Genomic DNA, 283427 nt, shown 5'->3' with positions numbered 1-283427 from the left:
AATATAAAAAATTAGCTGGGCGTGGTGGCAGACACCTGTAGTCGCAGCTACTTGGGAGGCTGAGGCAGGATAATTGCTTGAACTCAGGAGGCGGAGGTTGCAGTGAGCTGAGATCATGCCACTGCACTCCAGCCTGGGTGACAGAGCAAGACTCCATCTCAAAATAAATAAATAAATAAAATTTAAAAATTAAAAAATTATCCGGGCGTAGTGGCGGGCACCTGTAATCCCAGCTACTCGTGAGGCTGAGGCAGGAGAATTGCTTGAACCTGGGAGGCGGAGATTGCAGTGAGCTGAGATCGTACCACTGCACTCCAGCCTGGGCAACAAGAGCAAAAAACCGTTTCAAACAAAAAAAAAGAAGAAAAGTGTCTTGCCTTGTCTGACTGCTTCAAACCCCTGTTCGTCTTCTCCTATCTGACACACTTCCTCCACCTGGCTGGATTAGTCATAGGACACATCAGAACATTTTCAGGATCTTCCTGGTGCCTACAATTCAGTCTCCTGGAGCTGCCACTTGCCTCTTCCATGGTTTGGGTTCACCTGCATTTCCTGCTCGTTCTACTCAGATCTTTTCTGTCCCTGCCATGCTGGCTGTTCTTCTGTTTTGAGATTGCTGACCTGTGTGCCTTCATAATACCCTTCTCCCAGCCCTGCATGCCCAATTTCTGCTCATCTTTCAAGGCCCAAAACAGAGGCCGCCATGTCTGTGAGATCTTCCCTTGTTTCTCCAGCCAGAAGTCCCTTTGACCCGCCACAAGACTCAGTCAAACCATCCCTACAGCACTCAGCACTTCTTGGCTTTGATTATAATTACTGTTGCACAGGTTTTTAAGATTTTCACCTTCCTAGACTGCAAGGTTCTTGGACAAAGATGTTCTAGGTGCACCCTAGCTCGTAGTAGAGTGCTTTACTATATACATTCTTGCTGGATGACTACCCCAGCCCTTCCTTCTGGCCTTCACAGTCCTTACCTCCTTCTTTCAACCACTACTTAACTACTTAAAAGTCAGTTCCCGTGTCAAGCCAAACATCCGTGGTGCCCAGCATCAATGTGGCACCTGCCACACCCTTTGTGCTGTGGGGCAGCATTCCCGAGGGCGTGCTTAGTGTGTATGGGGGTCAGGCAGGAGGCTTCAATTATGGGAGCAGAACACAGTGCTCAGGTCTCAGCTGGGGGCCGTTAAGACCCATCCCTCCTTTTTCTAGTGTATCGCATAGTCTTAGAGTTAGAAGGAGCCTTAGAGATGATCATCCAATCCTGTCATTTTGCAGAAAAGAAAACTGAGGTCCCAAGAGAAGTGACTTTTCCAAGATCACACAGCAAGCTAGTGTGGACATCATCCTCCCCATGCATGTGTGACAGTGGGGAGGTGGTCCTGGGGACGGTGGCAGTACCGGGAGGTGTGACTAGGAAATGGCCTGGGTGTAGCCACGGGCCAGAAGGGTTGCCTTCAAGAGCTCCCCTGTGGTGACCACATTGGCAAAGGTCAGTGCAGGGGTCCTACCTTTCAACTCAAGGCCCCAAGCACCCTTTCCATGCACTGCCCCACGCACACCCCGGGCGACCCTCGGTCCTGCCCACTCTCACCTCTCCTGCAAGGTCTCCAGGGCCTTGGGAGCCACACTGAGTGTCTGGACCTCCAGAGTGCTGTTCTGCGACAGCCCTGCCGTTCCCTTCACCTTCACCGTCTTTGGTACATCCACATCTCCCTCCACTCGGGTGTCCAGCATATTCTTAAAGCCAAAATTCCCAGTGTCTGTTGGGTCTGCAGGAGGGAAAAGACGAAAGAGGCTGGGCTGGCTGGGCGCAGTAACTCACGCCTGTAATCCCAGTATTTTGGGAGGCCAAGGTGGAAGGATTGCTTGAGCCCAGGAGTTTGAAACCAGCCTGGGCAACAAAGCAAGAACCCATCTCTACAAAAACAAACAAGTAAATAAATAAAAGAGGCTGAGCTGAGAGGTATCCCCCGACCCCCAGCCTCCTCAGCTCCTGGTGATGACTTTGGGCTAGATGACATCTAATCGCCTCTGGCCAGAGGGAGCTTTGAGGTCCTCCTTGCAGGCCAGGTGCCCAGCCCCCGTCCCTCAGTATCCCTCAGTTCCCAGCCCTGCTCGAGGCTGACCTGAAGGTGAGCTGCCGGGCTCAAGCACATCCAGCAGTGTGTAGTCGGTGTGGACGTACCGGGCCCCCCAGAAGAGCGTGCTCTTCCTCTTCCTCAGCACCAGGCAGAAGGGATGGAAGCGCTTGAAGTCGATGAGGCTGTCAAGGGGTGTCAGGTCCCCTCGAGGGTTTAGCTGTCTGGCCAGGGCCCGGGTGACATTTTCAAACATGGTCATTGTCTCTGTGGAGGTGGGGAGACAGGAGAGTGTCAAGGTCGTTGCCAAGGAGCCGGGGATATGGGCTGGGCCCCTGCAGAGAGGGTTTACCCAGCTCTGGGGCAGGGAGAGCTCTTAGAGATGCCTGGATTGTCTCATATCACAGCTGGAAAGAACCAAGGGAGTCTGCATTTTATGATGAAGAACCTAGGGCTGGAGAGTTGAAAGAGTTGCCCCAAAGTCCCATAGATGGCCAGCAAAGCCACACCTCCTTTTTCTTTGTCAAGGGCATTTTTCTCACTCCACACTCATTTTCTTCACTGCCACGGAGCCCAGCTGGAGCTTTGCTTTTCTTTTCTCTTTCTTTCTTTCTTTCTATCTTTCTTTCTTTCTTTCTTTCTTTCTTTCTTTCTTTCTTTCTTTCATTTTCTTTCTTTCTTTCTTTCTTTCTTTTTCTTTCTTTCTTCCTTCCTTCCTTCCTCCCTCCCTCTCTTCTTTCCTTCCTTCCTTCTTTCCCTCCCTTCCTTCCTTCCTTCCTTCCCTTTCTTCCTTCCCTCCGCCTCGCCTTGCTTCGCTTCGCTTTCTTCTCTTTTCTTCCGAGACAGGGTCTTACTCTGTTGCCCAGGCTGGAGTGCAGTGGCGTGATCACAGCTCACTGCAGCCTTGACCGCCAAGGCTTGATTGATTCTCCCACTTCAGCCTCCTGAGTGCTGGGACTGCAGTCATGCACTTGGCTAATTTTTAAATTTTTTTGTAGAGACAGAGTCTCACTATGTTTCCCAGGCTGGGCTCAAATTCCTGGCTCAAGTGATCCTCCCACCCCAGCCTCCCATAGTGCTGGGATTACAGGTGTGAGCCTCTGTGCCCAGCCAGGATCCAGGCATTTTGATGCTCTTCACCTTTGCCCCCTCTGCTTACAATACCCCCTTCCGGATCTGAAGACTCCCTAGTCCTCCTCTAACACTCAATTTAGGTCACCTCCTGGGACCTCTTCCCTCAGTCCTCCAGGCAGCTGGTGACTGTATCTGTGTTTCCAAAGCGCTCTTCTGATGCACTTTCCTGTTGTTATGATCTGCCCACCTGACCCTATCAGCTCCTCATCTGTGACTTCCCAGAGGGCAGGAAATGGGTCATAGTCACCTCTGCAGCAGAAAGTACCACACCTGGCACAGAGTTCGAGCTTGGCAAATGTGTGTGGAAAGAATCAATGAATGTGGCCCTGAGAGGTGTGCGCTAGGGTGAGAGGGCCCTGGAGAATGTGGGGCCCATGGGAACCTGAGGGTCAACATTTTTTTTTTCTTTTTGAGACGGAGTTTCATTCTTGTTGCCCAGGCTGGAGTGCAGTGGCACGATCTTGGCTCACTGCAACCTCCATCTCCTGGGTTCAAGTGATTCTCCTGCCTCAGCCTCCCAGGTAGCTGGGATTACAGGCGCCTGCCACAATGTCCAGCTAATTTTTGTGTTTTTAGTAGAGATGGTGTTTCGCCATGTTGGCCAGGCTGGTCTTGAACTCCTGACCTCAGGTGAGCTGCCCATCTCACCCTCCCAAAGTGCTGGGATTACATGTGTGAGCCACTGCACCTGACCTGAGGGTCAACATCTTAAGTCTCTGTCTTTGAAGTTTGAGTCCAGGTGCTCTGGCTGGGTGGCCTATCGGCACACCCCAGTTATCCCCGTGGGTGGAAGAGGCCACACCAGCTGGCGTGGAAGCACCCCACATCCACCATGGGCACTTCACAGCAGCGGGGGGAAGGAAGCACGGCACAGATGCGTGGGGCTGTTCTGCCAGCTTGAAGGTGCTTTTTTTTTTTTTTTACGCTCATTCCTGGGAGGGCCAGGATGGGGCAGGACAACCTCCTGGTGCCACCTGGGTGCACCTGGGAAGGGCTTGGGCAACAGCAGCCTCCTCTTCACCGGAGAGATGTCCACAGGCCTGCCTCTCCCTTCCCTCCCCAAGGCCTATAGGGATACTTATCCCACTGGACTCTAGGGGAGTTCCATGCCCTTCTTGGTCTACCCATCTCCCTGTGTCCTCAGAGCACCCTTGCCTTCCCTGCTGTCATCAAGTTCTTACCTGGGAGCGGGGCTGGGTCCTGTCCAGCACCTGGGTCTGGGGTGAGGGCCTAGGGCTCGCTGGGTCTGTAGGTTGAGAGGATGACCGTCCCTTGCCAGGACAGGCTGCTTTATGCAGGGACAGAGGCTTCCAGGGACCCCGCCTGCCCTAGTGACCCCACCCCCCTCCCGCTCCACTTCCGGGAGAACAGCATCAACCTGTTTCACATGTGCCCTGGCCTCCTGAGGGCTGAGGGGGTGGATAGGGAGCTGCCAGGCAGGTGCCAGCGTGGGTGGGGGTAGCTAAGGCTGATAGAGAGGTGGCAGCTGGAGGTTGGCTTGTGGATCAAGAGGAGAGGAAGGCAGGTGCTTTTGGGAGGGGTGCAGAGAGAGGCAGTGGGAGTGTGTGTGTGTGTGTGCACGCGCGTATGTGTGAGTGACCAGGGATGGCATCTTTGTTCTGTTATCATCACCGTCATTGGGGAGCATCTCAGATTCATGGTGGGGGTCTGCAGGTGTCCTGGGATAGGAATTCCTGTATGTCCACACATTCCAGCAGAGAGCAGAGCATCTGCAGTGCCGCCCTCCATCCGGGGCTTGTCAGCCTGTGTGTATTGCTGCCTTACTCCATTTGTTTTAGCTACATAGACATAGCTCTGATACCACTAGAAGCAGATGTCTGAGTAGGCAGAGATGGAGTTAGACCAAATGGGTTTCTGTTGTTTAGCGTTCAGCGTCTCTGCTCCTCACAGAATATTGTATACACACATAAGCATATCCGTAGGCAGGGGCACAGCGTAATTCATGGAAAAGCCCAGGAGGCTTGTCGTGGGCTTTCAGATGTCGCCCCAGAGGTCACTCAGGTCCTCCTCTTAGCTTAAATCTCTGCCTAGAAGCAATTTTAAAGGAATTTCAAATGTTGCCTACATGGTCACATTGCTAGAGGACAGAATAAGGGACTTACAAGCAAGGCCCTTACAGTGTTGGGCTATGTGGCCATGCATATGTGCAGGTATAACCTGACACAGCAGAGCCTTCCTGCTCCCACCTTGAGGCTCTTCTCAGTACCACTCATTGAAAAAGAAACGCAACCCTGAATGCTGTGAAGAGTAAATTCCATCTTTTTTTTTTTTTTTGAGAAGGAGTCTCACTCTGTCCTCCAGGCTGGAGTGCAGCGGTGCAATCTCAGCTCACTGCAACCTCCACCTCCTGGGTTCAAGCAATTCTCTGTCTCAGCCTCCCGAGTAGCTCGGATTACAGGCACATGCCACCACGCCTGGCTAATTTTGTATTTTTAGTAGAGACAGGGTTTCGCCATGTTGGCCAGGAGGGTCTTGATTTCCTGACCTCATGATCCGCCTGCCTCGGCCTCCCAAAGTGCTGGGATTACAGGATGAGCCACTGCACCCGGCCAATTCCATCTTTACTGAAGGTTTCCTTGAGGGGCTGATGGTGAATGAGACTAGACCATTCCACACTCAGGAAAACTCCCTAAAATAGTCATCACTCCACTTGTGTCCCCAAAGTCTCATTCAATATGACAGATGCTCCCAAATATTTCTTCTCTATGTCTTGAAACAGAACAAAGCCAAACCTTGCCCCTGCCTCTCTGGTCCCTGCTCACTCTCTTTTTCTTTACATTCCTTCCCATCCACCCTACACCTTTTTGAGACAGGGCCTCGCTCTGTCACCCAGGCTGGAGTGCAGTGTCTCCATCACGGCTCACTGCAGCCATCCAATACTTCATCCTCCTTCCACAGCTCCAGCCATTCCAGCAATCAAACGTCCCTTCTCCTTAGGAGAGGCAGAGGTGGGGGCTTGAGTGTGTAGGAAGGTTGTCGTTAGGCTGGGTGTGGTGGCTCACGGCTGTAATTCCAGCACTTTGGGAGGCCGAAGTGGGTGGATCACCTGAGGTCAGGAGTTCGAGACCAGCCTGGCAAACATGAGGGCAACATCATCTTTACCAAAACTACAAAAATTAGCTGGGCATGGTGGCAGGTGCCTGTAATCCCAGCTACTTGGGAGGCTGAGGCAGGAGAATCACTTGAACCCAGGAGGTGGAGGTTGCAGTGAGCTGAGATCGCGCCACTGCATGCCAGGCTGGGCAACAGAGCAAGACTCTGATTCAAAAAAAAAAAAAAAGGTTGTCGTTAGTCATCTGGTCCCTATCACAAGCACATATTTACATAGAAACCTATTGTGTATTACAGTCTTTTCATCTCTGTCTGTTTTCCTTGTTCTTCCTAGATTTCTACCTCTTTCTCCCTGTATCTCTCAGCCACTACACTGACATGACACCTGCATTTCAGCATATAGTCCTGAGGCTGTGCAGTCTCCGTATGCCTTAATCAGCTCCGGGGAAGGTAATCCCACTCCCACCTTCTCACCAGCCTAGCATTGCCTCAGTCAGACTTTTGGGAGTTTCTTCCCAGTGACTACCCTTCTCCCACTGGCTGCAGGCCAAGGTTCCTAGTCTAGTGGATTCTGCAAAGATCTGGAGAACAGTGGCATCTAAAAGCCACACGTGGCTCTGCTCTCCCTGAGGACCCGCAAAGCCCATCTAGTCAGCTTTCTCTCCTCTGACCAGGAAGTCTTGCTTCTCTCATTTCTCCCGCCTTCGCTCTGATCTCAGAGCACTCTGCTGGGCCTGTCCTCACACTCCTGGTGTCATCCCGACCCTGCTTGCACCACATTGCCCCATTCCCCCAGACTGCCTACTGGTATTCCAAGCAGGGGGCTTGGTGAGTTCAAGGCAGGGAGGAGATATATGGGCTTTCGGGGTTAGCCAGGTTGAAGTTTTTGTGCTTTTGGAATGAAAATATCCACATTTAGGCTTGTCTTGGTGGTGCTCCTTCCTCCCATCCAGGGTGCCCTGCCTCTTTTTCTTTCTTTTTTTTTTTTTTTTGAGATGGAGTCTCACTCTGTCTCCTAGGCTGGAGTGCAGTGGCGTAATCTCAGCTCACTGCAACCTCTGCCTCCTGGGTTCAAGCAATTCTCCTACCTCAGCCTCCTGTGTAGCTGGGATTACAGGCACATGCCACCGCTCCCAACTAATTTTTGTATGTTTAGTAGAGACGGGGTTTCACCATGTTGGCCAGGCTGGTCTTGAACTCCTGACCTCAGGTGATCCACCCACCTTGGCCTCTGAAATTGCTGGGATTACAGGCTTGAGCCACTGTGCCTGGCTGCGTCTTTTTCTTTTCTTTCTTTCTTTTTTTTGAGACAGGTTCTCACTCTGTTGCCCAGGCTGGAGTGCAGTGGTGCAGTCATGGCTCACTGCAGCCTTGACTTCCTGGGCTAAAGGGATTCTCTCATCTCAGCGCCCGCTCCCTGCTCCCAGTACCTGGAACTATAGGCATGTGTCACCACGCCTGGCTTTTTTTTTTTTTTTGAGATGGAGTCTCACTCTTATCGCCCAGGCTGGAGTGCAATGGTGCAATCTTGGCTCACTGCAACCTCCGCCTCCCGGGTTCAAGCGATTCTCCTACCTCAGCCTCCAAAATAGCTGGGATTACAGGCACGCACCACCATGCTTGTCTAATTTTTTGTATTTTTAGTAGAGACGGGCCATCTTGGCCAGGCTGGTCTCGAACTCCTGACCTCAGGTGATCTGCCCGCCTCGGCCTCCCAAAGTGCTGGGATTACAGGCTTGAGCCACTGCGCCCAGCCATGCTGGCTCACTTTTCAATTTTTTGTAGAGAAGGGAGTCTCCCTATGTTGTTCAGGCTGGTCTTGAACTCCTGGGCTCAAGCAATCTTCCTGCCTCGGTCTCCCAAAGTGCTGGGGTTACAGGCGTGAGCCAGTGCACCCGGCCTGGGGCAGAATTTAAATTGTACTGGCGGATATTTAAGTTAGACTGCCTTGTAAGGACGCTTCAGGTCAATTAAAAGAGACTTAATGCTGAGGCAGGAGGGCATGGGGTGAGTGCTGCTCAGGCAGGCGGTAAACTTTGCTCTCTACCTTCCTCTGGTGGTCAATCAAGGTAGTGATGGACAATGATCACCTCTGATTTAGAGACCAAGCTTGTGACCACGCAGGGTTGTTAGGAGAGGGCGATCAGAAGAGGGAATTGATTTAGGAGAGGAAGCCCCAGGGACCTGCCCCGTGGGACCCTTTCTGTCTCTCTGACCCATAGAGTGCACTGCAGACAGACATAGTCATTGGGACAGGGCATTATTTCCTTACTCATTTTCCCTTTTATTACTGATCGAGCCTCACTTTCTTGCTGGCTGGAGTGCAGTGGCACAATCTTGGTTCACTGCAACCTCCACCCCCTCCCAGGTTCAAGTGATTCTCCTGCCTCAGCCTCCCGAGTAGCTAGGACTACAGGTGCACACCACCACACCGGGCTATTTTTTGTGTTTTTAGTAGAGACGAAGTTTCACCACATTGGCCAGGCTGGTCTCGAACTGCTGGCCTCAAGTGATGCGCCCGCCTTGGCCTCCCAAATTGCTGGGATTAAGGTGTGATCCACTGTGCCTGGCTTCCTTTTTATTATTATTGATTTCCCCCTCAGCAAGGGGCCAGAGGAAACAGAGAAAAGTAGATAATGGGCGTTCATGGAAGTCACAAACTCTGGCCAGAATGGGAAGAAGCTGGCACTCTTGGAGTTGGGAGCGCAAGGAGAATGTTGTAGGATTTGGAGCCTACTTGAAGGGTGCAGGATAACTGGAGCATTTGCAAGAAGTGACCCCTCACACGAACATATTCCCAGACCTGCCCTGAACAAAAGGAGGTGGAATGGTAATGGTTAGGGATGAAGACAGGCTGGGCTGGGGCATGACTGCCTGGTGGAGGCACAGGAAGAATGCTTCCTAGGGAAGCTGTGTTTTATCTCTCATATGGGAGGTTGGATGTTTGGGGTCGCAGATCACAGATTGTGAGCTATACTTCCATAAATTCTCCTTTCTGAACAGAATAAAGCTGCCATACTCTTTCCTTATTCTCTAAAAAGCTTTAATGTTTCTTCCCAAATTCCCAGATCAGCTTTGGAGTCCAAGACCTCCCCAAACCCTGACTGAACAGACATCAGTGTTCAGCTCTAAGTGTGTCAAACTCAGTATCCAGCTTCAAGGTGTCAGCCTTCACTGCCCTCACCCCTCCACTGCCAATCCCCTTACCCATCAGCCCCATCTGGGCAAGGAGGCCACTGCCTGCCTCCAGCCCAAATCCAGAGAAGTCTCCTCTGTCAGGTGATCCTCCCAGCAACCCACCTCTTCCAGAGCCCCTGCTGATGCATGGGAGCACGTGTTGGAGCTTCTCTGTATTTTTTTTTCTTTTTCTTTTTCTTTTTTTTTGAGATTGAGTTTCGCTCTTGTTGTTCAGGCTGGAGTGCCAATCTTGGCTCACTGCAAACTCCGCCTCTCGGGTTCAAGCGATTCTCCTGCCTCAGCCCCCAGAGTAGCTGGGATTGCAGATGCGCGACACCACACCCGAATAATTGTTGCATTTTCAGTAGAGATGGGGTTTCACCATGTTGGCCAGGCTGGTCTTGAACTCCTGACCTCAGGTGATCCACCCACCTCGGCCTTCCAAAGTGCTGGGATTATAGGCACGAGCCACCACGCCCGGCCGCTACTCTGTATTTTCACCAGCTCCCCTAGGCTTGTCCTCAAGCCCCACCCTGTCTTCCCTAGCCATGGGCGGGCAGGGCTGGGGATCCCTGATGAATAAAATATCTGGAGAGCCAAGTGTTGTTGGCCAGCACCCAAAAGTTGGAGAGGCTGGCTTACAGGACACAGAGCAGTGTCGAGGCATTTGGCTCCCAGGTGTAAGGAGGATCTGTCTCGTTGGTCTCCTTGTATGTCAAGGCCACAGAGTCCCATCAGGGCCTGACCACTTTCAGCTCCTCGCCTCAGAACCCCCTGAGCAGCTCAAAGTAAAGACAGAAGGGCTCCACCTCTCCCTGAAAGAAATTCTAGTCCAGGATGGTTTCCATCTGCACAGTGGAGAAAAAACATCACAGGATGCTTTGCATTTAGGGAGCCACCAACTTCAGAAGTGGTCTGCAGTAAAATTGTATTTTATTATCTATCTATCTATCTATCTATCTATCTATCTATCTATCTATCTATCTATCATCTATCTATCTATCTATCTATCATCTATCTATCATCTATCTATCTATCTAATCTATCTGTCTAATCTATCTGTCTGTCTATTTTTGAGACAGTCTTCCTCTATCGCCCAGGCTGGAGTGCAGTGGCACGATCTCGGCTCACTGCAGCCTCTGCCTCCCAGGTTCAAGCAAGTCTCCTGACTCAGCACCCCCCGAGTAGCTGTATGTACAGGAACATACCACCATGCCCAGCTAATTTTTGTGTTTTTAGTAGAGATGGGGTTTCACCAGGTTGGCCAGATGGGTCTCGAACTCCTGACCTCAGGTGATCTGTCTGCCTTGGCCTCCCAAAGTGCTGGGATTACAGGTGTGAGCCACCATGCCTGGCCTGCAGTAAAATTTTAAATTTTAATTTTCAGTAAAAATTTAAATTTCAGCCCCTCCCTGTCCCTGTTCTGCAGTGAGCAGATATCTGCAAACCTACCCCCAAAGGCCAAGGGAATTGAAAGACCAAAGAAAGAGGCTAACAGGCCAGGCGTGGTGGCTCATGCCTGTAATTCCAGCACTTTGGGAGGCCGAGGCAGGCGGATTATCTGAGGTCAGGAGTTTAAGACCAGCCTGGCCAACATAGTGAAATCCCGTCTCTACTAAAAATACAAAAATTAGCTGGGCATGGTGGCAGACGCCTGTAATCCCAGCTATTCGGGAGGCTGAGGCAGGAGAATCGCCTGAACCCAGGAGGCAGAGTTGCAGTGAGCCGAGATCACACCATTGTACTCCAGCCTGTGGGACAACAGCGGGACTTCGTCTCAGAAAAAGAAAGAAAGAAAGAGGCTGACAAATCCAGCTTCTTAGAAAGAAACATTTAATAGGGACTTAATGAACAAAAGTGGCTCCCCACACCTGCTGTCCGGAAAATATCTTTTCTATGACAAGCTTTTAGAGTAAAACAGGTGCAGCCAGTCATGGCTCAGACTGTCTTGCAAAAGTCACGACCACTGGGGAGGTTAGATACACGTCCGTATGAGGGAGTATCTGTGTTACAGGCATTGTTACTTTATGAGGGATTGGTATGGTTTGGCTGTGTCCCCCACCCAAAATCTCATCTTGAATTATAATCACCATAATCTCCATGTGTCGGGGGTGGGACCGGGTGGAGGTAATTGGGTGATGGGGGTGGTTACCCCCATGCTGTTTTCATGATCATGAGTGAGTCTCATGAGATCTGATGGTTTTATAAGTGTCTGGCATTTCCCCTGCTTGCACTCACTCTGTCCTGCTGCTCTGTGAAGGTGTCTGCTTCTCTTTTCCCTTCTGCCGTAATCGTAAGTTTCCTGAAGCCTCCCCAGCAATGTGGAACTGTGAGTCAATTAAATGTCTTTCGCTCATAAATTACCCAGTCTCAGGTATTTCTTCATAGCAGTGTGAGAATGGACTAATACAAGGGTTATCTATGCTACAGGCATTGTTTAAAGACTTTGCTGCTGGAATCAGGAATCCAATACCAGTCACCATGGCAGTTTTGCTTCAAGATGGCATCACTCTGCCATTCTTTTACTTTTTATTTTTTATTATTTCTTATATTAAATAGAGATGGGGTCTGGCTATGTTGGCCAAGCTGGTGTGGAACTCTTGGCCTCAAGCAATCCTCCTGCCTCGGCCTCCCAAAGTTCTGGGATTATAGGTGTGAGCCACCGCACCCAGCCTCTCTTTCTATTCAACAAGCTATTTTATTGCAGTCCCCATCCTTGATCCCCCCTCTGCCTGTTAATGCTAGAGTGAAGCAGAGATGGGCAAGGATTAAGAATCCAGAGACCTAAGTTCTGTAGAGAGTTCTGCTAAGAGCCTGCTGTGTGGCCCTAAAGTCTTGTGTGCTCTCTGGGCCTCAGAGTGCCCATCCACAAGTGTGGGGGTGGAGCTGGATGAGCTCAAACTCAATTTTCTCCTCGTTGTCATCCCCCAGGCCCCTCTCCAGCTCCATCTATTGGGAAAGGATCCCCTTCTCCCTGGACATGGCCAGCAGCTGCTGTTGCACCTCACTCAACTCTGCAGAGGGTAAAGGAGAGGAGAGGGCATGAGGGACAGGGCATGCTCTCCCTCCTTCTGTGGGCAGGGCATTGTAAAGTGGCTCTGTGGGCCGGGCGTGGTGGTTCACACCTGTAATCCCAGCACTTTGGGAAGCTGAGGGGAGCAGATCACTTGAGGTCAGGAGTTTGAGACCAACCTGGCCGTGATGGGGAAATCCCATCTCTACTAAAAATACACAAATTAGCTGGGTGTGGTGGTACATACCTGTAATCCCAGCTACTCGGGAGGCTGTGGCAGGAGAATTGCTTGAACCTGGGAGGCAGAGGTTGCAGTGAGCTGAGATCCCACCACTGTACTCCAGCCTGGGCAACAGAGAGAGATTCCGTCTTAAAAAAAAAAAATGTGGGCCGGGCGCGGTGGCTCACGCTTGTAATCCCAGCACTTTGGGAGGCCGAGGCGGGCGGATCACGAGGTCAGGAGATCGAGACCACGGTGAAACTCCATCTCTACTAAAAATACAAAAAATTAGCCGGGCGTGGTGGCTGGCGCCTGTAGTCCCAGCTACTCAGAGAGGCTGAGGCAGGAGAATGGCGTGAACCCGGGAGGCGGAGCTTGCAGTGAGCCGAGATTGCGCCACTGCACTCCAGCCTGGGCGACAGAGCAAGACTCTGTCTCAAAAAAAAAAAAAAAAAAAAAATGTGGCTCTAGGAACTGGGGTTAGCTCCCATGTGTGTCCGTGGAGGGGAAGTGGGCTGCAGATTCATTTTTTCCCCTCCAGGAGAGGATGAGAGGAGATTCCTGGAATGGTATGTTCCCATTTCTTTTGGGAAAAATGAGCTGGGGTAGGGATGGTGGGTGAGCTTGCCCCTCTTGCCTTTTCCTTGGAGGAGGGGACAATAGGGTCTGCACCCTGCCCACTCTGCTTGTAGCTTGGTATCAGGGCTGGCTTCATGGGCATGCAACCTGTGCAGTTGCACACGGCCCCATGCTTGGTTTAATGCTCTGCTGCTACTGTCTTGAATATATATATATATATTTTTGAGTTTTGCTCTTGTTGCCCAGGCTGGAGTGCAATGGCGAGGTCTCGGCTCACTGCAAACTCCGCCTCCCGTGTTCGAGCGATTCTCCTGCCTCAGCCTTCCAAGTAGCTGGGATTACAGGCTTGTGACACAACGCCTGGCTAATTTTGCATCTTTAGTACAGACGGGGTTTCACCATGTTGGTCAGGCTGGTCTCGAACCCCTGACCTCAGGTGATCCCCCTCCACCTTGGCCTCCCAAAGTGCTGGGATTACAGGCGTGAGCCACCACGTCTGGCCGAATATAATTCTTAATAACTTTTGTAGCAAGGAGTCCTGCATTTTCATTTTGCACTGGGACCCTTAACTTTTGTGGTAGGTCTTGCTTGGTACCATTGGGCCTAACCTAGGAGGCCTGGTACATCAGGGATGGCCCTCACCCTCATTCCTGACCCTCACCACACAGAGCCCCCAGCAGGTACAGAATGTTCCTCCAACATGGAGCTGAGGTTGCTGGAAGTCTCCTGCAGTCCCGCAGCCATTCAAAGACCCCGCTCCTACCCCCAGTTCTCCCTATCAGAACTGGCTCCTGTAGATCCAGAACTCGATCAACCTGGCAGAGAGATGGGAAGTGATGATCCCCCTGAAATTTGAGAGACAGGGAGCTTCCTGAAGGGAGGGGGACGCAGGTCTTCACGCTCAGAATGGCCATTCCATCAGGGCCAGGGCCCAGTCTCTCTTTCGGCCGGAAGAAGCCTACTCAAGTGGGTTGAGATCTCCCAGGAGGAGGCCGATCACGCTCCATCCAGCCCATCTCTGGCCCTACCAGCTTGTAACCCCGCCCTCAGCCATCTTAAGCCTAGCCTATCATCCCCCCACCATCCACCTTCCTACTCGCTAGCCGGGCTTGGGCTTCCGGCGCAAGTCTGGTCCTCAGCACTTGAGCCCTGTCCCCGATCCCGCCCCTCCCCTGGTCAATCCTCTCTGCCCCCTGCTACCTTAAGCCCCGCCTCTCGTCCCTTGTAGTCCGGCCGTCCACCTAGCCCCGCCCCCCCCCCCCCCGCCCCGCCCTCACCACCCCAGCCCCGCCCTCACCACCCCGGCCCCGCCCTCACCACCCCGGCCCCGCCCTCACCACCCCAGCCCCGCCCTCACCACCCCAGCCCCGCTTTCACTCCGCCAGCCTCGCCTCTGCCCCAGCCCCGCCCTCACCGCCCCAACCCCGCCTCCGCAGCAGTCCTGCCCTCACTGCTTAAGCCTACCACACCAGCCACGCCTCCCCAGCCACGCCCACACCGCCCCAGCCCCTCCTCCATCCCAGCCGGTCATTCTCTCCGCAGGCGATCTGCCGCCCGGGTCAGGCCCTTCCGCACCGCAGCTGGTCCTTCACCTCCACCTGCAGCGCCCGAAACCCGCTGTGCTCTTGTGGGGCCATCTTGGGCCCGGACTGAACTGTGGGTTCAGGACAGTGGTGACTGGGACCCTACCCCTCTCCACCCTCTTCGACCTCACTTTACTTAGCGAGTCCCTCACTCCCAGGCACAGAGGTTTCTTTCTGGGATATGGCACCCTGCTCACCCGTGCAGACTCTCCTCACCAGGAAAAGATGGTCAGAGCAGGGTCTTGCGGCGAAGGGGCGTTGGGGGCTCAACGCCTTACAACGTTTTCCGATGGGCATTGAGGATCCTGTTAAGGGGAAAGGGACACACCGTGTCACCATGGATGACTGTCAGATGGAGAGCGAAATCACGAGGACGGAAAGCCCGAACGGAAGAGGTGTCCTGCGCCACGGTGCCGCCCTGGGTGGGCCTAGCCTCAGCCTACCTGGAACAGCGTGGTGGAGGCTTGCGGGGAGGATGCACCGAAAAGGCCCAAGAAACCCGTGGCTGCCATCACAGTCAGCACTACGTCCCGCGAATGTCCAGGGGACCCCTCTGCATCCCACCCACCATCACCCCAAAGTCTTTCCCTTGCGGAGGGGCTCTGGGCTTCAGCTGCTGACTTGACAGGTTTCTTTCCTTTGCTTAGGAAAGGGGTCTCTGTGTCCCTCTTACCTTCTAAGGCTTTGTCCACCCTTGGGGTGGGGATGGGGAGAAGAGCCCTCTGCTTCTCTGACCTTCTGAGGGCATTTTCACCTCTTGTTCTTGGGTGGGGGATGTCTGTGAAGGTCAGAAATGGCCAGGCGTGGTGGCTCACGCCTGTAATCCCAACACTTTGGGAGGCTGAGGCAGGTGGATCACATGAGAACAGAAGTTTGAGACCAGCCTGGCCAACATGGTGAAACTGTCTCTCCCTATCTCTCCCTTATTTCATTCCCCTGGAAGGGGTGTATGTGTGTGTCCCAGAGGGACAGGGCCCTGTGGATTCTCTCCCATCTCTACTAAAAACACAAAATCAGCTAGGTGTGGTGGTGTGTGCCTGTAGTCCCAGCTACTCAGGAGGCTGAGGCAGGAGAATTGCTTGAACCCAGGAGGCGGAGATTGCAGTGAGCCGAGATCGCACCGTTGCACTCCAGTCTGGGCGACAAGGGTGAGACTCTGTCTCAAAAAAAAGAAGAAATGGGGCACTGGGCACTGGCTGTCTCTGACTTCTCCCGCCTCAGCCTCCCAAAGTGCAGGGATTACAGGCCTGTGCTACCGCGACTGACCGATTCTCTGACTTCTCTGTCCCTTCCCACCCCCACCCGCCCCTGCACCCAATATATATAGTGTTGCCTCCAGGAGGGGACAGGTAGGTGCAGGCATTAGGGAGCCACACAGCAGGGGATGTGGAATAGGGATTGGGAGGGACCCTGGAGGGGGTGGAGTCGCCAGCTGGTTTGGGGGGCAGAGCCCAGAAAGAAATGGAAGACTCCAAACTTCCAGACTTCAGCTCAGCTCTGAGGGCTTGGCTCTGAGTAGGAACCGTCCCTTGGGGAGCTGCCTCCCCTCCCCTCCTGTCCCCTCCCGTCCCCTCCCCTCCCCTCCCCTCCCTCACACTGTACTCTGTGACTCCAGCTCTTTTCCCCAGTGACTCACTGCTTGGGGAGAAAGGCCATGATGATGCTCCCGTGTGGAAACAGAGAGCCCTGGGAAAGACAGCCGTCCACAGGGCAGGGAGGGGAGGGGAGGAGAGGAGATGGGAGAGAATGAAAGAAGGGAACCCTGGCAGATGGTGGGAGAACCCTGGCTGCGGTGGAGCTGCCTGGGGAAAGAGCCGGATGGGAATCTCAAAACCTGGGCTTTGCTCACAGATTAACCTTGGGTCAGTCCCTGGACTTTTCCAAAGTCCAGTTTCCTAAACTCTATGAAATGGTGATTGCAATAGCAATTTTGCCTTCCTCGTGGGATTCTTGTGAGATGATAGATGAAAAAGTCCTTAGAAAAGATAAAAGTGTGAAAGGAAATGGCATAGAATGCAGAGGAGAGTAGGGGCTGCATGGGGGAAGGAGATGGGCAAGTGTGCATGGAAGGGGTGGGGCAGAGAAGGCATCTCAGAGATTCCCAACCTTGAGCCCCACAGCAGTGAGATTGGGGATGGAGCTGCCCCTCTGGCCTTACCCCCCTTCTTCAGCATCTCCATGGTCTTGGTCCCCACGTATAGATTCTCCCCATGCTCCAGAAGCTTCTGGAGGAAGGACTGCTCTGCCTACTTCAGCTTTGTGGAAGGGGTGGGGCTAGACTCAGAGGCTGTCAGAGGCTGCGAGTGGGTAGACCCTCTGCCCATTTCAGCTGCACCCTGGGCTCATGGTTGTCTCTCCCTATCTCTCCCTTATTTCATTCCCCTGGAAGGGGAGTATGTGTATGTCCCAGAGGGACAGGGCCTGTGGATTCTAGTCCTGGTTCTTTCCTACCCTCCTTATGTGACCTTGGATAACTCGCTGCCCCACTTTGGGCCCTTTTGTAAAATAGAGATCCCTGCCAACTTGAACAGTCTGTGCGGTTCTGGGTGGGTCCTGCTCCTCTGTGCCAGCCCCTAGCATCTGGCCTGAAATCCTTAACCTGCCTCCTCACCCCACCCTGCAAGCTCACCTCTTCCTCAGGTTTTCCAGATCATTCACGATGATGGCTGAGGTTTTGGATGTCCAGGGAGTTTTGACATTTGCCTTCGACAGTGACAGAGGCATTCACCAGGACCCCTGTGACTGCAGTCTTGGTGATCTGGAGTCTTTTCTTAGCTCTACAGGACAGATGTGCCCTGTGCTCGTTCCCACACACCCTCTGCTGGAAACGTTCCCTGATAAATTGCCTTGGCCCCAAAAGTGAATGAGAATTGAGGGCTGACCTTAGGCATTAGTATTCGTGTGGGGGCTTAAGTTTTGTTTGGTGTTCTGAAAGAGGAAGATGGCGGTTGTCATAAGTTTAGAAACATATATATATATATATATTTTTTTTTTTTTGAAACGGATTCTCACTCTGTCACTCAGGCTGGAGTGCAACGGCATGATCTCAGCTCACTGCAACCTCTGCCTCCCGAGGTCAAGTGATTCTTCTGCCTCCTGAGTAGCTGGGATTACAGGCGCCCGCCACAATGCCCAGCTAATTTTTGTATTTTTAGTAGAGACGGGGTTTTGCCAGGTTGGCCAGGCTGGTCTTGAACTCCCGACCTCAGGTGATCCACCTGCCTCGGCCTCCCAAAGTGCTGGGATTACAGGCGGGAGCCACCGCACCCGGCCGAAATATATATTATGATTGGGGAAGATCAACTGCATTACAGGGGCCCGAGGCAGGCACTTGTGTGTGTGCACACATATGCATGTGTGGTGGTAGTGGGACATAAAAGCTACGATCGCACCACTGCACTCCAGCCTGGGAGAAAGAGTGAGACCCTGTCTCTCAATTTAAATAAATAAATAAATAAATAAATAAAAAGATTGGGCTTTTAGGCTGGTTTGTTTTGCATGGCCCCAGGGGCAGATCTTCGACCGGTGGGAAGAAGGAACAAGGAAGTAGTTGTCTTCGACCGGTGGGAAGAAGGAACAAGGAAGTAGTTGAGGTTGAAGTAGCATTTTCCAGTAGTCATTCTGCTTTATTTACTTCAGTCGTGGTAAGATGGAAATTCTTTCTCAAGTGCATCACCAGCTCCCTGCTTCTGAGAATGGACACTCCAAGATTTGAACTTTTCTGCAGGTAACCCAAAGTCAATGTACTGATCTCATGCATTTTGCCAATGCCCATAGGCCCCTGTGAGGCAGGGGGGTCAGTTTTCCACACAGGGCCATTTAAGAGACACTAAAATGCCCTACGACAATGCCTTTTGAGTTCTTAGACTTTTAATCATGTCCCTTCCCGCCGTTAGGGTGTACTTTCTCACTGATGTTATTCTGACCCTCTGTAATATAATTTTTGCTACTTCAAAAATACTGTTTCTAACTTGTTATAAGCAGGAAGCCACAGTTCTGAAATTATTAGAACTCTTGTAAACTAAGAATAAATGAGTTCTGAGCGAGGGTTCCTGTGAGCAAAGTACATGACCCTTTGTCCGTGTTTGATTGAAATGCTCCTTATGGGTTCACATGGCCCCTGTGCACAGCCCTGTCTTCCTGGACTGTTATCACTGATACACTAGCCTGTCAGGTCCCCAGGGTCAGGCATAACTTCCTGATCTTTGTAGCTGCAGCGCCTGCCATGCATAGGAACTCAACAGATGGTGTTTGTTTGTTTGTTTTGAGACAGAGTCTCATTCTGTCACCCAGGCTGGAGTGTAGTGGTGTGGTCTTGGCTCACTGCAACCTCTGCCTCCTGGGTTCAAGCGATCCTCCTGCCTCAGCCTCTTGAGTAGCTAGGATTACAGGCCCGCGCCACCACACCCGGCTAATTTTTGTATTTTTAGTAGAGATGAGGTTTCACCATCTTGGCCAGGCTGGTCTCGAACTCCTGAGCTCAGGGCCCACCTTGGTTTCCCAAAGTGCTGGGATTACAGACTCGAGCCACCACGCCCGACCAACAGATGCTTGTTGAATGAAGGGGTGGGCTTGTGGAGGCATCCATTTGGCAGCTTGGGGGCCTTGTTCTACTTTCCCTTTGCCTTCCTGGTTTGGGGTGACTGTTCCTTGGAGGTAAGAGAGGTTGATGATGGCAGATTCTCAGAGAGCTAAGGCGAAACCATTTCTAGCAGTTTGAACTTCCTTTAGTCCAATGGGGAAGGCAGTCCCTCCCTTTGGAATAAGCTCCCCGGGTTGCCTCTGGCTTTGATGCCCCTCACTCTGTAGGAGACCTCAGTCTTAGGGTTGTGCTCTCAAAGCCTCTGTTTGTGAGCCCAATTCAGGAAGGGGTGGAGCTTCACTCCCCCTCAGCTGGGGGCTCCATCAGGGTACCCTTGGCTTTCTCTGCCACTCCAGGCCTCAGCTCTGTAGGGCAGGAAGAAGCTGGTGGCGGAAGGGCTGTGTGGGCCTGTCATCGCCCAAGGGGTTCATGTTGCGTGGTGCCTAGACAGAGCCGATTTATCAAGACAGGGGAATTGCAATAGAGAAAGAGTAATTCATGCAGAGCTGGCTGTGTGGGAGACCAGAGCTTTATTATTACTCAAATTAGTCTCTCTGAGCACGTGGGGGGCAGAATTTTTAAGGATAACTTGGTGGGTTGCGGGGAAGCCAGTGAACCAGGTGTGCTGATTGGTCACAGATGAAATCGCAGGGAGTCAAAGCGTCTTCTTGTGCTCAGTCAGTTCCTGGGTGGGGGCCACAAGATCAGAGGAGCCAGTTTATTGATCTGAGTGGGGCCAGCTGATCCATCAAGTGCAGGGTCTGCAAAATACCTCAAGCACTGATTTTAGGAGCAGTTTAGGGAGCCTCCAGCGGCATGACTCCTAAACCATAATTTCTAATCTTGTGGCTGATGTTAGTTCTACAAAGGCAATCTAGTCCCCAGGCAAGAAGGAGGTCTGCTTTGGGAAAGGGCTGTTACTGTCTTTGTTTAAACTATAAGTTTTTCCCAAAGTTAGTTCAGCCTATGCCTAGGAATGAGCGGGGACAGCTTGGAGGTTAAAAGCAAGATGGAGTCAGTTAAGTTAAATCTCTTTCACTGTCTCAGTCATCATTTTGCAAAGGCAGTATTAGGCCTCTCCCTCTCCTCCCATCACAGCCCACTGGCTCCCCGATGCTGTATGTGGTGACAAGCTGGGACCTGGGCTCCGGCAGTGGGAATTCTTGCCTCAGGCCTGGGCTAGCAGTAGGCTGGGCTGTCTTGGTTCCTGAGCCAGGTTCTGGCATTTCCTGGTGGGAGAGTTTGGGACTGACATAGTGTGTCTCCCAGAAGAGCGTGCCTTTTCGCTCCCTCTGTCACAGGCAGAAGGGCAGAAGTGGGCAACATCGCTGAGGCTGTCCAGCTGCCTCATGTGGCTTCCGTGGTTTCTCAGAACCCAGGGTCCTGTGATCCCTGGTCCATGGCGAGGTGAGGATGGGAGTGAAGCCAGTTACGTCACCCCGTCCTGCCTGCCCGATGGAGAAGCACAAACCCGGGGTCAGGATGCTGAGGGAGCAGCCCGGGATTCTGGGGCAGTCGTTCTGTGCAGGAGCCTCTGAGTGTGTTGGCATAGCCCTGACCAGTCCAGCAGATGGACTCTGGTGGCAGGGGCTGGGAAGCAGAAGGGGAGATGGGAACCTGGCCTCCAGCCCAGCAGGAGCACCCCCCACCAAAGGGGTAGTGGAGGGGCCGAAGACAAGCTCAGCACCCGTTCTCTTCACCAACAGGCCACAGGTGCCCAGGAAAATGAGCAATAAGAGATCAGAGCATTGACAAAAGTGACTTTATTGAGTTGTCCAGGGATGTTCTGGGGTCTCCTCACTACCCCCAGCTCTCCAGTCACCCGTCCTCAGCTCAGTCATAGAGGAGACCACCGTCCCCCGACAAGAAGGAGCTCAGGAAACTAATCAGTGTATAAAGGAGAGGATGGAGAGAGATAGGGAGTCTCTGGATAGGGACCTTGAGTTGGAGGAGGGGATCCTCAGTAGAGGGCACAGGAAGAAGAGGAGCCTGGGGACAAGAGAAGCAAGAAGCCAGGGGAGGCTCTCAGTAGAGGCAGAGGGAGAAGAGAGGAGGAGCCTACAGTGTCCTTTTAAATCTGGCCACAGCCTGGCTTTTGACCTCGCCTCCAGCTTGGTCCCACCCACCATCCCCTTGCCCCTCTTTGCACCCTCTCTTCCAGCCCCGGGGTGAGTCTTGCTGCTGCCCAGACATTCTGAGTTGTTGCACATCTTCCTTTCCTTGTCCACACCTTTCATCTAGGGGCCCTCTCTCCTCTCTCTTTTCTGTCCAAAGCTCTCCCTATTCTTTTTTTTTTTTTTTTTTTTAGAGAAGGTCTCGATCTGTGCCCCAGGCTGGAGTGCAGTGGCGTGATCTCGGCTCACTGCAACCTCCACCTCCTGGGATCAAGTGATTCTCCTGCCTCAGCCTCATGAGTAGCTGGGATTACAGGTGCCTACCACCACGCCCGGCTGATTTTTTGTATTTTTAGTAGAGATGGGTTCCCTGGAGGTAAGAGAGGTTGATGATGGCAGATTCTCAGAGAGCTAAGGCGAAACCATTTCTAGCAGTTTGAACTTCCTTTAGTCCAATGGGGGAGGCAGTTCCTCTCTTTAGAATAAGCTCCCCGGGTTGCCTCTGGCTTTGATGCCCCTCACTCTGTAGGAGACCTCAGTCTTAGGGTTGCCCTCTCGAAGCCTCTGTTTGTGAGCCCAATTCAGGAAGGGGTGGGGCCTCACTCCCCCTCAGCTGGGGGCTCCCTCAGGGTACCCTTGGCTTTCTCTGACGCTCCAGGCCTCAGCTCTGTAGGGCAGGAAGAAGCTGGTGGCAGAAGGGCTGTGTGGGCCTGTAATCGCCCAAGGGGTTCATGTTGCGTACTGCCTTGGGTGATCCACCCACCTGAATCAGTTCAGGCCAGGTGCGGTGGCTCACGCCTGTAATCCTAGCACTTTGGGAGGCCAACACGGGCAGATCACGAGGTCAAGAGATCAAGACCATCCTGGCCAACATGATGAAACCCCAACTCTACTAAAAAATACAAAAATTAGCTGGGCTTGGTGGCACGCACCTGTAGTCCCAGCTACTTGGGAGGCTGAGGCAGGAGAATCGCTTGAACCTGGGAGGCAGAGGTTGCAGTGAGCCGAGATCCTGCCACTGCACTCCAGTCTGGTGACACAGCGGGACTCCATGTCAAAAAAAAAGAATCAGTTCAAACATCCTACAGCAAAGCCTTTAAAATCGCCCTGGGCCAGGTGCAGGCTCCCTCCTCAACCTGCCCCCAACAGCCCCTCCTCCCTTGCTCCCACCCCACCTGCTGTCATTCTCTGTTCTGGGTTTTCTGAGTCTAGCACAATCCAGGCACAGAGTAGGCACCAAAAAACTCCAGGCACCAAAGATGGTGTTGGTTAAGATGACACAGAGAGAGAGAGAGAGAGAGCCAGCACAGGTATTTAGGGGGAATAAAGGAGGAAGGGGTGGGATGGGCTTGGGGGCAGGGGTGAAGCTGCACAGGAGGCAGAGGGGGTCAGAGGAAAGAAGAGGGCATAGGGGCAGGAGTGTGGGGTGTGGCTGGAGGAGGATCCTGGATCATCAGACCACTGTGCTGAGGATGGAGGAGTCCTCGGAACGCATGGGCAGCACTGTGGCCCGCTTGAGGGAGCGCCGGGTCTCATCTCGGTTCTGCCACACATAATGCACCAGATAAACCACCACAAGTGTCAGCCAGCCCCCCATGGTGACCAGCAGGGCCACATCGGTGCTCCTCCGGGCCCCACCCCACCCCGACCCACACAGTTCTTCCTCCCCTGCCAGCAGCAGGAACTCCTGCCCCACGAGATCCGGTCGGGCTCCTGAGCCACACACGATGCCTGTCCCAGTGCCCGGCACCAGCCTCACCTGCCGGAGCACTTCCTGGAGGGTGCAGTCACAGTGCCATGGGTTTGCGGATAGGTTCACTTGGATCTGTAGTCCCACGAAAGCCTCCACGGGCACTGAGGCCAGCTGGTTGGCAGAGAGGTCGAGGTGGCGCAACGTGCCCTCCAGGCCCTGGAAAGCTGCCCCTGAGAGGTGGGCAAGGGCATTATGGGACAGATCCAACTCCTCCAGGACAGGCAGGTGCTGGAAGGCACCAGCAGGCACCGATGCCAGCTGGTTGGCATCCAGGTAGAGCTTGCGGGTGTCATTGGGGATGCTGGAGGGCACAGCACTCAGGCCTGCCTGGCTGCAGCGGAACGTCTGTTCACCTGCTTCCTTTGCCACATAACAGCCCCGGGGAGGCACCCGGGGGCTGGGCATAGTACCCCCTGTGCCTATCACCAGCAGGAGGGACAGGAGGTGACCTGCTGTTGGGAGCATGGCCATAAATTGGCATAGTCCTGGAGTGGAGTAGGATCTGGGGAAGAAAAGGCCACATAAAGGAAGAGTGAGTCAAGAGAATCGCATGCCCCACTGTCAGCTTTCTCCTCCTGAGGTCCCTCTTGGGGGTCTTTTTGGGCTGGGGCCTCTTCTCCGGGGGCTTCTCTCAAGCCTAGGTGACTTTTTCACTCCTTATTGCAGTCTTTCTTGATTTAAGGCTCCTCAATAGGGTCTTTTGGGTAAAGGGTCTCTTGCACTTGAAACTCTTTTAGGGTCTGTTGATTCTAGAAGGTTAATCTATGAGGCCTTGTTGGTCATTCTGGGTCTGGGGGTTTCTAAGTTTCTGCCTCTGTCCCTGTGTTGGTTTCTCTACTGGAATAAAGTCTTCTTCCCCTACCTACCTGGGTGGCTGCCAAGTGGGCTAGGTAGGCACCAGAGGGTCTGGTTGGCACTCGCATGATGGAGACAAGGGGGACGGATGAGTGATAGGGTGTCAGGGCGTCCAGCCAGGCCAGGTGACTAGGTAAAATGGACCTCTGGCCCCACCTTCTATGCCCATCTACCCCTTTTCCGGGAGCATCCACCCCTCTGCCTCCCCCAGCTCTGTTCTCTCTGCCCTGCACTTCCTCCCTCCTCCTCCTCGTCCTCCTCCATTCCTCTCACCCCTGTTGGTGGCAGAGCCTTCTCCAGTGCAGGTGCCCTCTCCCTGGACGTAGGCTCCCTGCTGCTGGGCTCTGGAGAGACCCGCTTCCTCTTCCAGAAGCCCTGTTTGCTTGTAGCTGCTGGAAGTTGGGGGCTGGGACCCAAGAGTGTTGGGTTTCCTGGCATGTGACTCCGGGCCCAGGTGTCGGATACCTGAGCCATGGTGTGGCCAGGCAATGACAAGAGAGGGCAGATCCTGGACCCTGATGAACTCTGTTGTGGGGAGACCAGGACCCAATTCCATTCCCTGCACCAGGCTCCCCTCACAAGGCCTTGATGCTGCCAGCTTCCATCGCTCCCCAAGGCTGAAACTCTGCTTCCCAGAACCCCTCTTCCTTACCCAGAGCCTGGCTGGACAGAAGGATCCCTGCTTGGCAGGCCTGGCAGGCAGAACTGGGTGGGCCCCATCTCACATCCACTGTCTCCAGCAATCTGTATTCCCCCAACTCCATTCCTCCCCCTACTCCTTTCTGCCCTTCTTTCACGCCGTGGCACCTTCTTCCATGCTCAGTGGCCCCTTCTTCCACAGTGAGCAAACTTCCCCTAGCCTTTCCTTGGAGAACATGTCTGTCCGGAGTTCTTCATCTCCTGGCTCCTCACAGTGCCCAGCCCTCTTGCCTGCCAGGGATGCTGTGGTTCAACTTTAGTTTGCTCTCTGCGTGGTGGATTGATTGCCTCTCTAGGAGTTGAAAGGAGTTCCTTAAGGCACCTGAAGCCTGATGTGGTCGTCCCTGAGTTTCCCTGCTGATTTTATGATCTGGATGAGAACTGACTCAGGTTCTCTCAGTTTGCTGGAGCCCTGGACTCTCAGGTTGGCACTTTGAACTCTCCCTCAGGCCTGGGCACCAAAGAGGGCTTGGATGACTTGTTCCCCCAGGGCGTCCCTACCCTAGGCATCATTTGCAGGCCACGCCACTCCGTGATACCACCCTCTCCTAATGTTCACTGGGTAGTGGGAAGGAAGGATTTCAAGGCAGAAGATGAGATTAATGTGTGACCTGGGCATGTCACCTGACACTGCTGCAGGGTTGGGAGGACCCACCAGGGTGGAGTGGATGTGAAGGTACTTTGTGAAGTGCTGTGCAAAGGCTGGTTGTTAGGATTACTGACTTTCAGAACACATCGTGGTCTTCCTCCATGATTTCATTACCCACGCCAGGCTTTTCCCACCCACCTTCTCTCGTATGCTGTGCAGGGGCAGGGGTGATAAGGGGTCATAGATGTGATCCATGTGGATGACCCATCTCATTCCTTAGCCCACGGTGGCTTATCCCCTGCAACTCCCTTGACCCTCAAGTCCAACCACATGGTGCCTCCTGTGGCACCATCCTACCCACACTATCTCCAGTTTGGTGCTGGGATTCAGAGCCTCAATGATTGATAGAGCTCAAAGGAAGGGACCAGCCAGTTGAACCCTCCTTAGTTTGCAGACCGGTAAACTGAGGCCCAGAATGTGACCCGAGTTACACAATGAGTCAGTGGCCAAAGACCAGAGCCCAGTTTTTTGACTCCTTGTCCAACCACTTTCCATTGCCTGCTAGCAGCTCTTACCTCTGTGCCACGCTTACCAATACCCTACATCCTTGCATGTTGAGCCTGATGGTACCTACGGTATTGTATTGTATGGAACCTGGAAGCCCTCCTGCCAGGTCAGAGAGGTGGAAGAGTACGGGAGAGTGGGGTGTCACAAAGACGGGAGGATATACTTACACGAAGGAAGATGAGGTCATACGCATTGGAGACCTTTCTGAGAAGGATTTTTCTTGCTGGATTTTGCAAGACTATGGGTGACCAGGACTGCACACGGAATTGTAGAGCTGAGTGCAAAATAAAAATGGGGTGTGTGTGTGGGGGGGTCCCTTGTTTCAAAAACCTGTTAAGAATTTCTTCTTCTTCTTTTTTTTTAAGATAGAGTCTCACTCTGTGGCCCAGGCTGGAGTACAGTCCTATAACCTCAGCTCACTGCAACCTCTGCCTCCCAGGTTAAAACAACTCTCCTGCCTCAGTCTCCAGAGTAGCTGAGACTACAGGTCCCTGTTGACCACACCCGGCTAATTTTTGTATTTTTAGTAGAGACAGGGTTTCACCATATTGGCCAGGCTGGTCTCGAACTCCCGACCTCAAGTGATCCACCCATCTCGGCCTCCCAAAGTGCTGGGATTACAGACGTGAGCCACCACACCCAGGCGAAAATTTAAGAATTTCAAGGCCTTGCCAGGTATGGTAGCTCACGCCTGTAATCCTAGCTCTTTGGGAGGCCGAGGTGGGTGGATCACTTGAGGCCAGGAGTTCGAGACCAGCCTGGCCAATATGGCAAAACACCATCTCTACTAAAAATACAAAAAATTAACTGGGCTGAGGTGGCGCACCCCTATAATCCCAGCTCTTTGGGAGGCTGAGGCACGAGAATCACTTGAACCCAGGAGGCAGAGGTTTCATTGAGTCAAGGTCGTGCCACTTCACTCCAGCCTAGGTGACACATCAAGACCCTGTCTCAAAAAAAAGAATTTCAAGGCTGGGTGCAGTGGCTCATGCCTATAATCTCAGCACTTTTGGAGGCCGAGGACCAAGGAGCCTCATGAGTTTGAGACTGGCCTGTGCAACATAGTGAAACCTCGTCTCTACAAAAAAAAAAAAAAAAAAAAAAAAAATTGTCCAAACGCACTTTCTACAAAAAGAAAAAATAAATTAGCAGACCATGGTGGCGCATATTTTAGTCCTAGCTACTCGGGAGGCTGAGGTAGGAGGATGGCTTGAGCCTGGGAAGTGGAGGCTGCAGTGAGCTGTGATTGCACCACTGCACTCTAGCCTGGGTGACAGAGTGCAACTCTGTCTCTAAAAAATAAAAATAAAAAAGAATTTCAAGATGACGACAGCAGCAGAGTGTAAAACCAAGTGCAGAGCTCTTCTGAGCACAGGGCATGAGGTCTTGTGGGACCTCGTCGGCCGCATGCCTGCGAGGCTGGCCCTGTAGGTTACCTTTGAACAAGCAGTTTCAGAAGCATGATGGGGACCAGACCAGATGGTAGGATACCAGATGATATAATCTCTGAGGATGTACTCACCACGGACTTACTCCTGTGATGTCAACAGGGGAATTTTGCAGACTCACGTTTGTCTAAGGAATTAGATAACTTTCTACACTTAGGCAGGAGAAGCAACAAGCAAACCTTTTCTCTGAGGGCCGGACACTCTGCTGCTGGCTACTTGGTGTCCATTTCGGGACTGTAGCTGAATGTGGGACAGAAAGCTGAGCAATCCTCCCTTTCCCCCTGTTCCTCTCTCACACTGGGCAGGGGCTTTAACTGAGGCACAAGAGTTGAGCCTGGCTGTTGATGGAGGGTTATTTCCTTCTAAGACTAGGGCAGCTTCCAGGAAAAGAGTGGAACTAGGGTGTCCAGCACAGCAGCTGTGGGAGAAGCAGGAGCCCAGTTGGAGCTGCAGATGTGGTTAATTAAGGGAGTCTGAGTACAAACTCAGTGAAGGAGGGAGATCTGAGGGGAGGGAGGAACCACACTTAGGACAGTGCACACTGCCCACTAGGGACTGCAGAGTTGGAGCAGAAATTCTCTGCCATCCATTTATTTATTCATTCAGTGATGATTTCCTGTGAGCCTTGTGTGCTAGTTGAAGGGGACATAGACAGGGTTCTTAAGGTGCTGAGTCTATGGCAGGGTTCTCAAAACACCCTGCACATTCAAATCACTTGGGGAGCTTTTACAAATTAGTTATGCTGGGGCTTCATCTGGACCAATTACATTAACATCTCTGTGCATGGGGTCTAGGCACTGGTTTCTTTCAAAAGCTCCCCAGATATGTCTAACGAGCAGCCTGAGTTGAGAATTGTTGGTCTGGAGGGAGACACAGACATGTCTCCACAATGCTTTGATGTGATGCCTGCATTAATTGATGTTTGTACAAGGAGCTGTGAAGCGCAGAGAGAGAATAAGTATTAATAACATGGCAGAACCATCCCTTCCCTACTACCAGATAACACACATGGCTTTGGGAGTGGCAATGCACTCAGTCCTTGACGATTCAACCTGATTGATCTTCTCAGCCCATCAAAAATCCTGTTGTCTACTTCTCCAATCTCCTTTGCAGCTGAGGGTGGCCCAATTCTGGTCAATGACGTCTAAGCAGAAGTCTGCAGAATAGGTTTGTGGGACAGTCTTTGATTTGCTGGTAAGAGAGGATAAGGCTGGGCTCTGCTCTTCTCCCTACTTTGTTTTTTTTTTTTTTGAGATGGAGTCTCTGTCTCCCAGGCTGGAGTGCAATAGCGTGATCTCGGTTCACGACAAACTTCACTTCCTGGATTCAAGCGATTCTCCTGCCTCAGCCTCCTGAGTAGCTGGGATTACAGGCCTGCATCACCACATCCAGGTAATTTTTGTATTTTTAGTAGAGATGAGGTTTCGCCATGTTGGCCAGGCTGGTCTTGAACTCCTGACCTCAGGTGATCCACCTTCCTTGGCCTCCCAAAGTGCTGGGATTACAGGTGTGCTGGGATTACAGGTGTGAGCCACTGCAGCAGCCTTTTTTTTTTTTTTTTTTTTTGAGAGAGGGTCTTACTGTGTTGCCCGGGCTGGAGTGCAAACACAGCTCACTGCAGCCTTGACCCCCTACCAAACTCAAGCAGTCCTCCTGCCTCAGCCTCCTATGTAGCTGGGACCACAGACATGTGCCACCACAACCAGCCAATTTTTTTTTTTTTTAGAGATGAGGGTCTCACTTTGTTGCCCAGGCTGGTCTCAAACTCCTAGGGCTCCTGCCTCAGCGCCCCCCAAAAGTGCTGGGGATTACAGGCGTGAGCCACCATGCCTGGACCCTACTTTGGACATGAAAGGGTCAACTCAGGCCATCTCGTGGCCATGAGACAACAAAGCATAAAGGGAAGGTTGAGTATTACTGAGATGTTGGCCTGGAAATCACTGAGCTACTCAACCAACACCAGCAGCAGCCACCTCTAGGCTCAATACGTGAGAAAGAGAACCCCCTAATTTCAGTGCTTCTCAACTTGGCTGCACACTGGTATATAGGCAGTTTTGAAAACTCCTGATGCCTGGGTACACCCATCGGGCATGTGTCTGGTGATGGAGATTTTTTTTTCTTGTTGAGACAGAGTCTCACTCTGTCGCCCAGGCTGGAGTGCAGTGGCACCATCTCAGCTCACAGTAGCCTCTGCCTCCTGGGTTCAAGAGATTCTCCTGCCTCAGCCTCCCAAGTAGCTGGGATTACAGGCACACGCCACTATGCCCAGCTAATTTTTGTATTTTTAGTAGAGACGGGTTTTCTCCATGTTGGCCGGGCCAGTCTCGAACTCCTGACCTCAGGTGATCCACCTGCCTCAGCCTCCCAAAGTGCTGGGATCACAGGTGTGAGCTACCGTGCCTGGCCAGGTGATGGGAATTTTCAAAAGCTCCTCAGGTGAGAATCATTATTTGGGTTGTCTGTTGATTTCTGCTGAGAGCATCCTTAACTGGTACACTAGCTTTTCCGGGGTATAATCAAGGAAGGCTTCACCAAGGAGTGACATGTTAACTGGGCTTTCAAGGCTGGGTTAATCAGGTGGAGAAGCAGAGTGTGCAAGAGCAAGGGAGCATGAAATGGCTTGGCTTCCAGATTACTGCGTGGATGGAGGGGGTGGTGGCAAAGGCCGGGGGTAAAGAAGTAAAAAGGGAGCAGATCCTTGTAGCTTGTATGCCATGCATGCATTGGGACTTGATTCCGTGGCTTATGGATTAAAAAGGTTTTTAGTTTTTATTATTTTACTTATTTATTTTTTTTAGACAGAGTCTCACTCTGTCACCCAGGCTGGAGTGCACTGGCTTGATCTCGGCTCACTGCAATCTCTGCCTCCTGGGTTCAAGCGATTCTCCTACCTCAGCCTCCCGAATAGCTGGGATTACAGGCATGCACCACCATGCCCGGCCAATTTTTTTTTTATTAAAGGCCTCTGCTATTATTTTTTTTTAATAGAGACGAGGTTTTACCATGTTGGCCAGGCTAGTCTTGAACTCCTGACTGCAAGTGATCCTCCGACCTCGGCCTCCCAAAGTGCTGGGATTACAGGTGTGAGCCACTGAGCCCAGCCAAATTTTTATTTTTATTTTTTTTGAGACAGGGTCCCACTCTGTCTCCCAGCCTGGAGTGCAGTGGTGGCATCACAGCTCACTGTAACCTCAACCTCCCCAGGCTCAGGAAATCCTTCCACCTCAGCCTCCCAAGGGATTAGAACCAGAGGTGCATGCCACCATGCCCAGATAATGGTTTTTTTTTTTTTTTTGTATTTTTGTGTAGAAATGAGGTTTGGTCATATTGAGCAGGCTGGTTTCAAACTCCTGGGTTCAAGTGATCCACCCACCTCGGCTTCCCAAAGTGTTGGGATTACAAGCATGAGCCACGGCATCTGGTCGGATTGAAAGGTTTTAAAATTAGATTTGATATTTGGATCACTCTGTTGGTTGTGTCGGGGATGTATTGGTGGCAGGAAAACCAGTCATGGCAAAGGTCTAGGTGTGAGATGATAAAGACCTGAGGGACACATGGCATGGGACTGCAAAAGCCATCACTGGGGAGTCCCAACAAAGGCCTCTGCTATTGTTGTTCCCTGTGGAACAGAGCAAGGGGTGTATACATACACTTCATGCTGCCATGCTTGGAGGTACTCTCTCATTTACTTAACACATATCTGAGCATGTACTGTGTATCAGGCCCTCTTAGGCACTGGGGATTCAGAATTGTTGTTTTTTTCTTTTGTTTGAGATAGGTCTCGTTCTGTCATCCAGGCTGGACCACAGTGGCATGATCACAGCTCACTTGCAGCCTCAGCCTCCTGGGTTCAAGCCATCTTCCCACCTCACCCTCCCACGTAGCTGGGACTACAGGCGCACACCACCACACCCAGCTAACTTTTGTATTTTTGCGTAGAGCCACCGCGCCTGGCTGAGAACTAAATGTCCCCCAACCAATGAGGGAAGACTGGTGTGTGCACAAATGTAGCCATCTGATCACCTAAGGGTGGGCTTGGGCTGAGGAATCTGCCAGGGTCACAGGAGCCTGGAGGATGAAGCAGTGGACTCTGCTTGGACACTGGGGAAGGCTGCACCGAGAAGGTGACAGGTGAGGTAGGCCTTGAGGGGTGTATAGGAGTCCATCAGATGGAAAAGGATACGAGGCTGAGGCAAGAACAAGGGAGAGCTGTGTGGCTGTAGTCTGGGACGTGCAGTTCTGTCAGAGGCGTGTGAACCAGAGCAACTTCGTCTCAAATAGAAGCTGGGTAAAATGAGGCTGAAGCCTACGGTTAAGGCATTCTAAGTCACAGGATGAGATAAGAGGTCAGCATAAAATACAGGTCATAAAGACCTTGCTGATAAACCAGGTTGCAATAAAGGAGTTGGCCAAAACCCATCAAAACCAAAATGGCAATGAGAGTGACCTCTGGTGGTCCTCACTGCTACACTTTCAGCAGCGCCATGACAGTTTACGAATGCCATGGCAATGTCAGGAAGTTACCTTAAATGGTCTAAAAAGGGGAGCATGAATAACCCACCTCTCGTTTAGCACATCATCAAGAAATAACCATAGAAATGGGCAACGAGCAGCCCTCGGGGCTGCTCTGTCTATTGAGTAGCCATTATTTTATTCCTTTACTTTCTTAATAAACTTGCTTTTACTTTGCACTGTGGACTCAGCCTGAATTCTTTCTTGCGTGAGATCCAAGAACCCTCTCTTGGGGTCTGGATCGGGACCCCTTACTGGCAACAGTTCCTTTACATAGTTCAGTTAACATTTATTGAGAATTCACTCTGTTCAGGAAATGCAAATGTGAGACAGGCAGCAAGTCTAGTAGCCCAGGCGGAGGTGGTTCTGTAACAGACAAATAAAGCCCTTTGCCCAGAGCCTGGAACATAGCAAACAATAATGTTTGCTGTGATTGTTACTGAAGGAGGAGCTGGCCTTAGGCAGAAGAAGGTGATCTGGGAACAGTGGCCACCCAGATTTCTAGACAGGTGAGGCTAGGAGTAGGAACTCAGTTGGTAGGGAGCTAGGGGGTCTTGTCTTGAACCTACTGTTTTTATATCCATTGTCTTTTTGATCTGAAATATTTTCAGTTTTCTAACTGCTTTTGTTCATGAAAAAGTGTCAATTGTCCATATCAAAGAATATGCAGGTTGAAGGGTTCCTAAGTTACCTCCCTGCACTTGGTTCCCCAGGGAGGTTCTTGTTCCCAGGCACTGGCTGAGGGATGGGGGCCCAGTGGCCCTGACCGGTTCAGCCCTTTCTCTCCACAGCCCAAAATAGCCAACTACAGGACTGGGCGAGGGAGGCAGAACAGAGTCCAGCTGGCGATGCTATCAGTCCCGCACCCACTCCTGGCTTCTGACTGGCTCAGTAGTTCTCAGGAGGGTCATTCGCTGTTCCTTTGTCTGCTTAACATCTGCCTTCCCCTCCCCCTCCTTCTTCCCACCACGTGCCTGGGGTATCCCCCACCCAAACAAAAATAAAAACACAACTGTCAATGTACCTCCAAGCATGGCAGCAGTTCTTTCCTTTCTTGCACTTGCTCTGGACATGACCTCACCACCCTCCCTTCAGGAAGAAGGTGGGGGAGGAGGGGAGGAGTAGGAGTGCAGAGGTGGCATTCTTTCCCCCAGGGGAAGGGGATCTGTTTCTTTTTTCCTTTTCTTTTTCTTTTTTTTTTTTTGTTTTTGAGACAGAGTCTCGCTCTGTTGCCCAGGCGGGAGTGCAGTGGCGCGATCTCGGCTCACTCCAAGTTCTACCTCTCAGATTCACGCCATTCTCCTGCCTCAGCTTCCCGAGTAGCTGGGACTACAAGGCGCCCGCCACCACGCCTGGCTAATTTTTTTTGTATTTTTAGTAGAGACGGGGTTTCACCGTGTTAGCCAAGATGGTCTCGATCTCCTGACCTCGTGGTCTGCCCGCCTCGGCCTCCCAAAGTGCTGGGATTACAGGCGTGAGCCACCGCACCCAGCCGGAGGCTCTGTTTCTTGACATCCTTTCTCCCACATTCTGAACATGGCCGGCAGCATCGCAGGAACATGTTCCTTGTTTATCATCCTATCTCAGCCCACAAGACAGTGTATCTCTCACAAGCAGAGGCCCCATCACCACTCCTAGATCACCAGATGAAAGCACACTGAGGCTGGGGAATGTGTCTACCTTAGCAGCCTAAGGAACTCCCAGAGGGCAGGAAAAGCCTGTGACAGACTCATTTTGTTTTGAAACAATTTTCATAAAAAATTTAAAAGTAATATCACATTACGTAAAGTTTGAAATTAGAGAATGAAAAAGATCACCCCAAATCCCTTCATCCTGATTCAAGGTTTTTTTTGTTGTTGTTTTTCTTTCTTTCTTCCTTCCTTTTTTGAGACAGAGTTCCGCTCTTGTTGCCCAGGCTGGAGTGCAATGGCGCCATCTCTGCTCACTGCAGCCTCCGCCTCCCAGGTTCAAGCAATTCTCCCACCTCAGTCTTCCTAGTAACTGGGATTACAGGGGCGTGCCACCATGCCTGGCTAATTTTTGCATTTTTAGTAGAGACGGGGTTTCACCATGTTGGCCAGGCTGGTCTCGAACTCCTGACCTCAGATGATCCACCTGCCTTGGCCTCCCAAAGTGCTGGGAATACAGGCGTTAGCCACTGCGCCCAGCTGTTGTTGTTTTAAGAGACAGGGCTTGCTTTATCGCCCAGGCTGGAGTGAAACATGAGATCATAACTCACTGCAGCCTCGAACTCCTTGGGCTCAAGCGATCCTCCCGCCTTAGCCTCCTGAGTAGCTGGGACTACAGGAACACGCCACCATGCCCGGCTAATTTATTTTTATTTTTTATAGAGATGGTGGTTGAGGAGGGGGGGTTCTCATTACATTGCCAGGCTGATATTGAACTCCTGGCCTCAAGTAATCCTCCTGCCTCAGCTTCCCAAAATGCTGGGATTACAGGCTTGAGCCACAGTGCCCGGCCCAAGGTCTGTTTTTATTTTGTTGAATTTCCATAACCCAGTAAAGTAGATGCTCAACTATCATTCAAATGTGGAATTAATTAATAAAAGGCAACACATACTGAGCACTTAATTATGTGCCAGGAATTGTTTCGAGTGTTTCATTTCACATTTACTGACCCATTCAATATCCACAACATGAGGTGGGTATTATCATGATCATTGCCATCTTCATTTACTTTATTTTTTCTGAACACCAGTGTCACTTGCCAATTCTTTTAGCAACGAGGTAACTGAAGCACAGAGAGGTTCAGTAACTTGCTTAAGTTTACACAGCTGGTAACTAGAGGAGCTGTGAGTTGAACCCTGGCAGTCTGGTGCCAGAAGATGTTACCAGTGCTGCTCTGTTTTGGTTTATCTTAATCATTAATGTATATGCAGGTTTAGACTTTTTATTATGAACAGTTTTAAACATAAAAAAAGTAGAGAAAATAGCCCAGGCATGGTGGCTCATGCCTGTAATCCCAGCACTTTGGGAGGCCAAGGTGGGCAGATCACTTGAGGTCAGGAGCTCAAAACCAGCCTAGCCAACATGGTGAAAACCCGTCTCAACCAAAAATACAAAAATTACCTGGATGTGGTGGCGTGCACTTGTAATCCCAGCTATTCGGGAGGCTGAGGCAGGAAAATCTCTTGAACCAGGGAAACGGAGGTTGCAGTGAGCCGAGACTGCACCACTGTGCTCCAGCCTGGGCGACAGAGTGAGACTCTGTCTCAAAAAAAAAAAAAAAGTATAGAAAATAATATAAGGAACTTCATGTCCTCATCACACAGCTTCCATAATTATCACCTCATGGCCCATCTTATTACTTCCCTATGGTTCCCAGTCCAGATTATTCTGAAGCAAATGCAATCACTGTATCATTTCATCCACAGATATTTTAGTATGTATGTCTGAAAGGAGGACTTTTTTTTTTTTTTTTGAGACGAAGTCTCGCTCTGTCACCCACGGTGGAGTGCAGTGGTATGGTCTTGGCTCACTGTAACCTCTGCCTCCCAGGTTCAAGCAATTCTCCTGCCTCAGCCTCCCGAGTAGCTGGGATTACAGGCATGCGCCACCATGCCTGGCTAATTTTTTTGTATTTTTAGTAGAGACGGGATTTCACCATGCTGGCCAGGCTGGTCTCAAACTCCTGACCTTGTGATCTGCCTGCCTCACCTCCCAAAGTGCTGGGATTACTGGTGTGATCCACCGTGCCCGGCCAAGGAAGACTTTTTTTTTTTTGAGATGAAGTCTCACTCTTGTCTCCCAGGCTGGAGTGCAATGGCACAATCTCTGCTCACTGCAACCTCCGCCTCCTGAGTTCAAGCGATTCTCCTGCCTCAGCTTCCCAAGTAGCTGGAATTACAGGCGCCTGCCACCACGACCGGCTAATTTTTGTATTTTATTTGTTAAGGGAATTGGGTATTTGTCCTAATTTTCTTCATTCTAGACTTTGCTGACTATATCCCTGGGGAATGTATCTTATGCTATTTTGTGTCCTTATCTTTTCATATAACTTAGCAAACATTTCCCCATACTGCCACAATCTGTCCTAAATGGCTTCATACTATTCCATCCAGTGGGTATACTGTAATTTTTTTCTTGGGCATTTGGTTGCTTTCAGTTTTTCACTACTATAAATATTGCTGGAATGAACATCCTGACACACTGCAGCTTTTCACCACGTTGGCCAGGCTGGTCTCGAACTCCTGACCTCAGGTGATCTGCCTGCCTCAGCCTCCCAAAGTGCTGGATTACAAGCGTGAGCTACTGCACCTGGCCATGGAGGACTTTTTAAATTAAAAAAACAACCTTACCACAATTCCATATCATGCCTAAACATTTAGAATTCCTTAATATCATTGAATACATTGTCAGTATTCAAATTTGCCTGATAACTTAATAAAATCTTTTTTTTTTTTGAGACAGAGCCTTGCTCAGTCACCCAGGCTGGAGTGCCAACGGTGCAATCTTGGCTTACTACAACCTCTGCCTCCCGGGTTCAAGCAATTCTCTTGCTTCAGCCTCCCGAGTAGCTGGGATTACAGGCGCCCACCACCACACCTAGCTAGTTTTTGTAGTTTTAGTAGAGACGGAGTTTCACCACGTTGGCCAGGCTGGTCTCAAACTCCTGACCTCAGGTGATCTGCCTACCTTGGCCTCCCAAAGTGCTGGGGTTACAGGCATGCGTGACCATGCCCGGCCTTTTTTTTTTTTTTTTTTTTAAGTCAGTTTGCTTGAATCAGGATCCAAATAAGACTTTTAGTTGATATATCATTTAATTTATTTTAATCTGTAAGTCTCTTCCCCTTTTTTTCCAATTTTTTTTTTTTTTTTGAGACAGGGTCTCACTCTGCTGCCCAGACTGGAATGCACTGGCACAATCACAGCTCACTGCAGCCTTGACCTCCTGGACTCAACTGATCCTCCCACCTCAGCCTCCTGAGTAGCTGGGACTATAGACACACCAGCATGCCCAGCTAATTTTTGTAGACCATGGGGTTTTACCATGTTGTCCAGGTTGGTCTTGAACTCCTGGACAAAAGCCTTGGCCTCCCAAAGTGCTGGGATTACAGGCGTGAGTCACCATACCTGGCCCCAATTTTATTTGTTAAGGGAATTGGGTGTTTGTCCTAATTTTCTTCATTCTAGATTTTGCTGACTATATCCCTGGGGAATGTATCTTATGCTATTTTGTGTCCTTATCTTTTCATATAACTTAGCAAACATTTCCCCATACTGCCACAGGGTTTTCACAATCTGTCCTAAATGGCTTCATACTATTCCATCCAGTGGGTATACTGTAATTTTTTTCTTGGGCATTTGGTTGCTTTCAGTTTTTCACTACTATAAATATTGCTGGAATGAACATCCTGACACACTGCAGCTTTTCCTGTACATGGGATGGCTTCCTTAGAATATGCTACCAGAAGTGTAATTATGGCTCTGAGGCATGAAGAATTTTTCAGCTTCTTGGCACACAGTGACAATCGTTTGTCCAAGGGTTTGTGTGTCCCCCAGCACCAAATAAGAGAGCTGTCACTCACTCTGAATAGTGTTTAGGGCTAGTCACAGCTGAAGAACGTTTGGGGAAGACATGGTAATTATGAGGGCAAAGAGAGAAGGAGAAAGATGATGACAGGGACTCCGGCTAAATAAAGCAGAAAGTGATCTGCAATTTACCACAAACGTAGAGTGAGTCAGAACTCTGTTCATTCCTATTGTGAAAAAAAAATCCTTGATAACAGGAGTTATTAATAGTGCATGACATGTCCAGTAATCTTTCTGTTAGATTCTGCATTAGTCAGAACCTTGTTTGAGACGTGGACTCAAGTCTGGGTCACTGAACTTCATAGAGATGTCAGGAAACTGACTAAGATCCAGAGGGCTCGATCAACTTGATGGAGGATGAAGAATCCCAGAGAAAAATCAAAGGAGTCAAGCAGGCACACTTCAGAAAAGACAGAGACACCTTTCTTGCCTTAAGGCTGGGGAGGTTTCCGTGAAAAGAACAACACTGAGTTTGCTTATGTCTGCAGAAAGATGACTATAAGGAAAGGCACCTCCACAAACCAGGAGAAACTTCCATAGGACATAGGCAGAGCTATTTCAGACTCGGATGATTATTTCGATCTTGGGATGAGCCCTTTTGGGGCCACTGGCCCTGGAAATATTGAAGAAGCTGCCTGTTCTGCTCTGGGTGGTTCAAATACCCACCTGCCTGGTGACCACTAAGTGCCTCTGGGGGTCCCACTCCAGCTGTGTGACAACTGTTTCCTGGCAGCCCCCTGGGGAAGGAAGGGTAGGTATTGTCCGAATGAAGTGCTCCCCAGTTTCCCTGGGCTAGCCTTTTCCTTCCTGTTCCCTCACTTTCAGTTCAGGGTGCCATGAACTGCCATTCAGAGTCAGGTTGGCATGCCATGACATCATTTGATCTTGCTATTCCAGCCCTGCCCTGCATAGAGTGGACTTAGAAAGAAGCTGGATAAGGAGTTGAAACTACCCAGACAAGACCTCTTGGTGACATGGAGAATGGGAGTGACCGAGGAGACCTCAAGAGCCATTTAGTTCAACCTCCTACAGTAATATTAAGTAGATTCCTACAATGCAACAGGTGCTTTACATACATTCTTTTGGGTTCCCGCAACCTCGGAGGTGGGGTTTCACAGGTGTGGAATTGGAGATTAAGACAATTTGCCCAGGGTCACACTGCCAATAAAGGAGGGCCTACCCCATGTCTACCAGGCAGTAAAGTCTGTGCCCTTGCCTTTAGACGATGCAGATGTGAAAACTGCAGACCAGAGCCTCTCATTCAAAGCCACATAAGCTGACCTGAGACAGAAACTCAGGCTCCTTACTACTGATCAAGGAATCTATGATACGTAGCCTCTTCTCACGTCAGGTGCGGGGCGGCCAAGGATGTGGCCCGGTCCGGGGCAGCCTGGGCCAAGCGTGACTGAGAAGGAGAAGGCAGGCTCCGTTCTGGGCCCTCCAGACCCTCATCCCAGCCAATGTTGTGAAAAGCGCTCTCCCAGGACGGCCCAGCAGGCAAAGGGCCGGGCTAGTCTGTTTCTGGAGGAGCCAATCTGGGGCCAGGGCGGAGGCAGCCAGGTGCAGTGGAAAAACCCTGCACTTGGGGTCAGAATATCTGGGTTTCGATCCAGTCTAGGACCCAGCAAAGACCTACAGCAAGTTACTTACAAGTCCAAGTCTCCTCATCTGCAAAACTGGGGCACGGATAAAATACACTTAAAGGGCACAGAAGCAAAAGCTGGAATTGTTACGCCCCAAAATTCTATCATCCGATCTCACCATCACGTCACGGTGCAACTTCCTACCGTGCGTCCCCTAAGAGGCCGGGAACGGAGCCCGGGAAAAACTACAACTCCCAGGAGGCGTCGGGCGGGCCGGCCCGGAGCCAGCGGAAGAAACTACAACTCCCAGGAGGCATCGGGCGTGCCGGCGCGGGGTGGTGACGTACGGGGGCCGGCGCTGAGCGCTGATTCGGCCGGAGCTGCCAGCGGAGAGGCTGCAGCCGCGGGTGGTTACAGCTGCTGGAGCAGCAGCGGCCCCCGCTCCCGGGAACCGTTCCTGGGCCCTTGATCTGCGGCCCCACACGGTGAGCCCGGACGGAACCAAGAGGCCCCAGGGCTAGGGGAGGGGCGGGAGAGAAGGTGGGGGCTGCTGGGGAGGCGTCCCGGGCTGGAGAGACGGGGGCAGAGGGAGTGGGTGGTGGAGGGGGTGCATCGCCTGGGGAGGTGGCCAAGGAATAAAGTGCGAGCGGGAGGCCGGGGGTGGAACGTCGGGAGGAGCGCCTCGGCTAGGGGTGGGAGGCGGGGAGCGGCTCGGCTTCGGGGATAAACCTTTGGCTGCCTCCAGGGCTGGGTGAACGCGTGGAGATGGCTGTGGGGTCCCGGACCGGGCCGGGTTCCGAGTGCGAAGACCCAGGCTGGGGAACAGAGCGGGACCCCTCCCCCCGGCCCCGCGCCCGAGGTCTCACTCAGAAAACCCCAACAACAGTGAGGACTCCGCCTCTTGGCTCCTCCTCTCCTGTGCTTAGTGCGGGCTCGCCTGGGCACTCGCTTTCTGCTCCTACCGCCCTCCCCCAGTCGGGGTGGCTGGGCCAAAGTTGAGAGATTATCAGCTGTGGTCCTGCAGCTTGGGGGGTGGGCGGAATGGACATGGCATTGTGACGTGCTGCCCCGGACTCCCCGTTGGGGTCCCCATCCAGGCCTGGATGTTTTGTGCTCTTCTTCCAGAAGACAGGAGGTTTGCTGTTGTGAGGGCTGCTCTTTCCTGGGGGAGGGATGGGAAGGGCTCACCTGGTGGCTGCCCTGGTGGTGCTCAGCCTTGGCTTGAGTGTCTGGCATACTGGCTGGACCCGGATATTTGTATGTGGAGCCAAGAGGGTGGGGAGGGAAGGAGGGGGAAAGAGCTACCAGCAAAAAAGTGGTTAACAGAACAGAGTTGCTGCAGGCTCTGGTTTGAGGCAGGTTATGAAACCACATCAGGGCCCAGCACTAAGCAGCCACCTGCCAGCTATGGAAGCAGAAGTTTTCAGCTCAACTCCTGTAGACTTAGTCGACCTCTGCCAGCCTCTTCTCTGTTTCTCCCCATCTAGGGGAGGGGCCAGTTGGTTGTTTTACTAATGGAAGTGATATGTATCCATAGTCACACGAAAGTCTCAAGAGTGTTTCCTCGTTGCCAGTCTTTTTGTTAGTTTATTGATCTCTTCTTTTTCAGGGGTCTCTGGTGGTTTCCTGCTCTCAGGGCACCTAGTGTTTAGGCTTCAGGAAGAAGCTTCTGAGGGTGTCGGCTAGGACCTAGGTCTAGGCTTTTCCTAGGCTCATCAAGTTTTGTTGGCTGCCCTGTGAAAGCCAGAAAGGCGTATGGGGTCCTGTGATCTGGGATTCCTCACGGCTTTTGACACTCCTGGACAAATACTAGGAAGGGTTAGTGGGCTTTCTATACCAGCACCCCTGTAGGTGCAGGTTACAGAGAGGTGATGGGGTGGCAGTTTCAGGTCAGACTTGGGAAGCTCTTTCCCTCTCCTTAGTCAGAGGTAAGTCCTTCAGAGCCCTCACTTCTCAGCCACATGCTGCCCTCCCCTCTCAGATGGAGGCTTTTGCGTAGTAGCTGTCCCAGGGGCTGCTAGAGTAACTGAAGAGTAACTGAAGCCCCAAGGCCCTGGGAAGATAAACAGTCTGAGCCAGCTGTGGCTTTCTAGATCTTTGAATTTCTGTTAGGCTCAATTATCCAGCCTAGTGGGCTGCGCTGATGGGTCCCAGAGCGTCACTTCAATCAGAGTGTTTGCTTGCTGGGATGGTGTTGTGGGTCACATTTTCTCTGAGGTCTCTAAGCTTGGAGCTGTCTGAGAAGAGGAAACTTGCTTCTGTTATCCTGGAAGTAAAGGACTGGCCCCTGAGGATGCAGGCTCCTGTGCAGGTTTGGCTAGGATCCTAGTCAGAGATAGATAGCATCTGGGTCTGAAGGGGCTGCCACAGGGGCGTGAGGGAGGTGGCCTTCTGGGTACTTCTAGAATATCTCCATCTGGGACTCTTTTCTGCATTCCCAGGAAAGATGGGGCTGTTACCATGGTGATGACCTTACGGTCTTTAGCAAGCAGGACCCTATCTCAGATAGGGAGGTGAGCCAGTACACAGGTGCCATCTGTCTCCACTTTCTCCTGGTCACAGGGCCCTCGGGGATCTGGGGACGGCCAAACTCTGCACAAGGGGCAGATCATTCCACCCCTTCCTTCTCTACTTCCCTCTGCTCACTGTGGGTTGCGGCCACCTCCTGGTTCCTCCTGCTGCAGGACTCCTACCGTTGGTGCTGGGCAGGGGAAGGCATGGTGCTAATATAAACCTGGAAACAGGTGCTGAGAGGGGAGACTGAGGTGAGGATGGGCAGGACAGAGAACAGGGGCAGGAGGGAGGCCACAAGTTCGAGTCTGTGCCCTTGGGAGACATACGTTGAAGTGGATTCCAGCTCTCTATGGGAGTTACAGGTGTTGGCCATGTTCTCTATCCTCGCCTCTCTTGTGGGGAAAAGGGCCCTGGTGGTTTGGCAGCGGAGTGGGTGGCATCACAAGGGTTGGCCTGAGTGGCTGCCAAATGGAGAAAACATCCGGATGGGTTGTTGTGTCACCCAGGAGGGGTGCCTTCCAGGTCTGGGCGAAGGTTGTCTCTAGTCTGTTGTTTTCTGCTTTCTTCCTCCCTCCCCACTTCCCTCTTTCTACCTGATGAGTCCTCCTAAGTTGGGGTTTGGGGAGATCCAGAATTGAAAAAAATTAGAGGAGGTGAGTGGATGCAGTGACCTCAAAATAGTTCATCCACTGCTGCCTGTACCCACAAGCCTCACTTCCTTTCCCTCCTGATGGGAAGAGCTTAAGAGTAGATGTCCCACATTAGGCCCTCAGTGAGACACAGTCCAGCAGGGGTTGTGCTGAGTGAGAATTCTCTCCCTGGGGCTTCATCGGCAGAGGGTCCTCATGGGAGTGCCATAGGGGGTGAGGCTGGGGAATGGGCCTTGACTTCTCTGCCCTGGGGCTGCATGCCTCTTGATGACCTGTCCTCCGATGCCCTGCCAGGGCCCTGTCCCAGTGGGGTGGTGCATGGGGCAGCCTGTTGTTTATCCCAGCCCAGCAGCAGGAAATGAGTAGAGCTAAGTCCACATGGACTTTCTCCACTTTCCATGCTTGAGAATCAAAAGAGTGGAACTGCCTGGAGTTCTCAGGGAAACAAGGGCCTCCCTCCCAGCGGGATCCGAGGGTGAGAGGGAGCAGGGAAAGCAGTGTGACCTGTCTGACCTGTGCTGCTTGTTTGCAGAACAGCGGAAAGGGGCAGCAGGATGAATGTGGGCACAGCGCACAGCGAGGTGAACCCCAACACCCGGGTGATGAACAGCCGTGGCATCTGGCTCTCCTACGTGCTGGCCATCGGTCTCCTCCACGTCGTGCTGCTGAGCATCCCCTTTGTGAGTGTCCCTGTCGTCTGGACCCTCACCAACCTCATTCACAACATGGTGAGAGCCTGCCTGCTGTCTGCCCCTGCCCCTGCCCCGTGGGCTGCTCTTTGGCAGGGCTGAGGGATAGGAGGAGCCTGTCGGGCCTGGCCCAGATGTCAGGGTGATGTACTGACATCTGCCTCCAGAGCCCAGGCCTAGCCCTTATCTCTCTGCCTTGCTCCCCCTTCTGGGTTCCTGCCCTGTGTACCATGACAGGAATCAAATCTGCAGATTTTTCCACATCTCTAGGGTGGGGTGGCTGTTGGCCTGGAAGATGTGCCCCTGAGAGCTGAACAAAGGGCTCCAGAGAGTTCCCAGGACCCGGGAGTCCTGGTGCCTGGGCTGATACAGAAATGCCCCTTTCTCAAGTTAGTTTCTTGAACCGTCTTCCACTTTTGCCCTTCTCTGCTCCCTCACCACTTGCTACCTTGCACTCTTTGGCGGGTAAGCAGGGCTTAGTCCCATCCACTTGCCTCCTCCCAACAGGCACAGGGGACTATGAGTGGCCTGGAGGGGCAGCATCTCGGTGCCTGTCTTGTGGCAAACTCCCACCATGCATTCTCATGCCAGGCCTAGCCCGTCCCCCAGGGAGTCCCCTTGTTCTTCTCCTGCCATACTCCTAGGTGCTCCATCCTGACCTCCAGCCCATATCCCCCTGCCCAGCAGAGGGAGGCTCTAGATCACTGGGAGTTACTTCTGTCTGTGACTGGGTGGAGGAGCTGGACAGGGGAGCCTTTTCCCTTTTGTATCCTCTAACAAAGACTTCTTCCTCCAGGGCATGTATATCTTCCTGCACACGGTGAAGGGGACACCCTTTGAGACCCCAGACCAGGGCAAGGCGAGGCTGCTAACCCACTGGGAGCAGATGGACTATGGGGTCCAGTTCACGGCCTCTCGGAAGTTCTTGACCATCACACCCATCGTGCTGTGAGTGCCTGGGCTACAGGAAGACACCAGCAGGCAGGGCAAGGCCTGGAGGACCCCAGGGCCCAGCCATGCTTATTAACCCTGCCGTGGCTCCTGTTGTAGGGATGAACAGAGGAAGTTGGAATATTCCTGGGTCTTACACTGGGCTCAGGCTTTGGGCCTCCCTGGCCCCATCTTTCCTCCACTGGAGCTTCCTTCCTGCTAGTGAGATAGGCCTACAGGCTTGGGGTGAAGCTGGGAGGTGGGGGCGGCGCTGGGCTGGAAGGGGCCTCTTTAGCCTGAGAGCTCTTGCTTCTTACTCTGGTCTGGGGACCTCTTCTGTAACTCCTTAGCTGTCAGGATTCTGCCTTTCCCCACCCAGGAAGTGAGGGAGGAAGGGGTCCTCCCAACATTCTTTTATATCTCTCCCCACCCTTCCGCTCCCAGGTACTTCCTCACCAGCTTCTACACTAAGTACGACCAGATCCATTTTGTCCTCAACACCGTGTCTCTGATGAGCGTGCTCATCCCCAAGCTGCCCCAGCTCCACGGAGTCCGGATTTTTGGAATCAATAAGTACTGAGAGTGCAGCCCCTTCCCCTGCCCAGGGTGGCAGGGGAGGGGTAGGGTAAAAGGCGTGTGCTGCGACACTGAAGACAGAAAGAAGAAGCCTCTGGACACTGCCAGAGATGGGGGTTGAGCCTCTGGGCCTAGTTTCCCCCCTCGCTTCCCCCAGTAGCCAACTTGGAGTAGCTTGTAGTGGGGTTGGGGTAGGCCCCCCAGGCTCTGATCTTATCTGAATTTTTTGATCTTTTCCTTTTGCTTTTTGAATAGAGACTCCATGGAGGTGGTCATGGAATGGGCTGGGCTCCTGGGCTGAACATGGACCACGCAGTTGGGACAGGAGGCCAGGGGAAAAACCCCTGCTCACTTGTTTGCCCTCAGGCAGCCAAAGCACTTTAACCCCTGCATAGGGAGCAGAGGGCGGTACAGCTTCTGGATTGTTTCACTGTGATTCCTAGGTTTTTTCGATGACACGCAGTGTGTGCTTTTGTGTATGGAAGCAAGTGTGGGATGGGTCTTTGCCCTTCTGGGTAGAGAGCTGTCTAATCCAAGTCCCAGGCTTTTGGCAGCTTCCCTGCAACCCACCCTGGGTCCTGGTTGGGAGTGGGGAGGGTCGCGGGGGGAAGATGGGGTGGAGTGGAGATGGCTTGGTCCCAGAGGTGAGGGGGCCAGGGCTGCTGCCATCCTGGCCTGGTGGGGGTTGGGGAGCTGTAGGGGGGCTAGTGAATCGAGACTTAGAAGAATGGGGCCACGTAGCAGCAGAGGACTGGTGTAAGGGAGGGAGGGGTAGGGACAGAAGCTAGACCCAATCTTCTTTGGGATGTGGGCAGGGAGGGAAGCAGACTTGGAGGGTTAATTTACCCACAGAATGTGATAGTAATGAGGGAGGGAGGCTGCTGTGGGTTTAACTCCTGGGTTGGCTGTTGGGTGGACAGGTGGGGAAAAGGCCCGTGAGTCATTGTAAGCATAGGTCCAACTTGGCCCTGACTCCTGCGGGGGTACGGAGAAGCTGTGACAGAAACGATGGATGCTGTGGTCCTCTGCAGGCTCTCACCCCTTAACTTCCTCATGCAGACTGGCACTGGGCAAGGCCTCTCATGTGGCAGGCACATGTGGCGCTGTGAGGCCACCCCACATGGGGTCTGTGGTGAGAGTCCTGTAGGATCCCTGCTCAAGCAGCACAGAGGAAGGATGAAGGCGTGGCCTGTAGGTGCTGTCTCAGCCTGCAGAGAAGAAAGTGAGGCTGGGAGCCTGAGCCTGAGCTGGAGCCTTCTTCTCTCCCCAGTCGGACTAGGGGCAGTGTTAATTTTGAAAAGGTGTGGGTCCCTGTGTCCTCTTCCAGGGGTCCGAGGGAGCAGGAGAGGTCACTGGGCCTGTTTTCTCCCTCCTGACCCTGCATCTCCCACCCCATGTACCATAGGGAACTTTCACCTTAAAATCTTTCTAAGCGAAGTGTGAATAGGATTTTTACTCCCTTTGTACAGTATTCCGAGAAACGCAAATAAAAGGGCAACATGTTTCTGTTTCCCTGTGTCTGGCCTCTGCTTCCTGGAAGGCTGAAGGGACGGGGCAGGGATGTGGGCAGCGGCTCCCACTGAGGTGCTGGTGGGGCATCAGTGCAGCTCTGGCGGTGGCAGGAGGGGCGCTGGGACTGCTGGGCTTTCTGCTGGCTTCAGCAGGGAAATCCCCCAAGGGGGCTGTGAGGGAACTGGCGGCGGCAGCGGTAGTCTGAGAGCAAAATTCTCTGTGCTTTTGCCTGGCTGTTCTCCGACAGGTCTTGCGCCTTGGCCCCAGAGGCTGGGGTGACCTGTGCCATGGCCAGGGATGAGGACAGTCCAGCAATGGTTTACACGTGGAGCCAGGGTCCCAAGTGGTGCCCGGTCCTTCCTGGTGAATCCCCAGCCCTTCTCCAGTTTCTCACTTCTCTCCCCAAGGCCTTTCCCCAGTCACCTCTCCCCTGGGAGCGCTGCCTTTCCTTCTGGCCTTTCAGTGGAGGGGACTTTTCATACTTCCTCCTCTCACCATAAGCCTGAGTGGCAGGGGAAGATGTTCTGGGGATTTTCTGAGGCCAACATGGCTAGGAGAGAGAGGAGTCCTATAGCAAGGAATCCTTATCTCACGAGGGCACTGACCTTCCAGCGTGTTCTGGGGAGTATCAGCTGCTATTCCCAGGAAAGGCACAAAGTCCCAGATAGAAGGGAGGAGCTGCCCCTAGCAGCCTGGGGTCTCTGGCCCCGGTCCACCATCACAGCACCCTTGGAGTGAGTGTCAGGGAGTGTGGGATATTTACCCAAGTCCAGCCACCACCCCTCTCCGAGTAGAGCCCACACAGTACTGGAAAGAGAGATATAGCCACTGCTTTCACTCCTGGGAGTAGGGGTGCCCTGGTTGCTTTCACCAGCCTGCAAGAGTATAGTCAGGGTGAGGTGCTGGAGAACATCAACAATGATCTGGGTTCAAATCCCAGCTTCGCCACTTATTAGCCACGTTGCTGTGTCAACTTCTCTGAGCTTCAGTTTCTTCCACTGTTGTGTAAGGATAATGCCTCTTAGGGCTGTTGTGAGCATTAGCACAGTGGCTGGCATATAGTAAATACTCAATATATGGTAGCCATATTATTATTATTATAATCGTTACTACCACCACTGTCGTCTATTTTTTATTTATTTATTTATTTATTTTTTTGAGACTGAGTCTTGCTCTGTCACCCAGGCTGGAGTGTAGTGGCGCCATCTTGGCTCACTGCAACCTCCACCTCCTAGGTTCAAGCAATTCTCATGCCTCAGCCTCCCGAGTAGCTGGGATTACAGGTATGTGCCAAAACATCTGGCTAATTTTTTCTTTTGGTAGAGACGGGGTTTCGCCATGTTGGTCAGGCTGGTCTTGAACTCCTGGCCTCAAGGGATCTGCCTGCCTCGGCCTCCGAAAGTGTTGGGATTACAGGCGTGAGCCACCACGCCTGGCCTGTCATCCCTTCAAATGTTCTTTCAGAACTGAGGCATGCAGAGGCCAGAAGACAGGCTGGGCTCACCCGGGTGGTTATCTCTGAGAGAGGACATGGGTGAGGTCAGAGGCCTCTCCCTGGAGAAGGAGGTAGGTGGAGAAGCCAGGTGGCATCCAGATAAGGAATACCAGCATCTCCTTGAGAGTGTACACAGGAGCATGGGATGGGGAGGGAAGCTGAGTGCTCCTTACAGGCCCACCCTGTTCCCTCCAGGTGTTAGCTGCTGTTGTCCTGGGTCTTCAGTGTTGACCATCGCATGGCATTTGGGCAGCTGGTTCTGCTGGGTTATGGTCCTCATATCCCTGGCACAGACACAGCCATTGCCTGCTGGCACTTGATACCTACTCATATTCCATTTCTCTATTCCAAACACACTGGATTGCATGGCCCAGGGCGCCGCGGTGTGCACCATTGTCTGGCCCACACTCAACCTAGAATACATATCAGGATCTCCTACCCACTCCTTGGGTACAAGAAGAAGAAGTGGTTCTGGCCCTAATCTGCTTCCAGCTCAGTTATAAGGTGGCTTATCTGGCCGGGTGCGGTGGTGGCTCACGCCTGTGATCCCAGCACTTTGGGAGGCCGAGGCGGGCGGATCACGAGGTCAGGAGATCGAGACCATCGTGGCTAACACAGTGAAACCCTGTCTCTACTAAAAAATACAAAAAATTAGCTGGGCTTGGTGGCGGGCGCCTGTAGTCCCAGCTACTCGGGAGGCTGAGGCAGGAGAACGGCGTGAACGCGGGGGGTGAAGCTTGCAGTGAGCCGAGATCGCGCCACTGTACTCTAGCCTGGGTGACAGATCGAGACTCTGTCTCAAAAAAAAAAAAAAAAATAAGGTGGCTTATCTAAAGGCTTGGGAGATGGGGCACCCAACCCTACCCACCTGTCCAGGAAATTGCACCTGGACAACTTTCAATTTCATTATTTTAGCTTCCTGAGATTCAGAGGCCAGGAACTGTGCGGAGATCTGTGGGGATTCTCACAACTTCCATTTCTGGTGAACAGCTGAGGTCAGAGAGGAGGTGGGTACCACTTGAGATGGGCCTGTGGTTCCTTCCCGGGCACTGTCTTTCCAGACGCCTAGAATTCCCAGCTTGGTAGTGAACTGAGAGTCAACCACCATGATGGGGGCAGAGACAGAGGAGGAAGCAGCGAGTGGATAAGTACCTGGGCCGGGCAGAAGGGATATAGGGGAAGGTGGCCAAAGGTAGGATGGGGAAGTGGATCCCAGGAAGCTTTTGTTTCTTCTGAGGCCAATTTACCACCACCTCATTGGGAAATTGTTGATAGGGAGGCACCCATCCAATTGCCTTGCAGAATACAGCAAGGCAGGGAGTCCAAGAATCAGAGCCAAGGGAAGAAAAGACCAGTTGAGTTTAGTAATGTGAAGTCTGGCAACCATGCCCATCATCCCTCCCTGGTTCCTCTGTTCATCAACGTTGGGGCTAGTCTGGCTGGGGCATGGTGGGCCTGCCTTTCCATCCCTCAGGCCCCTTGGAACAAGGGGGCAACTCTACTGTGGGAGATGTAGAAAATGGGTCTCACTTTCCCTATTTGGGGCAATAGCTGCTACTTTTTTCCTCCAGATGGGTTCCATGAGGGGCAGAGGAGAATCTGGGATCTGTGATGTTTAGCCCTCTTTACTGAGTCATGGCTGCCTCACGTTCTAGAAGTAAGGCAGGCAAATCATTCCACGTACTGGTTGTCCTGGAACCTTTGGCTCTTCCTTGACCTCATGTCACGTGCGTCCGTGTGAAGAGAGTCCACGAAACGGGCTTTATGTGAGCAACAAGGCTGGGTGCAGGCAGGCTGAGTCCGAAAAAGGAGTCAGCAAAGGGTGGTGGGATTATCATTAGTTCTTATATGTTTGGGATAGGCTTACAAAGTACATTTTCAAGGGCGGAGAAATTTTACAAAGTACCTTCTTAAGGGCCAGGGAGACTATTACAAAGTACCTTCTTAAGGGCGGGGGAGACTATATCGCATCAGTTAGGGTGGGGCAGGAACAAATCACAATGGTGGAAGTTGTGTTAAGGCTCATCAGTTAAGGCTGTTTTCACTTCTTTTGTGGATCTTCAGTTGCTTCAGGCCATCTGGATGTATACATGCAGGTCACAAGGAATATGATGGCTTAGCTTGGGCTCAGAGGCCTGACACCTCAGGCTGCCAAATGTGAAAGATTTAAATAATTGAACCAATACCCTCCTCCCAAAAACTGAAATTGGCTTCTGTTTCCGAGTTGGTCCAGGCGCAATGTTCAGCGTATTTGAGGAAATCACAAGAATTGTAGTTAAGGAGATGGATGCTGGAGGGGATATGATTGCCGTTAGAAGCCTCATTGATGCTGATAGATTCCGCTGCTTCCATCTGGTGGGGGAGAAGAGAACTTTCTTTGGATGCCGGCACTACACGACAGGCCTCACCCTGATGGACATTCTGGACACAGATGGGGACAAGAGGTTAGATGAACTGGATTCTGGGCTCCAAGGTCAGTATAAGGTAGATGACAGGTGGCCAGCCAGGAGGCCTTGACCATTTGTACTCCATCTCCTTCTCAATTCCCCATTGTTATCAACCAAATCAACCAATCAACAGTGAAACTGTGGAATTTGTTTGTACACATCCACACACCTTAATTTAAGAAATGCACAGAAGAGCTGCATGGTGGGAGGAGAGTGGGAGAAGTGGAGATTTATTTCCACTGGAAACCATTCCTAAATTGTCTTCTTTTCCATTTTTTTCCCATGTAAAATAATCTGCTTTTAATTTAGCAGAGCTCTTCTCATGTGTTTATCATTTAAATGCATAAGTAAATGAGGGCAGTTTGCTTACTGGTTAAGAAAGGATGCAGGCTTTAGGGCTGGAAGCACCTGGTTTCAAAGACTGGCTCTGCCTCTTATCAGCTGGGTGACTTTTGGACAAGTTGTTTTATTGCTCTAAGTTTCAGTTTCCTCCTGTGTCAACTCTAGAGGACTGTTGTAAGAATCAAATGAGGGACGGGCACGGTGGCTCACTCCTGTAATCCCAGCACTTTGGGAGTCCGAGGTGGGCAGATCACAAGGTCAGGAGATCAAGACCATCCTGGCTAACACAGTGAAATCCCGTCTCTACTTAAAAAAAAAAAAAAATACAAAAAATTAGCCAGGCGTGGTGGCATGCACCTGTAGTCCTGGCTACTCAGGAGGCTGAGGCAGGAGAATTGTTGAACCCGGGAGGCGCAAGTTGCGGTGAGCCGAGATCGTGCCACTGCACTCCAGCCTGGGAGATAGAGCAAGCCTCTGTCTCAAAAAAAGAAAAAGAAAAAGAAAAAAAAATCAAATGAGAACAAATTATGTGAATCATTTATCACAGTGCCTGCCACAAAAGGAGCACCCAATAAAAGTTATCTCCCATCATCCGGTGGTCGTGGTGGTGATTCTAATTATCCTTTCATGTTCCCTGGCTATCAAGACTGAAAGGGAAGTTGCTGATTAGCAGAAATCCCTAAGGTATTGAGGGACTTTATGGAAGAGTCAATTATTCCAACCCCCTGCCTCTGATCTCAGTTATTCCTGGGGTACTTGGGTTTCAGAAGCCCCAGGGTTAACTGTTGAACTCTCACTTGGAGCCCACGCTGGAATATGGTGAGGAGTTCATTATATTTCATAATGTGTAAAAATATTTCATAATATGAAAAATGGCAAGGAGTTCATAGCTCAGACCTCTCTGATACAGTCCATTTCTTTTTATGAGGTCTCATGCCAAGAGATGGAAAAGAGCTCTAACAGCGCTGAGCAGTTTTAGAGTATTACAATGTGCCAGGAACTGCTTTAAGTGACCAAGAGCAGTACCCAGATTACTTGGAGGTGGTGGACCTTTCCACAAGCAGAGTTTCGTTAAGCAAGCAAGGGGCTTTTGGAGAAATTTCAGATTCGCATTTTTCAAAGACTGAGTCAATTCTCTGAAAAGTAAATTGCCGAGAGCCAATTTGCTAAAAGCCAGCTCTCAAAAAAAAAAAAAAAAAAAAAAAAAAAATCAGTTTGCCAAATGATCAATTCACTGAAAATGGAAAAATACTTCAACCCAGAACTAGGATATTTTGCCACAATAATATTACTCCCCAGGGACAGGGCAAAGTGTAAGTCTGGAAAAAAAAATTGAATAAGTCAGTCAACTTCCTTTAAGGAAAAGCTCATCTGTGTGCATACAAAATTCGGAGGCAGAGGTGAAACCAAACTTAGAAAATCCTTACAATGATGGGAATTGGTAATTTGATTTTTAGCTTGGTCTGCTCCCTATTTAAATGGGTTATTTTGTAACTGTATAATGCTGATGGTGCAGTTAAAGTGTGCATAGGGCTGGGCATGGTGGCTCACGCCTGTATTCCCAGCACTTTGGGAGACCGAGGCAGGTGGATCACTTGAGGTCAGGAGTTCAAGTCCGGCCTGGCCAACGTGGCGAAACCCCGTCTCTACTAAAAATACAAAAATTAAAAATTAGCTGGGCATGATGGCGCATGCCTGTAATCCCAGCACTTTGGGAGGCTGAGGCGGGCGGATCACTTGAGGTCAGGAGTTCGAGACTAGCCTGGCCAACATGGCAAAACCCTGTCTTTACTAAAAATATAAAAATTAGCTGGGCATGGTGTCGCATGCGTGTAATCCCAGCTGCTCAGGAGGCTGAGGCAGGAGAATTGCTTGAACCTGGGAGGTGGAGGTTGCACAGTGAGCCATGATTATACCACTACACTCCAGCCTGGCCACAAAGCAAGACTCCGTCTCAAAAAGAAAAAAAAAAAAGAGTGTGCATAGGGTTTTTTGTTTGTTATTAAAGTCCATAGGATTTTGTGTTTGTTATTAAAGTCCATACTTTATTCATATTAACTTTTTTTTTTTTTTTTTTGAGATGGAGTGTTGCTCTGTTGCCCAGGCTGGAGAGCAGTGGCATGATCTCGGCTCACTGCAACATCCACCTCTAGGTTCAAGTGGTTCTCCTGCCTCAGCCTCCCTAGTAGCTGGGATTATAGGTGCCTGCCACCACACCTGGCAAATTTTTTGTATTTTTAGTAGAGACGAGGTTTCACTATGCTGGCCAGGCTGGTCTTGAACTCCTGACCTCAGGTGATCTGCCCGCCTTGGCCTCCCAAAGTGCTGGGATTACAGGCGTGAGCCACTTCGCCCAGCCCATGTTATTTTAGTTTTGACCTAGTGTCCTTTTTCTATTCCAGAATCCCATCCAGAATCCTACATTACATTTAGTTGTCATGTCTCCTTAGGCTCCTCTTGGCTGTGACAGTTTCTCACACTTTACCTGTTTGGGATAATCTTGGCAGTTTTGAGCAGTACTGGTCAGGGATACTGTCGAATGTCCCTCTGTTGGAATTTGGCTGATGTTTTTTCTCATGGTTAGACTGGGTTCTGGGTCTCCGGGAGGAAGACCACAGAGGTAAAGTACCATTCCTATTACATCACATCAGGGGTACGTACTATCAACATGACCTATCACTGTTGATGTTGACCTTGATCACTTGGCTGAAGTAATGTTTGTCAGGTTTCTCTACCAGAAGTTACTTTTTTTCCTCTTCTTCATTTAGTACTCTTTGTGCACATAGTTTTTATTTTTTTTTTTACTCTCTGATATTTTTCTTTTCTTTTACACTGTTCAAGAAGCAAATGGTCCCTAAGACATTAGTGTCTCATGTACACACAAATAGTGATCTCAGGCACTGTTTCTAATTCTGTCACATTTCCACCAGTTCCAAAATGGATTTGTCTTTGGAAATCCAGCCCTGCCTCCAAAACCTAGCAGTGGGAGCTCTCCCTCCCCTGTAGGTTCCCATCTGGGAGGTTGGAGACAAAGGCACGCAGCCCCTTCAGCATGCCCACACATCCTCCACGAACCCCAGGGCGGCAACTGACTCCTAACCAAGGCCCTTATTAGTGCCTGATCAATCAGGGCAGAGTCCATGCATGTGGGTGACTTTCCAGGGTTGCCTCACTTCATACTTGTGTGGTTCATACAAACAACAGCGACAGAACTGCTTTTTTTTATTTTTGGAGATGGAGTCTCGCTGTTGCCCAGGCTGGAGTGCAGCGGCTTGATCTTGGCTCACTGCAATCTTCGCCCCTGCCTCCCAGGTTCAAGCGATTCTCCTGCCTCAGCCTCCCAAGTAGCTGGAATTACAGGCACGTGCCACCACCCCCGACTAATTTGGTACAGATGGGGTTTCACCATGTTGGCCAGGTTGGTCTTGAACTCCTGACCTCAAGTGATCTACCCGCCTCAGCCTCCCAAAGTGCTGGGATTACAGGCGTGAGCCACCCCACCGTGCCCACCCAGAGCTGCTTAATTTTTATTTCCCAATTGGCTGGGGCTCCTACTTCTTTAGCTTTACTTTTTTGTCTCGTTTCAGCCTACAAGACTGGCTTACAATTATTGAGCAGTTAAAATGTATGCCAGGCACTTGGTTAAGTGCTTAACTGCATCATTATATTTAATTTCTTCATTTCTTTTCTTTTCCTTTCCTTTTCTTTTTCTTATTTTGTTTTGTTTTGAGGCAGAGAGGCAGAGTCTCACTCTCTCCTCCAGGCTGGAGTGCAGTGGTGTGACGATCTCAGCTCACTACAACCTCCGCCTCCTGGGCTCAAGCGATTCTCGTGCCTCAGCCTCTCAGGTAGCTGTGATTACTGGCACACACCACCAGACCTGGCTAATTTTTGTATTTTTTAGTAGAGACGGAGTTTCACCATATTGGCCAGGCTGGTCTCGAACTCCTGACCTCAAGTGACCTGCCTGCCACAGCCTCCCAAAGTTCTGGGATTACAGGCGTGAGCCACTGCGCCCGGCCTTAATTTCCCTAAATATAGGAAGTAGACATTAGTAATATTCTCCTACTATAGATGAAGAAACAGATTCAAAGAGGTTAAGTGACTTACCCAAGGTCATGTGGTAAGAAGGTGGAGGAGTGGGCTCAAATCTGGGATCCTGTGACCCCAAGGTAACTGTGCTTCTGGTGAGAACAGCATTTCCTGGACAGCCACAGCTGGGTGCTCCCTCAGAAGGGAGGGGGATGGTGGCATGGAGCCCCGGATGGGGCTGCCCCAGGGAGGGTTTTTTGGAGAGAGATCTTTTGGGGATCCGCTCCAGAGTGACCTTTACCATTCTCTTTCCAGGTCAAAAGGCTGAGTTTCAAATTCTGGATAATGTAGACTCAAAGGGAGAGTTGATAGTGAGATTACCCAAAGAAATAACAATTTCAGGCAGCTTCCAGGGCTTCCACCATCAGAAAATCAAGATATCTGAGAACCGGATATCCCAGCAGTATCTGGCTACCCTTGAGAACAGGTGAGGTTGGAGTTGGGCAGCAGGGAAGGAGGGGAAGAAGCCCATCTTGGGCACCAAGGGATTCAAGGGTGGCAGACCGGCTCTTTTTTAAATTTATTTATTTTTATTTTTCTTTTCCCTGCTTTTCATGAGCTTTGTGGGGGACTGGCTCTCTAGGGCAGCCTCTCACTCTCTACTTCCAGGATTCCCTCAGCCTTTACGCAAGCACGCCTTCCTCTGCTCTGCCTCCAGAAAGCCTTCTCATTCACCCAGGAGCAGCCTCCAGGAAGACTTCTGATGCCCCCAGTTCACTCATATCCCTGCTGTCCCCCAGTTTGGTTAATTCCTCTGACTTGGACAAACCTGGTTTTTTTGTTTTGTTTTGTTTTGTTTTTGTTTTTGTTTTTTGTTTTGTTTTGTTTTTTTTGAGACGGAGTCTCGCCCTGTCGGCCAGGCTAGAGTGCAATGGCACGATCTCGGCTCACTGCAACCTCCGCCTCCAAACCTGGTGGTTTAAGAGGCACTCTCCTTTGCTCTCCTCTGCTCTCCTGCACTGAGCTGCCCACATCAGTATTTTGTGCTTGTTTCCCTCTGCCTTGTGGGCAAGCCAGTGGCCTCCATGTTCGTCTTTCCCACTGGACTGGAAGCAACTTGTGACAAGGGACTGACTTTACTAACCTCTCTGTATTGACCCCAAGCACACAGTAGGTACTGAGTGAAAGAGAGCTGAAGTGAAGCAGAAGGAAAGCAAAGAACCCCTTGGAGGACGTTTCCTGCACGGAGTGCAGCCACCCCACCCCAGCAAGATGGCACCAATCCAATGCCACAGAGGTTCTGGTAGCTGGTGGGCAGGTGCTTCCAATTCAAGAGGGCATCACTAGCCATCCCCTCAGCAATAGTTCTGTTGTTGTTTTCCTCAGCTGGGATTGTTGGAGATTGAAGAGTAGCTCAGGGGAAGGTGACCCACAATTTTCCTGGCCTTGCTCTCCTTGAGTGGAGCGGGTACCTTTTTTCTTTTCCTTTTCTTTCTTTTTTTTTTGAGACGGAGTTTCACTTTTGTTGCCCAGGCTGGAGTGCAATGGCACATTCTTGGCTCACTGCAACCTCTGACTCCTGGATTCAACAGATTCTTCTGCCTCAACCTCCCGAGGAGCTGGGACTACAGGTGCCCGCCACAATGCCTAGCTAATTTTTGTATTTTTAGGAGAGACAGGGTTTCATTCACCATGTTGGCCAGGGTTTTTTGGAGAGAGATCTGGTCTCGAACTCCTGACCTCAGGTGGTCCACCTGCCTTGGCCTCCCAAAGTGCTGGGATTACAGGTGTGAGCCACCATGCCCAGGCCACCCTTTTTTATTAATAAATTAAAAACAAAGGCTTACAATAAAATTTTACTGGTCCTTTGAATTACCCCTCCCTACCACAGTATTGCTGGGGAGAGGCCTTCAGAATTGTTCTAAGAGAGCTCAGTGTTTTCTATTATAGAATGCTTGTTTGTCAGGTGGGTGAGGGTATTGGTATCTATATGTGGGGTGGGGCACTGGATAGGTAGGGGAAAGTCATCGGAGGCAGGGACCCATGTCTTCCTTGAGGGCCTTTTGATTGCAAATAGAAACTCCATCAGACTGTTTTAGGTCTCAACATGAGTTTCCCCCAGCGGGAATGGAATCAGATGCTTCATGAGCCTAAGGGCAGGTGATGCAGCTGGCTCCAGGGACCAGCGCAAAGAGCTGGAGCCCCTTGTCAGAGAATAGGGTGTCTTGGGCTTCACAGATGCCTATCTCAGTGTCATGGGAAGGGCACTCTCTTTGGACTTACACTGACCAGGGTTTGAATCCCAGCTCTACACTTACTAGCTGTGTGACCTTGGACCATTCACAACCTGTCACTAAGCCTCAGTATCTTTACGTGGAAAGTGGGTGTAATTCTGTCTACCATCATAGGATTGTGAAGGTTAAATGGAAAAGCGTGTCTCACAGCTGGCACATTGCCATCTTCCATAAATGCTAGTGAATTCTTGCCCCACGTTGTTTTTATTTATTTATTTTGAGGTGGAGTCTTGCTCTGTTGCCCAGGCTGGAGTGCAATGGTGCAGTCTTGGCTGACTGCAACCTCTGCCTCCCGGGTTCAAGTGATTCTCCTGTCTCAGCCTCCTGAGTAGCTGGGATTACAGATGTGTGCCTGGTGATCCACTCACCTCAGCCTCCCAGAATGCTGGGATTACAGGCGATAGCCACCGTACCTGGCCTCTCGCTCTACTTTGTACCCCACCCCTACCTCCACCCCGAGGTGGGTAAAGTGAACTGTGATGGGGTGCAGTGTTCCTTGGTTTTCCAGTCTCAGAAGCGATTAATCTTAAATAGGAGCTGGCTCACGGAGAGGGAGAAGAGTCAGTGGGAGGTAAGGCCCTGAGATCCTCAACTCTCATCTCTCTCCACTCTCTCCAGGAAGCTGAAGAGGGAACTACCCTTTTCATTCCGATCAATTAATACGAGAGAAAACCTGTATCTGGTGACAGAAACTCTGGAGACAGTAAAGGAGGAAACCCTGAAAAGCGACCGGCAATATAAATTTTGGAGCCAGATCTCTCAGGGCCGTCTCAGCTATAAACACAAGGTTAGGATCCTGGGAGGCAGGGACTGTGGAGGCCAGTGTTGGCCCACACCCCGCAGGTCAAGGCGATGCCAGCCTTGGACTCTTCCTTCACTCCTCTCCGAGCAGCCCTGCTGCTCTTGGCCACCTTGCCCCAAGAAAGGTTGGGTGGCATTGCCCAGTCCCTCCCTTGTTACTCTCTAGCAGTGCCCTCTTTTCATTTGCATTTCTTTCTTTCTTTTTTAAATAGAGATGAGGTCTTGCTATGTTGTCCAGGCTGGTCTCAAACTCCTGGGCTCAAGCAATCCACCCACCTTGGCCTCCCAAAGTGCTGGGATTACAGGTGTGAGCCATGCGCCCAGCCTTCATTTTCTTTGTACGTTTCCCATGGTTCATCATCACACAGGTGTATTTTTGCTTGTTTATTGTCTGTCTCCTTTCTAGGAGGTAGGAGGACAGGAGCCACGGTGCCTAGAACAAAGCAGCTCCTCAGTAAACATTTGTTGAATGAACAGTGGCAACAAGATGAGTTTTGGCATCAGACGTGGGTTCAAATTTCAGCTCTGCCACTGTTTTTAGCTGTGAGACTGGCTCACCTGCTGACCTCTCAGAGCCTCAGTTTTCTCGTCTATAAAATGGGGATACAAATGACTGCCTCACAGGATTGTTTGGGAGATCAGGCAAGATAATGATGTAAAAACACCTGGGGATCCGTCAATGTGAGCTCCTTTTTCTAGGGCCAAAGGGAAGTGACCATCCCCCCAAATCGGGTCCTGAGCTATCGAGTAAAGCAGCTTGTCTTCCCCAACAAGGAGATGATGAGTAAGCAAAGGCTGATGGAAAACAGGATGGGGGGCCCTAAACACACCAGTGAGGTGGGGGGTGGGATTCAACCAGGCTCTGTCAGCCTAGGGTGGGTGGCTGGTGAGCTTGGAGGTTGGGGAGGGGTCCAGGGAAAAGGGTGGGTTCAGCACTAGGAAGGACTGAGGCTCCATGCTCTGACCTGGGGACCTGGACCCGCTGACCCAGGATTTGCCTGAACATGACATAAGAGTCGTTAACTCCTCTCCCAGTCTCCAAGTAGAATAATTGTCTTTTTTGGCTGGGCGTGGTGGCTCATGCCTGTAATCCCAGCACTTTGGGAGGCCAAGGTGGGCGGATCACCTGAGATCAGGAGTTCGAGACCAGCCTAGCCAACATGGTGAAACCCTGTCTCTACTAAAAATATAAACATTAGCTGGGTGTGGTGGTGTGTGCCTGTAATCCCAGCTACTTGGGAGGCTGAGGCAGGAGAATTGCTTGAATCTGGGAAGCGGAGGTTGCAGTGAGCCGAGATCTTACCATTGCACTCCAGCCTAGGCAACAAGAGCAAAACTCCATCTCAAGTAGCTGGGATTACAGGCAGAAAGAACAGTTGTCTTTTTTTTTTTTTTTTTGATTGGAGGCTGGTATAGGGATTGAGAGGGACTGGAGAAAGGGAACTTACAGAGTGAGAACTCTCCAATAACTTGTTTTTTCCTCCCTTTTTGGTGCTGGTTTAGATATTCATTTCAGGGGCAAAACAAAATCCTTTCCAGAAGGTGAGTGAGCTGCTGGGCTTCCTGTTCGTCATTTCAGAATGGGCAAAGACACTATTTTTAAAAATGGAATTATAGAGTGGTTAGGTCCAAGGATGTGGTAAGACGCACCCACAGGGGGGAACCATGGCAAACGCAGGAGAAAAATTAGCCTGTTGAAGAGTCTGGATTGTACATTGGACTAGGGTTTCCAGGCTGCTCCTAGGACAACTTTATGCTGGCAGTCAGCTGGATCCTGAGCTTACAGCCCTCCCTGAAGGCTTGTTGACCTAGGAAGCACAATTAAATGACTTGGCCAGTTCCAGCATGACAGCACTGGCTGTGAAAAGGGTCCTGGACTGGAGTCAGGCAGTCTCAGGGTCTAGTCCCACCCTGCCACTCACTAGCTCTACAGCCTCCTAAGTCACAGTTTTCCTGACTTTATTTTAATTTAATTTAATTTTTTGAGACGGAGTCTTGCTCTGTTGCCCAGGCTGGAGTGCAGTGGTGTGATCTCGGCTCACTGCAACCTCTACCTCCTGGGTTCAAGTGATTCTCCTGCCTCAGCCTCCCAAGTAGCTGGGAATACAGGTGCCCACCACCACGCCAAGCAAAGTTTGTTTTTTTTTTTTGTATTTTTAGTAGAGACACGGTTTCACTATATGTTGGCAGGCTGCTCTCAAACTCCTGACCTCAAGTGATCCACCCACTGCAGCCTCCCAAAGTGTTGGGATTACAGGCGTCAGCCACCGTGCCCAGCCTTTTCTGACTTCAAAATAAAGGAGTGAGACTAGAAGGTCCCTGTGATTCTGAATTATGTGGCTTCCTCTGGAATTTCTAAGTTTTCCCCTTGATCCCAGCAGGGTTGTACTGCCTAAGAGAGCTTGGAAAGGGATAGAGAAGTCTGACCCAAATTTGCGGAGCGACTGAGTGTATGCTGCCCCCTTTCTGGGCCTTGGCTTCCTCCTCAATCGTCTAGGCACAGTCCTATGACTGCCTGTTTTTGAGGATGTGGGAAGGGTCTGCAAGTACAGTGCTTTCCCACTGACACACACTGATGAGGATGCAGGCTCCCTGGCACCAGCAGTGAGGGCTTAGATTGCAAGAGTAAAAACTTCCGTCACTGGGAAGAGAAGTCTGCAGGGGACTGGAGGTGATCTGAAGATTCTGAAATAACTCTTCCTCTCTCTGCAGAGAAGGATGGTGCTTCATCCTGTTTAGGTAAGGGTGATAGACAAGTGTGTTCAGGGTGGCTGCACCAACCCACCCTGAGTCCATGTGACTCAAGACTGCTGCTCAGATGGGGTCAGCTGAGTGGGCAGGAAGGTGGGGGCACTGCCTAGCAGGTTTCAACTTTAGTCTGGAGGCTGCATGTGTCTCCTCTAAACACAGTGGTTCTCATTGGTTATACCCTGAAATTACACCAGGAAACTTTAAAACTAGTGACAACTGAGTCCCGTCTCCAGAAACTCTGACTTAATTGTGGGGGTGTGGCCTGGACATCAGGATTTGTAATAACTCCTCAGGTGATTCTCATGTAGTCAAGGTTGAGAACCACTGCTTTAACTTTCTCCAAATCCTAATTACTTCTAGTGTGGCCCAAGGACTGCACTTTGAATGGCAAGGGCCAAATAACCAAGTTTTTGTTTTTTTCCAGGAGGTGGAGAAGAATTTGGGGTTGGGACTAGACCTGGGGTGAGCTGGGGAGATGGGAGATGGAAGTGGGGTCAGTGGGAGGCAATGATGGTAGGTATCTTGGAAGAAGGATGCTTAATTTTAACCCGGAAAGACTGGAAGAAGGGAAGATACAAAGAGGTGGTCTCCAGAAGACAGTCAGACAAATAACAGAGCCTTAGAAATAAAGCCTTTTGGGCTGGGTGGCCCAGGTTCTCAATTGCTGCCTCTATAGGAAAGTCTTTGAGTTCGGAGGATTCCAGAAACACGAAGGAGAAGTTGGAGGACATGGAGAGCATCCTCCAGGATCTGACGGAGGAGAAGAGAAAAGATGTGCTAAACTCCCTCACTAAGTGCCTCGGCAAGGAGGAGATTCGGCAGGATCTAGAGCAAAGAGTAAGGGACCCTAAGAAAGCCTTGGGGCAGAGAGAGAGAGGAGCCAGAGGGGATGGCAGTTGGCACAATGAGGATAATCTGCTATGGTGAGACTGCTGCTCATCTCCCACACCTCCTGGCCCTAGGTATCTGAGGTCCTGATTTCCGGGGAGCTGCACATGGAGGACCCAGACAAGCCTCTCCTAAGCAGCCTTTTTAATGCTGCTGGGGTCTTGGTAGAAGCACGTGCAAAAGCCATTCTGGACTTCCTGGATGCCCTGCTAGGTGAGGAACGGTTTCGCTGTAGGCTGGGGTGGAGGAAGTGTGAGCAGACAGGCCCTGTGGGGAGTCACATCTTGGGAGGAGGGGCTGCACGTTGCCCTTCACAGTTTGTGGGGGGCACCCCTTCATGTCTTCCTCAGGCCAGGCATTGAGGGGCTGGTTCCTCGTCTGTGACTCCTGCAGGCCAAGAGGGAAGCAGGAGTCACAGCAGAGGCCCATTTGGAGTAACTCTCATCTAGCACTCCCAGGGGCTCTCTGGAACCTTTTGATGATGCATGTTCTGGGTGTGATCAGCCACTGAGGCCCTGTCTCACCATGTATCTCTCCTTTTTACCACTCTCTTTCTTTGCCCCCAGAGCTGTCTGAAGAGCAGCAGCTTGTGGCTGAGGCCCTGGAGAAGGGGACCCTTCCTCTGTTGAAGGACCAGGTGAGACAGCCTAGGCTGAGGACCATGGTCATAGTGGAAGGGAATGCCCATATTCTCAAGGGACCCAGAAGTCCCAGGGTACAGCCCCTTCTTATTCCATAGTCTTCTGCCGGCTCACATCCATGCAGCTGGTTTGTGACAATTCCCTGGACAGAGAGTTGCCAGGACAATTTGTGGTGGGTTCTTTAGGCTCTGTTTTTTATCTATGGGCAAGAGAGGGCTGCAAATTGGTTAGTCCCAGGACAGCAGCTGGTGTGATCTTGAGTTCCCATGCAGATTGACTAGCTGAGCCTGCCACTATGTTGAGAGAGTATGAAGCTCTCCGGGCTCTGCAGGAAAGAGTGCCATGATGGCTCAGCAGTAAGGAGTGTGGCCAAATATTTGCCATTTCTGGTATATCGTTGTTCCTGGCTCTTACAATCTGGTGGGTTTCCTTCCAGGTGAAACCTATCGTGGAGCAGAACTGGGATGAGCTGGCCAGCAGTCCTCATGACATGGACTATGACCCTGAGGCACGAATTCTCTGTGCGCTGTATGTTGTTGTCTCTATCCTGCTGGAGCTGGCTGAGGGGCCTACCTCTGTCTCTTCCTAACTACAAAAGCCCTTTCTCCCCACAAGCCTCTGGGTTCTCCCTTCACCAGTCTGTCCTCACTGCCATCGCCACTACCATCCTGTCACCAGTGGGACCTCTTTAAAACGAGCAGCCAACCATTCTTTGATGTATCCAGTTCGCTCCATGTTAACATCCAAAACCAGCCTGGATTTCATGCATGGACTTCTGATTAAAAGTGGCAGGTTGTGCATGTTAATTTTGTCTTTTGAAGCCTCGCTAAATGACAGTAAAGCAATAGAAAGCTTTGTATAAACCTACGAGGATAAAAAGAATGCAGCAGCAGATAAGAAACTTTAATACATCTTTGGAAGCTAGAAAGCAATGAAAGGAGTGCAGGCTGGGAGGTATGGGACTGAGGGGTAGACAGGAGATTGCTGTTTTTATCATCAACCTTTTATTTATTTATTTACTTATTTATTTTTGAAACAGAGTTTTGCTCTTGTTGCCTAGGCTGGAGTGCAATGGCGCCATCTCGGCTCACTGCAACCTCTGCCGCCTGGGTTCAAGCGATTCTCCTGCCTCAGTCTCCAGAATAGCTGGGATTACAGGTGCCTGCCACCATGCCCGGCTAATTTTTGTATTTTTAGTAGAGATGGGGTTTCACCCTCGTTGGCCAGGCTGGTCTCGAACTCCTGAGCTCCAGTGATCCACCCCCATCGGCCTCCCAAAGTACTGGGATTACAGCCGTGAGCCACTGCGCCTGGCCAGCCTTTTAGTTTTATTTGATATTTTTAAAGAAACTGTAATTAAAAGTTAAAGAAATGTATGCTTGTTATAAACCATTCAAACATTTCCCAAATATAAATTAGCAGGTGAAGTTACTCTGTGACCTACCCTTTCTTTCTAGAGGCCCAGAGAGGTAAGTGAAATATTAGGACATTAAAGTAATTTTGCCCCAGGTGAGAGGGATTGATATTTGCAAATCCAGGCAAACTAAGTTTGGGTTTGGCTAGCCTCCTGGACTGATGGCTCCAGAAGCCAAGGCCAAGGGCCTATCCACGTTTGGGAGTCTAGTAAAAGGAAACCTGCCCTACCACATTAGACTGATCTCAAAGGCTACGCTGTAAGGGTTAGGGTGAATCAGCAGTAAACTGACTGTTCTTACTCCACCCCCAGGGGACTGCAGGGAAGACTCTCTTGGTACTGAGTGAGGAAGAGGTTAGCGAAAGGAAAGGAAAAAAAATTCTGAGAAAACCACAGACCAGTCTTTTCTCAGAACTTAGCCTGCATTTATATCCTCTGAGAATTCCAGAGAATCTCAAATTGTGAACTTGGTTTTTGGGGGTCTTGGATTGAATATACCCCCAGATGCCTGTCAGAACCAAACACGAATTATCTCTGGAGGAAGTAATCTTCCACAAATATATATATATATATTTGAGACAGAGTCATGCTCTGTCACCCAGGTTGGAGTGCAGTGGAGCAATCACAGCTCACTCAGCCTCCATTTCCCAGGCTCAAGCGATCCTCCCACCTCAGCCTCTTGAGTAGCTGGGACTACAGGTGTGCACCACCATGCCTGGCTAATTTTTAAATTTTTTTTTGTAGAGATGGCGTCTCCCTGTATTGCCCAGGCTGGTCTTGAATTTCTGGGTTCAAGCGATCCTTCTGCCTTGGCCTCCCAAAGTGTTGGGATTACAGACGTGAGTCACTGTGCTTGGTTAGCTAAGGCACATATGTTTTCCTTTTGAGAGATGCGGTATTGCTCTGTTGCCCAGGCTAGAGTGCAGTGGTGCAGTCATGGCTCACTGCAGCCTCTACCTGCTGGGCTCAAGTGATCCTCCCATCTCAGGCCCCTGAGTAGCTGGGACCACAGGTACACACCACCATGCCCCATCTAATTTTTTATTTTTATTTTTTGTAGAGATGGGGTCTCACTATGTTGCCAGGGCCTCACTATATTGCCAGGGCTGGTGTTGAACTCTTAGGCTCAAGTGATCCTCCCTCCTCAGCCTCCCGAAGTGTTGGAATTATAGGAGTGAGCCACTATGCCAGCCTAAGGCACATACTGTCAAGTAACTCAAAAGTCAAGGGGGAAATCCTAATGGAAGTTATAAGATTTTTTTTCTACTTAATGATAATAAAAATATACATATCAAACTTGTGGAATTAAGCTAAAGTCTTTTGTTTTTAGAGAAAATATATGTATCACCTTGTTTGTTTTAGAAAAGAAAAAAAGCTAAAAAAATCAAAAAGCTAAGTATTCATGTCAAAAAGCTACCAAAGAAAAGTCCAAAACAAACCCCACAGCAAGCTGCTCCCTTCCCCTCCAAAAAAGCCCCAGCAAAATAAATCCAGGAAAAAGAGAAGAAAAAGCACACAAATTGATAAAATAAGAAAATAAATGTTAAGAGGATCAATAAAGACAGACATGGGACCTTTAAAATGACTCACAAATCTCTGACAAGAGTGATATTTAATTTAATTTATTTATTTAGTTTTGTTTTTGAGATGGAATCTCACTCTGTCTCCCAGGCTGGAGTGCAGTGGTGCGATCTTGGCGCACTGCAACCTTCACTGCCTGGATTCAAACAATTCTCTTGCCTCAGCCTCTTGAGTAGCTGGGACTACAGGTGCACACCAACACACCTGGTTAATTTTTGTATTTTTTAGTAGAGACAGAGTTTTGCCATGTTGGCCAGGCTGGTCTTGAACTCCTGACTTCAGGTAATCCACCCACCTCAGCCTCCCAAAGTGCTGGGATTACAGGTGTGAGCCACCGTGCCCAGCTTGACAAGAGTGATAAAAAGAGAGAGGGAGCAAATATCATTAGTTTTAAGAGTGAAAAGGGAGCAGTTCCAAAGATGCTACAGGCATTTAAAAGACAGGAGGATATTAGAAAAGACTTTATGCCAATAAATTTGAAATTTTAGGTGAAATGGGTGTTATCCTAAAAAAATATAATTTCCCAAAGTTGTCCCAGAAAAAAATAGAAAACATGGGCCCGGCATGGTGGCTCACGCCTGTAATCCCAGCACTTTGGGAGGCCAAGGTGGGTAGATCACGAGGTCAGGAGATCGAGTCCATCCTGGCTGACACGGCGAAACCACATCTCTACTAAAAATACAAAAAATTAGCCGGGCATGGTGGCAGGCACCTGTAGTCCCAGCTACTTGGGAGGCTGAAGCAGGAGAATGGCGTGAACCAGGGAGGTGGAGCTTGCAGTGAGCAGAGATTGTGCCACTGCACTCCAGCCTAGGTGACAGAGCGAGACTCTGTCTCAAAAAAACAAACAAACAAACAAACAAACAAAAAACAAAGAGAACATGAATAATCCTCTAAGAAAAAAGGATACTCTATCAGGAACAAAATATTGGCCAAGCATGGTGGCTGACACCTGTAATTCTAGCACTTTGGGAGACTGAGGTGGGTGGATCACTTGAGGTCAAGAATTCGAGACCAATTTGGGCAACATGGTGAAGCCTGTGTCTACTAAAAATACAAAAATTAGCTGGGCATGGTGGCGCATGCCTGTAATCCCAGCTACTTGGGAGGCTGAGGCATGAGAATTGCTTGAATCTGGGAGACAGAGGTTGCAGTGAGCCGAGATCACGACACTGCACTCCAGCCTGGGTGACAGAGTGAGACTCTTTCTCAAAAACAAACAAACAAACAAAATATTCCTACAAAGAAAATTCCAAGCCCAGATGGTTTCTTCAGCTATCCAATTAAGCATTTAAGAATAAGTAACTCTAATTTCACACAAACTTTTTCAGAGACACTTTCCAATTCATCCATAACACTAGCAAAACTTAACAAGAACAGTAAGAGAAAGGAAAATGCAGACCAGTCTCATTCATGAGCTTAGATGAAAAAACAGAAAAACAAATCAGCAAACCAAATCACCGTAGAAAAAGAATAATATAAACTGGATTTATCTGGGATTTCAAGGCTGGTTTAACATTGAAAAATCAATGTAATTTACCACAAACAAGAAAAATGATGGGATCATTTCAATAAAGACAAAAATGCATCTGATAAAATTCAATATCCATTCATGATTAAAATTCCTAGGAAACTAGGAACAGGGCCAGGTGCAGTGGCTCACACCTGTAATCCCAGCACTTTGGGAGGCCGAGGTGGATGGATCACTTGACATCAGGGTTCAAGACCAGCCTGGCCAACGTGGTGAAACCCCATCTCTACAAAAATACAAAAATTAGCCAGGCTTGGTAGTGGGTTCCTGTAATCCCAGCTACTTGGGAGGCTGAGGTGGGAGAATCGTTTGAACCCGGGAGGTGGAGGTTTTAATGAGCCAAGATCACGCCATTGCACTCCAGCCTGGGGGAAAGAGCCAGACTCCGTCTCAAAAAAAAAAAAAGAAAAAAAAAAAAAGAAAAAAGAAAGCTAGGAACAGGAGGAAACTTCTTTAATCTGATAAGAGTATGTACAAAATATACATGGTAAATATCATATTTAATGGTAAAATGTTGTAAGCTTTCTCTCTGAAATCAGAAATAAGACAAGGATATTCACTATCACTGTCTATTTGACATTGTACAGAAGATCTAGCAAATGGAGTTAAACAAGAAAAAGCAACAAAATATGTAAGAATTGTAAAATATTGCATTACTTACAGATGATCTAATGTGCACATTGAAAATCCAGAAGATTTACAGATAAATTATGAAATTAATAATTTAACAATTTTCTAAAATCAATATATGGACCAGTTGTAATCCTATATATACCACCAACAAATACAAAATGAAATTTGAAAAATACAATGATAATAGCACCAAAAATATGAAATATTTAGGAAAATGTTGAACTGAAGTTCTGAAAGAGCTGAAATACATTGTTATAAAATCCTACTGAGGCCAGGTGTGGTGGCTCACGCCTGCAATCTCAACACTTTGGGAGGCTGAGGTGGGTGGATCACCTGAGGTTGGGAGTTTAAGTCCGGCCTGACCAACATGGAGAAACCCCGTCTCTACTAAAAATACAGAATTAGCTGGGCGTGGTGGTGCACACCTGTAATCTCAGCTACTCGGGAGGCTGAGGCAGGAGAATCGCTTGAACCCGGGAGGCAGAGGTTGTGGTGAGCTGAGATCACGCCATTGCACTCCAGCCTGGTGACAGATCGAGACTCTGTTTCCAAAAAAAAAAAAAAAATCTTACTGAGAGACCTTAGAAAAGACTTAAATAAAAGAAGAGATACTACATTGAAGGATTAGGAGACACAACATTGTAAAAACGTTAATTCTTCTCAGATTGATTTATGGATTCAGTACAATCCCAATAAAAATCCCAACAGTAGAGTGAATGAGTGAGTGTGTGTGTTTGTGTGTGTGTGTTTATGTAGGTGTGTAATTTAATAAGCTGATTCTAAAATGCAAAGGGCAAAAACAGCTATGAGGCTCTTGAAGAAGAACAAGGTGGAAAGACTTGTTCTACCAGATCCAAGACTGATTTTGAAAGCTGTAATATTTCAGTGTGGCACTGGAACAGGGATAGACAGAAAAACAGAATGAAAGAGAGATCTCAGAAACAGATCCCCATGTAAAAATGGACATTTGATATATGAGAAAAGTGTCACTGAAGATGAGTGAAGAAAGCCTAGACTTTTCAATAAACGGTGCCAAGACAAGTGGATAAGCATGTAGATAAAAAATGAAATTTGGCTGGGCATGGTGGCTCACACCTGTAATTCCAGCGTTTTGGGAGACTGAAGTAGGAGGTTAATTTGAGCCAGAAGTTTGAGGTTACAGTGAGCTATGACTGTGCTACTGCACTCCAGTCTGGGTGACAGAGTGAAACCCTGTCTCTAAAAAGAAAAAAAAAAAAGGAGCCAGGTGTGGTGGCTCACGCCTGTAATCCCAGCACTTTGGGAGGCCGAGGTGGGCAGATCACCTGAGGTCAGGAGTTTGAGACCAGCCTGGCTAACATGGTGAAACCCCGTCTCTACTAAAAATACAAAAATTAGCTGGGTGTGGTGGCAGGCGCCTGTAATCCCGGCTACTCAGGAGGCTGAGGCAGGAGAATCGCTTGAACCCGGGAGGTGAAGGTTGCAGTGAGCTGAGATCACGCCATTGCACTCCAGCCTGGGCGACAGGTTGAGACTCCATTTCAGAAAAAAAACAAAGGATCCCTATCACACAGTATACATAAAAATTAAATTCCAGATGGGTTATAGATCTAAATGTGAAAGGTAAAATGATAATTATATTAACATTAAAAACTTCTGTTCACAAGATATATCGTAAAGAGGGTAAAAAGCCCACGAAATGGGAGAAGATATTTAAAACACATGCAACTTACAAAGGGCTAGTATCCAGAATGTTTAGGGAACTAATACAAATCACTAATAAAAAGATGACCCATTAGAAAAAAAGACAAAATATTTGAATGGCACTTTCCATAAAGGAAAAACCAAATGGCTAACAAATGTATAAACTGATGCTTGACTCCATTACTAATCAGGGAAATACAAATTAAAGCCACTATGAAATAACATTATTCCCTCACTGTAAAATCTAAAAGTCTGACAATATCAAGTGTTGGTGAGCACCTGGACAAATGGGAACTTTCATACACTACTGCTAGGAAGGTAAACTAGTACAGCTGCTTTGAATAACAGTTTGGCATTACAAATCAAAGATTTGCCTACCCTGTGTTCCAGAAATTCAACGTAGGTATAGACCCTAGAGAAACGTATGCACATGTCGATCAGTGGGATATACTCTTAAGAAAGTTCTTTAGTAGAATGTCGTTAACAGCCAAAAACTGGAAACAATCTGAATATTCACCAACAATAGAATATGGATAAACAAACTAAGGTATATTCATACAATGGAATACTATACAGCAATTGATATAAATGAACTAAAGCTACAAGAGATTAATCTTTGGAAAGAAAGTACAAAAGAATATATTCAATATTATTATCTCCACATAACATTCAAAAACAGTAACTATATTGTTTAGGGATCTACACTTTGGCAGTAAAATTCCAAGAAAGGTAAGGAGATAACTATTATGAAATCATCCTTTTTGGTGGAAAAGTGATATGATTAGGAGAATCATATCTGAAAGGGGTGGAGCATCTGAAAGGGGTGGGTTTCAAGAATGCTAACAATATTTTATTTCTTCACCTGGGTGGCGGGTAGCTCAGGAGTTTATTTGATGAATTATTCATTAAGCTACAGTTTTATGTTAAATATACTTTTCTGTATCCGTGATGTACTTCACAATATAAAAGATGAAAAAACAAAAGAATGGCAATGCTTACTGTTCTATTTGAAGTTTTTGTGTGTGTTGTGGCAGTGTAAACCCCTCCTCCATCTGCTTTCTGAAATCTTTTCTCAAGTCTACCACCCATATCTCCAAGGGACAGAGTCCTAAGCTGCCATCTAGGTTACAGTGGCATCTAATGAAACAGTACAGTACTGTGCTGTACTGACAAAAGGGATGAGAAAATGGTCTTTGACAAAGATGTACTGTACTAGAAAATGATAGAGCCAGGGCCAGGCATGGTGGCTCATGTCTGTAATCCCAGCACTTTGGGAGGCTCAGGCAGGTGGATTACTTCAGGCCAGGAGTTCAAGACCAGCCTGGGCAACATGATGAAACCCCATCTCTACTAAAAATACTAAAAATACAAGACTTAGCCAGGCATGGTGGCGTATGCCTGCAGTCCCAACTTCTCGGAGGCAGGAGGCTAAGGCAGGAGAATAGCTTGAACCAGGGGGGCGGAGGCTGCAGTGAGCTGTGATCATGCCACTGTACTCTGCCTGAGTGACAGAGTGAGGCCCCGTCTCAAAAAGAAAAAAAAAAAAAAAGAAAAAGAAAATGATGGAGCCAGGACCAGAATCAGAAAGCCAGGGCCTTCCCCTTCCATTGTATGTTGCAGATGTCTTCCTCACTTGCTTTCTGTCATTCAGGGTAGACATGCTTTGGGAGATGCTTTAGAAACCATTGGGGCCGGGCGCGGTGGCTCACGCCTGTAATCCCAGCACTTTGGGAGGCCGAGGCAGACAGATCTTGAGGTCAGGAGATCGAGGCCACCCTGGCCAACATGATGAAACCCTGTCTCTACTACAAATACAAAAATTAACTGGGCGTGGTGGTGCATGCCTGTAATCCCAGCTGTTTGGGAGGCTGAGGCAGGAGAATCGCTTGAACCAGGGAGTCGGAGGTTGCAGTGATCTGAGATCGCACCACAGCACTCCAGCCTGGCTACAGAGCGAGGCTCTATCTCAAAAACAAAACAAAACAAAACAAGAAAACAAAAGAAAACAAAAACATTGGATAGTAGGCTCAAACAAAGCTGGGCCATAAGGAAAGAAAAGGGAGGCACATGTACATATCTCCAGATTCAATTTAGTCTTTCCTCTCCATTTAAAATTTGGTTGACTTCGTTCTAAGTGAGCCACACTCCAGGAAACCCTAGAAATGAGGTAGGGTCCAGGAATCTAAATTGGAGCTGTTCAGTCAAAGCTGCGCGAACTACCTCTTCGGAGAAGGGACTTCAAGCTCATTTGGACTGAAGTGTGCTTCCTCTACTCTCTGCACTGTGTGCAAAACCTCAATGGCTGGTGTTACAAAGCTACTTTTGGCTGGCTGCGGTGGCTCACGCCTGTAATCCCAGCACTTTGGGAGGCCGAGGGGGGCGGATCAGGAGGTCAGGAGATTGAGACCATCCTGGCTAACATGGTGAAAATCCGTCTCTACTAAAAATACAAAAAAATTTAGCTGGGTGTGGTGGCTACTGCCTGTAATCCCAGCTACTCGGGAGGCGAGGCAGGAGAATCACTTGAACCAGGGAGTCGGAGGTTGCAGTGAGCCAAGATCGCATCACTGCACTCCAGCCTGGTGACAAAGCGAGATTCCATCTCAAAAAAAAAAAAAAAGCTACTTTTTAATTTATTTTTTCCTCCTGTTTCCTTATCTTGTTTTCCAAAGCTTCATTGCTCTTTATTTGCTTCTAGATTCTGATACCAGATATCAATGTGTTGTTACCCTGGGATGATCCAAAGTGATAGCATAGCATCTGTTTATCAAACTCCACCTCATAGCTGAGCCCATCGCAAGCAGTCTTTGTAACATGAGATCACTCTGGAACTGTACTTTCTTTTTTATTATTTTATTTCATTTTTTTGAGATGGAGTCTTGCTCTGTCACCCAGGCTGGAGTGCAGTGGCGCAATCTCGGCTCACCGCAACCTTCGCCTCCTGTGTGAAAGCGATTCTCCTGCCTCAGCCTCCCGAGTAGCTGGGATTACAAGCTCCTGGCTATTTTATTTATTTATTTAAAAAATTTTTTTATTTTTATTTTTATTTTTAGTAGAGGTGGAGTTTCACCTTGTTGGCCAGGCTGGTCTCGAACTCCTAACATCAAATGGTCCGTTCACCTCAGCCTCCCAAAGTTCTGGGATTATAGGCATGAGCCACCACGCCCAGCCTGGAACTTTACTTTTATACTAACCATGTTTCTACAACTGCAGGGGTCTTCAGACCTGCAAAACTCCTTATTATGCCATAGCCGTCTAAAGCTATATTACCTCTTGGCAGCTACAATTCTCTGACTTAGGGAGAAACATAAAAGTCCTTTCTTTGACTAATTAATGTTCAATTCTGAGTAACGGATGACTGGTGAAATAAGCAGCTTGCTACAGTGAGATCCAGAATTTCCACTCTAGGCCATTGACATCTGCACAAGCCTGGCAGTGATATAAACGTTTTTCCCCATTTATAACGTTACAAATATTTTTTCTTGAGATCAGGTTTTGGTTTTGACTGTCAAACTTTCCACTCACAGAGCTAAAGGTAATCACACTAATCTGTCAGTTTATGCTCTTCTTTCTGAGGGACTGAAGAAGCTTGTGAAACATAAAAGGAGGAAGAAGGCAGGAAGGACCCTGAGACACATTTATCAGATGCATGGGTTGTGGGGTAAGGAAAGCTTGCCAAAGGGGAACACAGCTCAGATGCTAATAAAGCAGCAATTTATTTATTTATTTATTTTTTTTATTTTTTTTGAGACGGAGTCTCGCTCTGTCCCCTAGGCTGGAGTGCAGTGGCACGATCTCGGCTCACTGCAACCTCCGCCTCCCGGGTTCACGCCATTCTCCTGCCTCAGCCTCTCCGAGTAGCTGGGACTACAGGCGCCCGCCACCACGCCCGGCTAATTTTTTTGTATTTTTAGTAGAGACGGGGTTTCACCGTGGTCTCGATCTCCTGACCTCGTGATCCGCCCGCCTCGGCCTCCCAAAGTGCTGGGATTACAAGCGTGAGCCACTGCGCCCGGCCTTAAAGCAGCAATTTAAAGAGTAAAAGGAAACTGGAGGATGAAAAACAAAAGATAGAAGGAGAAAACAGCTTCCTGGTTTAGGAAAAAGAGAAATTCGCAAACTCAACAGCAGTGCTTACATTCTGTGGAATTTTCTAAGGAGAGGGGAAGAAAAGTCAAAGCAGAATAACATCAGTCAGAGGCCAGGTGCGGTGGCTCATGCCTGTAATCCCAGCACTTTGGGAGGCCAAGGTGGGCAGATCACCTAAGGTCAGAAGTTCGAGACCAGCCTGGCCAACATGGTGAAACTCCATCTCTATTAAAAATACAAAAATTAGCCATGTGGTGGCAGGCGCCTGTAATCCCAACTACTCAGGAGGCTGAGGCAGGAGAATCACTTGAACCCGGGAGGCGGAGGTTGCAGTGAGCTGAGATTGCGCCACTGCACTCCAGCCTGGATGACAGAGTGAGACTCCATCTTAAAAAAAAAAAAAAAAAAAAAAAAAGAATAACATTAGACAGGAGCAGGTGGCAATCTTTTGGAATGCAACGCCATCAGTAGTTCACCCGTTGACCGACACTGTAAGTTTTCCCTCAAGGGTTGGTTAAATTTTGTGTTGTATCTTATTTGCCTAACAGCCACTTCCCATTAAACTGCTTTGTTTGAGGATCTCATGTGAAATGTTAGAAATAATTACTGGTGTTTAAGATAAAACTTACTATGAAAGACAGAATAGTTAGTAAGGAAGAGAGTCTAGATACTGGAGATATTCAATGCCAAGTCTGCCACATACCAGCTATGTGACTTTGGGCAAATTACTTCCCTATTATGCCTCCATTTTGATGTGTATCAAATGTGAATAATAAGAGTATCTGCCTCCTGTGATGAATATGAGGACTACTGAATACATCGGAAACATTCCGTGCAGTTCCTGGCATGTGGTACTATATGTACGCATGTTCGTTATAATGTGGGAGTACATGCAGCGTTTCCTTTTGAACTCCGTAGGCATGTCTGGTTTTTGTTTTTTTTTTTTTGAGACGGAGTTTCACTCTTGTTGCCCAAGCTGGAGTGCAACGAGTGATCTCAGCTCACTGCAATCTCCACCTCCTGGGTTCAAGTGATTCTCTTGCCTCAGCCTCCAGAGTAGCTGGGATTACAGGTGCCTGCCACCAGGCCCAGCTAATTTTTTTTTTTTGTATTTTTAGTAGAAACAGGGTTTCACCATGTTAGCCAGGCTGGTCTCAAACTCCTGACCTCAGATGATCTATCTGCCTCAGCCTCCCAAAGTGCTGGGATTACAGGCGTGAGCCACTGCGTCCGGCCAGGCATCTGTCTCTTTAGGATGGTTGGGGTGGTAGTTCTTCAAAAGGAAATTAAAAGAAGGACCATTAAATGTTCATACTATCTTTCTCACTTTTATAAAGTTCTACTGTTTTAAAATGAGACGTGCTATTATTGAAAAGAATAATGCATTAGCCTATTTCAGGATAACCTAGTCATTAACCTGTGTGCCCAGTTTTTTTTATGCCGACAGAATAAAACTATCCAAACAACAGAGATTCATCCTCACTGGAATAGACACATATTTTGGATGTGGGTTTGCCTTCCCTGCTCATAATGCTTCAGCCAGCGCTGGCACCTGTGAACTCACAGAATGCCTTATCCACCATCATGGCATTCCACACTGCGTTGTGTCTGATCAGGGAACTCACTTCACTGCAAAGGAAGTGAAGCAGTGGGCTCATGGCCGTGGAATTCGCTGGTCTTACTCCACTCCCCAACACCTAGAAGCAATTAGCTTAACGGAAAGGTGAAATGGCTCACTAAAATCTGTTACAGTGTCGGCTGGGAGACAACACCCTGAAAGAAATGGGTTCTGCTTTACAGGATGCGGTTTAGATTTTGAATCAGAGGCCACTGTCTAGTGCTGTCTCCCTCATAGCCAGGATAGTCCAGGAATCAAAGAGTGGGTGTGGGAGTGGCTCCTCTCACTATTCCACCCAATAACCCACTTGCAGAATGTTCGCTCTCTATCCTGGTAACTTTGAACTCTGATGGTTTGGAGATCTGTGTTCCCAAGAGGGAGATGCTTCCACAAGGAGACACCACAATGGTTCTTCCCTGGTTTGGAAGATGAGACTGTCACCTAGACATTTTGGGCTCCATATGCTGTTGAACTAAGCAGGGAAAAAAGGGGATGAGGTGAGAAGGAGAGTTAACCTACTGGCTGGAGAGAATGATCCTGCTGACCAAGGGGAAACTGAGTTGCTACACAAGGGTAGAAAGGAGGACTATGTCTGGAACCCAGATTCTCTGAGGTACCTCTAGTTCTTCCATCTCCAATAGTAAAGGTTAATGGAAAACTACATAGCAACCAAAAACAGGTGTGGGGAGGAGAAGAGGTAAGAACAATGAAGATTCAGACACTTTGGCAATAAAATTTCAGTCATTCCACCACATAAAGAACCCACAGCAACTGAAGTTCTGACTGAGGGCAAGAATAATACGGAATTGGCTTCCTGCGGAAGGAAGCCATAGGTATAAACTACAACCTTAATGACCAATCACAGAAACAAAGTAGCTTTGCATATTTTCTCTTTGCTTCTTGTATTCATACCTTTATTTATTTATTTATTTTGAGACAGTCTTGCTCTGTTGCCCAGGCTGGAGCACAGTGGCACAATCTCGGCACACTGCAACCTCGGCCTCCTGGGCTCAAGTGATTCTTCTGCCTCAGCCTCCTGAGTAGCTGGGATTACAGGTGTGTGCCATCATGCCTGGCTAATTTTTGTATTGTTAGTAGAGACGGGATTTCACCATGTTAGCCGGACTGGTCTCTAACTCCTGACCTCAGGTGATCCACCCACCTCAGCCTCCTGAAGTGCTGGGATTACAGGTGTGAGCCACTGTGCCCAGCCAATACCTTTATTTTAATATGCTATCCTTCTTCTCTCTCCTTTCTATTTTTTAATATACAAATTGCTGGAAGATAATTTTACAGTTTAGTCTTTAGGTAAGAATATTCAGTGGAACTGTGACTGAATTTGAGAAGTATTTAAAATAGTCAGCAATAGAAACAATGACTGTTGGGACTACGTATCTTTACATTTTGGGGAAACAGCGAGTACTTTTAAGATGGATAGTTGTATCTTCTTAGATAGAATATAAAATTGTGGCCAGGTGAGGTGGCTCACGCCTGTAATCCCAGCACTTTCAGAGGCTGAGGCGGGAGGATCGCTTGAGCCTAGGAGTTTGAGATCAGCCTGAGTTCTAGAGAGAGAACTTGCCGCCACAAAAAAATTTTAAAAATTAGCTGGCTGTGGTGGCATATGCCTGTAGTCCCAGATACTTGTGAGGCTGAGGCAGGAGGATCACTTGAGCCCAGGAGTTCAAGGCCTGCAGTGAGCTATGATTGTGCCACTGCACTTTAGCTGGAGCAACAGAGACCTTGTCTCAAAAAATAAAAATTGTTTTGTCCATGAACAAGAGTTCAAATGTGTATAGAAAGGTGCATGCGGACGTTGAATAGCCAGAAGGTTAGACTGTGACAGTTAGCAACTTATTGTCTCTCAGCTCCAAATTCATCCTTTTTGCCTGCTCTATGAAAATGAATCTGGGCTCTGAAAATATTTTTCCTTTGCCAGCTGGCACAACAATGAACTGTCAGAAAGGGGTGCTGGAGAGACACTGTAGGTTCTGAGTTCTTGCTTTGGCAGGCTCTGGTAGCATGTTCAACTTCTCCATTGTCCATACCGTGCAGTGCCTGGTGGCCAGCGGCATCACTGACAACTCCTCCTCCTTCTGTGGATTTATTTATTTATTTAGAGATGATGTGTCACTGTTGCCCTGGAGTGCAGAGGCACAATCTGGCTCACTGCCATCTCCGCCTCCTGGATGCAAGCGATTCTCCTGCCTCAGCCTCCCAAGTAGCTGGGATTACAGGCACCCACCACCACACCCAGCTAATTTTTGTATTTTTAGTAGGGACAGGGTTTCACTATGTTGGCCAGGCTGGTCTCGAACTCCTGACCTGAAGTGATCTGCCCACTTTGGCCTCCCAAAGTGCTAGGATTACAGGCATGAGCCACCACGTCTGGCCTCCTTCTGTGGTTTTATAGCAGAGTGTCTCTAGTGAGAAACTTCCCTATGCACAGCTTTTCCTGGCACCCCAGAGGATGGGTCTCTGGCAAGTTCTAGAGAGTGTATTTTTAGCACGACAATGGCTTTTCTTCCATCTGGTGACCCATGGTTATGCTCATTTTAACAAGCTGGACCTCAGCCCTAGGGGATGGTGGATTTTCTTAGATACTCTCAGTCCTAGTGGTATTGCCTTAAAAATATATGTATATCTGTTATTCCTCTATTCTTTAGAGTTCTCCTTACATCTTACTAGCCAATTCCTTATTATTCCAATCCCCTGTTATATTTAATAATTCCTCATATTAAACTTCCTCTAATCAAATTACTGTGTATTTTCTGTCTCGAGTTTGGACCCTGACTGATGCACATACAGTTAATAGATGGAAAATAATACATATTGCCATATTAATATACTGGAATAGAGAATGAATGGAATCAGATCTTCATGTGTTAACAGAATTTTTAAAAATATGGGTAAAGAAAGTTGCAAAGCATACGCATTACACCTTTGATGTAAAAATTAAATGATTAAAAAACTTAAAGCCGGGCGTGGTGGCTCACGTCTATAATCCCCAGCACTTTGAGAGGCCAAGGTGGCAGATCACCTGAGGTCAGGAGTTTGAGACCAGCCTGGGCAATACAAAAATTAGCTGGGCGTGGTGGTGCGCCCCCTGTAATCCTAGCTACTCAGGAGGCTGAGGCAGGAGAATCACTTGAACTTGGGAGGCGGAGGCTGCAGTGAGCTGAAATCATACCACTGCACTCCAACCTGGGCAACAAGAACAAAACTCAGTCTCAGAAAAAACAAAAACAAAAACAACCCCCCCCCCAAAAAAAAAAACTTAGATAGGAGGGATACCTACCAATTTCAGAGTAGTGATTAATTCTTGGGGGGGATAAGGAGAATAGTGGTAGAAGAAAAGTATAAAGAGGCTTTAAATGAACCTGTAATGTTTTGTTTTTAAAGATCTGAAGTAAACAAAAAACTGTAAGAATATAATGAAAATGAAAGGCAAGAGTCCATAATCTGCAACTGAAACAATTTGGCAGAAAAAGGTCAGCCTAGATTACATATGGACATCTTCTCTTCTGGATATTCTGAGCAGGTTAATACACAGGTAACCTAAGAACACATATCTTGGTAAGAATTTCAGGATAGTCTGCTCTGCAGCTGTTAAGAAAGCCTAAGGTAAGATAAAAATGTCCAGTGACAACACACAGGCTCTTACAAGAGATTTTATTAATCATTGATTAGAAAGGTACATAAACTGTTAGCCTTTTATTCCCCAGTAATACCTCTGATAGCCTAGCTAATATGTCCATAAAGGCTAAAGGTTTGTGCTCTTGAAAGTTTGTAATCAGTGATTTTCTTATACTTCAATAAACTAATGCTTTCACATATGACCAGAACATTTTACTAAATCTGAACTAAGTAGATCCATTAGTTTTTCTAACCGCTTCAGACAGAAACGTTTACAATACATGAAGATATGGCACCTGCAGTTCAAAGCATTAAGCTATTAACACCACATACATGCCAAAATGGTTGTTGAAACAAGCAAATGAAAACCAAATGTTCATTAGTTTATTGTTAATGGGAAAATACTCTTTCAGAAGTACAAAATACAAAATTCTCAATACTGACTCTTTTGGTAGATACAATCCTGTGAAATGTGACTTCTAACTACTACAAACGTACACATACAGAATCAAGATGAAAAAGAGGGAGGCCAGGTGCGGTGGCTCATGCCTGTAATCCCAGCACTTTGGGAGGCTGACGTGGGTGGATTGCCTGAGCTCAGGAGTTTGAGACCAGCCTGGGCAACACGGTGAAACCCCAACTCTACTAAAATACAAAAAATTAGCCAGGCATGGTGGCGTGCGCCTGTAATCCCAGCTACTCAGGAGACTGAGACAGGAGAATTGCTTGAACCCGGGAGGTGGAGGTTGCAGTGAGCTGAGATCGTGCCACTGCACTCCAGCCTGGGCAACAGAGGGAGACTCCATCTCAAAAAAAAAAAAAAAAAGGGAAAGGGTGGGATTTTTTTCAGCAGCAAATTGTAGGAATCCTGTTACAACTTCTGTTTCCTTTGAATAAGTCAGAAGATATAATAACTTTGTTGCCATTTTAGGGCTTTGTGTCTCTGCTAATGAGATAAAGAATATTACATTCATTTAATTTGGTTGCTAATGGGTTAACATTTGCAAAATATTAATTCAACACAAGCTTTTAATTCTGCTGTGTTATAATATTTAAATAGTTTACTATGGATCGGGGTTAGCGGATGGAAAAAGTGTGAATCAATGTATCAAGGGGCAAATATTCTCTCTCTCTCTCTCTCTCTCTCTCTTTTGACACAGAGTTTCACTTTGTCACCCAGGCTGGAGTGCAGTGGTGCGATCTCAGTTCACTGCAACCTCAGCCTCCTGGGTTCAAGCAATTCTCATGACTTAGCCTCCCAAGTAGCTGGGATTACAGGTGTATGCCACCACATCTAGCTAATTTTTGTATTTTTTTTTTTTTTTTTAGTAGAGATGGGGCTTCGCCATGTTGGCCAGGCTAGTCTCAAACTCCTGGCCTCATGTGATCCGCCCACCTTGGCCTCCCAAAGTGCTAAGATTACAAGTGTGAGCCACTATGTCTGGCCTTTTTTTTTTTTTTTTTTTTTTGAGACAGGGTCTCACTCTGTCGCCCAGGCTGGAGTGCAGTGGTGTGATCTTGGCTTGGCTCATTGCGACCTCCGCCTCCTGGGCTCAAGCAATCCTCCTACCTTAGCCTCCCAAGTATCTGGGACTACAGGTGTGTGCTATCACACCCAGCTAATTTTTGAATTTTTTTGTAGAGGCAGGGTTTCATCATGTTGCCCAGGCTGGTCCTGAACTCCTGGGTTCAAACGATCTGCCCGCCTCAGCCTCCAAAAGTGCTGGGAGTACAAGCATGAGCCACCATGCCTGGCTGCAAATATTCTCAAGATTCAAAATAAGTAGCAAGTAGGATATAACCACAAGTTTACCTCTGAATGCAGACTCAATTTAATCAGTTCAATTACTTATTACAGCTATTTTATGCATAGAAATGTGGGGGGCATTCAAAGGTTAGTATGAGGAAGTTCCTACTCACAGGAGTTTATTATCTAGTAGGGGATGGTGGGGAAAGGATACAGAAGATAGAAAAGACATTAAACCTAGATTCAGTGCTGGAAGAGATAATATGGATTTAATATAATCCTTTCATTTTACAAATAATGAAAGAGGCTTAAAAATGTTAAATGACCAGTCTGGGCAACATAGTGAGGCCTCATCTCTACAAAAAAAATTTTTTTAATTAGCCAGGTGTAGTGGCACATGCCTGTAGTCCCAGCTATTCCAGAGGCTGAGGCAGGTGGAGTGCTTGAGCCCAGGAGGTCAAGGCTGCAATGGGCTGTGATCACACCACTGCACTCCAGCCTGGGCAAGAGAGCAAGATCCTGTCTCAAAAAAAAAAAAAAAAAGAAAAAGAAAAAAGAAAAAAAGTTAATTATAACAAACATGTGGTTGCATGCTAAAATTGGCAGTAGCAGATAATACATTTATGGAAGAAATTGATCAGTGTGGGTAGAAGTGTTGTGAATAACGTGGAAACAAAGATGGAAGGGCATTCTACATATGAGGAATAAGTGTAGTCTGTCTAGGAGAAAGCAAGATGAGTCTAGTTACAGAAAAGGGTTCAAACTGAAAAGACCTTTACATTCTTAGAGCTGGAAGAGAACTTAAGAGATTTAGTCCAATCTGTCCCCCAGTGTAGAATGATAGGAATCAAGGTGGAAAGGTCAATGGAAACCAGACCGTAGAAGGCTTTGGATGCCAATTTTGGGTTTAATCTTTTATGCCAGGGGTTGCCAGCCTCTTTTCCCCTCCTTTATGAAGCTTTTTTTTAGACTTCCCCCCACAATTGCCTTCCCATGAAATTTTAATACCACAGATAAACTGTGTATCTGCTCATGTAACGTGTGATCCTTTTTTTGTGTGTGTGACAGTCTCCCTGTTGACCAGGCTGGAGTGCAGTGGCACAATCTCGGCTCACTGCAACCTCCAGCTGCTGAGTTCAAGTGACTCTCCTGCCTCAGCCTCTGGGATTACAGGTGTGTGCCACACCTGTATTATCTCTTCCAGCACTGAATCTAGGTTTAATGTCTTTTCTATCTTCTGTATCCTTTCCCCACCATCCCCTACTAGATAATAAACTCCTGTGAGTAGGAACTTCCTCATACTAACCTTTGAATGCCCCCCACATTTCTATGCATAAAATAGCTGTAATAAGTAATTGAACCGATTACAAACATGCCCAGCCAGTTTTTGTATTTTTAGTAGAGACAGGGTTTCACCATGTTGGCCAGGCTAGTCTCAAACTCCTGATCTCAGGTGATCTGCCCGCCTTGGCCTCCCAAAGTGCTGTGATTACAGGCATGAGCCATTGTGTCCGGACTCGTGTGACCCTTTGAAGAGCCACAAACATACGAAAAAACGCTCAACATCACTAATCATCAGGGAAATGCAAATTAAAACCACAATGAGAAAACACCTTACCCCAGCCAGAATGGTCATTATTAGAAAGTCAAAAGACAATAGACGTTAGTGTGGATGTGTTGAAAAGGAAACACTTACACACCACTGGTGGGAATGTAAATTAGTACAACCTCTATGGAAAACAATATCAGATCTCAAAGAACTAAAAGTAGACCTACCATTCAATCCAGCAATCCCACTACTGGTTATCTACCCAAAGGAAAAGAAGTCATTATATCAAAAAGACACCTGCACGCATATGTTTGTTTGTTTGTTTGTTTTGAGATGGGGTCTCACTCTGTCATCCAGACTGGAGTGCAGTGGCATGATCATGGCTCACTTCAGCCTCTGCTTCCCAGGCTCAAGTGATCCTGTCACCTCAGCCCCCTAGAAGGAGCTGGGACTACAGGTGTAAACCACCAAGCCTGGATAATTTTTTGTATTTTTGGTAGAGACGGGGGTTTGCCACATTGCCCAGGCTGGTCTTGAACTCCCGAGCTCAAGCAATCCACCAGCCTTGGTCTCCCAAAGTCCTGGGATTACAGGGATGAGCCACTGCATCCAGCCAGCATGCATATGTTTATTGCAGCACAACTCACAATTGCAAAGATATGAAACCAACCTAAGTGCCCCTCAACTGACAAGTAGATAAATAAAATGTGGCATGTATACACCATAGAATACTACGCAGCCATAGAAAAGAACAAAATAATGTATTTTGCAGTAACTTGGATGGAATTGGAGGTCACTATTCTAAGTGAAGTAACTCAGAAGTAAAAACCAGGCTGGACACAGTGGATCATGGTTGTAATCCCAGCACTTTGGGAGGGGAAGGCAGGCAGATCACTTGAGGTCAGGAGTTTGAGACCAGCCTGGCCAACATGGTAAAACACTGTCTCTACTAAAACTACAAAAATTAACTGGGCATGGTGGCGCATGCCTGTAATCCCAGCTACTTGGGAGGCTGAGGCAAGAGAATCACTTGAACCAGAGAGGCAGAGGTTGCAGTGAGCCGATATTGCACTACTGCACTCCAACCTGGGCAAGTGAGACTCTGTCTCAAAAAACAAAAACCAAAAAAACCCCCCAAATACTGGCTGAGTGTGGTGGCTCACACCTGTAATCCCAGAACTCTGGGAGCCCAATGTAGGTGGATCACTAGAGCTCAGAAGTTCGAGACCAGCCTGGGCAACATGGCAAAACCTGGCTCTACCAAAGAAAAAAAAAATTATCTGGGTGTGTTGGTGCATGCCTGTGGTCTCAGCTACTCAGGAGGCTGAGGTAAGAGGATTGCTTGAGCCCAGGAGGTGAAGGCTGCAGTGAGCCGAGATCGTACCACTGCACTCTGGCCTGGGTAACAGAGCAAGACCCTGTCTCAAAACAAAGCAAAACAAAACAAAATACCATATGTTCTCGTAAGTATGAGCTAAGTAATGAGTATGCAAAGGCATACAGAGTGGTATAATGCGTATGAGTATTGGAGACTCAGAAGAGGGGAAAGTGGAAGGGGGATGAGGGATAAAAAACTACATATTTGGTACAATGTACACTACTTGGGTGAGGGGTGCCCTAAAATTTCAGACTTCACCACTATACAATTCAACCATGAAACCAAAACCATTTGTACCCCTAAACCTATTGAAATAAAATTAAAATAACATAATGCCTAAAAGTAGCATCAACATGTGATTAGAATAAATAGCTCTATGCCAGAGTAAAATTGTCTATTTCAAGAGACAAAACTGTAAATATATAACACACTTAGAAAACCACAGCAGGATACACAAGCAGTACTGGTAAAATTTAGCCCCCAATATGCGGTGGAATTAGAACTGCTTTATTTTGGAAAGATGCAGGTTGAGTATCCCTAATCTGAAAATCTAAAATTTGAAACTTTTCTAAGTGTTGACATGATGTTCAAAGGAAATACTCATTGGAGCACTTTTGATTTCGGATTAGGGATGCATTTTTGATTTTTGCATTAGGGATGCTCAACCACTAAGTATAATGCAAATATTCCAAAATCTGAAATCTGAAACACTGCTGGTCCCAAGGTTTTTTTTTTTTTGCTTGTTTTGTTTTTATTTCTTTTTATTATTATTATTATACTTTAAGTTTTAGGGTACATGTGCACAATGTGCAGGTTTGTTACATATGTATCCATGTGCCATGTTGGTGTGCTGCACCCATTAACTCGTCATTTAGCATTAGGTATATCTCCTAATGCTGTCCCTCCCCCCTTCCCCCACCCCACAACAGTCCCCGGAGTGTGATGTTCCCCTTCCTGTGTCCATGGGTTCTCATTGTTCAATTCCCACCTATGAGTGAGAACATGCGGTGTTTGTTTTTTTGTCCTTGCGATAGTTTACTGAGAATGATGGTTTCCAGTTTCATCCATGTCCCTATGTTTTTTTTTTAAAGAGGGTCTTGCTCTGTCACTCAGGCTGAAGTGAAGTGGCATAATCATAGCTCAGCCTCCTGAGTAGCTGAGACTACAGGTACATGCCACCATACCGAGCTATTTAAATTTTTTTTTTTTTTTGTAGAGACGGGGTCTCACTATGTTGCTCAGGCAGGTCTCAAACTCCTGGCCTCAAGTGATCCTCCTGCTTCAGCCTCCCGAAGTGCTGGGACTACAGATGTTAGCCACCATGCTTGGCCCCAAGTATTTTGAATAAGGGATACTGAACCTGTATGGTGATTGAAAAAAGTAATGAGATATATTTATCAATGTTAATTAGCAATCTGTTATAGTTATGCAGGAAACAAAGCCAGCTCACAGTGAAAATAAGACATCACTATCTTGACAGAAAGTCCTCATTTCAGAATAGCTATCTATTAGCAACTGGTTATCATTAGGTTAAAGGAAGAAAAAAAAGTATACCAAGCTAACACTGATCAAAGGAAAGCTTGAGTAGCTATATTAATTTTGGACAAAGTAGATTTCTGAACAAGGAAAATTATCAGGGATGAAGAATGGTATTACATAATGATAAAGGGGTCAATTCTCCAGGAGGACATAACAGTCCTTTATAGGTGCCTAACAACAGAGCATTAAAATACGTGGGTTAAAAACTAACAGAACTGCAAAGAGAAATAGACAAATCCATTATGATCCTTGGAAACATCAACACTCTTCTGTCAGTGACGGACAAATGCAGCAGGCAGAAAATCAGTAAAGATATAGTTGAACTATGGAATCATTAATCAACTGGATCTAATTGACATTTACAGAATCTCCATCCAACAATAGCAGAATACATATTCTCCTAAAGCTCACATGAAACATTCACCAAGATAAACAACATTCTGGACATAACAGAGTACCTGAGCAAAAAAAATTTTAAGAGATGCTTATGTTGCCCAGGCTGGTCTCAAACTCCTGGCCTTAAGCGATCCTCCTACCTCAGCCTCCCAAGTACTTATCACATTTAAAACAATAAAAGCAAGCCGGGCCTGGTGGCTCACGCCTGTAATCCCAGCACTTTGGGAGGCCGAGGCGGGCAGATCGCAAGGTCAGGAGTTCAAGACCAGCCTGGCCAGTATGGTGAAACCTTGTCTCTACTAAAAATACATAAAAATATTAGCCAGGCATGATGGCGGGTGCCTGTAGTCCTAGCTACTCGGGAGGCTGAGGCAGGAGACTCGCTTGAACACGGTAGGCAGAGGTTGCAGTGAGCTGAGATTGCACCACTGCACTTCCAGTGGGTGACAGAGTGAGACTCTGTCTCAAAAAAAAAAAAAAAAGAAAGAAAGCCATACACAGTATGCCTGCAGACCACAATGGAATTAGACTAAAAATCAATAACGGAAAGATAGCTGGAAAATTAAAAAATATTTGGAGATTAAACAATAGGCATCTAAATAACACATGGGTCAAAGAAATCTCAGAAGAAATTTTAAAATATATTAAACTAAACAAAAATGAAAATACAACTTATAAAAACTTGTGGGATTCAGCAAATGTTTAGAGGGAAATTGATAGCATTGAATGCACATATCAGAAAATAGGAAAAATATAAAATCAGTAATCTAAGCATGTACCTTAGATTAGAGGTACAAGTTTCTGGAAACTAGAGGAAGAAGAGCAACACAAACCTAAAGCAGGCAGAAAAAAAGAACTAGTAAGAATTAGAGCAACAATCAATTAAATTGAAAGCAGGGAATCAACAGACAAAATCAAGGAAACCAAAAGCTAGTTCTTAGAAAATATCAGTAAAATTGATAAAACTCTGGCCAGGCTAACCAAGAAAAAAAAGGGGAAGACACAAATTACTAATATCAGAAATAAAAGAGGGATTATCACTACTAAACATTAATGTTATTAATGACATTAAAAGGATAATAAAGGAATATTATAAATAATTCTATAATTTGATAATTGAGATGAAATGAACAAATTACTTAAAGGACAAAACCTACCAAAATGTATACAAGGAGAAACAGATACTCTGAACAGGTCTAGATCTATTAAAGAAATTGAATTTTTTTTAAATTTTTTTATTTTTATTTATTTTTTTTGAGACAGAGTCTTGCTCTGTTGCCCAAGGCTGGAGTGCAGTGGCGTGATCTCGGCTCACTGCAACCTCTGCCTCCTGGGTTCAAGCAATTCTCGTGCCTCAGCCTCCTGAGTGGCTGGGATTACAGGTGCCCGCCACCACGCATGGCTAATTTTTGTATTTTTAGTAGAGACAGGGTTTCACCATGTTGGCCACGCTGGTCTCCAACAACTGAGCTCAAGTGATCTGCCAGCCTCGGCCCCCCAAAGTGCTGGGATTACAGGTGTGCACCACCATGTCCAGCCAGAAATTGAATCAATAATTAATAATCTTCCAAGACAGAAAGCATCAGGCCCAGATAGTTTTTTTGTTGTTGTTTTGTTTTTTAGTGGCTTAAAACAACACAAATTCCCCAGGAGTTCAAGATCAGCCTGGGCAATATAGTGAGACCCCATCTCTAAAAAACAAAACAAAATCACAAAAATTTGCCATCTTACAATTGTGTAGGCCAGAAATACAATATGAGTCTCATTGGGCTAAACACAAGGTGTTTACAGGACTTTGTTCCTTTTTTGGAGGCTCTACAGAAACCATTTCCTTGCCTTTTCCAGCTTCTAGAGGCCACCTGCACTCCTTGGCTCATGGCTGTCTTCCTCTGTGTTCAAAACCAACAACATAACATCTCTCTGACTCTGCTTCTGTCATCCCCATCTCTTCTCTTTCTTATTTGTTTCCTTCTTCCTGTTTCATAAAGACCCTTGTGTTTACATTGTACCCACCAAGATAATCAAGTATAATCTCCCTATTTTAATGTTTAGCCACATTAATTCTGCTGTAACTTTATTTAATTCACCTTTACATGTAATTTAACATATTCACAGGTTTTGTGGATGAAGATGTGGACATCCTTGAGGGGCCCTTATTCTGCCTGCTACACTATTCCAGCCCCTTCACTATGATTTTTAAGTACATTCCAGTATTTGTTAGAGGCCCAGACAGCTTTACTGGTGAATTCCACCAAACGTTTAAGAAATAAATGATACGTATTCTCTATAATCTCTTCCATAAAAACTGAAGCAAAGGGAATACTTCCTAACTCATATCCTATGAGGCCAGCATTACTCTAATACTAAAACCAGATAAAGATATTACAAAAAGTAAAACTCCAGACTAATATATCATGAACATAAATGCAAAAATCCCTAACAGAATATTAGCAAACTAAATCCAAAAATGTATAAAAATATTTATTCACATAGCCGAGAAGGATTTATTCCAAATATGCAATGCTGGTCCAACATTTGAAAATTAATTAGTGTAATCCATAACATTAACAGGCTAAAGAAAAATCACATGATCATGTTAATAAATGCAGAAAATGCATTTGACAAAATCTACTACCCATTTGTGAGAAAAATTCTCAGCAAACTAGGAATAGAGGGCACTTTGGGAGGCCGAGGCGGGCGGATCACGAGGTCAGGGGATCGAGACCATCCTGGCTAACACGGTGAAACCCCGTCTCTACTAAAAAAATACAAATTAGCCAGGCGCGGGGGCAGGCGCCTGTGGTCCCAGCTACTCGGGAGGCTGAGGCAGGAGAATCGCTTGAACCCAGGAAGCAGAGGTTGCAGTGAGCCGAGATAGCGCCACTGCACTCCGGCATGGGCAAAAGAGCGAGATTCTGTCTCAAAAAAAAAAAAAAAAAAAAAAAGTCTACAAAAAGTCTATAACTAACATTACACTTAATGGTGAGAAACTAGATGTTTTCCCTTTCTTTTAGACTGGGCATGAGGCAAGGATATCCCCTCTCACCACTCTTATTTGACATTATACTCAAAGTCCTAGCTGAGGCGATAAGATAAGAAGGAAAATAAAAGGTATACAGATTGGAAAGAAAGAAATAAAACTGTCTTTGTTCACAGATGATATGATTGTCAATGTAGAAAATCCCAAAGAATAGGCAAAAAATTCCTGGAACTAAGTAATTATAGTAAAATCACGGGATATAAGGTTAATATACAAAAGTCTATTGCCTTTCTATAGAACAGCAATGAACATTTGGACTTTGAAATTAAAAGCACAATATCATTTATATTAGCATGAAAAAATTTAATATTAAGGCATAAATATAATAATAAATGTATAGGATCTATATGAGGAAAACCACAAAACTCCAATAAATCAAAGAATATCGAAATAAATGGAGAGATATTCCATTCATAGATAGGAAGATCTAATATTGTTATCATGTTAATTCTCCCCAACTTGACGTATAGATTCACTGTAATCCTAAACAAGCTCCAACCAAGTTATTTTGTGGTTATCAACAAAATGATTCTAAGGTTTACATGGAGCAGCAAAAGACTCAGAATAACACCAAATTAAAGAAGAAAGTCAGAGGACCGACGCTACTCAAATGTGAGACTTACTATACAGTAATCAAGACAGTGTGGTATAGACAAAATAATAGACAAAATGATAATGGAGCAGAATAAAGAGCCCACACATAGACCCTTACAAATGTAGTCAGCTAATCTTTGACAAAGGAGCAAATGTTATTCAATGGAGGAAGAACAGTCTGTTCAACAAATGGTGCTGGAACAATTGGATATCAATATGCAAAAAAATGAATCTAGACATACAATGTATACTTTTCATAAAAATTAACTCCAAATGGATCTTAGACTTGCATATAAAGCATAAAACTATATAACTTCTAGAAGATAACAGGAATATATAGTTACCTTAGGTTTGGCAATGAGTTTTCAGATATGACAACAAAAGCATGACCCACGAAAGAAAAATTATTAAGTTGGACTTTATTAAAATTAAAAACTTCTTCCCTGTGAAAGGCATTGTTGAAGGAATGAAAAGCTGAAAGAATAAAGCGAAAGAATTTTTTTGCAAATTTTCACAAAGAATGTGAAAAAATCTTTGCAAACTTGTATTTAATTAAAAATTTAGAAAAAAAGAAAAAAAAAGATGTCACCTTGTCAGATGTCAGTCAGCTCAAGCTGGTTGATAACGTTGTCTATGTCTTCTACATCCTTTATGGTTTTTGTACCAGCTGTTCTATCAATTATTGAGAGTAAATTATTGAAATATTCAATTATTGTCATGAAGTTATCTATTTTCCTTTTTTAATTCTTTACATTTTGACTTGAATATTTTGAAGCTCTGTTAGGTGTGGATACATTATTTCTTCTTGATGTATTTAACCTGTGTTCATTATGAAATACCCCTTTCATGCTGAGTAGTACTTGCTTTAACATCTACTTTGCCTGATATAGATATATTCACTTGAGCTATATTATGGTTACTAATTGTATAGTGTCTATATTTTTTATTTTTACTTCGGGAGTATTAGTGTCTTTGAATCTAATGCATTTCTTTTGCAGGTAGTGATGGTTGAATTTTTCTTTTTACTCAGTCTGTCTGACAATTTCTGCCTTTTGATTGCATTAGAACTATAACATTTAATACAATTATTGATATGGTTGTACTTAAATTTACCATTTTGCTAATTGTTTTCTGCATTTCTCCTGTCTTTTTGTTGTTGTTGTTGTTATCTTTAACTGGCTTCTTTTTTGTTAAATAATGTTTTCCAGTGTAGATTTTTAGTTTTTCTGTTTTTGAGTTGCATTATTTCAGTTGTTTTCTTAGTGGTAGTGCCAGTGATTGCAATATGCGTATTATCCTATCACAGTCTACTTCAGATTAATATGGAAACTTAGTTCTAGGAAAATACAGAACCTTGCCTTCAACATTGCTTCACTTTCTTTCTTGTCTTTTGTAATTTTATCATATATATTACATGCATATATGTTGCAATCTATTAATGTAGTATTTAATTTATTGTGTTAATAAACTTAACATCTTTTAAAGTTACTAAGAAAATAAATTGGAAGATTAACTAAAAAAAATGTGTATCCAAAATATACAAAGTCCAGCCTGGGCGATGGAGCAAGACCCTGTCTCAAAAAAAACAAAATATATATACACATATATATGTGTATATATATGTATATATACACATATATATGTATTCGTATATATACACATATATATGTGTATATATATGTGTATATATAGGTGTGTATATATATGTATATATAGGTGTGTATATATATATGTGTGTATATATATATATATATGCAAAGAACTCTTAGAATTCAACAATAAGAGAATTAAGAACCCAATTAAATAATGGGCAAAGGATATGAACAGACACCTCACCAAAAAGATACACAGATGGCAAATAACCATATGAAAAGATGTTCAACATCAGATGTCATTAGGGAATTGCAAATTAAAACAATAAAATACCACCATACACCTATTAGAATGGTCAAAATAAAAAAAAAACTAACAATACCAAATGCTGGGAAGTATAAGGATAACAGGAATACTTTTTCATTGCTGGTGAATGCAAAATGGTAAGCCACTTTGGGAGACAGTATGGTAGTTTCTCATAAAACTACACAGTCACACTCCGGCAGTCATATTCCTAGGTTATTTACACAGTTGGGTTGAAAACTTATGTTCATACAAAAACCTGCACACAAATGTTTATAGCAGCTTTATTTTTAATCACCAAAAACTGGAAGCTATTGAGATTTCCTTTAATGGGTGAATGGATAAACACACTATGCTATATCCATACAATGAACATTATTCAGCAATAAAAAATGAGCTATCAAGTCACAAAAAGACATGGAGGAACCTTAAATGCATATTGCTAAGTGAAAGAGGCCAGTCTAAAAAGTCTACATACTGCATAATTCCAACCAACTACATGACATTTTGGAAAAGGCAAAACTGTAGAGACAGTAAAAAGATCAGTGGTTGCCAGGGCTCAGGGGGAGGGATAAATAAGTGAAGCACAGAGGATTTTGAGGGTGGTGAAACTATTCTGTATGAGACTGCAATGGTGCACACATGCCATTATGAATTTGTCAAAACCCACATAACCTCACAACACAATGAATCTTAATGTGAACTATGGGCTATAATTAATAATAAATTAATATTGGTTCATCATTTGTAACAAATGTGCCACACTAATGCAACATCTTAATAATAGGAGAAATTGTGTAAGGAGGAATGAGGGTATGGGGTGCGGTGGGTATACGGAACTCTATATATTATCTGCTCTATTATTCTGTAAACCTAAACCTATACTTTAAAAAATACAGTATATTAATTTATCTTAAAAAATAAAATCATAGGGACCAAAATAAATAACTTTTTTGGTTCTAATACAAAGATAACATACATGCCTTTATATCATACAAGAGTGATTCCAAACAAATATATGGAGAGTATAAAATTTTTATTTTATTATACTTTGATACTGTCCTTGACCTTACTATACTCTTAGGTACACAGCAACATACCGTTTGTAAACAATAAAACATTTCATTAAAAATCATCCATTAATACTTGAAGTTTCCTTTGTACACTAGAGATACTGGATTAAATGCCTTCTTAGAAATGCCATGTTAACCATTTATTTTAAAGTTTCTAAAATGCATGTTTTCCAGTGGTTTGGTCTTACTGATTTTACTTAACAGAACTATCTATGATGCTCTGGGATGTGAAAATCATCTCAGGTCCCCGACTTCCACAAGTAAGTAACAATGCTTTCGCCTCTAATCTTCATATTGCTGATTTTCGTTTGAAGTTTGTGGGCAAGATTTAGCTCCGTAGGTAAGGACGGAAACGCAGGTCTGACAAGTTAAATTAACATCAGGACTAAAAGTTGCAGGACTACAAACCACTGCAGAGGAAAACACAGGTAGTAATTATAATTTAGAGGTATTTTATGCCTCTACCACTTGGAGGTATTCTATACCAACAATATAAATCTGCCTTTAATATCACACCATTTCGGTACCTATATTATACCAGGTAGTGTTCAGCCCATTTAAGTTGTAGAAGATTATGTGAGTTTCAAACTTTATAACTTGATGATCTTAAAGATAGGAGAAAGTAAGAATCCTATTTTTTCTTTTACTATCAGCATTTTACAGTATCTTCTGCAGTGCCCCATTTATGAGTTCCTATTTCTAGTTTTCTAGTTCCTATTTCCTAGTTCTCTGCTTTCTAGGTAGGACCATTCTGTTTTCCTTCATTGTACAGTAGCTTAAGACAGAACATTATAGAAATGTTTATAATACAAGAGAGTACATCAGGAAGAGTTAATATACATTAAAATAACTATATTTAGAAATTTGGGCTTTGGCTGGGCGCAGTGGCTCATGCCTGTAATCCCAGCACTTTGGGAGGCCAAGGCAGGCAGATTGCTTGAGCTCAGGAATTCAAGACCAGTCTGGGCAACAGGGCGAAACTCTGTCTCTACTAAAAATACAAAAATTAGTCAGTAAAAATACAAAACTTACAGCTTGCACACCTGTAATCCTGGCTACTTAGGAGGCTGAGGTTGAAGGATGGTTTGAGCTTGGGAGTCAGAGTTGCCGTAAGCTGAGACTGTGCCACACTGCACTGCAGCCTGGGTGACAGAGCCAGACTCCATCTCAAAAAAAAAAAAAAAAAAAAAAAGGGCCAAGCATGGTAGCCCACACCTATAATTCCAGCACTTTGGGAAGCCAAGGCAGACGGATCCTTTGAGGTCAGGAGTTCAATCGAGACCAGCCTGGCCAACATGGTGAAACTCTGTCTCTACTTTTTACAAAAATTAGCCAGCTGTGGTAGCTACTGGGGAGGCTGAGACAGGGGAATCACTTGAACCCGCGAGACGAAGATTGTGGTGAGCTCAGATCATGCCACTGCACTCCAGCCTGGGTGACAGAGTGAGACTCTATCTCAAAAAAACAAAAAAAAATTGGGGCTTTGAATTTTTACTTCCCTTTAGCTAAATATATATATTTTTTTGGTAACAACAGAATCACTGTAAAGATTCTATTCAGTTATGCCAAGTTAATTACTTATTCTTCTGACTCTATAACCTAAATATTTAGAAATTTACATTTTATAGTTACCACAACAGCTAGCGCAATTACTGTGTAGACTTTCATTTTTTCCAAAGCCTGGTTGACAGCTATCCAGACGTACTACTTGCAAACTGTGGTCCACAAAATGCATTGCTGGTAGAGTTTTATTAAGGTTATGGTAGAAAATATATGTTTGGTTCCAAAAAAATTCTACTATTCGATCTCTTGCCTAAGGTTGAAAAATATCAGAGAAAGGTACAATTACTAAACCATGAACCAAATTTATCCTCCAGTATCACAGGCAATAATGTACTATAAGCATGCTATACTTTATGTAGATAAATTCCTGAAAAGGTGAGTGTTAACACCAAAATTAGTCTAGCCTTGACCTTATCAACTGTTGTCAATTAATATGTGCAATGGTTAAGAAAAATTGGCTGGGAGTGGTGGCTCATGCCTGTAAACCCAGCACTTTGGGAGGCCAAGGCGGGCAGATCGTGAGGTCAAGAGATCGAGACCATCCTGGCCAACATGGTGAAACCCTGTCTCTATTAAAAATACAAAAATTAGCTGGGCGTGGTGGCATGTGCCTGTAGTCCCAGCTACTCAGGAGGGTGAGGCAGGAGAATCACTTGAACCTGGGAGGCAGAGGTTGCAGTGAGCCGAGATCATGCCACTGCACTCCAGCCTGGCGACAGAGTGAGACTCCGTCTCAGAAAAAATAAATAAATAAAAATAAAAATAAAAATTAAGATTAGGCTGGGCGTGGTGGCTCACGCCTGTGATCCCAGCACTTTGGGAGGCAGAGGTGGGTGGATCACTTGAGGCCACGAGTTCGAGACCTGCCTGGCCAACATGGTGAAACCTCGTCTCTACTAAAAAATACAAAACTTAGCCAGGTGTAGTGGCAGGCACCTGTAATCCCAGCTACCCGGGAAGCTGAGGCACAAGAATGACTTGAATCCAGAGGCAGAGGTTGCAGTGAGCTGAGACTGCACAGCAGCCTGGGTGACAGAATGAGACTCCATCTCAAACACAAAACAAAATAAAATGAAAAGAAAAAATAAGATTAAAAAACTTGTTTTGAATTATTTGCAATGTCTATCCCATATGTAGATAATTGGGTGTTCATTATATCTAATTTCCATGATCATCGAAGAAAAAGAGTCAAGCAAAATGGAAAGTAAGACTTTTCTTGGCCAGGCGCGGTGGCTCACACCTGTGATCCCAGCACTTTGGGAGGCAGATGTGGGCAGATCACGTGAGGTCAGGAGTTTGAGACCAGCCTAGCCAACATGGTGAAACCCCATCTCTGATAAAAACACAAAAAATTAGCTGGGTGTGGTGGCGTGTACCTTTAGTCCCAGCTACTTGGGAGGCTGAGGCAGGAGAATTGCTTGAGCCTGGGAGGTGGAGGTTGCAGTGAGCTGAGATGGCCACCACTGCACCTCCAGCCTGGGCAACAGAGCAAGACTCCGTCTCAAAAAAAAAAAAAAAAAAAGACTTTTCTTTAAAAGCATTATAAACCGATGATGTAAATTTTGGGTTTTTGAGCACAGAATTTAATAATAACTAATTTTAACTAAGTGCTTCTCATAAGCCATGCACAATATCAATTAAGGATATGAGCTCAGGAACTAGACCAGAGAGTGAAGGGATTTTTAAGACTATGTCCTTAGCCTCTGAGGATGGTAGAGGGGAGAGCAACTATTATGACCAATATAGATATAATTTTGGAAGCACCATTGGCTTAACGTAGGGTGACATGTTTGTGAAGTTGTTCTTTAAGCCACTATTTAATCATCATTTGGGGAACAAAGACCAGGGATCTATCCTTCGGTCATAGATAAAATACATAATACTAACCTTGGGAACTATCTAATATTACAGATGTGCTACTCCAAAATAACACATCTTGATACTCCAGCTCTCTTTTGAGAAAGAAAAAAAAATCACATCTTGAAATAAGAATCTCATAATCTCAGTTTAAAAAACTGAAACCAAAAATCAATAATACTTAAAAAATCAATATTATTAATACTTTATATTCTTTTTTTAAAAAATAATTTGTTTCCTCCTTAGAAATGTTTTTATTATTGATAAATATTCACAAGATGGAGAAATAGGTTTTTAAAGAAACGTTTCAATACAACGAAGTATTTACAAAAATTTTTTAAATAGCTTTATTGATTTTCAAATACTTCCTCCTTGGCTGAGGCAGGAAGATCACTTGAGCCCAGGAGTTTCAGGCTGCAGTGAGCTATGGTCGCACCACTGCACTCCAGCCTGGGTGACACCCTGTCTCTAAAAAAAGAAAAAGACAAATACTTCTTCCTTACCATGAAATTCTCACCTGGAGGATATTATGATTAGTGGTATCTTCACAGTCAACAGGTCCATCGCAAGCATCTTTCCACCCTGGCACAGAAGGATTAACTGAAGAGAAAAAAAACGATAGATTCACAAAGGGATTCTGAAAAGTTCCAAACATTTCAATAAAGGTCCAAGTGCTGAATTCCGTGTGCATGCAGGCACGTGTTTAGCTCAGCTATCTAATCCTAGTAATAAAACAGGGTGCACAATTTGAATAATTTATACTCGATGGTTTCACTCCATCTGGGGGCTAATGTAAGTAACTACAAGGCTTTAAAATGAATAGAAATGAATTTGGTTTGGTTATTCACTTTTACTAAGTTTTCAAAAATACAATTTAAAATTCTGTAAGAAGTTATAAGTGAAATATTAGCTGCATAAAGGCTGTATTAATATTGATTTTTAAGAAGCAACAATATGTCATATTTGAAAGTAATTAATTAGTGTGTTAAGTTTTAAAACCATAAACAGGCTAAGGTCAACCACATACTTTAGTGCTTAACAAATATGTAAGACCTATTACTTTTAAAATATCTTATATTAATATGGTAATTAATTTTGCAATCTATTATGGTTCAGGACTAAATTCAAAATTAAAGAAATTTTAAAAATTTTACCTTGAAATGCTATAAATAGCTCACGTATGAGGCCATGTTCTGGAATTTCAACAGAATGGCATTTATATGATGGCTCTATGACATGGCATGACAAATCAGATATTAGATCATCCAAGATTTTCTTTAGCGCTCTAAAGAATACATCATTGTATCTCCCTATACAAGAGTCTGTGGTGAAACGTACGGCCATCCGATATGAATAATCAGGTTCCCGATAGGCTTTAAAAAAAGAAAGACAAGAGTGAAAACAATCGTGCCTAGCATTAATTTCCTCTACCAAACAATTTTCAAATACCATGTAATACTAAATCCCATCAATCTTGCAATCAGCATAGAAACTTATCTAATAACATTTTATCAGTTAGTCCTCACAAAAATACATAAAACTATTAACTTTAATGAAAATGTTATTTTCATCTGATAATTATCTACTTGGCACAACAAGAGAAATGGCTTCTGTGGGTTGGCTATATAGATAACTGTATCAAGAAAAAGAAAGACTTTTTGGGGAGGGCCTTAATTCATAGAAATTGTCATTGCTGTCAGCACAACCCAGTGAAAGGATCATTAACTTGCTTTTATAGAATTAAAGATCAGTTTTTAAATTACCTGCTAAATTGTGATAAAGTAGATGTGCTTGCATATCTAGATAGAGGCAAGTAGGGAGCTGAAAGAAGATTATTTAGGATAAACTATCTTGATGTCAACTTAAGAGTTTGCTTAGTCAAATACATCCTGAAATATTTTGTAAGTCATAATTGGTGATAGTCACCTATTACAGGCTCATTTTCATTAAATGAAGAAACCATACACTTAATTATGATACAAACTAAATGTATAAGTTAAAATGTGCCTAAATTCTTACCAAAGACCATAAAGTCATATCTCTTTTTGACTGTTTTTTCTTCCTGGGTTTCTGCTTTAACAGTCTTATAAGAAAGAGTACATGTGTAAAGTCCAGACAAAGGCTCCAAAAAATCTTTCACCATCAGCTGTCCAGTTTTAGTTATATTTATTCTATTATTTCCTAAACAGAATAGTAAATTACTTATTTAACATATAACATATCAAGCATTATTTAGTACACTTGGAGTTACAAATAGATACAAAAATTTTTAAAATTAATGAACTATCTCAACTTTAAGAATCCCACAAAATCTTAATTCTGTCATATTATTCTGTGGAAGACTACATGAGTTAAGTACACTTTTGAAATATATTTTGGTTTTCTTTGTTTCTTGGCATCTAGTTTCAATTGGTTCATACCAGTAATTCAGAAAAAGAGATTACACTGCTCTGCAGTACTATACAATTTCTTCAGACAAGATGGAAACTAATTAATAATACTTACGTTCCAAGGCACTCTAACATGATGAAAAATTATATATTAGATATTTCATCTCCTATTGGTGCTACAATACTGGTACTACAATGATAAATTTTAGGTTTTATAAAGACCTTTGAATTAATACAGCTCTGAGAAGCAGGGCACAAAAATTACTGCTTCAGTTTTTGCATAAGGAGAAAATAAGGAAGTGGCCAAAATATAACATGATTTTTCTAAGTAGGGAGCAAGAGAAACTGCCATTAAAATTAAATTTCAATTTGTTCTTTCCAATAAGTAATAGTGATTTTCTAAAAATATGTTCATATCATTAAAAAAGTACACATTAAAATCAAATTTACCTGTTAACGTCTTTTCATTAGGCCCAATCCATAAGTAGGTGGGGTCCACTATTTCTTTTTTAGAAAGCTTAAAATCCATACAGATAAGGACTGGACTATTTTGATGTAACTCTACATATATTTTGTCTGTGATGAAATAAAATAATGTATAACTACATTATATAGCAAAGTTAAATTAAGAAATATACTCCTACCATTTTGTGCTGAAGACACGAATTAGTTCTTGTTGGATTTCACTATTTTAAAAATCAATATATAACATTTAGAACGCTCGTCTGAAGTCCTTTTTGCTTCTCATAGTAAGTTTTTTAAAACTCTACACTATTAGTCATGAGTCATGATATTTTTCCATATTACAGTTTTGTTTATAAAAATACACGATACATTTAAAGTTCATTTTAATGTACAGATTCAGAACTCACTCAAATCATAATTTTTTGGAGGGTTGGTGGAAGCAATTCAAAGTTCAGAAAAGGCCTGGGCACGGTGGCTCATGTCTGTAATCCCAGCATTTTGGAAGGCCGAGGCAGCGGATCGCTTGAGTCCAGGAGTTTGAGACCAGCCTGAAGAAAATGGCAAAATCCCCTCTCTACTAAAAATACAAAACTTAGCTTGGCGTGGTAATGCGGGCCTATAATCCCAGCTACCCGGGAGGCTGAGGGTGGAGACTCGCTTGAACCCGAGAGGCAGAGGCTGCAGTGAGCCGAGACTGCACCACTGCACTCCCACCTGGGCAACAGAGGGAGACTCCCTCTCAAAGAAAGTTCAGAAAAAGACTTCAGCAAAACTATTTTAAAGATGATCAGCTGGGAGCGATGGCTCATGCCTGTAATCCCAGCACTTTGGGAGGCCGAGGTGGGTGGATCACCTAGCTCAGGAGTTCAAGACCAGCCTGGCCAACATGGTGAAACCCTGTCTCTACTAAAAATACAAAAATAATTTGCCAGGCATGGTGATAGGCGCCTGTAATCCCAGCTACTTGGGAGGCTGAGGCAGAAGAATTGCTTGAATCCAGGAGGCTGAGGTTGCAGCGAGCCGAGATCACACCACCGCACTCCAGCCTAGGCAAGGGAGCGAGATGCTGTCTTTAAAAAAAAAAAAAAAAAAAAGATTGGCTGGTGCTGTGGCTCATGCCTGTAATCCCAGCACTTTGGGAGGCTAAGGCGTGCGGATCACCTGAGGTCAGAAGTTCGAAACCAGCCTGGCCAACATGGTGAAACCCTGTCTCTACTAAAAATACAGGAATTAGCCAGGTGTGGTGGCGCACGCCTGTAATCCCAGCTACTAGAGAGGCTGAGGCAGGAGAATCTCTTGAACCCAGGAGGCGGAGGTTCCAGTGAGCCAAGATTGTGCCATTGCACTCCAGCCTAGGCGACAGAGTGAGACTGTTGAAAGAAAAGAAAGAAAAGAAAGAAAGAAAGAAAGAAAGAAAGAAAGAAAGAAAGAAAGAAAAGAAAAAAGAAAGATGATCATGATTACCCTAAGGGAAACCTGATGTTTAACTGTAAATTTTCTCCATTGGGAACAATAATTAAGCCTATGTGAGGCATACTAGGAAGATGTGTGATTACTTGTTTCTGGTTTGGTGGACAGAACGATGGTATGCTTGGAATCACTGCAACCCAGAAAGATATTAATTTTAAAGCCTACTGAATGCCAGGCTCTGAGCACATAAAGACAACGTCCTACAATTTGGTTGGGGGTCGGGGAGAGAACCCAAACACAGAAGGAGTCTAAACATGACAAATTCTATCAACTGGCTCAATTTATCTGAAATTAGCAATGTAACTAATTTTCCTTGGGAAAGTTTCACTGCAGAGATAAAGGACATTTGAGCTGAGCCCTGCAGGATGCGTGGGAGTTTTTCCAGTTAATAAGGGGAGGATTAAAGATATTCCAAACATAAGGCCTTGGAAATCACTCCTTTGCGAGAGTTTCCCGCGTTGCAAAGCAGCAGAGACACCTGGAAGTGAGATGGCATCAGAGAGAGAGAGATCTGGAATAAATCCCAGCCCCTTGTGAGCTGTAAGGCTTTAAGGCAAGGCGACACAATAGGGGTCGCTGTAAGGATGAAAAAATGCGACCGTCGTGAACTGCCAAGCAGATGCTTAGTATAATAGATGCTCAATAAACGCTGGCTCGTTCCCCTACTCTCCAGAAAGCTCTTCCGGGAAGAGCTTCGCAGTTCCGGCCCCTCCAATGGGCCCGCGTGTGCAGAGGCCCTTATTACCTGGCTGTCCTGTCTTGCCATAAATGAAGCCCTTCGCATTGAATAAGGTAGAACGCGGGCATCGGACTGCGGAGGGAAGAAAACACTGACTTTTAGTTAGAAGAGGAGCGGGGTTCAGAGTCGGGCAGGGCAGGGCGAGGCGAAGGAGGCAGGACCGGGAAGCTAGGGCAGAGGGAGAGGCCTGGGGACCGGGGGGAGGGAGCCCCACCTCCTGTGAGGCACCAGAGCACCGCGGAGAGTAGGACCCACGTTCGCATCATGGCTCAGGGGCTGGCGTCGCAGGAGGCGTCGAGGGACAGACTCCCTCCTACCTCAGCCCTGGCCCAACACCTCCCCACCTCCTCCACAGTGCAGAGCAGAAAGCCAGGGTCGCCTCCCCTAACAGTCGGTAGCCACCGCGAGAGCGGACACGCAGGAGAACGCATGCGCGCTTCGATTCTCGCGCGCGGGGGCGGGGCGACGGCGCTGCAGGCGAACGCCAGATCCTCTCGCGCCCACGCGGCAGCAGGCATGCGAACTCTTCGCGCCTCGCCTCCGGCGCCATTTTCCCGCGCTCCTGGCCCTGAGCGGAGCGGAAGGGAGGAAGAGAATAAAGGAAAAGAAGCCACGGTGTCGCATTCCGGGGAGTCCCCAGTCTAGGGGATGGAGGGATCAAGGAGAGAGAGAACACCGCGGGTCCCAAGGACCGTGGTGGGGTAGGGCGGCTAGGGGATGCGATGAGGAATCCCCTAGGAAGGGGACCTGAGGAAGGCAGCGACTTGTGACAATTTTCTCCTCACGTGAAGCAGAGGCCCGCGTGGGGATTTCCTACGCCTCTCTTCTCATGAACGCTGAAACTGTGTGTCGAATCTCTTTCAAACTGACACGCGATTTTTACCTAATTGCATTCTTTACCAGCAAGACCAAGACCCAGAAGAGCCACTACTGAGCCAAGAAGGCGCCTCCGGGCCTTCCCACTCTAGAGGAACGTTGAATCTTCATTTTCACTTCAAGTATGAGGCTATGTGAGAGACCTCCCCCAGTGCAAACGTATCTAGGTTGATGAAGTGACCTTGCTTTAAAAATGGGCCCAATTGTAAGGCCCATTGGCCGTTTCTGTAGGGATGGAGCCCGACTGGCCTTTTCTGTAGGGATGGATGATTAGTCAAGATCGGGGAGCTCCAAAGGGGATCATGCCCGCGTCTTTGATGGTTCCTTCCTGGCCACTAGTTTGGTGGCCCGAAAGGCCCTGTGTGTTGTCTGTTTCTTAGCAGCGGGACACCACCCTCAGTAGTGGTTTTGAGTAGGCTGGTTAGTAGAGAGAGCCCAAGGTTCAGACAGGGTGCAGAATGGTTATTTTGGGTGAGACCAAGAGTTTTCGGTTTTATTTCCTTTGAGCCGAGTCAGTACTTGGACTCTCTCATATGGTCCAGGAGCAACCTTTGTCAGTAATTTCATTTTTAGTCACTGTTAATTTTACCTATATAGCATAAGCCATGAAATGTGACTCAGTGAGTCAGATCCACCCATTGTCAGTTACCATGTCTGGATTCGTGGTCTGGTCTCAACTGTTCTCTTCTTAAGGTGATGATAATGAAGACAGATTTAGGCATTATCTTTGATTCCCTACAAGTTCGTCATTCCAGTTTTAGTCAAAGTACATTATATATCCACAGTGTGTTTTATTGACTTCTCGGTTATTGTAAGTAATTGATCCTTGTAAATCCTATGTGATAAACTAAATCCTATGAGAGGAGACTTAACCAAATGAGTAATAGTTGTCTGTCAGAAGTACCCATCCACTCTTTTTACATAAACTTTTCATTTTAGAAGAGGTTTAGATTTACAGAAAAATTGCAAAAACAGTACAGAGAGTTTTTACATACTCCCTCCCGATTTTCCCTGTTATTGACATCTTACATTGGTATGGTACATTTCTTACAATTAATGAACGGATATTGATATATTACTATTAACTGAAGTCCAAACTTTATTCAGATTTCCTTAGTTTTTCACTCAATGTCCTCCCTACCTCGTTTGTTTTTTTGCTCCAGGATCTCATGCGGGAAGCCACATTACCTATAGTCATCGTATCTCCTTAGATTCCCCTTGGCTGTGTCAGACTTTTCTTGTGTTTGAAGGTCTTGACGTGGCTTTAATTGGTGAGGTATTTTGTAGAATGTCTCTCTACTGGAATTTGGTGTCTTTCTCCATATTAGACTAGAATTATGGATTCTTAGGCGGCAGATTACAGAGATAAAATGACATTCTCATCACATCATATCAAGGGGACCTACTATCAACATGCCTTATCGCTTGATGTTAACCTTGGTCTGCTGGCTGAGGTACTGTTTGTCAGGTTTCACCACTGTCAACTTATTCCCCTGCTTTCATACTATACTCTTCGGAAGGATGTCACTTTGTGCACCCACACTTAAAGAGTGGGGATTTATGCTGCATCTCCTTGAAGGTGGAGTAGCTACATAGGTTATTTTACCAATCCACTTTTAATCCCCTTAAGTATCACTCTCGGGAGTCTGAAATACTCAGTATTGAACTATTTACAGAGTACTAACACGTTCCACTGTCAAATATACAGAAGAACATTGTAATGGAAAATCATAAAGTTTCCTTACAACTTTTTTTTTTTTTTGAGATGAAGTCTCGCTCTGTTGCCCAGGCTGGAGTTCAGTGGCATGATCTCAGCTCACTGCAACCTCCACCTGCTGGGTTCAAGCGATTCTCCTGCCTCAGCCTCCCGAGTAGCTGGGATTACAGGCATGCGCCACCACGCCCAGCTAATTTTTGTATTTTTAGTAGAGACAGTATTTTGCCATGTTGGCCAGGCTGGTCTCGAACTTCTGACCTCGTGATCCACCTGCCTTGGCCTCCCAAAGTGCTGGGATTACAGGCGTGAGCCACTGCGCCTGGCCTACAACTTTTTCATAACCAAATAACTTTTCATCCTCATACCATCCCTGTGAAATTTTACGGTTCCTCTTCTGCTACTTTTGATGTGCTATTTTTGCTTTTAGAAACTAACAAACAACAAATTTCCCCTTTCAGTACTAAAATTAGACCTAGTGTTTAGAGTATTTCTCCAAAATTGTCATCCTGCAGAACTCCCAACTCATACAGTTATAGAGATGCTACTGTGGTGCTTAAAGCCAGTGTAGTTTTTTACCCACTTGAATATATTTATATATACTATATACACACATCACATAGACTGCCTATACCAACGACATACTATGGTTTAAAACTACAATTCATAAAATTACAGCATGTATACTTTAACTTGTGGATTTCTTCTGATATGGACAGCTAATGCACAAACCCTCAACCTTAAGTCTCAAATATATTTGTATGTGCTAATATAATTTTCTAATAGCAGTGACAGTGGCCTTTTGAGACTCATTCGTATATTGTCCAACACGCTGGGTATCTTTAGAAGGGCTCACCTGAAGAATGTCCCTTAGACCTCAATGTGAAGAAAAGTTCTGCTTTGAAAAACAGTTTTGTGGTCACTTCCCCTTTCCTCTCTCTGCAGTCAAATGTGTGCTTTACCTCTGGACAGTAGGGAGGGTGTTGGGAGAAGATGTTGACTGATACATATCTGTATACTAACATCTTTAAGTTAATTTTACAATCTTACTGCCCCCACCTTCCACCCTTAGCTCTACTTTCTTTGCTTAATTTTCTGGTACATCATATATGTATTTTTGTGAGGTGTGTATTTAGAAGAAGGCAGGCTGGGAGAAAATAAACACACTCTATGAAACACTCCCTGTATTTATATAGAGTGGGTAGTATTGTGTGAGTGGTGGCAAATAAATCAAGCAGTTCCCAGAGGGAAAACAAAAGTGAGATAATTGCTCCCCAAAATTAAAAAGTTGAATTGATAGAAGTGCCAAAATCCTTTCCAGCTGTCTTTCCGAAAACTTGGACCAAAAACTTTTACCATGTGAAATGAAAAAGTGAGGAAGGAAAAAAAAAATACTTTGAAAGAAGGGGGTTCTCACTGATACTTTCCACGGCTGTTAATCACTGAATCTAGACAAAAAGTTCCAGATCTTCCTCAATTTAAGATAAACGTCTTTGAACTTGAGCTTGCCAAGAAAGCAAGGCTGACCCCCAACCCTCCGTGTGATGTTACTTTTCTCATCCATTATCCTTCTAAAATAGACATTTTGAGACAATTTAGTGATGCGACATTTCCATCCTGTCGGGGTTCCTTAGGTTTGACATTCAAAAGGGGGCTGAGGCGCGGAACCCGCGGCACTCCGCGGCCAGCGTCCTTTAAAGCCGCCGCCAGCCAGCGCCGCTGTAACCCCGCGCACCGGCAGGTCGCCGGCTCCTGCCCCTTTCAGTCTGCGCCGACGCGGCTGCCGGATCCCGGGGACTCCCCGCGCCGGGAATCTCCCGCCAGCTGCGCGCTGAGTCCAGGCGAAGGCAGGAGCACGTGGAGAGGCCGGGTAGCCACAGTTGCAGCTCCAGCCTGGCCCGTCAGCGACATGGAAGGTGAGCCTCCAGCCCGCTTCTTTTCTCCGGGGTCTTTGAGAAACTTGACCTGTGCAAGCAGCAGAAAGAGTTTCTTCTGAATCTCAGTTTTGCTTCTATTTACTTCTTTTGTCAAAAGTAAATATGAGGTATTTCAGAGGACAAAGCGCGTCGGTTCTCTTACGTCTCTCACTTGTCCTTCCCCCGCCCTTTGGAAAGTGATAACTTCTTCGCAATTTTATTTCTAAAGGGTTGTCAGACATGGGGGGTCTACCCTACATCTGCAGAGGAGGAGCACTTAAGGGGTGTCCCTGAAATGGCTGCAAATCTAGGGGTGGAATAACCAACCCTTTTGGATACTTTTTCCTTCATGGCCTCAGTGTTTATTGGAATTAGGCTAATCTGAGTAACTTGTTTTCTTCCAAGGGTAAATGGTGTCATATGGGAAAGGTACATTTTAAAGCGGTTGGCATTTGCAGTTCCCTTGGAACTCGATCTTCTAATGAGTCTTCTTTACCCAATGCAAAAATCAGGTTCACATTAGGAGTTTCATATGAATTAATTTTGAAAGTCGTAACACTATCCTTGCTTCTCAAACATTTTTCATTCTATACTTCCTTGGGATACCTACTGTAAACTCTTCAGTGGTCTTTTCAACAATGGTTTCTAAAACCTTGAAAATGGCAAATGCATCTCAACTCGGGGGAGATGGTGGGATTAAGAAATTCAGAATTTCATTCTATTAAAAATGAGATATTGACACCTAACTAAAATGTTACTTTGATAAATATGAAGATTGTGGATATTTTCTTCGTAATAATGGAAGGATCTCTAATTAACAATGAACTGATCTTTGGCAGCTTTATTTCTAGAGTATATGAAGTTGTTAAAATATCACAAACTTTGTGCTTTTAATTTTTTAAATTAGGGCTTGAAAACTTTAAAAATTTTGCATTTTTAACATTTAAATAATGGTTTATTGAAGTGTAATTTTTAACAAACGTTTTATTGGCCAATAACAAGAAAAAAAAGTCGGGCTGTTGTATACTATGGGAAAAATAACTTTTGAAAAGCTCTTATGCTTTAATTATTACAAATGATTAATTTGTTTTTATGAAATTATAAATCAGTACTCTGACACTATTTTTCCTAGCCTTAACCGTACCACATATCAAGGATAATGTACAGAATCGTGTAAATCCACAGAAACTGGAGTATTTCTCTATAAATGTTAATACTTCCAAATTCATTTATTTAATGTGCAATAAAGAAACTAGCGTATCTTAGGTTATTGGTGTACTAACACAGATGTTTAATAAGCCTGGATGAAGACTCCCTTAAGAAGAAAAGAATGAAAACTTGTGTAGAATTTAATTTAGAATGTGTAGACTATAAATGGAAAGAGAATATAGATCAATAATTTTTTAAAGTTGTGTTTACATGATTAGATTAAATTTATAGGTCCATGGAGATAGATAGTATAGGTTATGCTTAATGAAAAAATTTTAACATTTACATTTTAAAAAGAGTTTAATTATGTGAATTTGGCTATTTTAATGTCAGGTCCTTTGCAGATAGAGTATTTGATGTGGTAAAATATCTAGTTCATTATAGCTACCCAAAATAGACTAATCTGGCCCATGTTTTTGATATTTAAAATATTTTTATATCATCTTGTGGTTTTGATCTCAGTCTAGAATAGAGATTTGGTCTATAGTGTATACCTCTCTTGGCAATGTAAGAAAGTAGAATACTTCATGGAATACCTTTATTTTCTGCCCAATTTGGGGGTCACATTGATTCATAACAGTTTATTGTACAATGCAATACTGTATATAATTCCTTCAGCATATAAAGTCATTTAACAAATTCATTTATCTTTTAATTAATTTATTGAGACTTTCTATGTATGAAGTTGTCAGATGAATAAGCTTTTGAAATAGAAATCTTGTAGAAATGAAGATTTAATGAATATACTAAATCAGAAGCTATAACTTTTTAATTTTCTCACAATCTGTGACCTTAAATATTTTCTACCCAAAGACTCTTTATGAATCACTAAATTTTATTATTTGTACTATAACATCTCTTCTGTCTGTTATGGTCGGGAAATGAGGTGGTTCACAAATATGAATTTCACAGGTAATGGCACACTTCTTATTTAATGTAAAACATTTTTATTTTTAACAATATTGAGTAAAGATTTTTCTAAGTATATTTATTACGCAGCTCCCTGCTTTATAAGCAAGGTACACAAGAGATAAGTTTATCTCGGCAACTCTTGAGTTACTGTTCTCACCATCAGATCATGTATTATTCCATAATATATTCTCACAGGGGTTTTGAGCTGAATGCCCCTACACCAAACATACCTAGGATATTGTACAATTTTTGTCTGCTTCTTGATGTCAGCTTATATTTCTTACCACATAGATTTTGTGGTAGTAGTTTTTTGTTTCAGGTCCCTTTCTATGTTCTGGATGGCTGAGATTAACAGAGATAAAGACTGTAGATGATGGAATCTGTTTGCCCTCCGTTGTGAGTGTATGGAGGATGAAATACGAAGGTTTTAAGAAACAAAAGCCACAGAAAGGCCGTGGCGTCCTGGTAGAACATAATTTTTCAAAATTCCTGTTTGTGCTTCCTTTAATCCAGTATGCTGTTTCATGCTTCCATGTCTTTGCTATTATGTTCATCTATTCTCCACTTGCTTATGGCTACTCATCTTTCAAGACTCTGCCCAGGCATCATCGCCATGAAGGCTCTACGATGACCTTCTTCTGATGACCTCTTCTGATGACCTAGTGCCTTCTGGTGATCACCCCTACCCAGTCTCTCATGTTCCTTCACCTCAGCTAAGGGCCTCTCCTTTCTGTGTATACTTCTACCACATTGTGTTGAAATTATTTATTGATTTAGATGTTTATTCCCCTTCTGGTCTTTAAGCTTCTGGAGAACAGAGACTGTGTCTTGTTTTTGTACACTGAATGCCAAAGACAGTTTCTGGTTCATAGAAGGCCTTCGAATTTGTTGCATTCAATTAAAATAGTGCTGAAAAAGTACTTTTTATTATGTTTATTCTGATGCATTTTATTTAAATAAATTTTTAAAGTAGGAGATTGGGGCTAGTAATTCTTTGATAAAACTCAGTAATTTTTTAAGCACTTAAACTGTAATTGAAAAAGAAAGCTTGGAAAACAAAAATGTTATAGGATATTTTTTGCTAGACTGTCAAAGCCAATTTTAACAAAATTAGATTTAGGGGGTACATGTGCAGGTTTCTTACATAAGTATATTATGTGATGCTGAGGTTTGGGCTTCTGTTGATCCTGTCACCCAAATAATGAGCATAGTTTCCTATTGGTAGTTTTTCAAGTTTTTCAACCCTTGCCCTCCTCCCACCCTTCCCCGTTTTGGGGTTGTCAGTGTCTAATTTGGGGGTCACATTAATTCATAACAGTCCATGTGTACCCAGTGTTTAGCTCCCACTTGTAAGTGAGAACATGCGGTATTTGGTTTTCTGTTTCTGTGTTAATTCACTAAGAATAATGGCCTCCAGCTGCATCCATGTTGTTGCAAAGGATATGATTTCATTCTTTTTTGTGTAAAGCCAAATTTTAACTGTTAAATTTACATAAGCAGATTTCAGGATCACAATTAGTCCATTAAAATATCCATTGAATATGAGCAGAAATTTGTTTTCTCAGTAAGATATAGATGATGCCATAAAAATAGCATACACTTTCAAGTGATACTTCAAAAATACATTATTATAAACTTTTCATTCATATATAAATGTATATACTTACACTTATTTAGGACTAAAAGGTTATTGGTAGATCTTTTATCAGACATCCAGTTTTTTTTTTTTTTTAAGAGATAGTCCTCGCTCTGTTGCCCAGGCTACCACAAACTCCTAGGCTCAGACGATCCTCCTGCCTCAAACTTCTGAGTAGCTAGGACTACAGGCATCCACCACCATAACCTGGTAATTTATTGTACAAACCACCATGACCTGCTAATTTATTATCTTTTATTTTTTGTAGAAATGGGGGTCTCACTATGTTGCTCAGGTTGATCTTGAATTCCTGGCCACAAGTGATCCTTCCGCCTCAACCTTCCCAAGTGCTGGGATTACAGGAGTGAGCCACTCTGCACCTGGCCTAGATAGATGTCCAATGATAATTGGCTCATATGTCAAGCTATTGTTCCAGACCAGGTATGAGAAGAACTCAGTGATTAACACAGAAACTTGCCTATAGTAGGAGCTCAATAAATGTTTTTTGTCCTAAGCATTCATTAATTATTTTGAAAAGAGACCCTACACATCACAAGGCCATAGAATGTACTCTGCTATTTAGCCTTTATTAAATTTAGCTCCATATTAACTGGTATATTTATGATAATTAGAAATTATAAGGATGAGGCTGGGAGTGGTGGCTCACGCCTGTAATCCTAGCACTTTGGGAGGCTGAGGCGGGCAGATTGCTTGAGCCTGGGACTTCAAGACTAGCCTGGGCAACATGGTAAAACCCTGACTCTACAAAAACTACAAAAATTAGCCAGGCGTGGTAGCACATGCCTCTAGTAACAGCTACTTGGGAGGCTGAGGTAGGAAGATGGCTTGAGCCTGGGAGGTCGAAGCTACCATGAGCCATGAGCATGCCACTGCACTGACATGAGCATGCCACAGCCTGGGCAACAGAGCAACACCCTCTCTCAAAAGAAAAAAAAATCATAAGGATGACACCAAGGCCTTTTGGATCACTAAAAAAAGATGCAATAATGAAACAATAATTATAATTTACTTATAATATATGTAGATTGTTTGAAAAGTAATCTGTGTATAACTTTATTAATTAATATTACTATATAACTCATCAAGATACTTTTATCCCTAGTGATTCTGAATGAGGTTATTTTTTCAGTCTAATTGAAATCTGGTTTTTGCATCCAAAATTAAAAGTTTTTTTTTTTTAATTAAAACATTACTTAAAAAATTTAAGGGCTGGGCACAGTGGCTCACACCTGTAATCCCAGCACTTTGGGAGGCCAAGGTGGGAGGATTTCTTGAGGCCAGGAATTTGAGACCAGCCTGGGCAACATGGTGAGGCCCGTTTCATAAAAAATAATAATAAAATAAAAATAAATTGGCCTGATGTGGTGGTGTGCACTTGTAGTCCCAGCTACTTGGGAGGCTGAGGTGGGAGGATGGCTTGACCTGGGAGTTTGAGGCTTCAATGAGCTGTAATGACGCCACTGCACTCCCGCTTGGGCAACAGAGTGAGAACCTGTCTCAACAACAACAACAAAAAATTTAAGTCCAAAGTGGTATAGAGTAAATGAAAATAATATAGAATTACCATATTATATTAAATAACAATACCATATGACAATATTATATTAGATATGTGTCCAATCCAGGAGATATTTAAAAACTGGGTACTTGATGGTTACAGGCACCTGTAGTCCCAGCTACTCGGGAGGCTGAGATAGGAGAATTGGTTGAACCTGGGAGGCGGAGGTTGCAGTGAGCCAAGATCGTGCCACTGCACTCCAGCCTGGGTGACAGAGTGAGACCCCATCCCAAAACAAACAAACAAACAAAAAACTAGGTACTTGATAATGGATATGAAACAAAATGCATTCCTCTTTACTTATTGTCAGTACTTAAAATCAGCTTACTGAGTGATTTTTTGTAACAGTGGAATTGGCAATATGTCACAATTTGTACTTAGTAGTGTTTTAAGAGATGAAATTTTTGGCACATTAGGTTATTGTGGGTGTACAAAGGAAACTTTTCTTTCTTTCTTTCTTTCTTTCTTTCCTTCTTTCTTTCTTTCTTCTTTTCTTTTCTTTTCTTTTCTTTTTCAATAGAGCAGGGTCTCGCTATGTTGCCCAGGCTGGTCTTGAACTCCTGAGCACAAAAGATTCTCCTGCCTTGGCCTCCTAAAGTGCTAGGATTACAGATGTGAGCCACCAATGCCCGGCCAATGAAGGAAACTTTTAAAATAAGAAATGGAAAACATTTCAATACTGTCACTCATGAAACAGTACAAAACTATTATTTTTCTACTTTGAATTATCTAAGGATTATACAACTAGATTTCTTGTTTATTTTGTTGATTAATACACCTACAGCCCCTTCTAGACTGTTATTTTCCAAAGTTTAGGGATCGCTCTCTTTTTTTTTTTTTTTTTTTAAATTTTTGAGATGAGGTCTGTCTGCATTGCAGGCTCGTCTCAAACTCCTGGGCTCAAGCAATCCTCCCACCTCATCCTCTTGAGTAGCTGGGACTAGAGGCATGTGCCACCATGCGTAGCTAGGGATCGTTTTATAATCGGTGGTAACTAGTACCCAACCCAGTCCCCAGCACATAGTAGGCCTGTAGTCATATTTGTTTAATAAATTAATGAATGAGTTGCCTGTGTGTTTGGTCATTTGACTCTTTTCTTGCCCAGCTTTCATAGTAAAGGGAGGAAGGAAAATAGAGACATTGAAATTGGTAAATTTTGCTGGCTAATTTGTTAAAGGTACTGTTAAAGGTTTAGTAGAAGAGATTGAAGTATTGGCTAAATCCAACGGGTGAAGAAGGCCATTTTTCTAATCCACGCCCCCCACAAAATACAATGTCTTCTAACTTTTGGCTTTATTTAATAATTTTGGTACATTTTTTATTTCAGGGAAGCACTGCAGTTTCCACAATAAACCATTTCTTCACAATAGATGTTTTGATTCTTAAAATTGTTGAACATCACTTAATTTGAATACTCTATCACAGCAACATCAGTTCATTTAAGAAGTAATGTCTATTAGAGAGACTATTAATTTACCAGACTATTTGGCACATCAGAACAATTTCCTCTAGGAGTCTGTGGATATGAGAAAAAGATCACTCTCACAAACTTATAACATTTTTATGGATATGGAATTACATCATAACTGATGGAAAATATTGTCCAGTATGAAAACTGGAAGTAACAAATTTTTATAATATATAACAACTAATCATTTTTGCTGTCATCTACCTCTATCTCTTAGTTAAGAAATCCCTTGACCTAGACTGCTAAAAATCACTAATAGTTGATTTATATGCTTACATACAGTGTAGGCAGTGCCACAAATGTGCTTCACGGGCCAACTTGATTTAAATTTCATTTGAATTTCACATGAAATTCCAGACTTTAAAGTATGGAAGATGATCAGTGTATAAATTTATCCTCTGACCTCAAAATAAGACTTTCTTTTCCAAATATTAACATTTTATAAACGTGATGGGTAAAATCATGGTGCTGCTGGTCTTTTTTCTCCTGTGCATATTTTCTCATGTTAAATTATTATTATTATTATTTTGAGATGGAGTCTTGCTCTTGTCGCCCAGGCTGGAGTGCAGTGGTGCAATCTTGGCTCATTGCAACCTCTGCCTCCCAGGTTCAAGCAATTCTCCTGCCTCAGCCTCCCGAGCAGCTGGGATTACAGGTGCCCGCTACCAAGCCCAGCTAATTTTTGTACTTTTAGTAGAGACAATATTTTGCCATGTTGGCCAGGCTGATCTCGAACTCCTGATCTCAGATGATCTGCCCGCCTTGGCATCCCAAAGTGTTGGGATTACAGGCATGAGCCACCGCGCTGTAAAAGTTATTTAAGTGAGACTATTATTAACAGTTTGTGACTGGCCTGGCCAACATGGTGAAACCTCATCTCTACTAAAAATACAAAAATTAGCCAGGTGTGGTTGCACGTGCCTGTAATCCCAGTTACTTGGGAGGCTGAAGCGGGAAAATTGCTTGAACCTGCGAGGCTGAGGTTGCAGTGAGTGGAGATCGCACCACTGCACTCCAGCCTGGGTGACAGAGCCAGACTCCGTCTCTAAATAAATAAATAAATAAATAAGAATATTTCTAACTGTCTTATTCTCTGTACTTTATTAAGTGCCTGTAAAGGCTAAGGCTCAGCTGCTTGGGACATGCTTCTGTCACAGTATAGTAATCAACTGCTCACTAACAAAGACATGTAACGTGTAACCTTACAAGCATTTAAAAGATTTATAATATACATGTTATATTGTACATATACAATGTACATGTTATAATGTACATATACAATATACACTGTATATTATAATGCATGTTACATCATCATTGTATATTATAAATCTTAAATGCTTACAATAAAGTTGGGGCAATTCTTGTTTGATTTTTATGTTCAGAATGAAATAAAATGAATGTTAAATATTTTTGTGATTCAGCTTTGAAGCAAAGATTACTTATCATCGTTTCTCAAGTTTCTGGGAATAGTTTAATTAAAAACTGTTCTGAAATAATAAGGTGAAGCACTCCTGCCTCAGCCTCCTGAGTAGCTGGGATTACAGGCATGTGCCAATACTGCCCGACTAATTTTTCAGATTTGAATTAGTAGGGCTAGGAGACCAGAATGCACAAACAAGTACACAGCTTCTAAGTGTGCCAAGCCAATAGCATAGTATGCACATCTCAATAAAAGGAATTTGGAGATTCTCAAAGGACTCTATAGATATCCATTGCAAACATCAATGACCTGGTATGGACTTAGTTGCCCCAGACCTAAGCAACTAGAACATTTTTACACGTAATCCAATTTGGGGAGGGAGATCCAATCTATATAATAGGACAAATAAAGATTGAACAAGTTGATATTAGGAATTCATGTAGTGCTTATAGATTTTATAACTACTACTCTACACAGTGAGACTTGATGATTATATGATGACCTTGAGGTATTTCACTGTTAGTCTCACATTTCAACAAGAGTTAGGATTAGACACAGAAACAAGACAAAAACTTGTTTTTTTGCAACAGGACACCATTTATACCAAAATCTTATGTGGGATCAGATGCAAGTGTAATGTTCCAAATGAGAGAATGGAGAAGCAGCAAGAGACCACTGCTAAGCCTATCTTCCTCTTGCCATAGATCAGCCCTGTGCAACCCTGGATTCCATAAAACACATTTTGAAAACGACTGATTTAGACCATTACATGTTTTTCTTACTAGTAACCCTATATCTAGACGTGCCTCTTTTAATCTGTTTTGAGGATTGCTGCCAGAATGATCTTCCTAAAATATAAAGTTATTCTCCTACTCAGACACCATTTTAAATATTTTTTAGTTGGACATTTAAGATACTCCACAACATAGCTTCAGTACCTTTCCAGTGGTATCTTCTGTCCTGTAATGTGACTCTGGACTGCTGCTTAGTGTTCCCTGTTCAGGCATTGGTTTCCCTCACTCCCCATTTTTCTAATGCTATTCTTCCAACTCAACAAGTCCAAGAGTGAACTAATTTTCTCTCCAATCCAAACCAACTTCTGACTTCCCAACACTGTTAATAGCACCACAATCATGCTAACTGAAATCCTCACTCATCCATTATGGTCTATTCTAAACGCCATCTCCTTTAGGAAGCCATCCCTCATTCTAAGAGGTATACCTTCCTTTTCTGAAACGTAGTGACATTTTGTGCTGTCTAATGACTTCTAGACTCTAACTCCATTTTATGTTCAAACATGAAGGATTTTTGCCTGGTTTTAGTACACTTGAATTTATCTAGGATTGGAATTACCACCTACGTTGAGAGAGGATGATTTTTTTGTTTAGTTTAGAGCTTAGCCTCTTTTACCATTATTATTATTGTTTTTCATTTAATCCATGGCTTTATTTCCTTGTTTTTTAAATTTTATTTCCTTGCTTTTTTTTTTTAATTGATGCAGCATGCATCCTTCTGCATTTAGCTGTTGCATTCATGGTGATTCTACAAATATGTCTATCTACCTTATCTGTCTTCTGGAATAACTGTGCTGGTGCATTACATTTTGAAATATAGACTATTATTTACTCATTTATTTCACCTTTATATTACAACTGGGACTTTGTTTTTTTGTTTGAGACGGAGTCTTGCTCTGTCACCCAGGCTGGAATGCAGTGGCGTGATCTCAGCTCACTGCAACCTCTGCCTCCCGGGTTAAAGCGATTCTCCTGCCTCAGCCTCCTGAGTAGCTGGGATTACAGGCATGCGCCACCACGCCCAGCTAATTTTGTATTTTTAGTAGAGACAGGGTTTCACCATATTGGCCAGGCTGTTCTCCAACTCCAGACATCGTGATCCACCTTCCTCGGCCTCCCAAAGTGCTGGGATTACAGGCGTGAGCCACTGTGCTCGGCCTTTTTTTTTTTTTTAAACCGAGTTTCACTCTTATTGCCCAGGCCGGAGGGGAATGGTGCGATCTCGGCTCACTGCAACCTTCACCTCACAGGTCCAAGCGATTCTCCTACCTCAGCCTCCCGAGTAGCTAGGATTACAGGCATGCGCCACCACGCCTGGCTAATTTTGTATTTTTAGTAGAGACAGAGTTTCTCCATGTTGGTCAGGCTAGTCTCGAACTCCTGACCTCAGGTGATCCACCTGCCTTGGCCTCCCAAAGTGCTGGAATTACAGGCATGAGCCACCGCTCCTGGCGTGTTATTTTTTTAAAATAAAAAATTTTTTGACAAGCATTGCCTACAGTTTAAACAGTATCAGCAAAACCTATCATCACTCTGATAGCAAACATTGCATCAGTGGTGGGTCATCTTCACATATATACTTAACGTATGTTTTTTATTGTTTAAAAGATTTTAAAAGATAGTTGAAGAATGACAGTTTTATAACGTTTAATTTTGATGAATCTTGTAATACAACATTTATTATACAATATAATTCAAAAGTCAGAAATCTTCATTCTTCATTCTAAAACTATTTATTGAATACCTGTTTTGTGTCACATATGCAAAATACTGGCAATACAGTGGTAAAAAAGCCAGACAAAGCTTTGGCCCTTATGGAATTTGGTAAGGTGAGGAAGACAGACCAAAGAACAAGTAATAACAATTGAAATAATTAAATTTATGCTAAGTGCCATGAAGGAAATAAAAAGAATGCTAATATGGAGAGTAATGGTAGGAGGCAGGGTCAGGGACCTCTTCTCTAAAGAAGAGGTCTGGCTAGTGATAGGAATTTGGCTTTGGCTGTCTTCTTCAGCACATAGATGATTTTTTTTTTTTTTTTTTTGAGATGTAGTCTTACTCTGTCACCCAGGCTGGAGTGCAGTGGTGTGATCTTGGCTCACTGCAACATCTGCCTCTGGGGTTCAAGCGATTCTCCTGCCTCAGCCTTCTGAGTAGCTGAGATTATAGGCGTGCGCCACCACACCTGGCTAGTTTTTGTATTTTTAGTAGAGAACAGGGTTTCACCTTGTTGGTCAGGCTGGTCTCGAACTCCTGACCTCTTGATCCGTATGCCCTGGCCTCCCAAAGTGCTGGGGATTATGGGCGTGAGCCACTGTGCCCAGCCAATGATATTTAAAGCCAAGGGAATGAATGGGATCACCTAAACACAGAATACATTGAGAGAAGGGCTCTCAGGATAGTGCCTGGAGACATATCTCATTTGGTCAGTAGAGGAGAAGCCAGCAAAAGAGAAAGAGCAGCCAGTGAGACAGGAAGAAAACCAGCAGAGTGTGGTGTAACGGAATTCAAGAAAGGGGAGTATTTCATGAAGGAGTGGGTGGTCAGCTATGTTGAATGTGGCTGAGAAATCAAGCAAGATAAGGACAAAGAGTGTGGTTGGTTTTGGCAACATAACACTTGCTAGTGACCTTGACAAAAGTGGTTTCTGTGGAGTGGTGGGGATGGAAACCAAATCGAAGTGGTTAGAGTGGGAATGGGAATAGAGGAAGCAGAAACGTTGATTACAGACCATTTTTTCCAGAAGTTTGGCTATGAGGGTGAAGAAGAGAAATCAGTGGGATGTTGCTGGAAGGAAATGTGGATTAAGAGAGGTTTTGTTTGTTTTTGTTTTTCAAAGATGAGTGACATTTACACTATCTGTAGTGTAAGTTTATTGAAAGAAAAATACCAATATTGAAACATTTTGAAATCCCAATTTGCAGGGAAGTTTGGGGAATTAGTGATCACTGAAAATATCTTCATGTTTAGTTTATGCATGACATGTAAATCAATTTCTGTACCACATGATTTTTAAGCTATGTATGGAGCCCATTCAGTGAGTGTTTGGTGTAGATGCAACTTATAAAAATTCTGTAGCAGAATCATGAGAAACTCTTGAAATTCAAAGTTTTTTTCAAAAGCAAGAAGATACTGTTATAATTGCATTTCTTAGGTTTAGGATTTAGATATTTGGAGATGTGTGAGTGTTCAATGGATTTTCTTTAAATTAAGGAATAACATACAATTAAAGTGCACATATCTTTTGTATATAGCTTGATTATTTTTCACCTATATACAACCTTCCAGATCAATATATGGAACACTTGCATCACCTCAGAAGGTTTCCTTCTGTCCATTTATTGTTAATTTCCCCCTTTGCCCCAAATTAATCACTATTCAGACTTGTATCCTTATCGATAGTTTTCCTGTTGTTGAATTTCATATAAATTAATTATACAATATATGCTTTTCTGGGGTCTAGCTTCTTTTCCTCAATAGATTTTTGAGATCCATCCAAGTTGTTATATTTGTTAGTAGTTCACTCTCTTTTATTATTGAATAGTATGGATATACCACAATTTGTACCTTCTGCTGTTGATGGACAATTAATTGTTTCCAGTGTTTGGCTGTATTACAAACATTCTTTTGCATGTCTTTTGGTGGACATATATGTATTCATGTCTCTTGAATATATACCTAGGTGGCCAGGCACAGTGGCTCACGCCTGTAATTCCAGCACTTTGGGAGACCAAGGCAGGCAGATCACTTGAGCCCAGGAGATCAAGACCACCCTGAGCAACATGGTGAAACCCTGTCTCTACAAGAAAAAGTACAAAAATTAGCCAGGCCTAGTCGTGTGCACCTGTAGTCCCAATACTGGGAGGTCAAGTCTGCAATGAGTCATGATCACACTACTGCACTCCAGCCTGAGTGACAGAGCAAGACCCTCCCTCTCTCTGTCTCTCTCTCTCTCTCTCTCTATATATATAGATATATAGATATGTTTTTTTTTTTTTTTTTCCTGAGACGGAGTCTCGCTCTGTTGCCCAGGCTGGAGTTCAGTGGTGCAATCTTGGCTTACTGCAACCTCCACCTCCCAGTGATTCTCCTGCCTCAGCCTCCTGAGTAGCTGGGATTACAGGTGCCCACCACCCCACTTGGCTAATTTTTGTATTTTTAGTAGAGATGCGGTTTCACCATGTTAGCCAGGCTGGTCTCAAACTCCTGACCTCAGGTGATCCGCCTGCCTTGGCCTCCCAAAGTGCTGGGATTATAGGCATGTGCCACCACACCTGGCTGGATTTTTTTTTTTTAATTGGGTTGTCTTTTTTCTTACTGATTTTGCTGGCATTTTTTTTTTTTCCTGAGACGGAATCTCGCTCCGTGGCCCAAGCTGGAGTGCAGTGGCGTGATCTCTCCGGTTCACCATTCTCTGCCTCACCTCCCGAGACATGGACTACAGGCATGTACCATTGTATTTTTAGTAGAGACAGGGTTTCACTGTGTTAGCCAGGATGGTCCGATCTCCTGACCTTGTGATCCGCCCGCCTCGGCCTCCCAAAGTGCTGAGATTACAGGCGTGAGCCACCACGCTCGGCCTGATTTTGTAGGCATTTTTATATTTTGGGAATGTATATTTTGTACGTGTGAGAGACGGAGTCTCGCTCTGTTGCCCAGGCTGGAGTGCAGTGGCGTGATCTCCGCTCACTGCAACCTCTGCCTCCCAGGTTCAAGCGATTCTCCTGCCTCAGCCTCCCAAGTAGCTGGGATTACAGGCACCTGCTACCACACCTGGCTAATTTTTGTATTTTTTTAGTACAGACGGGGTTTTACCATGTTGGCCAGGCTGGTCTCAAACTCCTGACCTCAAGTGGTTTGTCCTCCTCGGCCTCCCAAAGTGCTGGGATTACAGGCTTGAGCCACTGCACCCAGCCAGAAATGTGTACTTTGTCAGATGTGTAATACAAATACTTTCTCCCAGTCTGTAACTTGTTTATTTTTCTTAATCTATTTGATGAATAGAATTCTTAATTTTAATGAAGATTAATTTATCAGCTTCTTTTCTGTGACTAAGTGCTGCTTATATCTTGCTAAAGAATTCTTTGCTGGGCACGTTGGCTCCCGCCTGTAATCCTAGCACTTTGGGAGAGTGCAGCGGGAGGATCATTCAAGGCCAAGAGTTTAAGACCAGCCTGGGCAACATAACGAGACTCCATCTCTCCAAACATTTTTTAAAAATTAGCTGAGGGTGGTGATGCACACCTGTAGTCTCAGCTACTCAGGAAGCTGAGGTGGGCAGATTGCTTAAGCCCGGGAGTTCGGGGCTGCAGTGAGCTATGTCATGTCACTGCATTCCAGCCTGTGCAACAGAGTGAGACCCTGTCTCTAAGAAAAAAAGAAAAATAAATCTTTACCTACTCCAGAGTCATTAAAATATTCTGTTTTCCTCTAGAAGTTTGTTTCAACTTTCCTATTTAGCTCTGTTACCCACTTCAAATTAGTGATTCTATTTTTGGCTCCAGCTATTTTACAGTTATAAAACTAGGCATTTTACAGTTATAAAACAAGTCTTCATTTCAATATGTTGGATTCAATCATTTTACCAGAAACATCTTTTTAAAGTAGCAATGACATGAAATGCCCATTTTTCCTCTTCTCTCTGCATGTTCATTTGGTAGCATGTGATATACAAGGTAAAATTGGAATGTATGTTTTTGTCTACAACTTAAGGGTAACTGACCTTTGAAGGAAAATAACACTAGACACTGACTTTGTTGTTTTAACAACAGTTGTCAGCAGTTCACCTGTGCCCCACGGTCTACAGTTTCCTCATTAAACACTTAATCTAGGAGAAAAAGTGGAATGCTTTATTTTTTTTTTAAGGGAGAGGGTAGGAAGAACTGGAACAGTAACTTGGTTGTGTTTGATCTGGTGTTTTTAAACAAGCAGTCTTGATGTTTCTTAACATTTACCTTAGCCCAAGGAAATAGGGAAGGAAGTATTTCATGATTGGAGGGATTACTCTCACTTTAACGCATGTCTTTGTTTTTGTTATCTTCCTTTCCCCTCAATCAGCAATAATGCACAGTCAGTTGAGGTGTTTGAAATTAATTGGATCTAAAATCTCTTCTAGTTCTGGCCTTCTAAAATCTATAATCTGTATAGGAAGGCATTTAAAACACGATTTAAATTCTCTGAAGCAACAGTAAAACTCAAGAGACAAATCCTGCTTCTCTTCTTAATGTGTCACTGACTTTGTGCCCTTGGGCGATTACTGGCCTTTATGTTTTTTGTCATTATTTGTATCTTGGATTTTGTCTGTAAAATGGGGAAAATAATAAATGCCATTGCCCCTATTTATCTTCCAGAAATGTTATGAGAAAAAAAGAAATCTCATTGCACTATTAGGCTGAGTGCTTGATGCCACGTTTTTGGAGAGCCACAGGCAAACAAAAACGGGTTCAGAAGACAGCTCTCACCATGGTCGGGAAACTGAGTGGTAACATCTGAGCTATAACTTATCCTGTATGTTCCCAGAAAGCTGAACTAGGACCTGAAATAGACATTTCAGGAAATTTGAGTTCAGCTACATTTAAGAAAGAATGCTTTTAACTACTAGAGTTTTTCTGAAATGGAAAGGAATAACTTCTGTATTATTCGAAGTGTTCAAGCAGAGGCTGTATAACCCAAGTAGGGGGATATTAGAGGACATTCAAACATCAGATGGCAGAGGAAGGAGAGGTAAGCTAGTTACGATAATAATTTCGATTCTAATATGCTAATTTCATCGGTTATAGGGATCATTTTTCATCCTACAGAACTGTTCTTGTGCCGATGGAATTTGAGGAATGATTACATATGATGGTGATACGGAGAACTGGTAAAGGATTTTGCAGAAATGACAGCTAATGCTTCTCTGCCATATTTATGGTCCCAGGTGTTAATGTTGCAATTGTGAAAACATTCTTATAGTCAGTGCCTCAATTTCTAAAATTTTAATTAAAAAGTAAAAGTGAACATTTTAGATAAGATAAACTTTTTCTTTTTTAAAAAGAAGTATGGGTATAAAGGACTCCATTTACTATTATAAAGAAGGAATGGAATATCAACATTCAGAGACAGCTTGCTGGCAGCTCTCAGGCACCAGAGGTGCCTGGCAGCTGGCAAACTCAATACAGGATTCTTTCTGAGATTTGACATTTTGCTTTCCTTTATTGCTTATACTTCCTACTGGGAAAACAGACCATGGAGTAGAAATATGATCTCTGAAATTAAGAGGAAAATTTTGTTAGCTAATATTCTTAATTGAATGGTAATTATTTAATAGTACAGTATTAGAAATAAAGGCAAGTTTATAACCATTAGAATTAAAAACATGATTGTAAATTTTTGTTGCTAATGTAAATATTTGATTTTGTTCATAGCTAATTTATATTTGAACTAATAGGTGAAGCATTCATATGTGAACTTCCATGAAATCTCAATTAACTAGACTCCTGCCATTTCCAAGTTTAAATTTTATTTATAATCTGCCCCCTTTCGTTTTACAGCACATGAAATGTTAGAAACTCTGAAAAAAAAAACAAAACCTTGGTATCTTAAAGAAACTAACCGGTGAAAAAATTTATATAGTATCATCGTCAATGAAAAGAGAATCTAAAAGGCTAAAAACAAATTTGAAATTATCATCTCTCAGTAAGCATGTGATGAAGTCTCGTTTTCTATACTGGTAGAAAACAATCTGAGATTGCTAGAATGGCTATGAGTAGCTATGAATGGGAGAGTGCTGTGGAACACTGCAAAAGAAATAAGCTTTAACTTTTATAGTCAAATATATATGTCAGTATCTCAGTAGTAGAATAGTTGTGTCCTTTAGAAGAAGTGTTATTTAAGAGATAAGGTGTTAATGGAAAACACTTATGTTTTAATTAAACCTTAAAACATATCAGGAGATTGGTTATTTAGTTGTGGAAAGAGCAAAAAGACAAATGAAATAGGTATTAACTAGAGTTTTCTGCTAGGTTACAACTCTGGCTTTTAAATGAAATAAGAAAATGGTTTTATCTAATAATACCAAAAAATTCTGATGAAAACATTATGCTAAGTATATATTTGTATACATACATGTATGTTCATTTAAAAATATTTTATCTGGATATTTGGATATCCTGTGGTCGATATTTTTACCCTCTGAAAAGTCGCATTAATTTTTCAATCAGTGACATTTGTAAAGTACTTTGTATGAAAGGTGCTGTCTAAATGTTTTATTTCTTTGATTACTGCATCAGTGAAAACCACAACTTTCTCTTGAAATTCCAATTGCAGGGTTTTGAAAGTAAACATAGAAGTATTAGTAATAGACCTAGAACAGGGCTCCATAAGCTTTTTCTGTAAAGGATCGGATAGTGAATGCATTAGGCTTTGCAGGTCATATGGTCTCTGTCACAACTACTTAGTTGGCTGATGGAGTACAAAAGCAGCCATAGACAATATACAAATGAATGGGTTTAGCTGTGTTCCAATAAAACCTTTTTTTTTTTTTTTTTGGAGACAGAGTCTCGGCCTGTTGCCCAGGCTGGAGTGTAATGGGGCGATCTCAGCTCATTGAAACCTCTGCCTCCCAGGTTCAAGTGATTCTCCTGCCTCCCCCTCCTGAGTAGCTGAGATTATAGGCACCTGCCACCAAGCCTGGCTAATTTTTTTTTGTACTTTTTTGTAAAGACGGGGTTTCACCATGTTGACCAGGCTGGTCTCGAACTCCTGACCTCAAGTGATCCACCTGCCTCGGCCTTCCAAAGTGCTGGGATTATAGGCATGAGCCACCGTGCCTGGCCTCCAATAAAACTTTATTGATGAACACTGCAATTTGAATTTTGTAAAATGTTCAAGTGTATTCTTCTGATTTTTAAAAACCATTTAAAGATGTAAAAACCATTCTTAGTTCACAGGCAGTACAATAACAGGCAGTGAGCTATAGTTTGCAAAACCTTCATCTAGTGCATTCATAGGGATCAACAATAGAGATATAAAACTTCACTTGTTCATTCAACAAATATTTATTCAGTGTCCATCATGAGCAGACACTAGTGGGGGCTGAAGATACAGCAATACAAAACAGACAACATCACTGTTCTCATGGAGCTTACATTCTTGTGGGGAAAGACAGATTTAAAAAAATGAGTGATGGTGATCTGGGAGGCCGAGGCAGGCGGATTACCTGAGGTTGGGAGTTCGAGACCAGCCTGACCAACATAGAGAAACCCCATCTCTACTAAAAATACAAAATTAGCCGAGTATGGTGTCGCATGCCTGTAATCCCAGCTACTCGGGAGGCTAAGGCAGGAGAATCGCTTGAACTGGGCAGGCGGACGTTGCGGTGAACCAAGATCGCGCCATTGCATCGCGCCATCGCACTCCAGCCTGGGCAACGAGAGCAAAAAAATAAAAAATAAAAAATAAAAAAACAAAACTCTGTCTCAAAAATGAATGATGGTGATAATGAAAAAATTTTATAAAGAAAAATAAAGCAAGGTAAGAGGAAAGAAAATGACAATGGAAGATGACATTTTATGTAGGGTAATTAGGTAAACCTTGTTTGAATAGGTGACTTTTAAGCAGATACTTGAATGAAAAGAGAAATTGAGCCAAGTGGCTTCTAAGAGGAAAGCATTATAGTCAGGGGGAAGGGTAAATGCAAAGGCCTTGAGGCAGGAGCATGCTTTCCCTGTTCAAATAACAGGAGAAATGTAGACAATTGATGAGATTTATATTTCAACAAATTTAACCCACTCCAAGATTCTTCCATCATTTGCCCCGGATATGTATAAACACCAGTACAGGAAACTATATTTCTATCAAAAGCAATATAGGGACTCTTCCTATTTAACTTTGTAGAGCATTCTTTTGGAAAATATTTCAAAGCTATGTTGACGGCCTACACATTAAAAAGACCACAGTAGACCCCATCAAATGGAAACTTTTTGTGGGTTTGTTAGGGGGTACTGAAGTGTAAAGAAGTTACAAAATGATTAATTAAAAACTAAGATGTTTTTGCTGCATTTAGAAATATTTAACAAGTTTCTGGTCTTCAGTTGGGAGTTCCTTCACCACCTGTCCACTCCTATCTTTGAATGGGCTTCATGTTCTTATAAATACCTTGAAGTTTAGGGGGAAAATATACTTCAATCTATCTTGTTGTTGTGTTTTAATTTAGTAACTAAGAAGAACATTCATGTGGCCTGATCACAGATGGTTTTCCTATCTCTTTTTTTTTTTTTAAGAGACGGAGTCTCACTCTGTCACCCAGGCTGGAGTGCAGTGGTGCCATCTCGGCTCACTGTAACCTCTGCCCCCCGGGTTCAAGCGATTCTCCTGTTATGAAAGCTAAGGTAGTCAGAATCTCATTTTTCTCTTCGAAACTACACTCAGTTACTTCTGGTGTTATTTACAGTACACAAAGGACACTTTAAAAATATTGAGAGCTATTTAAATGTCAGAGGGTTTAAAATGTTCAGGGGACCAAGACATTTTGCCTTTAGTTCACCAAATCAAAAGCTATCTTTCTGTGTAGTGACTAAAAGATGTTCCCACATGAAGGTTGCTCATGTGAAAGCTTTGAGCTAGTTTTCGTTCTTTCTTTTTTTTCCCTCCGTTAAGAATCTTTTCAGCATGCATTTGAAAGTTTCATAGTTAGCGTTTTTAAAAAACACTATCGAACTTACAGAAAAGTTGCAATACAGCACAAAAAAACTTTTTTTCTGCAAGTTTTGAAAGTAAGTTGCTGACACGGTGCTCTATCCCTCTCCTATGCTTTAGTGTATGTGCCCTGCCTTCACAATAAAATCATCAAAACCAGGAAATCAACATTACTACCATTCAGTCCTCAGACCCCATTGAGGTTTCTCCAGTTGCTTCTATGATGTTCTTTACCACAAGATATTTCGGTTCAGAATCACACATTGCTTTTCGTTGTCATGTCTCTTTCCTCTCCTTCAGTTTGGAACAGTTCCTCCGTCTTTCATGACCTTGAAACTTTTGAGGATTATAAGCCAGCTGCTTTGTAAACTATCCCTGCAAATTCGAGTTTGGTTGTTTCTTTATGGTTTGATTCGTGTTTTGCATATTTGGCAGGAATATCACAGAAGTGATGCTGTGTTCTACTGACTATCAGAAGGCACATAATTTTTGTTTGTCCCATTACTGATGATGACCACATGTAACTTTGCTCAGTTACAGTGATATCAAACAGGCTTTTCAATTATATAGGTGCTCTTTTCTTTCAACCTTGTAATTAATAAGTATTTTTGGAGAGAAGCAATTTGAAACTATATAAATATCCCATTTGTCATCACACTTTTAATTTATCCATTTATTAACATCAGAATGTACTCATGAATTTCTGGTTTTTTTTTCAATGGGTTATAGTCTAATACTATTATTATTTTATGCTCGCTTGTCCCAGATTTGGCCCATGGAAACCCCTTCAAGATGACTGCTCCATTCTTTTTAAGATATCCACTTCATTCTGTGAGCACTTCCTTGCTTGCTGGCACAGCAAAATGTTCCTGACTCATACTTTCAATTCTCATGCCTTAGCCACCCCAGTAGCTGGTACTACAGGCATGCGCCACCATGCCTGGCTAATTTTTGTATTTCTAGTAGAGATGGGGTTTCGCCATGTTGGCCAGTCTTGTCTCAAATACTTGAGGCTGAGGCGGGCCTCAAATGATCCACCTGCCTCAGCCTCCCAAAGCGTTGGGATTATAGGAGTGAGCCACTATGCCCATCTTGGAGTAAACCATTTCTTCAGGGAGCCTCATTCCTTTAAATGGAGAATAATATTTAGAAATTAATATCTAGAAGCTATTGTAGTTTCACTGTTCCTAGGTGCTCTCAGAGAACAGGGAAAGGGACTGTATTTATGTATGCCCATATATACACATATTTTATCTTTTTTTTTTTTTTTTTTTGCTTTGTTGTCATCCAGGCTGGAGTGCAGTGGCACCTTCATAGCTCACTGTAGCCTTGAACTTGTGAGTTCAAGTGATTCTCCTGCTTCAGCCTCCTGAGTAGCTAGGACTACAGGTGCACTTCACCGCACCCTTCTAATTTTAATATTTTTTTGTAGAGACAGGGTCTCACTATGTTGCCCAGGCTAGTCTTGAACTCCTGGCGTCAAGCAATCCTCCTGCCTTGGCCTCCCAAAATGCTGGGATTACAGGCATGAGTCACCTTGCCTGGCCTATCTTTTTATATGTAGTAGAAGCCATGAGTTCATGCCAGTACATCCACTTCCAATACAGGACCACAGGCTTCCATATTTGTAACTCCCTTCTCTCACAGAAAAACCTGGCTCTCATTATCCTTATTATGTTTACTTATTTGACCATTCCTCCATTATGTAATACAACCAGTCACCCATTGGCACTTGGCATCTCCTACTCAGCACAGTTGTTCTGCTTGACTCATTTGGTTTTGATAATCCCATACTGTGGCCTCCACTCTGTGCGGACATTCTTCTCAACTGCTTGAGCTCTGACATCCCCATGCAGAACTGCCCCTAAAATGTAGATGCCCTCTTCACCCCACTCGAGTTTTGGTACTTTGCACTGGACTACTCCTGGCATTGAAGTTCTCCTCATTCCATTTAGCTTCTAGTGGGGGCTGCCAGCCACTTCATTCCCTCTTCATTCCCGTCTTCATTCCCTTTCAGGCTCCAGCAGTCCAGGCTAGGCCGTCCTCCTCCCTGCCTGTCCTCTTATACTGTTTGAGCTCTGACTTTTCATGCTGTCTGTCCCTCCACGTGGAAACTTGCCTCTTTTTTTTTGTTGTTCCAGACAGAATCTCTCTGTTGCCCAGGCTGGACTGCAGTGGCACTGTCTCATCTCACTGCAGCCTCGACTTCCAGGGCTCAAGTGATCCTCCCACCTCAGTCTCCCGGGTAACTGGGACTACAGGCTCATGCCAACATGCCTGGCTAATTTTTGTATTTTTTGTAGAGACGGGGTTTCACCATGTTGCCCAGGCTGGTCTTGAATTCCTGGGCTCAAGCAACCTGCCCACCTTGGCCTCCCAAAATGTTGAGACTACAGGCATGAGCCACTGCACGGGGCCTGAAACCCTCCTTACCTCATTCATACTGCCTACCCTGCATGGACACGCTCTTCATGCTGGCTGGTCTCCAGCAGCCCACCCTGGGCTACCCCTATTCATTGCATGGACATTTTTCTCATCCAGCTTGGATTTTGACATCCCATGCCAAGCTTCCCCTTTGTGTATTTTTAAACTATGTGTATTTCCCCTGCCTTTATGCTTTGTTGGTAAACTCTAATGGCTAACATATTAAAAGTTTTAAATTAGAATACAATGTAACTATAGTGACTGTATTTTTTAAACTAAAAATTGAAATATGACCTGATTATAGACCATTTTAAATCAGTACTTTTCTAAATAGTTTTGAGTAAATGGTCACAGTCAAAATAAAGAACAAAGGAGAGTTTTAATTTCTGTAATGGAGTAGTACCTCCTATTGAACCAACCTTTCCACGGATAAGAATGATAGATTCTGGACAAAATATAAAAAAAAAATTATCACCTGAAAGCATTGGAAAAATGACCAAAAGCAGCCTGTTTTATGGCCTTTTATCCAAGGGCAGGCCCCCATTTCAGACTCAGAGTGGCTAAAACTTTGATAGAAAATTCACAGTTTTGACAAACCATAACAACCCCAGCAACTGGGAAGTGAGGGGAGACATTCTGGAGTGGAGAAAGCCAGAGAGGGCTTTTTTGGATATAAATTCTCTGACTGATCCACTAATGTGTAGAGTTACACTCTAAATAGCCCAACTGAGGCTAAAATAACTAAACAGATTTATACTTCTGCAAAGGTGACTAACTCATCCCAGTTTCTGTGGGACTCTGAAAGTTCTGTGTTCTAGGAAACCCCTCAATCTAGGCATATTGGGACATTTAGTCACCCCAGCTGCTGCCCACAACAGGTGAGACAGAGTTTGAGTTTAAGCCAAGGCAAGTTACTTGCAAGGTTTAAAAAGTAAAAAGTCTGGTCAGGCATTGTGGCTCAAGTCTGTAACCCTAGCACTTTGGGAGGCCGAAGCGGGAGAATTACCTGAGGCGAGGAGTTTGAGACCAGCCTGGGCAACATGGCGAGACCCCCTCACTACAGGAAATACAAAAATTAGCTGGGCATGGTGGCACTTACCTGTAGTCCCAGCTACTCTAGAGGCTAAGGTGGGAGGATCACCTGAGCCCGGGGAGGTCAAGGTTGTAGTGAGCTGTGATTGCACCTATAGTCCCGGCTACTCAGGAGGCAGAAGTGGGAGGACTGATTGAGCCTGGGATGAAGAGGGCTCAAATCATACCACTGCACTCCAGCCTGGGTAACAGAGTCAGACCCTGTCTAAAAAAAATAAAAATAAAGAAAGAGTCCTCTCTTCCTTTCTCTGCCGTCGTGGTGTGTGCTTGCCTCCGCTTCTCACCATGTCTTCTCACAAGACTTTCAGGATTAAGTGATTCCTGGCCAAGAAACAAAAAGAAAATCGTCCCATTCCCCAGTGGATTTAGATGAAAACTGGTAATAAAATCAGGTACAACTCCAAAAGGAGACATTGGAAAAGAACCAAGCTGGGTCTGTAAGGAATTGCACGAGATGGCACACATATTTATGCTGTCTCAAGGTCACAATCATGTTACCATATCAAGCTGAAAATGTCACCACTGGAGAGTTGAACATGTTTTATTGGGAATATATTTTTTCTCTCTGAATCTCTTATGAACGCGTTGGTTGACTGCATTCAGTAACAAACATGAGACTTTTCATTTCAAAAAATATGAAAAAAAAGAAAGAAAATTAAAAGAAAAAGGGCTGGGCATGGTGGCTCATGCCTATAATCCCAGCTCTTTGGGAAGCTAAGGCGAGGATCCCTTGAGGCCAGGAGTTCAAGACAAGCCTGGGCAACATAGTGAGACTCTGTCACTACAAAAAACTTTAAGAGCCAGATGTGGTGGCACACACCTGTAGTCCTAGGTACTCAGTAGACTCAGGCAGGAGGACTGCTTGAGCCCAGGAGTTTAAGGTTACAGTGAGCTATGATCATGCCACTGCACTCACGCCTGGGCAACAGAGCAAAATCCTATCTCTTAAAAAACAAGTAAAACAAACAAAGAAAAATTCCTACATGCTTCAGAGGAACATATAGAATTCACAATTTATGTAATATATCATTCACAGTGTCCAGCATACAATCCAAAATTATGTGGTCATATGAAGAAGCAGGAAAATATGACCCATACTCAAGAGAAAAGGAAATCAATGGTAACTGACCTCAAGATGGCATACATAATGGAACTGGCAGACAAGAATTTGTATAAACTATAATAATTACACTTCTGTAATTGAAGTTATAGAAGGAAAAGGGTGGGAATGGAACAGAAAAAATATTTGAAAGCATTTAGAGAAAAATGAAAAGGATGTAAAGGAAAATATGCTTTTAATTAACAAATAGAAAACCTCAGCAGAGAAATTAAAATGAACTAAATGGAAATTCTAGAACTAAAAATTACAATATCTGAAAAAGAAAACTCATTAGATAGGCTTAACAGCAAATTAAGATGACAGAAGAAAGAGTAAATGAACTTGAAGATATGAAAATAGAAATCATTCTGAATATCAGAGAAAAAAACATTGTGGGGGGATAAAACGACAAAGTCTCAGGGAACTGTGGGAAAATATGAAAAGATCTAACACACATATAATTGAACTTACAGAAGGAAAAGGGGAGGAGAATGGAACAGAAAAAATATTTGAAGAAATAATGGCTGAAAATTTCTTAAGTTTGGTGAAAAACATAACTTTACAGATTTAAGAAGTTCCAGGAACCCAAGCGGGATATATGCAAATAAAATTACAGCTAGGAATATTATGGTCAAACTGCTGAAAGCCAAAAGTAAAGAGAAAAATCTTGAAAGCACTTAGAGAAAAGGAACACATTACCTATAGGAAAACAACAACACAAGATATCACTGACTTCTCATCAGAAACAATAGAAGACAGGCCAGGTGTGGTGGCTAATGCCTGTAATCCCAGCACTTTGGGAGGCTGAGGCGGGTGGATTATGAGGTTAGGAGATCGAGACCATCCTGGCTAACAAGATGAAACCCCGTCTCTACTAAAAAAAAAATACAAAAATTAGCCAGGCATGGTGGTGGGTGCCTGTAGTCCCAGCTACTCGGGAGGCTGAGGCGGGAGAATGGCGTGAACCCGGGAGGCAGAGCTTGCAGTGAGCGGAGATTGCACCACTGCACTCCAGCCTAGTCAACAGAGCGAGACTCCGTCTCAAAAAAAAAAAAGAAAAAGAAAGAACCAATAGAAGACAGAAGACAGTGGAATGCCATCTTAAAAGAGCTGGAAGAGAAAAAAAAACTGGGCCAGGTGTGGTGGTTCATCCTCTAATCCCATTTTGGGCAGCTGAGGTGAGAGGATGGCTTGAGGCCAGGAGTTTGAGATCAGCCTTGGCAACACAGTAAGACCCTATCTCTTAAAGAAAAAAAAAAAAAATTAAGAAAAAAACCCTGTAAACTCAGAATTCTATATCTAGTAAAAATATCCTGTAAGATTGAAGACAAAGTAAAGACATTTCCAAATAAATGAAAACTAAGAAAAGTCCCTCAGATAATTGCACTACTAAAAATGCTAAAGTTCTTTAGACTGTAGGGACATGATACCAGATCAGAACTCAAATCTTTATGAAAAAATGAAAAGCACCAGGCCCGGCACAGTGGCTCACACCTGTAATCCTAACACTTTGGGAGGCTGAGGTGGGAGGATCACTTGAGCCCAGGAGTTTGAGACCAACCTGGGCACCATAGTGAGACCCCCGTTCCTACAAAAAAAATTTTTTTAATTAGCCAGGCATGGTGGTGCTTCCATAGTCCCAGCTACTTGGGAGGCTGAGGTGGGAGGATTGCTTGAGCCCAGGAGGTGGAGGCTGCAGTGAACCATGATTGTGCCACTGCACCCCAGCCTGGCAACACAGTGAGACCCTATCTCAAAAAAAGAAAAAAAAAAGGCACCAGAAATGTTAAATATGTGGGTAAATAGAAAGTACTATTTTTTCATCTTAATCTTTAAAATACAATATGACTATTCAAAGCAAGAATTAGCATTGTATGGTAAGGTTTAAAGTATATGCAGATGTGATACATATGATAACTACAGTTTAAAGGTTGGAGGGTAGGAAATGGGCCTAAATGGTTGCAAGCTTTCTACATTTTATGTGAAGTGTATAATTTTAACTCTAAGAAGACTGGAAAATTAAAGATATAGTCCCTAGAACAGAGAGAAATAGACAAATTAACAGTCATATTTGGAGATTTTAATACTCCTTTTTCAGCAACTAAACAACTAGTCAAAAATTAGTATATCCATAGATCTGAATGACATTGTCAACTACCTTGATTTAATTAACATTTATTAAACAGTACACTTGAGAACTGCAGAATACCTAGAAGAAGCTTCTCCACTCCTTATTGAATCTCCCCCTGGTTCTGCCCACCTGCCTCCACTCCTGCCTCCACCATGTCCATCAAGGTGACCCAGAAGTTCTACAGGGTGTCCACCTCTGGCCCCGGGACCTTCAGCAGCCACTCCTACATGAGTAGACCCAGTGCCTGCATCAGTTCCTCGAGCTTCTCCCAAGTGGGAAGCAGCAGCAGCAGTGTCCAGGGTGTCCTGGGTGCCAGCATGGGTCTGGGTGGAGGCTATGGCTGAGCTGTGGTTATAGGAGGCATCACAGCCATCATGGTCAACCGCAGCTTGCTGAGCCCCCTTAAGCTGGAGGTGGACCCCAACATCCAAGCCGTGTGCACTCAGGATAAGGAACAGATCAAGACCCTCAACAAGTTTGCCCCCTTCATCGCGGTTCCTGAAGCAGCAGAACAAGATGCTGCAGACCAAGTAGAGCCTCCTGCAGCAGCAGAAGATGGCTTGGAGCAGCATGGACAACATGTCCAATAGCTACATCAACAACCTTCTGTGGCAGCTGGACACTCTAGGCCAGGAGAAGCTGAAACTGGAGGCAGATTTGGCAACATGCAGGGGCTGGTGGAGGACTTCAAGAACAAGTACGAGGACGAGATCAATAAGTGTACAGAGATGGAGAATAAAATTGTCCGCATCAAGAAGGATGCAGATGAGGCGTACATGAACAGGGTGGAGCTGGAATCTCACCTGGATGGCAAGCTGACAAGATCAGCTTCCTCAGGCAGCTGTATGAAGAGGAGATCCGGGAGCTCCAGTCCCAGATCTTGGACACATCTGTGGGGCTGTCCACGCACAACAGCCGCTCCTTAGACACGGACGGCATCATTGCTGAGGTCGAGGCCCAGTATGAGAAGATCGCCAACCGCAGCCAGGCCAAGGCTGACAGCATGCACCAGATCAAGTATGAGGAGCTGCAGACCCTGCCTGGGAAGCATAGGGATGACCTGCGTTGTACAAAGACGGAGATCTCCAAGATAAACCAGAACATCAGCCGGCTCCAGTCTGAGACTGAGGGCCTCAAAGGCCAGAGGGCTTCCCTGGAGGCCGCCATTGTGTATGTGTGGGGAGTGGTCCATTAAGGATGCCAATGCCAAGGGGTCCAAGCTGGAGTCCGCCCTACAGCGGGCCAAGCAGGACGTGACGCTAAGGCTGCTCAAGTACCAGGAGCTGAGGACCATCAAGCTGGCCCTGGACATTGAGATCACCACCTACAGGAAGCTGCTAGAGTGCAAAGAGAGCCTGCTGAAGTCTGGGATGCAGAGCATGAGTATCCATATGAAGACCACCAGGGGCTATTCAGGTGGGCTGAGCTCAGCCTACAGGGGCCTTACAAGCCCTGGCCTCAGCTATGGCTTGGGATCCAGCTTTGGCTCTGGCGGGGGCTCCAGCTCCTTTAGCTGTGCCCGCTTCTCTAGGGCTGTGGTTGTGAAGAAGATCAAGACCGCAATGGAAAGCTGGTGTCCCAGTCCTCTGATGTCCTGCCCAGGTGAAAGGCCACAGCAGCCCCTCCCAGCCTACCCCCTTCCGTGGCTGCCCCAGAGCCTGTGGAGGAGGCCACTGTGCAGGGGAGTATAGGGAACCGGAGACCCACCTGAGGCTCAGCCCTAACCCTCAGCCCACCCGTGGGGAGTTTACTGCCTGGGATACCCCCGTTGCCCATGCCTCCAGCTACAAAACAATTACATCATTTTTTTTTCCTCCAAAATAAAGCCTTAGCCAGATCTGCAAAGCAAAACAAAACAAACAAAGAAAACCACCAAAAACCAGAACATACATATGTCTCAACTACACATGGCACATTCACCAAGAACACAAGTCTTAATACTTTTAAAAGGACTACAGTCACACAGACTGTGTTCTCTGACTGTAGTGCAATGGAATTTGACTTCAATAACAAGTTAGCTAAAGAATTCCCGAATTCCCCCAAATATCTGGAAATTAAACACTTACAAATAACCAGTGGATCACAGAAGTCTCGAGGGAAATTAGAAATGAATTATAATCAAAACATCAGCATTTATGAGATGCAGCTAAAGCAATGCTTACAGGAAAACTTATAGCTTTAAATGTTTATAATTAGAAAAGAAGAAAGGAATAGTCAGTCACTAAAATTTCACCTTAAGAGGGCAGAAACAGAGCAAGTTAAGCCCAAAGTAGAGGGAAGAAGCACTTTTGAACAAGTTCTAGTTTCACTGTGTTGAAACTAGATGTATGCCTCCTACCCTATAACCCAGTAATTCCACACCTAGGTATTGACTCAAGAGACATGAAAGCATATGACCACAGAAATACTTGTGCAAGGATGATCATACTCCAGTCTAATCATGAGAAAAGCAAACACATCCCAGTTGAGGGACATTCTACAAAATACCTGATCAGTACTCAAAACTGTCAAGATCATCAAAACAAGGAAAGTCAGAGAAACTGTCCCAACCAAGAGGAGCCTAAGGAGACAAGACGACTAAGTGTAATGTGGGATCCTGGAAGGGATCCTGCAACAGAAAAAGGACATTAGATGAAAACTAAGGAAATCTGAATACTTAGATAGTAATAATGTATGAATATATGTTCATTAATTATAACAGATGTACCATACTAATATAAGATGTTAATAATAGGGGAAATTGGGTGTGGGGTATATGGGAACTCTCTGTGCTATCTTTGCAATTTTTCCATAAATTTAAAACTACTCTAAAATTTAAAAGTTTATTATTTTAAAAAGGAATATCATAGTAGTTTGACTTATAAATAGCCCAAACTGGAAACAGTCTAGGTGTCCATCAATAGGAGAATGGATAAACAAACTGGGATATTCATATGGAATACTACTTAGCAATAAAAAAGAATGAAGTACTGATAAACACCACAGAATGGATGTATCTCAAAACATTATGTTGAGTGAAAGAAGCCTCGGGCAAAATAATTTATACCATATGTCTGTGTGATTCTGTTTTTATGAAGTTCTAAAATAGGCTAAACTAATCTATGGTGGAAAAAGTCAAAACAGTAGTTGTCTCTGGAGTATGTGGGTGGGAATTGACTAGGAAGAGATGTGAGGGAGCTTTTCTGGGATGATGGTAATGTTCTGTATCTTGATAGGGCTTTGCATTACATGAGGATATACATTTTAAAAAACTCATTGAATGGTACACTTAAGATCCGTGCATATCACTGTATGTAAAATTTACTTTTTAAAATCTTGTAAACAGATATTGAATTTTAGTTAATAATAATCATGCTGAAATGTTAGAACTGAGGTATACTGATATCTGCAACTTATTTTGAAATGCATCAAAAAAGCTGGATCGATGAATGGATTGAGAGATGAATGGGTGGAAAGATATGTGAGAAAGCAAAAATAGCAAAATGTTAATTGTAGAATCCAGAGGGTGAGTAATGGATGTTCAACTGTGCAGTTCTTTTTTTTATTTTTTATTGATACATAATATTTTACATATTTATGGGGCACATGTGATAGTTTGTTACATGCATAGAATATATAATAATCAAGTCAGGGAATTTGGAATGTTTATCACCTTGAGCATTTATCATTTCTATGTGTTGGAAACAATTCGAGTCCTCTCTTCTAGCTATTTTGAAATACATAATACATCGTTGTTAACTATAGTCACCCTACTCTGCTGTCAAACATTAGAGCTTATCCCTTCTATGTAACTATATGTTTTACCCATTAACTAACCTCTCTTCATCCCCCATTCCCACCCACACACCCTTGTCTATCATTCTACGTTCCACCTCCATGAGATCAACATTTTTGCTCTCATATATGAATGAGAACATGTGATATTTGTCTTTCTGTGCCTGACTTATTTCACTTAACATAGTGACTTCCAGCTCCATCCATATTGCTGCAAATGACATGATTTTATTCTTTTTAATGGCTGAATAGTATTTCATTATATATGTGTGTGTGTATATATAGATACATATACATATATACACACGTATATATATATATATATATATATACACATACCACTTTGAACTCTTTTTTTCTATGTGCTCAAGAGTGTTCATAATAAAATATTGGGGGAAGAATAAAGAATATATGAAATTATTTCTAATGGGACCCACTTTTTGCATATTGTTCTTGGTATAAGTAGATCTCTGGCAGAAAGTTCTTAGAGTAACATTGCTGCATCAATATTTTTTTTTTCATGCTCCTTGAAAGGCTTTTAGGGAGAGTATAGAGAAAGAGTAATCTTGCTCTGAAAGAGGAATTCTGCTGCTAAGTTTTCCAAAATGGTATCCCTTATTAAATTTGGAATGCTCAAACCTGTAGAAATGTACCCTAAGTAGCTAATATTTATAACCTCTTTCTTTTCAGATATACAAACAAATGCGGAACTGAAAAGCACTCAGGAGCAGTCTGTGCCCGCAGGTAACATCAGGTCTTTCCTCTCTGGAAATATACCTTTACTAAAAATACCAAAGAAAGAGGAATGTGCTTATTCTGGTTGCAGTAAAAATGCTATGGAAATGTGTGGTTTTTTTGTTAAATATGGTTGTCTCTTGCTGATGAAAAAATAACTCATCCATTTAGATCATGTAAGTTCTTTAGCATCTTAGGGCCAAACATATGCTACCTAATGTTGATCACTGTTTGTTTGTTTGTTTGTCTTTAATTTTTCAGCTCATTGTTCTGAAGACAGTTTTTGTTGAATAATATAGTAGCCTGTATTTGAACGACTTGCGATTTTTGCTGTAGAACAGTGGTCTGCAAACTTTTTTGTAAAGGGCCAGATAGTAAATATTTAGACTTTGCAGGCCACATATGGTCTCTGTCACATACTATTTTTTGTATTTCTTACAACCCTTAAAAAATGTAAAAACCATTCCTACCTCCTGGGCCCACACAGAAGCAGGCTATGGTCAGACTTGTACCTCAGGCCATAGTTACTGATCCCAGCTCTAGAATAAATTATAAACATTTACAATAATTTATTACCTGAAAATAACTTCTGTGTCCTCCATTGATTAACTCACTGTGTGAATCAAAGCTTACATTACAAAATTTAATTTATCACTGAAATACCTTTTTGTGTTACTGTAAGTTGTAATCACACCTTTCTTTTTTTTTGAGACGGAATTTCGCTCTTGTTGCCCAGGCTGAAGTGCAATGGTGTGATCTCGGCTCACCGCAACCTTAGCCTCCCGGGTTCAAGCGATTCTCCTGCCTCAGCCTCCTGAGTAGCTGAGATTACAGGCATGCGCCACCATGCCTGGTGTATTTTTAGTAGAGACAGGGTTTCACCATGTTGATCAGGCTGGTCTCGAACTCCCAAACTCAGGTGATCCGCCCGCCTCAGCCTCCCAAAGTGCTGGGATTATAGGCATGAGCCACCGCTCCCGGCCAATCACATCTTTTAACTGAACCTAAACCTCATATTAATTGTTTAGGTGTCCACTGTATTTTTGTCATTTCAGGCTTGAGAAAAGTGAACCATTGTTTAGAATGGTATCTTAGAGTTCACAGAATATACATTATAATATGCAGAAATTAGAAACTTTGGATATTCATAAATCAAACACTGAATCCATGGTGACCACATTTTCAGGGGCTCTTAGTGATGGGTTTTGTGAAACGTGTGTCTTTCACTCCTGCATGCGTTTGGTCATGGCTCAGCTGAAAGGAGTGCCACTGCAGAGCTTCTAGTTACCTCCCTACTTCAGCCCAGCCTCAGTGCCACAGGATTCAGTGTCTTTGACTATTTTTTGTATTAATGGGAACTTAGCGAATATTTTATTGAAGATTGGGAAGGAGTTAAATAAAAAGAGGGTAACTTTTCAGTTCATTTCTTCTGCTATCATCTTTTTGTTAAGCTACTATGCTTATATGTGAAAATAATTCCAGTTGCATTGTTCCTTTTTCTTACTTCTAGTATTATCAGTATTTATTATACATTTCTCTTAAACTTATTTTGTAACAAGTTTGCTGTTTGTTTAAGCATGTTTTTATTATGTCTGCTCCCTTTCACTTATGAACTTTAATAACACTTTGTATTTCCTTTATTTAATCCCTCGTCTGAGCCTACTGTGTGTTAGAGTTGTGGGCTTCTCTTATCTATATCTCAAAGTATGAGCTCCTTGAAGACATAATGACTTATTCATATCTGTAGCCTTGTCAACATTCAGTAAATGTTCAAACAAATAAAGAAACTTGGGGTCCAATATGTTTTCCACAGAATCACATTTATAATGTGAACAGAAGGGAAAAACAGAATTTGGCATACAGAAAGCTTACAGATCTTCCTCCTAGGAAAGCATCTTTCCCAAATTAGGTTATGCCAGTGTTTGCATGCTTAGTATTTCTGGTCACTACTTTGTCATAAATAGCAATGGCATCCTACTGAATATCGTGAGATATACCAATGGAGAGATAGTTTTTCTCTAGAAGGAACATGAGTGCCCTTTAACTCAGAAGAAAGAAATATTCAAGAAAGTTGTGTGTATTCAGAGGGTACATGAACCCTGGGCATATTTCTTTTCTCTTTTTTTTTTTGTTTGAGACGAAGTCTCACTCTGTCACCCAGGCTGGAGTGCAGTGGTGCTATCTTGGCTCACTGCAACCTCCACCTCCTGAGTTCAAGTGATTCTCCTGCCTCAGCCTCCTGAGTAGCTGGGATTACAGGCACGCACCGCCATGCCCAACTAATTTTTGTATTTTTAGTAGAGATGGGGTTTCACCATGTTGGCCAGGCTGGTCTCGAACTCCTGACCTCAGGTGATCTGCCCACCTCGGCCTCCCAAAGTGCTGGGATTACAGGTGTGAGCCACTGCGAACCCTGGGCATATTTCTAAACCTCAAGAGTTTTCACGTATGTATCCCTTTTGGGTATGTGTGAAGGGGTACTATCTGTCACTAAAGGATTGTGTGAAGCTGAAAGTTAAATGGGGGTCTACTTAATACATATTTATAAAAATCCTTTAATGTTGAACCACATACTTAAAACTCCTTTTATCTTTTAGAAAGTCCAGTGGTTTTGAATGACTACAGTTTAACCAAATCTCATGAAATGGAAAATGTGGACAGTGGAGAAGGCCCAGCCAATGAAGATGAAGACATAGGAGGTGAGCCATAGTGTGCAGACTAAACACTGATGGCTGTAGATATTGCTTAGGCTTAGTGTGGAGAGGAAATCAGTTCTCCAAGGAAAACTTGCATTTGTAGGTTTAGTTAGGAGTGATTCTGTTTTGTTAATTTCACAAATATTTGCATTTCATAGTTGCAGGTTATCAGCAAATTTTGAGAATTTAAGGTGCTTATCCAGTGTTCCAATTATATTAACTTCACTTAAAACATAATGTTTTACTATTTGCCATTATAAAAGTAATACATGTTTATTGTAGAAAGTTTGTCTGGGGTGTTTTCTGACACCAACAAACCAATTTTCCAGTTTTCCAGACAATGACTTGATGTCCAACAATTCAATTCAATTTAATTTTTTTTTTTTTTTGGAGACGGAGTTTCACTCTGTTGCCCAGGCCAGAGTGCAGTGGTGCAATCTTGGTTTACTGCAACCTCCGCCTCCCATGTTTTAGTGATTCTCCTGCCTCAGCCTCCCAAATAGCCGAGATTACAGGCGCCCACCACCATGCCCGGCTAATTTTTGTGTTTTTTGTAATAAAGGCGGGGTTTTACCATGTTGGCCAGGCTGGCCAGGACCTCCTGACCTCAAATGATTGCCAAACTCAGCCTTCCAAAGTACTGGGATTACAGGCATGAACCACCATACTCAGCCCACTTCAATTCAATTCTGATTCTAATTCCTGATGTTTGCATAGACCGCACAGGTTACAGGCTCAGTCTCACAGTACTGCACAGTACTCTCCCCACGTTAGACAACAGTCTCAAGTACCAGGTCCCCGGGTAACCTGCACTTCTGTCTGACTTAGCTACAAAATCAGGGACTCCCCTCCACATGTTTAGTAGTTTGCTAGGATGACTCACAAGACTTGTTACATAGCTCATTTATTCATTCCTTTACTCTCAGCTACTCTTCCTCCTTCTTGCTGTTTATGCCCAAACTTTCCCACCTTTGGGAGGAACATTAGGTTTGGCCACTGCGCTGGTCTAGATCGTAAGCAGCAATACTAGTCTAGCAAGTACCTCTCCCTCAGTCAACTCCCATACATACAGGATAGGGTTACACAGGTACAGAACTAGTGGGCTATTTCTACCACTAGGCAATATATCTGCATTCAATGTTAACCCCAATTTTTCCAGACGGGGTAAAGGGACAGTCTGCCTCATCAGGCCCTTAGGAGTTCTGATATAAAGGTTTAAAGCTATGGTTACACTTTCTTGCTTTAGAAATCATCTCTGTTTCTGGCACTTGTAATTACAGTGCTGGTATTGCAACCACAGCATCTGGTAGGAAAGAGAAAGCTGATGTGACAATGTAGGGAAGGAAAAAAAGAATAGTCATCACACCAATGTCCTCCTCTTTGGCAAGAATTGTATAGTCATATCAGCATCCTCCCCCACCTCCTCTTCCCTAATCCACCAGAAAAACAGAGGAATCTACCTAGTGGGAACACTCCCTTAGCTCATTTGAGTGTGACCTCACACTTATGCAAATGCATAAACCAACCCTTCACGCCTATACCTTACCCTATTTTAGACAATCAGTGTTTCAATTGACTGGTCCAATTCTCTATCAAACTATTACTCTGAGGAGAATAGCTCTGCCCGTTGTTTGACATTATGGGCTGAAAGTAGAGTGCTCCTTAGTATGAAGAAATGTGGCTCAGCCGTTCAGATTGGTGCAATATCTTCTGTTCTGGTTCTTTCGTGGTACTGACCATTTGTGTATACCACCAGGTAAGCAAAGCCCTGTCCAGAGTCGGTGTTTATCCCTGTCAAAAACAATTTATAGGTTGGGTGCAGTGGCTCACACCTGTAATCCCAGCACTTTGAGAGGCTGAGGCAGGAGGATCTCTTGAGCCCAGGAATTCAGGCCCAGCCTGGGCAACATGATGAGGCCTCGTATCTATAAAAAAAAATTATAATAATACAAATAAACTAGCTAGGTGTGGTGGTGTGTGCCTGTAGTCCCAGCTACTCAGGAGGCTAAGGCTGGAGGATCACTTGAGCCTGGGAGGTTGAGGCTGCAGTGAGCTGTGATCCTGCTACTGCACTCCAGCCTGGGCAACAGAGTGAGATCCTGTCTCAAGAACAACAACAGGCTGGCCATGGTGACTCACATCTGTAATCCTAGCACTTTGGGAGGCTGAGGCAGGTGGATCATTTGAGGTTGGGAGTACAAGACCAGCCTGACCAACTGGTGAAACCCCATCTCTACTAAAAATACAAAAATTAGCCAGTTGTGGCGGTACTCACCTGTAATCCCAGCTACTGGGGAGGCTGAGGCAGGAGAATTGCTTGGACTCGGAAGGCAGAAGTTGCAGTGAGCCAAGATTGTACGACTGCACTCCAGCCTGGGTGACACAGTAAGACTCCATCTCAAAAAAAGAACAAAAACAAAAATGATTTGTAGCCCTTGGGACTACCAGCACTGGCTCTTCAATGCAATCCACTTGCCAACTATGTGTGGGGTCTTCCCCCTGGGGAATCTTCCCCATAGTCACCTACAGTAACTGTCTCTCTTATTGGCAGACATAATAGTTTGTTGCTATTTTGTGCCTGAGGGGGTCCAAGGGAAATGTGTCCAAATTCAGCCCATCTTCTGCAGTGGCTGTAGCATCCCCCATCCTGTCTACTCATTTCATGGACCCATGTGCTCACCTCAAACACGCACACTGTGATACCTACTAATTGGTTCTGATCAGCTTCCATATCTGGAAGGGGGGTCTTTTACTGAGCATTGACATGTCCTACTTTAATGCACCCCTCAAATTCCCATAGTGATTTCCACAGGGCTTTGTCCCATATGACAGTCCCTTTAATATGCCAAGTTTCCATTGCACTCTTGCCTTACCACATGGCCAGGCTGTTGGCCATTGCCCATGAATCAGAAACCGAAACATATGGGCATGTATCACTGTTCAGTTCTTCCATCACTTCTAGGAAAACAGCAGATTATTCAGCTCACCGAGCTGATTTGTTTTTACCTTCTTTAATTACAGTTGTGGTGTTCCAAACAGGATGTTGTCCATTTACCTTAAAACTACCATCCACAGCCAGGCATGGTGGCCTATGCCTGTAATCCTAACACTTTGGGAGGCCAAGGCAGGAGGATTGCTTGAGCTCAGGAGTTCAATACCAACCTGGGCAATATAGTGAGACCTCATCCCTACAAAACATTTAAAAATTAGCTAGGCATGGTGGCATATGCCTGTGGTCCCAGCTACTTGGGGGACTGAGGTGGTAGGATCGTTTGAGCCTGGGAGGTTGAGGCTGTGGTGAACCCTGATCGTGTCACTGCTCTCTAGGCTGGATGATAGAATGAGACCCTGTCTCAAAAAACAAACAAAAAAACTACCATCCACAAATCAAGCATCTCTTTGTTGGTCAAAGACTACTTTATAGGGCACTGTCTAAGTGATGATAGAATCCAGCAGCTCGTCACATAGTTCCAAAGTCAATTGTAGGGGAAAAGAGTATCCCTGCTCCTGAGTATATCATCCTTTCATTCCCAAGGTACCATGATTCTCTATAAACTATTTCTATGTTATTATAGAACTCTTCTGGGCACTACTCTCCCCATTAGAGCACTTCTCTGACGTCACCCAAGACTTCATTAATATTTTAGGTTTTAAAATTTTTTTTTGTCCTTCAATCATAAGAGCAATTTCAATTAATATTCAATAGCAGGCTAATAATTGCCCCTCAAATGGAAATTCTCTGGTCCAAAATCCAATTGTTGTCATTGCTGGAAAGCACTCACAGGTTTTTGCCATAAGCCATTACCCAATTCTCACACACCACACCTATATTTCACCTACCCTAAGTCATCCCAGGGCCAGATATCAGTCAACCAGAGACCATCTGTATGCTCTAGAGCCCACCAGAATTGTTAAAACTAGCCAATCCTAAACTGTTTACTCAGCCCTGCCTTGCCTTTTCCACAGAAACCCCAATTAAGGCTCTGACCTAAGCTTTTTCCTCATTTGTCTTTTCTGCCTCCTGACCAACACTGGTGCTTTCTCCTGTGATCTTGCATAGCACATAATAACCACCTCTCTGGGACCTGTGAATGTAATAAACTTCTTTCCAGGCCTTGTTCTTATTTTCTTTGTGTCCACACTGACTTTAGCATACCATATCTGACATGTACATTCTTAGACACCACTTAACCATGGCATTTACCGTGAACTGGTGTATTAGTCTCTTCTCATGCTGCTATGAAGAAATATCCAAGATTGGGCAATTTATAAAGAAAAGAGGTTTAATTGACTCACACTTCCACATGGATGGGGAGGCCTCAGAAAACTTACAATCATGGCAGAAGGCATCTTTTCACAGGGTGGCAGGAGAGAATGAGTGCCAGCAGGGAAATGCCATACACTTATGAAACCATCAGATCTTGGCCAGGCGTGGTTGCTCATGCCTGTAATCCCAGCTCTTTGGGAGGCCGAGGCGGGAGGATCACAAGGTCAGGAGATCGAGACCATCCTGGCTAACATGGTGAAAACCTGTCTCTACTAAAAATACAAAAATTAGCCAGGTGTGGTGGTGGGCGCCTGTAGTCCCAGCTACTTGGGAGGCTGAGGCAGGAGAATTGCGTGAACCTGGGAGGCAGAGCTTGCAGTGAGCCGAGATCACGCCACTGCACTCCAGCCTGGACAACAAAGCAAGACTCCATCTCAAAAAGAAAAAAAAAAAAACATCAGATCTTGTGAGAACTCACTCACTATCACGAGACCAACATGGGGGAAACCACCTCCATAATTCAATTACCCCATTATTCAATCCCACCGGGTCCTTCTCACAACACGTGGGGATAATGGGGGTTACAATTCAAGATGAGATTTGGGTAGGGACACAGCTAAACCATATCATTCTGCCCTGGCCCCCATCCAAATCGCATATCCTCATATTTCAAAACACAATCATGCCTCCCCAACAGTCCCCTAAAGTCTTAACTCATTCCAACATTAACCCAAAAGTCCAAGTCCAAAGTCTCATCTGAGACAAGGCAAGCCCCTTCTGCCTATGAGTCTGTAAAATCAAAAGCAAGTTAGTTACTTCCCAGATACAATGGGGGTACAGGCACTGGGTAAATATACCCATTCCAAATGGGAGATGTTGGCCAAAACAAAGGGACTACACGCCCCATGCAAGTCCGAAATCCAATAGGGCAGTCATTAAACCTTAAAGTTCCAAAATGATCTCCTTTGACTCCATGTCTCACATCCACATCACGCTGATGCAAGAGATGGGCTCCCATGGCTTTGGGCAGCTCCGCCCCTGTGGCTTTGCAGGGTACAACCCCCTTCCCAGCTGCTTTCATGGGCAGGCGTTGAGTGTCTGCAGCTTTTCCAGGTGCATGACACAAGCTGTCAATGGATCTACCCTTCTGGGGTCTGGAGGATGGTGGCCCTCTTCTAACAGCTCCACTAGATAGTGCTCCAGTGGGGACTCTGTGTGGGGGGTTTTACCCCACATATCCCTTCTGCACTGCCCTAGCAGCGGTTCTCCATGAGGGCTCCACCCCTGTAGCAAACTTCTGTCTGGACATTCAGATGTTTTCATACATCCTCTGAAATCTAAGCAGAGGTTCCCAAACCTCAATTCTTGACTTCTGTGCACCCATAGGCTCAACATCACATGGAAGCTGCCAAGGCTTGGGGCTTGTACTCGCTGAAGCAACAGCCTGAGCTGTACCTTTGCCCCTTTTAGCAACAGCTGGAGCAGCTGGGACACAGAGCACCATGTCCTGAGCCTGCACAGAACAAGGGGACCCTGGACCCAGCCCAGGAAACCATTTTTGCCTCCTAGACCTCTGGGCCTGTGATGGGAGGGGCTGCTGTGAAGGTCTCTGATATGCCCTGGAGACATTTTCCCCATTGTCTTTGTAATTAACATTAGGCATCTCATTACTTATGCAAATTTATGCAGCTGGTTTGAATTTCTCCTCAGAATGGGTTTTTCTTTTCTATCACATTGTCAGCTGCAAATTTTCCAAACTTTTATGCCCTGCTTCCTCTTGAACGCTTTGCTGCTTAGAAATTTCTTCCACCAGATACCTTAAATCATCTCTCTCAGGTTCAAAGTTCCATAGATCTCTAGGGCAGGGGCAAAATACTGCCAGTCTCTTTGCTGAAGCATAGCAAAAGTTACCTTTGCTCCAGTTCCCAGGCAGTTCCTTATCTCCATTTGAGACCACCTCAGCCTGGACTTCATTGTCCATATCGCTGTCAGCATTTTGGTCAAAACCATTCAACAAGTCTCTAGGAAGTTCCAAGCTTTCCCACATCTTCCTGTCTTCTGAACCCTCCAAGTCTCTAGGAAGTTCCAAACTTTCCTACATTTTTCTGTCTTCTTCTGAGCCCTCCAGACTGCTCCAACCTCTGTCTTTTACCCAGTTCCAAAGTTGATTCCACATTTTTGGGTATCTTTATAGCAGCACCCCACTCTCTGTGGTGCCAATATACTGAATTAGTCCAGTCTCACACTGCTATGAAGAAATACCTGGCCGGGCACGGTTGCTCATGCCTGTAATCCCAGCACTTTGGGAGGCCGAGGTGGGCAGATCATGAGGTCAGGAGATCAAGACCATCCTGGCTAACATGGTGAAACCCTGTCTCTACTAAAAATACAAAAAATTAGCCATGCGTGGTGGCAGGCACCTGTAGTCCCAGCTACTCGGGAGGCTGAGGCAGGAGAATGGTGTGAACCCGGGAGGCGGAGGTTGCAGTGAGTCAAGATCATGCCACTGCACTCCAGCCTGGGCGACAGAGCAAGACTCCATATCAAAAAAAAAAAAAAAAAAAAAAAAAGAAATACCCAAGACTGGGTAATTTATAACGAAGAAAAGAAGTTTAATTGACTCACAGTTCTGCATGGCTGGGGAGTCCTCAGGAAACTTACAATCATGGCAGAAAGTACCTGTTCACAGGGTGGCAGAAGAGAGAGTGAGTGCCAGAGGGGAAATATCAGATACTTATAAAACCATCAGATCTTGTGAGAGCTTACTCACTATCATGAGAACAGCATGGGGGAAACCACCCCCATGATTCATTTACCTCCCACTGGGTCCCTCCTATGACATGGGATTATGGGGCTTACAATTCAAGATGAGATTTGGGTGGGGACACAGCCAAACCATATCACCTGGGTAATGGGCATATTCAGTGTGTGAGTCCTGATTATCACAAAGCCAATTCCACATGGCTTGCATATGAAGCATATCAGATGCTTCAACTGGGGTGTTCCAGTTGGCATTGAAAGGAGAAGTCAGATAGTTCCCCTTCTCAGGGTAAATAGACCTTATAATAGCTCTTATCTAGTCCATCAGGTCAGCTGTTCCCTTAGGAATGACCTGCTGTGTGTCTGGATCATGTGTAGCCATCTGTGATTGTTCCATAGTGAGCTGTGGATCCTGTATAAACCCAAACATGCTCTTCCACTCTGAAGCATTTAAAAGCCAAGATACTGCCCCTAAATTATTTATTCTTACAATTCATTTTAGTCAAAATTCTTTAGGAAGCTGATGGTACTGATCTACAAAATAAAGTAACTTTTTCACACTATACCCCCTGGTTTCAGTAGTTTCTTGGTTTTGCCCTCCCCTACCTGGACTCTCTTTTTGGTGACCAGAGATCTTAGAGGTATTTTCTGTTTTTCCTACATATTTTTTCCATTAGAGGCAGCTTTGAGTCTAGCATCCAAAGTTCAGGTCCACCAGAATCTGAGCGTGGTTCAACATCAAGGTCCAACCCAACACTCTTTTTAACTTTCATTTTAGCTGTTACAGATAACAATAACCATTGGATTGTGTATTTCACTTTTTTCTTGTTAGTTTGCATTTCCTTAAGCATTCAGTGAACCAGCTCCGCAGGAGTTTGTTCATCTTTAAATTTCACTGGTAACTTTTACCTTTAGTAACTGATCACAGCCCCTTTGCTGCTCCGTAGGTGACTATATGGCCACTCAGGAATCAAAACTTCCTCATCCTCTACCCTTTTATTTTATCCTTCCAAACCACATGTTTCTGTGAGCCTGGGCTGATCTAGCAAATCCCACTCCAATTCTGGGGTGTTTTCCATCCCCAACCAAATCTCTAGGCAATTCAGTTGTTGGGTGTCCAACAATTCAATTCAATTCTGACACTAACTCTGAGAATTAGTACAGACCACACAGGTTAAGGGCTCAGTCCCACAGACTGCCCCTACTTCAGACACCAGTCTCAAGTACCAGGCCCTCAGGTGACCCACACTTCTTCCAACTTGGGCAAATTTGAGTGTTCCCACATCCTTCCTCAGGTTTAATAATTTTCTGGAATGACCCACAGAGCTCAAAAAGTTTCTTTACTTATCACTACCAGTTTATTATAAAAGATACAACTCAGGAACAGCCAAATGGAAGGGAGGCATAGAGCAAGGAAGGGGTGACATGGAGCTTCCATACTTTCTCTGGGCATGCCACACCCCCAGCTCCTGAAGCTCTCTGAATCTTGTTGTTCAAGGACGTTTATAGGACTCAATCTCCAGTTTCCTTTCCTCTCTCTTCTTCCCTGAGGTCACTGGGTGGGGCTGAAAAGTCCAACGCTCTAATTACCAGGTCCTTCTGGTGAACAGCTCCATCCTGAGGCTGTCTAGTGGCCCCAGCCTCAGCTACCTCATTAGCATAATCTAAGGTGCTATTGAAAGGGGCTCGTTATGAATACAAAAGACACTCCTGTCCCTGCTACTTAGAAGCTGAGGCAGGAGGCTCTAGTGAGAAAAACAAAACAAAACAAAACCAAACCAAACCAAACAAAACAAAACAAAAAAACACTCCTATCACTTACGAAATTCCAAGTGCTTTAGAAGTTCTGTGCCTGATCCTGGGAGCAGGAACAAAGACCAAATATGTTTTTGTATTATACCACAGTTTGGAAAGTTCATTGAAATAGAAAGAAAAAAGAAAACCCCACCTCTATCCTACCACCCAAAGATAGTCTCTAATAGCATTACAGAGTACTTACTTCCAGGCTTTTTTGTGAGTTTTGAGCATTATATTCACATTAATATTGCTCACATTTTATGGTAATATTTATGTTGATAAATCTAATCACTTTTGCTTTATGAATGTTACTCTGTTACTCACATTTCATCTTAAATGTCATTTCTTCAGAAAAGCTTTTCCTGACAATTCAGTCACTATTTTAACACAGCCCTATTTTAATTCATCGCATGACACTGAACACAGATAACTTTGGAGTTTTGTTTCGTGTCTACTCTCCTTCCAGCCTTCTTGGGCTATGTTTTTCCTTGCTAGATATTTACAGTACCTAGAACAGTACCTGGCCCTACTGTGGTAGGTGTGCAATAAATATTTGTTGAGTAAGTGGCTAAATGAAAGCCCTAGGTCAGTTATATGTGTGTATATATGAGTTTCTTAAAGGAAGAAAAGAAAATAGGCTGGGTGCAGTGGCTTGGCTCATGCCTGTAATCCCATTACTTTGGGAAGCCAAGGTGGGTGGATTACTGGAGGTCAGGAGTTCGAGACCAGCCTGGGCAACATGGTAAAACCCCATCTCTACAAAAAAAATTTTTTTTTTAATTAGCTTTGTGTGTGCCTGTGGTTCCAGCTACTTGGGAGGCTGAGGTGGGAGGATTACTTGAGCCCAGGAGGCAGAGGTTGCAATGAGCCAAGATCGCGCCACTGCACTCCAGCCTGGACAATAGAGTGAGACTCCTTCTCAAGAAAAGAAAATCATTTCTCAGAGTCTTTTTCTTTTGTCTTAAATTTCTTAAGAGACCAAGAAATTGAGTTATTTGTCTAAAACTTCTGAGATTCAAATCACAGCTTCAACTAACATTCCAGCTGTACCGAGCTATACATTAATTTGTACCAGTCTTTAACCACAGAGACAGAAAAATGCTGCCTGGCACAGGATGTGGTCATTTGTGCTGAGGAAAGGCATATGATGTTGTATCAGCTTCATGCAACTTCTTGAAGGTGACATCCATGGAGTCTCACTCAGAATGAGGCAAATGATAGCTGTGCCTGTGGCTTGTTTTTTTTCTGAGTTACAGTTTCTGAGTTCTAGTAGGTAATACCATTAAGTTTGTAGTTGAAATAGTGATCCCTATGCCACTGTTGGTTTGGGAATTTATAATTTATGTTATAAATTTACTTTGGGTTCAGGGGTAGCCTATGAGTTTTATATTTTCAGATAGTTTGGGGTAAAAAAAAAACAGATTAAATACTCAAACATAAACAAGAAACCAATAATTTCCATTCAACAATAGGAATTTAAAACAAATATTGTAAAAACCTATTGTATTGTTAGGAACCCATACAATAGTATCACCTTACCTCCAACTACATGTCAATGGGTTAATAGGATGTTTGTGTAGAGAAATTATTTTTCTCAGTTGCTAGGGGTCTAGGAGTGTCATGCAGTTCTTGATAGAGAATAGAAGATATGATCAATCACTCTAAATAATTTGGGAAAGAAAAAAGAAACAGTTATTTACTTTAAGCTTCATTTAGAAAGAAATGAATACGCTAATTTTGTTGTTGTTTTGTTTTTGTTGTTGCTCTGTTGCCCAGGCTGGAGTGCAGTGGTGCGAGCTCAGCTCACTGCAAACTCTGCCTCCTAATTTCAAGTGATTCTCGTGCCTCAGCCTCCTGAGTAGCTGGGACTACAGGCATGTGCCATCATGCCTGGCTAATTTCTATATTTTTAGGAGAGACGGGGTTTTACCATCTCTACTAGATGGCCAGACTGGTCTCAAACTCCCGACCTCAAGTGATCTGCCCGCCTCAGCCTCCCAAAGTGCTAGGATTACACCACTCCTGGCCTGAGTAGGCTAATTTTAATGTTGAAAGATCATTCCACTATTTTGTGATTAATCTGCAAACGGATTATACTAGTCCCCCTTCTCTGCGGTTTCACTTTCTGCAGTTTCAGTTCCATGGTCATGATCCCAAAATAGGTGAGTTCAGTACAATAAAATATTTTGAGAGAGAGTCAACAATTACATACCTTTTATTATAGTATAGTGTTATAATTGTTCTATTTTGTTATTATTACTAATTTCTTACTGTGCCAGATTTATAAATTAAAACTTTATCATAGGTATGTATGTATAGGAAAAAACATAGTATTCAGTCATATACCACATAACGTTTTGGTCAATGATGGACTGCAAAAACAGTGGTGGTCTCATAAGTTAAGACCTATTTTTACTGTATCTTTTCTATGTTTAGATATACAAATACTTACCATGTGTTACAGTTGCCTACAGTATTCAGTACAGTAACATGCTGTACACATAACATGCTGTACAGTCTAAGAGCAATAGGGTGTACCATATACCCGAGGTTTGTAGTAGGCCATATTGTCTAGGTTTGTATAAATACAGTGTGCTCTACAATGTTTGCATAATGATGAAATCACCCAATGATCCATTTCTTAGAATGCATCCCATCGTTAAGGAGCATGTGACTGTATATAGGGTTTGGTACCATCTGCAGTTTCAGACATCCGCTGGGGTTCTTGGAAAGTATCCTCTGTGAATAAGCGGGGACTACTCTACTGTACTATTAACACTGGCACTTAATCTGGGTCATATATGTTTGGAAAAGGTGGTTACCAGGACCCCGCTTTTATAAAATATATAATATGATCAGTATGTATAAATTATACATGCTAAATTATAAAAGTAATAGAATATAAAAACAGCATTGCCCGATAGAAGTTATACCTATTGCATAACAAGGTACCACTGCCATATGCAGCACAGGAAAACATTAAGACTAGAGTTAGGCCCGGTACTGTGACACAAGCCTGTAGTCCCAGCTACTCAGGAGGCTGAGGCAAGAGGATCACTTGAGCCCAGGCGTTTGAGGCTGTTGTACATCATGGTTACACCTATAAATAGCCAGTGCACTCCAGCCTGGGCAATATAGCAAGACTCCATCTATAAAAAAAGAAAAGACTAGAATTCGAATTATACTTCTAAAGGTAATTAAGGGAATTTAGCTATAATGTAATAATTATTTAAAAATGTTAGAGAATTCTATTCTGTTTAAATTTAATGGAAGCATTTATTTTTTAATGTCATTTGAAAGATTTTAGGAACCAAAGACTTGTCTGGAGTGTTTAAAATTCAGAATAATTGCAATCATGTCTAATTTATATGTTAAAAAATGAAATATCATGTGCATCTTTATAAGTTTCCAGCTCTTAGAAAATTGTTTTATAGAAAATTTCACACCCTGATGGAAACACTCACTTTATTTTTTCTCTTGCGGAAAGACAGACTAATTTCTAGGGGAAAAGTCTTTACCCAACTAGAATAAGTTTGGAAAACAAAACAAAAATATTTGGAAAAAAACTTTTAAAAACTATTAATATTGGCCGGGCATGGTGGCTCACGCCTGTAATCCCAGCACTTTGGGAGGCCCAGGCAGGCAGATCACCTGAGGTTAGGGGTTCAAGGCCAGCCTGGCCAACATGGTGAAACCCGTCTCTACTAAAAATACAAAAATTAGCTGGGCATGGTGGCACATGCCTGTAATCCCAGCTACTCAGGAGGCTGAGGCAGGAGAATCTTCTGAGCCTGGGAGGCGGAGGTTCCAGCAATGAGCTGAGATTGCACCAAGTGCACTCAAGCCTGGGTGATGGAGCGAGACTCTGTCTCAAAAAAACAAAAACAAAACAAACAAAAGTATTAACTTTGAACATAAATACACTTGCTTATGATCCCACAGACATTGTGGTAATTTTTTACAGTGTATTCCCAGGAGCCTAGTGCAGGTATTGGCAAACTTTTTCTGTAAAGGACCAAATAGTAAATATCTTAGGCTTTGTGGGCTATACAATCTCTGTTGCATCTTCTCAACTCTGCCATTGCAAGGTAAGACAACTGCAGAAGATACATAAATGAATGTGAGTGGCTTTGTACCAATAAAACTTTATTTACAAAAATAGGCAGTGGGTTGGATTTGACCTGCAGGCCATAATTTCCTTACTCCTAACCTAGTGTATACATTTATTGTATGATGAGTTAAGAAAAGATTTGGCTCTTGAAAGGAACAGTGTTTGTGTAACCATTTCAAAGGGGCATCAGTGAGGATTCTAACTATTATTTTAAAAATTAGAAAAATATATATCACTAACAGCTTTTTATCACATGCATATATAGTTGATATAGCTCTATTTACATAAATTAATTGGACATAAATAAAACCATATGTAGACTAAATGTTGTGTTACCATTTAGTTGGTTTTCTCCTTTATTCCTGAAAATTTAAGTCTAACAATCACTGGCAAATATTTACATCAACTCAAGTTTATTTCCTCCAGGAGGCCTTTTTGTACTATCCCACCTCCCACAGTGTGGTCTCAGAGCTGAATTTTTAAGGGTATGTTCAGTTAGTACTTATTTAAACATCTAATTATATTCTATTTGAAATCGTTTGTGCATGACAAGCTTTCACCCCATTATATCATAAACTTTTTGAAAAAAGGAGCCCTAACCTATATTTACATCTTTCTAAGAATACTTACTTATGAAGTGGTATAATCCAACCAGATTGGAAAGCAGAAGAAATGAAGAAACTCAGAGTTCTTTTTCTAGCCTGCTCATTCACTCTTATGAACAATTATTATTTCTCTTCCTCTTAGTGACCAACTGTAACTATCTTCAGACTAATCTTGAGCCATAGGAAATAACCCAGAGATCCCCAAGTCTTTATTTTTGTTTAGCATCCAATGAGTGCTGGGAATATCACAGCCACTTTACTGAATACAAAAGATTTGGGACCTTCTACTTGGATCTAAAATGTCAGCAAGATACTGTGATGTCAAAAGCAAGAGTTAAAACAATTTTACAACATATCATGGGAAAGAATATTCTTGTTGCTTATGTCTTGGCCTGTGATCACAGAGCAACTAACAATAAAATAAAAACCTCTGAGTATCAAGGCTAGAGGGAAGATGTGTTTCATGCTAGTGTACTGAGGGATATTAACTAGGTAGAGATAAGACTCAAGATGGTGGAATGTCATCCCAGCAAGAATTGTCATGCACAAACAATTTCAGAGAGAATGTAATTAGGTGCTTAAATTAGTGGAAAAGACATGGCCTTAAGGCCTGAACGACTGAAATAGAACTCTTGCGACTTTTTGTTTCAGTCCTTCTTCCTCTGAAATTGGATTCCCGTCTTTGCCATTTCCCACTTAGAAAATGGAAGGAAAGATTCTGTCATGAGCATGTATGTTATGAGGGTATGATGCATTTGCCGATGGTATTTTTTCCTCTTTGAATAGTTGAGGAATAAAAGTTGGGCTACTGACCCCCTGTATTTAACACTCTACCGGCCCCCCATTTTTCAGCAGCCCCCATCATCCACTATCTCTATTTACACAAGCCATTTGTTCTGGAGCTGCCGTAGGGGTAAAAAGTACACACTATACCTTGATACCCATCAACACTAGCTGTTTACCCTGCGTGAGTTGCACATTTACCCTCTGTCTTAGTTTTCCAGGGCTTCCATAATAAATTACCACAAACTGGGTAACAAGACACCAGTTTGTCATAAAACAACAGAAATTTTTTATCTCACTGTTCTGGAGGGTAGAAGTTCAAAATTAAGGTGTGAGCAGGACCATGGAAAGGGCCTAGGGAAGAATTCTTTTTTGCCTCTTTCTGGCTTCTGGTGACTTCCAGCAATGCCTGGTGTTCCTTGGTCGTGGCAGCATAATTCTAATCTCTGCCTTCATTGTCATGTGGGCTTCATCTGTGTGGGCATCTCTTGTTTCTCTCCTCCTCTAGGGAGACTAGTCATTGGATTTAGGGCCTACCCTAATCCAGTGTGACCGCATCTTAACTAATTACATCTACTATGATGATATTTCCAAATGAAGTTACATTCTGAGGTTCCAGGAGGACATGAATTTAGGAGGGACACTATTCAACACAGTACACGCTTCATCTCCTGGCTCTACAACTAAATATCAAATAGACCCGATACCCATCATGAAATAGATTTCTTTTTTAATTAATTGTACAGTGGTGATCAATCGGTGTATGTATTTAATTATTTCTGTTCTGTACAAGCTATGGGTCTTGCCTGATTCCATGAGAAAAGTTGAATTTGATCATTTTTGAAAGGCCTTACATTTTCTCTATTGTGACATCTTGTGCAGTGTAGATGCTTAGATCAAAGATAAGAACTTTAATTAGAAAGTTTGCTGAAAAAAATAATTCTTCTCCCCCTTAGGAGACATAGCTCCCATCTTCAGTAGCTTCCCATGGCATAGTCTCAGTCCCTTTTGAGGTGTACAACTCTTTGGTGCTTATAAGAAGTACAAACTACTTTGATGCTTCTGAAAGGGGAAAAAAAAATAAGCCACATGTGTGGTTTATGGATGCTAATTACCGCCACATTTAGATGTGTGAAGAAGGGTGGCTGGAGCGAGCTGGGAGAGACCGCGCCAGCCTCGCTTAGGCACTCACTGAGGCTCCCGCGGTACTGCTCAGCACACGCAAATATATGCTTCAAAAGGAAGTGCCATTTTTTATCAAAATATTACATCTCTCAAGCCCAGATCAAGACCTGTCACTCATGGGATGCAGGGGTTATCTTACAAAATCAGCAGTGCTCTGCTGCAGAAAAGTTCACTCGCAGGGGATTTCTGTAAATGCTTACCATGGGCAGAGCCTTCCAGCTTGTACTGTGTCAAACGGGTAACTTCTGTTGATGATAAAACCAAGACATTTCTCCCTGAATCTCTTTTTTTTAAATCATGCTGTCACCCAGGCTGGAGTGCAGTGGCACGATCTCGGCTCACTGCAGCCCCAACCTCCCAGGCTCAAGTGATCCTCCCACCCCAGCCTCCAGAGTAGCTGTGACTGCAGTTGCATGCCACTATGCATGGCTAATTTTTTTTTTTCTGTAGATACGCGGTCTCGCTATGTTGCCCAGGCTAGTCTCAAACTTTTGGACTCAATCAATCCTCCTGCCTTGGCTTCCCAAAGAGCTGGGATTACAGGCGTGAGCCACTGTGCCTGGCCCTTGAAACTTTTTAACAGAAAACATCTCTGGATTTTTTTTTCTTTTCTTTTTTTTTCATAACTAAGCTGCGTAGCACAGCAAACTAAAAGGAATGTGTAGGAAGATATTTGACATCTGCAAAAGAGCCATAGACAGTTGCAATGGTTAACAGAAAAATGGGGCTGCCCACTGCCCTTAGTGGATCCTCTGTAGAGTTTTCTCCCTTCTTTTTGCATTCTTTTTATTTATTTATTTATTTTTGTGAGATAGAGTCTTGCTCTGTCGCCAGGCTGGGGTGCAGTGGTGCGAACTCAGCTCACTGCAAGCTCCACCTCCCTGGTTCACGCCATTCTCCCACCTCAGCCTCCAGAGTAGCTGGGACTACAGGCGCCCACCACCACGCCTGGCTAATTTTATTTTTGTATTTTTAGTAGACACGGGGTTTCACCGTGTTAGCCAGGATGGTCTTGATCGCCTGACCTCGTGATTCACCCACGTCGGCCTCCCAAAGTTCTGGGATTACAGGCGTGAGCCACCTCGCCCTGCCTCTTTTTGCATTCTTTGTCCGTTAAGCAGTAGTGTTGGTGCCTCCTTCCAGCTGGATTAAGAGAATGCATGAAACACCCTTATGTGCCTGCTAACTTTCATAGCAGCTTTTCTTGCCAAGTGAGTTCTGCTTCTCAAATAAACTTTGGCACCAGGCACGGTGACCCGAGCCATTGTGTACCTTGGTGGCATTTGATAGCTACAGGAAGGTACCCTGCTGAGGGATAAATGAGGAGTCCCAGTGGTGTGCCAGAATCAGCTCATAGCTGCTTGTTAAATTTTCAAGAATTTTGTATGCTGGCTGACTCCATGATGGTAGCTTGAAATTGGCCATAGTGGAGTATTTATACCACTGAAATCAGCAAATGCCACACATAAGCCCTTCCCCCATCCTGAGCTGGTTGTTAAGCAATTACCAGAACACCACTAGACTGAAGACTGAACAAAATCCTGTCCTGGCTCACGAGAACTATCAATTTTTTTGTAATTTGTCAGCCCAAAGGGATTTTGGGTTTTGGGTGTTCTGTTTTGTTTTTGTTTTTGTGTTTAGTTTGCATGAAAGAGAATAGTGTCGGAGACAAGAAGAGTACATGAGCTCTCTCCACAACATAGTAGATGGGATCCTGAAATTTTATCTTGTAAAATGTGGGGGTCACATTATTGCAAGTAAATGAAATATAGTAGGTGGTTTTGTGGGGTTTTTTAATACACTGTTACAAAAAGCACAAAGCAATGACAGTGAAGTTTAAACTGGACACAATTGTAAACCTTAAAAGACCCAAATGATCATGAAGCAGTTACTTCCTATCCATTCCCATAAGAACTTTAGCTTGCTCTTGTCTGAGAAATGGGGAAGGGTGGACAACTGGAGGCAATCAGCAATCCTGTTACATCCAAATTTGTACACATTGTATCGTGGCAGGGTGTTATTGTACTTGATTGTGTCCCAAAGACATGGCAAGAACAGTCTTTTATAGTTGTGTTCTTTTGTGCCGAAGTTCTGGGAATATAGTAAATGCTCAGTGTTTATCCATTCTTCTTTCTGCCTTTCCATCCAACCATCCATTCATCCATTTATCCCCTGCAGTGTTCACAAGTGCTCACTAAATAATTATTGGTTCATTAACTAAAGTGAAGAACAGCATGTGAGTACATTTTGGCATTGGGGTCTTTTATTTTAGTAGTGTTCTTCAAATGCTGGGAAAACTTTCCAAGGATTGTATGGGATAATTTTAAGAGAATCAATTTCCAGGTCCGCAACTTCAGTATATTCTCTTCCCTTCTTCCTAAAACTGATCTGCCTAGAAGACTGCTGCCATTGAGCTTGCTTGCTTTTTCTTTTTTCTTTCTTTCTTTCTTTCTTTCTTTCTTTCTTTCTTTCTTTCTTTCTTTCCTTTCTTTCTTTCTTTTTCTTTCTTTCTTTTCTTTCTTCTCTTTCTCTTTCTTTCTTTTTCTTTCTTTGTTTCTTTCCTTCCTTCCTTCCTTCTCTCTCTCTTTCTTTCTTTCTTTTTCCTTCCTTCCTTCCTTCCTTGCTTCCTTCCTGCTTGCTTGCTTCTTTCTTTCTTTCTTTCTTTCTTTCTTTCTTTCTTTCTTTCTTTCTTTCTTTTCTTTCCTTCCTTCCTGCTTTCTTTCTCTCTTTCTTTCTTTCTTTCTCTCTTTCTTTTTTTCCTTTCCTCCCTCTCTCCCTCTTTTTCTTTCTCTCCCTCTTTCTTTCTTTCTTTCTTTCTTTCTTTCTTTTCTTTTTTTCAGACAGGGTCTTGCTCTGTTGTCCAGGCTGGAGTGCAGTGGTGTAATCACAGTTCACTGTAGCCTTGACCTCTTGGGCTCAAGCAATACTTCCACCTCAACCTCCTGAGTAACTAGGTCTACAGGCACGCACCACCATGCCCTGCTAATTTTTTAACTTTTTGTAGAGGGGTCTCACTGTGTTGCCCAGGCTGGTCTTGAACTCCTAGACTCAAGTGATCTTCTCACCTTGGTCTCCCAAATTGCTGAGATTACAGGCATGAGCCACCATGCCCAGCCTTCCTTCTCCACTTTATAAAAGAAAACAACATTTCTCACCCACCTCTAAGGTATAAGTACTTCCAAGATGCCAAACAAAGAATCAATTAGATAATTTCTTTTATCAAATTTTCATAAATTATTTCCTCTCTATCCTTCTCATTAGGAGATACGTTCCCAATAAATTTTGCTTTCTGTATTTGGTAATTAGTGATCAAAATTATAATATACCTAAATTGTTTTACTCAATTGTATGTTAATAACTGTAATGCTAATTCAATCCAGAAGAAAACACATTTTGACACATAGCACTTCATGTTAACAAAAGTAACTATATTTTATTGGGTTTTTTTTTTTTTTGCTGCAGATACATATAATGGGATGAACGATAGATGACTCAAGCATGCAAGAGTACTACATTAGGATAAAATTCCATGGGGGTAGTGAAATGGAAATAGAAGTTCAAGGAGAAATTTCCTGACTTTCTTGAAAAGCTTATTTATGTATTTTTAAATTTATGATGGAGTAAATTAAATCACAGATATGTATATATTCCTAAGTAGATACATTTGAAAGGGTGTGGTAATGGTTTAAACTATCATTATTTACAATACACAAACTGTATTCTTTTGTTTAAAAATAGTTAAACTCATGAGGAAAAATTATAGATGTCAACTTAGTGTGTACTTAATGTCCACTATGTATAAGAGAGATATATAATTTTTCAAAATTCTTTTGAGGATGCTTGAGCAAAAAATTTGAAAAATGCCAATCACTATTACATGAAGTCTACAAAATATAACACAGAGGTGTCTTTAAGCCTGAGCCTATTTAAAGGCCTAAGTCAGAGATTCTCAACTTGAGATCTCAGGATTTGAGAAATCAATCAATAGTATGTGAAATTTTGTGTTTATGGGCATGTGTACCTTTTTCTGGGCAAAGAGTACAGTTCTCAAAGATGTTCACAACCTAGAAAAGATTAAAAAGATCTGACCAAAGCATGTAAAATCTTAAGAAACTTGACTTTGCTGCTTTCGTATAGTTTCGTATTCATTGGCATGTGGGATTGCTTCCAACATAAACAATTTTGGTTCAGTTGTTTGTATATAAGATAATACTAATTATGAAAAACAATGAAACACGCACAGAGGTGAACAGAAACTGAAATATTTTGTCCATAACTTCACAGGACGTGGCCACACTGGGTTCGCATTCCAACCTGCAAAACACAAATACATTTTTTTAAATCAAGAAAATTTAAAAAGACAAAAAAAAGAAGAATTCATTGATAATTCTAACTCAGACTTTAACAATGGCAGAAGTTTACTATGCGCAAATACTGTGAAATGCCCGCCAGTGTTACAGCTTTCTGTTACAGCAGATAAATGCCATGTTGGGCAACTATGTCATAGATTTCTGCTCCTCCTTTCTTTTAATGAAATAACGTGACCATTAACGCAAGTAACTATTTATTGTTCACCCTTTTTTTCCTTAAAGACTCTTCCAAGTACCATCCTATGAACAGCTCTTCAGAAAGCCCATTGGAAGTTAAACTATTTAACGTGAAATCCATTAACTGGAATAATTGAGTTTCTTTATTTTTACAATAAATTCACTGAGTAAATAAAAAAAAAGAAAAAGAAAAATAATGAAATAGATTCAATCCCCCTTTCTTCATCATCATCCTGAAATCTATCCTATGTCAATCTTTTAATTTTATTCCTTGCTTATTCAGAGGCCTTTTCTTTTTCTTAATTTTGATGGAGAAAATTACAGGTGCTTCATCCATAGAAAAATGCTGAATGGAAATGTGGAAAACGGGTTTTAAAAGAATAGACATCATCTGCCCCTGACAGTTCTGTCTTGCGGTTTCTTCCAGGATCTAATCAGCAGTCTAGCAATAGGTTGACATAGTATTCAGGCTTAGAATTAGGAAAGTTACATTTGGAAGTGACTAATAACACAGTACTTTCAAAGCTTTGGATTTTAAAGTGTCACACACACAGCAGGTGAATGAAGATGTCAGAGCCAGGCCTAAAGGAGGACCCTGGTAATCCAGCCCTTGGTGTATAACCTTCAAACACCAATAAACAAGATTATCTGGGTTTAACATGTGACCTTTCTCATTTTGACTGGGAGGTCCAGATGTTTTCTCATTTAGCTGCCTGGTTGAAATCTGCTTTAACTGACTGCATTTGGATCTAGATTTGAGATTGCAGGAATGACAGTCTTGAAAACTACATTCTGCACTGGGTGGTGCTGTCTAAACAGTAACATATGGAGACCTATGGTTTAATAATTAAAAATAATTTGTGACCTTACCCTTAATAGATTTGCTAATTATGTCAACCGAATAAGTAAAAATGGGATCACGATAGATATTTCACTATATTCATCAGTCTGGTGGCATTAAAGACATTGACAAGATGTGCTAGAACCAGGCTTTTCTGCACCTGTGTCTACAGAAGCAGAAATCTCAGCCAGGGCCTTTGTTATCCTTTCTTACTCCTCAAGTAATTTCATAGCAGCCCTTGAGAAAATAGGAAAGGCTCTTTGTTAACTTCTGTTAAGTCAGCCTAGGCTGTGGTCATACCTCCCATCCACCGACATTTGAACAAACACTACTTAATGGTCCATTATTACTCTTTTCATTACTTGGAGCTCAGAACTCTTCTCTGGCATTTTTATATGACCTATTCCTTACTTACTATCAGCTTGATTTTCCGGTTCTAGGCCTTCAGGTTGTACTAGTTCTCTCTCTCTCTGAGACTGTATAGAAAAGATAATTCTTTATTTTCTTATTTTGTCTTATGAGAGAACTCACATTCCTGAATGAACCCTCAGTGAACTTCCCCAGGTGCATTTATACCACTGCTGCTTTGCAGTCCAGAGATAGTGCTCATTAACTAATTAATAACCACAGCCTAGTAAAACACACTAAATTATTAGCAGAATAGAAAGTGAGACAGTATGGTCCATAAAAGCACAAAATATGACAAAGAAGTAATATATCCTTATGTATCTGGATCCTTATGGATTTTAGCCCAATTTAGAAAGAACAAAAATCAGTGGTTAGGTATTTGTCTGAAATTGATAATAAAATAACTAAGTATGGGAAATGTCCAATCAGGCCAACTCTTTTATACTTGATTTTTTAACCTTCCTTTCCTACTGTCAAGTAGCAGGTGCCCTTGTGTTTTTCAACAAGCTAGTTCTTGTTAATTTTGTTGAAAAGGAATGAAATCAGTTGTACAGGAACAAAAGGAGTTAAAAATAGTCTTCTGAGCATTTGTCATATGGAAGTAATCATAGCTCAAAAACTATACTTACCATGATGCTTCTTGTAATCGTTGGTGAATGGGTAGCTAAACATTCCCATTTTGAGACAGAGTCAGTATCAGAGTCAGTATCAGAGTCAGTATCAGAGCTATCAATTTTATTTTGTTTTGTTTATCTGTATAGATTTCTTTTTAAAACAGCTTTAATGTGGTTATAATTTACATACTTTAAATGTTCAATTCAATGACTTTTCTAGTAAATTTACAGAGCTGTACAACTACCACCATGTTTTAGAACATTTCCATCACCCTAAAAAACCCTTTGTACTTGTTTGTAGTTGATCCCCATTCTTGCCTGCAGCCTCAGGCAACCACTAATATTATTTCTGTCTCTAAAGATTTACTGTTTCTGGGTATTTCATATAAATGGAATAATACCATATGTAATATTTTGTTTCTGGCTTCTTTTACTTAGCATAATGTTTTTGAAGTTCATCTATGTTGCTGCATGTATCAGTAGTTTGTTTCTTTTATTTCTTTTTTCATAAAATTTTTGAGATGGGATCTCACTGTGTTGCCTAGGCTGGTCTCAAACTCCTGGGCTCAAGTGATCCTCCCACCTCAGCCTCCTGAGTAGCTGGAAACATAGAGAGGCCCCGTCTCTACAAAAAAAAAAAAAAAATTTTTTTTTAAATAGTCCCAGCTACTCAGGAGACTGAGGTGGAAGGATTCCTTGAGCCCAGGAGGTCGAGGCTGCCTGGTGAGCCATAATCATGCCGCTGCACTCCAGCCTGGGTGACAGTGAGACTCTGTCAAAAAAAAAAAAAAAAAGAATATCATTGTATTTATATAGTACATTTTGATTATCAGTTCACTGATGGACATTCAATTGTTTGCATTTTTTAGCTTCTATGAACATTTATGTACAAGTCTTTATGTGGACATAGGTTATCACTGCTTTTGAGCAGATACCTAGAATTGTTGGCTTGTATGGTAAATTTATGTTTAATTTTATAAGAAACTACCCCTATATTAGTTATTGATTGCTGTGTGACAAATGACCCCAAACCCTAGCAACTTAAAACCTATTATCTCAGGAATACAGGCACAGCTTATCTGGGTCCTCTGCTTCAGTGTCTTCCAAGGCTGCTAACAAGATACTGACCTGAACTGTGGTCTCACCTAAAGACTTGACTAGGGAAGGATCAGCTTCCAAGCTCACTCATGTGGTTGTTGTCAGGATTCAGTTCCTGAAGGCTGTTAGACTGAAGGCCTGTTTCTTCACTGGAGGTTGGCCAGACACTGCCTTCAGCTCTTTGCTCTCCAGCTTACTTCATCTGAGAAGCTTGCAAGAAGCACCACAGAGAGAGAGAGAGAGAGAGAGAGAGAGAGATGGAAGTCACAGTCTTTTATAACCTAAACACAGAAGAGACACCTTCCATCACTTTTCCATGTTTTTTTCATTAGAAGCAATCACCTAGGTCCAGCCCACACTGGAGGGGAATATTACACAAGGGTGTGAATGCTAGGAGCCATTTTAGAAGGCTGCCCACCATACTGCCAAACTGTTTTCCAAAATGACTGTATCATTTTACACTCCCACCAGCAACGGATGAGGGTTCCATTTTCTTCACAACCTTGCCAACGCTCTTTATTGTGTCTTTTTTATAGTAGCCATTCTAGCAGGTGTGAAGTGGAATCTCATTATGGTTTTAATTCACACTTCTCTAATGACTGATGATGATGAGCATCTTTTCATTGGTCTGTTGTCCATTCATATAATGTCCTTGGTGAAATGTTAATTCACATCTTTTGTGCATTTTAAAAATTTTATTTATTACCTTAGAAAAGCTAAGGACTACTTTCGTGCATTTTAAAATTGGATTATTTGTCTTATTGAGTCGCAGGATATTTTCATTTATGAATCATGTTTTCAGTGTTGTATCTAAGAAATCTTTGCCTGTCTCAAGGTCATGAACATATTATGTGCCAGCTACTATGCTACGCCTTTATATACATTATTTTGCTTGATTTCATTACTGTAACAGCCCTATTAGGTGTAGATATTATCATTACTGCAACACAAATGAGAAAATTCACGGAAGTCAAATTACTTGCTGAGGTCACACAGCTAGTTAGTACAATTTGAAGCTGGGTTCTGTCTTACTCCAAAGCCCATGCTCTTTTATCAGAAACTTTAAAAAAAAAGTCATTCAACTCTATTTTCAGTGGAAAAAATAAGTTAAATACCATATTGTTCCTTCCCTGTAATTACCAATACCCATCTGATATTACTTGAATATTGTTAGTAGAAACCTCTCTGTGATCATTAGAAGCTGCTGTTTGAAATAGAAAGGACATAGATTCCAGTTTGTTGGCCAGATTCCATTCTAGTTTTATTCTGCCAGACGATATTCCCTCTGCAGTTTCCGGTAGAGCTAGGATGCATCTTTGCTTGCAGCCTTGAAGTATGTTACTGGGCAGCTGTTAAGCAGTTGTTACACTTTACCCCCAGGGATGAACATGTTCCAGTGACAAGATAGCTCATTCCCTTGTGTGCTTTTAATGATGTACATTCACCCAGGAGAAGTCAGTGCTGAGTTTCTTCTATTATTTCTCAGTGCTCTAATTCCATTACTTGAGAACCAGGGAAGAAGGAAGGGAAGAACCAGAGGTGGGTAAAAGTCTAAATAATATGTTACAGATGGTAAATGTTAATTTTTTTATTTTGTATTTTAACGTAATGCTAAAAAGAGCAAGAATCTTCTAATTCTTAATCCTTATACTCATTTCCTTCTCCTCCAAGAATCCTTTATACCCTTTGGGTCTGATTGTTATACCTTAAGTTAGAAATAACAATTTATTGTTTCTCTCTATCCTGGGGTAATATGCTAGCTTTAGGCAAAATTGCAATCTGTACAATTTTTAAAAACACTGTCAACCCTAATTTTGTACCTGAAGCAAATAATAGTATAGTTGTTCACGCTTTCCTTTCCTCCTTCTTATCTTCTTTCCTTCCTTACTTCCTTGTTTGTTTGGTAAGTAGTCACTGAGCTCTGTATCAGTGCTAAATGTTGATAGAAGCAGCATAATATACAGACGTTGACATCAAACAGCCACTATGTAGAGAGGACAACGGGGAATATTATAGGAAAAGCGGAGAAGAAATGGGAGAGATAATGAGCTTGTTTGCAACTTGTTGAGTTTGAGAAAGTATTGGAAATTTAGGAAGTGATTGTACATGTCAGGAAGTATATGTCTATGGCTTTCCAGGTCTACTGGAAATAAAAATTTGAGAATCAACAGCAATAAAAACTTGGATCAGGAAACAGAGTATGTAAAGTGAAAAGGCAAAAGTTTCAAGAAATAGACCCTAGGAAATAATTCACATCGAGGAGACAGAGAAAGAGGAATAAACAGAGGATGTAAGTAAATAAGTGAGGTAGGAGTAGAACCAGCAAAGAATAAGCTAAGGAAAGAGGTTTAAAAAGCAGGGACTGGCCAGTGGTATCCTGTTGCAAAATGGTGGAGCAGGAAGGGCAGAAACCAGACCACAGTGGGCAAAGAAGTCAACTAGAGGACTGGCTAGCACTGTGGGCCATGGGCCTTATTCTGATGCATTAAGAGAAACTACATACTGCATGACAGCATCAGAATCTTGTTGACAAGTTAGGGGTATATTGTGATTTACTACTTCTTCCCTGCCTGGCCTAGTTATCATCACTAAATTGGTTCAGGCTTCCCAAGAAGTTCATTCATTCATTCATTCATTCAATTTCTTTTTTTTTTTTTTTTTTTTGAGACGGAGTCTCGCTGTCACCCAGGCTGGAGTGCAGTGGAGCTATCTTGGCTCACTGCAACCTCCGCCTCCTGGATTCAAGCAATTCTCCTGCCTCAGCCTCCTGAGTAGCTGGGACTACAGGCGCGTGCCACCATGCCCAGCTAATGTTTTGTATTTGTAGTAGAGACAGGGATTCACCATGTCAGCCAGGCTGGTCTCGAACTGCTGGCCTCAAATGATCTGCCCGCCTTGGCCTCCCAAAGTGCTGGAGTGTTGGGATTACAGGCATGAGCCACTGCACCCGGCCCATTCATTCAATTTCTAAAGTAACGAGGCCCTTGTTAGGTTCTGGGGACACAAATATTATTTAAACCTGGTCCCCACCTTGAAAATACTCCTAGTCTATATGGGAAATAAATACACTAATTGTGATATAACACAAAACATGCTACATACACCAAGAACTACTTATGCTCTGGATATAGAAGACTTTTTCATTCCTTCCTTTACCTGTGACCCTGAGTTTGGTATTGTGACAGAATGTTTTTTAGTCAATTTAATTGTATTTGGATGACAGTTTTTGAATTTTACTGAGAATTGTATTTTAACATGCTTTAAACTTTTTCATTCCTGTTTTAAAAAAAGATAGAGTGGCCGGGCGCGGTGGCTCATGCCTGTAATCCTAGCATTTTGGGAGGCCGAGGCGGGCGGATCACCTGAGGTCCAGAGTTCGAGACCAGCCTGACCAACATGGAGAAACCCCGTCTCTACTAAAAATGCAAAATTAGCCGGGCATAGTGGTGCATGCCTGTAATCCCAGCTATTCTGGAGGCTGAGGCAGGAGAATGGCTTGAACCCAGGAGGTGGAGGTTGCTGTGAGCCAAGATCGCGCCATTGCACTCCAGCCTGGGCAACAAGAGTGAAACTCCATCTCAAAAAAAAAAAAAGATAGAGTGAATATTCTATGCAAGGGAATTTTGAATGGAAAAGGAAGTTTTTTTTCTTTTGGATTTACAAATGAAGTTTCTACCAGGTAACTACTTTAGTCTAGCTTGTTTAGGCAACATCTAAAACTTCAGCCTCTTTAAATGTATTTTCATCCATTATTTTTTGATGGGTAGCAGTTATTTCTCAAAAATACAAATACAAAAGAGTTTAATACGTAGATGAAAATAATAGAAAAAGTAATTGTTATAATGGGCAGAAATGAAACAATATACTTGTAGACTCTTTATAGTTAGAAAGACCTTTCGTACATCATGGCCTTCAGTCCTCAAAATTCTAGATAAAGAATTATACCTGGCCCCGTGACATTTGAAGAGCTTAGCCCAGCTGAGCAGCTGGAACCTTACCCACTGCTGATGTATATTGTATTTCTGTTGTAAAAGTAGTAAATCTCCCCTTCTTCTAATGGGGAAGCAAAGAATTGCACTGAAATTATTAAACAAAATTATTTTTATTATTATGCCCATGAATTAGCTATTTGATAGTCAGATAAGGCAAAGATTAACATTATTAGTAAAACTGAGGGTAGTTCCTTTGCAAATGAAACTTTTTACATGCTAATGCTCTTGCATTTGAAGTGATGTGATTTACTGATGGCCAGTTTAGATTCTTTTTTTTTTTTTTTTTGAGACAGGTCTCACTCTGTTGCCCAGGCTGGCTGGAGTACAGTGGCATGATCACAGCTCACTGCAGCCTGGACCTCTCCAGGCTCAGGTGATCCTCCCTTCTCAGCCTCTTGAGTAGTTGGGACTACAGGCATGCTGTATTCCCAGCTATTCCCAGGTATTCTACCATACCTGGCTATTTTCTCATGACCTTAATTTTTTTTCTTTTTTTTTTTTTGAGACAGGGTCTTGCTCTGTCTCCCAGACTAGAGTGCAGTGGCATGAACACAGCTCACTGCAGCCTTGACCTCCTGAGTTCAAGGGAATCCCCTGCCTTAGCCTCCTATGTAGCTGGGACAACAGGCACACACTATCACACCTGGCTAATTTTTTCATTTTTTGTAGAGACAGGGTCTTACTTTGTTGCCTAGGCTGGTCTCAAACTCCTGGGCTCAAGCAATCCTCCCACCTCTGCCTCCTGAAGTGCTGGAGTTACAGATGTGAGCTATTGCACCTGGCCAAGAATGTATTTCAATGAGAACTTAAATCTATAGAATTTTATCCAAACCTGTATTGAGATATCAGTATTTCATCTCTCTCTCTCTTTTTTTTTTTTGAGATGGAGTCTCACTCTGTCACTCAGGCTGGAGTGCAGTGGCGTGATCTCGGCTCACTGCAAGCTCCACCTCCCAGGTTCACAGCATTCTCATGCCTCAGCCTCCCGAGTAGCTGGGACTACATGTGCCCGTCACCACGCCCGGCTAATTTTTTGTATTTTTAGTAGAGACAGGGTTTTGCCATGTTGGCCAGGATGGTCTTGATCTCCTGATCTCGTGATCTGCCCGCCTCAGCCTCCCAAAGTGCTGGGATTACAGGCATGAACCACTGCGCCCAGCCAGTATTTCATCTCTTGTTAGCCTGATTCACCTTTTCCAGTTTTTTCCTAATTTAAAAATAGGCATTTTCAAAATTAACAGATGTTCATTATTTTAAATCTTAAAAGAGAAAAAAAGAAAACATAATAGATTTTATAAATCAATGACCAAAAGTTTAGTTTCTATTGAAGCTTTATAATTTTACTGGTTAGCAAATATTAAAACTTTCCTTACTCTTTAGTTCTAAAAATATCATCAGTTTCTCTCTCTCATTACTTTACATACAAAAATGTAAATTAGAAAATGAAAATGACCCGTCGCTTCAGTGTTCTTCTTCCTAATACAAAGAGGTCATTGTGGGAGAGAAGTATAGACATTAATTTTATAAGGAAAACTGTTCTAGTTCATCTGTTTGTGCTAGATTGGGTGACAGTAACAAACTTTGTAGACTGAATACCTACAATACATATATTTCCCATTTTGCTCTTTAGTGCTTCAAGCTTCTAAATCCTATTAACAGCTGTCAAAACCTGGTAAACTATTTAGATGCTTTCACAATTTGTTTAATTGGATAGTTAGAAAATGGCATGCTAGAAAAGCCCACCCCCCCTTTCTTTTAGCCTGGCTGAACATCTGTAGCATTAGGGCCTCATTATCTCTGAATTGGCATAGCAAATCAGTGGCATCATTAAAATGCCACATTAAGATGATTAAGCTTCTTTGTTATCCAGTTGACTTTTGCATTTGCTGAAGATTTCATGGTTATGACCCCCGATCCTTGTAAAACACTTAAATAACATCACCCTTTTGTGCCTTCCCTAACAGCCTCTATCTTGTTTTGTCCCTTCTCACAATATCTCTGGCAGACCTGAGGATATTACTTCCAACTTTGTCCTTCTTAGAGTTGGATTCTGAGATCTCATAGTTTAAGGTGGAAATTCAGAATCTCTTTTTTCCACTGGGAAATTCCTAGTACCAACATGCTCTCCAAGATACCCAAGTTGTCTGTTCTGTTTGCCATCTTTGATAGGTTCTTCTCTCCAACTGAGCATTTTATGTGCCTGTAAAAACAAACTGAAGCACAGTTGGCTGAGACTGCTATTGCCCCTGAAGGATTTAGATGTTGGATCCTTTCCAGGACCCATTGTTTTTGCAGTGTCTCAGGTGAAACCAAAAATGTCTACTCTGGAGTACAAGCCTTTCATGTGATAACCATCACCCCAGGAAATGAAACCATGTGCATCAGCCCCAGTGAGCCAAACCTTTGTTCTCTTCAGCCTACAAAATTCTCTCTGGGGTGTGTGTGTGTTCGTGTGTGTCATCTTCCTAAGAGGCCTGAAAACATAGACAAAGATGGGAGCAATTGTACCCTAGAGTAGCTCCTTTAGAAAGAAGTTTAGTTTAATCTCGTTTCCTATGGGTTAGATTCAATTTAGACATCTTTTCCCCACCTCCGGGAATGTATAGCAATTACTTTTATCAGCAATTTTTGGTTTGGTATATTCTTTTCTCCACAAGTTCAGTTATAAAAAATGTATTCAGGAAGCCTTTAACTTTTTTTTTATTATAAAATAGATCATATGTACAAAAAGGCAAGTATAATTACATGTATAGATTAAAGAATAATAAGAAAACATCCATACACCCACCACCTGACTTAAGAAATAAACTTTTACCAGTGTCTATGAGGCTTCTTGATAGTCTTCTAAGTGTCAACTTAAGATGTATGTCTAAGAAACCTGATATATATTATAAGAAGATTAGAACTTACAAAACCAAAACATGAAATTATTCATACTATAAAAGGTTTATTCACTTTACAAAAGACTTCAGGATACGATCAGGCAATTCCCCAAATATATTCAAGTATTTGTTGCCAGATCTTTAAGATTTTCTGCCTTTATTAAACGAACGGGTGTTGCCAGTCACTGACAACTGAAATCAGGGCAAAATAAACATTTCTGAATGTAGAATGTTAATCAGCAGGACAGTGTTATTGGTTTTGCATGAAACATTTTATGAACACATCAACTACATAAAAGCAGATCTGTAGCAATGTAATTATATCATACTAAATATAAAGCAGAATAAGACGGATGTATGAGAACAAAGAAACATAATTTTTTTTCTAGTTAAGGGTATCAAGGAAGACTTCATGGAAGAAGTGGCATTTAAACTGCATGTGGAAGTTTGAATACACTATTGAAATGGTAGAAGGATATTTTAGGTGTGGGAAAGGCTGGAGAAGAGGCTTGGAGAACTGTGATTAGTCAGGTTGCCGCTGTGCTTCTCAGACTTTAATGTGCGTAAGAATCCTTGAGGATCTTGTTAAAATGCAAATTCTGGTCCAGTAGGTCTAGGTTGAGGCCTGAGCACCTGTATTTCTAACAAGCTCCCAGGGGGTTGCAGAACTGCTTATCCAGGGACCTCACTTTGAATAGTAAAGTTCTAGTATAGAGAGAAAGGTGATTCAAGAAGACTGAGAAATGAGATGATTAAGTAGTCCTGGGGCAAGTTCTGGACAGGTGCTTGAATACCTCATTAAGGAGTTTGGACTTTATTCTATAAGCAAATGAAATCATTGAAAGTTTTAAACAAGAGTTTCATTGCTACAGCATGATTATTCTGGTGATAGGATGCAGTATAACAGAGGTCACATGTGCCGTGGGCCAGTTAGGAGGCTAATGCAATGATATATTCATACACCAGGAATTTATTGGATGTCTACTTTATGTAGGGCACTGCGTCTAACTCTAGGCAGTGGCTCTCAAACTCCATTGTGCATAAGGTTTATCTGAAGAGCATGGTTTTAAACGAACATTTCCAGTCTCCACCCCTAGATTAGCAGATCTATGGTAGGAGCCCCAAATTTTCTATTTTAAAACCACATAACCTCTGGTCTTACAGATACAGGTTAAGCAGTGTCATAGGGAATACTGAGTTAAACACACACACACACACACACACACACACACACACACACACACACACAACACACACACACACACACACACACACACACACACACACACACACACACTCTGTATAGCTTCTGCCCTCAGCTAGCTTACATATTTATCAGGGAGACTAGGGGAGGTAAGTTCATAAGTAGCCCAGGAAGAAGGAGCAGGCTATTTTCCAGCTGGGGTAATCAGGGAAGGCATGGTAGCCCGGAGATAGCATATTAGTTTGACCTTTAAAAATGTGTAGGACAGTGGCCAGGCGTGGTGGCTCATGCCTGTAATCCCAGCACTTTGGGAGGCCGAGGCCAGTGGATCACAAGGTCAGGAGATCGAGACCATCCTGGCTAACACGGTGAAACCCCGTCTCTACTAAAAATACAAACAATTAGCCAGGTGTGGTGGCAGGCACCTGTAGTCCCAGCTACTTGGGAGGCTGAGCCAAGAGAATGGCATGAACCTGGGAGGCAGAAGTTGCAGTGAGCAGAGATCGCGCCACTGCACTCCAGCCTGGGTGACAGAGCAAGACTCCGTCTCAAAAAAAAAAAAAAATGTGCAGGATGTGTAGGACTTGCACCTGTGGCCATGTTGAGGAAAGATCTTTTAGGCAGTGGAAATAAGTCTACTTAGAAGTTCTTTAGTTAAAGATCTAACTAGTCAAAATTAATATGCCAAAGATAGGTTGAGGCCAGATCCCGAAAGGCCTTTTAAATTATTTGTTTCTGAATTTGGACTTTATTTTGTTGGCAGTGGAAAATATTGAAGAATTTTGACAGGGCTATGACATGACTAGAGCTAGAATTTAGGAAGAACAATCTTGAAGCAATGAACAAGATGGGCTGGAAAGGAGAAAGAAGGGAGGCAAAGAGAACAGTGCAGGGGATACAGCAATAAGTAGATCATGGAAAAGTCAAAGGGTCTGAGAATTAGGTAATGGGCATGCAAAATACTGGAGTGGAGAAACAGATTAGAGATTGGATACACAGATAGAACCACTGAATGATTGAATGTGGGGCCCAATCAGGAGAAAGGAAAGATGACTGTAAGGATTCTAGCCTCAGTAACTGGGAAGATACATAGGATGCCTTCAGAAATAGAGGACTAAAGAAAGGGAGAGAGATTACACCTAGAGTTATATATATGGGAATTAATCATATAAGATGTTAGTTGAAGCCTTAAGAGTGAATGAAATTGCCATACAAGAGGGGTATAGAGGGAAGAAAAAAGAAGGTTAAGGACAGTATTTAGGATGCAGAAGGAAGAAAAGGGGCAAGGAAGCAATCAAAAAGGCAAGGAAAGAAGGTACATTTTCATTGAAGAAACAGGAGTGCAGGGGCCAGGCACGGTGGCTCACGCCTGTAATCCCAACACTTTGGGAGGCCAAGACAGGTGGATCACCTGAAGTCAGGAGTTCGAGACCAGCCTGGCCAACATGGTAAAACCCTGTCTCTACTAAAAATACAAAAATTAGCCAGGTGTGGTGGCACGTTCCTGTAGTCCCAGCTACTCGGGAGGCTGAGGCAGGAGAATCGCTTGGACCTGGGAGGCGGAGGTTGCAGTGAGCCGAGATCGCACCACTGTACTCTAGCCTGGGCAATAGAGTGAGACTCTGTCTCAAAAAAAAAAAAAGAAAAGAAAAGAAAAGAAAAGAAAAGAAATAGCAGTGCAGAAGAACAAGGAAAGGTGAGTGGTCAGTAGTGTTGAGGACTACAAAGAAGTTGGGGAGAGTGGCATACCAAAAGGCTCTGAATCTAGGAATCAGGAGATTATGGTTGGTGATATTCAAGGGAGCAGATTAAGTGAATTGTGGAGGCAGAAGCCATATTACAGAGAATTCTGAGTCCTTTTTGAGGCTGTAGAGGCAGAAGCATAGTTTACCTATGTCTTTTTTTATTTTTTTCTTGAGACGGAGTCTCACTTTGTCACCCAGGCTGGAGTGCAGTGGCAGGATCTCGGCTCACTGCAACCTCCACCTCCCAGGTTCAAGCGATTCTCCTGCCTCAGCCTCTTGAGTAGCTGGGACTATAGGCGCACACCACCAGGCCTGGCTAATTTTTTTTTATATTTATTAGAGATGGGGTTTCACCGTGTTAGCCAGGATGGTCTCGATTTCCTGACCTCATGATCCACCTGCCTCAGCCTCCCAAAGTGCTGGAATTACAGGTATGAGCCACCACTCCTGGACCACCTGTGTCTTAAATCTGTCTAGAAAGGAATGTTGAGGCCGGGTGCAGTGGCTCACGCCTGTAATCCCAGCACTTTGGGAGGCCAAGGTGGGTAGATCACAAGGTTAGGAGTTCAAGACCAGCCTGGCCAAGATGGTGAAACCCCATCTCTACTAAAAAAAAAAAAATTAAAAAAATAGCCAGGCTTGCTGGCGGGCACGTGTAATCCCAGTACTCAGGAGGCTGAGGCAGAAGAATCCCTTGAACCGGTGAGGCAGAGGTTGCAGTGAGCCGAGATCACACCACTGCACTCCAGCCTGGGCAACAGAGTGAGACTCTGACTCAAAAAAAAAAAAAAAAAGTTGAGAGAGGATGAATTTAGGTATGATGTGATGAAAGGTGAAACCAAATTGCAAAAGGAAAGGAAAAGAGGAGTTGGCACCTAGAGAGCCTGAAGACAGAGAGTCGATAGATCTTGGAGACTGACTTGATGTAGAAATTGAAAGAGAAAAAGTTCCACAGTTTCATGACTTGGAGACTGGAAGAAGGGTGATGCCATTTGTCAACATAAATAAGACGTAAATTAGAAGGAAGTTTGGGTTCAAAGATGACAAGTTTGATTTTAGACGTATTCATTAGTATTTTCTAATAGAATTTTTCTAAGTAGAACACCCCTTTTCTCTGCTCTAATAAGTCTTCCAGGGAATGGGATGAATCCCTTCATTAGAGCAGGCTAATGCCTTTCCTGGTTTTGGTGGACTGTGTTTGGAGGCTGAGTACTAAGCCTAATATCTCTCAGGAATCTCATTCATACCTTAAATTCTAATTTATTTTATTTTATTTTATCTTTTTTGAGATGGCGTCTCACTCTGTCGCCCAGGCTGGAGTGCAGTGGTACGATCTTGTGTCACTGCAACCTCCACCTCCCAGGTTGAAGCGATTCTCCTGCCTCAGCCTCCCCAGTAGCTGGGAGCCACCATGCCCAGCTAATTTTTTGTATTTTTAGTGGAGACGGGGTTTTGCCATGTTGACCAGGCTGATCTCAAACTCCTGACCTCAAGTGATCCATCCGCCTTGGCCTCCCAAAGTGCTGAGATTACAGGCATGAGCCACTGCGCCCAGCTGGCAATTTATTATGGCTTACCTTGAGAAGGTAACGGAGTTGAATATTAGAATAAATTAGAATCTGGTTGGGCACGGTGGCTCAGGCCTGTAATCCCAGCACTTTGGGAGGCCGAGGCGGGTGGATCACTTGAGGTCAGGAGTTCAAGACCAGCCTGGCCAACATGGCGAAACCCCGTCTTTACTAAAAATACAAAAATCAGCTAGGCGTTGTGGTGCATGCCTGTAATCCCAGCTACTCGGGAGGCTGAGGCAGGAGAATCACTTGAACCTGGGAAGCAGAGGTGGCAGTAAGCCGATCGTGCCACTACACTCCAGGCCGGGCAACAGAGCAAGACTATGTCTCGAAAAATAAAATAGAATAAAATAAAAATAAATTGCTAATCCCCAGTAACCATGCAGAGAGGTCATTCAGGTCATTCATCTAAAACTGGTAAGACTCCAAAGGCAAACCAGCAACTACGTAAGCCCAGAGGACTTCTCTAATGCCCTGTCCCTGTGTCCTTATGTCTCTGGGTCTCAAATACTGTCTTCCTTGCTCTATAGCTGACTCCTAAAGGACTAAAGCTAAGATCTGCTCTTGAGCCAAGATGGTGTCGTATTGAATTCCAGGTCAGGCCAACTAAAGCCAAAATCCTGAGGGAAAGGAGCAGCTCTCTTATGTCCTCTGTTTTCAGAAAGACTCAACACATTGATCTTACTACATTTTAAAGTTCAGTGACCATGGAGTGGCCTGAGTCTGGTCATGTTCACATTTTCTAACCAAAATGGAAAGGATCCTTTACTGCTGGCCTTTTCTATCTGCTGTTTTTGGTTTTAAGTAGCTGAAATTTTCCGTTGAGGTTCTTTTAAACGCCTACATGCAAACTGAAGAGCACTCAAGCTTTGGTGGGATATTACCCACAGCTGGAGTGATGGAGGAAGGGAGGCGGGTACAAGCCTCAGGTGCATCCTTCTCTTAAAATAAATAAATAAATAAAAAATAAACACTTAAGCAAACAAATTCCACTTGAAAGCAGGGAAGACCTATCCAGAGAAAGAAGTAAACCTCTTTCCAAGTAGGAAACAGATATCATTTCTTATATAACCCAGATCCATAGAGTGGGCAAATTTGAAACATGTTGGACTTATCCTACAGCCCTACATCTTTGCTAGTCAAAGAGTGAAAAGTTGTGAACCATGAACTGTGGTAGGAAGCAGTGGAACAGTGTGGCAGCCCTGGCTCCTCTGATGGTGGTTAGGCCCTGTCTTGCTCTATTAAGCAAACACAGTTAATATAGATGAAAGGTAACCTTGATAGAAGTGAAAATTGAAACTTGGGTTGAAGGTAGCAAGCCAGGCACAGCTGCAGTTGTACTTCCTCCTGTGTGGCAAGAGGAGCAACACTTACTGATGTTTTTTGGAAGGGATGTAGTTTTTTAAAATACTTTTTTTCAGAGTGTTTTGGGTTTTAACATTTACACCATTGATGGGAGGGTGTGTAATATAGTTGGTAAGAACCCACTTAGGCCTTATATGTCTAGTGCATGAGGTCAAATCCAAGTAATTGATAGTTCAAGCTTAAGTTTTGCATTCTAATCACACCTCTGCCAGTAACTGGATGTGTAACCTTCGACAAATGACTGAAAACATCTCTGCTCCCAGATTTCCTCATCTGAGAAACAAGAGGGTTGGATTAGATGACCTTTAAATTCCCTTCCAGCCCTACACTCCATTGATTTGTGATTCCTCATGGGGAGGTACAACCTTCGATTTCTAAGGACGAATGGTTGAAAAAGGAAGCATTTATATAGCATATTTTATATATGAAAAATCCCTTACAAATGTTTATTATTCTTACATCAGGCAAATTCTTAGGTTTTACTAGTGTCAGTGCAAGTACATAAATTTGCCTTCTTTGTTTCTTATGTTCTTCATATTTTTCCCACGTTCTTCATATGTTCTTATGCTCTTCATGAAGAGTATTACAGCTCTTCTTTTAAATTTCATTTATTTACATTGCAGCTCTTAAGATAGTACTTGGTCAGCCAACTCACTTGAGCCAGTCCCTCCTCTCCTATCCAGTCCTATTACACAATGCTTGAGTCCTTGAGTTTAGTCCTCCCTAACTTGGGACCTAAGGATCCTTCCCCTTATTTAGATTGAGCCCCACTTACCTGTGTCAATGAAAGTGACTCCTTAGGTTATATGAAAGAATTACTTTTCCTTTTGTCTTTCTCAACACTTTTTCATTAGTACTGACAGCTTCCTCTACAGTCAGTGTTGTACCTTTATCAGCTCCAAGAGAGACAGAGATAAGATGTGTTTTAGCAATTCATATACGTGGAAGGGGAAGAGGCAACGCATGGCTTAAAATTAGAAAAACTACGTTAACTAGTCAACTCTTAATCTTAATGGCTTACATTGGATGTATTTGAAGGATTCAAACAATATTTTCTCCTTGAAACCTAAGAGTACATCACCTTGCCTTTTTAACTGTAGCCACCAAAACAGTACTAGATCTGAGAACCCTTCCTCTCCCCTAGTACTGGAGAAGAGTTGCTCAATGTTTGTTTCATGGCCACTTTGAGCAAACTTAGCTAAAACCTATTATCTGTAATTATCTGGATAGCCTAAAACACTATCGTCTATTTTTATGTGTGTAAGTATATGTGTTTTCCTCTGACTGTGGTTCCGAATTTAAATAACGTGCGGTCATGCTAATGGTGCTTTCTTGTTTTGTAGATGTACAGTGTTTTGTTAGCTTCGTTTGGTATTTAATTGTCAGTTGTGGGTCTCTGCTGTTTGAGCTGCTTTGATAGCTTCAAGTACAGTCATTGTTCATTTCTTGCATTTTCTTCCCTGCAGATGATTCAATGAAAGTGAAAGATGAATACGGTGAAAGAGATGAGAATGTTTTAAAGCCAGAGCCCATGGGAAATGCAGAAGAGCCTGAAATCCCTTACAGCTATTCAAGAGAATATAATGAATACGAAAACATTAAGTTGGAGAGGCATGTTGTCTCATTCGATAGTAGCAGGCCAACCAGTGGAAAGATGAACTGCGATGTGTGTGGATTATCCTGCATCAGCTTCAATGTCTTAATGGTTCATAAGCGAAGCCATACTGGTAAATAGTCTGCTTTTTTCATTCTTCTGAAAACTATCCTAATGCAGCCACATGAGAAATGAAGTGGTGGAATTTGGAACTTTTGGTTACTTTCATTGATTTTTGCTATAATGCTGATGTATCTCTCTCTCTACATTGCCATTTACTCAGTGCTTTTTATTCCTGCCTCACCATGCATTTGGCAAACATATTGCAAATGCTATAAATAAAAAAAGACTGTAGAGAGCACAGTGTTCTAGGTCAGCCAAATACTTTTTCTTCAGTTTCTAAGTAGGAGTTGAATTGTGTGATTTGCTTCTTAGCCATCTTTTGTATATTTTTGCATAACATTTTTAATAAGAGCAGATCTTATTGTATTGGGTTCAAATTTGGCAAATGAAAGGACATAGTTTTTATTTCCAGTTTAAAATAATGTATCTTCAGACAATAAACAGGTAGTCTATAAAAATGCATACAAACACAACCATCGCACTTGAGCCAGTTGATTCCATCCTGCATCTCACATGAAGACTTTAAAAAGGAGAATTTCTAGCCCTCAACACCTTGTAAAGACTTTAGTTTCTGGCTCTTTTTTTAAAGGAGATTATATTCAAAAGGAATACTAAAAACTTAGCCAGGCATGATGGCAAACACTTGTAGTCCCAGCTTTTCTAAAGGCTGAGGTGACAGGCTCACTTGAACCCAGGAGGTCAAGGTTTCAGTGAGCCATGATGGGACCATTGCACTCCAGCCTGAGCAACAGAGTAAGAAGACCCTGTCTAAAAAAAAAAAAAAAAAAAAAGGAGTACCAAGTAATATAAAAACTTAGATCTAGAAAGCACTTCTAGAGCTACTCTTGTTTCTTTGCTCTGATTCAGTATGATACCTAAAATAGCCTTGCTAGTGGGTGCTTTTTCTGTTCTACAGAGGAGATTTCGTAAGTAAGTCTTAGGCTTGCCTTGAAATGCAGCTCCCAACTGATCCCAATGTGAACAGTAACTGTCTAAAAGATGAGCTTTTGCCCTAGGCATCTAATCTGTGCATATGTTTCTCCACTTGCCTGTGACCAGAAATCTCCTTTTTTGTCCTTTTTAAAGGTGAACGCCCATTCCAGTGTAATCAGTGTGGGGCATCTTTTACTCAGAAAGGTAACCTCCTCCGCCACATTAAACTGCACACAGGGGAAAAACCTTTTAAGTGTCACCTCTGCAACTATGCATGCCAAAGAAGAGATGCGCTCACGGGGCATCTTAGGACACATTCTGGTAAGTGAGAGAAATGAGCATTCCATGTCTAGGAACTGCATTCCTCAGAGCCCAGTGTGGAAACTAGAAAGAGTTAAGTAGGAAGGTTTCAATCTGTCATTCTTGTTCTGAAGGGTTACAACAGCAGAGACCTCTAGGGCTAATTACACAACCATTAAGGCACTAATTGCTCTCCGTCTGCCTCAGTGGAGATGATCATCTCCTCACCATCCTCGCACCCCTGGAGAACAACACAGTCAGATAGGAAGAGCCCACCCTATAAAAAATGTCTTTTTAATTTTTGTGAGAAAATTATAACCATCAGTATTTTCTTCTGGTAAACTTTATTAGAAGATTATTTTCCTAACACACACTCTTTCCATTCAAAAGACGAGACAAGCAAATGATGTACAGTTTGTAAATTATGAAAAACTGTAATCTGGATATAAATCATTGTTTGGGGGCTACTTTTTGGCCATTCGGGATAAATTTATTAAATCCAACTTTCCTCTTGATCGGCCCACTTTTTTTTTTTTTTTTTTTAAATAAACATGAGGTCTCACTATGTTGCTCAGGCTGGTCTCAAACTTCTGAGCTCGGGCATTCCTCCCACTTTGACCTCCCAAAGTGCTGGGATTACAGGCATGAGCCACCATGCCCAGCCAGCCTACTTATTTTAAATCTCTAAAAGATTGAACAACAGTAAGGATTTGTAAAAAGGTTTGTGCTGTCTTGATGTTTTTACTCCTTATTTTGACCAAGATAATACTTTTTTTTTCAAGATTTAGAATTTCCGTCCTAGAAAAATAAGACTGAGTTTATTTTCAAATTTGGGACCTCATGTTCTTGATGTTATCTGGCAAAATTTTAATTGGAAAAAAAGGCTTGTTTTTATGTCAGTTCACATCTACTGCTTTGATTAAAACCTAGCCCCAAACTCAAAACTTGTTATAATTCAGCCACTAGGATTAAACAAGTCAGCCCCAACAAAACCCACCATGAGAGATCATAATTGGCAATTGAAGGGTTTCTCTCTTTTACAGCTCATTTTTCAAAGTAATGAATTAAGGATGAGTTTGGTTCGAAAAAATTAGAATAGTTCTCTACTGTTGCCTTTTTCAAGTAAGAAACAATAGTGGGCTTTTTAAAGACAGATTCCAGAGAACCCAATTTATGCAGAAACGTAACATTTTTAGCCCTAGCAAACCTGCATTTGTTTTAATTTAGGATTCCATAAGGATCTTTTAGTGCTTTAAATCCCAAAGCCTCTGTTTTAAACAGAGCAAGAGGAGTTCGAAAATAAAAATTTTAGCCGGGTGCGGTGGCTCACGCTTGTAATCCCAGCACTTTGGGAGGCCGAGGCGGGCGGATCATGAGGTCAGGAGATCGAGACCACGATGAAACCCCGTCTCTACTAAAAATACAAAAAATTAGCCGGGCGTAGTGGCGGGCGCCTGTAGTCCCAGCTACTCGGAGGGGCTGAGGCAGGAGAATGGCGTGAACCCGGGAGGCGGAGCTTGCAGTGAGCCGAGATTGCGCCACTGCACATCAGCCTGGGCGACAGAGCGAGACTCCACCTCAAAAAAAAAAAAAAAAGAAAAGAAAAATTTTAGCCCCTAAAACTGACAAATGCATTGAGTATATTCTATCAACAATCAGAAAGACCAGTCTTGCACAGATAGTTGAAGTTATTACTTACATATTTCAAGCAATAAAACATTTGGGGAGTTGGCAGAATAAAGGTTGCATGAATTGTATGGGTGAAACTTTTCCTTCATCTTAGACATTTAGACGAAGTCATTTTTACAATTCATTTTTCTTTCTTTCTTTCTTTCTTTCTTTCTTTCTTTCTTTCTTTCTTTCTTTCTTTCTTTCTTTTTTTTTTGAGATGGAGTCTTGCTCTATTGCCCAGGCTGGAGTGCAGTGGCGTGATCTTGGCTCACTGCAACCTCCACCTCCCAGGTTCAAGCAATTCTCCTGCCTCAGCCTCCCTAGTAGCTGGAATTATAGATGCCTACCACAACGCCTGGCTAATTTTGTTTGTTTGTTTGAGACAGTGTCTCACTCTGTCACCCAGGCTGGAGTACAGTGGCGCCATCTCAGCTCACTGCAACCTCCACCTCCCAGGTTCAAGCGATTCTTCTGCCTCAGCCTCCCTAGTAGCTGGGATTATAGATGCCTACCACGACGCCCGGCTAATTTTGTTTGTTTCTTTGTTTCTTTGAGATGGAGTCTCACTCTGTCACCCAGGCTGGAGTGCAGTGGTGCAATCTCAGCTCACTGCAACCTCCGCCTCCCAGGATCAAGCGATTCTTCTGCCTCAGCCTCCTGAGTAGCTGGGACTACAGGCTCACGCCATCACGCCTGGCTAATTTTTGTATTTTTAGTAGAGATGGGATTTCACCACATTGGCCAGGCTGGTCTCGAACTCCTCACCTCGTAATCCGCCCACCTCGGCCTCCGAAAGTGCTGAGATTACAGGCGTGAGCCACTGTGCCTGGCTAGTAGAGATGGGGTTTTGCCATGTTAGGCAGGCTGGTCTCGAACTCCCGACCTCAGGTGATCCGCCCACTTTGGCCTCCCAAAGTGCTGGGATTACAGGTGTGAGCCACTGTGCCCAGCCTATTTTTATTTCTATTATTCAAAAATATCCAGGCCGGGTGCAATGGCTCACACCTGTAAGCCTCTCACTTTGGGAGGCCAAGACTTCACCTGAGCCTGTGAAATTGGGGCTGTAGCTAGCTGTGATTGCGCCACTGCACCCCAGCCTGGGTGATAGAGTGAGACCCTGTCTCAAAAACAAAAAAACAAAAAAATCCGTAGTTAATTAGCTCAGTTTTTGTTGTTTCAGCCTAGACTTTGCTATAGCCACGTGGCAAGGATGAGCTAAATTTACCCAAATAAGTCAATGTTCTGAAAAGGCCATCAGTTTCTAGCTGAATGGCTAACTCCCACAAACTACAGCAATCTTTACTTACAGCCAGATGGATGTCCAAAATAAGGAATCCTTTCCTATTTCATTGCTTATACCACATTAACCTCCTTGAAGAATAAAAGGGCCCTATTTTCTTTTTCCCAAAGGAAACAAAAATTTGACCTGGAGCCAAAACACTATGCTAAATGGTAATCACTAAATCCAAATTCTTCCATTTGTGATAGGAGGCGATCCTTTCGAAGAATACTCTGACATAATAATTGATTATAGACCATAACCTTATTTAAGCTTACCAAATTTAAAATATAGATTCAAAAGTATCCAAATAATCTGGCTTCACTCAGCAGTCTCATTTCTAGTGAACAGTTGTCACAGAGTCCCAGTGCCTGACCTGTGTGGAACCCCTGAGGGTCACTGAGTGCCCCTTATGTTCTCCTTCTAGTGGAGAAACCCTACAAATGTGAGTTTTGTGGAAGGAGTTACAAGCAGAGAAGTTCCCTTGAGGAGCACAAGGAGCGCTGCCGTACATTTCTTCAGAGCACTGACCCGGGGGACACTGGTGAGTTCACGCAACACAGGTTTAGTGAGCATCTGCTGTCCTAGGTGGTGAGATACAATAGTAAGTAAAAAGACTCGCGGAGTTTATATTTTACTGGGGGCAGACAGATTATAAAGAAAGTAAATGAGCTAACTGTAAGTTGGAAGGTTAGAGGGTGGTAAGCGCTATTGAGAAAAATGAAGCAGTTGCTGAGGAGTGAGGGTGAGAATCAGGGAAGGCTTCAAAGAGGTTAACATTTTAACAGGCTTCTTAACTGGGTGAGTGAGCCCTGCAGATAACTAGGAAACAGCAAGAGCAAAGGCCCTGGGGCACAAATTTGAAGAAGTGTACATAGTCCTGTGTGTCTGGAATACAGTGAGTAATGGGACCTGAAGCCAGAGAGGAAATGGGAAACCAGATCTTCTCAGGCCTTGCAGGCCATTGTAAAGGCTTTGGCTTTTACTCTGAGTGAAACTAAAAATCTTTAGAGGGTTTTGTACAAAGAGGTGACATTATTGGCCTTCTCATTTGAAAGAATCACTGTACTTGCTTTTGAGAAGAGATTGTATTTGGGGCAAGCTTGGAAATTGGGAGTCCAATTAGGAGGCCATTGCAATAATTCAAGCAAGAGAAAATTATGTCTTGTTAGTGGTAGAGGTGGTGAGAAGTATTCTAATTCTCTGTATATTTAAAGGTAGAGTCAACAAGATTTCCTAACAGATTGATGAAGAATGGAGTTGTCGTTTACAAAAAATGGCAAAAATTGAAGGTAGAGGAGGTTGGGGAGTGGCTAGGGAAGAGTCAATTAAAACTACAAGGATTTTCTTTGCACAGGGCCCAATTTATATCCTTTTCTACTCATATGATTTATTGTGATGCTTTTATTTGGCTTTGGGGATTCGTTGTTTTATTCAGTGATTTGAGTTAGATGCCTACTGGCAATTGGTTGAAACACTAGATGTTCTTCTATATCTCAATTGTGGTTTTATTTCCTTTTAATCCTTTGTTGAAACAGCCTGAAACTTTTTTGTGTCACATCTCTGCAGCTGTCCTTTGTCCCATTGAGTTGGCTATCAGCCTGGTTCTGCAGCTTGGGTTGTCTGACATTTTTATTTGGTAACTTGAACCAATTGCTTATTTAGAATAGGTACAAACCTCATGGGATTTAGTGTTTGACAGCAATTGTTGCAGTTGAGTAGTTTGAATAGGCTAAAACAGAAAAATTACAAAAAGATGACAGAAATAATGTGAAACTCAGGAAAAATGGAGTAGAAATGACTACTTAAACTGTGCTCATTTTGAGTGAGAGGAAACTTTTGTTTTAGATAAAACCTATTGCATGATGTTAGGAGCTGGCCAACTGAATTCTGTTGGCTTGCAGTGCTTCTGCTTTTTATCCTAATGGCATCTTTGGTTTTATCAAGGAGTTGGACTTCTAACTTGATAAAGGAAATCCAACTTATTTGGATAAAGCTTATCCAATAAAAAGAAGTGTTTACTCCCTTATAAAAAACAAACAGGTCAGACACCGTGGTACACACCTGTAGTCCTAGCTACTAAGGAGGCTGAGGCAAGAGGATTGCTTGAGCCCAAGAGCTCAAGCCCAGCCTGGGCAACAAAGCAAGACACCATCTCTAAAACAATAATAATAAAATAAAAAGAAAAACCTAATATTTGGGTTTTGACATCTTCTTCTCTTTGTTTTGCTTTTATCTGAGTCTGCTTACTAGGAAAGATTTCGACATCTTAAGTGGCATGCTTCATGGCAGTCAGGCAGTACTCGCTCAAGACGGAATGTAGGCATCTCTACTTGCAGTTCTGTATTTCAGACAATAGGCAAAGCTCCCACTGTAAGAGATTCCCAAGCTATGAAAATCTATCATATTCCAAGTAGAATCACTGATATTTAAAGATAGAATGAAAGAGAGCATCTGACCCTACTTCTTCATTTTAGAGGTGACAAGACTGAGACTCACCCAAAATTCAGTGACCTACTTAAAATTCACCAGAACTTTAGTTGTTTTTGTGATTAGTCATATTTTTTAATTTTCAAAAACTTGAGACATAACTCACATGCTATAAAATTTACCTTTTTAAAGTGCACATTTCAATAATTTTAGTATATTCACAAAGTTGTACAACCATCACCACTATCTAATTTCAGAATATTATCACCATCCGCAAAAGCAATGCTGTGCTCATTAGCAGTCACTCCCTATTCTCCCTCCATCTAGCTCCTGGCAGCCACCAATCTACCTTCTGTCTCTATGGATTCGCCTGTTCTGGACATTTCACATAAATGGAATCATACAATATGTGGCCTTTTGTGTCGGCTCCTTTTACTTAGCAAAATGTTTTTGAGGCATTTATATATGCTGAAGCATTTATCAGGACTTCATTCCTTTTTATGGCTGGATAATATTCCATTGTTTGGATATGGCACTTTCCATTTATCCATTCATCAGCTAATGGACATTTGAGTCTTTTACACCTTTTCCACTTTTTGGCTTGATTAGCTATATTTCTTAAAGGTTATATATTATCTGGTTTGCAAAAGAAATAGTAACACACATACTAATAGACACACACATATATACATATATGTGTGTCCTGATTCTCCTGGAAGGAGGGGGAAAAATCAGAAAACTACACTCTATAAACAGTAAGTTCAAAATTACTGATTTTGAAGTAAGGTCACCACCTTACTTCCCATTCTCACAACCTTTTTTAGGAATTTCAAATAAGGAAAAGTATCAAAAGTAATATTTTAGCTATTCTCAGTGATATTAGGTGATTCAGGAAATGCTGAAATACAGAGGTTGAGTTAATTTGCATTTCATAGGGTGGTTTGGTGGATGCGTGCACCATACTTTAAGTCTCAGCAAAAAAAGATAAAGGGTTAACTAAGTCAGCAAGTTTTTATTTTTTTTTCAAACAAATATGTTGTAATGGTGGTTTCAGGTTATAAATGTGTAAATTCACAGCTTAATCAAGTTACTGCATCTCAGTTCATACATTACTCTTTTATATTTCAAATAGTTCCTATAATTTTTCCTGAGGCCAAAATTTACAGAATATTTAACCCAACATAAGCCAATTCTTTAACTATTTTGCACCCTTCCATGTATGGTTTCCATTTCTGTTTCCTTCTTAGAATTGGGAGTCCATTGTGGACATGGGGTTCCATTCTGAGCCTGAGCAGGATAGTACATCTTATGCCTCATCCGTCACTTGTAAAGAGGTGATGCTCCGTTGCTGTTGTGCCTGCAGCACTCATTCTTCAAGTGCTTATTGTAAATTGAAGTGCAGCGTAGTGTGAGAGCCAAGCCTGTGGACAAACCTGCCTGCAAGGGGAAGCAGGACTTTCTGGAAGCAAGCAGATGGGTAAAAAGGCCTTGGAGTGAAGACCAGCCTGCAAAAAAATGCAGGTATTGGGCAACAGGACTTCTGGCCTTGCTGATCATTTCTTTTATCCAGATAGCATTTGTTGAGTTCTCTATGTGCCAGGCTTCGTATCAAAGCTGTTTGTAAAGATGAGTTGAGGTTAAGCCCCTACACTTTAAGGATTTACAATCCTGGCCGAGCGCGGTAGCTCACGCCTGTAATCCTAACACTTTGGGAGGCCGAGGCAGGCGGATCACAAGGTCAAGAGATGGAGACCATCTTGGCCAACATGGTGAAACCCCGTCTCTACTAAAAATACAAAAATTAGCTGGGTGTGGTGGCGCTCGCCTGTAGTCCCAGCTACTCAGGAGGCTGAGGCAGGAGAATCGCTCGAATTCGGGAGTTGGAGGTTGCAGTTAGCTGAGATCGTGCCGCTGTACTCTAGCCTGGCAACAGAGCAAGACTCCATCTCAAAAAAAAAAAAAAAAAAAGACACAAGTGATATTGCTACTTTAGTCCAAGTTTCTACATCAGGCATCACAAGTGACACCATCAGAATATTCCAATTCTGTCTTAATGGAGTATATATGAAAAGAAGGAAAAATACAAAAGACCATGGACTGCATTTTCTCATTAGCTTGATTCTTATTTCAGAAAGAGACTAACAGCTGGTATAGAGATTCATTTAACCTCATTTCACACAGATTATGAATACTTGGAGCAGGAAATATTTTTATGTAACAATGAGTTCTAGCAATAATAATATTTTTAAGTAATTGAATAATCACATCTATTTATGAATCTAGGACTCCAAACTTTTCATCTTCAATAGCTCTTCAAGCTAATACAAGCATGAGGGCTTCAGAATAAATTTATATTTTTACCAATTTAGCAGACCAAAGAAAATGTTTAAAAATTTTTAAGTTTGTTTTCCAAGCCTTTTTTTTTTTTTTTTTTTTGAGACAGAGTCTCGCTCTGTCACCCAGGCTGGAGTGCAGTGGCACGATCTCAGCTTACTGCAACCTCCACCTTCTGGGTTCAAGCAATTCTCCTGCCTCAGCCTACTGAGTAGCTGGGATTACAGGCACCTGCCACCACGCCCAGCTAATTTTTGTGTTTTTAGTAGAGACGGGGTTTTGCCATGTTGGCCAGGCGTCTCAAACTCCTGATCTCAGGTAATCCGCCCACCTCGGCCTCCCAAATTGTTGTGATTACGGGCGTAAGCCACCGCACTTGGCCCCAACCTATCCTTTTTAAAAATCAATACTGGCCGGGCGCGGTGGCTCACGCCTGTAATCCCAGAACTTTGGGATGCTGAGGTGGGTGGATCGCGAGGTCAGGAGTTCCAGAACAGCCTGGCCAACATAGTGAAACCCCATCTCTACTAAAAATACAAAAATTAGCCAGGCATGGTAGCATGCGCCTGTAGTCCCAGCTACTCGGGAGGCTGAGGCAGGAGAATTGCTTGAACCCGGGAAGGAGAGGTTGTGGTGAGCCAAGATCATGCCACTGCACTCCAGCCTAGGCAACAGAGCAAGACTCCGTCTCAAAAAATAAAAAATACTATCTCACAGGTAGTATTCATTTTACTTGTTCAAAAAGGCAACAGTTTTATGAAACTTTTTTGTTAGAACCTGCCTCTGTCTTTGATACCAATCTCTTGTTAGACAATTTCTATTGCATAATAACACCACATTTTTCCACTCTCCATTAGTTACTGACTGACCACACCATAGAAGAAACAGGAAGCAATACTTCTTATTTAAGCTCCACTTAACGCTTCAAGATCTAATGAAGGATTTTGAACAAAAACAACAGCACAGCACAATTACATAGTTAAACCTCCAATGACTTTGAAATAGAAATTGTATCATGGAAACAGTTAACTAAAACCAAATATTAAGACTTATACAGGGAATAAAGGTAGTAACCTAATCTGTAAATGTGACTTTGTACTACATTTTATTATTTTTTCAGCACGTCTTTAAAATAACTTTTCTAATGAAAATTAGTATATCTACTATTTAGTAGGCAAGCGATGTGAAGGGAAATTGATCCACAATGACAGTCCTACTCATTCTGTTCTCACTCATGAACTGAATGTGCAAATTGTTCCTTGCCACCATCCCATATTCCCCACACCCACCGCTTGCAGCATTAAACCACCAAACACCACCCAGGAACGGATTTCCTATTTCGTCATTTAAACCTATTATCTTGTTCCCTTACTATCTTGCCAAACTGGTTTCCCTCCACTTACATTTCTGAGACATGATGTGGCAAGATAACAAGTCTAGACTGTTTGTATAAATAGACAGTTGGGTCCTAAAGTTGGAGAAAAGGACCAAAAGCCAATAGTCCTCTTTTTTTTCTTTTCAGTGCACTGCCTAAACCGCTCAGTAATCCCAAAGAACTTGTCCAGTTACAAAGCATTTCTTTGTGTATGTGTGATGTGTGTGTGTGTGTTGTTGTTGTTGTTTAGAGACAGGGCTCACTCTGTTCCTCACACTGGAGTGCAGTGGCAAGATCATAGCTCCCTGGGCTCAAGCAATCCTCCCACCTCGGCCTCCCAAAGTGCTGGATTACAGGCGCAAGCCATGGCACCTGGCTCTTTGTGTTTCAAAGGGCGCTCATTTCATGGTATTGTGCATCAGCTGTCCAGCAAGTGTGAGGCAAAAGACTAGCAGTTTAGGAAAGAAAATGAGAGTGCCATCTTCAATTGAAAACTAGCCTTTGCCTAACTTATCAACTAGAAAACAAGGTTAATTCAGTGAAGATCAACTGAATCAGTAGGAGTGTGTTCACATGTACAATGAGGGTGGGGCTCTTGTAGTTAATATTTTGAGTGAATGACCCAGAAAGAGGGCGTGGGTGAACAGGAGTCCTCTAGATTCGTTTCAGAGGATTTCTTTCAATCTAATCGGAGTTGTGGAAATGGAGAAGTCTCCATCCATGCCTCAAAATATGTCCATCCATGAACACTGCAGAATTTTATGTTTTTAAATGTCAGGCATTTGGTCACTGATTTACAGAGTAATGTTTATCTGGAAATGACTCTCAAGACCAGTTGGGTGGGTAACAAGGAATAAAAGGTGATGTTATCTCAAAAGTTTGCCATTTAGTGACCTGCCCTAATTACAGTTATTTAGGTCAATGTGTCCACACTTCAGCATCCTCCCAAATGTAGAGGATGTTGACTACGTGTCCTCAGAAAGCTGCTTGTTGTAATTGACATTGACTTCAGTAAAACGTAGACAGCGACTGCTGAGAAACAAATGGGAAAACTAGATGGGTAGCACCGTGCTTGGGGTAATTCCTGGGTAATGATTTGGCAGTGAGAGGAACCATAAGAGACTAGTAAGAACAATGGTAAAATGGCCATAAAAGGTAAACATTCCCAGAATACTGTTTTTCATTCTTTTTTTCCCTATAAATTTTTTGTTGATAACTGCAGGGTTGAGGGGAGGCTTACTTAGATTTAATCTTCTCAAAATTGCTGGAACCAGGATGAATGTTCCTAGTCAAAGCGCAAACTTAGCTGCCTCTCTCCTGATTCTAAGAAAAAAGTCTCCTTCTAACAGCCCCAGGAACTTACTGCAAATTCCAAGCTTTGTCTTTCATCTCTCTGTTCTTGGGGCTTTGAGTAGTGCCACATCTGGTGGTGGTTTTGTGTGAAAGGAAATAATATATATAAATCATTTCCTGTTTGGTCATTTAAACCTATCCCTGTGCTGGACAGAATTTGACCCTCTTCACTCAATAGCAGTGTCTTGTGGCTGAAGTGCCTGTTATTTACAACTGCTGGTCAGCCAGAGTCAATCCAGTACTTTTGCACTAGCCCAAAAGCCACTCAGGCCCCCTATTCTGACCCTTACTGTTTTCATTTACACAAATAGTTGTTAATAGCTTCACTGAAGGCTATGATTTATTTCTTTAGAGGCTAGAGTTATTTTTGACAAGAAACTCACTGTCTAGTAAGTATTGTCATTATTATCATCCTCTTCCCTTTCTCATTTTTGGAGCTGGATTTCTTTTTAAGAGATGGGATCTCACTGTGTTGCCCAAGCTGAACTTGAACTCCTAGGCTCAAGCCATCCTCTCACCTCAGCCTCCTGAGTAGCTGGGACTATGAGCTAGTGCCACCACACCTGGCAGAGCCAGATTTTATGTTATTCCAGAAAAAAAAAAAAAAAAAAAAAAGCTGAGTTTTGGCTGAGTGCAATGGCTCATGCCTGTAATCCTAACACTTTGGAAGGCTGAAGTGGGAGGACTGCCTGAGGCCAAGAGTTGGAGACCAGACTCAGCAATATATTGAGACTAATAAAATTTTTTTTTTTAATTAGCCAGGCCTGGTGGCTTTAGACTGTAGTCCCAGCAACTTTGGAAGCTGAGGTAGAAGGATTACTTGAGCCCAGGAGGTTGAGCCTGCAGTGAGCTGTGATCATGCCACTGCACTCCACCCTGGGTGACAGAGTTGAGACCCTGTTTCAAAAAGATGTAAATAAATTAACTAAATAATGAAAACTGAGCTTTATAATGTATTGGGTAATGACTAACATACAGTTTTATAAGGCCACTAATTGGCCGGGCGTGGTGGCTCACGCTTGTAATCCCAGCACTTTGGGAGGCCGAGGCGGGCGGATCACAAGGTCAGGAGATCGAGACCAGGGTGAAACCCCGTCTCTACTAAAAAATACAAAAAAAAAAAATTAGCCGGGCGTGGTGGCGGGCGCCTGTAGTCCCAGCTACTCGGAGAGGCTGAGGCAGGAGAATGGCGTGAACCTGGGAGGCGGAGCTTGCAGTGAGCCGAGATTACGCCACTGCACTCCAGCCTGGGCGACAGAGCGAGACTCCGTCTCAAAAAAAAAAAAAAAAAAAAAAACACTACTCACATATAAGGCCACTAATAAAATTAGAAATATTTAATACTTTGGGGCTTGTTTTTTTTTTTTTTTTTTTTAGACACTGTCGCTCAGGCTGGAGTGCAGTGGCACTAATAGGTTGGTGCAAAAGTAATTGCGGTCTTTGCAGTTACCTTAATAGTTCACTATAACCTCAAACCCCTGGGCTCAAGGAACCCTCCCACCTCAGTCTCCCAAGTAGCTAGGACTACAGGTGCATGCCAACATGCCCGGCTAATTTTTTAAAATTACTTTTTGTAGAAACAGGATCTTGCTATATTGCTCAGGCTAGTCTCGAACTCTGGCCTCAAGCAATCCTCCTGCCTCAGTCTCCCAAAGCACTGGGATGACAGGGGTGAGCCACTGTGCCAGCCACTACTTGTTTTTTACTCTAATCCCTTAAACTAATTTCAATTTATTCTTCCTTAGACATAATAGAAATGTATGGATAGTTCATTTTAGTTTGGATCTCCTGAAGTGTTTATGAGAAAACAGAGAAAAATGTTTACAGCATCACAATATGTTTGCCCAGGGTAGGTGAAGACAAACTGTGGCACTCTGGGCAAGTGCAGCCAGTGGCCTGTTTGTGTACAGGGATTTTTACATTTTTAAAAGGCTGTGGGACAGAAAAAAAAAAAAAGACTATAACATAGAGACTATATGTGTCTGACAAATTTTTAAAATTTACTGTCTGGCCCTTTACAGACAAAAGTTTGCTGATCCCTGGCTCAGGCTAGCATCATGTGTTAAAATGTCAAGCCTTGTATTTAGAGCAGCTGGTGTCTCTTTGAACTTTATTTTATTTATTTATTTATTTATTTATTTTTTGGAGATGGAGTTTTGCTCTTGTTGCTCAGGCTGGAGTGCAATGGTGCAATCTCGGCTCACCGCAACCTTTGCCTCCTGGGTTCAAGCGATTCTCCTGCCTCAGCCTCCCAAGAGCTGAGATTACAGGCATTTGCCATCACACCCAGCTAATTATTTGTATTTTTAGTAGAGATGGGGTTTCTCCATGTTGGTCAGGCTGGTCTCGAACTCCCGACCTCGGGTGATCTGCCCGCCTCGGCCTCCCAAAGTGCTGGGATTATAGGTGTGAGCCACCGTGCCTGGCCCTCTTTGAACTTTAGACATAAATTTGGGCACTGCCTGCTGAATTGAGGTAAATTATATTCATTACAGTTTACTATTTTAGTTGATTAGATATTGCCACTATTTATATACTCTTCTAGTAGTTCTCAATTCTGGCTGCATTTTAAAATCATCTGGGGAGGTTTGAAAATATTCTTGCCTAGGCCCCTATACCAGAAATCCTGATTTAATTGATCTGAAGGGGGGCCTGGGCATAGGTATTTCTTACATGCTATTCAGGTGAGTCTAATGTGCAGCCAGGTCGGAGAACCACAGGCCTACACCACTCACAGGTCTATTTGTGGATGGGCAATTAGCCCACATTCGTAGGCAGGTTTTTTTGTGTTTTGTTGGTTTCTTTGTTTTTTGAGATGGAGTTTTGCCCTTGTTGCCCAGGCTGGAGTGCAATGGTGCCATCTCGGCTCACTGCAACCTCCGCCTCCCAGGTTCAAGTGATTCTCCTGCCTCAGCCTCCCGAGTAGCTGGGATTACAAGCATGCACCATCACGCCGGACTAATTTTGTATTTTTAGTAGAGACAGGGTTTCTCCAAGTTGGTCAGGCTGGCCTCGAACTCCGACCTCAGGTGATCCGCCCACCTCCGCCTCCCAAAGTGCTGGGATTACAGGCATGAGCCACCGCACCCAGCCCATAGGCAGTTTTTATTCACATTTTTATTAGAAATTCAATAGAGATGCGTTATACAAATTGTTCTTTAATTTCAAGGCAGAAGTGTTGCTTAGGGAAATTTTAACTGAGACTATTTTGAAATGTGAAGAGCATATGAAACAGATAATACAGAGCCCAGAGAAACAGAATATGAAAGATAGGAACTGAGAGGAGAGTGCTGAAAAAAAAAAAAGAAAAAGAAAAAGAAAGAAACCACTCAGAATTTCAATACACAAATCACTGAGTAGATGTCTTGCTATCTATGTGAGTGTATCTATTTTCAAAAGTGCTGTTAACATAAACAGAGCAGTAAATCTGGGGCACCATGCTTTTTTTTCAAAGTTGTTAAGAATTATATCAGTCTGCAGGTGTCACACGCAGTTACTCAGAATCAGAAAGAAGGCTGATCGGGGGTTAGATCTCCATCTATCTATCTTTTTGCAACCAACCACGTCCAGGCTGTTTATTTAATACTTCCTCTTGCTAATGAAGGTACTGGTTGGGGATGGGTCGAGCTTTCCCATCTCGGCATAAGACTGCAAGATTTGAATGTGCCCTGGTGTCGGCTTCACTGACCACAGCAGGTACCCCAGGCAAGAATCTGAGCAGTTATAACAGGTAACAACAATAGAGTGTGCATCCAACTTCGGACACTTCTCCTTCCAGTTTATTTCCTTTTCTCCCCATGTACCAATGTGTTCTTTTCTCTCTTCGTTTTACATTTTTCCAAACCAGCAAGTGCGGAGGCAAGACACATCAAAGCAGAGATGGGAAGTGAAAGAGCTCTCGTACTGGACAGATTAGCAAGCAATGTGGCAAAACGAAAAAGCTCAATGCCTCAGAAATTCATTGGTAAGAATACAAACCTTTTTCCTGCTGTTGTTAGCAGATAGTTTGAATGAAATAACATAGGATGTTGCTACACAAGGCCCTTCCTAGCTTAACCTCTGTTAAAATAATTAGTTTTTCATTGTGTACTTTTATTCTTCGTGGTTCATTTTGATAGCTCTGGAAAATCGAATAAAAGATATTAACTAAAGCATCATCATGACAGGAGATGGGAGTATTTGATACCCAGTTTCCTAAATGGATGTGATGTTTAAAATCCTGTTCCTTCCTCTTTACTCTGAATGACATATGTTGCATGAGAGAGTTTATGCAATTTATACCAGTAAGATGTTCAAGATAGCATTTTTGTAATCTTTTGTAATTATATTTTACAAGTTGGTTCGTTAGCATGCTCAAACTTTTTTCATGCTCTAAAACATATTGCCATATTTTCTTGAATTTGATTGAGAATTGGCTTTAAGGGAAAGTGGTTGGGCAAACATAGATTTAAATAACAAGATTTGATTTAATCATTTGTCTTACTGGAGTTCATTTTTATGCCATTGGTTTTCACATTGTCAAAAAATACAGCAGAATGAGATGGCTATGAAATAATTATGTTCATTGAAGTGTTAGGACTTCCAAATGGCAGAAATATTTTGCTGAACTCTCCCAGATGTTTACATAAATGTGACCATGATATTTAAAATAGACTTGTATTTGTGAAGTAGACAGCTGAAATTGAATGTATCAGTTTTGCTATAAATTGAAAGTTGGCGATATTGAACAAAAATAGTTATCACATGAAAATAGACCTCCCTCAACATCAGTAATATTTTAGAAACCTGTCTCAGCCTCTTTTTCCAAAGCTGCTTGCAGCTGTTGATTTTTTATTTCAGTCCTTTTGTATTTATTCTTCTCAATAGCTCTTACAGATAATAAGTTGCCTGCCTGGTTTTTAAATCTGACTAAATTTGATTCCGGTATAGATAATGTTTTGACAAGCAAACATTCTATGTGAATTATAGAGGTCTATTGAAAGAACCCATATATTTCAAAATTACCTAATTTGGTATTTCTGCCTACTTATTTTATTTTGACTAGCTGAAAGGTTTTTATGCACTTTTAGTCACCTTAAGAATAAATTTTGTCAGAGTAAATTTGGTATATTTCAGTTTAGGGAGATCCCCTCCTCCTTGCTGTCCTCCCTCCCCTTGGTGAGACATGTCAGGGGAGCATGTAGTGACTTCCATTTAGAGTTTAGGCACAGTAAACAAATGGTGAGTTTAAGACATTGTCTACAAATATTGCCCATATATCTTTTGGGCTTTACTTATGTGAAGAGGTTCTGACTGGAGTACAAAAGAAAGCTTGCCTCATTATTCTGAGTGTATTTTAGTTTGGAGAAAGTTATGGGTTTTGTTTGTTTGTTTGTTTGTTTTGAGACAGGGTCTCACTGTACTGCCTAGGCTGGCGTGCTGTGGTGCAATCACAGCCTCGAACCCCTGGGCTCAAGAAATCCTCCTACCCCAGCCTCCCAAGTAGCTGGAACTATGGGCATGCACCACCAGGCTCAGCTAATTTTTAAACTTTTTTGTAGAGATGGAGTCTCCTTATGTTGCCCAGGCTGGTCTGGAGAAAGTTTTGACTCTAGAAATGGCTGAAGCCGACATGAGGAGGGACATCACAGGGAGAGTTGGGCAAGAAAAAAATGTAAAGCGACTTCATTTCTTTTTTTTTTCTTTTTTTTGAGACAGAGTTTCACTCTTGTCGCCCAGGCTAGAGTGCAATGGCATGATCTCGGCTCACCGCAACCTCTGCCTCCTGGGTTCAAGCAATTTTCCTGCCTCAGCCTCCCGAGTAGCTGGGATTACAGGCATGCACCACCATGCCTGGCTCATTTTGTATTTTTAGTAGAGTCAGGGTTTCTCCATGTTGGTCAGGCTGGTGTTGAACTCCTGACCTCAGGTGATCCACCCGCCTTGGCCTCCCAAAGTGCTGGGATTACAGGCGTGAGCCACTGCACCCAGCCATGACTTAATTTCAATCCAGTTGTGGTCTATGCATTTTGGTCTAAGAGAACTAAAATTTGAGAGACAGTCCCTAGTATTTACGGTTGCCCTAAACCTATAGTTGAACTAAAGCCCTACTTAATATAATAAAAGTTGCTTTGGTATTTCATGGGTTCAAAAATATAGCATGTTTCATATGTGCAAATTCATGCCATTTTGCCTGTTGCCTCGGGGATCTATTTCGTTTGTTTGCTACAACTGCAACCAGAGGATTTTCACTTCACTACTTCCAGACTTGTGAGAGATGCTGATCTTGTAGGTGTTGATTTCTCTCATCTTCTGAACCATCACATTCTCTCTGTGCTGGAATCAGAAACCTAGTAGAGTTAGCTCTTGATTGAGGTAGCAACTTCAGGGCTTTGGGCCCAGAATAACTGGGGGAATTTTTTTTTTTTTTTTGTAAATTGTGTTGTAGTGCAATAAGAAGAGTACTGGATTAGAAGCTAAAAGACCCAGGTTCTGATCCTAGCTCTGTCATTTCTTAACTGTGTGTTTAGACAAATCACGGAACCTTTCTGGGCCTCTCTTTACTCATCTGTGAAATGAGGAGACTGAATAGGTGATGAAGTGACCAGGAAGTTTCCTCCCATGTACAAGTCTGTGAGATTAATTAGAAAAGAAATAAAAGGCAGCAACTATTGATACCACTGTGTGTTTAGAAAGCCCATGTGCGTAACTTCAGATAGCCTTTTTCTCAAGGCTATACAGATAACGGTGTTTATGCTGTAAACCATATCCTAGGTTTTTAGGGTCTTTTTTTTTTTAGGAAGATGGTATAAATCTGAGAATCTAAAACACAGTCGTATTAGCCTGACATTCATGTGTTTTACTTAGGGCAGTACTACTTGTTCATTCACTCTTTTGCCCATTCATTCATCATACAGAAGGTTAAGAGTTCCTGTCATATATATGGTATTCTTGTTCTTGGGCACTGTTCTAATCTTCTTGCATTAACTTATATCCTAAACTTTTGTTTGAAAGGTTTTTAAAAACTAAAAATAAAAGAAACCCATTAAATTATTTAATTGAATCAACTTTTGTGATAGAAAGTAGTAATGTCAACGGAGGGAAAAAGGAACATTATCTGTGACACTGTGCAGTGTATGAGATGAAGTGATGTAAAACGTGGGGCTACTGTTTTCTCTCCATCTCCCCTCGCCTCGCCTCGTCTCGCCTCACCTCACCTGTCCTCTCTTGTCCTCTTCCTTCTCTTTCCCTCCCCTCCTCTTCCCTCCTCTCTTCTCTTCTCCTCTTCTCTCCTTTCTCCTATATTTCCTCTCTAAGGCACTGTTTTTTGAAGATTCAGCTGCCAGGGTAATGGCAATGGGTAAGGTGTGAAGGAAGAGTGAGTCATTCCCTTTAATCCTTGCTGACAGTTGCACAGCACTCAGACCAGCCTTGACTTCCCTGACCTCCTGAACTGTGAGGGTAAAGGTGAAAATAGACCAACAGGTCAGCCCGCTGCTATCTCAGGCGGGCTGGAGATAATTACCAGTAGGGAGCATTTTGCATCCATTAGAGATGAACTGGGGAAGAGGGACAGATTGGATCAAGTCTAAATGTATTTTGAGACACAAACATGCTCTCAAGTTGGAGAAAAATAATTTTTTTTCGAATTCTTCAAGAAATTTTGTATGTCTTTGTTTCAAATGGGAAAAAAAATGGACACAAGTCCATCGGGAATCACCATCTTTACATTGTCAGAATAATTCTGTTTAAGTTGTTCTTTTCTAAGGACAAGAAGACCTTCCTTTGCACATACTGTCCTTTAGGGGATTTCCTTTCTCTGAATCTTGTTCTCCTGTTATAAACTTGTTTGACTACACTTCAAACTAGGCCATCCTCAAATACTTGGCTCAAAATGGATTTCTCTCTTGGATGCAGAAGAAAAATGACTACATTTCTGCATATTTCTCCTGATTTTTATTCTTTCCCAAAAAAACAGATGTTATTCAGACCAAATTGGTTACCATAGCATCTCCTTATTTTAAAAGTTTTATGTATTACTTTATTAAAGGAAGTTTTCATATCAAAAAGAACATGAAAAAAAGATCTCACTCACCTGTGGTAAACATGTTAATGAGGTTTTGACACTTCAACAAACCATCGGATCTCCCTGTGAAGTAACTAATGAGAAATTGCCTGCTTTGGTTAACAGCAACAGGAAGCAGTTTTAATACCTGTTTCTATGAGAAAAAAAGTATTTTTCCAACCCCTTCCCAAAGGCCTGATGCCCATAATCCTGTAAGCATTACAATGTCATAGTATTTTTGGGATATTAGGAGCCACCAGTGAGGCTCTTTTACCATGGAAGGAAGGAGGATCAGAGAGGTGGAGTGACACAGCTGGCAGGTGACAGAGCAGCGCCAGACCTCGGCCTATAAGGCACTGCAGTCCAGGCTCTTCCTTCCCCAGGAGGTGAACAAGAGCAGTGCATGTCATGCGTGGGGCTTTGGACAGCGAGGAGTCTGGTCATTGAAAGTTGGTGGGAGAGGCCAGGTGCAGTGGCTCACACCTGTAATTCCCCACTTGGGAAGCCTAAGCAGGTGGATCACTTGAGGTCAGGAGTTCAATACCAGCCGGGCCAATATGGTGAAACCCTGTCTCTACTAAAAATACAAAAATTAGCCAGGTGTGGTGGTGGGTGCCTGTAATCCCAACTATTTAGGAGGCTGAGGCACAAGAATTGCTTGACCCCAGGAAGCAGAAGTTGCAGTGAGCCAAGATCGCACCAGCTTGGGCAAAAGAGCAAGACTCTGTTTCAAAAACAAAAAAGAAAATGGATAGGAGGGAAAAAACCCTTGAAGAAGGGCAATTGTTCTCCCTCAAGGGTGATTCTATTTAGAAAAGAACAGTCTTCCCTGGTGACTCCATGAGAACAGATGATATCCACACAGCACTTCCCAGTGTCTCACAGAGGACAAAGACTTCTGCAGCACCAAATGTGGTCTCCAGCTCAGCTTTCCCCAGCGCCACCCCCACAGCTCTCTGTTCTTTCCTCCTTCCTGTTTCTTCTTGTTCTCTGGCTCCCCTCTGTTTTCCACCTCCTGCAAGAAGTGTTAGTTTCACTTAGGTTGAGATCAGAGCCATGATGATGATTGGATATTCCATTTTCCTGCCTTTTTTGTTCATTTGCTTTCAGATGTGTGCTGATAAGAGTGAGGGATAACACTTGTGGGAAATTACATGATGCAGCAGCAAGCACATTTAAGTGACTTGAAGAACTTTAAGACTTAAAACCTGAATATTTCACCTTACCACATCATGGTGACTATAAATATTGGATTTCTGTTATTTTTCTAAAGGTTCGATCATTTTGCCCCCCTCTTCAAGAAAACCTTTCAATGGCTCCCAGTGGAATCAAATCTAAACCATACAGTCAGGCCTTCTGAGCCCTCCACGATCTGTCTTCAACTTACCTCTACTAATTTTATCATTTCAGCCAACCAGTCCTTTGCTTCAGCCACAGTGAACTCCTCCTCCCTCTTCTGTGTAATATCTCACTCTTGTCTGAATGGCCTCCCTCACGTCTGCCCTTAAAATACACATTGTAGGCCAGGCACAGTGGCTCATGCCTATAATCCCAGCACTTTTAGGAGACCAAGGCAGGAGGATCACTTGAGCTCAGGAATTTGAGACAGGCCCAAGCAACATAGTGAAACTCTGTCTCTGAAAAAAAAAAAAATCAAAAAATTAGCCAGGCATGGTGGCATGGGCCTGTGGTCCCAGCTACTTAGGGGGCTGAGGTGGGAGTATCGCTTGAGCCCAGGAGGTTGAGGCTGCAGTGAGCTGTGATCACGCCACTGCAATCCCACCTGGGCAACTGAGTGAGGCCCTGTCTCAAAAAATAAAAATAAAAAGAAGCACACATTGTCCACATTCCCATACCTCTGTGTTCTCTCTCTGCTCCATCCTCCCTCTGCACTCCAGGCAAGTTTACTAGTCTGCTTCTTATTATAGATACGACTGTCTCCACCACCGTCACTATCACCACCTCTGATTTCATGGAAACTTTAAAGAATAGATGAATCTTTGCCCCATATTAAATGTGGCATATTTGAGAAGTAGCTCAGTTTTCTCTTTCTACTCTCTTGGCTACTCTATGTTTTGTTCTACCATGTAGCATTAAGGATACTGATTTGTCATGAAATGATGTAAATGCTGCATCTCCTCTAGTGGATTGCAATTTTGTTGTATTCCTCAAATCACCTAACCATGGTGGTAAGCAAATAATGAGAATAGAGTGCTTACACATGCCTGGCACTGTTAAGCACTTTATAGACATTGTAACAACTCTGCGCAGCATATACTTCTTGAGTGCATGTGCTGGTCCATGTGGAAAAAAGCAGTTGCTGCCACTAAGCCCCCTTTCCCTCTGCTATGGGAACCATCGCAGCAGAAAACCTGAAGTCACTGCTGGTGGTGGGGTTGTGCAGCCATGGGCAAGGTAGCAGCCAGGAAACATCAGTTAACACTCAAACATATACTGGGATATGTGGGCTCTTGGTTTACATCCTGGTTCTCTGTTCACCAACTGGGCAATCTTGGAAAGTGAATCAAACTGTTTGTGCTTTAGGTTCTTCATCTAAGAGATGATAATTCATACCTTAAAAGGTATCATACAAAAATTAGCCAGGCGTAGTGGCACGTGCCTGTAGTCCCAGATACTTGGGAGGCTGAGGCAAGAGAATCACTTGAACCCGGGAGACGGAGGTTGCAGTGAGTCAAGATTGCACCATTGCACTCCAGCCTGGGCGACACAGCAAGACTCTGTCTCAAAAAAAAAAAAAAAGTATCAACCCCTAATGGGCTGGCAAAATGAGACAGTATGCAAAATATCTAGGATGGCACGGTGGATACAGCAGGGGCTTAATAAATAGTACTTATCATTATTGGGATTATTGTATATAAGGCACAATGCAAGGTACTGTGAAACATAAAGACCAGAAGTAAACGTATTAGGGTGGTGGGTCTTCCCCCTCAACCCTGCAGACAGAGTTCTGAATCCACTAGCTCAGTTAAGGGCCCTTTTAGCTCTAGCCTATGATTCTGTACTTCCAAGTTGGCATTTAGAAGCCAACAACCATATGTCCTCACCACATTGCATCAGTTCAGGTCAGGCGGTTTCTTAGTTTAGAGTTAACAAAGCCAAGATATAAGACATTGACACCTTTAAAAAGAACCACAGGTAGGGAATGGCCCAACCAGGCAGCCTTAGTTTCTAAACTTAGGACTTGCTGTTGCCGTGTGTATTTTTGTTGGAAGAAGACCTCTAATTCAGCCTGAAGCTGGTATCATGAATCATTTAAAGGCGTGGTGTGATTTTGACTAGAAGCTGGACCAGATGCTCCATGCAGGTTTGGAAGCAGTTACACTTTTGTGGTTTGACTAACCTTTTTTATGAGTGTGTTACTAAAGAAACGTGAGCTGTTGGCTTTTCAATTACTGTAGTTTACCCTTTCTGAGTTTCATACACATTGAGTCATCGTGTCTACAGGTGACTGATAATCATCTGCACTGCTCAAGTTACCGTAACTCAGAGACGAGGGGATCTGATGATTGCAAGTTGCATGCACGTGAACATCTGAGGCTGCCCCATCTCCTTAACAATGAACAATGGTCTGTGCTAACTACAGAATTCAGTCACATATTTCCACTCATCCAGGGGTTGTTTTGCCTTTTACAATTTTAGCACTCAGCTGTTTTCTGACATATGCTGCAGGTGGTATAGATTATGAAATTGTAGGCCTTGTTAAGTAAAGCAAACTCTTGGGAGAAAGGATAAAATCAGAGTTTGTGATGTGCCTACCCCACCCAGAAACCTTCTGGAGCCTCTCTGTTGGGTGAAAAGAGAAGAAGTTTCTCAAGGACCCCTGGTATTTAGGGAGATGAATAGAGGTGGCCACAGTGGAAAATAACCAATAACCTTAAAAAGGCCAAGAAACCGAAGTTCATCATTTCTGTGTCACATTCTAGGGAATGAATGTCTGTGACCTTAGCTGGCTCTCATGTTCTCAGTCTTCCAGATGGCCTTGACCAAAGATATATCCAATCTGAAAACTGAAAATAAAAAACATTGATTACTTTGGCCAAGGTCTACTCTGCTGTTTTTTCTCATTGAGTTTCCAAGACAGGGTGTCTTCCTTTGCATATTTTTTTTTCTCTCAGGTATTTCTCTGGAGACTATCAGGTTGGCCTTAAGGTCAGCTGCTTGTGGGGATGCAAAGACAAATTCATCTCATGGGAATAGATCTTTTAGCTGGTTCTTCTGGCTCCAATTTCTCACTGTTCTGGTCTGCCTTACACATTGCTGTTACGTTAACCACAAACCTGCCTTTCTCAAGGGCAGGTAGCCTTGGCTCTTTGTTCAGATTCACACCCTACAGTGGGCCATTCGGAATGCCCACCATTCGGTCCTACCATGCATTATCTCTTTTCAGTGTTTCCTCAAATATAGGATGCAAATTGCCAGCAGGCACACGGCGCGTTTAAAAACCTGGGTCCACACAGCAGGACAATTATTTTCTTTCCAGTTCTCTTTCAGTCTCCCGGATCATAATAAGGAGAAAAATTTAGATTAATTTGATGCCAGTTGTCTCTAACACTAATCTCACACTTGGTAATCTCTGTTTTTAACAAAGGGGGAAGGGATCTTAGTCTCCAAGTTCTCACAGTAGTATCCGATCAAAATTTAATGAAATGCTCTGTTTCATTGTCTTTATTTTTCATAGTTACCTTCTACTTGTGGAAAGTGATTCTGGTTTTCCGTTTATGTTAGTGATATAAAGTTTCCTTAAAAACCACATTTATTTTAGAAAAGAAAAAAAGAAAGAAAATGTGAACCAAATCAAACAGAGAAAAAAACCCAAGCATTTACCAAGTGTTTTCCATGTGGCAGGCCCTGTTCTAAGTGCTTTCCAGTGACCTTGTGAGGTACATACAATTATCTTCACTTTACATGAGGACACGGAACACAGGTTAAGTGACTTGCCCAAGGTCACAAAACTGGTGACCAATGGAGCCAGCATCAAACCCAGCCCATCTGACACCAGAGTTTGTTCTCTCAACCACCACACTGCCCTGGTGTGTGGATATTGCAGAATGTGAAGGAAGAGTGAAGCCTGAGAAATACTGTATTTCATACTTCTTGATCACTTTTCAGCCAGACTCGCTTACTGTGCATGTCCTGTGTAGTCCCACCTCTCTGCCTTCATTCCTGCACTCCCCCTCAACTAGGATGTCCTCTCCCGCTTCTCTGAAAATCTAAATTCTTCCAGTTCATCAAGACCCTTCTCAAAATTTAGATTTTCCAAGAATGCTTTCCCTTCCCCAAGTACTTCTGAAGTTTCTGCATTCCCTTAATGCCTAAATATACAATTTATACCAAATTGTCTTGCCCGTGCCTGTATGTTACCTTATTAGTCTTTTTAAAGAACATGTTACTTCCCTGCCTAAATGCCTCAAATGTGGGCATTTAGAATAAAAGCAAAGACCTCCATAAAGCAAAGCAGTCCTTCTACAACTTTTTTTTTTTGAGACAAGGTCTCACTCTGCCACCCAGGCTGGAGTGCAGTGGTGCCATCTCAGCTCACTACAATCTCCGCTTCCCAGGATCAGGTGATCCTCCCACCTCAGCCTCCTGAGTAGCTGGGACTACAGATGCCTGGCTAATTTTTATATTTTTTTGTAGAGATGAGGTTCCTCCATGTTGCCAGGGCTGGTCTCGAACTCCTGGGTTCAAGTGATCCTCCCTCCTCGGCCTCCCAAAGTGCTAGGATTACAGGCCTGAGCCACCGCACCCGGCCAACTTTTAACTTATACTTCTTCTTGAGTTCCATATATATAGGTCTTATTTCTCATCCACTAGGTTGGAGACACCTCAAGAACCGGAACTGGTTCTTCCAATCCTTTTGTTTTCTCATGGCATTTTTTCTTCTCCTTTATTTTCATTGCTGAACCCTTTACTGTATGGCAGTGACAAATTTTGGAATCTCAACATGCCTAGGAAACATTACGAAGGGTATGGTTTAGCAAATCTCTCCAGAATCCGACCTGACAGAATGGAGAGGCTCAACAGTGACCTCAGCCTCACCTCCAGCACTTGGCTCCCCTTCCTCGCTTTCTCTCCCGTCTCCCCACCACTCACCACTGAGCACATCTGCCCTCACTGCAGTCCCCATCCCTGCCTTCCCTGTGACCAGAGAGCCTCTGTTTTCTAACACACAACACCCACACACCCTGAAGGTGGCTAAACTCTGTTTTCAAAACTTCTCAGCAGTTTGACATGAGAAGTAGGAGAGGGTGACCACAAGTATATTTTTTCAGTTAAGTGTGAGATAGGCCCTAATGATCACATGTGTATCAGAGATACACTTGCCAAGCAAAGGAAGAGAAACACACTTTAGGAAAGGGACAAAGACCATGACCTCTTCTCAAGAAAACTTTTCTCAAACTTTCTACATTTGAAGCTCTTTCACTTCAGTCTCAGTCAGCCAGGACTGGTGAGTTTGGGGAGTAGCCAGTTGGAGTCTGGGGGGCTATTTTCTCTATCTCTGTAGCTATTTAAAAAGCTGCCAAGGTGAGGCACTGAATGTCCCCACTCTTTGCAGCACTTCCATCCCCCTGGCTACCTAATATTGCAAGCAGAAAATAACAAGCAAAAGCAAAATAAGAGTTGGGAGCTGACTGTGTCTTAAGAGATCACGAACTATAGCAGAAGCCCCAGGCTCCTATGGGCTGGTGGCTCCCTTGTCCCTCTAGCCCCATCCTAGTGTTCTGCTTCTTTCCCTCCTTTCTTGAGGGCTCCCCTCTGACATGCACAGTGGGCATACCTTACCATGTGGCCTCAACTGAACCACATCTCCGCCCCTCTCTTCTGCCTGCTGGCTTTATTTTAACCATCCAAACACATTGCTGCCAACCAGTGTCCCCTGAGACAGCACCATGGGAAACCATTCTGCCAGGCTTGGTCTTCTTGAGCAGCAGGCAACTTAACTCTCCTCCCTTTTTGAGGTCTCTAGAAAATATTCACAAACTCTCTGCCTTGGCAGTGTTCCCTTTGTAACCCTTTCTGTCCCTTGTTCCAGGTGAGAAGCGCCACTGCTTTGATGTCAACTATAATTCGAGTTACATGTATGAGAAAGAGAGTGAGCTCATACAGACCCGCATGATGGACCAAGCCATCAATAACGCCATCAGCTATCTTGGCGCCGAAGCCCTGCGCCCCTTGGTCCAGACACCGCCTGCTCCCACCTCGGAGATGGTTCCAGTTATCAGCAGCATGTATCCCATAGCCCTCACCCGGGCTGAGATGTCAAACGGTACCCCTCAAGAGCTGGAAAAGAAAAGCATCCACCTTCCAGAGAAGAGCCTGCCTTCTGAGAGAGGCCTCTCTCCCAACAATAGTGGCCACGACTCCACGGACACTGACAGCAACCATGAAGAACGCCAGAATCACATCTATCAGCAAAATCACATGGTCCTGCCTCGGGCCCGCAATGGGATGCCATTTCTGAAGGAGGTTCCCCGCTCTTACGAACTCCTCAAGCCCCCGCCCATCTGCCCAAGGGACTCCATCAAAGTGATCAACAAGGAAGGGGAGGTGATGGATGTGTATCGGTGTGACCACTGCCGTGTCCTCTTCCTGGACTATGTGATGTTCACGATTCACATGGGCTGCCACGGCTTCCGTGACCCTTTCGAGTGTAACATGTGTGGCTATCGAAGCCATGATCGGTATGAGTTCTCGTCTCACATAGCCAGAGGAGAACACAGAGCCCTGCTGAAGTGAATATCTGGTCTCAGGGATTGCTCCTAAGTATTCAGCATCGTTTCTAAAAACCAATGACCTCGCCTAACAGATTGCTCTCAAAATATACTCAGTTCCAAACTTCTTTTCATACCATTTTTAGCTGTGTTCACATGGGTAGCCAGAGAAACACTGTCTTCCCTCAGAAATTATTCGCAGATCTAGCATATTATTACTTTTGTGAAACCTTTGTTTTCCCATCAGGGACTTGAATTTTATGGAATTTAAAAGCCAAAAAGGTATTTGGTCATTATCTTCTACAGCAATGGAATTAGTGGTCCCAGAGATGTGCTATATGAAACACTCTTTCTGAGATATATCAACCACATGTGGAAAAGCCTTTCAGTCATATGTGCAAATCCACAAAGAGGAAGAGATGACCAGCTGACCTTGCTGGGAAGCCTCACCCTTCTGCCCTTCACAGGCTGAAGGGTTAAGATCTAATCTCCCTAATCTAAATGACAGTCTAAGAGTAAGTAAAAGAACAGCCATAAAATAAGTATCTGTTACGAGTAACTGAAGACCCCATTCTCCAAGCATCAGATCCATTTCCTATCACAACATTTTTTTTAAAATGTCATCTGATGGCACTTCTGCTTCTATCCTTTATCCTCCCATCTCCAGTGAAAAGCTGAGCTGCTTTGGGCTAAACCAATTGTCTATAGGAGAAAATCTATGCCAGAAGAACTCATGGTTTTAAATATAGACCATCATCGAAACTCCAGAAATTTGTCCACTGTGGATGATGACATTGCTTTCCTTTGGTCAAGGTTGGCAGAGCAAGGGTATAAAGGGGGAAATTGTTTGGCAGCACCAATAGAAAACAAACAAACAAACAAAAAACAGCTACCTAAAACTTCTTGAAAGAGTTCATGGAGAATTGGTGATACAGACCCAAAGCAAATTTGCCAATGATTTTTTTCCACAAAAAAAGTCCAAAAAGTATGGCTTAGCCTCCCCCTCCCCACAGGAGAGGAACTGGAGATAGATGGCATGTGTGTTTAGATTGGAGTTGAGCTCTGGAATGGGGTGAGGAGGGACACCTCTATTGAGAAGTTCTCCTTGATCAGGCAGGCTTCGGCCCTTTTTTTCCCATTGAAATGGAACTGCTGTATTCCATGAAAATTCCTGAAAGTCTGATCACGGTTCTGCAGATGTGTAAGTCATCCTTGTCACTCATAATGTGTACATACTATCAGGAGGAGTGCTGTTATCATTGTAAAATTAGCACTGGAATAGGAGGTCACAAAATGCTTGCTAATTAGCTCTGTGACTTTGAGTAAATCGTTTAACTTTTTTTTTTTTTTTTTTTTGAGACAAGATCTCACTCTGTTGCCCAGGCTGGAGTGCAGTGGTGCAATCATGGCTCGGTGCAGCCTTGACCTCCCCAGGCTCAGGTGATCCTCCCACCTCAGCCTCTTGAGTACTGGGACAACAGGTGCACACCACCATGTCTGGCTAAATTTTGTTCTTTTTGTAGAGATAGGGGTCTCACTATGTTGCCCATGCTGGTCTTGAACTCCTGGGTTCAAGCAATCAGCCTGCCTCAGTCTCCTAAATTGCTGGGATTACAGGTGTGAGCCACCACACCTAGCCTCATTTAACTCTTAAAACTCAGTTTCCGGCCAGGCTTGGTGGCTCACACCTGTAATCCCAACACTTTGGGAGGCTGAGGCAGGTGCATCATTTGAGGTCAGGAGTTCGAGACCAGCCTGACGCACATGGTGAAACCCTGTCTCTACTAAAAATACAAAAATTAGCTGGGCAGTAGTGACACACGCCTGTAATCCCAGCTACTCCGGAGGCTGAGGCAGAAAAATCGCTTGAGCCTGGGAGGCAGAGGTTGCAGTGAGTGGAGATCGCACTACTGCACTCCAGTCTGGGCGACAGAGTGAGGCCCTGTCTCAAACAAAACAAAAACAAACAAACAAACAAAAACCTCAGTTTCCTCATCCATAAAATAGGAATTAGATTTAAACGTTCTCTTAGATCCCTTCTAGCTTTAATTCATATGTGATTATGCAGTAACCACAAGGTATTTTTTAAACCTCCTAATGTATGGATATTAAGCAGAACAGTATTTATATTAATACATGTTTCACATTCCTTTGGTATGAAAATGGTGTGTTAAGTTTTTCCTTTAACCACTGAGTTGTGAATGTGAAGAAGGTGGTGGAGAGGAACAAAAAACAGAAAAGTATTTTGATCTTGCCACAAAGCGTACACACAAATTGGCACATGCAGCTGTTTGCCAAAGCCTTTTTTTTTTTTTTTTTTCCTTTTTAAGAAATTATGTTAGGGAAAATCAATTCTGCTTCCAGGGACAACTTCATGGAGCCTATTTACAAATTAAGAGTCAGCTTTGTGAACATTTCTACCAGAGCCAAGAATCCCAAATTCCTGGTAGATTAGCGTTTTATTTCTAAAGGGCTTATGCATTCGGCTCCAACTCAACTCGTCTATGTGCTGCCAGTAATTAAAATGTTCCACCTCAGACTGCACAAATGGCTTATCCTTCTTTGTGGCATGGCGTCTGTCTCAGGAAAAAAGGTTTTATGAAATTCCATGGCAACAGTCCCAACATGTTTGAGACTTCAGCTAAAGGAATGGATGTATTTTGGTGTGTAGTCTTCAGTATATCACTGTATTTCCGTAATACTAGACTCCAAGCTATGCCAGATTGCTTATTCCCTTTGTGAAAGAGGAGTTGCTCATTATGTTCTTGAAATATCACACATCCTGTTGGTTCTTCAAGGGACAAGAGAAAGGGAATTTGGAAGCAGGGATTAGTAGAAGAGAAAACGAGGGAAAGGAAGCCTTTCCACCAGATTAGTGTTCAAGTCTTTGCAGAGGAGACCAACTTTTTTTGTTTTGTTTTGTTTTGAGACAGAGTCTTGCTCTGTTGCCCAGGCTGGAGTGCAGTGGCGCAATCTTGGCTCATGGCAACATCTGCCTCCCGGGTTCAAGCAATTCTCCTGCCTCAGCCTCCCAAGTAGCCGGGATTACAGGTGCCCACCACCAAGCCCAGCTAATTTTTGTATTTTTAGTAGAGACGGGGTTTCACTCTGTTGGCCAAGCCAGTCTCAAACTCCTGACCTCAGGTGATCTGCCTGCCTCGGCCTCCCAAAGTGCTGGGATTACAGGCGTGAGCCACCACACCCAGCCTGAGACCACCTTCTGCATCTCAAGATTATGAAACCAAGGCCCATTCCACCAGCCTGGGGACTCTTTTTATAGATATGATCCTCCTTTTTCCTGTGACTAATGAATTTGCTGCATGATTTCTATTCTTCTGAGGTTAGTTTTCTGAGTAAGGTGACCACTCACAAAGGCACTTTCTTTGTGGCATTCTGAGCCTAGATGGGGGCCCATCAATTCCAGAAAAAATTTATGTGTGGCAACTCTGCATCCTTAAGTCTTGAAGTTGAACCAGACATGCAGTGGTTACCATCACACAGATAAACGCTTCCTTCTGTACATACCCCTTATGCTGTACTAATTAACCAACCCCTTGCCAAGGCTGGGGAGGTGAGGGTGAAGGAGAATCTTAGCAGAAGAAGGGCAGAGTCAGGACTTGCATCTGCCACTGCTGGGCACTGAAGCCCTGGAGCAGCTTCAGGTAGTACCTGTACTTTCTCATGCAGACTCCCTCTGAACAGGAGCCTTGTAGGCCCCTCTCCTTCATTTCCCACCAGCCTCTTATCAGGTGGGCCTTCCACCATACACCCAGGAGGCCACAGTCTGAGGAACAACCAAACCCATGCAAAGGGCCAGGCGCGGTGGCTCACACCTGTAATCCCAGCACTTTGGGAGGCTGGGGCAGGCAGATCACCTGAGGTTGGGAGTTCGAGACCTGCCTGACCAACATGGAGAAACCCCATCTCTACTAAAAATACAAAATTAGCCGGGCGTGTTGGCGCATGCCTGTAATCCCAGCTACTCGGGAGGCTGAGGCAGGAGAATTGCTTGAACCCTGGAGGCGGAGGTTGCGGCGAGCCGAGATGGCACCACTGCACTCCAGCCTGGGCAACAAGAGCGAAACTGTCTAAAACAAAAACAAACAAACAAAAAAACCCATGCAAAGTTTCCTTGCAGCCAAGGTGACAGAACTGGGCTGAGGGTGGAAAAGAAACAGAACCAGTGCTCCAGGTGTTTTTTAATTTTTTAATTTATTTTTATTTTTTGTGTATATATATATATAAAATATATATTTTAGAGGACCAGGGCCTCACTATGTTGCCTAGGCCAGACTCAAACTCCTGTGCTCAAGCAATCCTCCTGCCTCAGCCTCCCAAGTAGCTGGGATTACGGGCATGCACAAACAGTGCCCAGCTCTCCAAATGTTTTCTGTCACTACCTGAAGTGTTGCATCGGTACTTCCTACGGAGAGAAAACTAAATAGAAGTGTCTCTCCCTTGAGCCCCCACCACTACCACCAGAAAAAAAAAAAGAGAGAAAATGAACTCATCAGTCTTTAGTTTCCTCAAGTTATTCTCCCAAAAAGACATTCGCCTTGGCACAGATAAGCCAGCTAATCTTATGCTTTATGACCCATTGTGAGCTGTTCCTGACACAGCCTCTGACTTTGTCAGTGACAAAATTTCTCACCTTTTAAATGCAGTGCTTAACATTTTGTTAGGCCCTTACTCAAAATGGTCCAGATATAAAATGACCTCAGATTTTGATCTCCTAGACTCAAACAATCCTCCCACCTCAGCCTCCTAAGTAGCTGGGACTATAGGCACACCACCAGGCACAGCTAATTTTTTTGTATTTTTTTGCAGAGATGGCGTTTTGCCATACTGCCCAGGCTAGTCTCAAAATCCTGGGCTCAAGCAGTCTGCCCACCTCAGCCTCCCAAAGTGCTGGGACTACAGGCAAGAGCCACTGCTCCCAGCCACAACCTCAGATTTCTTTGGCAAACAGAAACGTTTAGGAACACAAAATTTTGCTCAGTTGAAACACTGTGTTACTATCAAATCTCACATCCACATAAAGTTTTTCTTTTCGGCTTTGTTTCGTGAGGAAGAGACAGAACATAAAGTTTTTCCAGGTAGCATCTGTATCACTATTATTCTCCTATTTCCTGCCCCACCCCCACCTCCCTAACCCCTACTGAATGTGAGGTTTAGAATGTTTTAAGGAGGGTCAGGTGCCTGTAATCCCAGCACTGTGGGAGGCCAAGGCGGGCGGATCACCTGAGGTTGGGAGTTCGAGACCAGCCTGACCAACATGGAGAAACCCTGTCTCTACTAAAAATACAAAATTAGCCGGGCGTGGTGGCACATGCCTGTAATCCCAGCTACTTAGGAGGCTGAGGCAGGAGAATCACCTGAACCTGGGAGGCGGAGGTTGTGGTGAGCCGAGATCGCACCATTGCACTCCAGCCTGGGTGACAGAGCGAGACTCCATCTCGAAAAAAAAATACAAAATTAGCTGGGTGTGGTGGTGTGCACCTGTAATCCCAGCTACTCGGGAGGCTGAGGCAGGAGAATTGCTTGAACCTGGGAGGCGGAGGTTGCAGTGAGCCGAGATTGCGCCATTGCACTCCAGCCTGGACAACAGAGTGAGACTCCATCTCAAAAAAAAAAGAATGTTTTAAGGAAAAAAAGTAGTACTGTTACATATAATCCCAGGTGATAAGACCACAATGGAAATGTTTCTTTTAAGTCCTCACTTTAAAGCGTACCCCACTGAGAGGAGGTATGTTGGACTCTAGCAGAGATTTGGAAACTCTGGGACACTCAAGATGTGAAAGAGCCTGGCTATCTGAGGACTCAAAGAGTCAGCATCGGGACTTGTGAGCTCAAGAAAAGAAAAGGGAGTGGTGAAACTTTGTCCTAAAAGCACCAGGAACAGAAGGAAAAAAAAGCAATATATAGTGATACCTCATCTTTTAGAGAATTGGAAGCTATTTTTGTGTTCACACAGAAAGTATAGTTCAAAAAACCTCTATATCCAGAGTTCAGACAAGGAGAATGATTTGAGATATAAGTGCCGATGAAGGAGGACAATTTTGATCTGAAACCAGCAGCTGGACCAGGGCCACCTCAGGAAAAGGACTCTGTTCTCCAAGGCTGCACAACTGAATGGTTCTGAGAATGAGCCCAGGGTTTGGGACTCCTGACCCTTTAGGACCATGGACTCAGAAGAGCCTGAGGGAGAGTTGTGGGCTTTAAACTTCTGAGAGCTTGTAAAGTAACACAAGACTGTGCCTCTCCCTTGCCCCAGCTGTAGATAGTCTTTGCCCCACCATTGTTATGAAGATACACAGGTTTTTGCAGTTTGAATAAATTGGATACAAGTTTCCTCTCTTTTTTTTTTCTTTTTGAGACAAAGTCTCACTCTGTTTCCCCAGGCTGAGTGCAGTGGCACAATCCAGGTTCACTTGCAGCCTCAACCTCCTGGGCTCAAGCAATGAGCCATCCTCCTGTCTTAGCCTCCCAACTAGCTGAGACTACAGGCATGGGCCACCACACCCAGCTAATTTTTGTCCTTTTTGTAGAGACAGGGTCTCACCATGTTGCCCAGGCTGGTCCTGAACTCCTGGGCTCAAGTAATCTGCCCACCTCAGCCTCCCATAGTGTTGGGGTTACAGGCGTGAGGCACTGCGGCTGGCCTGAGTTTCTTCTTAATACTGTATCACAATAGTGGGCTGTCTTATGTGTTGGTATTGATTGAGCTATTTGAAATAGGAATGTTAATGGGTGTATTAAATTTTTGTAAGGATATAACAATATCTACCTTCCAAGGATGTTGTGAGGTTTTCCATAATTTTGTATATGAGCTAATGTTACCTTTGAGGGGTGGTGTGCATTATGTTGGATGGTTGTAAATTTTCAGTGGAAAATGTACCGTGTCCTAAATTTAAAGATGTGAAAAATATCCCAAGACCATACTAGATCATAATAGTAATTCCTTTACAAATGAATTATGGAGGTAACTGATGTCTAACACAGTTTCCCTCATGTTGTTTTAATGCACAAGGGCAGAGGATCTGCTGACCCTTGGAACCAACGTGAGCTAACCACGTGCTATAGATACTTCATGGTGTCGCACCCAGGGAAGTCAAAGCGCTTTGCTCCCTCACTGTCTGTGAGTCCTCAACCATTGGTACCCCACCCCCCGCTGCTCCAGAACTTGAGTTTCTTCAAATGCTTCTCACTGTTCATCTCTCCAGTGACCCCACTCTAGAAAGCCTGGAGAGAGTCCCAAGATGCCACCCACCTTCCCCAATCCCTTGCCAGAGATCTGTGAGTCTATCTCACACTCTGTAAGTGCCGCTTTGCTTCTCTTGAAAAGACTGAGAACACACATTTTAACATGTTAGGAAAATGGGGCAGCCTTAAAAATGACTGATCCCACCGCCAGTGACTCATGTATACTCCAGGCTAGCAGACAAGGCCCTTTTTGGTGGGCCTGCTTCCGTGGGTTCACAGAAACCAAATTACTGTGGGTTGCAAAGAATTAGCAGGTCATTTACAAAGCAGACGTCCCTTCACCCAGACTGTGGTTTTGCATGCTCAGGTTCTCAGTCTATGAGCTTTGGTGCAGGATCATTTTGGCTACTGGAAAAACCATAGCTTATTTTAAATTTCTGGTTGCCAAAGCCACCACACATGTGGTCTGTGGATGACCATTGTCTGCAGAATGATGAGGAAGGAACAGAATGTGGTTTGGGGTTCAGGGTGGCCTTCCCACTGGGAGGGAAGGCGGGAGGGAGCCCTTGCCCTGGGTTTTGACACAGCCTGTGCTCACAGCCTCTCCTCTCATCTGCATTTCTCAGAAATGCCCTCCCTGCCCAGTGGTGACTTTCCCTCGTCACTCCTATGGAGTTCTACCCGGAGCCCAGCCATGTGTGGGACTGTGAAGTTTACTCCTCTGTAAAGACTGTTTAAAGAGTCAGCTTCTGAAATGTAGCAATGCTAACCCTTGCTGGAACCCTATAAGAAATAGCCCTGCTGATAGTTTTCTAGGTTTATCATGTTTGATTTTTACACTGCAAAATAAAAAAATCCTGGTATGTTTGAAATTAGTCCTTGTGCATCCTTATCATTTGTGGCTGCTGGTGTCAGGATGTAGAAGGGTTTCATCCCGCCCCAAGGAATACTTTCTTAATTTTGCCCCTCTATTTCTTAAAGTCCAGTTATCAAGAAAAATGAATTATCACTGAAATAAAGGTTCTCACCTGACGCCTTGCTGAGCCTACCACTGTGATCCTGCTGCTGGCCCCTGTACCCACTTGATAGGGTTCCTTGTTCCACTGGTTCTTAGTTCACTAAGGAAACTGGAGGAGGTTGAGGACCTGGACTTAGCATGATCAACACATTCAGCATGGTGCACCCCTATTCCAAGTCACTGCTCTGCCTTCCTCCCTCAACAGAGATTCTTCTTAAAATACAGTCAAGTTCTGACTTTTTCATGTGTGGGGGCTCATAGGCATCCACATTGGGAAACTTGATTTGCAGTCCTTAAACTCGACCATATTTAAATACAGTTTTTAGATACTTGGAGACCAAAACTGAAGGTGTTAAGGGGAAAAGTCCTAGGAGAATGGCATAGGGATGGGGCTGCTTTCTTTCCATCGTGATTGTGTTCTCTCTTAGAAAACATTAGAGAAGGTAGAGAGAGTCTGGCCTTCTGCTCAGCCTCATCTAAAGCACCCTCCATTTTCCGTCTTCTGTGGAAGAGGCATGAGAAAGATGGTCTGAAGTTTTAAGACCAGCAAGTGTGGGGCCAGGCTGGCACCAGCACCCTCTGGCTCCATGATCAGCATTATCTCCCTCCCATCAGCACCCCAAAATGTCCAAACTGGCTGAGGGTCTCCTACAGGTTTCCCAGTCTTGCTCAAGCTAAGGAGGAGAAAGGAATGGCATGGCACCCTGCCTTTGCATTTTAGCACTGAATACATTCACAAACGGCCCCTCAGTAGCTGGTTTTCAGCCCTGGAGAGAAGATTATATGGCCTTCCCCATCCCCAATCCCTCCCCAAAGCAGAAGCAGCTCAGGCAGAAGAGAGGGAGACAGGGAGACCCTGACCCTCTTTGCCAGTGAGCAGGACCAGAGGTCCACATTGGCGTTGGGGTTGAATGGACTCCCAGCCTGAGAAGAGTTTTCCTTCCTGATCTTGGGAGCTAATTCGATGCCCTAGAGGTGGTGGGCCTGGCAGTGGAGGCCACCCCACACCTGCACCCTCCTCCCCCTCCCCCATCACTCAAAACCCCGGACCATTCACTTAGGTTGCTGTGCCCAAACCTCCACCTGCAGGCAACTGCCACTCAAGGGCAGGCAGGGGGAAAGGACCTAGCTTCCTGCCCTCATCTCCTGTCCCTCAGAATCCAGGGTCTGAGGAAGAGTGGAGGTCACAGCTCCAGGAAGACCAGAAACACTGGCCCAAGGGATGGTGGAGGGGCACATTCGGCCCAGGCCACAGTTCCGGCTGTGGAGCATTCCCGGATCAGACAGTTGTTTGCATAAAAGCCAAAAGCCACTGCACCTGGGGTGGGGAGGCCCTCTGGGGAGGTGCTCCCTGGCTTAGGGGAGAGGGGGGAAGGAAGGTGTCATGGAAAGTCCCTGAAGGACACGGGGTGTTGAATTTGCTGTGGTTTTGTTTTTAACTCTGTCTTGACCTGTGAAGTAGGCAGCTGCCTCCCTTCTCTGCAAATAACAGACCTTCCCCCAGAATAACACATACCCAAGGAAAGGGCTGCAGTGGAAAGGCCTGCGGGTGATGGCAGCTGCCCCCCTTCCCCAGGAGTGAGGGGGCAGGAAGCCCCAGAACAGTCTTTCCCATCACCTTGCCTCTCCACCCCAGTCCCCTGGCCCCCTGGCCCAGAAGAGCGCCTAGGCAAATAAACCACAGCACTGGGGGTGGTGGTGGATGGGAACTAGGGGGGCGATGCCACCTCCTCCCCCGGGCTTGTCCTTCCACCGCCCAATCCCCATCCCACCCCCACTGGAATTGCATTCTCAGTGTCTCACTGAGAATGTCTCACTCACAGACCTCAGCTGCCCCGCTAGACTCCTGGGGAGCTGTGTGTCTCTTTGCGTGGTGTGTCTGTCTCCATGTGTGCCTGTCTCTCTCCCTGCATGTCTGTCTGTGTTTGTGTGTGTCTGTGTATCTCTGTGTGTGTGTGTGCGCGCGTGCACGTGTCTCGTGTGTGTGTGTGTTTGTGCATGTTGGGGGAAAGCAGGCTGAGTCAGTGAATCCAGCAAAGCTCTGAAGTCCCAAACAAAAGACAGTCGCAGACTCCCGCAAGTATTTGGAGACCTGGTTCCAATCCCAGCCCTCTCTCCCTCTCGGGATGAGTCCAGACACTTGACTTCCCCTTCTGGGCATTGATTTTCCCCAGAGCCAGGGATCTCTGAAGGGCCTTCCAGCTGGTACTCCTAAGACTGATCTCAACCTCACTGCACCAGCCGGGCTCCAGGTCATCCCTCTCTCTCCTCTCCTCACTGGGCGCTGGAGCTAGAGTAACAGTGGCCCGGCCCGTGACTCTCCAGATGTCATTTTCCTAACTGTTCTATCAAATTCCAAACCTGGGCCCCAGGGGTAGGGGACACGGTCCCCTCACCTGTGGAATTGTAGGAGGCTCGGAATAATGCGCGCTGAGGCTGGGTCTGAACCCCCGGCCCCCGCCCTTTCTCAGGTTCTCCTCTTAATTCTGCGTGGACCCAGACCCCAGATTCCCGGCTAGGGTGCCTGGGAGAGGAAAGCGAGGCCGGCGGAGGGGGGGCAGGGGTGCGGTGCGCGGTGGGAGTGAGGGGGGTGTGAGGGGAGGGGCAGCTGCACTTCTGAGAAACAGCTCGGCGTCTCAGCAGCCCGCAGCCTAACCCCCTGCCTGCGGCTTCACAGCTCCCTCCTCCCGCCGCCCACGCCGCTCGGGGCCTCTCCGGGGGTCGGCAGCCCCGGCGGAGGCGGTGTCTGCTGGGGAGGAGCGGCAGCTCGGGGGACAGCAAAGTGGAACCCATGCGGGGTGGGAGTGGACACGGAGGAAAGCGTGGGTCGCGTGACACCCCGGGAGTAAAAGGCCTCCCCTCATCGGGGTCCCGAGCGCCGGATCTCGGGGTGCCCGCGTGTCCCCCCGCCACCCCATGCTGTCCTATCATAGCCCGAGCAGGATCCAGAAGTGAAACTGCCCGGGTCACAGCCCAGCGCCGCTGCTGCACCCCGCCCCGCCCTTCCGGGCACTGCCGCGGCGCAGGATCTCCCGGCGCTCGGGCGCCTGCGGGGAGGAAACGGGGGAGGGGCAGGGGAAGTGCCCCGCGGGCATCTGCAGCGCGCGGCCGCTCTCCTCTGGGGTGCCCGCGCGTAACCGGGGTGGGAACCTCGAGAGACAAGAGCCCGGGAGGCCTGGCCGCGGCGCCCGCACTTCCCGCGACGGCCGCTGGGTGTCACTGCAGCCGCGCGGCTGAATCGGCTCGGCGCCTGCGGGAGTTAGGGACGCTGGGACGCCGGGACTAGGCCGCCGTGCTGCACTCCAGTCTCGCCTGCCCGCGCCTGGAGGCTCCCCGAAGTTGGGATGCGGCGCTCACACCTTCCTCCACCCGCCTGGCTAAGGGAGCACCTCCCGCCTCGCCCACCGACTCGCAGCGAGGCCCGGACTAAGCAACGCCGCGCGGCGACTGGCTCGTTGCTGCGGCGCCACGCAAGCCACGAAACCGATGGCGCGTCCCCTCGCGGGACCGAGTTCAAAAAGCCGCGACCCCGACGCGCGCCCCCTGGCGAAGCCGGCGGCCTTCCCTCCGCAGAGGCGCGAGGGGCCGCCACGACCGCGGGTGGCTCGGTGGAGCCTGGCGCCCGTCGGCTCCGGCGCGCGCATGTGACCTGGGTGGTGGCCGAAGGGTGGGCGGCGGGGCAGATCGCCTCGGGCACTGGCCCAGAAAGGCTGGGAGATGGGTCCCCCGTGTATCCTCCCCTACCCCAACCTGGCCTGACAAGTCTGGGATCCAGCCTTACCCAGCCACCCCCTGGCCCCAACACTAAGTTCCTCCAGTAGATGTGTGGGGCAGGGTGCCTCAGCCTGGGAGGAAGGAACCCTCCCTTGGGAGGCCAAAGCGGGAGGATCACTTGAGGTCAGGAGTTTGAGATCAGCCTGGCCAACATGGCAAAACCCCATCTACTAAAAATACAAAAATTAGCTGGGCGTGGTGGCACACGCCTGTAATCCCAAACTACTCGGGAGAGTGAGGCAGGAAAATCGCTTGAACCCAGGGGGAGATCAGCCACTGCATTCCAGCCTGGGCAACAGAGACTGTCAAAAAAAAAAAAAAAGAGAGAGAGAGAAGAGAGATCCCTGGAATCTTTTGGGAAATTGGGGTAGTGCCAGTAGGAATGCCCTGGAGGACAGGACTCAGGGCATGGGAGTTGGGCAGGTGAATACGGATGACCGTGCCTGTTGGTCACAGCTGTGTGAGGGTGCGGGTGGCCCGTTCCATCCCTGCTTACAGCTTCCCCTCCAACTCCAGGGTCACAGAGCCCAGTTCCACTACCCGGACCCTAAGGAGATCCACGTGGTTGTCCTGAGGGGGTGGTTTCTGCCTTCCAATCTCCCTCAGCCTGCCCCAAACCACCCTAAGATAAACTTAATCCAAGTAAGAACAAAGTGCTTACAACAAAAATGCAGCTCCAGGCCGGGCGCGGTGGCTCACGCTGTAATCCCAGCACTTTGGGAGGCTGAGGCGGGCAGATCACCTGAAGTCAGGAGTTCGAGGCGAGCTTCACCAACGTGGATAAACCCCATCTCTACTAAAAATACAAAATTGCTGGGCGTGGTGGGGCATGTCTGTAATCCCAGCTACTCGGGAGGCTGAGGCAGGAGAATTGCTTGAACCCAGGAGGCGGAGGTTGCGGTAAACTGAGATCACACCATTGCACTCCAGCCTGGGCCACAGGGCGAAAGTCGTCTCAAAAAAACACAAAAACAAAAAAAGCGAAACAAATAAAACGAGGCTCCAGCTAAACAGCCCCCCAGGTGCCCATCAAAGAAAAACTTGCCCCTTCCTTGGGGTAGGTGCAGCCTTGTGAGAGGGTGTCAGATGACATCATAACTCAACCCACATGGGATTGAATTTCAGGCCTCATCCCCATTTCCCCACACCGCCCCTTCCTGTATGGAGAACCTCGAGAACCCTTGTGGAGCAGCCTCAGCCCCGCCCCCACACCCCAGGATCGCTCACACCCCCAGGCTCTGGAGTCCAGTCTGCAACATCCAACTCCCTCAGGATCCAACTCCTTCTTTTCTCTCCTCCCCCAACTCAACTGAGAGCTCAGCGTCCTTTGTCCTAATTGCCACTGCAAACTCCCCCTCAAGTCCCAAAGCTGAGGTTCTGCCAACAGCACAGGACAGGAAAGCAGTCTCTGCAGACCCCCCACCACTGTGCGAGTTGGACCAAGCCCTGACCTCTCTGGGCCCTCTTTCTGTCTGTTGGACCAGATCAATACTTCACTGGTTCAAGCCTTTTTCCTGAATATACCATAAGGCTCAAGTTCCAGATAGAAAGGCAGTGCATCCCCCATCACCACCCCAACCTGCCCCTCAAGCCCCTGCCAGAACCCTTGGGCTCTGGGAAGGAGTTAGAAAACTGCTTATGTGGATAGTTTGGAAGAAAGAATCCTTCCAAGTGGCTTTGGGCTCCCCTCTCTGTGTCCTTTCCTTCCTCTCTTCATCCCTCACCAGGGTGCCTGGCACTGGGGCCCAAGGAAGGAGCCAGGCAGGGTCCCTGACCTGATGTTGAACCCTCGGGCCTGTCCACCACCCGTGAACTTGGATGTTGCAGAACTGGCCAGGGCTTTGTCTGGATGCCCCGCCCAGGGAGGTGGGCTCACCTAGAATCATGCCCACCCCCATCCCAGAGTCCAGAGCGTTGGCAGCAGTTCTCCCTCCCCTCCACACTTGAGCAGGCAGGGAGGTCAACACTGTAGCCACACCCTCCACAGAACCCCTACCCTAAAGGCCCATGGTGCTGCCAAGGATGGCAATGTGCCCTGGCACCCGGCTCCCACTGGCCACGCTGGCCCCGGGAAGCTGGAACGTGTGATGCATGGCAGGCAGCACTTCGTGTCAGCTCCCCAGATGTGGGCCCTGTCACCCTCTCTCAGTACTGGGTCCTCCTCTGCATGGAAAGATGATGAGGAATTTCCTCTTTGCCCTCGAGTTTTTTTCTGAAATGTTTTTAATAAGTACATATAATTTTATAATGAAACCCAATAAATCAATTTTGAAAAGACAGTATCTGAGGTCCCAGCCCCCACCCTCTCCCCCAGAGAAGCCCCTGCTTCCCCTCCCACCAGCCCAGATTTTCTCAGAACCACAAGCTTCCCCGATCTAGCACTGCAGCTGTCCTTGGCAGTCCTTTCTGCTGTCTGACCACTGTAGGTCATGCTGCAGTCTCTGAGGTAGAGCAGCATCCTTCCCACATCCTCAGAGCTGGGGGATCTTACCCAGGGGTCCCACTGTGAGCTGGCCCTGAGAGGGACCCTGTCCCCCCAAACTCTTAGCAGCTACATCTCCAAAAAGCCAGAAATCTCAGACACTCACCAAGAATGGGCTGCTGCTGGTCTCAGGTAGCCAGATCAGGGCCAAATGCTGCCCCCTCTAAGGGCTCCCAGCAGCCTAGGTCCCTCGCTGTGGCCAGCACTGAGAAGGGAGGGGGCAGAGAACAAAGGCTAGAGCAGGGCGGGGCTGCATTTCACCACCTGCCACTGGGCTGAGTCTGGCCTCTGTCCCAAACTCCCTCTGTGACCCCAGGTGAGTCCCTGTCTTTCCCTGAGCCTCAGTTTCCCATTTGTAAAGTGGGAAGGACATCTGTTTCACAGTCTCCAATTAGCTGATTGACAGAGAGGCTTTGTCCCTGCCCAGTGCCTCAGGCTGTGAAGGGACACTGGGTCCTCTTTTTGTGCAGTCTGAACCCCTGGACATGCCGAAAAGGTGACTCATCTTGACCCCTTTACTCTCACTCCAGCCTGGAACCCTGGCACCCACACCTCGGAGGTGGTCGTGGGCACCCATGGCCAGCCCCACAGCTGACACTGCCCTGTTCGGTGCTCGAGCCGCAGCCTGTGGTGGGGATGGCTCTGGGAACTGTGGCAGGTGGCAGGCAGCAAGTTGCACTGGGTCCTGCCTCCAGTCCTGCTAAAAAGAAGCAAAATCTGCCACCCTTCCTGCCCTTGGGCTGCAGTAAGTTCTTCCAGCAGATTCCCAGGAGGTCCCAGGCTGGGGTGTGCATGAGACCTCTCTGCCTACCTCTGTCTGCTGGACCTGGCCCCAGCTTCTCAGCCTGGAGTTAGCCAAGGATGGGGGTGCCTTGGTCAGGAGTGGCTGCCAGGGCTGCCAAACCCAGCCCAGGGGCTCACTGCAGAGGCTGCACGGTCTCAAGGTCACCTCAGGACAACCCTCCAGGCCAGAGACCAAGGCTGCAGGGAAGGGAGGGGCTCTCTAAGGGAGGACCCCCTTAGGCCACTATTGCTGTCACTGTGGCTGAGGAATGCCACCTGGACGTCAGCCAGACAGGGGAAGCAGAACATGCCCAGACCTGGTCCTCAGACCTGGGTTGGAATCTTGGCTCTCCCACTGTGATCTGGGGCCAGGCTGCCCACTGGGCCGTCAGTTTCCTCACCTACAAAACAGCGTCTCACCACCTCCTGCCCAGTCAGTCCCAAAGATTTGAGGAGGGGCTCTCCATTAAAATATATCAATATATAATAGAATATCCAAGCATATACAAAGGTGGAGAGGATAATTTAACAAATCCCCACATACCCAGTACCTGTCACCAAGCTTCAACCAATATCAACAACCAATGTCAACTCATGGCCATACCATGACTATGCCCACACCCTCTCCTTTAACCTCTGGATTTTATTTTTTTCTTTTTATTTTTTGAGACAAGGTCATGTTCTGTGGCCCGCCCAGGCTAGAGTGCAGTGATGCAATCACGGCTCACACCAGCCTCGACCTCCTGGCTCAAACGATCCTCTCACCCCAGCCTCCCAGGTAGCTGGGACCACAGATGCATGTCACCACACCTGGCTAATTTTTTATTTTTGTAGAGAGAGGGCCTCACTCTGTTGCCCAGACTGGTCTCAAACTCCTCCCACCTCAGCTCCCAAAATACTGGGATTACAGGCATGACCCACTGTGCCCAGCCACCTCTGGGTTCTTTTAAAAACAAAGCTTCAGCATTACTCAATATACCCAGGTAATAAACCTGTATATGTACTCCCTGAATCTAAAATAAAAGTTGAAAAAAAAAAGAAGGAATAAAAACAAAGCTGAGACATCATGTGATTTCACCTTTAAATACTTCATAATGAATTTCTTAAAGATAAAGACTTAGAAAAAGCCATAACCGCAATACCATTATTACACCTTAAAAAGTTAGCCATAATCCCTTAATATCATCGAATATCTGATCAGAATTCAAATTTCCCCCAATTGCTCATAAATGCTTTTTACAGTTTGGATTTGAATCAAAGGTCAACACATCATTTGGTTGATATATGTCTAAATTTCTTGAAATCTAGAGATTGCCCATCTTTTCTTGTAATTTTGTTGCTGTTGAAGAAGAAACTGGGTTATCTGTTCTGTAGAATTTCCCCATCTGGATTTTTGTCATTGTTTCCCTTGTATTTCCCGTAAATTAGTTGTTGAATCCAAGGAATCAGATTCAGGTTTGGTGTTTTGACAAAAACAATGACTAGTTGGGGTTCACATGTCTGCAGGAGGGTCTGTCTCCTGAGTTAAACAGCAAGTTCAGGTGCAGTCAATCTGATACATTTATTAAAGAGCTCCCATCAGGTAAGAGCTCAAACTAAAAAACTCTTAGACAAGGCTAGGCGCGGTGGCTTGCGTCTGTAATCCCAGCACTTTGGGAGGCCAAGGTGAGTGGATCACTTGAGGTCAGGAGTTCAAGTCCAACCTGGCCAACATGGTGAAACCCCATCTCTACCACAAATACAAAAAATTAGCCAGGCATGGTGGCGAGCACCTGTAATCCCAGTTACTTGGGAGGATGAAGCAGGAGAATCGCTTGAACCCAGGAGGTGGAGGTTGTAGTGAGCTAAGATCGTGCCACTGCATTCCAGCTTGTGCAACAAAGTGAGACTCCATCTCAAAAAACAAAAAAACCTCTGAGACAAAAACATAGACTGGCATGAGCAGTGGGCAGAGGCCAGACATCTGTCTTTTTTTTTTTTTTTTGAGACTGAGTCTTGCTCTTGTTGCCCACGCTGGAGTGCGATAGCATGATCTTGGCTCACTGCAACCTCTGCCTCCCGGGTTCAAGCGATTCTCCTGCCTCAGCCTCCCTAGTAGCTGGAATTACAGGTGCCCGCCACCATGCCTGGCTAATTTTTGTATTTTTAGTAGAGATGGAGTTTTGCCATGTTGGCCAGGCTGGTCTCGAACTCCTGACCTCGTGATCCGCCCACCTCGGCCTCCCAAAGTGCTGGGATTACAGGTATGAGCCACAGCGCCTGCCGGGAGTGGTGAATCTATATTTGGGAAAGATCACTCTGGGTGCTGAAGGATGTGTTGGAGATGGAAGCAAGATGCAGAGGGCTGAATGCTAGCAGGCTCCATTTATATGGCTTTCTGGAAGGGGCAGAACTAGGACAGAAAGGAGGTTTCAGGTTGGGTAGGAGGGAGCATGGCTGATAGTAGGGGGGCACAGGGACTTGTTGGGGGAGATGGGGCCGTTCTGTGTCTTGGTGGTGGGGCTGGATGCATTAACTGTGTGCGTGCTGGGGCCGACTGTCCCACCAGCTAGTCCAGGACTAGCGGAGGACAAGCATGCTGTCGGACTCATCTCTGACTCCCAGGCCCTGTTTGTTACCTCTCTAGACTTAGACTGTCAGAAAATCTCTCTGCGATGATGGTCTCTTGTCCATTCACTTACTTAATTAGCAATGACTGGGCGCCCACTGTGTGTCAAGCTGCATGGTGGGCACTGGAGACTCTCAGATAACCACGACCACTCCTGCCCTTGAGGAACATCCAGGCAAGCTGAGACATGGCCTCGATCCATTTGACACTTTCACCAAGGCCTCCACAGATGCCCACCTCTCCGGGTCTCCCGCCTTTTTTTTCCAGACGGGGTCTCACTCTGTCACCCAGGCGGAGTGCAGTGGCACAATCTCAGTTCACTGCAGCCTTGACATCCCAGGCTCAAGGGACAAGGGATCCTCCCACCTCAACCTCCTGAGTAGCTGGGACTACAGGTGCACACCACCATGCCTGGCTCATTTTTTTATTTTTTGTAGGGACAGGGTCTTGCCATGTTGCCCAGGCTGGTCTCAAACTCCTGGACTCAAGCGATTCTCCTACCTTGGCCTCCCAAAGTGCTGGGATTACAGGCATGAGCCACCACGTCCAGCTCTGGTTCCCTTCTTGATTCAGCCAGCCAGAACTCATAGGTATATCAAAAAATAATCTTTATTGTCACTAGTATAAAACAGAGCAGATCAACTGGCCTCTCAGTCTGTACAAAGTGTGGGGCGTGAAACCGCCTGGGCTGCCCCCACTTCTCCCATAATGCCCTGCCCTAGAACAGCACCTCCGGAGCTAGGAGAAGGAGAGGGGGCCACCCTAGGCCTTCCCTTGAGGAGAGGGGTCAGGAGTGGACTGTAGTGCGGGCTGTTTTCTATCTGAGGGAGGCAAAGAAGCAGAGGAGAAAACTGGAGTGGCAGGACCCTCTCGCTCCTCATCCCGTCCCCCGCTGCCGCGCCCCAGAGTCCACTGGATGGGTAGAGGGGCGGCGGGCAGCCTGAAGGCGGGCTGAGGCATGAGCCAGTCCGTGGCCTGGTCAGAGGGCCACCCGCGTGCAGCAATGGCGCAGCAAGCACGGCAGGATGCCGCGGTTCAGCTGGTGGAACTCCACGAGCTGCAGCAGGTCAGTGAAGCGGGTCTGGCCATCATCCATGCTGAAGTACAGGCGGCCCTCCTCCTCGCTCTGGGGTACAGTAGAGGGGGTGGAAGGTCAGGGAGGGACCCAAGGCTTGGGAAGCTCCCTCCTGGGCCAGGGCCCCACCCATTTCCTTTTATTCTTTTCTTTTTTCTTTTTCTTTTATTTTCCTTTTTTTTTTTGAGACAGTTTTCTCACTGTGTCATCCAGGCTGGGGTGTGGTGGTGCCACCATAGCTCACTGCAGCCTTGACCCTCTGGGCTCAAGCAATGTTCCCACCTCAGCCTCCTGAGTAGCTGGGACTACAGGTGTGCACCACCGTGCCTGGCTCATTTTTAAATTATCTGTAGAGATGGGGTCTCCCTGTGTTGCCCAGGCTGGTCTCGAACTCCTGGGCTCAAACCATTCTCCCACCTTGGCCATCCCAAGTGCCGGGATTACAGGTGTGAGCCACCGCACTCAGCCTCCCACTTCTTGTGCAGGGAAAAGGGAGACACACTGGGGGCCAGGGAGCCTCTGGAGCGGCCTGGTGAGGAGGACAGATTGCTGGGAGTCCTGTGTCTCATTGCAGGACTCCGGGGACGCAGGGAAGCTCACCGGCAGGATGAGATAATGCTTCACTTTCTGCAGGTGGCACAGAGAGAGGACAAAGCCCTGGGGGTTCCGCTGACTCTCCCGGACCAGGAACAGGCTGCCAGAAGACAGGAGACGGGGCAGCATTACCCAAGAACCCATGGCTGCCACCTGGACCCCGGTCTCTCTTATCCCTGGGTCTGTTGCCCGGCCCTGCCCCTTACCCGTCTACCAAGCCCTGCTGTCCAATAAGCCGCTGGCTCTCCTCACGGGAAATGCGCCCGTGGAACCAGAGTTGGGTGCGGTGGATGGCTGCGGTGGGGAAGGATATGGGCGGTCACTTTGGGGAGGGGACCCCTATACCATCTACTCCCCGCTGGGAATGCAAAGAGAAGTCAAGGCAGCCCCCGCCCCAGGACTTGGGGCTGTCACCCACCTGCACTGAGGCTCGTGCCGGAGGCCGGTGTGGGCAGGCTGAGGCGGTGGTTTGTCTTCTTCTGTGGAGCAGTGGGAGATACGGGAGAGTCGGGGCATGCTTAGGGGCATTACCCAGCACCTCAGGAAGGTAGAGCACTTCTCCCCAGCCGGGGGCCTCCCCCCGCCCCCTCTTCCTCCCTCCTATTTCAGGGATCCCACCCAGAGAGTGGGTCCCCAGCACAAACACACACACAGGCAGCAGGCCTCACCCTCCAGGCCTGGGCCTCCTCCAGGGCCACACTCAGAGCCTCCCGGGGGTTCTCGATGACACGCCCAGCATGGCCAGAGAAGTCCATGGCCACCAGGGTATTATCTGAGACACTTCTCTGGAGATGGGAGGAGAGGGGAGAGGTCAGAACAGGGCCCAGGTACCCGTAAGACAGGGTCTGCGTGCCCACCCTCCCATCCCCTTGTGCACACTCACCAAGGGTGGGGAGCCCAAACAAGATGGATGCAGATGGCGAGACTGTGCCTGCTGGTAATTCTTGTAGAGCTGCACCCCGTACTGGGGGTGGGGAGAGAAAGAGGGCTTGAGGTCGACAGGTCCTGGGGGCGTGGCTGTGACCCCCCCCGCCCAGACCAGGGCTTGTCCAGACCAGGGCTGTGTTTCTGCCTTTGATGGGCGCTTCCTATAACTTCAGGCTTGGACTGGGGGTTATCAGAGAGAAAGGCCTTGATGCCCTCCTCATTCCTGCGACTTCCTGAAGGCAGAGCTGGGGATCCCTCTGGCCAGGCCAGCCCCCCATGCCACTCCCAGGGTCTCACCTTGAAGAGGCGGAAGGCAGCCAGCCAGCAGGTGCGGCTCTGCTCGTCTTCACTGCAGAAGATCCGAAGCCCCTTGTGGCCATTTCGAAGCTTGTTGGGCTGCAGAGAGAAGAAATTGACTGGTCCCGTATCTGCCTTTAGGACCACATGTCTGTCCCTGCTCCACAGAGCAGAGCAGAATCCAGGGAGTTTCCAGCAGGCCAGGGTGCAGGGAGAGGAGTCTAGGCGTCTGAATTGGGGCTCAGAAGCCCCGGGCAGGATCCAGGGGCCTGAGCAGTTCCTGCTTCCCCAAGCCAGGGGCCAGGCCTGGCCAGGTCTTCACCTTGACACAGAAACCGAAGTCGGTGGGCATCCCGTAGAGCTTGCGGCCCTGCGTCACCACGTACACGTTGGACTCGTTCACATCTGCCACGTACTGCAGGTGCCTCGGATCCTAAGCAGCACGAGAGAGCAGGACTTGGTACAGGTGGACCCTGCCCACTATTACCTCCCCCCACAAGCCAGGTGGGGAGATTTCAGGACCAGAGAGGGGCAGGGGAGTGCCCAGGGTCACACAGCAAATAGAAGTAGAGCCAGGACTTAAACTAAGGTCATCTTTTCTCCTGCTACCTCCCTGGGCAGGTGAGCTAGGCAAGGATGTAGGGAGAGATGGTAAACTGGAGGTGGCTGGCCTGGGGGGCCCAGGGGGAGAAGGGCTCAGGGGTTCCAGCAGAGAAGGGGCAACTTCTAAAAGGACCAGGGACTGGAGGGGCTGGGGCTGGCACCCTCAAGACCTCACCTTAGAGGTACCCTTGGTAGAGTAATAGAGGCCAGATCGGCGCAAGAAGCAGAAAAAGCGTTTCCAAAGCTTCCGTCCTGAACCCCGCAGCTGCAGAAAGCCCTGGATCTCAGGAAAGCTGCCAGCATTCAGGAAGTTCTGAGCCAGAGGAGAGCAGAGGAGAGTGAGAGGTCTGACCTCCTTCCTTCCCCTCTACCACCAAGATGTTTTTCTTTTTCTTTTTGAGACAGGGTCTCACGCTAGTGCAGTGGCACGATCACAGCTCACTGCAACCTCGACCTCCCCAGCTCAAGTGATCCTCCCACCTCAGCCTCCCAAGCACCTGGGACCACAGGCTCATGCCACCATTCCTGGCTTTTTTTTTTTTTTTTTTTTGGAGAGATGAGGTCCCGTTATGTTGCTCGGGCTGGTCTCAAACTTCTAGGCTTAAGTAATCCCCCGCCTCCGCCTCCCAAAGTGCTGGGATTACAGGCATGAGCCACCGTGCCCGGCCCCCCTCAAGGTTTTTACAAGAAAATGCTCCACATGCATTTCTCGCCCCCATTTAACGGAAGAAACTGATGCGCAGGCAGGGAAAGTGACTGTCCCCAGTCACACAGGACTGTGATTTGGCTCTTTCTACCACATAGAGGGGAGGCACAGGACTTAAGGGCGGAGAAGCACTGGCCAGTGCTGGGGAGTCGTGACTATGCAGTGAAATGGGGGGTCCCCCCACCTGGATGAGGTCTTCATGGGATATACCAGTGTGTGCATCGAGACAGCTGGAGACCATTTTTTCTGGGAACAGGGAGTGCTGTGGGTAGACAAGTGTCAGGGGTCAGGGCTCCAGCATCCAGGTTGAGGATCAGGGCATCCCAGCACCCAGACAGCCCTCATGCACTCACTGGGGAGCTCTTGAACAGTTCGTACTTGGCGAAGTTTTTCCGGAAGATGAAGCGGCTATCTCCGCCCACGGGCCAGGCAGCCTGCACTTCCACCACGGACTCGTGGTCCTCCAAACCCCGCTCTGGGGTCAAGGGCAAAAAGCCGGGGTTATTGGAGATCAACCAGATCTCCTGGATGAGCCACATGCCTAGCCCAAGATGCAAGGCATCACCTCCCAGCCCGGGTAGTTCCATGCACCTGACTTACCCAGTGCTAGGTGGGGGTGGCACTCCACCAGCCCCCAGGTCTCGTCGCTCAGGGCGTGAGCTCGCTGCACCAGCATTTCACACACGTGGCGAGCTGTGGCACCTGCCGCCACCTCCACAGACCTGCAGGCCCCATCCTCACTGTACACCTTTACTACCTGCGCCCCAGGAATTGCACACGACTTGAGGGGAGGCAAAGGGTGATTCCTTCCCTTTCCGCACCTGCTAGACCCTCAGGGACTCCTAACCAAGATCCCCTGCCTCCATGGAAGCAGCTGTGTATCTCCCACAGACCCAGAACCCCTCCCTTCCCTTCCCTTCTGAGGGACAACTCACATGGGGGCGGCTGGCATCGCGGGGGAGCAGCCCCCTTGCACTGGAGGGGCCCCCGAGAATGGGGCTCTGTGAGGGAGGACTGCAGAGCTCAGGGAAGGGGTTGGGGATAGAGGGGAGGGAGGTGGCACGCCGCTCCTCCTCTCGAAGTTTCCTGTGGCAAGAAGAAAAAGGGAGAGAGGTGTGGGGAAGGGAGCAGTGGCCTGCAAGCCTCTGAGTATTATCCAGCACTGACCTCCCCCAAGCCCCATGCCCCATCATACCTGCCGGTGGTTGGGATGAGGAGAGGCTGGGACCTCTTTACCTCCTCAGGCAGAGGGGTATCAGGGGGCTGGGGAGTCCCAGGAGGGGTCCCAGGGGCTGGGCAAAGGTCTTCCGGAGAGCTGCCAAGATGAGGTGGAGACAGATCCAGCTCCATGGCGTCTGAGGGAGAGAGGGGCTTAATGGAACCAGTTGTGCGCCCTTGTCCTGGGGAGAGGGGATGAGAGAATTCAGACCTCCCGACCTCACACGGCAGTTAGGGTGCTCCTCAGAGTTTACCTAGCACCTCACTGCTCTAACTGGAGTTTCCCTGAAGCCCTTGGGGAAGGATAGAATGAGCCTCATTTTACAAAAGGGGACACCGAGTCTCTGAGAAGGCAGCATTCTCGCCCTCAGTCACAGGTGAGTCGGGAGTAGAACCTGTGTTTAGACTCCAAGTCCAGTGCTCTTTCTGTTTTTTCTTCTTCTTTTTTTTTTTTTTGCAGTGGCGTCATCTCCGTTCACTGCAACCTTCACCTCCTGGGTTCAAGTGATTCTTGTGCCTTAACCTCCCGAGTAACTGGGATTACAGGCGCATGCCACCACGCCCGGCTAATTTTTGTATTTTTACTAGAGATAGGGTTTCATCATGTTGGCCAGGCTGGTCTCGAACTCCTGATCCGCCCGCCTTGGCCTCCCAAAGTGCTGGGATTGCAGGTGTGAGCCACCACGCCCGGCTCCAGTGCTCTTTCTTTAGCACAAAGTTGCTCACAGGAAGAGCTAAGCGTCCACCCACCACAAGCCTGGTGGTCACAACAGATTTCACCACCCCACAGACTCTCAGGCTCAGCCCTCAGGGCCAGGGCAAAGGCCCTCTCCTTTGCTTCCATGTGTGGGGCACTCACTGCGCTGGGCTCTGCCCCGGGTTTTTCCAGCACTTTGTTGCCAGACCCAGTTGCCAGAGCCTGTTCGTACTTGGCGAAGTTTGGCCTGCCCAAGTGATGAGTGATGCAGAGGGGAGAAGGAGGTTGGGAAGGATGGGAGCCAGAAAGGCAGGATAGCCGGCTCCGCTGCAGTGCAAGGGGGAGAGCGCGCCTGGGGTGGGGGTCCTGGCCCCAGCAGCCGCCAAACCTTGCGTAACCTCCCCAGGCCATCCTCCTGCCCAGCTCTTTCCTGAAGCCCCAATGCTAGAGCCACCTCCTCTGAGAAGCCTTCCTGGCTTTCCACATTCAGACTGAACCACTCCCTCTCAGCACCGCGCAGGGGCCGCATCATCCATTACTGTGCACCTGTCCTATCCACCCATTTGTCCGAGGGCACCTGGTACCCCCAGGCAAGGTCAATCTCACCCATGTCTTATCACTTATAGGGGCTGCACAGACACTCAGGACAAGTAAAGACAGGATGGCGGGCAAAGACGAGCACTAGAGGTGGAGGTGGGGCTGGCCCCTCCTCCGCAGGAACCCAGCAGACCCCTTTGGCCGGGCTGAGACCTGGGAGAACCTGCAATCCCAGCCCCCAGCCTCTTCTCCAGACACAGCCAGTACTATGAGGCCACCTGGGGCACCTGGGATTGACCCCTCAGGAGGGAGCAGGCACCTGACCCTTCAGTGAGGGCATCAGGGGATTTGGGGGACAGGTGAGTCAGGGTGGGCGGGACAACACTGCCTAGGGCTCTCCACTCAACCTTGACTCATCCACACAACTTCCTGGCTTAGGAGAAACAAAAACAGCCCTGCCTCTACCCTCCCCCAACTCCCCAACCCACTGGTAGCCAGAGCGGAATGGGGGAGGCACGGGGCTGGGAACAGGATGGGGGAGGAGGATGTGGGGCCTGAGGCTTCTCTGACGTCACCTCCTCCTCCCCACCCTCAGCCTAGCTCCAGGCCAGGTGAGACCTGCGATCTGCTGTCACCCCTAGTCCCAAACCACCGCCTCACCAGGGAGTCCCTCACCTTGGAAGGAGAGAGGCAATGCCCGGCCTGGATTCAGAGGCCCATATGAAGAGAAGCCAGCATCCCAGCGGTGCCCCTCCCCACCCAGAGCATCGCTCAGAGCCCCTGCCCTGTGTGGATGAAGTTCCTCCTGACACATTCTCCTGGGTGTCCCGGCCAGAGGGGTACCACAGGAGCAGGAGTGGAAAGGGAAAACACTCAAGAAGACAGACAGGATGAAAGGCCAGGGAGGGGGCTCAGGGTCCTGCCAAGAGGGGCAAGACACACCCACCACCCGCTAGCAACAGACACCAGCACCTCAATACCAGAACCCAATCCCCCATTCCCACCCCAGTCTAACCTCCAAACAGCCCCAGTCTCCAAACAGCCCCAGTGACTTCATTCCAGGCTGCAGGGGGCCACGCCTGCCTAGAAATCACAGACCAACAGTGGGGTGGGGAGAGGAGCAGAGAATTCGGGAGGGCAGTGCTTGGAAGGGGTTAGAAGTGGATTCGAATCACATTAGAGCCTGGCCTCAGAGATCAGAGAGGGCCAGCCCAAGGCTGGGGTTTGCCTTCAGAGCCCCCCAGCTGTGCCCTTAAGCCCCTTCTAAGGCTGGAGGCGGGTGGAAGCCCCCCAACTGTGCCCTTAAGCCCCTTCTAAGGCTGGAGGCGGGTCCAGACCAATGGGGTGAGCAGGGAGGAGGAAGGGGTCCTGGCTGTGGGCCTGGCAGCTTAGAGATCTGGAGTTTTCAAACTGAGGCCCCGGGAAAGCTTCGGTTGGAAACACCGACCCCCAAAATCAGTTTGTCCCCTCAACGAGGTAACTCCGGCCGTGGCTTCCCAGCTGCCTCCTCCCCCAGTAGCTCCAGCCCCACTCGCATTCCCGTCCTCCCAACCTCCTTGTTTACTTCCTGAATCACGCCCCACCTGACTGGCCCTAAGGGCGGGTGGCGGGGCCCAGTGTTCAGGGCCAACAGAAAACAACTCTGCTTCCCAGAGCAGGGGGAAGGGCTTGCGGGACTGAGGCCTGGGCCAGGGGCCTGGACGTGGCGGGAGAGCCCCCGTCCGCCCAGTACTCCACGCCCCGCCCCCACGGGAGAGGCTTATAACCTTTTAGGGTGCAGGGCCCAGGTGAGAAGGTGAGAAACCCCTGGATAACTCCTAGTATAAGGGAGGACCCAGGACTCTGAGGCCCCGCCCACTCTCTCACTCAGGAAAAATACCCAATGGGAGAAGGCGGGGCAGCTCTTTTAAAGTTTAATTCGGGAAGAATGCTGGAGTGTCTGTGCAGTTAATCATTACAGGCTGCCCGCCTCCATGAGGTCCCCCCACCCCGCATACAGCAGGATATCAGGAAAGGGGAGAGCAGAGTCCAAGACCGGCGGACCAAAAGAGGGCATTCCTGGGGGGCAGTGCGGCTAGTTGGGGGGGCCGTTCCGCCTTGCCAGCAGGTGCATTCTGTCCTCAATCTGCCAGGGAGACCCAAACCGGGAACCTGGGTCTCTCCCTAGCCTCATCAAGCAGAATAAACCATCTGCTACCCCCTACCCCACTCTCCCCAGGCCCCACCGCACTGCAGAGCCCCTCATACACCCCTCCAGCCTTCCTGACCATTTCGTGCTGAAGCCAGGAGGGACCCCGGCTCACCCGGCCTCCACTTTCCCATCGGAGGGCCAGAGGCGGTGTTGCTGAGAAGGGCATACAATCTGGAGAGATGGAGCCTCAACAATTTAGAGGATCCCTCTCCTTCACTGCCCTCCAAAGTGGAGGGGGCCCTCCCCACATCTCCCCGCAGCCCGCGGAGACGTCTGTCTTAGAGACTTGGGGAAACCCAAACTGGGGTAAACTGGGCGAGCCAGGGAGTGAGGGCGGCTCTCCCCGGATGTGCGGGGAGGGGCTAGTTTCAGCGGGAAAGCTAAGCCGGAGGAGAGAATCAGGTCTTCCTTCCCATTCTCAGCTTCTGGCTGCAGGGAGGTGTACAGGGAGGGAACAAGGAGGGCTGGAAACCAGGATGGGGACGAAAAGAGGGTGGGTGGGGAGGAGGGGGTGGGGTGGGAGATGGGCAGAAAAGAGAAAAGTGGGAGGCCGAGCAACCCATCAGGAGACCCAGCCTTTCCCTACCGGCCTCCAGACCGGCCGTGCCTGCTCCCAAAGGATGAATGCTCGCTTGGGTTCTTACCTGAACCCCGACGTCAGGACACCCGGCTGGGACCACGTCTTCAGGGAGGGAGACGCCAGGCCCTTAACTACCTGTCCCCCTCCAGCCCCCGCCCCTGGCCTGACATCACCGAGCGGGGAGGGGGAGAGCCAGGTGGCTCCAATCCGCCCACCTGGGCCGCTGGCCAGTTCAGCAGGAGACGGGCACAGCCTTGGGCCCTGGTGCAGCTGGGGGTTGCCTGGCAGGCTGTCGTCTGAGACCGATCTCGGTCCCCTTACCTGGAGGAGCCCCAGCAGGAGTAGCAGGACACCCGTTCCGAAGTCTGGCTCCGTCTAGGAACCCCCGGATTCCTGGATTTTATTTCAGATCCACTCCCGCTTCTCTACAGGTGGTAGGAGGGTGTCCCGACTTCGGACAGAGAAGTCAGGGGCGGGGGGAGCCCTGTTTGTCCAGATTCCAGGCCCAAGGAAACTAAAATTATCTTGGGCAGATGGGGGCGGGTCTAGGGGAGGCGCCTGGGAGGAGGAAACCTGGGAGGAGGGCGGAGACTCCCTGACACTACGCCAACTGGGATTGTTTTTGCCCTTCCTAGCCTGGCAGCAGGTGCCAAGGGAGGAGGCAGGTGCCTGGGGAGAGGCGGGGAAGACAGCCAAACAGACAGTACCAAGAGCGAAGATCAAGAGTCCCGACCACCTGGGAGGGAGGGGGGAGGGTCTGGGGGTTGCAAGGTAAGGGAAACCACCCCGTCCACTCTTTCCCCCTTTCCCAACACCCTCCCTGAACCTGGTCTGTTCATTGGCCAAGCCTGGGGGCCTGTCTCAGCTCTGGATCCCACCCCATGGGGCAAAGAGCACCCTGCCAAGGAGGGATGCCAGCCAGGGGGGTGTCCAGCAACATGGCCTGCCCCTCGATCTGCAGTCAACCATACCGTGGTGGCTGCGCCCTGGCCCCTCAGAGGTACCCAGGGTAAGCCCCCACTCCCCCGCCCCCCACCTTCTGAGCAAAGTCCAGAGTCTTGGCTTCCCCTTTAAAATCGAGGGGGTTAGGTAGGGTGGCAAAGTGGGAGGAGCCATGGTGACCTGGAGAAAGCTCTGGCCTGGGCCCCTGGGGATTCCTCTTAGAGGGATCACTTTATTTTATTTTTTTTTTGAGCGAGAGTCCCGCTCTGTCACCCAGGCTGGAGTGTAGTGGTGCCATCTTGGCTCACTGCAAACTCCGCCTCCTGGGTTCAAGCGATTCTCCTGCCTCGGCCTCTGGAGAAGCTGGGATTACAGGCGCCTGCCACCACACCCAGCTAATTTTTGTATTTTTAGTAAAGACAGGGTTTCTCCATGTTAATTAACCAGGTTGGTCTCGAACTCCTGACCTCAGGTGATCTGCCCACCTCGACCTCCCAAAATGTTCGGATTACAGGCATAAGCCACCACGCCTGGCCTGAGAGATCACTTTAGTTCTCTCAGGGATCACTTTAGCTCTCTCGTTCATTGCTGGGCAAACACAGGGTACTTGGGAGAGGGGTTAGGAGGTGGAGATCAAAGGCTGTGGCCACCGCCCAGCTTGATGTGGGTGACAAGAAAACAAACAATCCTTAGGGTGATAAGAGGTCCACCCTGGAAGGGGCACAGACGAGTGGCTCCTGCCTCAATTTTCTCCAGAGTTTTCCTAGGAAAACCGGTATGAGTGGGCCCAGCAAAGAAGTGGGGGAGGAGGCAAGGTCTCTTGGGTGATGGAGCAGCTTGTGCAAAGGCAGAGTAGACAATTCACTCATTCATTTATTCAACTATCTGTTCAGTACCTACCATATGCCAGCCCCATGTTTGGTACTGGGGATACAGGCATAAACAACAAAAACAGACCCCGCCCCATCCTCACACAGCCAATCACGAAGATTGATGTTAATCAAAGAATCACACAAATAAGAAACGACAGGAGACAACTATGCTGAGAAAATGACTCACATAGGGAGTAAGGAAAGACTTCTCTGTGGAGGTGACAGCTGAGCAGAGAAGAAGCTGGCTGACATGGGAAGCGGGTTGGAATCGGTGGATGGGAATTGGGGAAGGAGGCCACTTTCCCCAGTGAGGAAACCAATGCCAGAGCTCTGGGCAGGAGGGGATGCAGCATGCGGAGACAGAGAGTGGGGTTGGAGGAGAAGGGAAGAAGCAGAGGCCACGTGGGTGAACCTGGACAGGTGTGGAAGGTGTGGAAGGTGTGGAGAGAGGAAGCTGTGCTTCTGCAAATGTGGCCTCTAGACCTCCCTAACCTTGTGTGGAAAATAGATTCTTGGGCTCTTCTCCAGCAACTGAATCTCAGTCTCTGGGGCTAAGACCCAGAAGGAAGGTGTGGTATTGACAAGCCCTCAGGTGGCTGTTCTGCAAGCCAGGTTTGAGAGCCATCCATCCTGTTTGTCCAGATGGGCAGGAGTAGCGGTCAAAGACCAGACCCTGCAAGTTGTATTTAGACTTAAGTAGAAGCACAGAGGAGAGGGCACATTTACATTTCGGAAAGATCATCCTGGATGTTGAAGGATGGGATGGAAACAAAGCAACAGTAGAGGGCGGAGTGCTGTAGGAATCAACTTATATGGCTTTCTGGAGGGGTTGGAACTGTGTGAACAAAAACCAGGTCTGGGGTTGGGGAGAAGGGAGAGGGGTCCACAGTAGGGGGCACAGGGATTTGTGGGAGGTGATGTGACCATACTGTATCTTGGTTGTGGGGTTGGATGCACAACTGTGTGTGTTTCTTAGGACTCACAGAAAGGTACACTCAAGGCTGGGCGCGGTGGTTCACCCCTGTAATCCCAGGACTTTGGGAGGCTGAGGCGGGCGGATCACGAGCTCAGGAGTTCAAGACCAGCCTGACCAACATGGCAAAACCCCGTTTCTACTAAAAATACAAAAATTAGCTGGGCATGGTGGCGTGTGCCTGTAATCTCAGCTACTCAGGAGGCTGAGGCAGGAGAATCTCTTGAACCCACGAGACGGAGGTTTCAGTGTGCTGAGTTCGAGCCATTGCACTCCACCCTGGGCGACAAGAGCGAGACTCCATCTCAAGAAAAGAAAAAAAAAAAGAAAGGTATACTCAAGAGGATGAATTTTACTGTGGGTAAGTTGTATCTGAATTTAAAAACAACAACAACAATAAGGCCAGGTACGGTGGCTCACACCTGTAATCCCAACACTTTGAGAGGCCGAGGCGGGTGGATCATGAGGTCAGGAGTTCGAGACCAGCCTGGCCAACATGGTGAAACCCCGCCTGTGCTAAAAATGCAAAAATTACCTGGACATGGTGGTGTGCACCTGTAATTCCAGCTACATGGGAGGCTGAGGCAGGAGAATTGCTTGAACCCAGGAGGCAGGGGTTGCAGTGAGCCAAGATCATGCCACTGCACTCCAGCCAGGGCGACAGAGCAAGACTCCATCTCGGGGGAAAAATAATAATAATAATAATAATAATAATAATAAATAAGAATGCGTTTATAGGTCAATGGAACAGAATCCAGAGTCCAAGCAGAAACCCGTACATTTCTGGTCAATTGATTTTACAAGGTACCAAGACAATTTGATGGAGGAAAGGATAGGCTTTTCAATAAATGGTGCTGTCATCAATTGAATAGCTACATGCCAAAAGGTGAATTTAGATCTTTTGCTCACAGGATGCATAAGAAAAAAAAACTCGAAATAGATCAGATACCTGAATGTAAGAGCTAAAACCATAAAACTTCTAGAAGAAACCATGAGAGATAGTTTTCATGACCTTGGGTTAGGCAGAGAACTTAAATATGACAGCAAAAAGATAACTGACAAGAGAAAAAAATTGATGTTAGACTTTGTCAAAATTTAAAATTTTTGCACTTCAAAAGCCACCATTAAGAAGAGGCCAGGAGGCCGGGCACAGTGGCTCACACCTGTAATCCCAGCACTTTGGGAGGCCGAGGCAGATGGGTCACCTGAGGTCGGGAGTTCAAGACCAGCCTGGCCAACATGGAGAAACCCCATCTCTACTAAAAAAAAAAAAAATACAAAATTAGCCAGACATGGTGGCGCATGCCTGTAATCCCAGCTACTCGGGAGTCTGAGGCAGGAGAATCGCTTAAACCCAGGAGGCGGAGGTTGCAGTGAGCCAAGATGGTGCCATTGCATTCCAGCCTGGGCAAGAAGAGCGAAACTCCATATCAAAAAAAAAAAAAAAAAAAAAGAAGAGGTCAGGCATGGTGGCTCACAGCTGTAATCCCAGCACTTTGGGAGACCGAGGCAGGGGAATCACTTGAGCCCAGGAGTTTGAGACCAGCCTAGCCAAACTGGCAAGACCTCATCTCTACAAAAATTATAAAATTTATCCAGGCATGGTGGTGCAGGCCTATAGTCCTGGCTACTTGGTGGGGCTGAGGTGTGACAATCACTTGAGCCTGAGAAGTTGAGGCTGCAGTGAGCTGTGATTGTGCTACTGCGCTCCAGTCTGGGTGACAGAGCAAGACACTGTCTCAAAGAAAAGAAAGAAAAAATGAAGCCAGGTGAAGTGGCTCATGCCTGTGATCCCAGCACTTTGGGAGGCTGAGGTAGCCAGATCACTTGAGGCCAGAGTTCCAGACCAGCCTAGCCAACATAGTGAAAACAGCCTGGCCATTGCTACTAAAAATACAAAAAATTATCTGGGCTATGGTGGTGCATGCCTGTAATCCCAGCTGCTTGGGAGGCTGAGGCACAAGAATCTCTTGAACCCAGGAAGTGGAGGTTGAAGTGAGCCAAGATTGTGCCACTGCACTCCAGCCTGGGTGACACAGTGAGACCTTGTCTCAAAAAAAGAAAGAAAAAAAAAAAGAAAAAAAAACTAGCCAAAGACTGGGAGAAAATAGTTGCAAATCATATACAACTATATATGGTTGTATATATTTTGGTTGGTATCCAAAATATATAAAGAACTTTTACACATCAATAATAAAGAGACAAATAAAAATGGGCAAAAGACTTGAATAGATGTTTCTTCAAATAATATGTATATGAATGGCTAATAACTACATGAAAAGATACACAACATAGTCATTAGATAAATGAGAATTATAATCACAATTATATACCATGTCATGTCCACTAGGATGGTTATAATCAAAGAGACACAACACAAGTATTGGTGAGGATATGGAGAGACAAATCCTCATATATTGCTGGTGGCAAAACTTTGAAAAACAGTCTGGCCATTTCTTAAAAAGTTAAACACTAGCCTGGGCAAAATGGTAAAACCTTGTCTCTACAAAAAATACAAAAAAAGTTAACTGGGCATGGTGGTGCGTGTCTGTTGTCCCAGCTATTCAGGAGGCTGAGGCAAGAGGATAGCTTGAGTTTAGCAGGTCGAGGCTGCAGTGAGCCGTGTTTGCACTGCTGCATTCCAGCGTGGGCAACAGAGCGAGACCCTGTCTCAAAAAAAAAGTTAATCATAAACTTAACACAGGACCCAGCAGTTCTACCCTTAGGGATCTACCCAAGAGAAATGAAAACACACACCTATACAAAGACACCTAAACATTTGTAGCAGCATTATTCAAAATAGACAAAAAAAACCTGGAACCCTAAATATCCATCAACTGGTGAATTAAGAAACAAAATGTGGTGAATACGACTCAGCAATGAAAAGGAACAAACTACTCTAGACGCTACAGCATGAACACATCTCAGAAAACATATTGAATGAAAGAACCAGAAGCAAAAGACCACATAGTGTATTATTCTGTTTATATGAAACATCCAGAAAAGGCAAAGTTAGAGACAGAAAGCAGATCAGTGGTTGCACAGGACTGGAATTGGGAGCTGGATTGACCAGAAACAGGTGGGAAGGACTTATCAGGTTGACGGAAACATTCTGTAACTGGATTGTAGCGATGGTTAGGCAACGGTACAAATCACTGCATTTTCTTTTTTTTCTTTTTTGAGACGGAGTCTCGCTCTGTCACCCAGGCTGGAGTGCAGTGGCGCGATCTCGGCTCACTGCAAGCTCCGCCTCCCGGGTTCATGCCGTTCTCCTGCCTCAGCCTCTCCGAGTAGCTGGGACTACAGGCGCCCGCCACCACGCCCGGCTAATTTTTTGTATTTTTAGTAGAGATGGGGTTTCACTGTGGTCTCGATCTTCTGACCTCGTGATCCGCCCGCCTCAGCTTCCCAAAGTGCTGGGATTATAAGCATGAGCCACCGCGCCCGGCCATATCACTGCATTTTCTTTTCTTTTCTCTTTTATTATTTATTTATTTATTTATTTTTTGGAACACAGTCTCACTCTGTCACCCAGGCTGGAGTGCAGTGGTGAGATCTCAGCTCATTGCAACCTCCACCTCCCAGGTTCAAGCGATTCTCCTGCCTCAGCCTCTGGAGTAGCTGGTGCGCCACCACGCCCAGCTAATTTTTGTATTTTTAGTAGAGACAGGGTTTTGCCGAGTTGGCCAGGCTGGTCTTGAACTCCTGGCCTCAAGTGATCTGCCCACCTTGGCCTCCCAAAACGCTGGGATTACAGGTGTGAGCCACCACGCCCTGCCTGGTTTAAAAAAAAAAAAAAAATGAGCCCGGGTGCAGTGGTTCATGCCTGTAATCCCAGCACTTTGGGAGGCCAAGATGGGCAGATCACAATGTCAGGAGTTCGAGACCAGCCTGGCCAACATGGCGAAACCCCATCTGTACTAAAAATAGAAAAATTAGCTGGCTTGGTGGTGGGCACCTGTAATCCCAGCTGCTCAGGAGGCTGAGACAGGAGACTCACTTGAGGCCGGAAGGCAGAGGTTGCAGTGAGCCGAGATCGCGCCATTGCACTCCAGCCTGGGCAACAGAGCAAGACTCTGTCTCAAAAAAATAATAGTAATACAAAAGTTAGCTGGGCGTGGTGGCTGGCACCTATCATCTCAGCTACTAGGGAGGCTGAGGCAGGAGAGTCACCTGAACCCAGGAGGCGGAGGTTGCAGTGAACCGAGATCGCGCCACTGCACTCAAGCTTGGGTGACAGAGTGAGACTCTATCTCAAAAAAATAATAATAAATAAATAAATAAATAGCCTAAAGGGACACTCGAGTGGGTGGCGTGTTAGGATACCATAGTGGTACTGTAGGCAGGGAAAAGGCAGTGAGGACTTGAGCAGACTCCATTTCCAGAGCTGCGAAATGGGAATAATGACGCCAGCCCCCAGTGAGAGGCTGAATGAGAAGGGATGTGCAGAAACTGTTGGGGGTACAGAGCCTGAAGAGCATCTACTGTTCTCCAGTGCAGGCAAGAAGCAGTTGCAAAAGACTGGAAAAAGCAGTTTAGAGCTTTGGGATCAGAAACATTTGTGTATGTAACTATAGGGCGGTTCCAAATGCCATCAGCGCCGGGCGTGGTGGCTCACGCCTGCAATCCCAGCACTTTGGGAGGCCAAGGCGGGCGGATCATTTGAGGTCAGGAGTTCGAGACCAGCCTGGCGAACATGGTGAAACCCTGTCTCTACTAAAACAAACAAACAAAAAACTGGGCCAGGCGTGGTGGCTAATGTCTGTAATTCCAGCACTTTAGGAGGCCGAGGCTGGTGGATCACCTGAGGTCAAGAGTTCGAGACCAGCCTGACCAACATGGTGAAATCCTGTCTCTACTAAGAATACAAAATTAGCCGGGTGCGGTGGCACGCGCCTGTAGTGCCAGCGACTCGGGAAGCTGAGGCAGAAGAATCGCTTGAACCCGGGAGGCGGAAGTTGCAGTGAACCGAGATCGCACCATTGCACTCCAGCCTGGGCAACAAGAGTGAAACTCCGTCTCAAAAAAAAAAAAAAAAAAAAAAAAAAATGCCATCGGCATGTTAGCGAGAAAATGTCAACTATTTCATACATCAGCCACACCCAACCCCATCCCCAGGATGCTTGCCCCACCACTTTCTCTTTCTTTTGTAAACTGAAAAGCACTTTGCAGTCTAAGATAGTCCATTAGAGTAAATGAAGCCATGAAGTCCAGCGGACACCGCGAGTGGGGAGTGGGGAAGCCCGGTACTCTGGGAGACCGGGCCAGGGAAGGAGGGTCTGGACCGGTCCTCCCAGCCCCTGCCCGGGGCGCGAGCTCCGGAGCTGCCCTACGACGTCAAAACGTAGCAGTGGCGGAGGCCTGCAGGGGGCGCCCGGACACCACCCTTGGCCCCGCCCCGCTCCAGAGCCCCCGCCCCGTCACGTGCCCGCGGCTCGCGTCACACCCGGAAGCAGGGGCCCCAGCGGAGCCGGCCGCGATGAGCGGGGAGCCAGGGCAGACGTCCGTAGCGCCCCCTCACGAGGAGGTCGAGCCGGGCAGTGGGGTCCGCATCGTGGTGGAGTACTGGTGAGCGGCCCCGGCTGGAGGACCCCCACCCTGGTCCCGCGGGCCGGACGGAGGTGGGTCCACGGGAGGCCCCACCCCCGAATCCCCAGCCCAGCCCCATATCTTGACTCCCCAGTGAACCCTGCGGCTTCGAGGCGACCTACCTGGAGCTGGCCAGTGCTGTGAAGGAGCAGTATCCGGGCATCGAGATCGAGTCGCGCCTGGGGGGCACAGGTGAGGCTCGCGGAACACCTGCTGAGTCAGTCTGTGCTCTAAATCCCAGCTCTCCCGCTTTCTAGTTCTGACATTGGCTGCTTTATGTAAAGTGCCCGCAGTGCTTGGCACATGGTAAAATGTCCGGCCAACATGAGTTCCCTTCCATAGGTCAGGGGGCGTCACAGAGGCCTGTGGGGAAAAACCTATTAGACTGCAATCGTGTAGGGTTGGAGGGGAGTCCTTTATTGAGTGTTGCGAGGGGCACACAGGCGAGGCCTCCCTCAGGTTCCCTGGAGTTTGACCCAGGGTTGGGGAATGGCTTAAGGAGCTACAAATGGGTCTCCAGTGGGACTGATGGGGGACTTGAAGGCGGAGGACCCCTTTGGAGGAACTCCTGACTTCTGCCTATGTTCTCAGTGTACAATTTATTTATCTGTTGATTTCTTACCAGGTGCCTTTGAGATAGAGATAAATGGACAGCTGGTGTTCTCCAAGCTGGAGAATGGGGGCTTTCCCTATGAGAAAGATGTGAGTACTTGCAGCGTTGGGAGGACCTCTTGGTCACCCTACCCCAACAGTGCATCATCCTATCATTCCACATCTCTGTCCTGTAGCTCATTGAGGCCATCCGAAGAGCCAGTAACGGAGAACCCCTAGAAAAGATCACCAACAGCCGTCCTCCCTGCGTCATCCTGTGACTGCACAGGACTCTGGGTTCCTGCTCTGTTCTGGGGTCCAAACCTTGGTCTCCCTTTAGTCCTGCTGGGAGCTCCCTCTGCCTCTTTCCCCTACTTAGCTCCTTAGCAAAGAGACCCTGGCCTCCACTTTGCCCCTTTGGGTGCAAGGAAGGAATAGAAGATTCCGTGGCCTTGGGGGCAGGAGAGAGACACTTTCCATGGACACTTCCCCAGCCACCTCATACCCCCTTCCCAGGATAAGTGCCCACGAAAGCCCAGTCCACTCTTCACCTCAGTAATACCTGTCTGATGCCACAGATTTTATTTATTCTCCCCTAACCCAGGGCAATGTCAGCTATTGGCAGTAAAGTGGCACTACAAACACTAATGGTAACTAGTGTGTGTTTTTATATGTCCGGTCTGGGAATGTGGGGGGGCACAGAGTCTGGCCAGCCCAGCCTTCGTGCCGCCAGGGTGGCTGTGCTGGCTGGGTGGGCTTTCTGGACAGCTACTCCTTAGGTCAGTGAGCTCCTCTGGCATAGCCAAGGCAAGGAAAATGAGTCCCACAGTAGACCCTGCCTCATGTTTCCCCCACCCTACCCGCCACTCTCCTCACTCACAAGGAGGAAATAACCCATTCTGGTGAGTGGCCTTAGGAATTAGTTCGTTCTAAATAAGAATGATCTGGCCGTCAAAGGGCTCTCAGATCTGAATCCAGCTTCCCGATCCCCCCAACCCTGAAGCTGGAGAACTGGATGTCTGGCTCCTCTTCCAGGCTTTCTGAAGATTCCCAGCCACTCCCTCCAGGAAAAGAGGAGTTAAGTGTAAGGTGACCAGACATAGGCTGGTGCCTAGCTGTTTTCCAAAATATATTTGCAAATGGACAAAGTGGGTGTGGAGAAGGACCCCCCACACCTACCTCCCCATACAACACCCATTCTCCCCCTGGGTCTTTATTTCATCTTTAAAAAAACAAAACAAAAAAAGTAAAAACTAAACAGAAAAGCACTCTGTACAAAAGCACTCTGTACTGACACCATTGCTGCTCTTTCCTCATGGGGGGCAGTACTAGGTCTCAGGGACAGTCTCTGAATGGGTCGCTCTTGTTCTTAGACACTCCCTTAGGGCCGCTTCCCCTCTCAGGCCAGCTTCCCTAAGGCTTTCAGTACCCAGGATCTGGAAGGAAAGGGCCAAGCTGGGCTGTGGCATCCACTGGACCCTACAGTCTCACTGGGCAGGGCCCCAGAATCCACCAAGACTCCCCAGTGCTGTTCCTCTTCCAACGAGGCTGGACCCCTTCCAGCCATCTGGGAACTCAAGCAGGAAGGAAGGTTCCTTAGGACAGGTTCCTGGCATGGCAGGTTCCCCTGGAAGTGGTCGGAGGGCCCTCCCACCTCTTGATGCCAGCAGAAGTCAGGCCTTCCCTGCTCCCTGAGGACACATCAGGGCTTCTGCGGACTTGGCCTTCTGGTTCACACTGGCACGTCCAGACCCAGGTACTCTGGGTTCTCTGCCGTAGGTGTCCCTTTGAAGGTGCTGGGTGGAGCCCCCCGCTCTGATGGGTCCTGGTCCCAGTAATAGAGGTTGTCGAAGGCTGGGCTGAAGGCCGGAGGAGGGTGGGGCTGAGGGGCAGCTCCTCCCCGGGGTGCCAAGTACTCGGGGTTCTCCACAGCACCCCCAAAGGCAAAAACGTCTTTGACGACCCCATTCTTCCCTGGGGAGAGAGTCTTGGGCCTTTCCAGAGTGGCACCAGCAGGTCGGGCAGGAGGCAGAGGGCCCTCTCGGGGCGAAGGGGGTTGTGGCCGAACATCTGGCTGGTTCACATATTCTGAAAGGCCAAGAGAAGATGACCTGTTAGGGGAAGGAACCCCGGTGTCTCTGCCACTCCCTCTGCCCCTACAGTGGACCCTAGGCTGAAGGTCCCCACCTCCCCTGCCCATCAGTCTCTCCGCTTAGACTGGACTCCATACCGGGCTGGAGGGTGCAGGTCAGGGGGGTAACGTAGCCGTCAGTCTCAGAGGGCAGGGGTACTGTGGGGTCCTCACTGTACCGCTGTAGAGGGCTGGGGTCATGTGCGGGGAGGCTTTGCAGCCCCTTGGCTGCCCCCATTCCCAGGTCACCATCAAATACATCGGAGCCAGCCCCTTCGGAGGGTGCCAGTGGAGACCTGGGGGCCTCCTCTTCTGAGGGCTCCAGCCCTAGCGTCAGGTCCCCACCGCCACTCTGGGGACAAGAAAGAAAGTCATGATGGAGGTCACTCATGGATCTGGGATGGGGACTCCATGGGAGGTGACAGGGTCACAGGAGAAAAACAGAGGTCACCTTTGGAGTATGACAGTCACCGTGGAGAGAATGGGGTCACAGGGGTTGGAAGGCAGTAAGAATTTTTTGTAGGGATAATGGGGTCTCCTTGAGAGGTGACAGTTGAGGGAACATCAGAGAAAGGGACCCTAGTCCACCGGGCTTGGGGGAGGTAAGCAGACGGCCACACAGTGTGACTGAGGGCACTGACCCTGGTAGATGAGCTGCGGTGCCTGTGGTGGACCATGCCCCCAGCACCCGGGGCAGGGTCTGGACAGAAGAAGCCCTGCTGGGGTACCAGATACTCCTCAGCATCCACCAGGTCCCCCATGTCATCATCCTCCAGCAGTGAGCGGTAGAAGGTGCTGTCCAAGGGACTGGCAGGGCCCAAGTCCTCATTCTGTGGAGGAAGGAGAGGCGGGATGGCGGCCCCTCCCCAGCCCAGCATGCAGCCTTCCGTGAGGAAGCCTTATCGCAGGTGAGGGGCCTGGCATGCTGTACTCATCTCCCCTTCCCACCCTCTGCAGGAGGGTGCTCTTAGCCACAGGCAGGGATGGGGCACAGAGGCCCAGTACCTGGATGACCACAAAGCGCTGGGGGTCCCTGGCCATGCGGGAGAATTCAGACACCAACTCCCGGAATCTCGGCCGACATTCAGAGTCAATCATCCAACCTGGGGCAGGAGGGAGGTCAGCATGCTAGTCCCGGGCCCTGTGTGCTTGCTGCCTCTCCCCTCCCACTCCCCCTCCAGTCTGGTCTAGACAGTCCCAAGGGACAGCCCAAAGCCCTCAGGTGGTAGAGAAGTAGTACCAGACTCTGGGGTCTTCAGCCAGAACCTTTGGGCATCTCTGCTAGTTTCCCTTTTCATTCTTTTTTCTTTTTGTTTGCTTTTTTATTTTTTTGAGATGAGGTTTCGCTCTGTCGCCCAGGCTGGATTTAAGTGGCGCAATCATAGCTTACTGCAACCTTAAACTAGGCTCAAGTGATCTTCCTGCCTCAGCCTCTCCCGAGTAGCTGGGACTACAGGCACACACCACCACACCCAGCGAATTTTTTTATTTTTTGTAGAGATAGGATCTCACTGTGTTGCCCAGGCTGGTCTTGAACTCCTGGCTTCAAGGGATCCTCCCACCTCAGCCTCCCAAAGTATTGGGATTACAGGCATGAGCCACTGTGCCCAGCTTAATTTTGTACAAGAGTGTTCCTCAAGAGTGGCTTTGGACTTTGACTGTAAAAGGGATACAAGAAGGTTTTGAGGCTCCTAATATACCAGGGCTCCTGGGTTTACATACATCCTGGTCCCCTTTCATGCCCCTTGGAGCTCCTCCACCCAGGACCTCCCACCCTCCTCCAGGCAGCCAGCACAGCTCAGCCACGCACATTTGACCATGATCATGTAGACATCAATGGTGCAGATGGGGGGCTGGGGCAGCCGCTCCCCCTTTTCCAGCAGGTCAGGGATCTCCCGGGCTGGGATCCCATCGTAAGGTTTGGCCCCAAAAGTCATCAGCTCCCACACAGTCACACCTAAGGCAAAGACAGGGTCAGGAGTGGGAGGGCCAGAGGGAGCTTTAGTGTACTGAGCCAGAGGTTCTGCTCAGGAGTCTAGCATCATGGCAGCGGCGGGGAGATGTGATGCCAGGAGATAGACTCTACCCGGTCTTTCCCTAACCCTGGGAAGTGCATAGACCCTGCAAGGTGGGGCACAGACAGCCCCTTCCCTCCCTCCACATGCCGAGGTGGCCCCATAATTCTCCCCATCCCAGCTCTCATCCTCCCTCCAGCCATGGCTCCTCACCCACCCCTCCCAACACCCTCCACCACGCACCATAACTCCACACATCACTCTGGTGGGTGAACCGCCGGCGGAGAATGGACTCCAGTGCCATCCACTTGATGGGCACCTGGGAGGGCAGAAGAGGAAGTCCTCCAACTGTGTGTTGTGGGGAGGTGGCCACTCAGAGTTCTCCCAGGGGCCAGACACCACTCCACCCAGCTTCCTCTGCTCCTTGCTCCTTCACCTAACCTTGCCCCCATCTGCATGGTACTCTGTCTCGTCAATGTCCAGCAGCCGAGCCAGCCCGAAGTCTGTAATTTTGACATGGTTGGGACTCTTGACCAGCACGTTCCGAGCAGCCAAGTCCCTGTGTACGAGCCGCACATCCTCCAGGTAGCTCATCCCCTGGAATGGGAAGCACCCATGTAGACCTTCTGGGAGGGCCTGGGCCTGGCCACATGCCCAGGAAGAGTCCCCATCCTAGCCCCTTGTGGACATAGGGGCTTGCTCCGAAGAGAACTGCAAAGAGCCCAGGTGCATACCTTGGCAATCTGCATACACCAGTTCAGCAGGTCCTGGGAGCCCAGGCGTCCGCGGTTTTCCCGGACATGGTCTAAGAGGCAGCCATAGGGCATAAGCTGTGTCACCAGCTGCACCGTGGATGTCAGGCAGATGCCCAGGAGGCGGGAGACATATGGGGAGCCCACACCAGCCATCACGTATGCTTCCTGGGGACAAGGGTACACTGAGAGGGTATGGAAGACCACACACCCCCAAACACCACACAGCCTCCCAACCATCACAAACCACAGCCATGGCCCACAGCCTGTGAAGGCTCAAAGTACCAGTCTGGACAACATGGTGAAACCCCGTCTCTACTAAAAATACAAAGATTAGGCCAGGCACGGTGGCTCACGCCTGTAATCCCAGCACTTTGGGAGGCTGAGGCGGGCAGATCATGAGGTCAGGAGTTTGACACCAGCCTGGCCAACATGGTGAAACCCCATCTCTACTAAAAGTACAAAAATCAGCCGGGCGTGGTGGCTCATGCCTGTAATCCCAGCTACTCAGGAGACTAAGGGAGGAGAATCACTTTAACCTGGGAGGCTGAGCTGAGACCGCGCCATTTCCACTCTAGCCTGGGTGACAGAGCAAGACTGTCTCAAAAAAAAAAAAAAAAAATTAGCGGGCGCTTGTAATCCCAGCTACTCAGGAGCCTGAGGCATGAAAATCGCTTGAGCCCAGGAGGTGGAGGTTGCAGTGAGCCGAGATCATGCCACTGCACTCCAGCCTGGGTGACAGAGCGAGACTCCAAAAAAATAGTCTAGGTTTGCGGGAGTCCTGTCTCCGCAAACCCCAATGAAGAGAGACCAGAGCCCAGACCTGCAGCCATGGGGTCCTTCCTGTCCTCCTAGCAGGAGAGGGTGGAGGGGCTTACGTCTAAGATTTCTTTGTTGGCTTTGGGGGATGTGTTTTCCCTCAACACTTTGATGGCCACTGGAATTTTCACATTCTCCCCATCAGGGATCCAGATGCCCTGGGCAGAAAGAGGAGGATATGAGTGAGAAGAGCGTGGGCTGGATCCTACCTGCCTTCCAAGAGATCATTACTTGTGCTCCAAACATCCTTCACCACCCTGGGGCTTGGCCCCGCTCCCTTCTTCTCACTGCCCTCCCCTAGACACTGCCTCCGGCTCTTGCCCCTCCCATCGGAACTGCTGACCACACCCCTCCAGGCACCGCCCCCATCCTCTGGGGCCGCCCACCCCAGGACCTGGCCCTGACCTTGTAGACTGTGCCAAAAGCGCCAGATCCAAGCACCTTCACCTTCCTCAGCTCCGTCTCTTTCAGGATCCGCATCTGCGCCTGGTTGGGCATCGCTCCGCTAGGTGTCAGCGGCTCCACCAGCTGGGGTGAGGGGGTGGTGGGTCAGTGCCGGGGGCCAGTGCAGACCCCACGCGGGCTGGGAGGCCTTCACCCCGCCTCACCTCCGTTTCCTGCAGCAGCCTCCGCATCGTGTACTTCCGGATCTTCTGCTGTCGTCGCTTGATGAGGATCCCAAAGACCACCCCCAAGACCACGACCAGCAGAATGCCCACCACCGCAGAGATGATGGACGTCAGAGGGCTGGGGGCGGGAGCCAGGGTCAGGGATTGAGGGCTAGTTTGGGGTGGGAGGGACAGAGGGGGCCCACGGGGGACATGAAGGTGTTTGGCAGTCGGAAAGGGAAGTCGGAAGGGTGACCCACAGGCTTGGACCCTCTCCTACTCTAAAACCTGCCTTGGTTCCCCACTGCCTCCACAATAAAGTCCAAACTCCTTGTAGGCAATCAGAACGCTCTCCGCATCTCCAGATTCTCTATACTCTTGCCCTTGGCTCTGTCTGGCTTAGGGCTCCAACAATTCATGGTGTAAAAATTACTAAGGACTCTGGGCGCGGTGGCTCACACCTGGAATCCCAGCAATTTGAGAGGCTGAGGTGGGCGGATCACAAGGTCAGGAGTTCGAGACCAGCCTGGCCAACATAGTGAAACCCCGTCTCTACTAAAAATACACACACACAAAAATTAGCCAGGCGTGGTGTGGGTGCCTGTAATCCCAGCTACTTGGGAGACTGAGGCAGGAGAATCGCTTGAACCCGGGAGGCGGAGGTTGCAGTGAGCTGAGACTGCGCCACTGCACTACAGCCAGTGCAAGACTCCGTCTCAAAAAAAAAAACAAGTCACTAAGGAGACTGTTAATACACATGCCCCTCAACACCACGGGGCTACATCCTGATAAACCAATTCTAAGTTGAAACTGAAAATGCATTTAAGACACCTAGCCTGGCTTACACGTGCTCAGAACATTTACACTGCCAGCAGCTTACAGTTGGGCAGAATCATCTGACACAAAGCCTATTTTATAATAAACTGTTAAATAAGTTTGTGTTATTTATTTATTTATTTTTGGGACAGGGCCTTGCTGTGTTGCCCAGGCTGAGTGCAGTGGTGAGATCATGGCCCACTGCAGCCCTGACCTCTGGGCTCACGCAGTCCTTCCACCTCAGCCGCCCAAGTAGCTGGAACTACAGACAGACGCCACCACACTCAGCTAATTTTTTTATTTTTTGTAGAAATCGGGTCTATGTTGCCCAGGCTGGTCTCGAGCTTCTGGCCTCAAAGGATCCTCCCACCTTGGCCTCCTAAAGTGCTGGGATTACAGGTGTGAGCCACGGTGCCTGGCTATGTAATTTATTGAATACTGAAAGTAGGGCTCGGCATGGTGGCTTGAGGCTGAGGTGGGCAGATCACCTGAGCTCGGGAGTCGGAGACCAGCCTGACTAACATGGTGAAACCCCGTCTTTACTAAAAATACAAAATTAGCCGGGCATAGTGGTGTATGCCTGTAATCCCAGCTACTCTGGAGGCTGAGGCAGGAGAATCATTTGAACCTGGGAGGTGGAGGTTGCAGTGAGGTGAGCCAAGATTGCGCCATTGCACTCCAGCCTAGGCAACAACAGCAAAACAACGTCTCAAAATAAATAATAAATAAATAAATAAAAATAAATAAAAGTGAAAAACAGAATGGCTGTATGGGTATTCAAGGTACGGTTTCTACTGAATGTATATTATTGCTTTTCCACCATTGTAAAGTCAAAAAATCCTAAGTAATATCATCGCAAATCAGGGGACCGTCTGTAGGCATACAGTTTTGGGGCCCCACCCCCAGAGATTCTGACTGCTGCATGGGTACAGGAATGTACACCCGATGATTTTGATGTTCTAGCCAAAATTTCCACCCACAGGTCATGATTTTCCACACCTCCCAGTGTTTGCATAAGCTGTCCCTTCAGCCTGTACCACCATTTCTCCACAGGGTCATCTTTTAAGACTCGGCTCGGCCAGGCGCGATGGCTCACGCCTGTAATCCCAGCACTTTGGGAGCCCGAGGCAGGTGGATCACCTGAGGTCAGCAGTTCAAGACCAGCCTGGCCAACATGGCGAAACTTCGTCTTTACTAAAAATACAAAAATTAGCCGGGCGTGGTGGCGCATGCCTATAATCCCAGCTACTGGGGGGGCTGAGACAGAAGGATTGCTTGAACCTGGGAGGCAGAGGTTGCAGTGAGCCGAGATCGTGCCATTGCACTCCAGCCTGGGCAACAGAGCGAGACTCCATCTCGAAAAAAAAAAAAAAAAAAAAGACTTGGCTCATCGCCAGGAGTGGTGGCTCACACCTGCAATCCCAACAATTTGGGAGGCCAAAACTGGAGAATCACTTGAGCCCACAAGTTTGAGACCAGCTTGGGCAACATAGTGAGACCCTGTCTATACAAAAAAATTTTTTTTTAATTGCCCACGCATGGTGGCACGCTCCCATAGTCCCAGCTACTGCAGAAGGATCACTTGAGTCCAGGAGGTCAAGGCTGCAGTGAGCCTGTGATTACACCACCACATTCAAGACTGGACAACAGAGCAAGACCCTGTCTCAATCACTCAATAAAAAGATAGCATATCTGGCTGGGCACGGTGGCTCATGTCTGTAATCCCAGCACTTTGGGAGGCTGAGGTGGGTGGATCTTGAGGTCAAGAGATTGAGACCCTCCTGGCCAACATAGTGAAACCCTGTCTCTACTAAGAATGCAAAAATTAGCTGGATATGGTGGCATGTGCCTGTAATCCCAACTACTCGGGAGGCTGAGGCATAAGAAGCGTTTGAACCCAGAAGGCAGAGGTTGTAGTGAACCGAGATGGCACCGCTGCACTCCAGCCTGCAGGCAGAGTGAGACTCTGTCTCAAAAAAATAAAAAAAAAGATAGTGCATCCGGGGATAGATGGAGCTCCTGGGTGTTGATCCAATATTCTTGTCACCCTGTCCTCTTCACACCCCCTTGCTTAGCACAGGGTCTGGTACATACCAAGCCTGTAACGCATGCTCATTTCATGGACAGATGATTGCCTAAGACAGACTCCAGTCTGTTTTTCTCCCCAAAGTCCTTCCCAAAGGTCCCCACTGCCCAGACGGTCAAGTCCCACCCTGTGGCTTGGGGATCAGGGCCCATGGCATCCAGGTCGGACCCCACCCTGACTCTAACTTGACCCCCTTACTCCTGTGCTTACTCAACAGCCCCCAACACCAGAACTTTGAAGACACCCTGGATTTCCTGATGCTTCCCCGTCCAGTGTCACCTTGCACCCCAATGCTTTCTACCTAAATGCAAGTGCAATACCTGCTCCTCTCTCAAAGCCTAGCTCAAATGCCACCTCCCACTCGAAGCCTCCCACCATCCCCAGTTAAGAATTCATCACTCCCTCAGTGCTGCAGCTGCACTCTTCTCAGTCTCCCTTGACTTCCAAGGAATTGAACTTTGCCTGTGTCCCTCACAAGGCATCAAGTTACTCCAGGGTATGGAGGGACTGGGTTTCCTAGCCATCTTTCCTTGCAGTCCCCTCCCCTCAGCATCTGAGCGGGTCCTCTGTCACTTGTTGAAGTGGAAAATGACAGCAGGTTCCACAGTGGAAGAGTGGGTGAGAAGGGACATATGTCAGGGGGTCCCCTCCCTACAGCAGTGACCACCCAGCATCCAGTAGGGGAGTGAAGGGCAATGAGGGGTACATCCTGGGGTCCAGGCCAACCTGGCTCTCTGCTCAGCGGGGCAGCCCTTGTCATCCAGGTCCACACAGCTGCAGGAGAAAGAGTCTCATCAATTCTGGGAACCACCCTCTTGGGAACCACCGTTCCAGCCTCACAACAACCCTGGGAGGGGTGTGGCTGGGTCATTATCCCCATTTGACAAAGGCAGAAACTGGGCTCAAGGCCATCAGTGCTCCTTCTACCACCCCACAAGGAGACTCCTTCTCTAGCCAAGGAACCGGCATGCCCCGCTCCCCTGCAGCTCCTTGTGGTGGGTAGGAAGCAGGGAGGGGCACCCAGAAGAGCAAGCCCAGGAGCTCAACTATTCCCTCCATAGAAGAATCCCAGGGTAAACCGATACCACTTCTCCAGAGAACGGTTTGGCAACACCTATGAAATATTATCTATGGCCCAGCAGTTCCTCCTCTGAATATAGACCATATATACTGTTTGCAAATGCTTTTTTCACTTAACAGAATCTTGCAGTGTTTTTCCATGTTCTAACACCGTGATCTGGATCTAGGATCCATATGGATCTGGACCCATATTCTTTTTTTTTTTTTCTTTTTTTTCCTGAGACGGAGTTTCGCCGTGTTGCCCAGGTTGGAGTGCACTGGTGCAATCTTGGCTCACCACAACCTCCACTGCCCAGGTTCAAGCAATTCTCTTGTATCAACCTCTCAAATAGCTGGGATTACAGGCACCCACCACCACGCCTGGCTAATTTTTGTATTTTTAGTAGAGACGGGGTTTTGCTATGTTGGCCAGGCTGGTCTTGAACTCCTGACCTCAGGTGATCTGCCTTCCTCGGCCTCCCAAAGTGCTGGGATTACAGGCGTGAGCCACCGTGCTCAGCCCGGATCCATATTCTTTTAATTTTTCTCATTTAGTTGTCTTTAAATTGAAATGCATGAATACATCCTTGTGATAAACATTGCCAGCACTGTATACTCTAAAAATGCTAACACGTGGACACTAGGGGGCATACAAAAGAGGGCTCACTTGTGTATGGAGCTCAATTGCAATAAACTGCAAAAACAGGGAAACAAGCTCAATATCCCTCAAAAACAAAGTGAAATTACGTTCATGTTACAGGTTGAGTAATTAAAAAAAAATAAAGATGGTAGATCTGTCTGTACTCACAAGAAAGGATACCTCAAGTCGGGGGGAAAGCAAAGTGCAGAACAGCATCACCACACCTGGCTAATTTTTGTATTTTTAATAGAGACAGGGTCTCGCTATGTTGGCCAGATTGGTCTCGAACTCCTGATCTCAAGTGATCCGCCTGCCTCAGCCTCCCAAAGTACTGAGATTACAGGTGTGAGTCACCACGCCCAGGCTCTTGACCATTTTTGGTTTACACAAGCAGCAATCTTATTTGACTCGACCTAATATAAATGTAGTATGTCTATACAAGTGTGCAGAAAAGAGCCCGGAAGGATGAACACACAAATCAATGCGGTGGTTCTCCCAGCAGACAGGAGAGACTGGGTGGACAGGGAGTTAAGTGAAAGGGCACATTGGCTTTGTAACATTTATACTTTTATGTTACTGAAAATGTTTATCACAAGGATGTATTCATGTGTTTCATGTGTAAAGACAACTAAATAAGAAAAATTAAAAGAATAAGGTAGATCACCATGTTAGAACATGGAAAAACATTTCAATAGGTTCTGGAAAGTGAGAAAAAGCCATTTGCAAACAATATGTATGATCTATGATTCTATTTGGTAAAAAGAAATATATGACTGGAAATGGTGGCTCACTGCTGTAATCCCAACACTTTGGGAGGCCGAGGCTGGCAGATCACCTGAAGTCAGGGGTTCGAGACCAGCCTGGCCAACATGGTGAAATCCCATCTACTAAAAATACAAAAATTAGCCAGGCAAGGTAGCACGTTCCTGTAATCCCAGCTACTCAGGAGGCGGAGGCAGGAGAATTGCTTAAACCCAGGAGGCAGAGGCTGCAGTGAGCCAAGATTGTACTACTGTACTCCAGCCTGGGCGACAGAGTGAGACTCCGTCTAAAAATATATACGTGTGTGTGTGTGTGTGTGTGTGTGTGTGTGTGTGTGTGTGTGTTAGAATGTGCACAGATAAAAATAACTGGAGAATATTAATATATGTTAACTTATATATACATATTAGAATGTGCACAGATAAAAATAACTAGAGGAAAAATATTTCAAATTATTAACAGTGGGGATAGAACTGCTAGGGCATTAATTTATATTTCATGTTTTAATTTTACAATTTTAACAATGTGTTATTTTTGTCATCAGAAACAAGATATGATAAAGGGAGAGTTGGTCCCCTTTTATAGTAAGAGCCCCAGAAAGACCCCTGAAAGGAAAGTCCTCCTTTCTGCAGAAAAGACCCTTGGACTCACGAGTGGGTGCAGTTGATGGGGCAAGGCTGGCATGTGCCCTCCTCATCTGGAAACTTCCAGATGGGCATGTAGGAGAGGTCAGGTTTCACACCGCTGGGGCAGCGGGCCACGCAGAAGGGAGGGTCCTTATAGTGGGCACAGGCCACACACTGGTCAGCCTCCTGGGGGGGGGCAGAAAAGGTTTGTGGGGGGCTGGCACTGACACCCCCAGGGCAGTAGGATCAGGCCCTTAGTTGGGTCCCCTTTGTGCTTCCCAAGGCCACCCAGCAGCAATTTTCACCATGCTCCTGGGACAAACACCCTTGCTCTTCACCCAGTCTCTGTGGACCCTCCCTCGGGGCCCTCCTCCAAGCTTAATCCTGGGAGGGGACTTGAGCCAGAGAATGGGAGGCACCCAGAGAGGAAAACGCATTACCTAAGGTGTAACAGCGAGTAACAACAGTCACTGCTCTGTAGAAAGCCTTTCCCGTGCTTCACTGTGCCAAGCCCTGTTTAATTTCATTCTTGCCACACCCCAGCAAGGTAGCTGTTATTACAATACCCATTTTAGGAATAAAAAACCAAGGCTGGAAGCAGGACCTGGGTCTGAATCCAGGTAGTCTGACGCCTGAGCCCACAGGGCTAACCACCCTAGCACAGCCACAGTCACAGCCACAAACACAGACCTCCTTAGAACCTTTTCATAGGGTTCCCGGGCCCCAGGGTCCCCGGGGCCCCTTTCCTGCCACTCTGCTGCTGTTCAGGTCTGAGTGCTGAGCCCTCTCCGGGGATATTTTACCAGACAGCAGCACACCCTACCGCATCTCGCCATCCTGCCAGGTCCCTGGCAATCCCCCTCGCTGACCCCTCCACCCAGCTCTGAGCCCGCCAGCAGCTCACCGGTCCAAAACAGGTCACTGAGCCATTCTGGGGCTGACACTCGGGGTGGCATGGCAAACAGTGCCTGGCATTCACATACTCCCTGGGAAGCCTGAGAGAAGGGACAGTGGTGAGGGGGTCTGAGAGGAGCCCCATGCACCCCTCCAGCCACCCCTCTCCTCCGCCCCTCATACCCCTGCAGTACTCGGCATTCCTCCACGCACTCCTGGCCCCGAAGGAACTGGCTGCAGTTGACACACTGGGTGGGCCCTGGACCCCAGCAGTGCCCTCGGGCGCACAGCTGGTGGCAGGCCAGGCCCTCGCCCACTGCAGTGAGGAGGAAGGGACCGCAGGGGACTTTTAGGGGAGGCCCCAGGTCCAAGTGAACCAGGGAACTGGCTGTGGGCATGGCTCTGGGCTGGAGGGGTGGGGACAGGTGGGGCTGATGTAGGGAGAGGAAGAGTTCTGAGATTTCAGAAACAGAGGGGGAGGGAAGGATGCCAAGGCAGGTAGGACCCAGCTACAGAAGCCATGCCAAGAGGCCAAGCCAGCCAGAGCTGTGCTGAGTCAAGAAGGGTGCACAGGGACGGGCAGTCTGCACAAGTCCAAGAACGCTGCTGCCAGGGCCCTGTGGGCACTGCTGTGTGCTGGCAGATGGGGAGCGCACACACTGGGCTCCCTGTCTTACCACACTCGTCCTCTGGCCGGTTGGCAGTGTGGAGCAGGGCTTGGTGCGGGTTCCGGAAGAGCTGGTCCCAGGGCACCGTGTGCACGAAGCAGAGGCGGGTGTTATGGTGGATGAGGGCCAGTCCACTGCCCAGTTCCCGCAGCGAGCGCAGCCCCAGCCAGCTGATGCCCAGCCCTTGCAGGGTCAGCGAGTAGGCGCCACTATGGGAGAAAGGTGGGCACCTTACCACGGACCCCTTCCCGGTCAGCAAAGGCTAGTCTCATCTTCCTCCATCCCCAGCACACTCTGCAGACTTTCATGGAAAGGTTACTGCTGTGTCCCAGGGGAACAGGAGTACTCCCTCAGGCCCAAAGCTTCCCACAGGGACTCCTCTCTGGGACTCCTCCCCATCAAGCCCCCTCTTAGTGCTCACTTGTGCAGAATTCGTCCCCGGATTACTTGCAGGTTCTGGAAGACGCTGAGGTCAGACAGGCTGTCTGGCCATGCTGAGATGTATAAGTAACCTGCAGGCAGAGGGTGAGATTCAGGGAGTGGGGACAGGACAAGGACTCCCAGCCCCTGCAGAGCAGGATGCAGAGACAGAGCCCACCTGTGATCTCTTCCAGAGTCTCAAACACTTGGAGCTGCTCTGGCTGGAGCGGGGCGGTGTTGGAGGCTGGGTCCCTGGAGGGATCAGGAGAGGAGTCAGCAGAGCCAGGAACACGGTGGACATCACTCCCAGCACTGGCCATGCCAGCCACTCCCCACCACGAATGCCTTCACTCAAACCCTTTGCCCATCGAGCCCAGCTGTTCCCATCCTGGGCTTCAAAGCCCAGGCCTTAGTTTGGCAACATCTATCAAAACAGTATTTATATCCTTTGATCTAGAAATCTTATTTCTGCCCGGGCGCAGTGGCTCACGCCTGTAATCCCAGCACTTTGGGAAGCCGAGGCGGACGGATCACGAGGTCAGGAGATGGAGACCATCCTGGCCAACATGGTGAAACCCCATCTCTACTACAAATACAAAAATTAGCTGGGTGTGGTGCCGCGCACCTATAGTCCCAGTTACTCGAGAGGCTGAGGCAGGAGAATCACTTGAACCCGGAAGGCAGAGGTTGCAGTGAGCCGAGATCACACTACTGCACACCAGCCTGGTGACAGAGTGAGACTCCGTCTCAAAAAAAAGAGGAACGCTTATTTCTAGGCATGTGGCCTAGGGAGACACTGGCCCATGTTCCCAGAGCCACATACAAGGTGGAACTCTTTGTAAGATTGAAAATGGAACATGATCTAAATGTCTATTAATAAATAGGGGAGCTGTTAAATAAAACCCTGAGCCACCCAGCCACATAATAAAAACCAACATTTAGGAGCACTTAGTATCTGCCAGGCACTGTTCTAAGAGCTTCACAAATATTAACTCATTCAAACTTTATATCATCTGGCCAGGCATGGTGGTACAACCATCTTATGAGGTTGGGACTGTTCTTGCCCCCACTTTACAGGTGAAGAAACTAAGGCACAGCACAAGGGTCACATGCCTAGTAAGTGGTAGAGCCGGGTTTCAAACCCAGGCAGTCTGGCTCCCAAGTCCGGGCTCTTAGCTGCCTCTCCTTGCCACCACCTGCTCTGCAGCTATTGAAAGAATGAGGCAGTTCGACAGGAACTGTCATGACCAGCTCTCAAAGCTAGGTGCAGACAGTGCTCCCCATATGTTCCCATTTACAGAAACCAACCTCCCCACCAAAACGATGAAAATCACACTTCACTGTGTGTGTGTGGACAGATGCATAAACGGTCTAGGTGAACACACACACTGTTAACCATGGTCCCCTCTGGAAAGGGGAGTGGAGGTAAAGGAAGTGTGAAAGGGAATTCTTTTTTTTTTTTCTGAGACAGGGTCTCATTCTGTCACCCAGGCTGGAGTACAGTGGCATGATCTCAACCCACTGCAACCTCCACCTCCCAGGCTCAGGTGATTCTCCCACCTCAGTCTCCCTAGTAGCTGAGACTACAGGTGCGTACCACCATGCCCGGCTAATTTTTTGTGTTTTTTGTAGAGATGGGATCTCACTATATTGCCTACGCTGGTCTTGAACTCCTGGGCTCAAGCAATCTTCCTGCTTCAGCCTCCCAAAGTGCTGGGATTATAGGAGCACCACCGCACCTGACCCTTTTTTTTTTTTGAGACAGGGTCTCACTCTGTCACCCCAGGCTGGAGTGCTGTGGCGAATCTCAGCTCACTGCAACCTCCACCTCCCGAGTTTATGCGATTCTCCTGTCTCAGCCTCCCAAGTAGCTGGGACTACAGGTGCATGCCACCAAGCCTGGCTAATTTTTTATATTTTTAGTAGAGATGGGGTTTCACCATGTTGGCCAGGCTGGTCTTGAACTCCTGACCTCAAGTGATCTGCCTGCCTCGGCCTCCCAAAGTGCTGGGATTACAGGATGAGCCATCTTGCCTGGCCCCATTTCATTTTTTATTGAAGTATAACTTATATACAATAAAATGCACCGGGCGTGGTGGCTCACGCCTGTAATCCCAGCACTTTGGGAGGCTGAGGCAGGCGGATCACGACGTCAAGAGATCGAGACCATCCTTGCCAACATGGTGAAACCCTGTCTCTATTAAAAATACAAAAATTAGCTGGGCGGCCAGGTGCGATGGCTCACGCCTGTAATCCCAGCACTTTGGGAGGCCGAGGCGGGCGGATCACGAGGTCAGGAGATCCAGACCATCCTGGCTAACATGGAGAAACCCTGTCTCTACTAAAAATACAAAAAAAATTAGCTGGCCATGGTAGCGGGTGCCTGTAGTCCCAGCTACTCAGGAGGCTGAGGCAGGAGAATGGCATGAACATGGGAGGCGGAGTTTGCAGTGAGCCAAGATCGCGCCACTGCACTCCAGCCTGGGTGACAGAGCAAGACTCCATCTCAAAAAAAAAAAAAAAAAAATCAGCTGGGCATGGTGGCACACACCTGTAGTCCCAGCTACTCAGGAGACTGAGGCAGGAGAATTGCTTGAACCCAGGAGGCGGAGGTTGCAGTGAGCCGAGATTGTACCACTGCACTCCAGCCTGCTGACAGAGCGAGACTCCATCTCAAAAAATAAAATGAAATAAAACAAAAATAAAATAAATAAAATGTACAGACTCTTAGCATACAGTTTAATGAGTTTTGACAAATGGATTCACTCATGTATCCACTACCCCAATCAATATACAGAACATTTCTATTACCCCAGAAATGTCCTTGTGTCCCTCCCTTTTGAGGCCCCCCACCCTAGGGCAACCACCGTTCTGATCTCTCCCACTACAGAGTGTTTTTTTCTGTTCACAGCCTCACATAAAGGGGATCAGACAGTATGGAATCTTGTCTCTGGCTTCTTTTGCTCAATGTAATGTTTCTGAGATTCATTCATGATGTATCGGTAGTTCGTTTCCTTTGGTTGCTAAGTAGAACTTCACCAAATGGATACACTGCCACTTGGTTATTCCTTCACCTAGTGATGCACATTTGAGTTATTTCCAATTTGGGGATATTTTGAATAAAGCTGCTATGAACTCAAGGGGAATTTTACTTTATCTATATGGTCTGACCTCCATACAAGTCCTTGTTCATGGATAGCATGTCATTTACAAAAATAACCACCCCCACCCCAAAGGCCCTGTTCCCTCTGGTCTCCCATCTGCTTTCTTTGCATTCTTGGCCCCCCCACTTCTGTCTCCTGCCATCCCCAAGAGATGCTGCCACATCTGGATCCTCAGGACTCTGCCTGCCCTGACACTGTCTCAGGCCATCGTGCCCACTCTTACCCATCAAAGCTCTCCGGCAGAAATGCCAGGCTCCCAAAGATCTTCTTGCAGCCAGCAAACTCCTGGATATTGGCACTGGTGACTGCCCTCACCTCTCGCAAGTGCTCCATGCCCAGACCATAGCACACTGAGGGGGTGGGGGTGGGTGGGCAAGGGGCCGTCTCAGCCTTCACACTGGGACAGGTCAACAGCCGCATGGGCATCAAGGTCCAGGCCCCTCCCCACACTGACAGGGGATATAGGGACACTTGTAGGGCTGAGGGGGGCCAGGGGTAGACAGTAGAAGGCAGAGACTGGGTCCCAAGAGGGTCTGAGGAAGGATGGGACAGGGTGGGCTGGGCCAGGCTGCATGAGCAGAGGGACAGGAACGGCAGCTGGCCTCAGGGGCAGTGAGTGGGTACCTCGGGCACAGGGCTTGCTGCACTTCTCACACCGCTGTGTTCCGTCCTCTGCTGTCACCTCTTGGTTGTGCAGGGGGCAAACGAGGGTGCAGGATCCCACGTCCGTAGAAAGGTAGTTGTCTAAGGAGATCAGGAACATGTAGCCACATACTCTGGCCCTTCGTGCACCACCATGAGCAGCATTACCGTGGCCAGGCACAAGAAGAATAATATCAACCAATACTTAAATGCCCTACCACACATCAGCACCTGACATCCATTTACTCCTCACAACAACCAGATGGGATCAGCACTGTGAGATTCCCATTTTGCAAAAAGGGAGACCAAAGCAGAGAGTTCTGTAAATTATTCAAGGTCATTGTGCTAGTGAGTGGAGGAGCGAGGATTTGAACCCAAATGGTCTGGCTCTACATTTTGTCCTCTCCCTAACACAGTCAGCCAGGATCTGAAGGCCCACTCCTGTTCCTGTGAGAGGAGGAAAGAGGTTCCCCAGGTGTGAGCCCAGTCCATAAATGCCCATCAGTAAATAGGTGATCTGTTAAATAAAACTGAGCTAGGCTGGGCACGATGGCTCACACCTGTAATCCCAGCACTTTGGGAGACCAAGGCGGGTGGATCACTTGAGGTCAGGAGTTGGAGACCAGCTTGGCCAACATAGTGAAACTCCATCTCTACTAAAAATACAAAAATTACCCAGCCATGGTGGTGCAAGCCTGTAGTCCCAGCTACTCAAGAGTCTGAGGCACAAGAATTGCTTGAATGCGGAAGGCAGAGGTTGCAGTGAGCCAAGATTGCACCACTGCACTCCAGCCTGGGCAACAGAGTGAGACTCTGCCAAAAAAAAAAAAAAAAAAAAAAAAAAAGTCCGTGTGCAGTGGCTCACGCCTGTAATCCCAGCACTTTCGGAGGCAGAGGCAGGTGGATCGCCTGAAGTCAGGAGTTTGAGACCAGCCTGGCCAATGTGGTGAAACGCTGTCTCTACTAAAAATACAAAATTTAGCCAGGCATGGTGGTGGGCGCCTGTAATCCCAGCTACTCAGGAGGCTGAGACACAAGAATAGCATGAACCTGGGAGGCAGAGGTTGCAGTGAGCTGAGATCTCGCCACTGCGATAGAGCTAAACTCAGTCTTAAAAACAAAACGAAAGGTAAAACTGACCTCGCCAGACTATAGAATAAAAGCTAACATTTAGGAGCACTTAGTACATACCAGGCACTGTTCTAAGAGCTTTATAAATATTAACTCTTTCAAATGTTATAACCATCTTATGAGGTTGGGACTATTCTTGCCCCCATTTGACTGATAAGGAAACTGAGGCACAGCAAGAGGGTCACGTGCCTACTAACTGATAGAGCTGGGTTTCAAACCCAGGCAATCTGGCTCCCAAGTCTGGGCTCTTAGCTGCCTCTCCTTACTGCCACCTGCTCCACAGCTGTTCAAAGAACAAGGCAGTTGGGCAGGAACTGTCATGACCAGCTCTCAAAGCAAGATGCAGACAGTGCTCCCCATATGCTCCCATTTACAGAAAAAAACCTCCCCGCCAAAACGATGAAAACTGTGTTTCTCCCTGGCACTCACAGGGACAGGCAGTCACACAGCTGGCGCCGAATGTATACCGGCCCTCGGGATTGGGCATGGACTCAAAGGTGTCTGTGTTGTAGGTGACCAGGGCTGGGCAGTGCAGCTCACAGATGCCACTGTGGTTGAAGTGGAGGCAGGCCTAGGGGGACAGGTGGCTGGTTTCCACTGCGCTGTTTTGCCCTGGTGTGCCAGGGGCAATAGGGCAGTACTGGGCAGGGTGCCCACCCCTTGCATCCTGGGGGATAGGGCACATTGGGCACAAAGCAGAGGCACATACCAGGCAATCAGAGTGCTTGGGGCCCGTGCAGCCGGCAGCACACTGCTCATGGCAGCAGTCAGTGGGCAGTGGCCCCTTGCAGCGGGCACAGCCACCGGCACAGACAGTGCGCGTCACTGTTGGGCAAAGGGCAGGATGAGGGCTGAGTGGTGCCCTGGGCACCAGACCCTCATCAGCATCACCTTCTAGGGAGACTACCTGCCCCAGGGAAGACATCCCAAGCCTGTTATCCCACCCCTCCCATGTCACCTGTATGACACCTGCATTCCACCAGGCCCCAGCCCTCCCCTTCCCTGACTCCAGGCCTCCCTGAGACTCACGGCTCTGACAATCCTCAGAACTCTCCCCCCAGCAGCGGGAGCCCTTACACACCGGAGAACAGGGGTGACCTGAGGACAGAATCAGAGACAGGCAGTGAGAGAGATGTCTAACAGCGAGAGGACGGGTTAATAACGGAGAGAGGCACAAACAGCAGCAGAGGCCACGAGGCCAACTGCACAGCAAGGGAGGGACCCAGACAGGCTGAGAGGCCCCCAAACCAGAGGCACAACCTATAAGCAGAGGGAGACAGGACAGAGAACCCCAGAGATGAAGAGGCACAGAGAGATGGCAGGAGGGATGGAGAGGGAGGAAATGGGTGGTGTAGGCAGCTGGGGCTGTGGCGGGCAGGCACTGGGTTGTAAGTCGGGAGTTTGGGGCTGGGGTCAGGCTGTCTGAGAGAAGAGGCAGCAGGGAGGGGCATGGCTTACAGGCCCGAGAGCGGTTGGTGTCTATCAGTGTGAGAGCCAGCTGGTTGTTCTTGTGGAAGATGTCCTTCCACAAAATCGTGTCCTGGTAGCAGAGCTGGGGGTTCCGCTGGATCAAGACCCCTCCTTTCAAGATCTCTGTGGGGTGAGCAATGATCAGAGGACCGTTTCCCCTTCTGTCACTTTCTGCTTCCCTTGGGGCCCTCCTGCCTTCTAAAAGAAGAGCAGGCCTTTTAAACAACCCCCAGATTCCCCAGGGAGGAGAGAAAGATATCTTCACCGTCTTTGAGCCCCACCACCACCACACCCGCAACAAGAACAAAACGAGAGCCAGGGAGGAGTGAGTTGTCCATGCTAGGTCCAGATGCTCACGTGGACCGCAGCTTTCTCCTTCCCTCTCACCTCTACTCTGGGCATGCTGCTTGGTGGTTAAGGGACTGTGGAGTCTGAAACTCAGCCCCATCACTCACTAGCTGTGTAACTTTTGGCCCTTATATCTGCAAGCCTCAGTTTTCTCATATGTAGAATGAGAATAACACTGATTCTTTCCTGACAGGACTGCAGCGTGACTGAAATGGGCCATGCGGGCAAAGCACCTGGCACCCAGACTCTGGGGCAGAGTCAGCTCCAGGGCCAGCAAATAGTTACACAGGTTGTTCACTGTGCACTTCACTCAGCCAAGTGGGGGCAAAAACCCAGCCTGCATTCTCATGATTGAATTATGTGTGCTGACGCAAGCTGCAACTTCCTAGGAAGAAGGGGAATCTTTTTCCAGTCTTCTGAGGGCGTCTTCCTGGGCTCTGCCTGCGTCTGCCCAGAAGGACACCATTTCTAATGCACACAAAGCCTCCCCCTGGTTAGCAGTGGCCCTGGTCAGCTCTGAATAACCAAGAGAAGGTTTCAATGACGGTGAAGGCCACCTGTGAGGCTTCGAAGCTGCAGCTCCCGCAGGCCTCCTGGGGAGGCCACTGTGACAAGGGTGGTATTGTTCAGCGGGTCTCCATTGTCTAGCACAGCCAGGGCATAGTTGTCCTCAAAGAGCTGGGTGCCTCGCACAATCCGCAGCCTCTGCAGTGGGACCTGCCTCACTTGGTTGTGAGCGATGAGCACGTAGCCCTGTACCTCCTGGATATCCTGGGAGGGAGAAGCAGGGTGGGGCTGAAACAGGAACACTGCCACCCCCCGGGCCTCCCTGGGGTTCCCCCAGTACTTGGAGATCTTGGGCAAGGCCCCCAGCCACTGAGCAGTCCTGTTCCTGCTTAAATAAAACGATAAAATGGAGATAAAGATCACGCCCCACCTTGCCTCACCAGATTCTTATATGATCAAGAAAGATAATGGTGGGGGGGCACTTTATAAACTCTGAACAGGTGCCCTGCCCTCTCTGTATCTCAGTTTCTTCATCAGTGAAAGCAAAGGCCTGGATGGGATGGCGTCTGCAATTTTTTTTTTTTTTTTTTGAGACGGAGTTTCACTCGTGTTGCCCAGGCTGGAGTACAATGGCACAATCTAGGCTCACCGCGACCTCCATCTCCCAGGTTCAAGCGATTCTCCTGCCTCGGCCTTCCCAAGTAGCTGGGATTATAGGCATGTGCCACCATGCCCAGCTAATTTTGTATTTTTAGTAGAAACAGGGTTTCTCCATGTTGGTCAGGCTGGTCTCAAACTCCCAACGTCAGGTGATCTGTCCGCCTCGGCCTCCCAAAGTGCTGGGATTATATGCATGAGCCATCGCGCCCAGCCGGCGTCTGCAATTTGACAAACCAAGCATGTGGCCCCACTCCAGGGTCCGTGGACATGATCTAGCAGCTTGGTTTCCATTCTCTCTCCTGTTCATAACCTTTTCACAGACATTTCTCTTTTGAGCTTCACAATTGCTCCCAACATACAGATAGGGAAACTGAGACCCAGTGAAGCCAAGGGGGTATAGGCCACATTCATAGGGCTCGTCAGTGGCAGAACTGGGCCTGTAATCCACCTTTCTCACCAGCCCTTTCTGCTGCTGTAGGTGGGACAGGGATAGTGGCTGGGGCAGGTGGACAGGGGACATGATCATGCTGGCAAGAGAGCACAAGATTTAGCGGAAACACAGATGCATCCCATCCAGAGATGACCTTGGCCAGCCACGTTATAGAGAGAGTCAACTGATTCTGCAGTAAAATGAATGGGGGTTAGACGTTAGAAAGGACTTCCTGGTTGAGAAACCACAACAAGAGAGGAAACAGAAGGGCAGGGCACCTTCTTCTGCCACCCACCTGTAAACAGAGGGCTCAGCCCAGCTAGAGGCAGGGCCTGGCTGGGTTGCCCACGGGCCTCACCTGCAGGAAGGAGAGGCTGGCATTGGTGGGCAGGTAGGTGAGTTCCAGGTTTCCCTGCACCACCTGGCAGCCCTGGTAGAGGTGGCGGAGCATGTCCAGGTGGGTCTCGGGACTGGCAGGGAGCCGCAGCTTCATGTCTGTGCCGGTGCACACTGGCAGGAGGGAGCAGATGGGTCAGAGGACACTGGCGGGGGACCTTCTCGGACCTGGCCACCCCATCCAAATTCACTCCGAGTCATGCCACCTCAGATAGGCAGAAGCCTGACTGAAGGACCCCTCCACCCATATCCCTTGCACACTGCAGGTGTAACAGCAGGAGAAAGCTTGTGTGCTTGGGAAGTAGAGGGATTTCAGGGGAAAGGCTTCTTCTGACTAGGCCCACCCTGTGCATTCAGAGGCTGCCCCAGCGTGCCAGCCCTGGGGAGCTCGCCCGCCAGTACAGGGTGTTGGCTGGCAAAGAAAGGCTTCCTTTGTCCCAAAGGCACAACTCAGGGCAAAGGGGTAAAAATCCCCCAAGAGCGGCGATGACGAATCATGAATCTTCTGGATACCCCCTGCCCCTCTCCCAAGCAAACAAACTCGGTGCATTCTCCCTATGCCATTCCAGCACACCCACGTGCTAACCTCCTGGCAAGGGATCCACACCCCCGTAATGCCACCCAGAGAGTGGGGAAGGAGGGTCAGCTGGAGTTGCATCTGGGGCATGGGGCAACCAGGGCCCTGGTCATTGCAGAGACCTCTGGGAGTCCCCCATGAAGAGAAAAGGAGTGTCAGACTCCAGTTGTGGGCATCTGGACCCAGACTGCAGATCCCAGGCCAGGGTGAAGCATGCGCCAAAGGTTCCTGCGCTGGCACCTTCACCCTGGCCACCTCCTCAGGGCAAGACTCCAGAACCAGCTGGCAGAATCTGTGCCACGAAACTGCTGCCACAAAGGCACTACGTCAGCCCTGCATACCTGCCCAGCGCCAGCCATCAGCCATGGGGCATGGGGCTGAACTGCCACACCTGGCCCACCTGGACCCCAGCCTGGTATCCCTGAGACCAGAAATGCCCACTAAGGCCACGAATACTAGAGGGGGTAAAGCACCCTTGGTGAGGGGCTCCGGGGTAGCAGCTCACACCGGGCCTGCTGGCAGGGGGAGATGAAAGTGCCCAGTTGAACTTGTTTTTCTGCACTGGTGAGATGAATCACCTGGCGTGTCTTGCCCTGGAGATCAGAAGGGTGGGGGCAGAGGGCACCCTCAGGCCCACAGGTGCCTGAGCTGCCCAGAATTCCTGCCGGTCACTGCTCCGCCTCCCACAGGCTACATGCAGATTCAGGGACAGCACAAGGGCCAGCTTGGGCTCTGACACCAGGGGCACTTCTCTCCCAGCAACTTGGAGCCTAAGGTCAAATCCTAGGGGGTAATACGAGGTACCCCCTGCGTTCAGAGAGCTGGGAGAGGCTGGTAGGGCGAGCCCCCAGGTTCCCTGCCCGGGCCAGTGGCCAGTGGCCACAAACTGGTGGTCTCCTAGTGATACCCAGAGTGGCCTCTATTCCCACCTCTCTAGGCAGATACGGACAAAGAGGGAGGAACAGGAGGGAGGAACAGAAATAGAACTCAAGGGTCCATGTCCCTGAGGGAGGCCTCCCCACTCCATGCCTCACCCACTTGCACCCCCTCCTCTTCCCCACGCTTCCTCCCCCCAACAGACTCCCAAGAGCAACAGGAGCTGGGGGTGGCAGGCCAGGCCCAAAATAACGCCCTGCTGCCAGGACCTCCCCCGGCCTCAGCCCTTCAGCTGCTTTATAGACACAGCTGTCTGCAGGCTCAGACCCCAGGCCCTGGCCCAAGCCCAGGGTCCCCACAGGGCTGGGGCAGGGGCTGACTCCACCCCCTGTAGCCCTTTTCAAGGGATACCAGCTGTGGCCGCCAGGCAATAGGAAAACAACAACAATGGGGAGTGGGGGCTGCCATAGTAACTGAGCTGAGCACCTACTGTGTGCCTGGCAGGCACTCTGGGTGGATCTGCATAACACGCTCCAGAGACTGGGGCTGCAACCTCCATCTTGCAAAGAAGACAACTGAGGCTGGCAGGGGTTAGCTCTCGCATCATAAAGCTTGTGAGCAACAGGCAGGACTGGAACTCAGGCCGGCCTGCCCTCAGATCCCACCTTCCTTCCACTAGGCCTAACTGCACACACACAAATCCACTCCACACCCCACGCCAACATAAATACACACTAATTCTCCCGATGCCACCGATAAACACCACAGGCTCTAGGGAGGGCAGGGTGGCTGGGCTGGGTTGGGCTGGAGGGTCAGAACGGGTGGTAGCCCCACCCCACTAGCGAGTTTGTTTACCTGATTTGTGGCCAATTTGAGTCTGATTAAGAATCTTGAAGTGTTTGCAGACAGGTGGTAAAATTGGTACCCTGAGAACGGTTCCCAGGGAACTGGAGGCTTGCTGGCTAACACCCCCACCAGCCTACATGAAGTCAAGAAGGCCTTCCTGACACCTCCCTCCCACTCTCCCATCTCCTTACCATTGTCCCCATATCTGCCCTGTCCCACTGATTTTCTTTTTTTGAGACGGAGTCTCGCCCTGTCGCCAGGCTGGAGTGCAGTGGCTCAATCTCGGCTCACTGCAACCTCTGCCTCCCAGGTTCAAGCAATTCTCCTGCCTCAGCCTCCTCAGTAGCTGGGATTACAGGCGCCTGACACCACACCTGGCTAATTTTTGTATTTTTAGTTGAGACGGGTTTCACCATGTTGGCCAGGCTGGTCTTGAACTGCTGACCTTGTGATCCATCTGTCTTGGCCTCCCAAAGTGCTGGGATTACAGGCGTGAGCCACGGCACCCGGTCCCCGTTAATTTCCTGGGGGGTAGGTCCTAATTCTACCCAGGAGTGTCCTTGTCTCCAGGACCCTGCCCCTCAGGAACCCCAACCTCCAATTCTCCAGAGCAAAGACAGTATGAGGCAGGACCAGCCACAGGGAGCGCTGGAAAAGCATCTGCTGAGTGAATGAATGAATGAGTGGATGAATGAAGTCCAATCAAGAGTCTCCGAATGGCCGGGCGCGGTGGCTCACGCTTGTAATCCCAGCACTTTGGGAGGCCGAGGCGGGCGGATCACGAGGTCAGGAGATCGAGACCACGGTGAAACCCCGTCTCTACTAAAAATACAAAAAAATTAGCCGGGCGTAGTGGCGGGCGCCTGTAGTCCCAGCTACTCGGAGAGGCTGAGGCAGGAGAATGGCGTGAACCCGGGAGGCGGAGCTTGCAGTGAGCCGAGACTGCGCCACTGCACTCCAGCCTGGGCGACAGAGCAAGACTCCGTCTCAAAAAAAAAAAAAAAAAAAGAGTCTCCGAAAAAAAGGGACCAGCTGAGGTCATGGTATCCATCTCTCTGCTCAGAGCTGGTCACAGTCCTTCATGTCTCTCTGGACTCTGGCGGTCAGGACTTGACCCCAGTCCTGAGGTTTCTCTCAGGTGGGTTCTCTCCTCCCCACCAGCTTGCAGCCCCAGCTGCTCCTCTTGCTCACGGAAGAAAAGCCAACACTTCCCTTGGTTTCCATGAATACTACGGTAAAATGACCTGTGTCCCCAAAGTTCAGCTCTTCTAGACCCATAATGTCACAGCCCATTCCAGTGACACTTGGATTCCCCGACCACAAACACCTGGTGTATCAGGCCTGACATCAGACCAGGGCCTGGGCCCAGGGTCTTCAGATGAGAACCCTAGCTCGGCTACTCACTGAGTGATCTTGAGCAAGTTCCCAGACCTCCAGGGCAGAAGCTAAATCGAATTCATCTCTATGCCCCGCAGTACCTGCAACTCGGTGAATATTTACTGACCTAAACTTGGCTGTAACAGCTCTTACTCCCTCAGAAGTGGTATATGAGAGTTAAATGAGGTAATGAATTGCGCAGCCACCTGTAAACATCACGAGGCTCTGTAAACATCATGAGGCTTTGTAAACAGAACTTGGACAACACAAACATTCGCTAGAATAATTCTCCCACTCCTTGAAAGAGTACACATCCCTTACCCCACCTCGGCTCTCTTCCCAGGGGGAGGATGGGTGGCCAAACATAAGATGGAGGTGCCACTCTACAGGGGCTTCTCACAGGTGGAGGGCAGGGAAGGGAATCTCTTTCCAGATCATTCCATCGCCCAAGGACAGGGACAACTACCCCGGGCCCCATCCCAGCCCTCCCAGCCGCAACCCCATACTGGCCCCTCACGCTGACACTTCAGCTGTCTCTCTCTCTCGCCCACAGCCCTGTGTCAACGTGGCCTCTGTCCCCTCTTGCCCGCAGCCCCCTGTCATGCTGGCAGGGCCCAAAAGGAAGACAGGAATTGGCTGGACAGGAAGGGAGAGGACTCTGAAGTCAGGAGGGGACCTCAGGGCCCCCCAGCTCAGCCCCACTTTCTACAGCCTAGAGAAGTGGATGGAAAGGTCATTCGCCTGAACAAGAGGAGAGCTTCTCCTCCCATCTGGCCACCTGCCTGCCCCTAAGGCTTTGTTCAACCCATTATTGTTGGCTGGAGTAAGACTCTAACCACCTCTTAATGCCTCCTCATTAGAGTCCAAAAATGCCCTGGACATTACTGGGTAGCTGGGAGCCTTGGATAAGTTGCTTCATTTCTCTGAACTTCCATTTTCTCATCTGTGCAGGATGAGACTGTCGCAGAGATTAAATGAAACCCTGGATAAAAACCTAGCATACAGGAAGTACACCATACATTTCTTAAAAGTTAAGACAAGACAGGTTCATACAGCAGGAATATGGGTAATCCCAAACCACGAGAAAATTAAACATGCTTTGTGTTTGACTTTGGAATGCCACGTATTTTTTCTTTTTACATTTGATCCCTATCTTTTCAATTGTTTTTTCTTGACAAATAAAATGAGTACTTTCCCCAAGTATAGTAAAGAGAGGAGGCTGTTGGAAGAATCATACTGGAATTAAAATATGAAGGAGTTCTGCAAGATTAAAAGGATGCATTTGCTGCAATTTGTAAAACTCATACCTCTAAGAAAGGATCTCAGCAAAATCCTGACCCCTCTGGGGCTCCTCCTAGGCCTCCCCTTCCCCCACATTCCTGCCCCAGCCCTCAGCCCTTGAGTAAAATCTGGGTGCTGGAGGCAGCTGGGTGGTACACTTTTTTTCTGAAACGGGGTCTCACGCTGTCACCCAGGCTGGAGAGCATTTGCGATCACAGCTCACTGCAGCCTCAACTTCCTGGGCTCAGGTGATCCTCCTGCCTCAGCTTCCAGAGTAGCTGGGACTACAGGCACGTGTCACCACATCCAACTAATTTTTGTATTTGTTGTACAGACAGAGTTTTGCCTTGTTGCCCAGGCTGTGCAACGACTTTTTAACCAACTCCTGCACAACACAATCAATAGTGCAGGTTGAGGGGTGAGGACATGAGGAGGCCCCATCCAGAGAACCCAGCCCTCAAATCCAGCTCTGCAGCAACTGCCATTCGCTGATCAACTCCCAGCCCAAGGTGAGGAAGGGCAGCAGCTCAGCCTGACAGCTCAGTATGGCTCACCCTTCTCATCAGAAGATGAGAGGTGAAGATGCCCGCCTGGGAAACAGGGAGGGCAAGGATGTACTCCCTGGAAGAGAGGAACTTTCTTCCTCAGCAAGAAGGCGTGGCCATAGAAGGCTACCTCCCTCTGTTTATGGCAGATCTGGCCCAGCACCTTGAGGGAGTTCCTGCAGAGGACAGAGTTCAGCCTGTGTCCCCAAGTCAGCAGAGAGACTGCTGTTTGGCAACACAAAGCCCAGACACACAAACACAAAGACCATACAACTGAGGAACACCCTGGCATAGACATGCAGAGATAACATGGCCACGCACTCACTCACCGAGGGCCCCACCCCCTCCCCAGACCCCCTGACCTATGGAGACCACCCACGACTCCCAGAACACTTTCATTTTGTCTCCCCTGCAGCCCAGTGACTCAGGGAGCGGCGTCCTTCATTGCTCCAGGTGCACTCATTCATATAGCGATTTCGAATGCATGGTTGGGGGTAGCACTGCCTGGGGTCCCATCTTGACCCCACCACTTACTAGCTGCTACTCAACGTCTTTGAGTCCAGAATGCTGGCAGAACTTCCACTATAGGGGTGTTCTAGGATTAAAGGAGAATGCGTGCAAAACACCACAAACAGTTCCTGGCAGAGTATACCTGGCCCAGGCTGTATGTTAGCTTTTATGATTAATGCACACAGGTGGACAGATGGGTCAGGATACACACTGCCCCTACTCACCCTTCCCCACGCACGCACCAAGGAAAAGGCAGCAGAACAACGCAGCCCTCCTTAGGCCCCCATTTGGCCTATTTCTTAGCTTCCTTCCCTGGGAATTCTCCCACTTTACACCCTAAGAAACTCACCCCCACCCCTCCATGGTCCACGCGCTCCAAAAGTCACAAAACACAGTCCCTAAGCTGGCCCCAATAATCTGCTCAAAGCAAACGTCTCCCCGCCCCCAATCCAGACCCCAGCAAGAGGCCACCCTCCGGGCCACCCTTTCCTCCCCGGCTCTGGTTGGGACAGGTTGCTATGCCACCCTCCACCCCACCACACATACACACACCCGATCCCGCCAGAAGGAGCAACCAAACCAAAATCGTCTGAAGGGGAGCGGGGAGGGGCTGGAGGAGGGGCAGGGCAGAGGACCCCCCCAAGGAATCCAGCCCAGGCCAGTCCGGAGGCGGAGGCTGCCAACTGGAAAGGCTTTGAGAAAGCTTGAGGGGGCTCAAGAAGGGGGGAAAGGCGCGCGCGCGCTCTACGCAATACACCCTTTGCGGGAAAACTTTCTGAACAATTTCAGAGAACTTGTTTGACAAGTTCCCGGAGCCCCTCGGAGCCTGGAAAGCGCCAGTCTCTTGGATGAGCCATCTCGAGCCGCTGCCGTGTAACTGCCCTCTCCGGCCCGAGGGCCCGGCTGCCCTGAGCGTCTGGACTGTCCACAACTTCGGGATGGGAGAGCTCGTCCGGGCCCCTCCGGCCCCGCCGGCCGCGGGACCTCGGCGGGGCATCCAGAGGACAGGGTCCCTCCGCTGCTCCGTCCCCTCCCCACACCAGACCCACCTTGGGTGCTCGCGGCTCCGGGGGGCAAGAGGGCGAGGAGGAGCCCCCAGCCGCACAAGGCCGCCAGCTCCATGGTGCTCACTGCGGCTCCGGCCCCATGGCTCCGGCTGGACCCGGCTGGGAGGGCGCGGGGCGCGGGGCGCGGGGTGCGGCGAGGGGTGGGGGCCGGGCGCGCGGCGCCGGAAAGGGCCCCGTGGGAAGGGGCGAGCGGCTGCCCGGGGGTCTCCCCTGGTTTCTCCGGTCCCAATGGAGGGGAATCTCAGCTCCACAACTTCATTCTTATACTTCCTCAAGCAGCCCTCCTCCTCCACCTCCTCCTCCTCCTGTGATTGGGAGCAAGCGCGCTCCCAGCTCGCCCCCTCCAACTGCATTCCAACAAGTCTGGGAGTGGCAACTCCCAGCTTCACTTTCTCCCTCTCTTCGCGCAGGCCTGGGTGCGTCCCTCCCAGCGCCGGGACGCCTGGGTTGCCTGCAGCCGTTCTCACACTTTTCCTCGGAGAATCCCTAAACGCAGAGGCTAGTGATTCTGCCCTCTCCCTCGGAGTCCGGGATAAATTCCCTAGGCTGCCACTCTTAACACCCTTTTAAGTCTCAGATTTTATCTTAAACTTTCCTGGAGAGCTTGCATCCTATTCCATCCCAAGCCTACTTGTTTTAATATCAAATCATGGTTTTCCCACCACATCCTCTAGTAAAATTGATAGTCAAGGAAGGGGATGTGCTGTGTTTGCCTTGTGGCTTCCAGCACCCCCGGGCATATCTTCTGGAATCTTTGAAGTATCTGAAAAGCATGATCTTAAGAGGTTCTACAAATTTGGGAGGAGACAGTCACATCGAAAGGATTTTTTTTGTTTGTTTTTGAGACGAACTTTTGCTCTTGTTGCCCAGGCTGGAGAGCAATGGAGCGATCTCTGCTCACCACAACCTCTGCCTCCCTGGTTCAAGTGATTCTCCTGCCTCAGCCTCCCGAGCAGCTGGGAGTACAGGCATGTGCCACCACGACCAGCTAATTTTTTGTATTTTTAGTAGAGACAGGGTTTCTCCACGTTGGTCAGGCTGCTCTTGAACTCCCAACCTCAGGTGATCCTCCCACCTCAGCCTCCCAAAGTGCTGGAATTACAACCATGAGCAACTGCACCCAGCCCGAAAGGACTTCTATCTCAATCCTTCAAAGTGCGTCCATCCTTCTTGCTTATTTAAGGAGGCACCCAGCACCCAATGCATTCAAGGTTTCTTCTTTGTCCCTTGCCTTCTATTAGCCTGCTTAATTCCACTTCCCAACCACATTCTATTTGGAGCCCCTGACCCTATTCCTTAGGCCTAGTGGTAGGGGTGGGGATGGAAGGAAGACTTTTTTTTTTTTTTTTTTTTAACAAGATATTGCATGGGACATATTTATACTAACAAATTATTCATTGTTTATCTGAAATTCAAATTTAACTGGGCCTTCTTATTTTTGTGTGCTAAATCTGGCAGTTCTAGTTGGAATGCCCCAGCCAAGAACGCAGCTATACTGGTCAAGAAGGGATCAAAGGCACCTATCAGGGACTGGAGAATGAAGGACACTAGCATCTCTTTCTCTCTTCCCTCCCCCCCATCCCCCACACCTCTTTACAGGTATATACTCGCATTTCTAAACTTGCTTCCATGTGCTGAGCACACTTAAAGCAGGCACCTCTTGTGGGACAGGTTGCTATGCCATCCTAGGGGGTTGAGAAACAGGGGCCGCTGGGACCAAGAGGACCTGGGTTCAAATCTTGAATCTGGCCAGGTGCGGTGGCTCAACGCCTGTAATCCCAGGACTTTGGGAGGCTGAGGCAGGCGGATCACAAGGTCAGGAGATTGAGACCATCCTGGCTAACACGGTGAAACCCTGTCTCTACTAAAAATACAAAAAATTAGCCAGGCATGGTGGCGGGTGCCTGTAGTCCCGGCTACTCAGGAGGCTGAGGCAGAAGAATGGCGTGAACCTGGGAGGCAGAGCTTGCAGTGAGCCGAGATCGCGCCTCTGCACTCCAGCCTGGGCGACAGAGTGAGACTCCGTGTCAAAAAAAAAAAAAAAAAATCTTGAATCTATTCCATATCAGTCATGTGACCTTGGGCAAGTGACTGAGCATCTCTGGTCTCAGTTGGCTCATCTGTAAAACAGCATCTGACATACTATGCCGGGGTTAAAGGAGATAATGCTCTGGAAGCACTCAGGGCAATTCTTGGCACATAATAATTGCTCAATAAATGGTCCCAGATTTAGTTATACTGGGGCAGATCCAGGTTTTGTGGGGCCTGAAGCTTATATAATTTGGGAAACTCTCTTTAAGAAAGTCATACAAAGTTGGCCGAGTATGGTGGCTCATGCCTGTAATTACAGTACCTTGGGAGGCAGAGGCGGGCAGATCACGAGGTCAGGAGTTCGAGACCAGCCTGGCCAATGTGGCAAAACCCCATCTCTACTAAAAATACAAAAATTAGCCAGGTGTGGTGGCAGACACCTGTAATCCCAGCTACTCAGGAGGCTGAGGCAGGAGAATCGCTTGAACTCAGAGGGCGGAGGTTGCAGTGAGCCGAGATCTTGCCACTGCACTCCAGCCTGGGCGACAGAGTGAGACTCCACTGAAAGAAAGAAAGACAGCGAGAGAGAGAAAAGAATGGAATAGAAAAAGACCCTAGCACGGCTGGGTGCGGTGGCTCATGCCTGTAATCCCAGCACTTTGGGAGGCCAAGGCAGGTGGGTCACCTGAGGTCGGGAGTTCGGGACCAGCTTGACCAACATAGAGAAACCCTGTCTCTACTAAAAACACAAAATTAGCTGGGCATGGTGGCACATGCCTGTAATCCCAGCTACTCGGGAAGGCTGAAGCAGGCGAATTGCTTGAACCTGGGAAGTGGAGGTTGCGGTGAGCCAAGATCACGCCATTGTACTCCAGCCTGGGCAACAAGAGTGAAACTCTGTCTCAAAAAAACAAAAACAAAAACAAAAACAAAAAAACCCCTAGCACATTCATATAGTAAGGATAAGGTGGAGTTTTGTACAGGTGTCCGGAGTGATGATGTAAAATTGACTTATTCCTTGGACCGTTGTCACAAACATTCGAGAAAGATTGCTGTGTATGGAACACAGCAGCCCTTCTGGATGGCCATCAATATCCCTCTTTTCTCTTGGGCTGGTGTTAGGGTTAAGGTGAGGATCAGGGGAACTGAGGTAAGCAATTTGCCCAGGATGTCTTAGGGCTAGAGAGAAAAGTTGAGCATGTATCAAAACTGACCCCTTACTCTCACCCCATCATCCAGCCTAGGACCTGGTCAACGTGCCTCTCAGTCCTGCAGCTTACAGCCCTGCGGGAAGAGGTTGGGCTGACCTGGCTCCAGGAGTCACTGGTTTGTCACACCTTGGAGGGCTTGCACCTGGACGAGTGCGCAGGCGGCCTTAGAGGCCATCGGGATGTTAGGATCAGGGTTAGAGGTGTCCTTTCTCCCCAGGCCCCACCCCTGCCCTCCTGTTGTGTCCCGAAAAGTTAGTCCAGTCAGAAAAGCTACTGTGGACCCCATGCTTCATTGGACCCTATTCTGTGCCACTGACCTAGAGCCACATTCCTCAGAACACTGAGTCCCCAAGGCTCCAGAGGAGGCAGGTGTTATCGTTCCCCATTTTGCAGAAGAGGAACCTTGAGCCTTGAGATTCCACGAGCTAAAGGAACTTTCCCAAGGTCACAGAGCAGAGCTGGGAACTGAGCCATGGCGGCTTTGGCTTCACCCATTACCCTCAAGAGCCCCAGTCAAGGGCACCAAGAGGGGAGACAGAGGAAAGAAGTCTGGGTAACTGCAGGTCCCTCCCTCTACAAAGATCCTGCCTTCCCCCCTTCACTCTCCACCCCCGGCCCAGGCAAACCCATCCTCTCTGCATCCCAGATCCCAGGAAGAAACCCGGACTGGCAGACAATGCCCAGTCCCAGTGGGCGGTAGAGAGGGTGGAGCCAGCTGGAGTGGGGGCTGGAGTGGGGATGGGGGGAGGAGCTGGGGTCAGAACTCACGCCCTGGGGAGGAGGCTCAAGCGGGCCGAGCCTCTGAAAGAGAATGAGCCCATTCAGAGCTGGGAAGCCAGAGGAAAAAACCTTGTCTGGTGTCTGATGAGAGGAGAGGAAGGGGGGCAGGGGTGGGAGCTGCTGATTCGATTTCCTCCTTAACTGTCCCTCCAGCAGGGCCTGGCAGGAGAGCCCAGGAAAGAGGATGTCTAAGGGACAAAGACAGTGAGGGGGACCCTCAGGGAAGGGAAGGGGGTGCTGGTGAGAGGGGTCTAGCTAGGGGGCTGGGGAGAGGGAGTGGGAACAGAGTGGGGCTGACTGCGGGACAGAGGGCAGCAAACTCAGATCAGGGCAGATGCATGTGTTTTGCCCAAGACCCCGGCCTGTGGGCAGTGGAGTGACCACTGACACTGAAGAAGCAGGACAGGGCTCTAGCTTCCGAGGGTGACCTCTAAGTCAACAGATTGGGGCTGCAGCCAGCGGCCTGTGAAATGCCAGTCAATCATTGACCAGCCATGGAGACTGGGGGGCACAGGAGACTCGTGTGTGTGTGTGTGTGTGTGTGTGTGTGTGTGTGTGTGTGTGTACGCGTGCACCAAAGTCTCCTCCCTCTACCTACTTCACCAGCCAGCTTGGGGTCAGAGGACTGAAAACAAACAGAAATCGGGAGGAGCCGTCCGGTCCACAGTCCGAGGTCCAGGCCACAAACTGAGGCCTACCCCACAGTGCCTTGAGGCTGAAGCACAGGTTGCTGGGGAAGTGACTGTAGGAATTAGTTCATTGGAAAGAGTTCCTCAGAGTAGGCTTGAGGTGTCCCTTTGGGCCAAAGGAGGATAACTTAGAAGCTTCTGATAGTAAAATTGGTCCTTCCTAGGGGTGGCCTTTGATGAGCACTTTACTTGTATCCTAACCACTGGGAGGCCACTCCCTGAGCCTAGGGTTAGCCCTAGTCTCCAGGACAGCAAAGAGGCAGAGCCAAGCTTGCCAGACACTCTGACCCTGGGCCCCTCTCACCCGCATCTCAGGAATGCAGGCCCGGGCCCCAGGAGTAGCTTTTATCTCTCCCCAGGCTGCTCTGATGAAACAAAAAGCACTCTTCTGTCCTGGGACTCACCTCGCTTTTGTGCATGTCCACAACAGTACATGTCACTCTCATCACTGCCTGCGCAAGCATGGCTGTCAGGGTCTGAGTCTCTGTGCTGCACTGCGTTTGTCCTGGCCATTCTACTGGTGCCCCCATTTTATCTGTGACTCTTTGCTCAGGGAGTAGCTTTGCATGTGGCCTTGAATATAGCTTTGCTTTGCCATCTGCAATAGAAGAGTTGGACAGAATGGTTCCTGGTCACAATATTTTTGGATTTGGTATAGGGACAGTGACCCCTTCAACCCCCACACTTGTCCCTTGAAAGCCCCACTGAGCCATCCTTCTCCCAGATTCTGGATTCCTTGTTTCAGGAGCACTAAGTCTTCCTGCCTGCTCCATTCCACTGATCCACGGGGCCTTTCAGGACATCACTTGCTCACTTGACTTGCTGCTGGAGGTATAGACCACTGGGGTGTGAATGAGGGCATTCTTGCCTCTGACTTTTGGTCCGAGGAAGAGGAGACGAGGAACCTTTGAGAAGCATACAACTAAGGCAATCACAAAGTCTTGATTTCAGGGGACAATTCGTTTCTGATGGTTTCATTCACTGAACCCACCTGGCTGATTCTTCTCTTCCTTTGCCCTTCAAATCCAATCATTCTTTAAGATCTATCAACTCCTCTTTTTAATACATTTATGCTTATTCTACCTCCATCACCAGCTAGTCTGAGTCTCTGTCATTTCTCCTTTGAGCTAAAGCACCAGACTTTGATCACTCCCCCTCCACCAGTGCTACTTTTGACGCCCTGCAATGCCCCCCCCAGCAACAGCAGCCAAAGTAAATGTTTTATTATTATTTATTTTATTTTATATATATATATATATTTTTTTTTTTTTGCCCAGGCTGGAGTGCAGTGGCATGATGTCGGCTCACTGCAACCTCCATTTCCCGGATTCGAGTGATTCTCCTGCCTCAGCCTCCCGAGTAGCTGGGATTACAGGCATGCACCACCACATCCAGCTAATTTTTATATTTTTGATAGAGGCAGAGTTTCTCCATGTTGGCCAGGCTGGTCTCAAACTCCTGACCTCAGGTGATCTGCCCACCTCGGCCTCCCAAAGTGCTGGGATTATGGGCATGAGCCACTGCGCCCAGCCTATTTATTTTTTAATTGAGACTCCTGACCTCAGGTGATCCGCCCATCTTGGCCTCCCAAAGTGCTGGGATTACAGGCGTGAGCCACCACGCCCAGCCCTATTATTATTATTTTTTATTTTTATTTTTATTTTTTTATTTTCGAGATGAAGTCTCGCTCTGTTGCCCAGGCTGGAATGCAATGGTGCAATCTCAGCTCACTGCAACCTCCGCCTCCTGGGTTCAAGCAATTCTCCTGCCTCAGCCTCCTGAGTAGCTGGGATTACAGGCGCGCACCACCATGCCCGGCTAATTTTTATATTTTTAGTAGAGATGGGGTTTCACCATGTTGGTCAGGCTGGTCTCGAACTCCTGACCTCGTGATCCACCCACCTCGGCCTCCCAAAGGGCTGGGATTACAGGCGTGAGCCATCGCGCCCAGCCCCTATTATTATTTAGAGACGGGGTCTCACTCTGTCACCCAGGCTGCAGAGCAGTGGCCTGATCATAGCTCAGCTTTGAACTTTGAACTTTGAGTGATCCTCCCACTTTGGCCTCCCAAAGTGTTGGGATTACAGGTGTGAGCAACCGTGCCTAGACCAAAGTAAATGTTTTAAACATAAATCAAGTCATGCCATTTGCTCCAGGACCAAAACACTCCTCATTGGCTTCCCGTTGCCTCAGCTCTCCACCATGACCTGAGACCTGTCTCTGGCTGCTGCTTCAGTCTCACAGCAGTCCAGCCAGTAGCTTCTTTTCTGTTTTTCAATGATGCCAAGCATGTTCCTACCTTAGGGCCTTTGCACTGGCAGTTCCCTCAGCCTAGAACAATCTGTCCCCAGGTGTTATTTGTGTGTGTGGTTTTTTGTTTTGTTTTGCTTTTTGAGACAGGGTCTCACTCTGTTGCCCAGGCTGGAGTGCAATGGCATGATCTTGGCTCACAGCAACCTCCACCTCCCAGGTTCAAGAGATTCTCCTGCCTCAGCCTCCTGGGTAGCTGGGATTATAGGCACATACCACCATGCCTGGCAAATTTTTTTTTTTTTTTTTTTTGAGATGGAGTCTACCTCCCATGCTGGAGTGCAGTAGCATGATCTCAGCTCACTGCAACCTCCGCCTCTCGGGTTGAAGCAATTCTCCTGCCTCACCCTCCTGAGTAGCTGGGACTACAGGCGTGCACCACCACACTCAGCTAATTTTTTTTTTTTGTATTTTTAGTAGAAACGGGGTTTCACCATGTTGGCCAGGCTGGTCTCGAACTCCTGACCTCAAGTGATCCACCCACCTCGGCCTCCCAAAGAGCCATGATTACAGGCAGGAGCTGCTGTGCCCAGCCCCAGGTGTTAATATGGCTGTTTCCTTCTGGTCATGCTGGTTTCAGCTCAAAAAAGCCTTTCCTAGCCACCCAATCCAACGTAGGCTTCCCATCCCTCCCCATTCCCCTGCCTCCTGCTGTCACTATCACATTATCCAGTCATACAGTTCACTTGAAAACAACACGGAGGATAGGGGTGCTGACCCTTATGCAGTCAAACATCTGTGCATAACCTTTTTTTTTTTTCCCGAGACAACGTCTTGCTCTATCATCCAGGCTGGAGTGCAGTGGCACAATCATAGCTCAATCCTCCCACCTCAGTCTCCCAAGTATCTGAGAATACAGGTGCAGACCACTATGCCTGGCTAATTTTTAGAAAAATATTTGTTTTGTAGAGATAGGGTTTTGCTGTGTTGTCAGAGTGACCTGGAACTCCTGGCCTCAAGCAATCCTCCCTCCTGCCTCCCACAGTGCTAGGTGCTGGGATTACAGGCATGAGCCACCAGCATACCAGCATGCCCAGCGCTTTTTTTTTTTTTTAAGCGACAGGGTCTTGCTCTGTACCGAGGTTGGAGTGCAGTGGTGTGATCATAGTTCACTGTAACCACAGACTCCTGTGCTCAAGCGATCTGTGTATGTATAACTTTTGACTCCCCCAAAACTTAACTACTGGCCCGGGTACCATGGCTCATGCCTGTAATCCCAGCACTTAGGTAGGCTGAGGTAGCAGGACTGCTTGAGCTCAGGATTCAAAACCAGCCTAGGCAATAGGGAAACACTGTCTTTACAAAAACTTTAAAAAATTAGCTGGGCATGGTGGCAAGCACCTTTATTCCCAGCTACTGGAGAAGCTGAGACAAGAGGATTGCTTTAGCCCAGAAGTTTTTGGCTGCAGTGAGCCATGATCACACCACGGCACTCCAGGCTGGGTGATAGAGCGAGACCTTGTCACAAAACAAAAAAAACTAATAGTCTACTGTTTACCAGAATCCTTATCAATAGCAAACAGTCCATTCACACACATTTTGTATGTGATATGTGTTATATACTGTATGTTTACAATAAAGGAAGCTAGAGAAAAGAAAATGCTACTAAGAAAATCATAAGTAAGAAAAAACATATTTACCATTCATTAAGTGTAAGTGGATCATCACAGAGGTTTTCATTCTCATCATCTTCACATTGAGTAGGCTGAGGAGGGGGAAGAGAAAGGAAAAGAGATGGGGTTGGTCTTGCTATTTTGGGGGTGGCAGAGGTGGAAGAAATGTGAGTATAAATGGACCCGTGCAATTCAAACCTGTGTTGTTCAAGGGTCAACTGTATTTAACTCGATGCTTGCTACTGCATGAAATTGTTTTTACATTTTTTGTGTGTGTTTTTGTTTTTGTCTTGAGACAGAGACTTGCTCTGTTGCCCAGGCTGGAGTGCAGTGGTACAATCTTGGCTCACTGCAATCTCTGCCTCCCAGGTTCAAGCGATTCTCCCACCTCAGCCTCCCAAGTAGCTGGGATTACAGGCACCTGCCATCATGCCCGGCTAATTTTTGTATTCTTGTAGAGATGAGTTTTCACCATTTTGGTCAGGCTGGTCTTGAACTCCTGACCTCAGGTGATCTGCCACCGGCCTCGGCCTCCTCAAGGGCTGGGATTACAGGCATCAGCCACCGCACCGGGCTTTTCTTTGTTTTTAATTGATTATATACACAGATGGTACACAATTTTAAAAGTACAAAAATAAAAAGCGTTCCTGGCCAGGCGCGGTGGCTCAGGCCTGTAATTCTAGCACTTTGGGAGGCTGAGGCGGGCAGATCACCTGAGGTCGAGAGTTCAAGACTAGCCTGACCAACATAGAGAAACCCCATCTTTACTAAAAATACAAAATTAGCCGGGCGTGGAGGCACATGCCTATAATCCCAGCTACTCGGGAGGCTGAGGCAGGAGAATCGCTTGAACCTAGGAGGCAGAGGTTGCGGTGAGCTAAGATCGTGCCATTGCACTCCAACCTCGGCAACAAGAGCAAAAACTCCCATCTCAAAAAAAAAAAAAAAAAAGTGTTCCTTACTTCCCTATTGATCAGGCACATAGTCCCACTTCCCATCAGAGGCAAGAACTATTTCCGTTTTCTTTTTTATCTTTCTAGATATATTCTCTAAAATAACAACCATAATACTACGCGTGTAACACGTGCCCTTATTTTTCTTCACATGGGGTACTGTATATAAGTGTATAGGTGTACATACACATGCACACACACACACATTTTGTTCTGCACTGTGCACTTGATACTTATCAAAAATATTTGGCCAGGTGTGGTGGCTCATGCCTATAATCCCAGCACTTTGGGAGGCTGAGACGGGTAGATCACCTGAGGTCGGGAGTTCAAAATCAGCCTTACCAACATGGTGAAGCCCCGTCTCTACTAAAAAATACAAAAATTAGCCAGGTGTGGTGGTGCACACCTGTAATACCAGCTACTCGGCAGGCTGAGGCACAAGATATATATATATATATATATATATATATATATATAAAATGAAGGTTTTACCATGCTAGTACATTACAAATCTACCCCATTCCTATTAATTTCTGTTCAGCCTTCCATTGTATGGCTCTCCCTCCATTAATATAATTCATTTCCTATGGATGGACATTTAGTTGTTTCCTTTTTTCTTCTTGCTATTGAAAACAATTACTAATGCTACCACAAACAACTGTACTTACACAAATTTGCACTTGTTTAGGTATACTGGAGCTTATGTAGGTATACCTAGGAGTGAAATTGCTGGGTTAGAGGGTACGTATATGTGTAAATATATATATATATATATATATTTTTTTTTTTTTTTTTTTTTAATGTAGATGGAGTCTCGCTCTGTCACCAGGCTGGAGTGCAGTGGCACAATCCAGGCTCACTGCAACCTCCAACTCCCTGGTTCAAGCAATTCTCCTGCCTCAGCTTCCTGAGTAGCTGGAATTACAGCCACGTGCCACCATGCCCAGCTAATTTTTTTGTATTTTTAGTAGAGATGGGGTTTCACCATGTTGGCTAGGATGGTCTCAATCTCCTGATCTCATGATCCACCTGCCTTGGCCTCCCAAAGTGCTGGGATTACAGATGCGAGCCACCGCGCCTGGCTTCAGTCTTTTGTTTGACACTTGTTTATGGCCTGTCTCCCTCCTCTGACCATGAAAAGGACAGTGCCTTGTTCATCACTCTTTTCCCAGACACTTGCACATGGTAAACTTCAATAAACATTTGATGAATAAGGAACCCTCATTGTAGACTCTCTACCAATTTTGATCTAAGAATATGGTCAGCTTGCTGCCGTTGAGCCTTTAGCATACTATACTTTTTTTTTTTTTTTTGAAATGGAGTTTTGCTCTTGTTGCCCAGACTGGAGTGCAATGGCACGATCTTAGCTCACCGCAACCTCTGCCTCCTAGGTTCAAGCGATTCTCCTGCCTCAGCCTCCCGAGTAGCTGGGATTACTGGCAAATGCCACCACGCCCGGCTAATTTTGTATTTTTAGTAGAGATGGAGTTTCTCCATGTTGGGTCAGGCTGGTCTCGAACTCCTGACCTCAGATGATCCACCTGCCTCGCCCTCCCAAAGTGCTGGGATTATAGGCATGAGCCACCGTGCCTGGCCAGCACACTCTACTATTAACATATGCTTTGTCTTTCTCTTTTTTTCCCCCATGAGTACAATGACTGATACACAGTAGGACTCAATAAGCCTGAGTTGAAGGAATGAATTAGTGACTTTTCAGACTGTGGCTCACATCTGAAGCCAAATACAAGTTAGGAAGAAGGACAAGCTAAGGAGTCTCAGGGGAGAACTAGGGGCTCCAGGCTAGAAAGTTGGAAAGAGAGGCCAGGTAATCGCCATCTAGAGATTATTATCTGGGGCTGTGCTGGCAGGGAAATTCTCAAGAGCTGTCCCAGAGAGACAAATACCCCATCTTCCAAGAAGTCAACAGAACAGAAGTCTCTACTCCTCCTTCCACCATTAACCTAGGATTGCTTTTTCCATCAGGTATGTAGGCATGGGTTTTCAAGGACCTCCGAAATACTTTAGACCTGAACAAATTTCCACTGTTAGTTCTAAAATATAAGAAAGCTGCGAAAATTAATATTTTATGGCCGTGTGGCATGGCTCATGCCTGTAATCTCAGCACTTTGGGAGGTTGAGGCGGGAGGATCACTTGAGCCCAGGAATTGGAGACCAGCCTAGGCAACGTAGCAAGACCCTGTCTCTACAAAAAATTAAAAAAATTAGCCAGGCATAGTAGTGCATGCTGCAGTTCCAGCTACTCAGGAGGCTGAAGTGGAAGGATCACTTGAGTCTGGGAGGTCGAGGTTGCAGTGAGTCGTGATCATGCCACTGCACTTCAGTCTAGGTGAAAGAGTGAGAGGCTGTCTCGGAAAAAAAATTTTTTAAACTAAATGTATATAAATGTAGCAATATATCAACTATTAACAGCAATTAGATTGAATTATATACATGTACAGTTATTTATAAATCTTATTTATTGTGGGGCGTTACTATATTTCAGTGTGTTTGACTAATATAGGATGAGGCCTTCAAAATTGGAACCTTCAAAATTTTGAAGGAATTTTCTTTTTCTTTCTTTCTTTTTTTTTTTTTTTGAGTTTCACTCTTGTTGCCCAGGCTGGAGTGCAATAGCGTAATCTCGGCTCACCACAACGTCTGCCTCCCAGGGTTCAAGCGATTCTCCTGCCTCAGCCTCCCAAGTAGCTGCAGGCTACTTACAGGCATGCACCACCACACCCAACTAATTTTGTATTTTTAGTAGAGACGGGGTTTCTCCATGTTGGTCAGGCTGGTCTCAAACTCCTAACCTCAGGTGATCCGTCCGCCTCGGCCTCCCAAAGTGCTGGGATTACAGGAGTGAGCCACCGCCCCCAGCCTTACTTAGGAATTTTCTAAAGGGAAGAATCCCTACTTTGTCAGAATTTCATCCTCTTTAATCCTAAATGAGGATCCTCATAAAAAGACTCATCCCAGAGTCACAGTAAGGACAAAATGAAATGAAAAAAAAAAAAAAAGTATTGTAAAAGAACTAATCTGTAAGATGCAAAGTAGTATTAGCACTGGATTTCCGGTCAGCTCCTGGAGGGCTAAGGGGTTGTTTTATTCATTTCAACTTCTCAGTCAGTATCAGTTGGGTGGTCAACTCCAGGGGACACTATTCATGTTTCATTTAACTGGAAGAATTTGCCATTCACAGAAAATGCAATGTGAATGCTGCTCCCCAGAGCACCATTCACAGAAAATGCAATGCGAATGGTGCCTCCTGGAGATTTTGCCTTGCTCAGCAAGGTGCTAGAGCTGAGGACTCAGAAATGTTTGTTAAGTGAGTGAATGGAATCCCAGGCTACTTCTTACTCATTCCAACTTCCAGGACAAAAAAAGAAAAGTTGACAAGGGGTGAGGAGAATGGGGGAGGAGAAAGGGTGATCCTTAGCTACAAGGCTTCTATGAGATTGGGTGTGGGTCGGTGCTGGTGGGAGTGCAGGGGAGGTGAGCGGGGAGAGGATACTAAAGCAAGCGTCCTGTTCCCAGGGTTCCTCCTAATTTTCCTAGAAATATTACATCTCTCCGATCTCATTGTAGAACCATACTGATGATTTTACAGCCCTAGATTTGTCAAGTTCTTATGTTGATGTATGCTGTTCATTCATTAAACAGGCGAACAAACAAACGCACTTAGCGCCTACCATAAGCCAAATTCTGTGCTAGCATTGGAGGTAGAGTGGTGAACAGGACAGCAAAGGTTCTACCCTGCATGGGGAAGCAATCACCCTCGGGAGGTGGTACTTCAATTGCGACTAGAAGAAAAAAGAAGAGTGAGTGATTCAGACCAGGTCAGGCAGTCAGGAAGCTTGAGGGACATAGCACTATGAAGCGGGTCTGGAGCAAGGGAGTGAGGGAGACCAGTGGGCAGGGGCCAAATCATGCAGGGCTTGTGGAGACTGTATTTTACCCAAGGTAATTGGGAGCCAGTAAATAATTTTAAGAAAAAAAAGTGATATGGGCAAATTTTAATTTTTCAAAATGGAGCGCAGGTTGGAAGGGGCAAAAGTAGAGGCAGGGAGAGCCATTAAGAGGCTACTGCGGCTGTCTTGGCGACACATGATGATGTCTTTAACCAGGGTGGTGCCAGAAGAGATGGAGAGAAGTGGATAGTTACAAGTACGTTTAGGAAGAAAATCCGACAGGGCTGGTGACGGTAAGCAGTCCTACCTCAAAAAAGATCATAGAAAACACTTCAGTTTGCTCATTAACCCATCAGGCGTCCCCCTTCCCTCAACCCTATCGCCTCGATATATGGCCCCAGCAGGTGGGCGAGAGGCGGGTCAGGCGCCCACAAAAATCCGGGAACTTTAATTTAAACTGGGTGGACGTCAGCGGAGAGTAGAATAAAGAACACAGGAACTTCCGGTTACTCCGGAAGTGGAAGCTTCATACTCCTAAGCTCCTCCCCCGGCGGCGAGCCAGGGAGAAAGGATGGCCGGCCGGGCGGCGCGGTTGGTTCTGCTAGCTGGGGCCGCGGCGCTGGCGAGCTGCTCCCAAGGCGACCGTGAGCCGGTGTACCGCGACTGCGTACTGCAGTGCGAAGAGCAGAACTGTTCTGGGGGCGCTCTGAATCACTTCCGCTCCCGCCAGCCAATCTACATGAGTCTAGCAGGTAAGCCCCACCCCCCACGGTAAGCCCCGCCCATTTGTCTTGCTCCCGCCCCCTGCGCCCCCAATACGCCTCTGCAATCCCTGAACCTTAGTTTCCCCACGAGGTCTCTTATGAATGTAAGTGAGTGAAGCCCCTAAGGTGATGA

General features: G+C 46.3%; 10 protein-coding genes and 2 pseudogenes across 27 annotated transcripts in view; 7 read left to right on the top strand and 5 right to left on the bottom strand.

Annotated features, from left to right (window-relative positions):
* The window catches only part of GSDMA (gasdermin A), a 14491-nt gene extending 10016 nt beyond the window's left edge, over nt 1-4475 (bottom strand). The window contains exons 1-3 of the mRNA XM_032162615.2: nt 4394-4475; nt 2127-2345; nt 1592-1769 (exon numbers count right to left, since the gene is read on the bottom strand). Coding sequence (XP_032018506.1) covers nt 1592-1769; nt 2127-2340 — 392 coding nt within the window. The 5' untranslated portion in view covers nt 2341-2345; nt 4394-4475. The remainder of the gene's footprint in view (nt 1-1591; nt 1770-2126; nt 2346-4393) is intronic.
* Nucleotides 4476-22895: 18420 nt separating this feature from the next.
* On the bottom strand, nt 22896-39282 carry LRRC3C (leucine rich repeat containing 3C). The gene is made up of 3 exons (XM_032163506.2): nt 39178-39282; nt 26183-26289; nt 22896-23807 (listed from the first exon to the last, which is right to left on the bottom strand). Exons 2-3 carry the CDS (start codon nt 26206-26208, stop codon nt 23006-23008), a joined length of 828 nt encoding a protein of 275 aa, XP_032019397.1. The 5' UTR covers nt 26209-26289; nt 39178-39282; the 3' UTR covers nt 22896-23005.
* Nucleotides 39283-39472: 190 nt separating this feature from the next.
* Nucleotides 39473-45979, top strand: ORMDL3 (ORMDL sphingolipid biosynthesis regulator 3). Of its 4 annotated transcripts, none has more exons than XM_032163502.2 (4): nt 39473-39595; nt 42807-43002; nt 43760-43911; nt 44338-45979. In XM_032163502.2, the coding sequence occupies exons 2-4, from the start codon at nt 42829-42831 to the stop codon at nt 44471-44473; spliced, it is 462 nt and encodes a 153-aa protein (XP_032019393.1). In that variant the 5' UTR covers nt 39473-39595; nt 42807-42828; the 3' UTR covers nt 44474-45979. The 4 variants fall into 4 exon arrangements, with proteins under 4 accessions (XP_032019393.1, XP_032019394.1, XP_058301876.1 ...); XM_032163503.2 differs by having other exon boundaries at nt 39478-39595; nt 42812-43002; XM_058445893.1 differs by lacking the exon at nt 39473-39595 and adding an exon at nt 40215-40245.
* A 3247-nt stretch (nt 45980-49226) lies between these two features.
* On the top strand, nt 49227-62368 carry GSDMB (gasdermin B). The gene is made up of 11 exons (XM_058445550.1): nt 49227-49242; nt 49701-49949; nt 54613-54784; nt 57210-57378; nt 58092-58176; nt 58896-58934; nt 60105-60131; nt 60820-60980; nt 61106-61244; nt 61598-61668; nt 62109-62368. The coding sequence occupies exons 2-11, from the start codon at nt 49715-49717 to the stop codon at nt 62259-62261; spliced, it is 1251 nt and encodes a 416-aa protein (XP_058301533.1). The 5' UTR covers nt 49227-49242; nt 49701-49714; the 3' UTR covers nt 62262-62368.
* A 28647-nt stretch (nt 62369-91015) lies between these two features.
* Nucleotides 91016-99972, bottom strand: ZPBP2 (zona pellucida binding protein 2). 4 transcript variants are annotated; one of them, XM_032162612.2, is made up of 8 exons: nt 99768-99972; nt 99560-99625; nt 97330-97455; nt 96509-96670; nt 95644-95862; nt 95007-95089; nt 92702-92882; nt 91016-91479 (listed from the first exon to the last, which is right to left on the bottom strand). In XM_032162612.2, the coding sequence occupies exons 1-8, from the start codon at nt 99817-99819 to the stop codon at nt 91352-91354; spliced, it is 1017 nt and encodes a 338-aa protein (XP_032018503.1). In that variant the 5' UTR covers nt 99820-99972; the 3' UTR covers nt 91016-91351. The 4 variants fall into 4 exon arrangements, with proteins under 4 accessions (XP_032018503.1, XP_058301547.1, XP_058301546.1 ...); XM_058445564.1 differs by lacking the exon at nt 99768-99972 and adding an exon at nt 97752-97892 and having other exon boundaries at nt 99560-99623; XM_058445562.1 differs by having other exon boundaries at nt 91347-91479; nt 92689-92882; nt 99768-99962.
* A 3893-nt stretch (nt 99973-103865) lies between these two features.
* Nucleotides 103866-210730, top strand: IKZF3 (IKAROS family zinc finger 3). Of its 3 annotated transcripts, XM_032163496.2 has the most exons (8): nt 103866-104059; nt 134968-135021; nt 137610-137711; nt 174950-175210; nt 176287-176454; nt 179811-179927; nt 190723-190839; nt 201974-210730. In XM_032163496.2, exons 1-8 carry the CDS (start codon nt 104053-104055, stop codon nt 202675-202677), a joined length of 1530 nt encoding a protein of 509 aa, XP_032019387.1. In that variant the 5' UTR covers nt 103866-104052; the 3' UTR covers nt 202678-210730. The 3 variants fall into 3 exon arrangements, with proteins under 3 accessions (XP_032019387.1, XP_058301228.1, XP_032019388.1); XM_058445245.1 differs by lacking the exons at nt 103866-104059; nt 134968-135021; nt 137610-137711 and adding an exon at nt 162226-162263; XM_032163497.2 differs by lacking the exons at nt 103866-104059; nt 134968-135021; nt 137610-137711; ... (1 more) ...; nt 176287-176454; nt 179811-179927 and adding an exon at nt 190314-190605.
* On the top strand, nt 127559-127714 carry LOC116474762 (large ribosomal subunit protein eL39-like; annotated as a pseudogene).
* LOC116814125 (keratin, type II cytoskeletal 8-like) lies at nt 130656-132109 on the top strand (annotated as a pseudogene).
* Nucleotides 210731-221151: 10421 nt separating the features above from the next.
* GRB7 (growth factor receptor bound protein 7) lies at nt 221152-230273 on the bottom strand. Of its 2 annotated transcripts, XM_058445514.1 has the most exons (15): nt 230267-230273; nt 225918-226077; nt 225658-225808; nt 225323-225479; nt 225076-225197; nt 224907-224984; nt 224192-224329; nt 223736-223846; nt 223414-223512; nt 223073-223153; nt 222858-222974; nt 222608-222668; nt 222396-222483; nt 222196-222289; nt 221152-221646 (listed from the first exon to the last, which is right to left on the bottom strand). In XM_058445514.1, exons 2-15 carry the CDS (start codon nt 226070-226072, stop codon nt 221500-221502), a joined length of 1599 nt encoding a protein of 532 aa, XP_058301497.1. In that variant the 5' UTR covers nt 226073-226077; nt 230267-230273; the 3' UTR covers nt 221152-221499. The 2 variants fall into 2 exon arrangements, with proteins under 2 accessions (XP_058301497.1, XP_032019386.1); XM_032163495.2 differs by lacking the exons at nt 222396-222483; nt 230267-230273 and adding an exon at nt 230010-230087 and having other exon boundaries at nt 221558-221646.
* Nucleotides 230274-238168: 7895 nt separating this feature from the next.
* MIEN1 (migration and invasion enhancer 1) lies at nt 238169-239560 on the top strand. The gene is made up of 4 exons (XM_032163493.2): nt 238169-238300; nt 238416-238513; nt 238947-239023; nt 239110-239560. Exons 1-4 carry the CDS (start codon nt 238212-238214, stop codon nt 239191-239193), a joined length of 348 nt encoding a protein of 115 aa, XP_032019384.1. The 5' UTR covers nt 238169-238211; the 3' UTR covers nt 239194-239560.
* Nucleotides 239561-239762: 202 nt separating this feature from the next.
* Nucleotides 239763-283176, bottom strand: ERBB2 (erb-b2 receptor tyrosine kinase 2). Of its 6 annotated transcripts, none has more exons than XM_032163488.2 (29): nt 282838-283176; nt 282312-282422; nt 277697-277761; nt 261919-262070; nt 260521-260734; nt 259604-259738; nt 259175-259243; nt 258855-258970; nt 258575-258716; nt 256997-257116; nt 256596-256722; nt 253387-253460; nt 253210-253300; nt 252798-252997; nt 252304-252436; nt 252131-252221; nt 251252-251412; nt 248866-248913; nt 245238-245376; nt 245035-245157; nt 244689-244787; nt 243793-243978; nt 243500-243655; nt 243302-243377; nt 242854-243000; nt 242049-242146; nt 241685-241873; nt 241143-241395; nt 239763-241000 (listed from the first exon to the last, which is right to left on the bottom strand). In XM_032163488.2, exons 3-29 carry the CDS (start codon nt 277743-277745, stop codon nt 240645-240647), a joined length of 3744 nt encoding a protein of 1247 aa, XP_032019379.1. In that variant the 5' UTR covers nt 277746-277761; nt 282312-282422; nt 282838-283176; the 3' UTR covers nt 239763-240644. The 6 variants fall into 6 exon arrangements, with proteins under 6 accessions (XP_032019379.1, XP_058301293.1, XP_058301296.1 ...); XM_058445310.1 differs by having other exon boundaries at nt 283063-283176; XM_058445313.1 differs by lacking the exons at nt 277697-277761; nt 282312-282422; nt 282838-283176 and adding exons at nt 251565-251666; nt 269018-269250.
* PGAP3 (post-GPI attachment to proteins phospholipase 3) overlaps nt 283059-283427 on the top strand; it is a 16587-nt gene continuing 16218 nt past the window's right edge. For 2 of the 4 annotated variants that reach the window (XM_058445316.1, XM_058445315.1), the window contains exon 1: nt 283059-283282. In XM_058445316.1, coding sequence (XP_058301299.1) covers nt 283102-283282 — 181 coding nt within the window. In that variant the 5' untranslated portion in view covers nt 283059-283101. The remainder of the gene's footprint in view (nt 283283-283427) is intronic. The other 2 variants (XM_032163490.2, XM_058445314.1) reach the window with 1 other exon arrangement.

This window comes from Hylobates moloch, unplaced genomic scaffold, assembly GCF_009828535.3.
Source record: "Hylobates moloch isolate HMO894 unplaced genomic scaffold, HMol_V3 SCAFFOLD_10, whole genome shotgun sequence".
Classification (NCBI taxonomy): domain Eukaryota; kingdom Metazoa; phylum Chordata; class Mammalia; order Primates; family Hylobatidae; genus Hylobates; species Hylobates moloch.
Note: the sequence above shows the minus strand (reverse complement) of the source record. Positions and strands in the feature narration are given on the sequence as shown.

Bases quoted from the DNA above. Each gene is read 5' to 3' on its own strand.
- LRRC3C (XM_032163506.2), bottom strand. From the start codon at position 26,208: ATGCGTATGACCTCATCTTCCTTCGT. The intron at 23,808-26,182 runs GTAAGTATATCC...TTTCTTCCCCAG, and splicing joins ATGACCTCATCTTCCTTCGT to ATCCTACTCCACTCCAGGAC.
- ORMDL3 (XM_032163502.2), top strand. From the start codon at position 42,829: ATGAATGTGGGCACAGCGCACAGCGAGGTGAACCCCAACACCCGGGTG. The intron at 43,003-43,759 runs GTGAGAGCCTGC...TTCTTCCTCCAG, and splicing joins CCAACCTCATTCACAACATG to GGCATGTATATCTTCCTGCA. The intron at 43,912-44,337 runs GTGAGTGCCTGG...TTCCGCTCCCAG, and splicing joins ACCATCACACCCATCGTGCT to GTACTTCCTCACCAGCTTCT.
- GSDMB (XM_058445550.1), top strand. From the start codon at position 49,715: ATGTTCAGCGTATTTGAGGAAATCACAAGAATTGTAGTTAAGGAGATG. The intron at 58,177-58,895 runs GTAAGCAAAGGC...GTGCTGGTTTAG, and splicing joins CCCCAACAAGGAGATGATGA to ATATTCATTTCAGGGGCAAA. The intron at 60,981-61,105 runs GTAAGGGACCCT...TCCTGGCCCTAG, and splicing joins GGCAGGATCTAGAGCAAAGA to GTATCTGAGGTCCTGATTTC.
- ZPBP2 (XM_032162612.2), bottom strand. From the start codon at position 99,819: ATGATGCGAACGTGGGTCCTACTCTCCGCGGTGCTCTGGTGCCTCACA. The intron at 97,456-99,559 runs GTAATAAGGGCC...ATTTCATCACAG, and splicing joins TGGCAAGACAGGACAGCCAG to ACAAAATATATGTAGAGTTA. The intron at 92,883-95,006 runs GTGAGAATTTCA...TTTCAACCTTAG, and splicing joins CTAATCATAATATCCTCCAG to GCAAGAGATCGAATAGTAGA.
- IKZF3 (XM_032163496.2), top strand. The intron at 135,022-137,609 runs GTAACATCAGGT...TTTATCTTTTAG, and splicing joins GGAGCAGTCTGTGCCCGCAG to AAAGTCCAGTGGTTTTGAAT. The intron at 175,211-176,286 runs GTAAATAGTCTG...TCCTTTTTAAAG, and splicing joins TCATAAGCGAAGCCATACTG to GTGAACGCCCATTCCAGTGT.
- GRB7 (XM_058445514.1), bottom strand. From the start codon at position 226,072: ATGGAGCTGGATCTGTCTCCACCTCATCTTGGCAGCTCTCCGGAAGAC. The intron at 222,669-222,857 runs GTGAGGCCTGCT...ACTGCTCCACAG, and splicing joins AGGAGGCCCAGGCCTGGAGG to AAGAAGACAAACCACCGCCT. The intron at 221,647-222,195 runs GTGAGCTTCCCT...ACTGTACCCCAG, and splicing joins AGCATTATCTCATCCTGCCG to AGCGAGGAGGAGGGCCGCCT.
- MIEN1 (XM_032163493.2), top strand. From the start codon at position 238,212: ATGAGCGGGGAGCCAGGGCAGACGTCCGTAGCGCCCCCTCACGAGGAG. The intron at 238,301-238,415 runs GTGAGCGGCCCC...TTGACTCCCCAG, and splicing joins CGCATCGTGGTGGAGTACTG to TGAACCCTGCGGCTTCGAGG. The intron at 238,514-238,946 runs GTGAGGCTCGCG...ATTTCTTACCAG, and splicing joins GTCGCGCCTGGGGGGCACAG to GTGCCTTTGAGATAGAGATA.
- ERBB2 (XM_058445313.1), bottom strand. From the start codon at position 269,090: ATGGAGCTGGCGGCCTTGTGCGGCTGGGGGCTCCTCCTCGCCCTCTTG. The intron at 259,739-260,520 runs GTGGCCTTCACC...CTCACCCCACAG, and splicing joins GCAGCTTCGAAGCCTCACAG to AGATCTTGAAAGGAGGGGTC. The intron at 245,158-245,237 runs GTGAGGCGGGGT...CCCTCACCCCAG, and splicing joins GGCTGCTGCAGGAAACGGAG to CTGGTGGAGCCGCTGACACC.